The 288,358-nt window shown below is 31.4% G+C and overlaps 10 protein-coding genes and 1 long non-coding RNA gene across 17 annotated transcripts in view; 3 read left to right on the top strand and 8 right to left on the bottom strand.

Annotated features, from left to right (window-relative positions):
- Window positions 1–121, bottom strand: part of LOC131849264 (ATP-binding cassette sub-family F member 2) — a 17,550-nt gene extending 17,429 nt beyond the window's left edge. Inside the window, exon 1 of the mRNA XM_059199297.1 lies at window positions 31–121. The gene's annotated coding sequence lies outside the window, so the exon portion shown is untranslated. The remainder of the gene's footprint in view (window positions 1–30) is intronic.
- A 6,342-nt stretch (window positions 122–6,463) lies between these two features.
- LOC131849265 (calcium-binding mitochondrial carrier protein SCaMC-2) lies at window positions 6,464–78,685 on the bottom strand. Of its 3 annotated transcripts, XM_059199298.1 has the most exons (7): window positions 78,272–78,685; window positions 70,284–70,410; window positions 69,562–69,649; window positions 66,187–66,298; window positions 8,554–8,712; window positions 7,517–8,093; window positions 6,465–7,045 (listed from the first exon to the last, which is right to left on the bottom strand). In XM_059199298.1, exons 1-7 carry the CDS (start codon window positions 78,443–78,445, stop codon window positions 6,861–6,863), a joined length of 1,422 nt encoding a protein of 473 aa, XP_059055281.1. In that variant the 5' UTR covers window positions 78,446–78,685; the 3' UTR covers window positions 6,465–6,860. The 3 variants fall into 3 exon arrangements, with proteins under 3 accessions (XP_059055282.1, XP_059055281.1, XP_059055283.1); XM_059199299.1 differs by lacking the exons at window positions 66,187–66,298; window positions 69,562–69,649; window positions 70,284–70,410; window positions 78,272–78,685 and adding exons at window positions 9,328–9,429; window positions 10,293–10,606 and having other exon boundaries at window positions 6,464–7,045; XM_059199300.1 differs by lacking the exons at window positions 66,187–66,298; window positions 69,562–69,649; window positions 70,284–70,410; window positions 78,272–78,685 and adding an exon at window positions 21,847–22,140.
- Window positions 52,251–72,952, top strand: LOC131849269 (uncharacterized). Its single transcript, XR_009357786.1, has 5 exons — window positions 52,251–52,385; window positions 66,693–66,854; window positions 67,213–67,255; window positions 72,259–72,344; window positions 72,839–72,952. It is a non-coding gene; the product is annotated as an uncharacterized LOC131849269 (long non-coding RNA).
- A 6,166-nt stretch (window positions 78,686–84,851) lies between the features above and the next one.
- Window positions 84,852–86,759, bottom strand: LOC131849268 (nuclear receptor subfamily 2 group E member 1; the record flags this gene model as incomplete). Its single annotated transcript, XM_059199302.1, has 3 exons — window positions 84,852–85,171; window positions 85,465–86,183; window positions 86,510–86,759. Coding segments are annotated over 3 exons (1,152 nt in total), but the record flags the coding sequence as incomplete, so codon positions are not given.
- Window positions 86,760–99,355: 12,596 nt separating this feature from the next.
- On the bottom strand, window positions 99,356–114,755 carry LOC131849249 (ras-related and estrogen-regulated growth inhibitor). The gene is made up of 5 exons (XM_059199281.1): window positions 114,608–114,755; window positions 103,227–103,283; window positions 102,682–102,755; window positions 101,348–101,524; window positions 99,356–101,049 (listed from the first exon to the last, which is right to left on the bottom strand). The coding sequence occupies exons 1-5, from the start codon at window positions 114,693–114,695 to the stop codon at window positions 100,816–100,818; spliced, it is 630 nt and encodes a 209-aa protein (XP_059055264.1). The 5' UTR covers window positions 114,696–114,755; the 3' UTR covers window positions 99,356–100,815.
- Window positions 114,756–124,008: 9,253 nt separating this feature from the next.
- On the bottom strand, window positions 124,009–138,392 carry LOC131849183 (protein GPR107). The gene is made up of 12 exons (XM_059199185.1): window positions 138,187–138,392; window positions 132,851–132,961; window positions 131,679–131,833; window positions 130,996–131,126; window positions 130,433–130,527; window positions 129,699–129,797; window positions 128,522–128,808; window positions 127,885–128,002; window positions 126,317–126,447; window positions 125,912–126,053; window positions 125,573–125,724; window positions 124,009–125,264 (listed from the first exon to the last, which is right to left on the bottom strand). The coding sequence occupies exons 1-12, from the start codon at window positions 138,271–138,273 to the stop codon at window positions 125,153–125,155; spliced, it is 1,620 nt and encodes a 539-aa protein (XP_059055168.1). The 5' UTR covers window positions 138,274–138,392; the 3' UTR covers window positions 124,009–125,152.
- Window positions 138,393–138,584: 192 nt separating this feature from the next.
- Window positions 138,585–147,139, top strand: LOC131849160 (phosphatidylserine lipase ABHD16A). 2 transcript variants are annotated; one of them, XM_059199157.1, is made up of 10 exons: window positions 138,585–138,776; window positions 139,000–139,199; window positions 139,704–139,757; window positions 140,310–140,620; window positions 141,094–141,254; window positions 141,613–141,866; window positions 142,564–142,725; window positions 142,973–143,157; window positions 144,161–144,356; window positions 145,700–147,138. In XM_059199157.1, the coding sequence occupies exons 2-10, from the start codon at window positions 139,131–139,133 to the stop codon at window positions 145,811–145,813; spliced, it is 1,506 nt and encodes a 501-aa protein (XP_059055140.1). In that variant the 5' UTR covers window positions 138,585–138,776; window positions 139,000–139,130; the 3' UTR covers window positions 145,814–147,138. The 2 variants fall into 2 exon arrangements, with proteins under 2 accessions (XP_059055140.1, XP_059055142.1); XM_059199159.1 differs by lacking the exon at window positions 138,585–138,776 and having other exon boundaries at window positions 139,125–139,199; window positions 145,700–147,139.
- Window positions 147,140–147,831: 692 nt separating this feature from the next.
- Window positions 147,832–155,962, top strand: LOC131849195 (atypical kinase COQ8B, mitochondrial). Of its 2 annotated transcripts, none has more exons than XM_059199204.1 (9): window positions 147,832–147,962; window positions 149,635–149,933; window positions 150,526–150,742; window positions 151,197–151,406; window positions 151,493–151,608; window positions 151,776–151,938; window positions 152,288–152,490; window positions 152,625–152,777; window positions 154,805–155,962. In XM_059199204.1, exons 2-9 carry the CDS (start codon window positions 149,649–149,651, stop codon window positions 155,090–155,092), a joined length of 1,635 nt encoding a protein of 544 aa, XP_059055187.1. In that variant the 5' UTR covers window positions 147,832–147,962; window positions 149,635–149,648; the 3' UTR covers window positions 155,093–155,962. The 2 variants fall into 2 exon arrangements, with proteins under 2 accessions (XP_059055187.1, XP_059055185.1); XM_059199202.1 differs by having other exon boundaries at window positions 149,364–149,933.
- Window positions 155,963–161,349: 5,387 nt separating this feature from the next.
- Window positions 161,350–231,002, bottom strand: LOC131849102 (protein nervous wreck). 3 transcript variants are annotated; one of them, XM_059199092.1, is made up of 18 exons: window positions 230,915–231,002; window positions 214,948–215,091; window positions 205,779–205,864; window positions 190,545–190,689; window positions 187,246–187,382; window positions 179,247–179,400; window positions 177,415–177,642; window positions 176,688–176,873; window positions 173,308–173,544; window positions 172,902–173,049; window positions 171,940–172,103; window positions 171,073–171,231; window positions 170,143–170,409; window positions 169,444–169,557; window positions 168,140–168,248; window positions 165,456–165,659; window positions 164,761–164,795; window positions 161,350–164,102 (listed from the first exon to the last, which is right to left on the bottom strand). In XM_059199092.1, exons 1-18 carry the CDS (start codon window positions 230,945–230,947, stop codon window positions 163,632–163,634), a joined length of 3,021 nt encoding a protein of 1,006 aa, XP_059055075.1. In that variant the 5' UTR covers window positions 230,948–231,002; the 3' UTR covers window positions 161,350–163,631. The 3 variants fall into 3 exon arrangements, with proteins under 3 accessions (XP_059055075.1, XP_059055076.1, XP_059055077.1); XM_059199093.1 differs by having other exon boundaries at window positions 171,082–171,231; XM_059199094.1 differs by lacking the exon at window positions 230,915–231,002 and adding an exon at window positions 228,032–228,087.
- A 9,355-nt stretch (window positions 231,003–240,357) lies between these two features.
- LOC131849171 (PHD finger protein rhinoceros) lies at window positions 240,358–263,110 on the bottom strand. The gene is made up of 6 exons (XM_059199177.1): window positions 263,024–263,110; window positions 262,124–262,434; window positions 259,942–260,136; window positions 259,222–259,438; window positions 253,860–254,049; window positions 240,358–253,770 (listed from the first exon to the last, which is right to left on the bottom strand). Exons 2-6 carry the CDS (start codon window positions 262,291–262,293, stop codon window positions 246,524–246,526), a joined length of 8,019 nt encoding a protein of 2,672 aa, XP_059055160.1. The 5' UTR covers window positions 262,294–262,434; window positions 263,024–263,110; the 3' UTR covers window positions 240,358–246,523.
- Window positions 263,111–269,558: 6,448 nt separating this feature from the next.
- Window positions 269,559–285,327, bottom strand: LOC131849251 (rho GTPase-activating protein 1-like). The gene is made up of 10 exons (XM_059199284.1): window positions 285,243–285,327; window positions 284,885–284,992; window positions 284,684–284,800; window positions 282,259–282,380; window positions 280,210–280,367; window positions 276,212–276,529; window positions 274,414–274,667; window positions 273,500–273,700; window positions 271,269–271,375; window positions 269,559–270,677 (listed from the first exon to the last, which is right to left on the bottom strand). The coding sequence occupies exons 2-10, from the start codon at window positions 284,931–284,933 to the stop codon at window positions 270,507–270,509; spliced, it is 1,497 nt and encodes a 498-aa protein (XP_059055267.1). The 5' UTR covers window positions 284,934–284,992; window positions 285,243–285,327; the 3' UTR covers window positions 269,559–270,506.
- Between the last annotated feature and the right edge of the window lie 3,031 nt (window positions 285,328–288,358).

Genomic DNA, 288,358 nt, shown 5'->3' with positions numbered 1-288,358 from the left:
TTATGTATTAGTTACTATGAATAGTTTTACCTAATATTCTAAAATAAATGATAGGCTAATAGTCAGCGTCTACACGTGCTGCTTTGAAAAGAAAGACAATCCATGAATTATTTCCATCCGTTTCCATCACACATCAAGTCGTTAACGAAAGAGATAGAAAATGTTCAAAGACAATCAGTTTCTATAATCTATGATTTTTCGTACCGAAACTAAGTAAAATTGCCATAAGGGTAAGGATAGCAATTAGAATTAAAATGAAATTAACTATAGTGAAAGTATAATAGGGCTGTTGTTTTATTTACCATAATATTTTTTTTATTGTTACTATTAAAAATTAAAAACTCATGAGATTTTATTTCTCTATCTCTAAGATTACAGAGATAGAGAAATAAAATCAGTCTCAACCTGCTTATAAACGAGATGACAGTGAAACTTTGTTGTTTTGTATCTCTTTCTATCTGAAACGTTTAACCCTTCATTTGGTTATTCATTATTATTAAGAGACTAATTAAGTGTAGTTACGTAAAAATTACGTGATGTAAAAATTCATATTCACCAATTATACAATTATTGCTTAACTATGAGTCTATATCAGTTAAGCAATAATTGATAATAAATTATAATACACATCATGTATCTCAGACGTCGATATGAAATTCATTACCTTACCTTTTCTTGGATTTTTAAACAATTCTTTATTTTATATAGACAGAGAAAAATATTGCCATATCTCCATTACTAATTGCTATAGTCTGTATTTTAATCCCGGAAACAAAATTGACAGGTGTCATTCCTTATATGAAAATATATAGTGATTACTTGCTTAACGCGAAGAGCGGGAAGTTTTGAATCGTAGAACGCTGAACGATATTTAATAATCGTATCTCTATTTTTTTTCTAAACTATATTTACCACAAAATATGTTGAAGCAATTATATGTGATAAAATAATAACAAATATGTCACCCCTCTTCTATTTTCACCATCAAGTACGTGCTAATTACAGTGTAATTTCTTTAAATTAACAGATTAAGTAACAATTGTTGTAATATGACGACATCTTCCTTCTAAACCTATATCGATATCTTTCGACTCTGCAACCGACTTTACAATTTATACGGATCCTTATTTTAAAATTCTATTAAATTTTATATGTGAATAGGGTCAATTCGGCTCCCTTCCATTAGTTTACATCTCCACATAACATAGATTTAAGTTCAGTGTAAATCGCGTTAACAATGTCATGCAGTACACTATCATATAGTTACTAATGTAGTCCAGTTATTTCATCTCTGAAAAGTGAATATCCACTCACACTTGTACAGGAAACAAATAATTTAAGTAGCGACACCTTAACACATTATATTAACACTGCAGTTGTGAGGTAATAACCATAGCAAGAAAAGAAAAATACTGTTATGTTGATCATCAAATACCAAACTTGTCTCGCTTATTCTTTGCTCAGAAAGCACAATTCTTTGACGCGAGAGTTCTTAATCCTGCGTAATTTTTGAATGGATCATAATGGAATGGTGTTAGCGCCAGCGGGATACACTGTTATCGCTGCCAGCTGGGGCATCAGTGGAAGATATCACCCCCCTTATCCGTGATTTTTGTGTAATTCTCCTTGTTAATACAATTTTTTCCAGGAAATTTTGTATTAATTAAATAAAAAACATATAAATGGAATAACTTTTATTTAAATACCAACAGACAATATTAATTGCGTTATAATAATAAGTACTTATACAATAGTTAAATAAAATAAATATCTTTATTAGCATGACTTACAATTGTCCATTATATCTATTTAAATTATGTTTACAAGTGCAGTAGTTGTAACATGACAAAAGCAGCCTAAGTTATATATATGTCAAATCCTCAAATTTTAACATAAAATACCTACTTTTTTGTAAAAAAGTAGATACCATCATTAAATCTACAACACATATGGAGCAAAATATCAATTAACCAATATTAAAACATTTCACTTAACAATTTTTAATAATTAAAAGAACTAGATCTTTTAAAAATATATAAAGCATTAACAACAAAATTGTGTTATGAACGATACAATACAAATAAAGTAGCACATATTCTCAATGCAATGCATTGTAGATTACAATTCTACATACATTAAATGAAACATTGTGTGTTGAATGTTATACATAGAAAGATTTTGTTGGTAATATCTTGTAATAAAATAAAATTGTTCTATATACTTTATTTGCACGTTTCAATGTGTCGTAGATATAATTGAAATGATTTTAAAAGCGAAAGTCCTTAATTCTTATTCAGTTTCTATAACTTAGCTTGCTTCTTTAAGCTAACGTAGCTTCATAAGTGCCACACAAATCAATTTGCAACAATGGACTAAAAAATGTTCTAGAAAAATATAATTAACATATCTATATATTACAACTATTAACAGCAGGTTCTACGGAAAACTTTATATCTCTTTGGCTTTTATATTTATTGCTTTAAAGTAATCACCGTCCGCGTTGTACAATTTGTTACCGATTCGTTTCCATTCCATAATAAAATGCTATCTCTTATTATCAGGTACCAATTACTATCAATATGAATATCTCTATATACATATATATGATTACTTTTTCTGAATAAATGACATATCAAAACAGTCAAATTACATCGGGGATAGAACCTTGGAATACTGAACGTAGGTTCTTTTTACTATGATGGCATCCATTAAAGAGAGGATTGCCTGAAAATTATTGCACATGGAATCGAGAGAATGGGTTCTCGTGCGAAGTCGCAGTAAACAGTATGTAATATATAATAAACTTGTAAACTATATTAGCGACTTTAACATTAAGGCGCTATGGTGTAAAAACGAAATAGTCGAAAAATTAACTATTGAGGTAATTATTACATTTTTATCTATTTATTAGAAATACAATCCAGATGAGATATTTATTATGAAGCGTGCCAGCGACCTCATGAAACTTTAGTAGGTAAATAATATAGCTAACCTAAGTAATAATGAAAATATTCATTAACAATAATCACACTAATAATTTATCACTGTTTAAGTCTACTTCAAAAAGCCTAGAATTAAAGATAACACAGAAATACTAGCATATCTATATAATAGCAACAACACACAGGAATTCGTTAAATGTCTACCTATATAATTAAATTAGTTATAATTAATGCGAAATTAATACATCCAAAGTCAATAATATACAAATACATGTCTACCAAATGTTTGATGATAAGAACACTTTTACCAAATTATCTAATCACAGCGATGTAGAGAAACTGGCAGTGAGTACGAAACTCAATGTGAGTTACACGTTACAATGATTCTCAGTTAAACGGCCTACCAACGCAATGGTTGAAACCAGTGGCAATTATAGGTAAGAGAGATTATTCTAAAGGTTGCCAGCCGCAGCCGGCCTTGCAGCTATGCTGATCAATGTGGGGACGAGTCAGAAGGCACTCCAAACTGGCGGAAGGACTTATGGAGTGGTCCTGGCTGACGGATACTTTAGTCTAAAGGCATCGCTGGACATTTTAAACTTGACTATCGGAGAAAACTACATCGCCGCACGTATAAATGTACAAATTTCTCATAGTATTCCCGCCGTGCCGATTTTAGCCCCACCACACCTGCTCCCATATTGCGCCCGATTTTAATGTTCTGTGTGTATCGTCTTACCCGGAAATCCTTCTCGAGTAATGAATCCGCTCATAAGATCAGGTAAAACGTTACATACCTTTAGAATTCTATCGCTTCTATTTTCGAATCAGTGGAGGTAATATACTGCCTACAATAAATATATTAAAATGTAATAATCTAAAAATATAAAACGACCAATTGTTCTATATACATAAATTTTATATACAAAATCTCGTAAACGCCTCTAACAATTTGAATCAAAATTTGTACTTTGATAACGTTGTTTATTGTAATTTCATCTATATAGGTACGTATTTGCACTGAAATAGTTTTTATAATAAAAATAAAATACCGAGCTAGCTCGGTGATACCACGATACATATTAAATAATAAAATGTTTGACCTGCGACTCATGCACATTAAAAGAGCTACGGATAGATAGAACACTGAATAGTTTTAATCAGACAGTTATAATGTCAATTAGCTTTAAAACAATTTAAGAGATTTTGTTGTGGAAAGTTTAGTAACCGTGACTAGAGATGTGCAAATAAAAATATACTCAAAATGTAATTATTGTAACGTATTACAGTTATAGTGAAATCTATACTTTAGTAGAGAGACAGAGAAATCTAATGCAATATCATTAAAACTTTCTAGAACGGCTTTTATTTATCATGTATTCGCCTAACTATTTGTTATATATTGATTAATTTTAAAATATTAAACGATCTCAAGTTGAGGAGAGAAAAATTTGAAGTCTACCTAATTTTCTAATTGTACTACTTAAATATTTAGAGGGAAAACGTTCATAAAGGCAAGAGTAATTGTTAAGCCTACCTACTTATATTTTAATATTATAATATCTACTGTTTATAGTAATAATTTATTGTAGTATTATGGAGAAGTTTTCATTAATCAAAATACGTGGTAATTGTAATGTAAATATGATGAATGCTTTGCATAAGATTTAACCAATTAGTAACCATAGAAATGAATTGTAAAGTTATTGTAGTAATTAACTTACAAGAAACAAAAAATATCTGCCGTTTTGTATAGAACTATGTATATAAGTGTATAATTTTATTGTTATTGTATATATTATTGCATATTAACGTAACAGGCAAGTTATAAATAGGTAGGTAGTTCAATAGTTTAACAGCTTTATATTTTCATTATTTAACGTTACATTCATTTAGTAATCAGAATTAACATTTTTATATTTGCATTTATTAACAATATTGAACTTTAAAGGTTGTATATGGTATTGTCTATTTTTATACTATGATAAACGCACATTTTCTATGATGAAGTCCCTAATGTGAAGGGTGCCATGAGTGTCACAGTGTATTGTGTGAAGTCCATTTGTTTATATGGATAAGCAAAACCGGATATTACATGTCTTAAGAAGGAGATTATGTTTTTGCCATCGAGAAGTCAATTTTAACATTACTGCTATTATAAAAAACAAAATTTTGCCTCCATAATGTAACATAATTAGAATGATCTTATTTTATGGAGCTGCAACGGTTTTTTTTAAATGTTAGATAACTTTATATGGTAGGTCAAATCAGGTTTTTGGTACACTAATAAAAAGTACTTGACTCGTTTAAAATAAAAAATATATTGAACTATATGTAATAAATAGGCCGCTCTTTCGAATTTATTTAAACTAATTGTAAATAAATAACAAACATTTGGGTTGACATGTAAAAATTTTTAACGCGAAAGACTTCGTAATACGTATTTTATAAATTATCCATAAAAGAAATCGGAAGTTTAGCTAACGGAACGTCAGAAATCTAGATTACTGACCTATTATATCGCACGAGTTTCAAAACAATATTTTGTCTTAATTGTACACAAACTGACCTCGCAATTGAAGGAACAGTAATAAACCTCACCTAATATATAAAAGTGTCGGTGGGTTCATGGCACCCTCCCTGAGGAATGAGGTAGTCATTTTACTGCTGTATATAAATTATTCTAGTGTTTAAACTTAAACATGAACACAAACCTAGTTCTTTACACCTTAGTGATAAGGCAAGGAAAACATTGCATATTCAGGATATTTGATTTGTCTGTTAGAATACTATACTGCAGTACTCTTAATACATATATATTGTAAAAATAAATAAATCTATTATCTGCTTAAAATAGTTATGTATGTAAAAAGACAATTAAAAATAAATCTTTTTGTATAATGTTGAGTGTATGGAAAATTACGGTTCCTTATACACATAAACATTCATGCCGTTAGAATATTGTCTACAAATATAAACATCTTTAATATATACTCATAGCAGCAGTTAATAAAAATTATATCGCTTCAATCCTATCACAGCTCGTCTGTTAGTTACCATTTGGTTTTGGTTTATCCATTTCTATTTCGAGTTACAACTTTGAGCCATCAACAAGACATGAGATCAATAAATATGCGCGATGGTGCGCATACACGAGCAATTTCTAACTAATTATTACGCAGCAACAGTAGTCAGTCGGTGGTTATATTATTTTGTTACTTCATATCGCACCATAATGATATTTCTCTAGAAACAGTTAACATCGTGCCACAGTAAATTACTTGATATTGTTGTGACACAATTAGTAAATATTGACTAAGATTGCGCAATTAAATTGCCCGTGTATGGGCAAGTCAGTTTATAAATTATATAAACTGGCAGAAATAGTAACATATACGGTAAAACATTATTCTAAAAACCAAAAACACACAAGGAAAATAAAAATAACAGAAAATTAAAAAAAAAATACATAATTTATTGTAATCACAGACATTTTAAATTGTAATGTAAAATTAAAGTGTATTGTAATATATAACTATTCAGCGCTAGACTGATCAACACTATACAATTCAATTATAATATCTGTTCAGAAATATTAACAAATGCAAATAACTAGCATTCAAATTAAATAAATAGCTTAAAATTAATCTGTCAATAATTGATTTCGTCAAAACGTAAAATTATTTAAAATGGAATAAAATTCACTAATAATAATACAATCGAATTCCACAAGAGCTAATAACAATCAAATGCATAATTCGCTAATATACATAAACTGAATGTGGTGTGAGTTTGAGCTCGGGCGTTATCGGCTACGGTCGCGATCCGGTCGCGGTCCGGTCGCGGTCCGGCCGCGATCCGGTCGCGAGACGACCACAGCCGTACGCGGACGTCAGCAACCGCGTGACGAAGGCCCGATCACGTCATGTTCACGCCGAGCGACCGGCTCGCATACTCGTACACGACGTACGATATCGACACCGCCGGAATCACCTTGATGAAGTTGGGCGTGATGCCGCGGTAAAGGCCTCGGATGCCCTCTTGTTGCACTATATCCCTGAACACACCCCGCATAGTACCCTCTGCGCCCCTAGCAGCTTTCTCTGTAATCAAAATTAACAAATTAACTACACATGTATCACACAAATATTACAAAAATTATATATCCATCGTTAACTGTATACCAGCAGCCTAAAGGCAAAAACTATTTCCCTTATATGTCCGTATCGAAGAAAAGCATGTATTAATAAATAAGAATTTATGAATACATGCTTTTTACTATTTCATCTATAACTAAATAAAATAAATATGCTATACCATACATCTGCCATTTAGTACGCTATATCGAATGCTACACAACAGTAAGTGTACAATAATTATTATTTAATAATCACAGATTATCAAAAATATTATTATATATGCAAATTATAGATACCTATATTAAACGTCACAGTGTATAACATGCATAGTCTATCCACGTAATTGTCCACGGTTCATGGTCAACAATCACACTTTCCATTTAGGAAGACTGTATATTTTTATTAAGAATGTACAAAAAAATGGTGGCTGCTCACCTTGGGCCTGCAATCTTGTTCGGACAAGTGCGAGCGGGTACGAACACACCTGTCCCAGGGTACAGGAGGCACTGCCACACGCGAGCAGCAACAGCATTCCTGGCTGCCCGTTGTGAGCTTGGTATTTGCTAATATACTTCTTCTTTAAAGTTTCGTATACAGCCAGATCGATGCCTGCATACGGAACAATGCCCAGGATATTTGGAATGTAACCTTTGTAGAAACACTTCAATCCTTCTCTAGCATAAATTTTTTTGGCCGCATCAACAATACCTTTGTATTGGCCAGTTTTTCTTAAAGCTAATCTTGTCTTTAGCACCTCTAGTGGGTAGATCACAGTTTGACTAACAGCTCCAGCTGTTGCGCCGGCTACGAATCTCTCATGAATTTCCAGAGGTTGATTCTTACGCTCCCCTTTTATTAACCGCTTTACTTGTTCGTATGCGGCGAATTTTATTGCTGATTCGGGGGCGATTTTAATTACATTAATGCCATTCCCTCGCCAAAGTCCGCCTATGCCACCTTCACTTATCATTTTTGCTAAACACTTGCTCATATTTTCTCTGGTAGGATTGACCTGAAGAATAGAATAAATTAAATGTAAGCGAATGTATACCATATCTTGTCGTTATTTAAAAATGTTTACAGAAATATGTGTTATATCACAAGAGATATTAGAATTACGTATTTCATTTGAAGTATTTTAATAAGCAATATAACTATAGTAATTATTCTGAGAGAAACAAATAGTACAGGTAGATTTGATGCAAAGTTGCAGCGTCACGCATTTAACAGTCACAAAGCAATATCTTGTATTATTTTACTCAAAGGCACAATTCCTTAATCCTGAATGGTTCTAGGAGCGTCACGTAATGATACGTCCGTAGCGCTCTTTATGTATATATATAGGCGACGTCTGTTATAAGTCCAGAACATATACAAAACTGACAAATTACGACGAACACTTTTGCAGAGTCTTAGTGGTCATCTTAGGTTTTCATATATCTATGGACAATAATAAATTTCTAATCCCTTACCTGCAGAAATACCTTCAACCGATCGAGCGGTGCTGTGCAGGTCCGGCTGACGGCACCGGCGATGCCACCCGCGAGCAGATGACGCCACCACTTCCCAGATTGTAACTCGCTTTGGGTGAAGTCATCGGGCACGTTCATATCCTCCCCGATATCGAGGTACTGGAAATAAACAAACACTTATCAATACGCAATCAGATAAGAATTAAAAACTTGCCCTTTGTTTTGTTTCGAATAGATTATTACACTTAATAGTACCTTGACCTGATCAACAATAATAAGTAGTAGGTATAGTATTAAATATATATTCGTATCTAGATAGATAGATAGATAGTATATATATTTACGTAATATACGTACGTAATAGGTATATTTACCTTTACAAAAAGACTAGTAAAGTATAAATTGAATGGAAAAAAGACAACTTCCGATATAACTGAAATATTAATGTAAATACAGAACACATAAAACTACGATGTGTGGACACGGATAATCCTTCTCATGCAATACATATAATATATTCGATTATTAACGAATGTTACAGTACAATCTACATCATGTATATTTTAGAGTACACTAATTATAAATATATTTTGCCTTATGTTACTAGTTTAAATTGGTATTATGTCTAAATTTGTAGATATACAAGTCACTAGTAAAGAAAAATTAAGTATTAATTGTAGTTAAGGAGTAATTTAATATATAAAAGTTAAGAGACATATTAGAACTATACGTGCTAAGTTTATTGTATTATTCATATCAGTGACGATATTACACTTTTCCACATAAGGCATCTTCGTCTTCGGTGCAGCTAGTAACTTTCTTTCTTTTTGCTATTTTTGAGCTCCATATTTTACTCTTATATCTTAAGTGTTCAGTCTGTAGAACGTAGAGATCGTATCAAATATTATATATTAACAGTGATTGACATAGTACTTGTATTTTTTCCCTATAAATGTAGACATTTCATTATCATTTATAAACGTAACAATCACGAGATAATGAATTGTAAGTATTTAGTGTCTGCATAATAATAATTTACTTATAAGAAAATGTAATATTTTTTTATTCAAATGGATATAATATAACAAATATTTTTTCTTTAAAGAAATTTGTGTTAAGCTAGAACGAGTGAGTAGTCATTAAACTTGAAAGTTTAAGTTGCGTGTTCTAAAACTAAAATACTGAATTATTGAAAACCAGTGTACAAAAGATGTACATCTTTGGATTCCTTTAGATCAGTGCAGTCTTTTATAATAATACCTTATGATTCTATGTTATTGTTGTCGAAGTCTACGATTATTCAATAGTAGTGAAGGATATCTTTTGTAGTCGAATAAAAATTATAGCCGTCAAAATGCAATGAATCAAGCATTTTGTTACTTTATTGCATCGGCTTATAACAGACGATACCGTGTAACCAGGATATCTAAATTCAATATTATTTTTGGAAACATTTAAAGTAAAAAACGTTGATTGCAATATTTACCAACTTAGCTACTTTACATTATTGTGATATGTAAAGTAGTAAAAACTTATATATTACAATAACTTTACAGTATATCTTATGATTTTATGCACAAGACGGTGTTTAATATCAATGGTTATACAAGAGTCCTAGCTCCACTGAAATACTGGTATTATTCAGTTTCAGCATTACGAAAATTGCTGCCTACACAAGGCAGCAATTTCTTTATTCATATCCAGAAACAAACTTTAATCAGTATAAACAAATAAATTACCGTGGTATCTGTGAAGTGGCACAAAATATTGTCGGGCCAATCCAAACTCAATGTTATGAAGGTGACATACATTTTCCAATGCATTGTGAATTTTTTGAAGAAGCCTGTGTAAACGAGAATTTTTAACATGAACTGTGCCACTCTGTACATTATAAAGATACCAATTAAATTGTAGTTCAGATATCCTTCATTCCAAATTATTGTTAGCCAAGTGACAGCTTATCTATTTTGACGCAAACGGTTATTACGTGTTTATAATTTTAGTCACTATTAAGGTTTCATTCAAATTTTTTTAGTTATCTATTACCGGTGACATTTCATTTGCATGATACATTTATGTACCTATATATATTAATATGTGATAAAATGTTGTTCAATACAAATACTACGTATAGTAAAATTATGACGATTTTTAAAACGTTTGTAATATTTTACTGTGCGTCTCTTATTTGAATTCAGATAATGAGCGTCCCGTCTGTGTATCTACGTTATAATCTATCTATATAGTGTATCAAAACTGAGGCAAATTCATTCATCTTTCTAAGCAGAATTAAGTATCAAATATAAACTTAAAAATGTATATAATTTTAGTACGATTCATAAATATTAACTGACCTGCCCAACTGCGCCTGCATCACACGTATCATTATAATTAGCATAATTTACATAATATATATTTAAATTACAGTCTATGTTATACTAACGTATTAGCTATACTATATTACTGTGGTTTCATCAAAATCCGTTCAATAGTTTTTGCGTGAAACATTAACAAAACCATCAATCCATCCATTCTCACAAACTTTCATGTTAATAATTTTCTCGACGAACATTTCAACTGTTTTCAAGACATTCTTTGTTTCCTGCCTGATTTGGCGAGGCGTGGGTGGACGTAAATAAAAACAGTACAACCCCACTATTAGCATCCGGCTATAATGACTAGTAGAAACCAGTATGTGCCGACATTTTGGAAAGTTGCCTACGAGTTGCGAATTATCTCGCTAACGTGATGATATCTCTACAACCAACTGATTATTAGAAAGCAATAAAGCAAGCCGTCAACATCGGTTCAATTTATAAAAGAAACATTAGAAATAGGTAAAAGGCTTTCCTACAATCGTCTCAAATTTATCACCTTAATTGAATTAAGACAATTTGTCCCATGTTAAAAAATACTGTTATGTAGTAACTGTCATAATTTTAAGACTTATATATTTTTGTCTTGCCTATTACGATTTTAAATTTTCTGTTTATTTAATGATAACCAACAGCATTTATTCATAAAGGTCATTTTTATGCAGGTCCATTTTGTATCAATGTTTGGGCTACTGTGCAATTTAGCTAAATTAGCTATTTGAGTTGAGAACTGTCACAAAATTTAAATTCAAAAGCAACATAAAACATCAGCAGTAGTGTAGTTTATTTAATTTTTGGACGTATTCGGTTCGGTTTTTGCTGTTTAACACATCGCTTTAATTGCAATAGTCGCGGTTACGATTCCTCACACGATACACACATTTCTATGATGAGTATAGTTGTTTGTAATATTCAGTGTGTTTTGTATATCAATATTATGTAGGTCTTAACAAAAATAATGTACCTTAGTATTTCTATTAGTTGGCTAGTAAAGCTTCTATAACACAAGCTCTGCTTTATTTCGAATTAGATGACGCTGTGCGTACAGAATTTTTATTATTATTATTATTTGTTACAAATATAGTGACAGTAAAAATTGACAACCGAAAGATATATACTTTAAGCCTGTTTCCTATAAGATTCATCAAATAAATCAATTTACTCGTTAGAGATGACAGAATACGTGTCGAGTGGGGCCATTTTGGTGTCAAGGGCAGTACAGAACAGCTGGTTCGGTGAGAATTGCTTAATAGTGTTCTAAGCAAGGTTAGTTCTCGACCTTTGCCAATTTTGTAGTTTCCGATATCCATTCTCCGGATATAACTGTACAATGAAATAAAATTGGAACATATGATAGTTTATTAAAGTAATCGTGTCTCAAATACTTTCACTAATATATTTACGTCCGTTTTCTTATATATCAAAATAGTATTAAGTAAACGCTTAAACGCTTCTAAAAGAGAACAAATTAAAGACATTTTTGTGTAATCATGTATGTATTTATAGAGTTAAAAAAAGAGAACATCTGACTATATTAATATAATTTACTAAAGTATGTTAACATACTATGCGTTGTACGAGTATACCCTAAACTGTATATAATGTTACAACTAAAAACAACTCCGTCTAGGCAAGTATTTAGTCTAAATGTTCATATGATCATAGCATAGGAAATTCTTAAATAGGTCTCGGATAAACAAATAAATTGACTACTTAGAAAGTGGTAGCCAGGACATTACGATGTGCATCACAGAATAAAAATAATACAATAGTACTGTAATTTAAATATATTATTCATTGTAATATTTAACTTATTTACCAAAGATAGACTAATCACGCACTCGTCATGACTTCCTGTCGTCCCCTTGGTCATTAAATTGTCAGTTGTGTAATAAACCTAATTTCTGTATTGAAATAAATATAAAATTGTTGTTCTATTTTTTCGAGCCATATTCTAAATTTGTATGTGACAAAACATTCAAATAGTTACGAGTAAATTGGGTTTGAGGAGCTTTTAGTTTTATTAATAAAGTAATGATTAAAATCACGCTTCATGATACACCCTATTTATGTTATTTGGCGACATATACTCCTGCAAAGTATGTACTTAAAAATATGACCTATAAAAATAATACTCACAGTAATGAAATGATGTGGGTGGGGATTGTTTAATAGATTTGATTTTTTATTGACCTTCCGTTGAGGCGAGCCAGGCATTCGTGAAGCACGGCCAATGACGACTTACATTCTAGACCCGTACCATTGTTAGTTCAAATTACATATATCCAGACATAACATCACTTTGGCACGTAACAATTTATTGTATTAATATTATATCATGATCAAATGGTAGTAGTATTCCTTATTTCATTCCATAATTTCTGGACGACATGTATATTGCATTATTTCGAAAAGTCATTTGACTACAAATCATTAAATGGTTTGTATGTAGTTTATGTCAACGGAAGGCCGAAAAAGAGATGGATGGACTGTGTGAAAGATGATATGGTAAGAAAGGAAGTAAATAACGCGACGACTGCGAACAGGGATGAATGGAAGAGAAAAACATATTACGCCGACCACAAATAAATGGGATAAGGAAGAAGCAGATGATGATGATGTAGTTTATGTCTATTACTAGTATATAAAATGCGATGCAAAAAAACAGCACATGGCGAAAAGCGAATTGAAAGGCCAAGAACATATCATGTTAACTTTAGTCAGGGGACGACCGAATTGGATAGGGGTAATCCCCAATCGGATCAATATCCAAGTTTTACAATATTTATAGCTAAAACAAATAATATCTATTTCCTGTTACAGTTATCATAAAATATGAGTCACACTTATCTTTTTATACATAAATGCATTAATAAGTATATAATACTTATTTACTACTATGCAAATATCTACTTAGTAAATATATTATAACTGCTAAGAATAATGTTTGTTTTTAAGAAATTATTCAAAGAATATAAATTATTTATTAATAATAGTAATGGCAGAAAATTACAAATCAAATAGGACTACTTTATATTATAATTTATAGTTGAATTTCAAGATTACTACAAAAATTACAATTTCTTCAACTTTTTTAGCCAATTGGATTTGCTTCACTACATCGAAAATATCTGTACATAAATGCACTGTAAATTCCACAAAGAAATCAATGTATTATCCGTACAGTAATTACGTATCTATAATTCTGTGTAATGTATGATAATTTTATCACAAATTGATTCATTCGCATGTACGGATGATTAAAATTACATTGTGCTACAATAACCCTTATCAATTGTCGTGACTGTTTGAAATTAGGTTTTGCAACCGAAACCAGTATAAATTTCAGTTAAAGCCAAACCGATCATTTATGAAGTTCTCTTATAAAATTTGTTAATATTGCATTATTGTACACGTATGATTATTTTATTTTATTGTTGGATATTTAATTCCTAAAACTGTAATAATCAATTTATTTTGGTGTTTTACTAATCTATCGATGTATGATTATTACGCATAAAATAGCTACTTTGACTAATCACTATTTCAGATGCCAGCAGCTGATGAATTGGTTATATTACGTTAAATTGTTTATATTACGCTCTCGACGCGGTTAGCATTTTGAACAGTATATTCCATAAAGTATTTCAGTTAATTTTTAGACGTTTAATATTGTAAGTATGTTATCGTATCCTATAAACATACTATGCGTAGTTTACATAAATTGGGAATTGTCCAGTATACTGTATGCATATATTTGTATTGTAGTATGTTGTACTATCTATTTTTTTTTACTGTTTTAACTTAGGTATTTTAGATAAAAGGAGACGTCCACTAATACTGACTGAAGGAATGCATGTAGGGGCCCTTACAATCTTTAAAGATAAGATAAAGGTATTGTTTTTGAATGAATAATTTATAAATATAATCAACTAAATGATTACAAGTTTTAGTGACGGCGCAATATCTTATCTGCTTTTCTCATGGGTATTAAAAATCCTTAAAAGTAGCTATCAATTAGGAATGGTTTTGCATAAGCTGCAACACCCTATTCGAGCCGTAAATATATAAAATTTCCTCGACTTTTAATGTCTTCTGTGGAGAATGACGCACCACTTGTGCTGGCGTCATCGATTCGTACTTTGGACTATAAATATACCATATACAACAAATTAAATTACAACATATTAAAAGTATAGATGTGTGTGGAACTAATTATCAATACAGTCACGGAATAAATTACTGTACATACTATTAGATTCTTTAATCTCAAAGTGAGAGATTAATCAGTTATTTAGTGTTAGAACCTGCAGCAAATAAACTATATCTACTTACACGACAAAACAAATAAACTATTACCGTGTTTGCAAAATTTATTGCCCTAATAAAAAAAGATAATGTCTATCTCGATATTAAAGTGTGTTTTATTTAAGACATAAGTGATAATTAAATATGCAGTGTTTACTATCACAGTAATAATGACTATATTTTGTCTGAATGTAGTGATTATTAACTTTAGTGTTGCATTCGTCAGCAACAAAGTATGTCAGATAAAATCATCACATTATTATGTAATGAAGTATACATGATTTATTGTATGTTTTTCTTTGCATTATAATTTAATGTTGGATTTAGAACTTACCAAACAACAGTAACGGCTTAATAAATGACACCAGACGGTATACGGTATTAAGATTAGCAAGCATAAAGTTACAAGTAATGGACCGTTCAAAAGTATATAGCGCATAGACGTTTAAGAACACAAAGTCGTGATTTAATACGATTAATAAAACTTTAGAGAAAGTGAGAATAAGAGTTGGATCATAATGATCATATAGATTTAAATAATACTGTCACAATATAATCTGTTCATGTCACAAATTTTATTCATGAGTTGTTGCTATTGAAAATATTAAAAGTGAATGGTATACATTGCCTACATTAATTTATTAAAAAATTAAGTGCTGTAGAATTTTAACTGTCTTTCAGTAGAAGCCAAATGCCAACAGCCATCTTATTTTTTTATGTTTTACAGTCATTATTTATAAAGGTCAGTGGAAAGATCGATTTACTTATTATTCATCTTAACATTTACAATATACGGAAACTGGAAATCCCAGGACATACATTGAAATAGTTTTTTTCATAACAAGACTGGTATAGCAATAAAGCTGTCAGTCGACATGATGGAAAGGGGTGAATTTGGACACTAATTAATTACTTTAATGGATTTTATAAATACAAGTTTTAAAGTATCACAAATAATGGATCGTACTACATTATTTTATTAATATAAGTAGGTTTTCGCTTGTTCTTACCTCAAGATGTTGGAAAAGAAGGCAAGACCTAGGATGTAGCGCGCTTATCCAGAAGAAATCTATCCACCATTTACCAGTATATAGCTTATGGCATATAGGTATATAGATACATATAGGTATTTATATACACTACATAGGTAGTGTATATAAACGGTAACTTTCTCAATAGAGCAAAAACCATACTGTAAAATAGAAAACATAAAAAAGGAACTGAATGTTGGCTTTGTTCCCAACAACTGACTATGCTCACTTCCGTTTACAGAAACTAGTTTCTGATAACAAACTCCCTCTAACACGACTATAGAACTTTGTTGTAAATAAACAGTTTCTATAAAGGGAAGTTAGGTTATCTACATTGTTAGTACGTATATTTAACCCTATAACAGTTGTTTTATAAATGCTCTGTGTTGTTAAGTGACATTTAATTTTTTTTTAATAGACTAAAATCGAAATTTTATCACGGGTTACTTTTGCTAAAAGACCTAATATACAAACAAATATTGTCGCAATTATGACATCTTCGACTATCGGTATATGTAATAAAATAACATAGTATAGTAAAGTTATATAGTACTTTATTTGTACAATATTATGCTAGTTTAAATAATGACGAGGAGTCATCACAACCAGTAAATATTTAAATTAATACCTATTATATCACTAATTTATATCTGAGACAGATATGACACATATGTTCCAAAAACATGATAGTTATTATGAACTGTCTTTGATCTTTTCTTTCTAAATAATGCCTATTAAACATACAAAACAGAGATAAATCTCTGCTCCAATAAAATTTTAAGGATATAATTTCGTTCCGTTTGCATGATATACCTTTGTATATATAATAATTATTATGGATTAATCTGTATAAGACATAGATCATTCGAAATGTAACAAAGTATAATAAATATTCTTGAATAATTATAATTCTAGACAATTCATACAGCGCCATCCCAAGTTTAGCAGAGCTTGCGTTATATCGAAATAGAAAATTAATGCCCAGAAAAGAAGATCCATTCGTTGGAGTCATTTAACTAACACTAACATTAACATTTAACTAACTTTGAGACTCCGGCAAAGACGCTCAGCGAGGACACAGTGTGGCTTTCAATGGGTAAGAATGGCACATGCTCCCGGCGGAGCGACGTTCTTTTCTAGATATTTGCACATAATAAAAAAGAGATATCAGTAATTTGAGAGGCACAGCGTAAGTGAAACACTTCAACCGACACTGAATTCAAGTGAAAATGTAAGATTTCCGGAGAAATGGTATCTGGGAATAGATACATATTCAAATTGATTATATTTGTCTAATACAAGAAATTCATTATAGTCTTGCTTGACTGCTTCAGACTGAACAACGTTGATTTGCAATATTACTATTAAAATATTCGTTATAATAAAGAATATATTGTGTAATAAATCGTGTTTATACTAGCATAAATTAGCATAATTATATTTAGGAAAAGTGATATCGTGCTGTGCCCTTTAGCATATTTCGCAGACGTCATCAATTTTAAACTTTTAAGATGGTACTTATGTACAACTACTAAGTTAGTTAAATAAGTTAAGTACGAACAAACTTAATTTTACATTCTACTGTCAAAATAGGCTCGAACACTATAACGACATGTTGTAATCAGTGTCAAAAATACTTTACCCTGATGTCATAGTACTGTTCCTAGTAGTAAAATAAAGGGCTTGTATATTATAATAATAATTATGTACATAAAATTTATATTTCTAAATAATATAAATATTCTATGAATATTATTATTAAGTGTATGTCACGGAAATTGTATTTTATTGATTTGACACTAGCGTTTGAACTATACACTAATTAAGAACTAAGCAAGTCATAATTAAAACGATAATAAAACAATAAATATCCTAATGACAGTAATTGCTAAGATAGGCGGTGAAATATTAGTTTAATTTATTTACCTATTTTCCTGCAAATGTGCATCTCCATAATGTATGCAGTAAACAAACATTCTACACACTTTCTCGAAGCTTCATTTTTAAGAAATCTCTTACTGTACACTTAATTACTGTGTGTATAACTGATACACATTTATACTAATTAATTGCAGGTATTCCTTCTGTTAAAGCTAACCTCTTTTTTGTTCATTTAAAAGAGATAATAACTGTTTATTCGGGGTCTTTGTTTTGTCAAGACAATGGTATTAGATGGTGTAAATATTATATACCAAGAGAACTACAATGAACAAAAGAAGTATTATGCAGAAATTCTGACAATCTTTAACAATATATTGGGTGGTTATAAAAAGGTATTCAGGTGTAATGTAAAACTACTAGCAAAACGAAAAGATTTTATAGGATGCGAATTAGGATGTGTCACCATTTTTTATATACTGTATTTCGTTAAACAATCATCGGTTGTCTCAATCTATAGATTACATTATAATATAACGCGTGTATATGAAGGCGAAATGAAATTGCATGAGCATGACTTTTATGCAAACGTATACGTCAATGCAAATTAATATGTTAAACGTCGTATGCGTGTACACTCAGTATCTCGTATCCATCAGGCACGATTAGGTCTTTAGCTACTCTGTAAGTCTTTCCGTGGGTTTGCAGTGGCATCTGCACTCGCCCTCTATCAATTTATGAAGCTGTATTGACCAGCTGCCGTCAACAGAATTAGAATAGTTTGAAAAAAACTTCTGTCTGTCTCTCTTATTTCAGACGCCAATAAGAGTTTATTCAAATTACAGCATATATGGAGCATAACTTCTTAATTCTCAGGAATGCCAACACATGAATGTTATCGTGATAACGTAATGACCGTAGTGCTTGTTAGTAGTAGGCGACAGTTATCACTTACACAATTTTATTTACCATTTCAGTTACATTTCTATATATATTATATAAGTATATATACTATAATATGTATATAAGACATGTACTCTGAAGTAAAGTAATGTTTTTGCCATGCGGGATTTCCATGAGCAATACGAATTCCGTCATAATGTGTACATTGAATTACCTAAGAATTTATTTAAGGCACAATAAGACTTCAGAGCAGAATGACGACAAATCTGATTATCCTTGTATACAAAAAATATAAATAATGAATTACACCCAAGACAAGCCAAACCAAAAAAAAATATGTGAAGAAATAAAATATTGTTTACAAAAAAAATTGTGACATGACATCACAATTTTCTTTTGCTCGCACCCTTCATCGTTGAATTACCAGTACATATTGGAACTGGTAATTCAACACAGCAAAATGAGGGCTTGTCAAGACTTACGTTCATTTGAGTTGAACGAAGTTAACAATACCTCCGACAACCCGGACCTACCCCATCTGGGATAACAGCTAAAAGCATTGGGCACTGATTAATAAATATATAGCATTGTGTTGTTAGACAATAGAGCCTATTGTTGAATGATTGTCAAGAACAAATATAACCAAAAAAATATGTCAGTGAATGAAAAGGCCGACGATCGGCACTGTTAGTAAGGTAGTAATGACAATCATCGATTATGAACATGAACATATAATGTAAATATTATCAAGAACAAAGTTTTTATGCCTTTGATTGTAGTCACTTTCCTATCAATCATAAATTGAATAAAAAAACAAATAACATTTGTCGCTATTTTTTATAAGTGTTTTCTATTACACATTATAAAAAATAGCGACAAATGTTATTTGGTTTTTTTATTCAATTTATGATTGATACATTACATTTGTTAAGTTTTATTTAAATAAGATAGGGGTTTTAAAGTTGGAAAATAATAAATATTTAGTGCAAACAGTTTCTAAATAGAACAATTATTAAAAAAACGCAAATAAAAATACCATGAAAGTTGTTTCTATCAATAATAATATACATCTTTTCAAATATTTTCAGACTTTTTACGTTTTTGTTACTATATAGATAACTTTATCGATATGTTTATTTTAACCTTTAGAGATATATTATAACGCGATGTCACGTGATATTTTATATAATAACACTTTGATTGGCATTATACATCAAAGGTGAAAGTCAGCGACGATAATAAAAAAGGAAAGTTCATTAATTTCGCCAATTCGCGTTGCATTTTGATTGTTTAATTGTAACGGATTTAGCACAGCATAACTACTAATATATAAGTTTTAATATTTAAAATACAGTTACAAAAAACAAATGAGGATTGGCAACGTTGGTATCACAAAATACCTAATGAATTTTATGTATTGCTTATTGATAAAAAAGAAATTCGGAATAAACTATCGATACACTAATAATGAATATTTAAAGGAGAATTTTAAAAATATTTCAATAGTTTATTCTGAATTAATATGTTATAAATTTTGTAAAATGGCAATTAGTGCTAACGTTTCCTAGCGCCTTTTAATTCGAGTTTAATTTTTAGGACCGCAGTTATGAAGTAAGAATAGGTATATGCATACTACAATGTTCGTTTTCGCGATATTTTGTCTCAAAAGACGACTGAAAGAACGAAGAACATCACACTTATAGAAGATGGTGATGTCCTTCATGTTAATTGGCGTCTGCACCTACATATTTTACCATTACCTGCATAACTATTAGATCAGGTTTCAGAACTTGTTCGCGAATAATTTATTCATTAAAAAGAATAAAATAAAATAAAAATCCATTAATGTGCATTTATTAATTAGGTTTAGAATCAATCTGTGATTATTATTATGAATATGATAACCTCTGTCTAAAATTTTATTGATATTGAAGTAAATTACACAAGTACAAGGAACACATCTAAATTATAAAAAAATAATTTGTCAATTAAATATCGATCAATAGTTTTTGTGTTTAGCCTTGGAGTTTATAGGAGAGCCGTTGAAATTTTAATGAATACTTCCTATTGCTTCATTTTGTACGGCAATATCGATTTGGTTACACTTTCTAGGTACATTGTAAGAATTAATAAAAATTATAAATGAATATTTTATGACACATTAATTGAATATAATAATATAAATAATTAAAAGGAAACAAATGAAATATAAATAATTGAACATAATTGCATGTATATTATAAATTGCAGTCACAAAGAATTTACGCCATGCCAAATTCTAGAATACAATCATTCAATGACGCTTTACCAATCGAATTCACGCATCTTTCACTGTAGTTACATGAGTCACATAGCAACAGCGATGTGACCACGTGGATTGCCCCTACCAGAAGATTCCTTTCATACCAAAATTAGAGAGCGAAAGTGATAGTTGTTATCCTTCGCATTCTTACTCTTTGTAAAATGGTCTAAACCTCAAGTGTGCAAATTGTTTGTAGGCCACAGGTCTGTTATATTTTAACTGTAGATAAGCAACTAGTTTGATAATGATAACATATGCCAATAGTTATTTTTCTGATAGAATAATAATATGAAGTGACAATAATTAATTCCAGGTTCCAAATGTTATAAAAATTAATATTTAATGAAGAGAAACATATGCGAGTAGAGCTTTGAAGTAATATGCATCAACGTACATTTACCCCAATAGAGCAGAGTCCGTCTCAGCTGCAGTATATGTAACATCTGCCACAGTTGGCCAGCCAGCTTTGCGTAACCCAAATTTAGAATTCATTTACCTTTGCCAAGCATCGCCGAAACACTATCAGGAAGTCTTCGAAGACGTCGCCGGTCGTCCCTGTTACTTCTTCCAATTCCAGAGACATTTTGTCTAATTTACTTTTAAACGTAAATCAGACAAAAACTACTAATATAATAAATAAATCACAGATCAATTACTTCTTTGGAACTATTAATAATTCGGATAATACTTTTAACTAATTCGAGTGTGCGTGTGGATCGGCCGCGACAACCGATAAACGTACGTTCGCGTCCAATATCATCCTCACACTGTCTCAATGACTTGCTGCGAGTAGCACTTGACTGCGTACTGTTTGCTTGGCTTGAGCGAGCCACATTTCGTCATTGTGGCGGGGCGGCAAACCGCGCAGTGCCGGTTCTATGTAGTAACGATAGCAGCCGCCTTCTACCATAACACACTTCGTTGTAACGATAAACGACTGGTGTCACTTGATCGTTCATAGATTGTACACCGTTATACGAATACATTGGTAGAAGTCAAATAGCAGCTGATAATCAAGGTACTTTCAGGTCGAAGTACAAGTTCAGCGGGGGCTCGCCACATACGTCGTATTCGGTGATAGCACGCAAGGCGTTAACCTAACAACTGGACACGTGAACTGCAGCAGTAATCTGGCAATGTTAAAGAAGGTGACACCAACTTGATATGTATGTAAATTCTTAATTGATAATACTTTCATTAAATTTTACTACATTAAAAATGCAATATTAGAAAAATATATAGCGATTTTACAATACAGTAGTAAATACACTTAATTACAATGAGTATTCGATGAAATATTGTAAAAGCCTAGATATTTGGTAATGTACGACAGTAGATGTTATCTACGATGAGATGACGAGACGATGACGTGAAGTCAGGTAAACTACATTTACTGTTTATTTGAGTTTACATTTAACAATTATACTGTTAACTTTATTGTCACATTGAGAAACGCATCAGAATGAAATCATCATAAATTTCAAAGAAGTCTTTATGAACTTACTTAACTAGATTAGTTAATCGTTTATTAAAAGACTATAATTAAACAGATACAACTACTTTGTTACTTGGAAGGAATGAACTGGAGTAAAATAAGTGAAGGGCCCTTATTTTACTCCAGTTCGTTAGATTTTGTATTGTTATGACTGATACATTACACAAAAATGGGTCGACAAAAAATGCTGTTTAACGTTTATTTTATTAAGCTTAAGGTGCATGTAATATTATTGACATAATAGGTATTAGGAGATAGTAGAGTAATTTACTGCAAGGACATAGACATAAAAACAACAACACAACTAACCCCAGATGACTACATATACACCTGCAGAGTGTAAAGTTTTATCAAACAAAATAAGAACAACAATTAACACCTTAATGACTTAAACAGTGTTATCAATAGTATTATTCATAGGACTTCCCAGGCTGAGCACATGGTGTAAGACCTTCACTCTGCATTATATAAACCATTTTTAATTATTTCTTAAGTAATTTGAATGGCAAACAATCTGACAGTTATCAGTACATCACCCGTAATACTACTCATGCGTTGTCAGATTCCACATTCAAGACGACTATCCTGTTATTTCACTGTCTAATCTGACAACCAAAACACAGCTTACACCAACCAAATAAGCTAGGCTAGCTTGACGTCCGAAACAGGTATGACTGAGGTACCAATGCTTTTTAATTTTTTTATAGTCTACATCTGTTGTAACACTGGTATGAATCCTATACTATTCGAATTCATTCAATGCAACATTTTTAAATCTTTAATATTATTATACTGCCACAGGAATCAAAAGTTTATAATCTTCAAATATTTTTTTTCGGATTTCCTAGTAATAACATAGAATAAGAAATTAAAACTTTTGGACGTTATTTTTCTTCAAGATCCTCTAGTACTTCTTTCTATTAGTCCTTAAAAGCCTTTTTATACTATCATTACGTTTTTTTTTTGTTATGTATTTTTACTATTTTATCGCGATTTATTATTGGTAAGGCATGGAGTTCACTACTTTATTTATGTTCTATTAGGATAGGAACGAAAAAGGTGACGACTCACAACTGCAAAAGTGGTAACTAGCTCCTAAACAGGATATGGTATACACAAAGGCCTCATATTTCGTCTAATCGCAGTAGCGATCAGTTAGTTCTATGTTCGTTTGCTCTCTGCCCTCAAGATATGTTATATAGATTATGTTATCTTACAACTCGATATATATTGCTCTACGCAGGGAGGTGCAGTATGAGCCGGAAAACTGAAATACATTGGCAATAATACAAAAAGACCGGTAACCAAGGTTACACGTGCCAACTCATTAGTTAATATAGTATTTATTAAATTACATAACATTACGCTGTGAATTGTTTTGAAAACCTAAGTAATACCCGATACACTATATAATAAACAAGCATTTTATAACACTGATTAGCAAACAAATTGACAGCCTTATAACACACACACAAACACCTCGAACATCCTGTAATCATGTAACTCCGGTATCCACTTCATGCATTGCCAAAGGACTAATGTAATATGGCTTCCACAACGCTTACACAGACAGATGTTTGACGGTAGGAATAGGGGACCAGCAGTGTGTGAAGTCCACCTAGCTAAATAAATATTACTTGAATTCAGGTTGTATTTGAAAACCAATAAGATATCAAATGCATTAATTCAGAAAAGCTGATTCTCCCATTCAGTTTTGTTACTAATAAAAATCATAAAACAATAGAGCTTTGATACAATGGTCCGATAATATATTTTTTAAAAGGAATTAATATTAGCAACAATATAGTAATCACACGATACGTGCGTTTGTTAAGATTCTATAGAAGTTCTATAGTAATTAAGTAATTACCCTTGACTTTGTTGTAAAGAATATTTAATAAAGAGTTTCTATTTTTAACGTTCTAACAGTAAGGAATAGGCATATACATATACCTAATATACGTAATGATTTTAAGTAATTGTAAACCCGAATTCAGATTGTGTATTTACATACATAGTCTAAATGGTTCTCATTAATTATAATAGCATTCATTACTGTATTCTCATTTAATATATATAAAAATAAGTGTGTCTAATCGACGATCTGTTTGTTACTTTTTCACAGTCGAAACATTTAATGAAATTTAAAGTTATAGATAGATTGTGTGCTGCTGAACTTATTTGATAAATGGTAACTTTTATCACAAAAACAAGAGACAAATTCGCGGACAATGCCTAGTGCATAACATTACAATAAATAAACGAATGACTATTCTAATATCCGAAAACATTGATTAAGCGATATTTTAGGACAATGTGCATATTTTAGTTGTCCATTATAACACTTGAATAATTTACATCAGCTAGCTATTCGAAAATAGACCTAATAAATCATTCACATCGTCTGTCACTTATTACTTTGAATAAACTATTAAATCTGTTTATTCCATTATAATGTAAGGTAGGTAGTAGGAATACACCAAATAGTAGTAAACAGATATTTCCTTTAGATTTACAAATAGTATTTTATTATGTATTAAAAATATCTACCAAGCTTACGGTTACCTAATGGTAAGAGGTATTGAATACGTCGCCTATTTACGGTACATGAACAGAAAAAGAATATGAACGTGGATGGATATAAAGAGAGAGGAAGACCGAAAAAAGATAGATGATCTGTGTGCACATATATATAATAGGAGAGAGAGAGCGTTTAGTGAAAGATGACGTATTACTTCGATAGTAAATAAATATAACTTAATAATGTTGATTACCATATGTGTAACAGTAATAAATCTATATGCCCATAGATTTATTTAATTCAGTTTTAAATTATAATTACAGTTATAAATTTGTTGTTTATTACTTATTCAAATCTTTCAAATATTTACTTTCGTTGAATCAATTTCATTTTTACATTTCATTCTACATAGTGGAGATGGCAGTATGTGTAAAGTAAGTATATATAATTAGGTAATTAAAAATGTCATTCTTATAGTTTTTTTGTCAATGAGATTATTACGTCTTACCTTAGACCTTATATAAAATATTGTCTCAGTATAAAAAAAATACATTATGTTATAATAATAAGAAGTTTGTTGTAGTTATTCGTGTTATAGTTACACGAATAGCATCAATGTTTCTTTTGAACTGAGTGTTTACAAATTCTAAAGAAATGTTAGTAAACTGTTGCTATCGTATAATAAGTGGGCGTGACGATATATAAATAGTTACTCAAAATAATTATACGTACCACCAAGTCGATATTCTCCTCGTGCAGAAACCCTACTGAAACGTTCAGTCCGCGATCCTAGAATCGCCAATTACAACATAGTTAGGAACGACCGCACCGCCTGTAGAGGTGGCGCGGCGGTACGCTCATATACTATAAACGGTCCCTACTTTGTATACCGCTACAAACACCGCCTCTCACTCATATGGAGGCCTCCGTCTGTCTTCTCGGCATGACCGGCCACCGACCGCTCGCCGTGGCATCCGTCTATCAGCCTCCCGGCAAACTACTGCTGGAAAGTGACCTACGCGCCCTCCTAGATATCAACAGCGCCACCATTCTGGCTGGCGATCTGAATTGTAAACACCCGCTGAAACTGCCACAGTCTGCTAGACAGACTAGCCGACTCTCTCAAATTCGAGATAATCGCCCCGCTCCGCCCTACTCATTATCCCCATAACGTCAACCACCGACCCGACATACTGGACATGGCACTGCTGAGGAACGTAACCCTACGGGTGAGCTCCCCAGAAGTCCATGCCGAGCTTAACTCGGACCATCGACCGGTAACCCTCCTTTTGGGCCCTCCGCCCGACACGCCACTACCAACCAAAACAATAACAGACTGGCAATGGCATCGACCGACACACCGATACTCAACCGTATTCCCGACGTCATAGAGTCCACCGAGGACACTATCATTGCGATCGACTAGCTTACTAACCACCTGCAGTCGGGAGTCAAGGACTGCTCTAGGGAGGTACCGGCGACGGACCCGACGGAGCCTGAGCCGAGGTTCGAACCCCTTGTGATGTCCTTAGACTAATGTCGTATCCGTCAGGCAGGAGTTGGCCTTCAGCCGCTCCATAAGTCCTTCCGCGGGAGTGCCATCTGCACTTGCCCCCTAACGTCCGGTGAAGCTGTAAAGGCCAGCTGCGGCCAACAGCATTAGAGTAGTCCGAAAAAAAAATGATTATACATTTGAAGATAAGCTTTTTAATAGAGTTCTCTTCTTTTGAAATACAATCTTGTTTCTTCTACCTATGACAAAGTTTAGGAAATTTCTGTTCACCAATATTTTCTTTTCTTATTACCTAAGTAAATATTTCAATACAATCAAAATACACCTTAATACTGTAGGTATAATTCGTAAAAAATATGAAGCCATTACCTACCTTAATTAAATTTAATATAACTTCTTCAATAATACCCCTAATACTGCAAATATGAGATATCAAAGAAGTAAAGGAATGAGATAAAGAGGACGTTAATAAAAAGGACGCTAAAAATACAGTGGAATTGACAAACTATTAGATCAAATAATTAGTTATTATCTACATAATTCCCAATAATTCGATTAAGAGTCATAGGCAATTCCGTCGTATTCTTGTGAGCAGAGCATGACAGATATAGCGTAGGCTGTAGTCGGTGGGTGAGCGCTATTTTAGATGCGCTAAAAACTTATTTCTATTTAAAGTAGAACAAATAGAAAAAAATAGTATAAAAGTCTATTATAATTAGGCTAAGTAACACGGCTAGTAAGTTTTAAGATAAGCAGAGTTGCTAGTAAAATCTATATAATACTTAAATACATGTGTATTTATAAATCTATATTTAATATTATAAAGCTGAAGAATTTGTTTGTTTAAACGCACAAATCTCAGAAACTACTGTTTCTATAAATTCTTTATGTGTTGGATAGTCCATTTGTCGGGGAAGGTTTTTTTTCTTTAAGCTATAACATTACGCTGACCAATAGAAGCAAAGCATCAGTGAAAAATGCTTCAAAAATGGGGTAACCACGCGAAAGAAATCGGTCATTTCATACAAGTCACAAATTTCAAGAGCAGGCTATCCTTTAAAACTAATTTACAAGATATCATTTTCCACGACTAAACATTATTAATAATTCTTTATTTGAATAAAATTAAAGTAAAGACAGATTTATTGTTTATCTAAATCAAAGCAAATGAAGTTTGCACACTACGTGTAGCCAAATCTCGAACTTTGGCCAATCTGGGCAGATTGCAGTTACTGTTTAGTGGCCTTGCTCAATATTATTCTGAATGTGCCCTTTTGTTTATAATTAACTCAGTATATACATATGAAAATACGTCCGTATGCAACTGCTGTATTTGAATTTTCAGATGTGTTATTTATAAAGAAAATTTGACAAGCGACGAATCCCGGGTAAAATGTATGACAAGGTTATAGACGTCTTACTCACTTTGTGCTAATATTGTAATGGCAATGAGAAAGTTTATAAAATTATATATATAGTAATTATTTACAAGAATTTACTTGATCACATATGATGGAGACTGCATAAGGCGCTAACTATAGGGATAATACATTTATTTTTGAATAAAGTATTAGTATAACTAATAATTTCATAAAAGTATAGTTAACGGAGTGTATACTAAATGGAAAAATAATTCTGCGTTCATTTTTATCAGAATACTGGACACATTTGCTTGACAGATGGGGCACATCTTAGATTAAATGTTATATTTTCAAAATATAACATTTAAAGTCTTAAGTTTTTATTCCCAATAATGTATATTAAATATGCTATTAACTAAGCAATATTATTATATACTATAACGGTTATTACACCTCACTTGAGTACATGTAATGGTATTTCGTTAACGTCATTCTAAATGTCGTTAGGTGGTAAATGTTTAGTTAACACCTCATGTTATATGTAGTTCACCTACACATATGTTATAACTATAATTTATTGCTGATCGCCACAGCAAAGTTCGTGACAATGGTCCTTCAGTGTCGCGAACATGTTGCAATTTGCTTCGGTACCAGAATCTACCGGAAATAGACCTAATTAAAATATTTGTTGTAATTTTTTTAATTAAAAGTATTTTAGTTTAATCGGTTTTGTTTTTTTTATCCTCCGTCTGCCGGTCACGTCATTCGTACGTCATTTATGTTTGTGTACATAATAGTACATTAACTTTATAGTTACTGTGTTACAGCTTCGTCTGCGTCACTTTCTAAGGCATTCTGGATAAAGATACTAAGAATAAAGTCTTAATAAATTCGGATACATCTATAACTTTTGTAGTATTGAGACTCAATAATTTTATCTTAATGGATGTCTAAAGCTTTCAATAAAAGAAAAATACGAAAATACAAATTTCTATTTATTTCTATTATTAATACATATACCAGTTTAGCGTGTCTTTATTATAGAAAATCTGATCAAGTTCATTTTACATAAATGTAAGTACGAAACTGATACAAAAATAACTAAAGTCAGATAACGAAAACTATGTATGTAGTTCAAATGTTACTTGCGAAATTTAACCCAAACATTCCAGCACACACAGTACGTAAGGTTAATAAACTGAAAAATATGTAGACAACATTTTTCAAGAACTATCAACGGACGTATATAACAACCCATGGATGAAAAGCAAGGTAAGACTGTTTTATGTATTATATAGTGAACAGATATAAAAACTTAATAAATGAAGCACTAAAATATACCAATATATCTACTTACGCATAAGTAATAATATAAAGTTAAAACTATTAAACCACTTTTAATTTTAGTAGGGCAAGTCAGAGTTTTCGGCTGCTAAAAGTATTTATATTTACATATATGATTCTAGAATTTGGAGAAAACGTCTCTTCATTTGTGGTCAGTGCATAAATTGACCGACTGTCATATAACCCGGATAAGTCGCTAGTTTTGTTTAATTAGCACGCAGCGTTGAATAAATTTGTCTCTTTTACGTCACAAGGCAGTCCGCCAACTAGTGTGAAACTAGATAAAACCGGTTACACGGTTTACATACTCTATGTGAATTGATGAGTAACCGGCTGGCACGTGTTCTTTTTTTCGCGAACGGATTGCGGCCAAGTGGGAGCTGTTTGCTATATGAGTGCAACATATAGTGGAGTAACATTGTCAAATATGTATACTTTTTTATGACCTTGAGGAGTGAAGACGCTCTAAATTGGACACTTCTACAGAGTAATTATTTTGGTATAATATTATGGCTATTAATATTATGGTATAAACCATAATGGTATCATTCGGCCATCTGAGTTTCTGAGCCTATATCAGTTTGCGATCGCGTTCGATATTGTCACAGGTTTATGTAACGAGAAGTCGTAGTATAATGGCAACAGTTATTGCCAATGCAATTCTATTAGGAGTACTTTATATAAGACGTCCATTACATTATTAATATAAAATATTTAAGGATTTGTAATGGACATTTCGATTCTATGTGTGCAAAATCTAGTAGTTACTATGCCAAAGTTAGTGCCACAATTCTATATTTATATCAGTTGCCAAAAGTTGCCAAATCGACAAAATGTACCACATTACAGTATTTACAAGAAAACAAATCATTCATACTAATATTAAAAAAGCATAAACATCTTAATAGATCTTAATAAAATTTGACATAAAGATCGATTGTATTACGAGAACGGTCATATACTATATTTTATTAAAAAAATATCCTAAATAAAAATTAACACCTACAGTCTTATTTATAAATAAATACATACCATACTTCATTTATTGCTGTCATTATTCCCAGTAGGTGGGAATTTACAAATATCATACGCATACAAAGTCATGTCAGTCATGGGCAGTAAAGAATACAACTAGATTTAAGAAAATGTATTTTACCAGTACTAGATTTAAGCAATGACTTTGAACATACAACGCAAAGTATTGATTAACCAGGACAAAAATGATTTCCCAAATTACTACGCATACAGAACAATTCTTAACGATTGGTTATATCAATAACAACAAGCACATTAAACTCACACAGAATAGAACGACGGTTTCAACTCATGTTCCTTAACTTAGGTAGCGGTTTCGATTCTCGCAAATACTAACTTTCGTATTAATGTTTGTATATATATTCGTTATCTATTATCCTTAATACAAGTTCCGCTTATTCTAGGAATTACTTAGAATGAAATATAGATTTATTTAAAAATGCATATCATAATAAATGAAACGCACTACAATTGAAAAGTCATTTTCACTATTATTTAATCAACTCCAAGATAGCTAAAACCATTACAGAAGAATAGAAGGCCATCTTCTGTGTCCAGCCAATAGTGCCTATCAAATAAAACTGGATCACATCCTAATCGCATTGACTCATGTGAGTGAAAATTTCCGTTGTAAACAATCGCTGTTGGTGTCCCCCCCCGTTATCATTACGGCTTAATGGTTAATATTGCGTCTATTGTGGACACGTTCGCTAAAACACCACAAAGGTTAATTGGTATATTTGTTGATTGTTTTCACCATTTACCGAGGCAGACTTAGAAACAAATAATTTGCTTAAGTACCTCAGAGTCACCTATATATTTGCTTTGATTAGTAAGTGTTTCGTTTAAGTATAAAATGAGGCAGTGAAATTGCAGGTGGCAATGGAATGGCAATTCATGAGCAATATCACGAGCGTCACATTGTAGTGCTTTTCATGTTTATAGACGATGGTTACCACTAACCGTCATTACATTACAAAAATATTTTTAGTGATCTATAGTATGACAATTCGGGGTAGGCGACCGTAACAGATGATCGCGACTATAAGATAATAGTTTGGTGTGATATGTTTGTTACTTATTATTTAACTAATTATATGGATGACTTAGCACTATTTAATCATTTGTATTGTAAAATATTATAAAGTTTGTTCTAATTGAATTATAAAATTACTGTTTTAAAAATAAAAATATTTGAATTAACCTATATGTTCATCAACATTATTCCATTCTATTCCCATTCCAGATATTCTAAAGAATATCTCGCACCGCTGTCGCCTGTTTTACGTCGCTGATCACGCTTGTGGTCGTCAAATTACACTTAAATATGTTCTTATATATTGACATATTTATTGTCACTTAATACATATTAAATACTTTCACGTATTCATTCTTACAAAATCGTTTACACATCAATATAATATGGAAAGACGAGTATTTTATCACATTATTTTCTTTTTGTAAATTCCACATATATACTATTATATAATATATTGGTAGTGTGAAAAGGCACAAAAATCAGTAAATATATTTAGATTTCTGTTGACAATCAAAGTGGTATCATGCATTGCCATTTCAGAGGATTCAGATTTTTCGCCTCTACCCAAACTTCAGTGTTGAACTCTTCAAACGAGACACTGCTTAGAAATCAAGTGTCTAGGCGATTAAAATAGGAGAGTCAATAAAAGATCAAAAGACGGCAGACAATCAACCTTGGTCAAGACAGCGAAATGGTACTTACCGACAGAAAAATTACTCCATTAATTCAAAATAGATTCCGTTAACCAGTTATATTTGACAATGATCTAAACCTTTACTGAAACAGATGTGACCCCTAGTATAGTAGTCAATTCTGATATCGTGATAAAATTGTTTTTGTTATATAATTATGTAATGATAATATATCAATAAAATATATATTTATGATAAATAGTACCAACCTACAGTTAAAATGAACATGGACTTTGTGTGATGAAAAATAACCAAACATAAGATATCTTGGCACATTTTCACGGAGACGCTGAATGATCAATTAACTAATGTTTTTGTTTATTGTTTTTAATATTTGTATAGATAAAGTGGACATGACAAGGGCAAAGAACTCGAATATTACCTATTAGTAAATACTATTAAATAACTAGAGACTAAAAAACCTACTTTCTTATTAGTAATAATATATTACACTAAGTATAGTCTTCTGAACTATGGTTTTACTGCTTATTCCCTATATTTGTTAATAAATGTCATCACATTCTAGATACACCGTTGTTAATATTAATTATTTAAATTATATTGTCGCTAGTTTTTCTTTTATCACTTATAAAAAAATACCTTATATTTACTTAGAACCGTACCAAACCGTAAAAGAAGTTATAAATAAATGAACATATAGATATCATAAAAAATTAATTTTGTTTTCTATACTACTATAAAGATATGATTTAAACCAAAACAGTAATAAAGTTGGGTATTTTATTTTTCTAATCAAATTAATTCTATAGTAAATAGAATTGCAAGAATAGATCGTAATGGTCAACAATATTCAGAACATATATCTAACTAAATATGTTCGCGAATTTAATGTTACTGACGAGAATTCCTTAGTTATAAAGGTATAACAAAAAGTATATACCCCTTAGCATATGCTACCAAGTTATTAGCCTAGAATTATTTCTGCTTTAATGGTGTTTAAAAGAAATAAAAAAACCTTACTCAATAAGTCTATGTAAATTTCTGTTCCCGAATTTACATCTTTAATTGAAGCTCTTTGGGGTCGTTGGTCTTATATCTTTGGGACTATATGTTATTTAAACATATTATTTTAGAATTGCTATAAACCAACACTACAGACATTTCGGTTTTGAATGACTATAGTTATTAAATTCATGATCTTGTTTTTAGCACTTACTATGTGAATATTACGTATATTTACAAAATTACGTATCTCGTAACTAAATATTTACATAAAACGTGTATGTAGCATGTCTTTACGCCATTTTCTCTTCCAGGGAATAACTAGTAAAACCATAGTTCAGAACATTATACTTATTGTAATATATTCTTACTACTTATTGTAATATAACCTACTTTATTATTGAAAGTAGGTTATTTAGGCTCTAGTTATTTAATAGTATTTACTAATAGGTAATATTCGAGTTCTTTGCGCTTGCCATGTCTACTCTATCTATACAAATATTAAATTATTTTTCTCAAATAAAATCACAAAGTAGAAACCGCGCTCAAATCTTAGACTATAGAGGATACTAAATAATTGAAATCGACATCCATATAATCGTGCTCAATAAATTAGGTAAACAAATGTATCATTTATTATTCAGTTGTAAAAGGTCCATTTTTAATGAAAATGTTATTACTTGTCTCCCTGTAGACATAAAGATAACTCTTAATTTATTATTTGATCATTTATTTCAATAGTGGCAAACTGCCATTTATGACTGTCACGTGTAATGCGTAAAATCCAAAAAAAATCTTTCTAATAAACTGAACTGAACTTTCTTCGACTTTATTGTTTTAAACCAATACTGCTCTAAACTTTTTGTTTTAAATTAAGCAAATACTAAAATAACTTTAATTTTCAAAAGATTTATTCGTTTTAGCGAGCAATTGATGTTTATACATGTATAGAAATTACTATAGTATTTAGGAATACAACAGTATTCGAAAATGCACTATACAGTTACGTCAGGATGACGATAGAAGATTTATTAAACATATGACAAATGTGTTTGCTTGTTCTAGCTTAAATTCTAATGTGCTATAGATACAATCACTTGGTATCCAGTGAAAGTTACTTCGAAAACAATGTAATTATTATATACTAGTATATTATGGCCTCTGTGGTCTAACCGTTTAACACACCACCTCACTTCCGATGGTCGCGTGTTTGATTCTTCTCACGGTACAAACATTTATGTATATTATGTATGTATTTAAAAAAAAAGTATCTGTATATTAATATAAATTGTCTAATATCCATAACATTAGCTCTGCTTAGTTTAAGGCTAGATGACGCGCTGTGAAATGTCCTGAGATAAAAAGTATGATTAGTGCAATTATATAACTACTATACACTAACTCACACGTCACATCTATTACACGGACTCACTAGTCAATTTATCACAAACAAGCGATTTCCGTCGGCTTTGCCCACGCAGATATCCTGTCTACATACGAAGTGGGAATTCCAAAAAATCTCTTCATCGTGCTTGCTCAATATTTGTTTCTAATTTGTTAAAGCTTTCAATAAACTGTGTCTGAACTATTCATAAGAAATTTTCATGTCTTGCAGTAATCTTTTAAGTGGGCAGAACAATGACATTGCTCCTTCTACGAGTAATAACAAAGAAAAAAAAATCGTGTTCAAGTATTCTTTGAGTAGATTTTGTAACAAGTCGTACAAAGTCATCTGTATAAAAAGTGGATGAAAAAGGTAATATAGGTCTCAAACATTTAAGCGGCAATGTTTATTTTCTAGGCTTCGATTGGGCGAGAGAGTTAAATTACAAGATACGGTGCCATAAAACATGATATGAATATGGCCGAAGGTGGATATCTACCACCACGTAGATCGTCAACTTATCTATTACTAGTATATACTAAGTCTATTATAAATTGTAAAGAATAAGACAAGAAAAAATCCGTAACAAGCAATAAACTGACCTTAAAGTAGAATATGATTAAATTATATAAAAAATACTTCTATTCTATTTAATCATGATCAATGTTACATAGATAATAAGCAGCCAAGATCGAAGATTTGCCTCAAAGGTTAGTTTTTATATCTTCGGTACTGAACCGCAACATCAGCATGGTATCAGATACGCATGATTAATTTTGTAATACACTTCGCCGTCATTTGAAAATCTTATAGAAATTGAACAAGCATTTGACACCTGAATGATAAATTGATATGTAGAAAGTATTAGCTGATATATCACGCTATTTCGGAGCGCACAGCTAGTCGGTAGTTAGAACAAGGGGCGAAAATAGGCATAGCTGTGAGTGTGAAATAAAATAATGTAGTATATAGTGAGACCGAGTTGTATAGAAAATGTTGTGATACAAAATGAAATTATTTGATTTAGTAAATACATAAGACATAGGAGATTTCATATTAAAACACGACTATGGCCGCGTAAAGCAACTTGTAAAAATAAAATAATATTATAAAAAAAAATGTAGATGGCCCCTGGCAAATGTGAGTGATTATTACTAACAACTCTAAAAGACAACTTTTCAAAGCTTGGCTATGGCAATAATAAATACATACGAATTTATATTTGTTATTACACCTATGCAACTTGAAAGATTCGTTTTAAATTCTTACTATCTTTGGAATGACGGCTTGTTAATATCAATGTATAATTATTTAAATATTAATGTATTGAAAGCATACAGGTTTGAATAATTTATCAGTATGCATATTAATATGTACGACGCGGCGGGTTAAAATTAATCGAATAGAAGGAGCACGTCATATAACATTTTCATATAAACACGTGTCGGGATCGACATATTGAATAATAATTCCGTTTTACAAAGTAGGTCGACCGGCAGCAAATAGATAGAAGAGAGTTAATAAGTAGAACGCTGTTATGTCCAATAAAAAAAGATACAGAAGCAAAAACCGATCACTGGACATAGGATAATCATTATCCTATGTCCAGTGATCGGTTTTTGTGTTCTCAAGAAATAGAATTTCAGTGCAAAATCATACTTATCAAGCATATACCATTGACCATGGATGTAACAGCATCTGCCGACCTCAATATTATTGACAAATAAGCTGACTCACTACGTAATGGTGAGCAGTAACCATCGCCAATATACATGAACAGTACTATGGATTTACGTTATTATGTGACACCCGCGATACCACTCATAACATGCCAGATTAGACGGATGACAACCCAGAGTGACTAGATGTCATCCCTCATATCTTGTAATTTCTCGTATTCATTTATATGTGAGACTGAGGTACCTATGCAAACTTTTTGAAAGTAACTCCAATTTATAACACTTCTTATCCAAATAAATTCTATGGATGTTATTCTATTCAGGTAAAGAAATTTCGAGTACACTGTTGAATCGATTTCGTGACGTAAAAGACTCGTAATTATTTGATTAGAATATATTTATAATGTTCGATAGAACCTCAAAAATAGATTTGGTTTATTTTCAATAAGTATAATTATTTCCACGGAACGACAGTATCATTTAAATTTCCTTTTTATTAATTGATAGAATATTAACGTAGAATAGAAAAAATATTAATAATGAGTCTATTATTATCGAATATTTTGTTTGGTTGCGAGTATGGATAATTAAGTACATAATCTTAAACGTTATTGTATATTTTTTTATTACCATATTACTCTAACTAACATGTTTTGGAATTCACCATCACCACCGATAGTTTCTAAGAAAAACTAATAGGACATATCTTAACCAGAGACACTTGAATGCAATTGGGTACATTGAAACGGATTATATGTATGCCTGTCTATGTACTACTGTGTCTAGGCGTTTCGGTTTTATTATCGCATCAGTTCTATGTATGTTGATGTAGAGTAACCGAAATTACATAATGATCCATATAATCTCGGTTATAATTTAAAATTTCAGCTAAATTGAATGACAGCGAGTTCGAATAACAGATTATTAATTTTGAACAGGAAAAAAAGAAATTAAATGAAAGGAGGTATAACGGGTTTGTATCGGGGGATATTTGTTTAGTATATACACCTAAGTAGGAAATATTCTACACCTGAAAATATAAAATTGTACAAACATACGTATGTACAATGTTGACACAATCATGCACAAACCACGCCACCAGTCGCGCCCGCCAACTTGATGGATTGTCCAATTATCGTGTTATACTACCCGTTGAGTACAGGGCTGACGCGTTCAGGATATTGTGCTATCTTTTATAATAGCCCCTTTCAAATTTTATATTAAATTTGGACGACTTATACTACAGGTACACTAATGTAATTCTGAAAATATATTATCAAAAATCAAAGCGTGAAGAAATTAAAGAAAACTATAGACATAACGAAACCATTCAATATTACTTTTATTTTAGAACTACTATATTGTATCATACAAAAAATAATTTTACAAAATTTTGGCACGATTACAGCCAAGCAAAATAATTTCAATTAACAAAAGAACCATTAAATCATAATAATAATGTTCAGTGATTAAAGAAAGATTAAAAATACATTTTATTTTTATATTATTTAGAAGTTATCATACAAGATTTTTTTGTAGGTTGAGACCACATGGTGGAACACTGCCAGCAATGAGACCAATTGTCCCTATCACTAAACCCTATCCTTCAGATAAGTGCCCAGTAGCTGGGTCAGATCAACAAACCAGTCTAAGTCATACAATAATAGAATATACAGTTACAAATTAAGTAGAGTTTAGTAGAGTATTTTAAAAAAAATATTTTCTGTATTTCTAATTGTCTAGTACGACAATTAGAAATACAGAAAATACATTTTTTATTGTAAATACCTACATATATAGAGATCCCCCAGATCAGTACAAACTATCAATATGAATATAAATACAAATATTTGTATTTTGATAGGAATCGAACCCGCAAGCATCAGAAGTTAGGAGATATATTAAACCGCTGAACCACCGAAACCGTCAAATGTATGTCTATAGGTAAGTAATTCTATGCACATTTTATTGAGTAATGCGTTACAACGACGTCACCGGCCAGCCCTCATTCAGAGATCGCTTTCTAATGACAGTTCCATTAAAACATAGTTAGTGAACCACACTTGATAATCGCTGTGCGAATTACCATACACTATGTATTGTCTTATTGAAATATTAATACCGCTTGACGTCAGACTTGGGTAAGCAATGGCGAAACCATCTGTCCCTATATGCACTGTGTCAATGGCAGAGCTATTTTATATTCCGCTTCCTGGTAAGCAAGTGCTATTGATCTGAAGTTATTAAACTTTCCTTTAAATTAAAATAAACATAAATATATTTTCCAGAAATGTGTACTCGATCGCACTAAATTTTCTGAAAAGATATTCTATACAGAGTTGCTACTATAACATCAATATCTCGCACAAAGTACCGTTTGTTAAGGGAAATATACGAAGAGATACTTAAAATTCAACTTGTCAAGAACCATTGTATGAGTATGTGTAGAAAGTTTTACTTTTGAATCGCGTGGATGCAAAATGAAACTAATCGCGAATACACTGCTTCCAAAACTCGACTGCTAACTCTTGGATGACTACGGATGATATTTGTTAGAGATCATTTGAATTAGATGATATTCCTTATCTCTGCTATCGTAGGATATTGGATCAATTATTATATCTTGTAACCACACAGTATACTAAATCATTAGCGATTGAAATGAAATTAATTCTGAGCTACAATATCCAAAATAAAAAAATTGTAAAATCTAAAGTTTTATTTTTATACCTCCTTATAGTATACAGCATCAGAACTTTTCTAAGAATTAATTGAAAACAGAATTTAAGAGTAGAATTCTGTTAGCTTTAAAAAGTGTTTTTATGAGAGAAATATATATGTATATACCTATCAAAATCTTGGCTCTGCTAGCAACAATACTTTTCACCAGTAGATTTACATTACCATAGATTTACATGACCTGTCAACCAAAATATCCTGTACATTCCGTGTTAAAATTAAGCATTTTAGGGATATATGCATAAATCATAGAAAAGATATCCCCAATAAAATAATGTGAGGCGAAAATGTACTGATTGGGAAATAAATTACAATTTGGATAATCCCTAACACCGAAATATCTATTTCTATAAATAATAGAAAATAATGCAATGCCTTGTGTTAACCCTATATACACAGTAGAACAAATGTCTACATATTGTCACAAAAGTATGATGTCCTTAGTAACCACTAGGCGAACGCATGGTAAAGAAAATGTTTACTTTGGAAACACGTCATATTTATGAGAATAAATCTCATAAATATGACGTATGTTTCGAAAGTAAACATTTTGACCAGTTGATTGTAATAAAGTTAATAATAAAGTAACGCTCCATATTGTCCCGAATGTTATTATAGAAAATAAAAATATTTTTAATGGTACCATCATTCATAATCGTTGCATTTGTGTTTCATTTTATGTAATTAGGATAGCATATAACTGATTATATGCTATAGATGAAGCGCATTATAGAATCGATGAACTATGATTTTTAAACAAAGTTAACCCGGCGTACGTACTTATGGTAACTTATGGTAGTATCTGATAGTGAATAAGTACATAATTAACGTAGTACTTGGAATCATTGCATTTGTGTTTTGTTTTATGTAATTAGGATAGCGGATTATAGAATCAGTGAACTATGAAATTTAGAGAGGGTTAACCTTACGTACGTATTATAGTATCTGACAGTGAATAAGTATATAATTAATGTAGTAGGTACTTGGAATGTCAAATTCGTCATTTTTTATGTAATAGGAACAGCAAACAAATCAATGCACATTAACACATCACGTTATACTCATAGTACAATAGTACTCATACTAAAGTGGCATGCCTTCGTACAGTGTTATTTCACTGTCTTACCTAAACCGAAACAATATATATAGCAATTTTCATCAACGGATTTAATTTACAGTAATATTAGAAAGCTGAAGAGTTTGTTTGTTTGAACGCGCTAATCTCTTGAACTACTGATCGAATTGTTAAATTATTTTTTTATTAGATAGTCCATATGTCGAGGAAGGCTTTAAGCTATATAACATTACACTATGAACAGTAGAAGCGTAGCATCAGTGAAAAATGTTGCAAAAACGGGGAAAATTATTCATATTTGAGGGCTTACATTGCGTGCACTGTGTAAACGTTTCAAGCTACCCAAAAGATACGTATGAAGTGATTTTGATAATCACCCAAAAAACGGGCACAGCTTGTTTTTTATATTACTCTTGCAGCCTTATATAAAACAAATGCATAGACCATTATTCTGATTGTCCAATAAACAACAGGGTACTGTTATGACGCCGTGACACTAGAGTTATACACCATATTTCCGGCAATTTTTAGTCGATCAATCTATGACTACAGTATGACGAAAATAACCGTTAAATAATAACGCGTAGTGCTGTGACAAGATACGTCAAGTTATATATTTATTTATTCCTTTATTAGATCATCAACATCATATATTAACAACTACATTTAATAGACTTTGTTCATTACATCTAGTCCTTATTCATAGATATGACAATTATAGATGTACCCGTGGTAATAAACATATGAACTACATTGTTACAATTATTATTTACTAGCTGTGCCCGCGACTTTGTTCGCGTGAAATAGCGCCTTTGACCAAACAAAGAAAAAATATTTAAATTAAAAAAATAAATAAAAAAGACAAAGAAAAAGTTTCATCGTTTTTGCTTTAAATACAACAAATTACCATAATAACTTTCATGCCTCTTATTTTATTTTACGCCCTTAAGGGTAAAATTTTTAAAACTTTGAATGTTATATTTATATATATTTATTCTACAACCTAAAATAAGTTTCAAGCCTTACCTTTAAAAATATCGATACTTTCATACAAATCGCATCATAAAGTAGGCTGTCCTTTCTTGGTGTCTATCTGTGTACCAAATTTTATTTAAATCGATTCAGTTGTTTTTGCGTGAAAGCGAGAGACAGACAGAGTTACTTTTGCATTTCTAATCTTACTAAGGAGGTAAGAAATTAAATTATTAATTATTTAAAATAATAGACTTGCATAAATAAAGTGCTAAAAGTTGTTAGTTATAAATTAGAGTATATATTTGTCTCAATGGAAGTACAGAGTTCAAAGCAAGTGCAAAAGTGACTCAGATCTGATCGTTCTGGGTTATACTAATTGGTGTTTTGTCTGCTTCAAGTATTTATCTACGCCAATATATTATAGGTTATCCTAATTTTGCGACCAGGCAATTGGTCTAGTTGTCTGATATATTTATGATTATATGAAGTATCAGACTGAATTATTCTTGCAAGTTATCAATTATTTAGGTATCTAATTAAATTACACTGTCTTAATAATTTATTAACAATTACTATTATTACAATTGAGTAATCAGAATTTTTTATATTAATTATAATTAACAGGAGGGCTAATTATAATTAATAACTTTGGACAGTTCACAATTTTAGAGGCGCTCTCTTGTTTGTAGGTATCTTACCATAGATTCAGATTTTAAGTCAATATTTTTAAATCTAGACACGTCACAACCCCAATAATTATTTTGATTAATGAGAAATCTTAAATTATTATGACGGAAATGTACTTGTTAATTTATTTTCCGAATTGTGTTAAATAATTGGAGGAACAAATAATGAACATTTACACAGTTTGGCCATAAATAAAATTCTTTCAGAACCCAGAAAGAAGAAAAATAATATTTATATAGATAGTGTATACATAGTATTCTTATATATTCTAGCTATATTATATTCAATATATAATTATAATTTAAATTTTGACAATAACGCCAATAAATTTATATTTGCATTTGATGCAAGAAGCTAAATTTCGATTTATAATCGTTGTTAATAGCGTATTTTTTAAGAAACTCCAAAAGGAGGTCCATTACTCTATTTCTTTTTATTTTGACGGGCCATAATTTGAAAGAAAGTGAGAAAATACTGTGACAGGTTTTTTTTTATAAAATATTAACAATTCTCTTATATATCCCATCTGATATTATATCTGTGAACATGTTCATTTATATAAAAAGTTTGTAATAGGAGTGTGGTTATAGAAACGAGTGATTCTGTATTCGTCTCACTCAACCCGGATTTATACCATCCAAAACGATAAAGCAATGATGACATCTGACTCTTCATTACATGATACAATCGGTCAAGAAATAATCTCTTTTCTTATCATTTGGTATAAAAAAGATGAGACAAAACTGATCAAAAGTCGTGCATATTCAGTATCACTGCAAATAAAATAAAATAATAATAATAAATTTAGTCTTGACATTCTTTCCTATGTATTCCACTGTTTTCTAATTTTAATATTAAACAATGAAAAACCAATTAATTATTTGTTTACGAATTACTTAATTAATTACGAGTTTTGAATTTAAATATATTATTTTACAGTGCAATAAAACTGTACACTGTAATGCAGAAGCTATGTAGACACTGTTATCGAAATCTCCGTTATGCCAGTCGTAAAACTATCATTTATGTCCAATGTGATGGAAAATACACCATGACGATATAAATCAACTACAATGCATCTAATTGTGTAAGTAATTACTACGTTAAAATGCATGCTTTATTACATACCAAACGTACAGAGTGCTTTCAGTACCTTGAAATGCCATTATTGAATTGTATTTGAGAGTTGCCAAAATAAATAAATGCATATGCGTTGCACATAATCACCAATTTTAATTATTAGGCAAAAGACAAAACTATTTTCAGGAATATTATTTAAACAAAATGTTAGCGTGTTTTTTTAGTTTCGATAAGTGGACACACTGATCAATCAAATCAAATAAAAAAAAATATGGTAAGAAATACTCCAAATTATAGATAGGTACTAGACTTAATATTATTACAATGTAATACAATTGTAAATACGCAGTAATTATTCAACATAAACATAGTGATACATGCATAAACACGTGCCTCATTCTCCAATATAATCAATAAACACTTAGTAATTAATGATTAAATATTAGAAATTATAATGCTCATTAAATTAATTGAGTTGTCTACATAACTTAAAATTTAGTACCCAGTGACCTCATTTCAATGACCTAGATAAATCTTGTCGCCGTAGTTTCTCTAATACGAATAGTTAGTTATGTATGAAACTTAAAATTAATAATATAATTGTAGAAATTTTGAAAAGATGTAATCTTATAATAATTATAAAGTGACCCGTCGCTGCTCTCTGTAACTCTGTACGTAGGAGATAATTTAAAATATATATATATAAATATCCCCTTGGGCACTTTGTGGCTCAGACGTGCCGTATAGGTAGTTTTTTGTTGATCCTTTTTCACTTGTTGATCCGGAGGCCTTTTGTTGATCTAATGCCAGCTGACGATATATAAATGTTGATCCTTTTTGAGCCACAACTGTCACGACGAGTAATAATAATAATTAAGCGATTTATACACGATTTTATACAAATCCACCTTTTTGGCATTCGACCACTTCTTGATCCAATTCAAACGGGCCAATCAGGGTGCAGCATTTGCCAAGGGCTTCCTCATTGGCACGTTTGGACTACTACATTATGGCTACAGTAACTTAATAATGTCTAGCTAGTATTTCAAGAATAATAGTCTATCTAATCTAAATATTTATAGAAATCAGTCTAGAGGAACGTGACTCCAGATCAAACCTCAATACTTGTTATTTTTTGGACGGGAATTTTTCCTTTAGTAACAACGTTACTGAGCGAATGAAGAGAAGACGTAACGGCGGATCCAGGGGGAGCGTCATGGAGGTCTTGGGAGTCATGGGGGCGTCATGACTCTCCCCCCTTACCCCAGGACTTAGGTAGGCCACTAATTGAACTAAAAAATAATGAAACAGCAAATTTTTTTGCACGATCGGAGTGTTGGTGCAGTAGTATTAATTATAATTAAACATTGTTACTTAAAATATAACAGTTAAAGTACTATAACACTAAAAGCAAAATAGGTATTTTCAAAATACTTTTTCAAAATAAATTACCCTTTGAGTTTTTGTCCAAACCTCAGATATTTTATTTATTTTAGGTATATCAATCATTACATAGTATAGTATAGTATAAAACAAAGTCGCTGTCGCATCTAACAAGTACATAAATAAAGAAAGAAGACTTTTTGGCTCTGAATATATTTCAAAAATCAATTACTTGTGTTAATCAATTTATATACTCTTTCTTATTTCATAGTACTTGTTTTGATCCGAGTATATACAGATACCGTAACGGTCTATTAATTATGAATTTATTATACCTAACCTAGATATTCTATTTTGACGAAACTCCGTGTAGTAGTAGTATCCGATAAGGGTATGCGAACCCTAAGTATTATTTCAAAATGACCAGTAACTTTGAATTTTGAATTTTGATTTTAATAAGCCTTTGAATCAACTTACCAAACGGACGCTCAAGGTTCGATTCCCGCCACCGATTTTTTTTTGTTATTTTTTTTTTGTCTTTATTCTAATTTTAAATTAACTATTTTAATAATTAAATGAATTTAATCGAACAAAACGTTGTTAAGTATTCAATTAATTTTAATTTACATTACCTATTGTACTTTCTAAATTGTAAAGCAGCTAACAATTATAGTAAGATCTTATAAATAACTAACACAACAAGTAAAATATTTTAAATGTATTTTCTTTATTATTACAAATATTTTTTATGCATAATATAATAGTTAATATCACTTACAATTAATTTAATACTTAACAACGATTTTATCGATTAAATTCATTTAAATATAACCCATAAATGTATAAATATTATATATAAATAAATACATAATGATCTGATAATCAAATTATAAGTACAGTCTCAAATTGAAAGTAAGAAAAACAGAAAATATAGAGAGAACTATAGGGATATAACAGAAAGATGTGAAAAATGGAGAAGGACAGTAAAAAAGTTACAAATTTAAATAATGTTGCCGCAATTTCTGTTTAAATGAATTTATTACATTATTATATATATTAGGCATACGACTAGCCTTATGACTGTTACTTTTTTTTTTAATCTATACATCTATACATGTAAATAAAATTGGAGTGTCTGTTTGCAATATTGAAATAACCGTTTTTACTACTTGCATATGAATATAAATACGGTACATACACCAAAATAACATATTTTACAAGTTTTGTCTGTCTGTCTGTCTGTTTGTTCCGGCTAATCTCTGAAATAGCTGGACCGATTTTGACGGGACTTTTTTTGGCAAGTAGCTGATGTAATAAGGATTAACTTACGCTACTGTTATTTTAGAAAAATAAAATAAAATTTCACGCGGACGAAGTCGCTGGGGCCAGCTAGTCTATAGATATACCGAGATTTAATATTTAAGTTGCTATTATGTTGTTGACAAAATTTTACTGTAATGTTACTATTACGTTATCCTACACAATTTGTATTATTTTGGATGAAAAAATAAATAAATAAATAATAATCTATACATATAAATAAAATTGGAGTGTCTGTTTGTAATATTGAAATAACCGTTTTTTACTACATGCATATGAATATATATAAGGTACATATACCAAAATAACAATTTTTATAATTTTTGTCTGTCTGTCTGTCGGTCTGTTTGTTCCGGCTAATCTCTGAAATGGCTGGACCGATTTTGACGGTACTTTTTTTTGGCAGGTAGCTGATTTATAAGGAGTAACTTAGGTTACTTTTATTTTAGAAAAATAAAGTTTAATTCCACGCGGACGAAGTCGCGGGAACAGCTTGTTTTTAATAAAAACGGTTTATTTCATAGAAAAAACATCTTTTTTGTGGTACTTGAGAATGTTGAAGCCTGTTGTTTGTATTATTGAAATAACCGTTTTTTACTACTTGCATATGAATATAAATACGGTACATACACCAAAATAACATATTTTACAATTTTTGTCCGTCTGTCTGTTTGTTCCAGCTAATCTCTGAAATGGCTGGACCGATTTTGACGGGACTTTTTTTGGCAGGTAGCCGATGTAATAAGGAGTAACTTAGGCTACTTTTATTTTAGAAAAATAAAGTTAAAAACCACGTGGACGAAGTCGCGGGAACAGCTACTGTATAATATATTAGAGATACCAACGTGTTTTTTTATTGATGACTAGCTGTACACGGGATTTCGTCCGTGTGGAATTTCGCTTTATTTTTATAAAATATAAGAAGTTAAATTCCACGCGGACGAAGTCGCATGTACAGCTAGTTGTCGGTAGTCTAGCGATTTAGCTAGCACACCGCTTTGATTCCTGCTTGGTGGTCGAGGGTTCGATTCCTCGCACGCTGCAAACATTTGTATTCATGAGTATGATTGTTTGTAACGGTCTGGGTGTTTTCTATGTATAGATAATATATATGTATTTACGACAAAAAATCTTTGTATTTATATCAGTTGTCTAGTACCCATAACATAATCTTCAGCTAGCTTAACTTGGGTCTAGACGAAGCTGTGTGAATTGTCTTGAGATTACTATTATTACTATAATAAATCTTTTCAAATCAGCCGATGTTTATTTTTGCCATAATACGTGCTGTTACCATGTGATAATATTACGTACTTACTGTTTGAAAATGTGATAATATTACGTACTTATTACTGTTTTAAATGTGATGCGTTCATTATTTGTATTTCCTTTGAATTAAAGACAAATGTATATATATATATATATACATTTATATAAACTTGCACACTTAGTTGATCCAGCCACGATCCGTAGATATTGCTGATTCCACTGTCTCTCTCTTTCTACCACTATAACGGTAGCGTGGCGGAACGGCAACATGTTGCCGTTCCGCGTTCTACCACTATCTTTGTATTCTAGTATGCGATGTTGCCGTTCCGGCCGAGACCATGCGTTGTTGCCAAATGTATTCGTCGATAGTAGTAGATACTCGATATATATTTTTTCAACAATTTCTTGCAATAGTGAATCCGTATCGGCAAAATTTTTTAAATGCACAAAGATTTTTTGGCTCTGAATATATTTAAAAATCATTTACTTGTGTGTTGATGAATTTATATACTAGTAAATGAAGTACCTAATACTTGTTTTGATTTGAATAGGTAGCGATATTATGAATTTATTATACGTAATCTAAAGATTTTGACGAAATAAAAGTAATTAGTTATCTGTTAACCTTGACTTCATGCTGGCACCAGTATTATCAGATGATGAACATACTCTTCGAAAACTTACAGCAGAAATATCGTGTTTGGACTCATTAGATAGGTCTCGATGAATAGAGTTTAAAAAACTTAAAATAAATGGTAAATTAGAAATAATGTATAAATACCACTTACGTAAAATTCAACCACTTTAAACTTAATAATAATAATAATTAGGAAAAGAGAAAAGCTATACATGCACTGAAAGTAATTGATGCCTTCCACACAATATTTTCAGTATTAAACAACTCTGTTTGTTCAGTAAAAGTGTAAATACACTGGTAACCTTTAATCATATTTTATATGCAAACATTACATATACAAACCCTAAAGTTTTATTTCAGAATAGCCAGCAGTTTTCAAGAAATAAGTCTTTGAAATTGTACGTGTAACTTATATATATACTAGTTTTTTCACCATAACAAACAACACCAATATGGCCTAGTTAGTAGTTTACCTGTGTACCAATTAATAATAATAGTAATCTCAGGACAATTCACACAGCTTCATCTAGACCCAAGTTAAGCTAGCTGAAGATTATGTTATGGGTACCAGACAACTGATATAAATACAAAGATTTTTTTCGTAAATACATATATATTATCTATACATAGAAAACACCCAGACCGTTACAAACAATCCTACTCATGAATACAAATGTTTGCAGCGTGCGAGGAATCGAACCCTCGACCACCAAGCAGGAATCAAAGCAGTGTGCTAAATCGCTAGACTACCGACAACTAGCTGTACACGCGACTTCGTCCGCGTGGAATTTAACTTCTTATATTTTAGAAAAATAAAGTGAAATTCCACACGGACGAAATCCCGTGTACAGCTAGTCATCAATAAAAAAACACGTTGGTATCTCTAATATATTATACAGTAGCTGTTCCCGCGACTTAGTCCACGTGGTTTTTAACTTTATTTTTCTAAAATAAAAGTAGCCTAAGTTACTCCTTATTACATCAGCTACCTGCCAAAAAAAGTCCCGTCAAAATCGGTCCAGCCATTACAGAGATTAGCTGGAACAAACAGACAGACGGACAAAAATTGTAAAATATGTTATTTTGGTGTATGTACCGTATTTATATTCATATGCAAGTAGTAAAAAACGGTTATTTCAATATTACAAACAACAGGCTTCAACATTCTCAAGTACCACAAAAAAGATGTTTTTTCTATCAAATAAACCGTTTTTATTAAAAACAAGCTGTTCCCGCGACTTCGTCCGCGTGGAATTTAACTTTATTTTTCTAAAATAAAAGTAACCTAAGTTACTCCTTATAAATCAGCTACCTGCCAAAAAAAGTACCGTCAAAATCGGTCCAGCCATTTCAGAGATTAGCCGGAACAAACAGACCGACAGACAGACAGACAAAAATTATAAAAATTGTTATTTTGGTATATGTACCTTATATATATTCATATGCATGTAGTAAAAAACGGTTATTTCAGTATTACAAACAGACACTCCAATTTTATTTATATGTATAGATGTATAGATTATTATTTATTTATTTATTTATTCATCCAAAATAATACAAATTGTGTAGGATAACGTAATAGTAACATTACAGTAAAATTTTGTCAACAACATAATAGCAACTTAAATATTAAATCTCGGTATATCTATAGACTAGCTGGCCCCAGCGACTTCGTCCGCGTGAAATTTTATTTTATTTTTCTAAAATAACAGTAGCGTAAGTTACTCCTTATTACATCAGCTACTTGCCAAAAAAGTCCCGTCAAAATCGGTCCAGCTATTTCAGAGATTAGCCGGAACAAACAGACGGACAGACAAAACTTGTAAAATATGTTATTTTGGTGTATGTACCGTATTTATATTCATATGCAGGTAGTAAAAAACGGTTATTTCAATATTACAAACAGACACTCCAATTTTATTTACATGTATAGATGTATAGATTAAAAAAAAAGTAACAGCATAAGGCTAGTCGTATGCCTAATATATATAATAATGTAATAAATTCATTTAAACAGAAATTGCGGGAACATTATTTAAATTTGTAACTTTTTTACTGTCCTCCTTTTTTCACATCTTTCTGTTATATCCCTCTCTATATTTTCTGTTTTTCTTACTTTCAATTTGAGACTGTACTTATAATTTGATTATCGGATCATTATGTATTTATTTATACATTTATGGGTTATATATTTATGTATGTATATTGTTATTTTTTTATAGAAATGTATATTTTGCTTATCTTTATTATCTTTATAAATCTTTTTTTGACATTTCTTATTTATATTAGTGCACCGCCAATAATCTTTCGCTGCACCACTCATGGTTGCCTGGTAAATAACGCGGCAAGATATTAAGTCCGCCACATGTACAATTTTTTTTGTGCATTAAAGTTAAATAAATAAAAAAAATACAATACTGTTTAATGAAAATGCGTATTGTCTAGTGCTTTGAGATGTATCAAAATAAGGTCAACAAAAAAGTCCGTGATGGTATATGTCTATCTCTCAAGGATAACCAACAATAACCATTTTTTATCTTTTACATTTTACGGGAATTTTTTTTATCGTATGTTTCCCTTAAAATCATGTAAACTATGCTATTATGTCATAATCTAAAGAAATAATAATATTTTATAGTGAAATATCCACTATAAAATACCAAAAAGTAGCAATGTAATTCGTTACGCGCGAATCAGGTGTTATAAGGTCAAAGGTCGGTGCACCCCGCGTATTTGATAAATCTAAAGCTTCTCTGGATGTCTTTAAGAGAAAATGGCAGTATGTACGTGCATATGTCACACAAGTCCTTAAGTGATAAGTTTTTCAAATGTACAATATAGAATAAATATTTTTAAGTACAGTACTTACGTACATTAATATAATACCTACTTTTTACTTGTATCTATTGTTATCAAAATTAAATTATAAATTCTTAACTTGACCACGACTATGTGACCCTCTCTTGGCGCCAAAACGAGTGAAAAAATGAACAGCATACGACGACGACGCAGTACCTATAGAGTGGAGCAACTGCTTATTCAGTTTTATTCAACTATTTAGTCCCTCCACCGTTACAATGAATGGAGGCGGATATTACAATGTACGTAGCATTGCGAATATAAAATATCTAGATTAGGTATAATAAATTCATAATTCATAGGCCGTTACGGTATCAGAGCCAAAAAGTCTTCTTTCTTTGTTTATGTACTGTTAGATGCGACAGCGACTTTGTTTTTATATTACTATGTAATGATTGATATACCTAAAATAAATAAAATATCTGAGGTTTGGACAAAAATTCAAAAGGTACTTTATTTTGAAAAAGTATTTTGAAAATACCTATTTTGCATTTAGTATTTGAAATACAAAAACAAAACTATTATTGTTTTTAGAGTGACATTTCTATGAATTCACTGTCGATAGCGAGCGGTGGGATGGAAAAAGATAACCGTTTATAAATATATAATAAATAGCCCTGGACAATTAACACAGACTGATACTGAACTGATATAGATATTTTTATTTTGTAAATACATATGTAATATACATATAAAACACCCAGACCGATGAAAACAATCGATGACCGATGAGTACAATTGTATGCACCGTGCGAGAAATCGAACCCGCGACCATCGGATGTAAAGCGGTGTGACCACCGAGGCAGTCGAAATATATAAATAATCTTATGAATTTAATTTATTCTAATTTGTTTGTGTGCGCGGGGTGCGGTGTACGGTGCTCCCCCTTGCCTCCACCGTTGCTGGAGCTTGCATGTATGGAGCATTGCGAATATAAAATATCTAGATTAGTAAATTCATAATTGATAGACCGTTACGGTATCTATATATATTCGGATTAAAATAAGTATCGCAGTAAGGACCAGTATATAAAGTGATCAACATAATTAATTGATTTTTGAAATATATATACAGAGCCAAAAAGTCTTTGTGTATTCAAAAAATATCTAATTTGTTTGTGTGCGCGGGGTGCGGTGTACGGTGCAGGGGGGACCCTGCCTCCACCGTTGCTGGAGCTTGCATGTATGGAGCATTGCGAATATAAAATATCTACATTAGTAAATTAATAAATTCATAATTGATAGACCGTTACGGTATCTATATATATTCGGATGTAAATAAGTATCGCAGTAAGGACGAGTATATAAAGTGATCAACATAATTAATTGATTTTTGGAATATATGCAGAGCCAAAAAGTCTTTGTGTATACCAAAAATTTAGCCGTTCGGAGCCATTCAGTCACGAATTATTAGTAAAAAAAGTGTCGAGTATATCGTACTATCGACGAATATATATGGCCACATCGCAAAATAGAATGCGACGTTGCCATACCGCCTGAGATATACGCGATAGAGGTCAAGTTATTCAGTGCAAAAGGTGGAATCGGCAAGTGTTTAGGTTGTGGCGTGATCAACAAAGTGCCCAAAGAGGTGTTTATATATATATATATGTACTTTTTGTATTTTTTATCCAACAACAGTGAGTAATGCGGAAGGTTTAAGTGTATAATTTCTGAAGGCCTAGTGTTCCCTATTCCAAATACTTTCTTAGTATAAGCAGATTGTGTCATCGGCTTGCTTACTAGAGCAAAGGGCGCTTGATAATACTGGCCACCAATAAAAACATATGGCCATTAAATTTTAAATTTAGAAGAAAAAGCCATTCAAAATAAAAACTGGAAGATAAAGGACGCTCCGTAATTTTAACTTTTCAAAACAAGAAAAGTATTAATTTAATGAATATAATATAATTATTTTTATTAAAATATATGCACTCTACAGTGAGTGTCCACTAAACTGTACTACACATTGGTACCTGAGCAAAGGTGAGTAAGTTTGGTCTTACATTTCTTTGGAGAGTTCGGAGTGAGATGGACGTTATTTCAGGGTGAAATCGTATTTCTCCTTCCTATTCTAATAATTATTTTCTTTTGAAAAAATACAGTCCACTCTCTATTTTTATTAATTCTTTATCCAACACCTAGTGTAGAATAATTGACATACTCGTCCGAAGCCGGCTCGGATCGTTTGCTTGCTCTAGTAAGATGCATGCATTTCATGCCAGTTTATTATTTCTTGCAAGTATGTTTTGTATGCACACTTTACGTAAATGCAGTAAGATTTTTGGTTGGGATTGCTCTAGAACTATTGTCCATCTGTGCATTATTCACCACACATTGACAAAATCTTTATCTAAGAAAAAATCTGATGTCATATATATATATATATATATATATATATATAAACACCTCTTTGGGCACTTTGTTGATCACGCCACAACCTAAACACTTGCCGATTCCACCTTTTGCACTGAATAACTTGACCTCTATCGCGTATATCTCAGGCGGTATGGCAACGTCGCATTCTATTTTGCGATGTGGCCATATATATTCGTCGATAGTACGATATACTCGACACTTTTTTTACTAATAATTCGTGACTGAATGGCTCCGAACGGCTAAATTTTTGGTATACACAAAGACTTTTTGGCTCTGAATATATTCCAAAAATCAATTAATTATGTTGATCACTTTATATACTCGTCCTTACTGCGATACTTATTTACATCCGAATATATATAGATACCGTAACGGTCTATCAATTATGAATTTATTAATTTACTAATGTAGATATTTTATATTCGCAATGCTCCATACATGCAAGCTCCAGCAACGGTGGAGGCAGGGTCCCCCTGCACCGTACACCGCACCCCGCGCACACAAACAAATTAGATATTTTTTGAATACACAAAGACTTTTTGGCTCTGTATATATATTTCAAAAATCAATTAATTATGTTGATCACTTTATATACTGGTCCTTACTGCGATACTTATTTTAATCCGAATATATATAGATACCGTAACGGTCTATCAATTATGAATTTACTAATCTAGATATTTTATATTCGCAATGCTCCATACATGCAAGCTCCAGCAACGTTGGAGGCAGGGGGGAGCACCGTACACCGCACCCCGCGCACACAAACAAATTAGAATAAATTAAATTCATAAGATTATTTATATATTTCGACTGCCTCGGTGGTCACACCGCTTTACATCCGATGGTCGCGGGTTCGATTTCTCGCACGGTGCAAACAATTGTACTCATCGGTCATCGATTGTTTTCATCGGTCTGGGTGTTTTATATGTATATTATATATGTATTTACAAAATAAAAATATCTATATCAGTTCAGTATCAGTCTGTGTTAATTGTCCAGGGCTATTTATTATATATTTATAAACGGTTATCTTTTTCCATCCCACCGCTCGCTATCGACAGTGAATTCATAGAAATGTCACTCTAAAAACAATAATAGTTTTGTTTTTGTATTTCAAATACTAAATGCAAAATAGGTATTTTCAAAATACTTTTTCAAAATAAAGTACCTTTTGAATTTTTGTCCAAACCTCAGATATTTTATTTATTTTAGGTATATCAATCATTACATAGTAATATAAAAACAAAGTCGCTGTCGCATCTAACAGTACATAAACAAAGAAAGAAGACTTTTTGGCTCTGATACCGTAACGGCCTATGAATTATGAATTTATTATACCTAATCTAGATATTTTATATTCGCAATGCTACGTACATTGTAATATCCGCCTCCATTCATTGTAACGGTGGAGGGACTAAATAGTTGAATAAAACTGAATAAGCAGTTGCTCCACTCTATAGGTACTGCGTCGTCGTCGTATGCTGTTCATTTTTTCACTCGTTTTGGCGCCAAGAGAGGGTCACATAGTCGTGGTCAAGTTAAGAACTTATAATTTAATTTTGATAACAATAGATACAAGTAAAAAGTAGGTATTATATTAATGTACGTAAGTACTGTACTTAAAAATATTTATTCTATATTGTACATTTGAAAAACTTATCACTTAAGGACTTGTGTGACATATACACGTACATACTGCCATTTTCTCTTAAAGACATCCAGAGAAGCTTTAGATTTATCAAATACGCGGGGTGCACCGACCTTTGACCTTATAACACCTGATTCGCGCGTAACGAATTACATTGCTACTTTTTGGTATTTTATAGTGGATATTTCACTATAAAATATTATTATTTCTTTAGATTATGACATAATAGCATAGTTTACATGATTTTAAGGGAAACATACGATAAAAAAAATTCCCGTAAAATGTAAAAGATAAAAAATGGTTATTGTTGGTTATCCTTGAGAGATAGACATATACCATCACGGACTTTTTTGTTGACCTTATTTTGATACATCTCAAAGCACTAGACAATACGCATTTTCATTAAACAGTATTGTATTTTTTTTATTTATTTAACTTTAATGCACAAAAAAAATTGTATACGTGGCGGACTTAATATCTTGCCGCGTTATTTACCAGGCAACCATGAGTGGTGCAGCGAAAGATTATTGGCGGTGCACTAATATAAATAAGAAATGTCAAAAAAGATTTATAAAGATAATAAAGATAAGCAAAATATACATTTCTATAAAAAAATAACAATATACATACATAAATATATAACCCATAAATGTATAAATAAATACATAATGATCCGATAATCAAATTATAAGTACAGTCTCAAATTGAAAGTAAGAAAAACAGAAAATATAGAGAGAACTATAGGGATATAACAGAAAGATGTGAAAAAAGGAGGACAGTAAAAAAGTTACAAATTTAAATAATGTTCCCGCAATTTCTGTTTAAATGAATTTATTACATTACTAGCTGTACCCGCGACTTCGTCCGCGTAAATAATGAAAAAATATTTAACTCAATTAACACAATATAAGTCAAATAAATAAGTTTCATCATTTTAGCTTAAAAAATGATAAAAAATAAAAATAAATATTTAATCAATAGACTAAAAAATAAATTTCAAGCTTCTAGCTTTAAACATGACGATATATCTATATGACCTTGGATCTACCCTTTCAATCCTCTTGCAACCCTTTTTCACATTAAAAAGTAACCTATTACCTTTCTCAGGATCTAGTCTATCTATGTCTGTTTCAAATTTCAATTTAAATCGGTTCAATATTTTTGGCGTGTAAGCGAGACAAACAGACAGACAAAGTTACTTTCACATGTATAATATCAGTAGGGTATTTAATAAACTAACTCTAAAAAGACAAAGAAAAAAGTTTAATCGTTCTAGCTTCCACAACCACACAAACAGCAAATTTCCACAATAACTTTCATTCCCTATTTTATTTTACTACCCCCCCGCCCCCGAAGAGTAAAAATTTTACAAACATTGAATGTCTAAAAATGAGTTTCAAACTTCTAGTTTTAAAATATGACGATTCTTCCATACAGCGTACCATTGCAACCCCCTTACAATCCTTTTTTCACATTCAAAAGTACCCTATATTCTTTGTCCGGGTGTAAACTAACTGTGTTTAAATTTTTTAAATTTCATTTAAATTTTTGTTTTGTTTTGGAGCGTAAGACTGACAGAAAGACAAACAGACTTACTTTCACAGTTATAACATTAGTGGGGTATTTAAAAATCTACCCCAAAAGTACCAATGAAAATAGTTTCATCGTTCTAGTTTCAAAAATTACGAATTTACATAATAACTATCATCCCCTATTTTATTTTGCCCCCTTAAGGGTAATTTTTTTACAAACAATGAATGTCATATTTATTTATATTTAATCAACAGCCTCAAAAATAAGTTTCAAGCCTCTAGCTTCAAAAATGACGATTTTACATAAAAATTTGCATCCCCTATTTTATTTTACCCCCTTAAGGGTAATTTTTTACAAACATTGAATGTCATTTTTATTTATATTTAATCAACAGTCTCAACAATCAGTTTCAAGCTTCTAGCTTCAAAAATGACGTGTTTACATAAAAACTTGCATCCCCTATTTTATTTTACCCCCTTAAGGGTATTTTTTACAAACAATGAATGTCATATGTATTTATATTTAATCAACAGTCTCAACAATAAGTTTCAAGCTTCTAGCTTCAAAAATGTCGAATTTACATAAAAATTTGCATCCCCTATTTTATTTTACCCCCTTAAGAGTATTTTTTTACAAACATTGAATGTCATTTTTATTTATATTTAATCAACAGCCTCAAAAATAAGTTTCAAGCTTCTAGCTTCAAAAATGACGATTCTTCCATACAATCTTTCATCCCCCTTTTAACCCCTTACAACCCTTTTTTCGCATTAAAAAGTAGCCTATGTCCGTTCTCAGGGTCTAGACTAACTGTATACCAAATTTCATTCAAATCGGTTCAGTAGTTTTGGCGTGAAAGCGAGACAGACAGACAGAATTACTTTCGCATTTATAATATTAGTTTTTGTCGCAGCACAAAAATATATTTTTATCGTTTCCGTACAAATAGTAATTTTACAGTATTAATCTACAAACCAACATTTTGTTTCTTACAATCAGCTAAATAATTTAAATAGTTTCATAATATATGACACAATGAAAGGGTCATTTATTTTATAAAAAAGACAGTTAGTTTTTATTTTAGTGAAAAATAAGAAAATTCTACTTTGATACAACAACCATATATTTATTAATACCTATACTTTATTAACTTTGTGTTAATGCTTTTTAAATAAATACCCACACATTATTTCTGTATAACCTACAAAAATGGGTAAATAATTTAATTTCGTATAGTGCCACACCACAACATTCTTTAAAAAATGTAAATAATAGAATGTGAAGAAATTGTGATTGTTATTAAGTTTTTTTTAAATAAGTTCGTCAGAACAGAGAAACAACATTTGACATTTATTATTATTTGACATTTGACATTGACTTTAATTTTTGTAATTTATATTGTAAAACTTTAAGTTGGGCTAAACAGGACTTGTATCCAGAGCCGTAAAACAAATTAATAAAAAAAATGGCCAAATTTGTCTCGCAATCGGCCAATTTCAAGTTTAAAGAAAAAACACATACACACGATATACGATTTTATCATAAAAAAGTGTCAAAAACAATATTTTCGCTAAACGTCAACGTCATGTTTCCGGCAAGATCTTTCGTTTTACATTATGTTATCTGTGGTTTTGTTCTCTGTGATGGATACCTTATTGGCGCATACGCACGCGATGTTTTGATTGGTTGTTAGCTAGTGAAATGAAAAGATGGCGAATGGCGCAAAACCACGCGAAGTGTTGATTGGTTGTTAGATAGTGAAATGAAAAGATGACGAATAAGTATTCAACCGCATAAAGATAACCTTGTATTTCCATTTTGAACCCCTTACAACCCTTTTTACGCATTAAAAAGTAGCCTATGTCCTTCCTCTGCGTCTAGACTATCTGCGTACTAAATTCCATTTAAATCGGTTCAATAGTTTTGGCGTGAAAGCGAGACAGACAGACAGACAGACAGACAGACAGACAGAGTTACTTTCGCATTTATAATATTAGTAAGGAAGTAAGGATATTTAATCAACAGTCTCAACAATAAGATTCAAGCTTTTAGCTTCAAAAATGACGTGTTTACATAAAAACTTGCATCCCCTATTTTATTTTACCCCCTTAAGGGTAATTTTTTTACAAACAGTGAATGTCATATGTATTTATATTTAATCAACAGTCTCAACAATAAGTTTAAGCTTCTAGCTTCAAAAATGACGTGTTTACATAAAAACTTGCATCCCCTATTTTATTTTACCCCTTAAGGGTAACTTTTTACAAACATTGAATGCGATTTTTATTTATATTTAATCAACAGTCTCAAAAATAAGTTTCAAGCTTCTAGCTTCAAAAATGACGATTCTTCCATACAATCTTTCATCCCCCTTTTAACCCCTTACAACCCTTTTTTCGCATTAAAAAGTAGCCTATGTCCGTTCTCAGGGTCTAGACTATCTGTATACCAAATTTCATTCAAATCGGTTCAGTAGTTTTGGCGTGAAAGCGAGATAGACAGACAGAGTTACTTTCACATTTATAATATTAGTTTTTGTCGCAGCACAAAAATATATTTTTATCGTTTCCGTACAAATAATAATTTTACAGTATTAATCTACAAACCAACATTTTGTTTCTTACAATCAGTTAAATAATTTAAATAGTTCCATAATATAAAGGTCATTTATTTTATAAAAAAGACAGTTAGTTTTTATTTTAGTGAAAAATAAGAAAATTCTATTTTGATACAACAACCATATATTTATTAATACCTATACTTTATTAATTTTGTGTTAATGCTTTTTAAATAAACACCCACACATTATTTCTGTATAACCTACAAAAATGGGTAAATAATTTAATTTCGGATAGTGCCACACCACAACATTCTTTAAAAAATATAAATAATAAAATTTGAAGAAATTGTGATTGTTATTAAGTTTTTTTTTTAAGTTGTTCAGAACAGGGAAACAACGTTTGACATTTATTATTATTTAACATTGGACATTGACTTTAATTTTTGTAATTTATATTGTAAAACTTTAAGTTGGGCTAAACTGGGCTTGTATCCAGAGCCGTAAAACAAATTAATAAAAAAAATCGCCAAATTTGTCTCGCAATCGGCCAATTTCAGGTTTAAAGAAAAAACACATACACACGATATACGATTTTATCATAAAAAAGTGTCAAAAAACAATATTTTCACTAAACGTCAACGTCATGTTTCCGGCAAGATCTTTCGTTTTACATTATGTTATCTGTGGTTTTGTTCTCTGTGATGGATACCTTATTGGCGCAAACGCACGCGATGAGTTGATTGGTTGTTAGCTAGTGAAATGAAAAGATGGCGAATGGCGCAAACGCACGCGATGTGTTGATTGGTTGTTAGCTAGTGAAATGAAAAGATGACGAATAAGGATTCAACCGCATAAAGATAACCTTGTATTTCCATTTTGAACCCCTTACAACCCTTTTTACGCATTAAAAAGTAGCCTATGTCCTTCCTCTGCGTCTAGACTATCTGCGTACCAAATTTCATTTAAATCGGTTCAGTAGTTTTGGCGTGAAAGCGAGACAGACAGACAGACAGACAGACAGACAGACAGAGTTACTTTCGCATTTATAATATTAGTAAGGATTATATATATTAGGCATACGACTAGCCTTATGCTGTTACTTTTTTTTTAATCTATACATCTATACATGTAAATAAAATTGGAGTGTCTGTTTGTAATATTGAAATAACCGTTTTTTACTACCTGCATATGAATATAAATACGGTACATACACCAAAATAACATATTTTACAAGTTTTGTCTGTCTGTCTGTCTGTTTGTTCCGGCTAATCTCTGAAATAGCTGGACCGATTTTGACGGGACTTTTTTTGGCAAGTAGCTGATGTAATAAGGAGTAACTTACGCTACTGTTATTTTAGAAAAATAAAATAAAATTTCACGCGGACGAAGTCGCTGGGGCCAGCTAGTCTATAGATATACCGAGATTTAATATTTAAGTTGCTATTATGTTGTTGACAAAATTTTACTGTAATGTTACTATTACGTTATCCTACACAATTTGTATTATTTTGGATGAATAAATAAATAAATAAATAATAATCTATACATCTATACATATAAATAAAATTGGAGTGTCTGTTTGTAATACTGAAATAACCGTTTTTTACTACATGCATATGAATATATATAAGGTACATATACCAAAATAACAATTTTTATAATTTTTGTCTGTCTGTCTGTCGGTCTGTTTGTTCCGGCTAATCTCTGAAATGGCTGGACCGATTTTGACGGTACTTTTTTTGGCAGGTAGCTGATTTATAAGGAGTAACTTAGGTTACTTTTATTTTAGAAAAATAAAGTTAAATTCCACGCGGACGAAGTCGCGGGAACAGCTTGTTTTTAATAAAAACGGTTTATTTGATAGAAAAAACATCTTTTTTGTGGTACTTGAGAATGTTGAAGCCTGTTGTTTGTATTATTGAAATAACCGTTTTTTACTACTTGCATATGAATATAAATACGGTACATACACCAAAATAACATATTTTACAATTTTTGTCCGTCTGTCTGTTTGTTCCAGCTAATCTCTGTAATGGCTGGACCGATTTTGACGGGACTTTTTTTGGCAGGTAGCTGATGTAATAAGGAGTAACTTAGGCTACTTTTATTTTAGAAAAATAAAGTTAAAAACCACGTGGACGAAGTCGCGGGAACAGCTACTGTATAATATATTAGAGATACCAACGTGTTTTTTTATTGATGACTAGCTGTACACGGGATTTCGTCTGTGTGGAATTTCACTTTATTTTTCTAAAATATAAGAAGTTAAATTCCACGCGGACGAAGTCGCGTGTACAGCTAGTTGTCGGTAGTCTAGCGATTTAGCACACTGCTTTGATTCCTGCTTGGTGGTCGAGGGTTCGATTCCTCGCACGCTGCAAACATTTGTATTCATGAGTAGGATTGTTTGTAACGGTCTGGGTGTTTTCTATGTATAGATAATATATATGTATTTACGAAAAAAATCTTTGTATTTATATCAGTTGTCTGGTACCCATAACATAATCTTCAGCTAGCTTAACTTGGGTCTAGATGAAGCTGTGTGAATTGTCCTGAGATTACTATTATTATTAATTGGTACACAGGTAAACTACTAACTAGGCCATATTGGTGTTGGTTGTTATGGTGAAAAAACTAGTATATATATAAGTTACACGTACAATTTCAAAGACTTATTTCTTGAAAACTGCTGGCTATTCTGAAATAAAACTTTAGGGTTTGTATATGTAATGTTTGCATATAAAATATGATTAAAGGTTACCAGTGTATTTACACTTTTACTGAACAAACAGAGTTGTTTAATACTGAAAATATTGTGTGGAAGGCATCAATTACTTTCAGTGCATGTATAGCTTTTCTCTTTTCCTAATTATTATTATTATTAAGTTTAAAGTGGTTGAATTTTACGTAAGTGGTATTTATACATTATTTCTAATTTACCATTTATTTTAAGTTTTTTAAACTCTATTCATCGAGACCTATCTAATGAGTCCAAACACGATATTTCTGCTGTAAGTTTTCGAAGAGTATGTTCATCATCTGATAATACTGGTGCCAGCATGAAGTCAAGGTTAACAGATAACTAATTACTTTTATTTCGTCAAAATCTTTAGATTACGTATAATAAATTCATAATATCGCTACCTATTCAAATCAAAACAAGTATTAGGTACTTCATTTACTAGTATATAAATTCATCAACACACAAGTAAATGATTTTTAAATATATTCAGAGCCAAAAAATCTTTGTGCATTTAAAAAATTTTGCCGATACGGATTCACTATTGCAGGAAATTGTTGAAAAAATATATATCGAGTATCTACTACTATCGACGAATACATTTGGCAACAACGCATGGTCTCGGCCGGAACGGCAACATCGCATACTAGAATACAAAGATAGTGGTAGAACGCGGAACGGCAACATGTTGCCGTTCCGCCACGCTACCGTTATAGTGGTAGAAAGAGAGAGACAGTGGAATCAGCAATATCTACGGATCGTGGCTGGATCAACTAAGTGTGCAAGTTTATATAAATGTATATATATATATATATACATTTGTCTTTAATTCAAAGGAAATACAAATAATGAACGCATCACATTTAAAACAGTAATAAGTACGTAATATTATCACATGGTAACAGCACGTATTATGGCAAAAATAAACATCGGCTGATTTGAAAAGATTTATTATAGTAATAATAGTAATCTCAAGACAATTCACACAGCTTCGTCTAGACCCAAGTTAAGCTAGCTGAAGATTATGTTATGGGTACTAGACAACTGATATAAATACAAAGATTTTTTGTCGTAAATACATATATATTATCTATACATAGAAAACACCCAGACCGTTACAAACAATCATACTCATGAATACAAATGTTTGCAGCGTGCGAGGAATCGAACCCTCGACCACCAAGCAGGAATCAAAGCGGTGTGCTAGCTAAATCGCTAGACTACCGACAACTAGCTGTACACGCGACTTCGTCCGCGTGGAATTTAACTTCTTATATTTTATAAAAATAAAGTGAAATTCCACACGGACGAAATCCCGTGTACAGCTAGTCATCAATAAAAAAACACGTTGGTATCTCTAACATATTATACAGTAGCTGTTCCCGCGACTTCGTCCACGTGGTTTTTAACTTTATTTTTCTAAAATAAAAGTAGCCTAAGTTACTCCTTATTACATCGGCTATCTGCCAAAAAAAGTCCCGTCAAAATCGGTCCAGCCATTTCAGAGATTAGCTGGAACAAACAGACAGACGGACAAAAATTGTAAAATATGTTATTTTGGTGTATGTACCGTATTTATATTCATATGCAAGTAGTAAAAAACGGTTATTTCAATAATACAAACAACAGGCTTCAACATTCTCAAGTACCACAAAAAAGATGTTTTTTCTATGAAATAAACCGTTTTTATTAAAAACAAGCTGTTCCCGCGACTTCGTCCGCGTGGAATTAAACTTTATTTTTCTAAAATAAAAGTAACCTAAGTTACTCCTTATAAATCAGCTACCTGCCAAAAAAAAGTACCGTCAAAATCGGTCCAGCCATTTCAGAGATTAGCCGGAACAAACAGACCGACAGACAGACAGACAAAAATTATAAAAATTGTTATTTTTGTATATGTACCTTATATATATTCATATGCATGTAGTAAAAAACGGTTATTTCAATATTACAAACAGACACTCCAATTTTATTTATATGTATAGATTATTATTTATTTATTTATTTTTTCATCCAAAATAATACAAATTGTGTAGGATAACGTAATAGTAACATTACAGTAAAATTTTGTCAACAACATAATAGCAACTTAAATATTAAATCTCGGTATATCTATAGACTAGCTGGCCCCAGCGACTTCGTCCGCGTGAAATTTTATTTTATTTTTCTAAAATAACAGTAGCGTAAGTTAATCCTTATTACATCAGCTACTTGCCAAAAAAAGTCCCGTCAAAATCGGTCCAGCTATTTCAGAGATTAGCCGGAACAAACAGACAGACAGACAGACAAAACTTGTAAAATATGTTATTTTGGTGTATGTACCGTATTTATATTCATATGCAAGTAGTAAAAACGGTTATTTCAATATTGCAAACAGACACTCCAATTTTATTTACATGTATAGATGTATAGATTAAAAAAAAAGTAACAGTCATAAGGCTAGTCGTATGCCTAATATATATAATAATGTAATAAATTCATTTAAACAGAAATTGCGGCAACATTATTTAAATTTGTAACTTTTTTACTGTCCTTCTCCATTTTTCACATCTTTCTGTTATATCCCTATAGTTCTCTCTATATTTTCTGTTTTTCTTACTTTCAATTTGAGACTGTACTTATAATTTGATTATCAGATCATTATGTATTTATTTATATATAATATTTATACATTTATGGGTTATATTTAAATGAATTTAATCGATAAAATCGTTGTTAAGTATTAAATTAATTGTAAGTGATATTAACTATTATATTATGCATAAAAAATATTTGTAATAATAAAGAAAATACATTTAAAATATTTTACTTGTTGTGTTAGTTATTTATAAGATCTTACTATAATTGTTAGCTGCTTTACAATTTAGAAAGTACAATAGGTAATGTAAATTAAAATTAATTGAATACTTAACAACGTTTTGTTCGATTAAATTCATTTAATTATTAAAATAGTTAATTTAAAATTAGAATAAAGACAAAAAAAAAATAACAAAAAAAGTCGGTGGCGGGAATCGAACCTTGAGCGTCCGTTTGGTAAGTTGATTCAAAGGCTTATTAAAATCAAAATTCAAAATTCAAAGTTACTGGTCATTTTGAAATAATACTTAGGGTTCGCATACCCTTATCGGATACTACTACTACACGGAGTTTCGTCAAAATAGAATATCTAGGTTAGGTATAATAAATTCATAATTAATAGACCGTTACGGTATCTGTATATACTCGGATCAAAACAAGTACTATGAAATAAGAAAGAGTATATAAATTGATTAACACAAGTAATTGATTTTTGAAATATATTCAGAGCCAAAAAGTCTTCTTTCTTTATTTATGTACTTGTTAGATGCGACAGCGACTTTGTTTTATACTATACTATACTATGTAATGATTGATATACCTAAAATAAATAAAATATCTGAGGTTTGGACAAAAACTCAAAGGGTAATTTATTTTGAAAAAGTATTTTGAAAATACCTATTTTGCTTTTAGTGTTATAGTACTTTAACTGTTATATTTTAAGTAACAATGTTTAATTATAATTAATACTACTGCACCAACACTCCGATCGTGCAAAAAAAATTTGCTGTTTCATTATTTTTTAGTTCAATTAGTGGTCTACCTAAGTCCTGGGGTAAGGGGGAGAGTCATGACGCCCCCATGACTCCCAAGACCTCCATGACGCTCCCCCCTGGATCCGCCGTTACGTCTTCTCTTCATTCGCTCAGTAACGTTGTTACTAAAGGGAAAATTCCCGTCCAAAAAATAACAAGTATTGAGGTTTGATCTGGAGTCACGTTCCTCTAGACTGATTTCTATAAATATTTAGATTAGATAGACTATTATTCTTGAAATACTAGCTAGACATTATTAAGTTACTGTAGCCATAATGTAGTAGTCCAAACGTGCCAATGAGGAAGCCCTTGGCAAATGCTGCACCCTGATTGGCCCGTTTGAATTGGATCAAGAAGTGGTCGAATGCCAAAAAGGTGGATTTGTATAAAATCGTGTATAAATCGCTTAATTATTATTATTACTCGTCGTGACAGTTGTGGCTCAAAAAGGATCAACATTTATATATCGTCAGCTGGCATTAGATCAACAAAAGGCCTCCGGATCAACAAGTGAAAAAGGATCAACAAAAAACTACCTATACGGCACGTCTGAGCCACAAAGTGCCCAAGGGGATATTTATATATATATATATATATATATATATATATATCAAAGTCATTTTAATTGAAGTACAATTTGTACCACGTCGTCAGTGTAGCTACCTTTATCTCACTTATTTCTCTATCAAACCGCTTGTTTTATGAACTACAATATTCTGGTTGGAAGGGGGTATCATGGCAGTAAAATTACAGCGTATAGTGTACTTAGGTGTCAGTCCTCAGGAATTGCAATGCAAGGTCCACAGGAGTCACAAAACTACATTATGTCCATGGTGCTTTTAACTGTTTTAACATTAACTGTTAGTCATAGCTGATCTTTGGCGTGAATGTAGAAGTCATTTCAAACCTCTAGAAGTAGTATGCAGCGGCTGAATGGGCCATTCCTGCCCATGGGCCTGAATGAATGGGCCATTCGGATATAACTTTAGACTGAGGGCACTGTTAGGAGTGTGTTTAAACCTCGTTTCAAACAGTCGTAAATTCAATTAGCCGTTTTAAATATGACAGTGAATCAATCGAAGCGGAAGTCAATCGTGCTCATTGTATATATGCGGTGTTGTTTTCTATCATAAGAGCAGAATGCTTATTTCCTATTCCAATTGCTAAAAAAATCTATCTAACAATACTTTTCTTCTAGAAACAATGTGGATAGACTTAATTCTGCATATTCTATGCAGTTGCACGCAACATTTCGCGCTTCAATAAACTGAACGCATACGTCCATTCTAGCGTGCAAAAGTAAATGTACTCACCGTAGAGTGTCTCCAGAAATGTATGAGCGCGTGAATATCGGTGGCTGGCGCCAACAGAAGATAGTCCCGCCATTCGTCGTAGCTTATATTTAGACTACCGTCCTGGTCCATCCTGGGAACAAACTCATAAATGTAAACGAGATAGAAGAACGCAATATAAATAAATGGATACATGGAGCACATGTAATTAAATGTAAAATGTTATTCTTTTCATTTGTCATATTTGCGTATGACAAATGAAATAATACTACTACTTTCGCCCATGATTCGTTGTACATAGCTACGGAATACGAAAGCAATGATCGTTTGTGGTGAAATACTTTATACATGGTGTTCTGATGGGCCATACATACGCATGTCAGTTATATCAAAGCGGCATAGACAAGACCACAGATATTGTGACATGTATATGAAGGTTTGTTGGTTAATGATGTACAAATTAGAAGCTACAAGTGGTGACAACACATTTCTTTTGTTAGATCGATACAATGAAAACATGTTTGCAGACGATCATCGCTCCACATTGCTACGTACAAAGTTTAGCGCATGTTTTAGCGTCGAAGCCAGCTACTACGTGATATGTTGTTACAGCCGACTTCTCTCGACTTACCACCAGAATTTTGGCCAAACTGCTTTTCTGAAACATTGCAGTGGTGCTACTTAAAATGGTATATTATCAGTAAGGCCGCGTGCAGTTTATTTATATTATAAAATAAAATATTGTTCTATAATCGTTTATTAGTTCTTTGTCTTGCAATAAAACTACACAATAACGAGACTCAAAGTGACACTGTTTCATATTTTTATAGGCGATAGGAGGCGTGAACAGGAAACTGAACTGTGGCCACTGATGGTCCACAAATAAATTCATCAAAAGCGTATACGACAAATCAATCTGTTGACATCGATCTTTGACTCCTACACACATACAATTTTTTTTAAATGTGTACCAAACCACATAGAACTTAAGTTTGACATATAAATACTACGCGCCTAGCCCAACTAATTCAACTTGTATAATTGTAGGGATACGACAGGGCGCACAACTGATCGGGAGACAGATCGAGATGTACGTAGACACTTTTATAAAAGTATAAAACCCAGGTCGAATAGGAACTTCGATTTAAGATATTACGTATTATCGAGTCTTTACCTATGAAATTGCCTATTTAATACAATTTTTTTTTCAAATACAGATATGTATATACGTTTATTTAGTGAATGTTAATAAACTGTTAATAATAAGGATTCTAAGAATACTGATGTCTTTACAGGGGAAAAATATAGCAACTTGAAATAATATAAACAATATAATATATGCGTACATATAAGATATATTTAATAATTATGATATTATAACTATATAGTAATTTGTTCCTCAGTAGCGCACAGCAGAGAGAATTCGCCAAATATAATGTTATATAACTAGACTATCCTTTATTTTATAAATATAAGATTAATATTAAAACAGATATAGAACACTGCTGTTCAGACAATAGATGCAGACTCTAAAGACTTAACATGGGTATTGACTCTTACGCTGTTACCTACAGATATTGACTCTATGTAAATACACATAGAGTCAATGTTTGTAAGTATCACAATAGCACTCAATATCATATAGTTATATTAATTTGGGGCGAGCTATTCAACTGTTTTTTTTCTTGTTCACATTAGATTTTGGACACGAATAAAATGCAGTTGAATAACTCAAACAATCGCAAGCTATGAGAATGAGGGCGTTCTCAGGATAATTATAGCCAATCGTCTTAAATCGTCTTGATTTGGGAAAACGATGAGACTTCAATTTAATCGACGGTATTTAACGTGTTTTTTGAGTCGCCAAACTTATTAGCCCTAGATTTATGATATGAAACTGGCATTAATATGTTATCTATTAGTGAGATCATATATACATAGTACCTGTGATAGTTACTTTGTAAAATATTAGGTTAAATTTGTCATGTAAGATATACATTTTGGAATTAATTTGAATTTATTTTCTTTTATCCTTCTATAAAACCGGCAATTTCTTAGATAAAAAGTAGAATATTCATAAACGCTAAATAAGTTTACGGTCGCTAATTAATGTTAAAACTTCACAAAAATTTGTTCAGAAATTAAATAAAAAGATATAATTATTAACTATTTATTAATTACTATTCCATTCATTCATAGCAACATATGTTGCTGCACAGTACTTTACATTATAATGAGAAGACATCAGCCTATGCACGCAAGCCCTTTATATTGCACTTTATTCTCTTACTCGAATCCTATGCCATGAGAAACTTAAAAGAACTGGCGACATGTACAAAGTATTCTTCTTACTCTGTCATTATTGAGTATGTTGTGTCCTCCACTGTACCTTAGACCATATACCTGTCAAGATCTTTTAAGATAAAATTTCGTGGCACAAAATTGGATTAACACTGTACAATAGAGTTTTCGTAGAATTATGACGTATTAGATAACGATTTTCCAACGATAAGAATGTCTCAGTATTAACAATAATATAATATTATAGTGTTCATATAATATAATATTTATTTTAAATGAACGTTTTCCGCAATGGTTTATATTTAATTTCATATAAATATTACATACTGATGACTATATTACCCATCAGTACATTTCCATTAGGAAAATCCATTTTTAGGGAAAATAATCAAATGTAATACAGAGTATGATGACTTATTAACTTGTAATATATTATATTTAAATCTAAATTAATATATACTCATTATTTAATGTACATCATTAACTTAAATAAATCGTTATCAACAAAAACAAACTATATATTATATATCTATTAGTTAGACTATTTATGGGTAAAAACCTCTCTGTATTTCTGTAATACAATTACACATATACTATAGTACTATAATGGTAACAATACACATCCATACTAATATTATACATATTAAATGTATCTGTCCGTTTACCTTTTCAGTTTACATACTAAGTACCTAATTAAAAAGTATTAGCGACCACAGATGTTTTAGCGTTTATAATTGCAGAGAGAATATATTAATAATAATACAATATCAGTAAGTAATATTGGCAATAAAATTCGCCCAACAACAAAGCTAAAATAAAAGGGAAGATTAATATACCGATTAGATATTGAAACGTCTGCAAATAAGCATAGTAAAATTCCCTTTATCGTTGTGCGATAAATAAATAAAAGACAAGAGTATAGATGTACAGATCCACGCATGATTGATTACCGACTTATCGATTGAATAATTTAGAATATACAAATGACAAAAATAAAAGAAAACAAAATAAATTCGCGTTTAAAGGTTTGCTTTGTTGTCAATTTGTACGTCGCATTAACATAAGTATATAATATATAATCACTGGCAATCTAACCTTTTTAATAAATTTGTTGCTTCATTCCTTCCAACGGCGATGCCCATATCGGCAAAAGCCGATATGAGTTCTTCCAGATCAACTTTTCCTGTAACAGAGATTTTACGGTATAATTAAATTAAAATAAATATTCATTCACTAAAAATTAACTACTTTAGTTATATCAATTTTATTCATGAAGTAATGAAAATTTAAGTCCCTCTTGGGAGATCTTTCTTCGCTTGTCTTTTTCATATTAATCTTAAATAATCTTATAATATCGTCTTTATGGCATGTTTGTGTAAATGTTAACCCCTGACGTATCTTTAATGAGCGTCATGTATGAAGAATAAATAATTTCAAACAAGGGTTAGTTTTTTAGAAGTAAATATTTAATTATTAAATTACATGTCAGTCTAAATGTTCAATTAATTGACTGAGCTAGGGGACTATTGTCCAGATTCAGACTAATTTCACTATAAATTTTAACACAACAATACATAAATTGTTCTTTTAAAACTTAATTAAGACCAAATTGATAACATTTTCATTAACAGTTAGTTTTTTCACTGAGCATCAAATATTTAACTAGTACGTTGTTAGTGTGTATTTATATAATTCTGGCGCTGTGTGAATTGTCCTATTTTATTATATAATTATTAAAACTATAGTAATATTATATTACTCTACTGTATAAGGAATTAGAATACTATTTAAGAAGATAAAATATGAATTCAACTTACCATCTTGGTTCTTGTCCAAATGCGAAAACTGCAGTTTGAGATTCTTCTCGTGTTCCCGCACGTAGTGTATAAATTCCGACAGAGTGATGTCACCAGCATCTTTACCCCCGGATTTAGCCAAAAATTTCTGAAATACACCAACAAGATACTTAATACCTCAAGTTACTTAATCAAAACTCGTCTGCTTGAGTATGGGCTATGGCTATGGGCAGTATCTATGTATCTATGGATAGTCTCACTTATTTCAGCTGCCAAGCAGCTGTTTTGTACGTTGTGTTTCAATTGTAGGCTGTGGATTAACGTGAAATTACAGAATATGAGGCACGATCGTAGGTGGCACATGATGACAATATCTATAGTGCTGTTCTGTTATATATATATATATGTGTATAATTTCTATAACTTTTCATTTTCTTTTGTTAGGCTAGGTATAGATATACTGCTGTCCCAAATGTCAAATCGCTAACAGCAGTTAGCAAGCTGTATATGATGAGGAACTGTCAGTCTGTGTCATCTTTACATTTTTGACTAAAACCCAATTACTAATATTATTAATCATACAAAAAAAATTTTATACAACATAAAAACATTATAGCTCCGTATTACAACTTCAACAACCCTAATAAATAAAAAATATGCATATTAAATTTACTAAAAAATATTAATGACAATATTATGACTTCATAATGGCGAAAAATATTGTTATAGAACTTAAGAAGCTACCATTTTCTTAAGTTCTATTTTTGTAAGTTTCATAAGACGTGGGCCGGTCATAGCCGTCTATGGCCTTGAGGTTTAAGAAACCTTGGGCCTCGAAAATTTAAGCTATTAAAAGTTCTGAACGCGAGTGAAAAAAGTTTACTCTTTATGAAACAACGAATATATTCATAAACGAAATTTGTTTTTATTTAGTCTTGCAAAAATATTTAATGAATTACTACGATACAGATAAGTCTAATAGCTTTGGCAGTTTTATCTTGATGATATAGGATGTAAATATTTACGTCAAAAATTAAGAAAGTCACGGGATCTTAATACGATTTATGATACATTTAGTACCAACCACTACGATTTTCAGCAAGTTTAAACATAGTCTCAGTTTATTTCTTTCGTGAGTCTGTACATGTAGAAATGATAGGTCGTACCATACCTATAATTTCTACATAGCTACATTTTCTACGAATAAGCTAAACAGTTACAGTGTTAATGTTACTATTATACGGTTATGATTTGCATTTTAAGAATAAAACTTTAGGTTTCAGTTGTTTCTGTTTAAGAAATACACAAACTTTATGTATTGCGCTACTACTAGTTAGGGGACATGTAAATTGCCTTCACATCGTGGCCGTGACTGTAACAGTTGTCACCTCGGCCGTAACCGCGCAATGGAAGCTAATAGAAGCCTTACCTTTGTTATTATCTGATATACGTGGTTTAAAAATAAACTCAAGTGCAACAGTGCCTACTAGTATTTCATGCCAATGTGTTTATTTATTACCGTTATATTATATCGGTAAACATGTACTAGTATACACTAGTTAAGTCTAGGAAGAATACAGAAAGGATCTCATGGTTAAAAGCGCGTTGTCAATTTTGATTTCGCGCAAAGTTTTGTGCTTTCTATCATTGTACCGAAAAAATAGTATTGGAAAGTGTTCATGATAAATTTATTAGAAAGAAAATAATTGCATTTTATGAAACACATTTTATCATTCAGCATACTAATAAATATTATTTAGAAGTGAAATTGAAAAGGATGTAACATATGGTAAATTGGAGCTAGGTTTAAAATTATAACGCATAACAACTTACAAAACTGTTTATACAGGAATGAAAGATGGCTCTTGGAATACTCGTAAATGCCTCTTACATGTTTACACTAAACAAAACTTTAAGAAATATATCAATATATACTTTTTTTCTTCTTCATCGCTGTAAAAATTGATGAATCATAACATAGCGTAATTTGTTTTAGGAAGCGAAAATCCACGCATCTGAAGCATTGAGGACAAGAGACACCTAGTTAAAAAAATTTGGAAAATTTTATATATTCCAAGACATGTAAGCTCGCAAATTTATATACATATATATTAGCGTGGTAGTAGTGCATACCAATATTGATTTCACCAGATTATTAAACTTATTCAGTGAAATAAACTCAGATAATTTATGATAGGGCTGGTTTACCGAAATACTTTAAAATATATTTAGTTATGATCTTACATTGTTGATAGTGTAATAAGACAACTGAAGTAAATTATTAATGAAGTTACCCCAGTGTTCAGTTCGCCTTGTGTTTTAAAATTAGTTGTACTTTAATGTCCGTGCCACCGCCCAGTTGGCTGGCAGCTGTCTATTATAGTTCAACGAATGACTAAAAATGTCTCGATACTCTCAAACAAGTATATGTTAATATGTAAAAACAAAAAGACAACAATGCGCTGACAGACAGACATAGACTGTCTCTTTATAGATGTCTATTACATCGCATTGAATAGATTATAATGTATTACAGTATCTACATAATTATATATTATTATTACAATTGTCTATAGAGCAACCAGTCTAATCATGAACACTTCGTTATCAACACAACAAAAATTGTCTGATTATCCTAAATGCAATTGCCAAAATCTATCTGTTACTACTACTACTACATCTATTATAAAAAAAATAATCTTAGAATAAAATTTAATATTTGAAATACAATAAAAATCCTACAACCATATTGAAGAAAAATTTTTTGTGTTCGAAGCTAATAGAATTCATAAGTAATTATAAAATATTAACATATTTCATATAATTGCGCAATATCAACCTAATATCCAACTATAAATGAACACAGCTGATGCGACGAATTCTATAATATGTATATTATGTGCTACTAGTACAAAGTGGAGGCCGTGTGGAGTCAAGTTTCAAGGCCTTCTATATACGCGATGATGTTACATGCTTCACTGAATACCAGCACATAATAATACGCGTGCGATCAAGGTGGTATCTAAGAACCAATAAGACAATAAATTATCATAGAAACAATAATAAAAATAAACAAACTGGAGTTTAATATGGATAGATACATTTTATATTACTATATTCCGTTTCGAGTCGTCCAGATAAATAATGAGCTTATAAAAACAATTTATTGTTTGCAAAGCAATTAATAAAAACTGGGACATTTCTTGGTCAGCGCATTAGATTGGCAATATCCAAGAAACACTGCTAATTTCTTTAATGTCTTTTACTTTGAATATGGTAAATGCAAATTGTTTGTTAATAATACCGCTCAATAATAAATTCAAACTTGCATATGCATGTACTAAAAGACATGAATGGAAATTAAATATGATCTTAGTTTGTTCTGAAACTATATGTAGATATAAATTATTACAAAACTTTAACATCTCAACAAAGTGTCATCATTTGCTTTATAATTCGATCTAGACGTTATCCTAAATATCCTGCATGCTGTAATATATCCTATATATAGTTAACAATCCCAACCTTTTAATGTAAGGCATACAGAATTAAATTAGTCATCGTAACGTACACCAAATATGAGTTCATAGAAAAAATAAAAGCAAAGTAATCGAGAAGCATTGGCATGTACATCACGTTACGAGTTCTTAACAGGCGAAACCACTTGCGAAATCTAGTCACATAGAACTACACGGTAGATACCTAACTGTTAACCATTTCCAGTAAGCGAATTCATTGGTGCAGGAAATATTAATTGTGCATCTCACACACTGTAATGTAACAGACTGTGCTAATGGAAACAAGCGAATTGTTCTATGCATAATTATAATACCCCAACTACACACTTTGTACGTGTAGATCTGGCTATCTTCACGCGAAGTATCACACGAGATCAATAGACTGGGCCCAGTGCCAACAGCTTCAATTAATTAAAACTCTTAATTCAATTGTATTAATATGCAGGGGGCAGAATTAAAAATAATAAAATATATCTTTACGCCTTTAATAACAGATGCGACAGTCAGACATTAACAACTATATTTAACGTGGCAGAGGATAAAACTACCACCGTCTCAAAATAATTTGGTCTGATATGTGTATTTCCGTCACCTGAGAGTATTTTTAGTGTCGGCTAGATCAAAATTCACGATCTATGCGGTCATTAGGTCAGGGTAGCAAATCTCTGGGTCACGACGCTTTTAGAGAAGTCAATATGAGCTTTACAATTCAGCAATTTTGGTAAGGTAACTGTTTTAGTCATAACCTTCAAGTTTTAATACTGAGAGTACTCATACGAGACAGAGAATAAGGAGGTGAGATAGCTGCTGTAAAAAAGTATAATGTCATATTTACGATAAAGAACAAAAATAGATAATAATGTTCGGAAAATTATGCATAATAGAACTCCCTACTATGATATTTATGTAAAAAGAGTATCTATAAGTTATATATAAGTTATCAACAAGATTTCGTTGATGTCAATAAGATGAATGAGTACTCAAGTCATACAAGCAGATATACAAAATACCTCATTTGTCAGATAAATTAGTATGAATGACTGAAAGTTTGAAACTGCGTGACGTTTCTATTATATATATATATATTTATACACAATAAGTACATATTTGGAGTGTACAGGAAATGCCTTGAATAAGTAATGCAATTATTGATATGAAAATATTAAAAGATTTCGTTTATTAAAAAGAAAATTTAAACGAAAAAACAAGTATTGTTACAATACGGGATGAAACTAATTTCATAGGTAATATTGGCAAAAACCATTCGGAATTGCGAAAATAATAATATACCTTCCGGACTATTAACCCAGATGGAGTAGTCAGAAGCACTGTCAATTGTCGACAAAGACAAATGAAACTTTAAACATGCCTGCATTTCATTGGGTATACTTATATTTTAATTCAACTTGGCAGCCGGCTTTTGGAATATTTTTGGTTTATCGGTTTTTCCATCTCTGGCGTCAGTCAGAAGTATAAATAGACACACAAAGATTTTTTTACAATCGACCAGATTCTATCTCTCGACATTAAGGTTCATGTCGTAGTGCCCCACTAAGCCAGTATGCTCTTTGAAAAATATGACAGTTGAACAAATAACCTTATTTTTTTTATGTATCATTTGGCCACTGAATGCTTTTATTTCTGTTTTAAAATTACACGTCACTAAATACCAATTTTTCACAAAAGAAAAGGATCTCTATTTAGCTTATTTGTACGTATATACATTTTACACGTTCAAGATATTGGAATAACTTTTCAAATTAAAGAAAAAATACCTATACATTTATTCTAACACTAGATAGACTAAGCCGAGTAGAGTGGAACGTAAATATTTACTGCAAAATTATGATTGTATTACCATCGCTCTTGGGTGAGGGGACACGCAAGGTCCCTGAATACAGATAGAACGAATACTGAAGAATACCTACGCTGAAGTTTTATAGCGTGGACAGACTTTTCTTAAATCTACATATATTCCAAAACGGTAAAACGTTGATGTTGTTTTCATGTTTTGACATAAATATTATTATTGACAATAAGAACCAAAAATGAAAGATATTTTGAACCAAATCTATTTCAAGTCTAATAATAATAGTATGTAGTATACTAATATTCTAAAAGTAATAATTATTGTTCTAACCCAGATTCTAAAAATATAATTAAAAGAAAGTCGTTTCGGAATCGCTCAATGTACGATACACAGTCTAAATGCCTAATTAATTCAATGTGCTGTCGTCAACTCGAGATAAAAGAGAATTTGCGCGCGTAACTACATATATCTGGAAGCGCAGTCCTGGTATATTCTCCCGTAGTTTCTATATTTAGGTTTATTAGATTCGTAGTAAATTTGCTAAAAAAGAATATAGACAAAAATTCATCATACACTAATTTAAATATAATAATAGATATAACATAAATATTTTGTCTATATTGAAGACCAATTTAAATTGTGACATTTGCATATCAATTTACTTATTTATTACAGATTCAGTTCCATTGTTAGAATATAAGCCACAATAATATATATTATACATTTAATATATATTTAACATATTTGATTTTTTATATAATTATTACCAACTTGAAATTGGTTCTTTTTAGTTTTTTATTGGTTTTTTATTTACTTAAAACGCTATTTCCTCTTATTGTGATAATTTGTATTGATTGTAATTAGCATTATTTAAAATTGAGATTATTCACAAATGGGTTTTATATTAAGTTTATCAAAGTAAAAATTGATTTATTAGGAATAAAATGAATATTATGAACATAACCTACACATGAAATAGTATAAGAGTACTTACAATTTTAAAAATTATCTCTACATCCAATTCTAAATTTAAATTTCTGAATATGTATCAATGAAAAACTAATTTGTCTAAACTATAATAGAATAAATTTATAACTGAACTAACATGGGTCATATTATATATACAACTAAACTATTAGAATTATGGTTTCATAGTTAGAATTAGGGCTTGTTTAGTTTAGCTTAGTGAGGTAAGCGGAGTCACATTGAAATGTCCAATATAGCATATGTAAGTATATAATTTACAAGTTTGGTATAATAAATTATAACTTACATTTTCCTTGTGTATTAGAATATTGTCATATATAAATATAAACACTTTCTACATAAATAAGTACTATAAATATATTTGGTATCTAAAGTTTTAGTAATACTTCCATTATATTAAGCAATACTTTCAACTCAAATTTTAAATAAATACATCTAATAATTATTATTATCTATGGATATTTTTATATTGGTGGGATGACTAATAAACCAATAGCCCATGCTGCTGATGCTGCTGATGGAATACAGCAACAATGAATTATAAAAGTAATGACTATCATATAGATCAGTAAATATGTTAGTAGGTCTGTAGTGGCTCTAAGAATATTGCCTCAAGGAACAAAGATGATTTTCCATATTCTATAATATGACACTTCATATAACATACACACTGAACTAAGTAAATCAGCCCGATTCATAGTCACATATACAAGTCCATACAAACTCTCACTAATACTTCAATATTAGTTATCGGTCAACTTTAAGACACTGTAGACTCTATATATTTGTATATAATTAATGAATAAGATGTAGTACACTGCCTGTCTGTACACCCATACATGATAATTTAAAGAAAATTAAGTCAGGTCATTTTGTCAATCAAGGCAAATTCACTAAGAACTATGGTTTCTATTTATGGCCACTAATTGCCAGCAAAATACTAGACCCAAGAACTGTGGTACATCTATGTTGGTATATTATTTTGACTATGCTTGACATGATACCTACCAGTACATTAGACATACCATCTCACATGATGCCAATTATTTTAGTTCTTACTTAATATTAATTTAATTAGTCCGTTCTTTTACAAAATTATATAAAAAAATTAAAATCCTATCCTATAAATTCTATGAAAATTTTTTATGTAACGCCACTTGAGAAACTTCATTTTAAGAGCTCATGATGGAATAAGAGATTTTAAATCTCTTTCAATGTTTACCCCAACGGTAAATTCTTTACATAGAGCTGTAATTTATTTATACAGTTATATGCCTGGTCTCTAGCAATGGTATTTTATAATTAACAAATAGATAGCAAAAATTCCTTCATGCAATACTGATTTTAAAATAATAGAACTATTCAATATTTTTAAAATTGCATTTAACATTTGCTGGATATGGTAAACTTTAAATTAGAAATTAAAAAATACAATCAACAATTAACCAAATTTAAAGTATATTTTTAATTAATTTAAAAAATTGAAAATAGAACATAATTTTACTCTATTATTTAGTAGTAATTTACTGTTTTGATTATACAGAATTTAAATTTCCTGGGTACGGTTTTGCCTAACTATCTGTTCCAAATTTGATTTTCTTTAAATTACCAATTATGACAATAGCACGTGCTGACGCTGCAAATATTAGGTAAAACTACCGTTAGATTTGGGTAATTACGAAAGGAATTCTAACCTCTGCATAGCTTCGATTAATATGAGGAGCCAGCTCCTTGAGTGCGACGGACAGGTCGTGGATGTCAATCTTGCCATTTCCATCGTTGTCTAATTTAGAAAACAGTTTTTCTAATCTTTCTTCGTCTTCTTTTGGCAATTCCTCTAATTCCAACGGCGGATGACACTGCATCATGGTGTCTATTGTATACGTAAGTACTTCTTGTTATACAACAAGATAATATATCTTCATACGATTTCGTATGGGCATACATAACTCTAGCCTAACAAATTAATTTCTCGATAACATTTTCTGGAAATTCGCACTCGGTTTCCAACCATTCAAATGGTTTTTGACAGCTACTTTGCGGGTTGCGCACTACGCACACATACGTAATACGTCTGGGTCACACATTCTCAAAAAGTTAAATAAACACGTGCGTCTCTACCATAAACGAAGTCTCTACACTCCACTTTCCCAATGCGCTTATATTTTCTAGGCCATTACTACCTAACGCCATCTATTTTGCCAATGGCGAATTATTAAGAATGCACGTACTATTGATTTTACAAAAGGAATGCTAGACCCGCAGTAGTATCACAGTTATATAATTTTTATTACATTTAAAAAGTTATGGTTGTTATATTCATATAATTGATTGTACACATCTTACATCTTTACTACAATAATAACGTAATCGGTCTTTAAAAATACTTCTTAAAATTCCTTTACCTCAAAAGGCATTCTTATATAATATACTAAAAAGTATCATAATAGGTATACAGATTAAACTATTGTCAAAGTACTATGCCAAAAAGACCACCATACCATCACACTGCAAAACAGTCGTGATAAATTCCTATTGGATGGGCGAACTGAGCTGCAGTATGGCCTGCCAGTGTAAACCTATCGGCACACCTACCAGCACAGTTACACAATTCCATTATCATTTTATAATCTATCAATAAATTATATGGGTGTGTAAAATGACCTTCAATATAGTTGTAGAAAAAATCATCAAAAAGTTTATACTGATTAAATTGTTTCTAGAAAAAGTAAACCGTATTTTACAAAATGGTAATTCAAAACTACAAAACGACAATTATTATAAACTATTATGTAGGTATACATTATATTTGAACATCATCATATATAATTTAAACATCCGAAATAATATTTAAGGCAGTTTTTATATTTTTCTATAACCCATAAGGAAATTATGGTTATTAAAATCTCCGTTGTGCTTATTGGAGTTGTTATTTAACTATTTTGTTACTTAAAAAATTCCTAGATGACGCTACTGTATTCTTTCATCACATCATATTGTCAAGTGTACCTAGAGGGCGCTGCGTGCCTTGACCTGATTTTTTTAACTAATAAATATGGATTCGTATATCCACATCCACCTAACGTTATTTGCTGTTGGGGTGGTGGGGCATCAATGGTGGATGTTAGCAAGATCTTGAAATCAGGACATCGAGCCCATCTTGACGAATTCACTAGGAGTTAAATACAATTGTTTCGAGAGAGGACCGCTGCCTGACATAGTATATTGCTGATAGAGACATCACACCTTATTATTAATTATTCTCTCTCCCCTTCTTTTATCGTCCTTTTGAATAGATAATTTTTGTAAACCATAGTTTAATGATTATTATACCTTTGCTGTGTCATGATAATTTAATAAGAAACGTAGTGATTGTTTACTCACTCATGAGCATCAGTGCCAACTGAAAAAAGACTTTCAGCACATCATGGCGAATACGTTAAGAGTTTTGTGTAAAAAAATAGATTTCCGCATACACTGAGGCGAAAGCTTTTATACGAATGATAATGGTTTGGTGCACCTGCCTGTGCTATATGCTTTTTTTTCTGTTCTTTGTATATATATAATTATCAATTAGTAATTGTACTATAATGGGATTGGTTGGTAAATTACTTTGTAAGTCTACAGTCCAGTGAGTGCACGACTTTTTATTTAATAGATTCCTCCGGCGCTTTGATTAGATTTCAAGACCCGGAGTACACTTTGTCCAACTCCAGTATATGTTTCCTTTTCAGACGTTTTGGGGGGTTGTTAATGAGTAACCTCTGGGCTAGCTCATTAGGGTGGACACTCAGCCGAGCCTTGTATTTTAAGCTTGTGCTAGCAACCTCCTCTCGTACTGTAGGTAAATTCGAGAAATTATGGATCTCCGAGTTGGTTATAAACCATGGCTTAAGAATGGTCTTCAAGATAACGTTCTGGGACCGTTGGAGAATTTCAATGTTGGAGCTACTAGCACTTCCCCACAGTTGTATGCCATAGGTCCAAATTGGTTTGATGGCTACCTTATAGACAAGTAATTTATTCTCTACTGAGAGGTTAGTTTTCTACCCAAGAGCCAATACAAATTCCTGAATCTGATGTTGGTTTCATCTGATGTTGGGTTCTCCAGGTGAGCCTCCGATCCAAATGAAGATACAAGTATCTGACAGAATCAACATGATGCAAAGTTTGATTAGCTAAGGCAACTGGTGGACAATTACCCTTTCGGAGAGTGAAGGTGATTTGAAAGGATTTAGTGGAGCCAGCCTTAATTCTCCATTTCTTTAGCCATTCGTCTATTTTGTCCAGTTGGGTTTGCAATATCGCAGTAGCTATCTCGGGCTTAGGGTGGCTTGCTAGAATAGCTGTATCATCAGCGTATGTAGCTGTTATGACATTGTCAGTCATCGGCAGATCAGCTGTGAATAATATGTATAGGTATGGTCCCAGCACAGATCCCTGAGACACACCAGCTATTATTTCATAGAGCTCCGAGCAAGCACCTTCCTCTTTTACCTGGAAGATCCTATCCTGTGCTATATGCTAGCGGGCCATCAGTGGAGGTTTATAATATGAGCTAAAAGTTCAGGTCAGCCACGATGGTTTCCTTGGAACTACAGGGAGGTCAACCGGAAGGCGCATGCTAGTCGTAGGTATATTGCTGACCTCCTCGTTGATTCCCCTGGAAACCATTGTGGTAAATTGCTGTTTGCCAAGATAAGCTAACAGACTTAACTTCATGTTCATTTTATCATCCTCCACTGGTGCCCCGCCAACGCAACCGTTGCAGATTGCAGACGTGTGTACCAATTGAAGGGGAAGATGAAAGGTTGTATGGCAATATCGAAGCTTGAAACTTATGTTTTAAACTGTTGATTAAATATAAATAAATATCACATTCATATTTTTTAAAAATATAATATATGAATACCGTTAAATGAGTAAAATAAAAAAGAGCAAGAAAGTTTGTATGGAAATAAGTCATTCGTCGTCTATTCCACGCGGACGAATTCGTAGGCCTACCTAGTCTATAAATTTTATATTTAAGCAATAATAATCACAAATATTTTTTGTGAGCTCTTACAGAAACTGTCAAGTTATTTACAGGCGCATCATCCCGTTACAATAAGTCACATTCAGTAATGCAATCACGTAGCCGGGTCCCGCGACATGACACTATTATAATGGACCTACCCTATTATACATCATTAAATTCACTCAATAATCGAGCAATATTTCGCTAAGTAGACCTTTCTACAAATATAATTCCCTTTGCCATCTCTCTCCCACTGAAGCGATAACGCACGTGTTCGAGAGGAACCCGAATATCTATCATAAATACGTAGTAACTGTCATCGGGTTTCAACCAATAAACCCGTGGGGATGGCATGGCTATTATATGAAAATGACAATACACAAATTGACGCGGCCGAAAGACTATAAACTCTAGAAGTTAATACGCTCTGCCGCAGCGCTGCACTGCAGCATTTTAAATTCAATTCTATTATTATTCCTTTAAGGGTAAAAATAGTCGAATATATCTAATTTGTTTTAGCAACGAAATGTGGACCTTGACTACAAGCACAAAAAGTGCAATATTAAATGGATTCAATGGTGACATTGTTAAAATATCAGACCGAGGCAAAAAATATCTTAAAAGGGAGTGAACAAAAGCTCATAAAAGTTGGAGATTAATCGGGGATTTAGACACAATATAGACGTAGAGCACACATGTCGGGCCAAACTTAGTGACGTCCGCACTTGGTTTGTTTGTCAATGACGTAGTGACACGAGGGTACCATCCCTAATAATTACAACGCGAATTGTGTGCATTACAATTGGGTTATGATCTGCGTGCAGCTTTTCGTGTCAAATGAGAGCGATTTAATTTATAAATACATGTTTTTTATTATTAGTTATTCATGTCTGAGTAATAAAAAGCGGTTGGAGTTCTATAAGTAGGTATAAGTATATACAATAATTTAGACACTATATATATAGTATATTAAAAATATAATTGCTCAGAATGCCGTGTCGTTTACACAGCCATTTATCTGTGCCAAGCTAAGCAGAGCTGGATGGATACATATAGATATCTAATGGATACTAAACTACAGATATGAATAGGTACCTACATAAATTTATTTTTTATGTATACTTTCATAGAAAACAGCCAGGTCAATACAAATAGTCATATTTTTGATAACAAATATTTGTTCGCGCGAGAATTCCCACCTCTTCATAACCGAGAGCTGAATATACTCCTAGGTTATGTACGTATCCTGACACTCATACTCAAGTATGCACCTACTCACCTGCAAGAACCCTGGAGTGACGGGTACTCATGGGGAGTCGTAATTACTTATCATCCATAATTCTTAAAAGTCGTGTAATATATTTACTATAGTGTACTAATTATTTTTATGTAATTGGAATGGCATACAAACTAACGGCTCACCCAATGTAGTAATAAGCGACTATTGCCTATACACATGAACAGTTCTACGGATATGACATGAAGTCTTAAAGTGACGCGCGCGGTACCCTTCTTGCTTCAACATTTCGGAGTACTAAAGATATAATACCTCCATATTCTGTGATTTCTAATTGACTCTAACTCTTACTGACTGTTACAGTGTGTACTTGTGCGTAAGCGTTTTTATTGTCAATACAGTTATTTAAATAAAATAATTTCATACGTGATACAGAATATCAGCACAGGATCGGCAGAGGCGATAGCTTCTTATATAGGGATGAGCGAGTAAATATATATAATAAATGTATATCTTTAATAATTCGATCTCTTATTTAACGATCGTATATCTATAAATCCTGGGGTGCTTTTTACTTTTATTACAATCCTAAGGTAATAGGTAATAGACCTGTTTTCAACATAATTGAGGCGCTATTATTATTAAACGTAACGAATGTCTGAAATAGAGAACTAAATAAATAAAAAGAAATTAAAAATAGATTTTGAACTTGAACGTAGATTAGGCGCTATTACCGCAGTGGATCTGATTAAGTAGACCTATGTGAACAAGGACTATTAAATGAAGATATTAAATGTTTACTCATACCTGGGCCATTTTCTTCTTATCTATTTTATATATGATACTAGCTGATCCCGCGATTTAGTCCGCGTGAAATTTAACTTTATTTTTCTAAAATAAAAGTAGCCTAAGTTATTCCTTATTACATCTCCTACCTGCCAAAAATAGTTCCGTCAAAATCGGTCCAGCCATTTCAGAGATTAGCCGGAACAAACAAACTGATAGACAGACAGATGTAAGTTGTAAAAAATGATATTTTGGTGTATGTACCATATTTATTCAATATTACAAACAGACATTTCAATTTTATTTATATGTAGGTATAGTTTACGTAAATTGCTCGCCTGAACAGGCCCTGAAAGGATGATTGAATTCGAATTCTTCTAGAAGAATTGTCCATTTTGGTTAATATAGATAATTATACAATAATCGAAATACAATTAATTGTTGATTAGTCATTTATTAATAAATTATTTGAAAACCCTACTCGAACAAAAACTTTTAAATAAAACTTTTTAGTATTAAATAATATTGCTTTATTTACAGAATATCACCTCTCAGTACGTATAATTATTATTTATATACAATTTATTTTCTATAGTACTTACATTGTCGTATTTTCATGTAACTTTAATAGTTTCGTAATGATAAATATAAACTAGAGTATTTTTTCATGACTGGTATTTAAAAAAATATGGCGTAAGTACATATGTATTTTCCGCCGCAAATGCATGAGTGAACTTAAGATAGGAATATATAGTTAATTGTAAAACACTATTTTTTATAAACCAAGCTAGATATGTACCTATGCATTTAAAATGTTTAGTTATTTTAGCTCTTACCTATATGTCGGATGACTTCCTTGCCGTAATTAGAAAATTAGGGAATCTGTGCAATATAAAGTGAAAGTCATATAGTCAGGATAAAATTATTCTTGACTAGATTATTCATCATAAAAATAGGCCTAAACTTATAAACTTTTTATACAAAAATCTGTTAATTAATATAACAGATAAATACAATGTAATTAAGGAGGTATTATAATATACTTCGGAAGTAAATACTCAAGATTGTATAAAAAATTATAAATATATATTTTTTTAAGACAATAATTTTACATACTGTTTATCAATCAAAAGATTCGAACCGTAACTTTTCTAGACGTACCTCTTGTAGAACACTTCCGTAGGCCTATTTTCAGTTGACCATAAAAACGTAACATATTTTTCTTCTACTTTCAATCTAAAGGTTTGCTATATTATTTCCAATTATTCACTACTATTATAAATGTAAATAAGTAATATAAAAATATATTGATTATATCACTGTTAAAAAATACTGGAAAGATATTTACGATATAAAACTAAAATTGCAACTTTAAGCGGTATCTTTCCCAGTTCTGTACATATCCCCGATGATCCTCTCAATTGGAATTTCGCCTATCGTGGCACGGAAGAACAACTCGACGATTGTGGTGCTTGATACTCTTCTGATGATGGGTTGAAGTTGGAGCAGCAGACTTAGACGAGTCACTTCCATTGGGTAAGATCTTAAGATATACTGTAAAAAAACATTTTTTTTTATTTTGTTATGAAGGTCAGAAAGTGTATAAAAAATATTTTTGTAGTTCTAATTGTAGACCAAATGTGTAAATGCACGACTAAGTACATATCATAGATCAACTATTATCTATATTATGATTATTCCATGTACAAACAAGACCAATGCAGAATTAACGATGGTATTTCGAGAAATATACTATACATGTACATATATATTTACATGAATTACCTAGTTATATCAGTACCACTATAACATTGTAAACTATATAGATACTTTGATAAAACTCTTACCTCGCTGAGAACGCTTTGCGAATGATCCTGTAAAGATGCAACAGCAGGAAGATCTTGTAATCTCTTATAATCTGAACTAGTTTGAGACGGACTGCCACCCTCATTTTTTTCATTAAAACTTGTTTTGAACAATACTATTGCTCTGAGACACGCAAATTCATTGCTATCAGGACGTAGTTTTGCTATTTCTCCAAGAGCTCTCTCAAAGTTTTCTATATCTCTGGCCTCTATTCTAGAACTCTTAGAATTTAGTAGTATGTTCAAATTCATTGGATATAAGAATTGAGCTGATCCAATCACAAAGAGATCTCTCCAAGACTCTTCCAGAAGAAGTAGTCTGTCAGATAATGATAAAGATGAAAAAGCCGGTACGTTTTTGGCCCATTTTACATTCATGAATAGAAGCCTCGCGGCTGCTTCACACATTGCTTCAGGGTCCGCTGGAGTCAAAAACGACGTTACAACAGGCGGTGGTGATGGAATCTTTACTGGGCCTGGTATTGATGAAGGAATGGGCAGACTGATTCTGTTATAGGCGTACGGATTATGAAATAAGGACATCGAGGGTGGAGGTAATAAGTTATGTTTTGGAATAGCGAGATCCAGAGCCGATGGTACAGGTAACCCTATATCTGAGGACGGTATAGATGGATCTTTAAGAAATAATGCCATTTGGCGTCTAATGGTCGAGTTCCGGGGCCCTCTTTCATGTTGCACGGCTGTAACAAAGGAATAAAAAGCACTTTATTATGCTTATCCTACTATTGCATCAACACGCCATATAAACTATTTCTGATAGAAATAGGTAATTTCTAATAGTTTTTTTTTCTGTAGTAAACATAATCATCCATGAGGTCAATGATGTCTTAAAAACTTAATTTTATTGATCCAATTATCTTTAGTCATGTCAATCGTTAAACTTAAGTTGAATTTAGCTATTTCTACAACATCACCGTGCACAATGATGGAGAAAAGACATAAAACAAAAAGCAAGTGTTATATATATAATTGAATAAAGAGTATTTATTATCGACATAATGCTTACCGTCCTTATTCATACCAGCGTCAATACATTTAGTTAATCGACACGCACGACATTGGTTTCTATGTGCTTTATCCACCAGGCAGGCACCGGGATTCCTAGCTTTACAGGCGTATCTTCTGTCTCTTCTCACAGACCGCTTGAAGAATCCTGCGCAACCATCACACGCGAACACCCCATAGTGTTTTCCTGATGAATGATCTCGGCAGACTGCGCAAGGAACGTCGTACAGGATGCGACCTTTTAGTAAATTACAATATTTAATTTAAAGTTAGTTATGTGATTACAAATATAAGTACTGTTTGGTTTAGATCTGGTGAATTAGTATCATAATATCATACGAATTGTATTATTTTTGTCCTTGACAACAACTCAATTTTGAGGCTGCTCCTCATTTCTGTGACGTCATATAGTTACAATTTAACAACATTGAGCCGAGTGTAAACTAGTCATCAAAACAATTGAAATATATTAACTGTTAACAAAACTTTCTATGTAGTACTATAGAGTACACACAGTTCAAATTTAGTGTTTTAATAGGTATTTGGATTAAATCACGAAATTTTGTATACCTCCCACCCTTGACAAACAATGTCGTTGTCGAGCCCCTCCAACCCTTCAAGCTGTGTCTTAAACTTAAAAAAAAACAGGCTATGCCTACCTACTATACAGATACGTATTCTAGCAGGTTTCTACTGGTTGTCTTTGGTACTTACCATGGAATTAATAATTCTAGAAATCCAAATATAAGATTGTTTTTATTTTAATTAGGGGTCTCAGTGTAGTTTTTATTTTGTGGTAATTATTGAAATAAATGCAATTTAAATGGTACTATATGTACTTACTAATGGTAATATTAACATTTATAGTACATACATTATGTACTTATATACAAGTTACACTTGTTAAAAGTAATAACATTAAAATATTTTTTTAAACATGGAAGTGTTAATATTTATTTTATTTTTTGTATAACAATATGTGATATGACAGATATTAGAAATGTTTATATAATGAGGAACTGTCTGAAAAATACGTAGGCACAGTAAACATTTTTTGCGGCGCCCTTGTGATATAAAGGCGTCAACCGTCATAAATCAATGCTACAAAATGTCATTAAGTTACCTCAGTATTATATTGTGGACTATAAATACTTAGGGGCAGGGTATGATTGGCTCCACCCCTGAGGGAGCCAAGTAGGTACCCCGCTAGCTTATTGTCTAATGATTGCACTGCTAAAAGAACAACCTAGAGGACCATGGATTTTTGTTTGATGATTGACTATTGTTAGGGTAGGATGCAATTTATTAAATTAAGAACTCTATTATTGTTCTTTTATGGATATGTTTATGACTTTGTTTTCCGAAGTTTATATATATTTTTATATATTGATGTAGCTACCGATTTCATTGTAGTGTATACGCTTATTGTTCAAAACAAATTAGGCATAAAAATATATTTATTTAGCAATAAAGCATTATAATATACATACCAAGTAAGTATCTAAAAGTTACATACTACATATTTTACTAAATTAATTATCAAAATATAACGTATTATAGAATTCAGTTAAATATGTTTTAATAATGTCTGTAAGGTACTTATGAGAAATATGAATCCATCTTTAGCATTCCAACTCTAAGTACACTACAAAAAATATCAATGCAATTTTTTTGTATCATCAACTTCGTACTCGCATTGCTAAACGATCCCACGACGACCGTTTATCGCGGCTTACAAGATAATACACCTTTATTAATATGCCTCCAAACATCAGTCGAAAAGGCACAAAGGCACATCCATTCAATGAGACATCCCATTTCAAATAAACCATGCACGTGAATACACTTGCAGGGCAGGAAACGCGGTGTCGAATATAGAACGAGAAAAAAATATTCACAAAACTGCTCGCAATAGACAAAGCCGAATAAAAGATAAGAAGTGGGGTTTCGGAATAATGTTTCGTACTTAAAATAAAACGGTCATAGATAATGACAGGTTTGAAATATAAACGTTATGATGACTTTGCTGGCGTATAAAATATAACCTTACCTATACACTAGTGGAGTACCTATTTATTTTGCGTGTGAGTATATTTCTGATGACCCTGGCCAAGACAGCAGCTGCTACATTGTAACAATGATCACAATGTCAACATATTCCGCCCATTTCACATCAATTTATTGCAGAGCATTCTATAGTTACTGTTGTGTATTTAGTATATTATTATGTGCCAAATGTTTTATTTTGTTAATAGTTATAATATTATGCTTTAGCTAAATTTATCATCGAGTTAAAAGTCATTATATAATATGTACATTGTACATATTGCTTACTATGTTAGACAGACAGAGCATTTAATGTGTTAATAGAAACTACGATTTAGCACCCCGCTTTACTTTTGATGGTCGAGAGATCGATACCTCACAAGGTGCAATAATTTCTATTCATGAGTATGTATCGTTCTGGATGTTTTTTATACAGATTACGTATGTAATTACAAAAAAAAATATCTAAGTATTTATATCAGTCGTCTAATACCTATAACACAAGCTCTGCGTATATACCGTGAGACTAAATGGCATGTTTTGATGTCCAGGGTTATTTATAAAAAAAACTAAATCGTCATCATCATTTGATTGAGTATCTTACATTTATATATTTTTGCATATGGTCAGATTGTTTGATATACTGATTGCGAGAAATTAGCACTATGATTTATACCGACCGTTGGTACCAACCTTTTACGAATTGAGCCAAAATTGAATATATGTAACAATTAAATTCAAAAATCGTACTGAACAATAAACTTATTAACTTTGTTGATGATACTGTATTTCTTGGTATCACATTAGACTCCAAACTGCAATGGGGTGCTCATATTTCTAAATTGGCGAATAGACTTAGTTTTAACAGACTACTGATAGTTAATTAACAGACGTGGCAAAGGCTAAACTCGTTTATTTTAGTTATCTTCATAGCATTATCTCATACGGTATTTTATTATGGGGCAAAGCAGCTGATATAAATACAGTATTTATTTTGCAAAAGAGGGCCATCCGCTCCATTTACAGTATGGGTTCCAGGGAGTCTTTGCGTGAATGTTTTAAAGAGTCAAATATCGTCACCGTTGCTTCTCAATACATCTACGAAAATATAATGTATGCCAGGAAAAACATTAACAGTTTTAAAAAAGCAGGTGATTACACTAATAAAAGCTTACGTAATGTCCACAAACTAAGTGAAGTGAAGACTACCAGAGTCTGTAGTCAATTTGCCAGAAAAAAATCAAATCTGTCATAAAATATTTTCTTTGTAAAAAAGCCTATTAGAAAATTGAAGAATTTATAAATGATAATAATGTTTTTGTAGAAAATGTCTACCTTAAAATTCATAGCGCTGACAATGTTATCTGATTGAACAGAGATTAAGTGAGTAGCGGTTTCTATATTGATTGTCGCATGCCTAATCCTTGTTTTTAATTAAATATAAGTAAATCAATATTTATTTAAAAGAGCAACACACAAGTTTCTTGCTTATTCTTCTTGCGATGAATCTGCATTCCGAATAAGCGGTAGAATAAAAAAACTTGACTATTCAAAAGTGCTTATATTAAGTTTATTTGAATAAAGATTATTTCTATTTCTCTATTTCTATTAAACAACTAACAGTTTCACACAACCAATGTCTTGTTGTAAGTCGGATATGTATATTTGTATAAAATTATATTATAAATAACTTGCAAAATATGTTTTGACGGAAGTTTGATTTCAACAAACTAGTTTTTATACAAATTATACAGTTTTATAACTGCTACAGATTACTGTAGCAGTTATAAAACCAACTAAGTAGACTAAAAGGTTTCACCGATCCCCGTCTGGTCACTTAACTATAGGGTATTGACAAAACGACAAAATAATTGAAGATCCTATTATGCTCTAAACGGCTACAGCGCAGTCCATTGTACAATTTCACATACATCCAAAAACCATACCAGATGTAGACAAATTGCGAGAAGAGATCGCTAAGGAGGACAACGAAAAGATATCATCATAAAAGCCACGCCCCCTCTGTCAAGTGTACGACTATAGAAAATTATACAAAACATTGTTCATTAAAAAATATGAAAAAAATTGCTATTGTCTAATACAAATACACAAAATGTAGATAAACAAAGTTCCAAATAAAACATGAACAGTATGTTTCTTATGTAGTACGAGAATGAACAAAATCTTCAAAGTTAAATCAATATTAAATTACTTACAAGAAACCACTTCATATTTTGTTTGTAGTTCATAGTTACTGTATAATAGTTACAGATTTGTTTCAATTATCGCGAGCCTGGATTGCAGATTATAAAGCAAAAAATTAAAAAATATATATTTTAAAATAGGTAATAAATTACTGATCATTATAAATGGCAGTAAGGGCGCTATCGCTTCACATCGTCCATAAGCACGATGTTTATCATTTAACCGTGCGACTAACCACCTGTATCAGAGTGACCCGCTCATCGCTCGCGTGACACCTACGTAACGTACGAGCATATTAATCGTCGAGGGCGATAGGGCGCATGGGATGCTCTTTAAACTGTCATTTATTTGACCCTGTAAATGATATAGAATTTCCCACATCAATTTTCTAATGGAATAATGGGATTATTGTTAATTTGTCTTTTTTAAATTGGCATACAGACGTGCTGAAATTCGATTTGACAGCCTGCTGTTATTGGGACTGCATTGTCCAATATCAGAAGGGTTCGGAGTTTTAATTACTTTTGGGCATGGTATCCTCTTAATCATGTAACCAAAATTATTCGTTGGAAATTGGCTTAGATAGCAAAGATGGAATGTTTGTTACAGGCATTTTTTTATTTGTTAATAGACACATGTTTTGAAGAAATGATATAGTAATCATTCAGATTTATAATTAAATTAATTGTATACACTATGATTTATAAAAATATTATTTTAATACAAACTATTATATTCACTATTTTATTATACTATTTTCAATACTCATTTTATTCATTTTCAAACGTACAAATATTACAAAATTGATTATACATTGGACCCCGCACGGTATCGCGGGAGTCCACAAAAGAATTGCCAAATAATTATTAACTATTACAGATCAGTGAGTTTGACATATCAGACTAATTATGATTTTTTAGTATGATTTCATAAAAACACAATTACTGACTACATAAAAATTAAATAAAATAAACAGAGAAAACAAATGATAATACGAAATGAGAAATGAGATATATAGAATGTGGATAAGTTTTATGATCGCGTGCCAGTGCCAGTATTAACTTCTAGTTTTGGAATTGTTAGAAAACGTTCTAACGTTATTGTTGATATTTCAGAAAATATCATCTTGGGCTCTATTTTAACCTGAACTAAAAAAACTCAAAATTGTATAATTAGCAGATTGGCAAAATTTTGTTCAAATCTAAATTTAACGGACTAAAATATAACTGTCTGCAATTCGTTTAGAATAGAACTGATATAATAAAATAAAATAATATCGATATGCATTTAGTTTAATTTTCAATCAAAATCAACATTTCAATGTTGGTAATTAAAAAGTGATAATAATAATAAATAGAGGAATAATATTGAGCTTATTCGCGGGGTGGTACAATGAAATGGGGGTGAGAGCGGAGGCAGATGCGCGGGCGTACTCGTGGGAATACACTGATGCCAAATTAGCCGGACACGTCATCTCGTGCACCTCTCACTAATTAGTCATTGACAATACTAATGTGAACTCTATTTTGGTAGGTTTCTAGCATACAATATACATACATTGGGATTCGCTATAATAAGGTAATTCAACAACAACGTTTACATATAATAAAGTCGACCACCTCGTATTCACCAAATTCTAACGTCTGTTACCTAGTACTACTGAGAATACAGTCATCACCTGCTTCTTCCTTATCTCCATTTTCAATACAGTATTATTAGTACGATTATTTTTTCAAAGAGAAAGCCTGCCGGTTTTTTTACTATTCCAGTAACATAAAAAAGAAACAAGTATTGTCTAATTCTCTGTTCTGTGGTCTAATTTACTACTTCAACTTACTTGAGGAAGTAGGCAGTGCTTGCATATCCATAGTGATTTATTGAACAATTTAATTCTTCATTATTCCTGAAACAAAAATATAAGTAGGTATAGTTATGTAGAAATAGGTAGGTATATAACTTAAACACAGTAAGTTTCCCACAACTTATAACATTCAGACATGTCGTGTGAATATTTAAAAAAGAACGGTGGCGCTCGCGGTTTATAAGTGCACTCAAAAATCAAACACTGATAGAAAAGAAAAGAATCAACGAATAAATGTAACAAACGTAAGAAAATAAAACGGCATTGTTCCAGTTTGCCGCTGCTGACATCTTTTTAGTAACAAAAGTAAGTGCTACTCGTGTTTTGTTCATTATTCATATTGTTCCATTACTCACTTGTTAAATTAAACGGCCACCGGCTCGAGTATTGTTAAGTGGTTAAAACTTAGTTCGTTTAAAATACTTTATATTCCCCAGCAAACTTCAAGCGAGCGAAATAAAAAAAAGTTGCAAAGTACAATACATTGGTGAGAAAATCAATTTGGTGAAAGATTTTTATTGTCATATTTTACTATTTCATAAAATATATTGACAATAAATATTGCTAGATAATTATTATATACTAAAAAATGTTGAAGAAGACAATTTGCTTTGGTTTATTGCCGTTGCCTAAAGAGACTAAATTCATTTGGACCTAACAGAGATAACATATTAGTGTATCTTTTAATGTTAATAATTTTATTGGTACTCTCATTATTTCATGTAGTTTATGTTATTTAATCCAGTACCATCAAAAGTTTTAATGAAATCTAACTAATTAATGTCTGATTAATTGATCATTTAATCTCAATTACATACAATAAACAAGCTTAACATATTGATTATTCTGCAGACATATGAAAACAGGTATAATTCTAGGAAACATAATGAAAGAATAAATACATAGATACAACATTGTTTGCGTCAACAACGACTTCAAATACAACAATTACAATAAAGTAGCAGACTTCTCACTCCTTTGTTTGTTTGGCGGTCACTTTTGAATGTAGGAATTGCATATTTTTTTCGATAATTACAGTTTCGCAAAACAGGTAATTAAGGATGGATAATCCGGGTAAGTACGGCGATGGGACAAAAGCGCGGATGATCGGTATTGGTACGAATGGGCCCGGTGCGCTCGGAGGGTTAACAACAAAAAAGATTTCAATAATAAAATCGGAAAGTCGGTAGCTTCTTGCTGTCTGAATTGAGTTGCCACAAAAAATATTGAAAGTATTTTTTTTTATTTGTTTGAGCTTTTAGCAAATTGTGCTTTATGCGGTACGTTGTATTAATACGTTAACTACGAGAGCAGCTGTGATTATTAAATATATAGTCATAATAGACAGTAAGTTTAATATAGTAAATATCAAACGACGTATTGACTGACTGATCTATCAAAACATAATCAAAATCGTGATGGCCATTTTGATTATGTTTTGATCAGTAGGATTTAGTAAGGATTTAAAATGTTGAATATATTTTATTTCCTCAGACCTATCCTACTGTACATAAAAACTATGTTCAAAATACTTACTAATTAGATCATTAGTATATATAAAATAGTAAATCTTCTAGAGGTAGACTATTAAAAGTCATCAACTTACTTTATTTCGGTTGTAGGGTACAGATTAGGTAATGAAATGACAGGATAGGAGACAGGACATCTTAATCCTCAGGAATGGCAACGCATGAGTGGTATCACAGGTGTCACGCGATAGCGACATGTCCGTCTGTCATGTATATGTATGTATTAGTCTGTCCATGTATGTATATAGGCATCAATTACTGCTTACCATCAAGTAGACCGTCAGTTTCTTTGACATTACAATTACATAAAAAAGGTAACTACTTCATAAAATGGGAGACTTTTTAGGATTAAGTTATATATCCAAAATGGGATGATAGACATAGTGTATTTGTTGTTCTGAGGAAACATACTCGTAGTTAATAATATACATATATGGTATAAATATTACACTTCACGATACGATACGACAAAATGCTTAATTAGTGTCAATAAAGTCACTATAGTGACATTACTGTTTTTGGCCCCGATTAATTTATATTAATGCTACTAGTATATTGCGATTTATTTGTCATTAAGTACCGGCTTGTTCTGAATAATTTCATACTAAAAAATACGTATATTTATATAATAATTTCAGTTGGAATAATGTGTTAGTGATATAGTTATTTACTACTACCTATATTAAAAATATCAGGATTATATTATAACACTTTCAGTTCCGGAGATTATACTCCACGAACACACAAACTAGCATTCTTTTTTTAAAGTAAGTATAGCAGGTGAACATAAATTTATTTTTAATGTAATGTACTTACTTCTTAAATTCTTCACTTTCGACGTCAACCGATAACAGAATAAGTAAAAATACAAAATTAACTTCCAACAAGCGTGACACAAAACACTAATAATAAAAATGTTTACGAGTTGACAAGTAAGCGAAAATTACTTTACGAATATTAACGAGTTGGTTATCAATACATTATTAATTTAACGCAATCTATCATTCTATAATTTTTAATTGATTTAATCAATGAGTATTTATTAAATCAATTAAAAATTATAGAATGGAGATAGAATTATAGGATGGAGATTTATAGAGGTTACGGAAACGCTTGAAAATTATCTAGTACTTTGCCTTTTTTATACAAAGAAAATCTCAAAGGATAATACTATAAACTACTTTGAGTAAAAGAAGTCAACGTCGATTTCAACTACAGCTCTATTTCAATTTTGTTACAAATGAATAACTTTTTACATTGAAACATGTTAAATATAGCTAAAATAAAATTAAAACGAGGTAGTACTTGTTTATTAGTGAAGAGAACATTGTTTTATTGTCACACTATACCCCTCTTGACGCGATACCCGCATCTCAAACAAGTGAGATCACCAAAGAATCAAACTAGACCCACCACAGCCTCAATGAGGAGGTCCTAAGGAAAATAGTAAATTTATGTGCTTAATTAGAATAGACGAAGTGCAAATATGATGAACATTTTTCCGAAATGACAACGCTGATGTTATAAATAAGAATAGCAGGGAAGAGATATTTATAAAATTAACCACTGTTTGTAGACAATATCATTTATTTTATAATCTATAGGTCTATCACTATTATTATAAGGAAAAAATTTTTTATGGATAAACACAAAAACTACTTCATGATTTTTTAAATTCCTTAACCTTTACCTCGATCATGAACGTTAGCCGTAGCGCTCAGGATCTATCTAGCCCTATGTATTAAAAAATATTCCCTACAAAAGAGCTATTAACTTTCCAAGCGAAATCACATTTTTTTTAACGTAATGATCAAAGTATATATAATTTATCTATAAAGAAATACGCTGAAGAATCTACGGATCATACATAAAATAATGTCATAACTATTTATGGATAGGTACTGATCATTACCCACAAAAATGTCAGTGAGGATTAGTCTATTACAAGTGTAAACGTTTGTTGTTCAAATCAATCAATAAAATACGGTTAGAATAAAGAATAAAAATAAATAAACAACAAACCATAAATGACTAAATAATAATAAGGTTGATAATGTATTTTCACAGAAAGACGCAAAAGTAATGCGGTAATGTATATACGAACTGAACCAGGTCTAGAAAAAAAATACAAACAATGTAAAGTCATTCGCATTTTCGTTCGCATATATACATGCATAAATCATTAGTAGTATATATATATTTACAAATATTAACTCAGAAAAAGGGAAAACTTATAAATCAGATGTCACTGATTTCGTTTTATTCTGTTAATACTGATGATTGTTTGTAATAAGATATACACATAATTATTGGTTAAGTAATGGTTTCAATATAAATCATAATAAACAGCAGACGTTGCAGCATAGATAATATTTTATTAATTAGCATAAATATTTATTAATAGCTGTTACCCGCGATTTCGTCTGCTTTTTTCATATAAACGATATAAGCCTACATCTGTCCGTGTGATATATCGTTTGTACTATTTTATTAATATACGTTCAGCTGTTTAAAAGATGAAGAAGACAGACATATACCTTCCATGTTAGTAGGGATTACTATCCTAATCCACTATTATTATAATTATTAATGAATTAATAACAACTAATACAAAATCAATATTGGAACAGTAAAATAGGCCATATTTTTAATTCGCAAGAAGAACGAAATATTAATATAGTGTAAAATTAGTCTATAAATCGCTTTGCATTTACTAGATTTTATAAAATAAAAAATATTTATAAAATCTATTATCTGCTTTTATAATTGGGCAAATAAATCATTTTTTACTTACATAAAAAGTAACGTAAATTAAAAAGATTAATATAAACTAAACAGGTTTATATTTCACTTTCACTCACTTTTTCACAAATATGAGGAATACGAAATTTAAATTTGTAAACTATTAATATAGAGTTGTTTACGTCAGAGGTGGTTGATGACAGAGTGACGCACGCGCAGCTCCCGTGCAGGGGTTGAATGAGAGGCGGGGGGTGTGCAATACATCCCGCCCCATGTATCGGGGCTCCAGATTGATAAACCCATTGAATTCGTAATACATTAAAAGAAGAGATGACTGATGGCCGATTTAATTAACATGTCGTTACCTCGTAACCTTAATTTTTTTAAGTAGGTACTATATTAAAATTTGTTAGTCCGTGGGATATATGACGTTTTTAAAACGTTTTAAAACATGACTATAACAATAATATACACATATATTATTTATAGAATATATGTTATCAATATATTGTAAAAAATAATATATCAGTGACTAATATCTTTTAGACAACTATTGCTTAATTACACTATCAAACGGACCAATCAACATACAAGAAAATTATTGTAGCCAAAACAATAATATATTAAAAAAGAGCGTGGACTATGACGCCGCGCCGGAATGATTTATATAAAAATTGAATAGTTATTATTCCCTACAACAGCACAAAATGTGCTATATTTAACATTGTTAACACTTTTGACAAACATTTTTTGTAATTGGGGAAATTAATATTTGGCTTTGTTAAAGTACTTATTTACAATGTCTCAGTCCAGATTTATTACTACTTATATATTATAATATACCTATATAATAAAATAAATATAATATTTTTTTTCTCCTGTTCTATAACGGGCTCCGTTATACAACCAATATACATACATAGTGTATGTGACGGAGATCACATAATTACTGTATATGTTTTCGTGTATAGGATTATCACGTCTCGTTCGCGCCGATATACTATATGTATGTATCATCATAGTCCTACATATTTTAAAAATATTCAAAATTGTTGTGGTAACTATAACAAACTCGAGGTTATAAACTGACTAAGACAGCGTCATGGTTTTTACTATTTTATATATTCTATGTATATATAAAATCACTATTAAATTTATCGCTTATACAGTACAAGCTAATGTCGTAGTCGTAGGATCATCATTAATTATAAAAAAAATATTGTTATGTTCTATGTTACGCAAAACTACTCGTTCTATACGTGTTACAAATAGTAGTAAAATCCAGTGTCATTTATGGGTGCCATCTTTAAATCTATGTCAGTGACACAAACTCGACGACGTCATTGGTCAACGAGACGCACCCCTGCAGCGAGGGTTGGCACTATTATTTTCAATTTAGACCTACTTTTGAACAGATTACCCTTTGTATTCCTGACTCTGGGGTTGATTTTCTGACGGCTGTAGTCATTTTTAATCGCAGCTCATTATGTTTTTGTTTGGTTTTTGAATACACTGATAACGATATAGCTAGATTATAGGTACATGCTGTTAAAAGTTTATGTTTTAAAATATAAATTTTAATATTTTAAAGCTTATATGTAATGACTATTGAAAATTAGTATAGTATATTATTTACACATACATATTCGCCACTGTTATGTCCTATAGGGGTAGGATTAAATATTAATTTTTGAAAAACTATTTACGGTAAGTAACTAATTAGCTTCGGTCACTTCGCTTTCTCTTTACACTTCATCTTACCGGGTCTGAGTTTTAGAAAGTAGGTAGAGAGAGTTCAAATAATGAAATAAATGACTTTAAACTAAAAAATGATTTTTTAATAAATTACGTAAACCAGGTATCTACATATTTCAAAACGTAAGCATTTATAGTTTATTGTTATATAATTATATTATTATACTTTTTTCAACAGCATGTATATATTAGATTTCACTATAATGAAGAGAGACTATTTATTGAGATGCCCATTTTGTGATCTAGCAAATTAATATATTTTTAATTGAACTTACGTTATTATATCTAACATATGTCTTAAGAGATCGTTAATATCGAAATGTCTCTAATTGGATATGTATTTTTCTATAATATATAAAAAATATTAAAATAACGATTATTTTGAATATTATTTATTATATATATTCATTTGACTTATAAGAATACATCGTTCACTCATGAAAATGCACAAGAAATGTTAGAAACTTCACATAAATAGTTCAATAACAAATTAATCTCTTAACAATATTAAGCATACAAAGAATGAATATACAAACGGAACGAAGACAACAACTTATAGTATAAATTAAACAAATAATATAACAAAACAGATATTTATAGAAGTTTAGAAAACAATGTTAAAAAAGTTTTAGAATATATGATACATCAATATATCAGTTAAATGTAATGTGTCAATATAAAATTAAATTTATTATAATAATTATATGGATATAAATATTTTATACTTTTTTATATAGTAACTTAATAAATAATTCACATATTAGTGGTACCGAAATTAAAAAAATAAGTTAATGGACTACCGTAAATAACGCCTAATTTGATAAAATATAAAAAATAATTAATTGTATTTGAAATCTGATGCATATACTAATTAATACACTCAGATGTAAGTACATATACTAAGATCAATGGTCTGTTTGGCCATGACGCTGGAGGATATATTTATAATATAGATAGACTTGATAATAAAAAGAGTTGATTAAATTACTTCAAAATTATTTAATCTAACCATTCAATTTTCTGATTTCTATTATATCGTTACACACGTTAACATATTCTCATACGATAAGTATAAGACAATAAATATTATAGCAATATGAATTCTGACTTTCGTATATTACCATATTTATTTTCTGTATACGTAGAAAACTTTATTAAAACCTATGTCTAATGATAGTAATTACTTTTGCTACCATAGGTCACAAAAAAATTTATGCTACCTTATTTACAAATTCATAAATGTTTGTATAAATTAATTTACATATAAATATATTTTATGAAATAGATATATGTTCTCATTTGTATTTATTCCTACATTTAAATCCACAATTATAATATATCAAACAATACTATGCCTATAATTTATAGATTGTATACGCTGTGTAAATTACCTAATTTTCAGATGTTTATTTTAAGGTTTATTCATACTACTTACTACCTGGCTTCCATTATGTGTGGGAGTTGCAGAAAATAGGGATTATAAAAAGTATATATTATGTCTATAATAATCCAGGACAATTCACACAGCGCCATATATTAGCAAATTAAGCAGAGCTTGTGCTATGGGTGCTTGTACTAAATAACTAATATAAATATTTATATACATTTTTGTATAGACAATAACAAAATTAATACAATCAATTTGATAAGTAAAGCAGTGTACTAAACCGTTAGACCACCGGGGCCTCAGGAAAACAAGAATCCAGGCATGCGTATACTTAACCTAATATTATGAGCATCAAATTGCTATGTATTTTCGACTTATTTCTTTTGAAATACATTTATCAATATTTCATCTAACGAAAGAATTCTTCTTTGGTATGAATATTTTGGTTTCGTGGTACATCTCAATATCTGTACAATAATAAAAATAAATATGTATGCTATCAAGACTATTAACCCAGATGGGGTAGTCAGAAGCATTGACGCACATAATGTAACTTACTGCCTTACTGTCGTCACTCAGTTTAGTTTAGTCGTTTGTTGTCAGTGTTTCCATCACAGGAGAGTCAGTCAGAAATATAAGTTGAGACACTGAGATTTTAGGTGTCAATTAGTTTCGAACTCACGACGTATTTCTATGTCGGAATAGCAGCCACAGAGCTTCGTAGCTCTGTGGCTTTCAATCTATCCAAAAGTTTCTAAATTATAAACTAAATGCATTATATTCTAATCTTTTGGCAAAGCGCTGTCACTCTTCCCCCTGGAGTACACTCTGTAGGCAGTTTTGGAGCCAAGCATTCTGTCGAGGAGACTGTGCTTGGCCCTCCGTCTGAGCGCCAGAACTTCGCGGCACAAGTCATGAAACACGTCGCCTACTTGATTTACTTGTTCTGCCGCCGCCACTTCTGCAAAACTGCACTCGAAGTCTTTGGCCAGTATCTCGCCTTCCTCTGGACTCACCTATAAAATGAAGTAATAGTAAAAATATTACCTAATTATTAATAATAGTATAAAATAGTACCTAGTAATATATCAACATAATTTAAAACTTTTTTATTTAGGAATTTTTTATTTACTTTTATGTAAATATGAAACCAATACTGTTATTTAAAGTTTCATATATTATATTACATTTATGAAATATAATATATATGAAATATATATTATATTATATATATTACCTTTGTGTGCGTTACTATTATAACGCACACAAAGGAAATAATTTGCTTGACTCTCGCCCTTATCGTTAATATTATACCTGCCGCAGATGCACCATATCAGCCTTGTTTCCGACTAGAGTGAGAGGAATATCTGGCTGTAGGCTCTGCTTAGCTCGGCGAACATAGTTGAATGACTCTCTGTCTGTTATGGAGTATACCAAGAATAATCCGTCAGCCCATTGCGCTACCTCGTTCCCGGGAAGCTCGTCTATACTCTGAAAGAATCCATAAAAAAATATTTTCCTAAATGATATCCTACATAACGTATAAAATTATCAGATTCAGATTTATTAAGATTATCAGATCATCATCATCATCATCATCTGCTTCTTCCTTATCCCATCCATTTTTTCCCATTTTTTGGTTGGCGTAATATGTTTTTTCCCATACAAGATCATATTGTAATAAAATAAAGAAATCTATTTTAAAGTTATTGTGTAATATTTGTAATGCATTTTAATTAATTTACTAGTAACGTTATAAAGAGGATACATTTTATTTTTAATGTGTATGTTAACTTTGTTAATTTGTAAAGTCTGTTAAGTTTAGTACACTTATTTTTATTCTCCTTATACTATGCAAATAAAATAGTGATAATTTTCCAATAATTATAAACTATATTGTGTTTATAAGATGTTAATAACAATAATCCAGGACAATTCACACAATGTCATCTAGTCCCAAGCTAAGTAGAGCCTGTACTATGGGCACTAAAACACTGATATATGTATGTAATTGTTTTTGTAAATATGTAGGTACATATTATACATACATATTTATAGATAACACCAACAAACAATAAAAAAATGTCGTGTTAACCGCTAGACCACCGTAGTCGTTCAACCGTGTTTTATGGTACAACAACGTAGTCAGCGTTTTATAGGTTTAATGTGAAATTAATAATGTTCCAATTTAAAGTGTCCAACTACGATATTGACATTGTGACATTGCGCCCTCGTTCTTTGGCACGTGTAAGTTCAGCTCTTCAGCACTTTTCTATAGGGCTGTGCACTGCATATGAACGGAAGAAACCGGATTTGTCGTAACTTGAGTAACCCAACTTTACACCAGAACTAAAAACTATTTCAAAATTCCTAATTCATATATCGATCGAGATAGAAAGTTGAAAAAATTTGATTGGTAAATAAATATCTACCAAATTTAAACAAATTTTTGAGTTAGATATTTAGGGAATAAAAATATTTTTGTAAAGTTGGGGTTTTTAAGTTACGAATATTTGGTATTCTTTCGTCTAGATAATAACGTGATGTCAAAGTACTATTCATGGGCGACTCTACACGATTCTATATTGGGTCAGCAAAAATTAATGATTTTACAATTAATAAACTTTTCTTAATTTGTTATTCCGTACCTTAGGACATGTATCTAATATTTCGAATAATATAGGCTCGCCGTCGAGGAGTGCTTCATGTTTGTACTTGCTGTCTGTAAAATAAACAAGATGACTTCAATAATATTGTAAATTTTGACATTTTCTAGAATTTCTCCAGTTTTTATTATTGAATTAATTTACAAGTTTATTTAATGATCTTGTCTAGATCATACATTTTGCAAACGTATTTATATTAAGAATCTTATGAGATAAATCCTAGTTCTACTGATTCGTAGTTAATTTCGAAATAGCTGGGATTCCAATCAATTGACAATGACGATTGGCAATCCAGCAAATCTGAATTTGCTGCATCCTTGCCTTTGCATCAGTAATTATTATCATATTGATATAAAGTAAACAAATTTATTATCAAATATATAATTGTTTATTGTAATATATATTGTTTATTTTAGTATTTAATCGATTCTAGTATATATAGTTTCAGTAGATATATATCTACCTATTTATTAAAAAAAGATCCCATATCTGAGAATTTAGTAACTACATGAACTGGGCATACCAACCTTGCTGATGATCATATTCACCAATGTACCGTTTAGTAAGGAACCGCACTGTCAACGCTGAAATATAAAGAAAAAGCCAATTGAACATTTACTATAATTGCTCGACTTTTGACTATGCTAAAAATATATCTATAAATTTAAATTTTAAAAGTATTATTATATGCAAAATGTTCTGGCATAAAATATAATATAATAACCTAAAGTATAAAACATCGTCGAAACAAAAATAATATTCTGAATAGGAAGGTATTGTAATGACATTTTTTAAAGTCTGTTTAATTTAATACATTTTCTTATGAATTATTGTAGATATACATCCGTCCGTAGATATACATGAATTATATATCTACGGACAGTTTAGATCAATATAAGTCCATACAAATTATGTCTTACTTTATGTGAATATTTGGGTATGTAATGTAGTCTCATTAATAAATGTTGTTTTAATGAAATAGTTGACGACTTTACTACTATTCCTTTTTCTTTATATTCCATACAATATCTACATATATACATAATTGTATAATACTACTACATAAGTAAAATCTTTAAAATATTACTGTGAATCCAACATTTTGTTTGACTTTATGAATATAAATAAAAAAGAGGTAGAATAATACTATCAGATAAATTAGTCTGTTTGAAATCTAGACGACTTATCGAACACACGTTCATTTTATATTTTACGCTTACAACGAATTACGGCTATATTTTTACGACGATGCCTTGCTATGCTCAATAAAAGCCGATTTGTTTATTTTTGTATGGCTGAAGAGATAAAAATCTAACGACTCGGCTAGTTTAGTAGTTCGAGTGGGCGTTTAATTCAGGGTAGGAATACATTTGTTCACCACCAATACAGGTTTATTCATGACGAATAGAAACTGTTACTACATATATTCTTTATTGGCAAACAAACGGACAGCCCACTTGTATGTATGTGAATACCGCTCGAACATAGACATGAACAGCATCACAGATATTACTGCGCACAGGCAGAAATAAGACAAAACAATAGATTCTGAGAAAATCAGTTATTTATAAATGATTATTCGATGAATCAATTTGCCTAAAACCACAATCAATAGGTACGGTAGTTTATCTACCAAGAATGCTGAAATCAGGAATGCCAACCGTACGAGGGTCATCGTACAAATATGAGATTTTTAACCTTCGGTACGAGAATATTTTAACATCGTACAAGTTTGTACAAGATTTTGACCTACGGAAATCAGTCAAAATAAGAATTCGTACGATGTAGAAGAACCAAATTAAAATAGTATGAGACATTTTATCACATTTTAATATATTTATATGAAGCTGAATATTTTAATTTTTTTTACGTATGGAAAATTCCACATTTAGATCCTCAGGGGTTGGACGGACGGGTACTGTAAGACTTCTACTCACTAAAACTACCACGGATATCCTTCTCACCTCTAGAAACCGATCACAATCCCGGCGGCAGTTGCCAGTGTCAATAGTATGTATATTATAAGAGAATAATAAGTATACAATGAAGCTAATTTGTTTAAGAGTATGTAAATTGTAAACTACAATAGCCAGCCGTATTCTAAATTAGACCGTATGAGCACTGCCAAAATAAAAACAAAGAACAGAGCTAGACAGTTATATTGTATACATCTAGAATATAGGATATATACTACGCATATACTCTAAGGATAAGAAACCTAAAAATGAGAATCAGTTCCCAAAAGTGTAAATTGTAAAAACCTATTTGCACTTCGGATTTTTTCACAACTAAGGAAATGTTTACATAGATCTATAAATACGTTTACTGAAAAAAATAACAGCTGTGGAAAATACGAACGATAATATTAAACTCACCTCAATGCATATTATTACTGCTTCTAAGGCAAGGGTATTAGGCAATGCACAGTTTTATTTATTTCATTCGACCGATATATACTTACTGAATACAATATACTTGCTAACTACAACTGACATGTGACAAATAACGTGTAATAGTGCGCGAAATAAAAATAACACGTTCCGAATGTGTGGGATGGTACTCATATCACAGTTATGAGTAGAACGCAATATACAACGTCTTTGACGTATAGAAGCGCCATTTGTCACTGCAACTCGGCCTTATCTTGTTTACATAATTTGTATTTCGTAACAACACATAAAATATAATTTCTATATATATTTTATGTAATTTGAATGGCAAACAACCCGATGGTTCATTTGACGGTAAGGAGAACATCGCCTGTATACAACACTGCGAATAACACCTTAACATGTGACAGCCTTGATATTACTTGTCTTGCCATTTCAAACGACTAAGATGTCTTATCCTGTAATCTTACAGTACAATAGTACAATCTACCTCCAATCCATAAATAATATACAATCATTATATCCCTGTACAATTCACCCGATGTCATCTGGTCATGCTAAGCAAAGCTTATGTTGTATAGCTTATATATATAGCCGAGGCAACTGATACATATATATATTTGTTTTGTAAATAAATACTTAGAATACACCCAGAACGATACAAACAATCATACTCATAAATACAAATGTCTGTACCGTGCGAGGAATCGAACCGGCGACCATTGGAATTAAATCGGTGCACTAAACCGCTAGACCACCGTGGCTGTCATAAATATTTGTTTAATAATATTTTGTCTGTGGTAATAATTGAGTAACTTTCATATTTTATACTCGTTATTTCTGATCCTGATAGTAAATATATAAAAATAATATCAGTTGGGCCGTATGCTTGTTTGCCACTATAGTAGTATAAAAAAAGTTAAAATACTCCTCAATTCTACTGAAATCAAACTTACTGAAAACAAACACTAAAACGAGTCGCCTGGCACCTGTGTTTTGTAAAACATATATTGTAATAATATAAATATAAAAAATCTTTAAGTAAACTTTTACAAAAATTGTACGGTAATGCAATAAATTTACATCAAAACCAAATCTCTCATTTCAGAACTGATATTTGCATGTTTGTCACATCACAAAATCCTTATTTGATTTACTATTGAAAAAACTATTATATAATTGAGAGAGACTACGACTATGCATTGACTTGTCCATGGTGTAAGTTCCGGACTAATTGGACCCCAAATAAATGGGATAAGGAAGAAGCAGATGATGACGAATAAGCAACTAGAAAGAATTTATAGAATATTCTCATGAATGAAAGAATCAAACTTAATCTGTATGAACAAAAGCAAAATGAAAACTCGTATTAACAACGTTAATCGGATTGACGTCTAATTTGTATAAGAATTTCATTTTTATTTGAACTAAGACCAAAAATATAATAATATCCTCTCATTTGTACTAGTAAAGTTGATTTATTTTAAGCATTGTTAATGTTTATTTACTCTGATCAATATTTGACATGTTAAATTAATAAAATGTGTGTATTGAATGTGGTTGATTAATAAAGATACGCGTAAGCAGCGCTAGTATGAAACGCAACGATTTCTTATTTTCTTTACTAGCTCATCAGCGCAATTTGAGCTGCGTTCATCATTGACGTTCCGCTCCTCTTAGTCATAGCGTGATGTTATAGACTATAGCACTCATCGTTAAATAAGCCATCCAATACCAAAACAACTACGCGCTAACTATTTACTATTGTTTCGTATAGACATACTATCCGAACTTGTTGTTCTAATGGTTAACGCGTTCAATCAAACAAACAAACTCTCACATATTAGGTTAGATTAAATTGTACTAGTCATGTAGTCCAACAAGAGCGACAGCGTGATCAATAAACACTTTCGACTAAAACTAAATAATGAAACTTCGCGACCGGTACTAAAACATATAATATACTCTGAATTTTTTAATCCTTTTTAATTAAAAATCAATAGTGTCAATGTCAAAAATGAATAACAAATATTTTGCCAATATTTTAAATATCTATCTGAGAACAATAGATGTCTTTCTTTAAGTTTGTTAATGTATTGTATAAATAAAATTAATGTCTTTATAATAGTTGAACACGTTAGAATGTATGGTCAGTTACATCTGTGCCAAATGTTAATCACTTTAAGTATTAGTTCCGGAATCTTAAATAACATTTCAACTATTTCACAGTTTGAGACAGCGATCACATCTATTTTATCTATACTAATATCCGAGTCTTTTCAGATGTATATATTAGGAGGGATTGGATCATTGAATGAATAACAAAAGTGCATTAAAATGTACATTTATATTTTGTTTCCGAAAAATAGGATCTGACAATAAATATCAATTAGAATAATATTTCATTGAATTTAATTACCCAAGTTATATAATATGCATTACAGACTAAAAGCTCTAAAATTAAATTCGATATTGAAACTGTTCACAGTTTCAATATCGAGTTAAATACTAATAATACCTTGGCAATTCAATTTATTTCATAAATTTCAAAGGGCACGGTTATCGAGAGCGCACATTCTCAATATTGTAGGACCGTTTTGTAAACATCCATGCAGAATACTCCGGCAATTCTAAATTGAGACCAGTTTAATCAGAAAATGCCATTATGGGCTTCATTAATATACCCAAAGCATTGCCCTCAAGTGTGAATAAATCCGTCTAATCGATTTCTTGGCTTCCACGAATCAGTATTGTTTTGTAAATACACGTAGGTTGTTAATTTTGATATCGCATTTCGAGACAGGTTTACGTCCGTAGAAATTGTATAGGTTGATGACATAGGATTGTTTATACGTGAAAGTTCTATGTTGAACTACGTGACACTGATCATAAATATTTTTGACATTCTAACTTAAATGTCTCGTACATACAGATACATAGTTTTTCACGTCTAAGAATCCATCGTGCGATGCTTTCAAATTTAATGTGATACGGTGATACGTAGGCTGTTCCACACTGATATACTTTTAACAAGGAATTTGTGTCAGACAAATAAACAGAGCTCGATATTATTGATACAAACGTATCTTTAGTTTGACGAGGTCGTGCTACGTAATCGAACCATTCACACTGGCAAATATCCATTCATAACCTTCTACAAATATATTTATTATCATTCTATTGTTTGTATGTTAATACCTGGATTAATCAAGGAATATATGAATAATATATTTAAGAATAATTTAAGGGATTATTTAAAATGTTTTTTATCTAATAAAAGATCATTGTCCGATAAGTTATAATAATTTAAATTTTGTTTTTAAAGTGAGAATGATTTTACGGCATTGACAGTCAGTAACATTATTGTCATATAATTCTAAAATGAATAATAATAATAATATTAAAACTCTTTATTGTGCATAAAAGAAACAAATCATTACAAAAATGAAATAAAAAAAGAGGGATATGCAAACAAAAGGCGGCCTTATCGCTTAAAGCAATCTCTACAGACAACTTAACTCTAAAATTATAATATTATCACTTTAATATGTAGAGAAATTAATAAAATGTATTACGTTGTGGTATATGGGTACTTTTGCGAGTATGATATTATTCCTGTGGGAAGTATAACGAAATATATATATACGAATATATATATATCTTCAAATTTTTTTATATGTAATAAAATACATTTTTTTTAAATAATAAGAATATAATAGGAAAAACGAAAATTGAGTAAAGAATTACGCATTTGGGTCTATTTTATTAATTGTGTCAAATAAGAAATATATTTTTTATGTTTTCATATAAAGCATGATCAATATTATTCTACTAACTTCTTGGTATAAACTTTTCTTTTATATTTAACATTCTTGTTTTTCGCTTACTTCTACCCGTCATGACTAACCCTGTATTAAAGTAATAACTAATACTTACTCAATCCGCTTTAAATTATTAGTTAGGTATGTGGATAAAAGCTATTCTTGATATTAATGAATTCACATCATGTTGTCAGTCAGGGCAGATATTTATTGTTTTAAGAAGGTACATGTGAATCAAATATACATATATTAGTCAGAGTTTATTGTATTTATTTTTATTTTAACAACCTCAGTGATTTTTTGATAGTAAGACGATGCGGGTATAATTCTAGACGATAGAAATATTTATGTAGGAATGATTATTTGTATTAGTTATGGTGTCTTCTATATACTGTTACAAAAATTCTAATTAAATTTTCAATCAGTACTTTAATACATAGTACAAGCTTTGCATAGTTTGGGACTAGATGGCGATATAGTTAGTTATTTATTTATTACCTACTACTGCACTACTACGAAGTATACATATATTGCGGTTTCGTCATACTTTCATCCAACATTCACTCCGCTCGGCCGAATGAATTAACTATAAATACAACGTAATAATGATTATATTTTATTATTCCAGAGTTTCGTATCTGACGGGACTCATTGTTTTGGCAAAGTTGTCCGTCAGTCAGAAAATGTGGATCTTCTAAACAAAATGAGACGCCGTCAAGAAATTTACAATTTTATTACTGTGGAGACCAAAAATAATTATAGAAAAAAACTTTATTCTTTTTGAAAGGGGCACATGGTACAGCTATTTGTGTTAAATAGTTGCAAAGCAGTGAAGACAAAGGGAGAGATCTGTGAAGCTCTATCACAAAGACGAATTTACGCGTGAATATAAAAATTATATGCTTATTGTTACTTGTGATCCTGTATTTAACAATAAACACTGAAAATAGTTTATTAGACAACAGAAAAAATATGAATACCAAGCTGGTTTTTATAGAACAAGAAAAACATTGGATATTGTATTTTAAATTAAAAGCAATGTATTTGACGGATATTATACAGCTCGTTGAATCAAAAATAACGTCTAGTATTATATACACTGACATAAATTACAAAATAACAATATATTTATATATATTTGAACCTTTAACAAAGCGCCATCTAATGTCAAAATAGACATAGCTTTTATATAAGCCACTATAATTATTATAGACAACTGTAAGACATTTTTTTATTTATTTATTTATCACAATTTTAAATCTAAAGTAAATGGATGTACTCGTTATATATAAGTACGTATTGATACCCCTATGGGTGCCCATACAGGAAATACAATGAAAATAATAGTAATATTTATTTTAAATTACAATCCTGCTAGTGAATTCTCATCTTAAGCCCAGAACACATGTCGCTTAATGTCTTCATGTATTCATACATCACACAGGTCATAAAGCATAATTTGTAGGTCTAGACGGGAAGTGGTGTTGGCAGCCAGCCAAAAATACAATGCAGCGTTTCACGGGACGTTTTATAATCGATAATTGTTAATGAACAGTAACATATTGTTATACTCGCTGTAGCCACAACTTTGCACGTGTCTTTTCTAGAATAACACGTCTTATTTCCAATAACCGAACATTTTTTTGTTGCTCGAAGAATTACTAAATCTTCTCTTAACAGAGAATATTGCTGTAATAGGCGAGAAATCCAATCCTAACAAATAGCACATCAATACTTCGTCTCTTTGATTACCTTTAATTAATAACTACATGTAGTTTATCACATTACACACAAGTAAGTGGGTACCTTATTATTAGATATTAAGACACTACAAATATTTGTGTTATCTCATTATATACAAAATACAATTTAACATGAAGTAATTGTGTTGATATCATTCTGAAGAAATCGCACGCACAGCAGCAGTATCTAGTACCTAAAGCAGAATATTCGCGTCGCAACTGCTACCATTTTCCAAAGAACAGATACAGCTGATATTATATCACTTAAAATTTGATATTTCTGACGCTAAGCAACCGAAATAATTAGTAAATAAACTATCATTATTGTATATATACCTACTCATTGCGTTTGTATGTCTCATTACTCCGCCCTGCCCTGTACAACCTTGAATAATTCACATCCTCGTATATATTTTTACCAATTACTAATATTTATATTTTTGTAACAATTACTAATAATAGCAATTATTATTTTGAATTTTCTAGCCTAAGTAAGATAAGAAAAATCATCATTTATCAAATCTGTAGGTGTACAAAGACGTGTTAAAAATGTAATCTGTAAAATGGTAATTGTTATAAGTAATAGTATTATTAGTATTTTTTAATATTAATAAGTTTTATTCTATTAGATATTCCTCTGTAGATACGTACAAACCTACTACCCTTGAGTGTTTTACTAAATATATTACTCACTTAACTATTTGCGAGCATCGCTCCCGTTGTTTTGTGACAAGGTGATGAAAACGGTGGTATGTACCTATCGCAGATACAGAATTCCTAGCTGTCATTAGTAAATGTGCCTACAAGTTATTTTCGTTATAAGTAGTTTTCTTCCCTTTCTGATGTTACTATGGAAATTGGTAACTATTTAACAGGCTTTATAATTTGTTTAATATCTTTAAAAGACAATGATTACTCCAAAAAAATTTAAATAGATCAAATGTAATACCAATTTTGTCTGTAGTTTAATAAGCTACAAGTAAAGTTGTTCAACAATACTTATATAAGCTGCCGAAATTATTCCGAAATGGCAAACAAGCCCATCTGATAGTAAGTTAACCTTCGCCTATCTATATAAACAGCACCAAGAACTTCACGTCATCTTGTGACGCCCGTGATAATCCTTCTGCGTGGCCATTCCGTAGGACTACTGTCTTCTTACTGTCGAATCTCACTCTATAACAGAAACCTTTTGTAGAGCTAGCTGCTTGGCAATTGAAATGCAGTTTGGGATAGTTGCAGTTGTTTATGCAGAAGATTTTTTATAATGTCCACCTTGGTAGAAATTTGACAGTTTCCATAATAACAGACTGCTCATGGGCTAAGACTATTATTTCTGTCTTATTTGGAAGTAACGTACCTTAGATTTGACACTATAAATATACACAATAAACATATTAATTTGAAACACAATAAGACATCTTATACTAAGATCATTATTTATACAATATATAGGCATTCCAACGCGTTATTCTACGTCTTTGCCACACTATGCAAGTATAAACTGAACGACTAATAAATAAACAAACAGGTATTGTTAACTTGGTATTTTGCCTTCAATATATATATATATATATATATATATATATATATATATATATATATATAGATATACCTAAAATCTATATTGAAAATTAGATATTTTAATTATTTATACATTATTCAAATTTCTTTAATCTTTATTAGAATACCTACAGGATCTACAAAACTAGTATAGCTCAAAATTTACAAAACCAAAGAGTTATTGTTGTTACTCTTATTTTTCAATTTGTCATAAGCTGGCAAAGGATTTTATATGTTATGTAGATGTTCACAGCATATATATTTAAAACAAAACAATGTAGGCAATGACTATAAGGTCGAATATCTAAAAACAGGTTCAGCAACCTAATTCTCCTTGTACATTAAAGCTCTATTGTCTATAGGTATTCTTGCAAATACATTGTATTTTTATAACTAAAATATTGTACTGAATTTAGATTAATGTGTCAGAGGTCGTTCGAAACACAAGGTTGAGTGTAAGGTAATTTAACGTCTCGTTACTGAACAATACTTATTATACTTTAATGGTTCTCGGTTTCCTTGCATCGTTTATATTGAAAAAGATATATTTAAAATTAAAGTGTTTTTTCAAAATTTTCAATTTACATCATACGCCCTGAGAGCGCATGATAGATACACATGAGAGGTCGAAAGGTCCAACAGTAATAAAATAGTTTTAGATTTGATTTATGAAACCAGAAAACCATCAAAAACGTTGCAATCACATATTGCACATTTGTATGTTTATTTTTTATAAACTATACTGTTCAACTGTCCGTATTACATATATACCTACCTACCTACTATGTCAAGTTTTATCTGTCCACTTTTTAGGGGATATAATTAAATCCTATATGTTAAAAAGGAAATCTGAATTTGATTCGATGGAATAAGATTAAAATTTTCGCAGGATTCACTTGAAAATAAAACTTTTTATTTTATTTTAATAATCCTATATTCTGTTTGAAAAATGAGTAAGTGCGTTAGGAATCAATAATGAGCTTGATAGTAACTGTTTATCGTATGTACTAGGGGAGTTGAGGGGATTTTTAGTAATGTCTATATTACATTAGTCTATTTACATTGTCAACAATGTACATTGTCAACTCAAAAAACCATACTGGTTAATTTGTAACTAATTTGCTACGATGAAATAATTGACAAGACCACATCCTCATTGTATCTTCCGTATGTGTTCCATTAGTATTTTCCGTTATCTCTACTGGAAACCATCACAATAAATTTGTCATGATTGGCTAACAGACCTGACCTTAGCTCATGTTACCATCCTCTACTATTACCCGCTAGAGTAAACCTTTAGCTCAGGCGTGTGCATGATGCCATTAGAAACACATTAGAAAAAAAACGAAGTAGAAACCCGTTAATATTACAAAATCTACTATAATAAGAACTACAGATAGATAAAAATATAAAGGAATAGATACATAATGCGAACCAACTCTTTAGCAATAACACAGACTCATTTCAAATTTTATTACGAACATCTACACGCGTTGCTTTAGATTTTAATGTGTAAACATTGATATACAAAAGTTGCTATTCCTTTACCGAATATTTTGATTTATTGCATGTTAAAATAAGATGCCAAAAGAGCAAAGTAAAACGCAAGTTTTACGGGACATGCGCTCGTAAGTAACCACTTGCGTGGTGTAAAAAGAGTTTAATATAATATCGGTAAACCACATTTTTTTCTAAAAACCATACACGGAGCTGTCGTACCTACATGAAAATAAATAATTGTATTACATTCTTACTACTTACTTCTGTAAGTGAATGTGTTCTCAAATAGTGTTAGCTCAAATATAACTATAGTGTCTAAATACAAGCACAGCTAAATACAGCACCCTAAAATCTAATCAAGCAAGAATTCTGTAATTTACTTTACTACATTTTGTTGTTTGCAACTTCCCGTGTCCAATCAAAAATAAAACAGACAAAAAAACAGATAGCGGGATCCAGAAAACAAACATTTTTTTTTATGATATTAGGTAGGTATATTTTTATTGCTTTTTGTAATGTTTTTTTTTACTTTAGAAATATATAATATTACGAGTTATATCCGACAATTATGTATTCTTGTAAATTTATGAATAATTAAATTCAAGGATTGTAATCAACACAATAATAGCTTATTTAAAAACATATATTAATGTAGGTTAAATGTTTAACATTATTATATTTTGTATTCAATGGAATTTGTAAATTGTATTTCTTCAATTGGTCTCTAACAAACATGATAATTTTAGTTAGCTATAGGTGCTGGACAAATTAAAAAATAGGTATAGTAAAGTGCTAAAAATAAAAAAAATAACATTTAAATCACATAAGTGAATTAATAAAATAAAATATTTATTGCTGAACTTTTTTCTTTTGCATAATATAATGGACGTACCGCTTTTCCCGACAGAGGGCGCGCCCACCACTGCCACTTTCACTTCAGAAAGCGACGACTTCTTTCTTCTGATGCCTCGAGTTGTCATTGTCGCTCGATCATCGTAACACCGCAATATGCGGTCTTCGAGCGGCGTGTGCGCACAGAAGCTGCGTACACTAAACTCACCAAAGTCGAAACAAAACCGGTCGCCCGCCCATGGTCTAAAAATACACGAAGCGACATCTGTAGCCATGTTAATAGGTCAAGATCTGGCCAAGATCAGATCCGTGCGAATAGGCATGTTTACGTCGCATCTTCCTGGCCACACGTCCATGGCGGCAGGCCAACGCCACCCGAGGCTCTTGATCTTGTTCCATCGAGGATTAATTTGTCTCGAATATTACACTCGCTTAACCGTCGATCAGCTGACAGTGTTTTGATAGTTGAGAAATGAACGAGTCAAATGAACGGATATATTTGCTAAGGTCATGATCGAGGAGAGAAAATAATTAATTTTACGTTCAAGTAATATTTACACTAACAAAACATCATTATTAGTCGTATGCTGCCTGTAGTTATATACAGTAAATGTGTTAATGTGAATGATGATAGGCGAGGTAAACACGTTAGGTACTACCTACATCATAATTTCTACTATGTCATTCATTATTCGTAGATACTTATTGCTGAAATTCTTACGTCATACTTATTCAAACTTTACACGTACCTGTATATTTATTTAAGTAGGTAATTGAAATGTCCAAAGAAGCTGACGGCCCACTAGAGGGTAGGTGGTAACCATAACCCATACAACAGACATGAACGGCAGCATAGCTATCAAGATATGTAACGCTCGTACCACCATATCCAGTGATTTCACTGCCTGCCATTCAACAGAAACATGTCATACAAAGCAAGTTGCTTGATGGCTGAATTAGAGTGATTTACCACTCACGTAGACTTCGAAGGTATACTGCAAATGGCATCATGGAAAGCAGAAAGCCGATCGCCCTCTATGCCTTTTAAGAATGCACCCGAATTGATATGCTCGAGATACCCCTAAAACAGTCACATGCTCATCGGCGGATCCCAAAACTCTTGACTCCTTTCTAATGAACCGTACCTACAAGTTTTGTGTAAAGGGGCTGATATAACGAAGGCAGTAGCAGACAGCCTCTTTTTTGTTTATTAAAATTATGTATTCCATTTTCAATGAATACATCATGAAAGTAACTTTGCAAGCACAAGTTTTATCGTCCTAATACAAACACCATAACAACTAATAGTACTTACAGAGGAAATATTACATCACTCGCAAATTGTTTTGAAATAATAAGGAAACAATCGAGTAAAGCTGTGAGTACATACACTCAGTGACGTGTTTATGAATTGGCGTTATTTCCTCTCAATTTGACATTAAATCATGTTTCACCACTTGCAAGGTTGATGATTATACAAGTGGTGATATACATATAATTTCAGCAGTACAAACATCTGCACCTATGTAGTATGTAATTTTATATTTGAGTTCGAGTTGAATACAATGAGGGTTGGTTTATACTTCGTACTGGAGGTTGTTGACTAGTTGTTTGTGGGAACTGGTCTTGTTAATTCAGTGGCTTTTACTGGTGATCACTCCATCCCCCAAAATTCTCATGAATCTATATTTTTGTAAACAAGTACCTGATATAAACACATTTAATAATAATAACCAATGCAATAAGAATTCACACAGCGCCATCTAGTCTTAAGTTAGCAGAGTTTGTCATTGGTACCAGACAACTTATATATATTTTCTTGTAAATACATACATAAAACACATAGAAAACACCCAGATCAGTACACACAATCATAGTTATGAATACAAAATGTTTGTACTCCGTGAGGATTCGAAGCCGCGGTCCTCAGAAGAGCGATGTGCTGAACCGCTAGACCACCAAAGCCGTAAAATATTTTAAAAGAATAAGCTTATTTCTATGTCCTCTCGGATTAAAAGTACATTTCTTATCATATTATAGTAATAGACGTACACGAAAAAAGATATTTTAATCTAATTTCTGAACATACCTATATCTTTTCTTGTATACATAACTCTCATCCATGGGTCGGATGGAACATATGCGTAAGGTATTACATACGTAATATACCTACACATACATAAGGTATGTACATCACTAGACTCACCATCATCACATTACTCACGGTCAAATGTCATGAGTCAGTCATGCTCACTTAAAATTTCTGACAGGCGGTGGCGTGGCGGGACGAATCTTCGGGCTCCCCAGAATATTGTTGAGCGCAGCACCGGCTGTCTCACTCGTCTTACTCGTGAACTGGTGCTACTCGTAGGAACTGGTCTGATCTGATAACTATGACTGATTTATTTTGTTACTCAAGTAAATATTAATTAATGTATGTAAACTTTACTAAACGACATTATGTATTTACACAAAATACATTCTGAACAAAATTTATTTAAACCAGCACTCAAGTCTTGCTCTTTCTTATTGAGATAAGTCTGTGTAACGAAAGAGTGGTAGTTTAAAAAATATGACTAGTTCAAAACTGTTTATATTAAGTTCATTTGAATAAAGATTTCTATTTCAATCGAATACCGAATTAACAACAACACTTGAGGTCCTTTATTGGTTTCGGCGCGAAGTATTTATTCTTGTCCATGAGTAGGTATTAATTTTAGTGGTCTATTATTGGATATGTTACGTATCAACACTATAAAGTCAGCGCAGCGTAGGATCCCCGCTGGCCTGGATAACAAGCAATTCTCACAGAAACACGCTCCATGCTGCCCGAGGAATGCCTGGCTAACTGCCAGCACTTATCTCCTTCAGGTACCAACCGCCAATTAAAAGCATCACAAACATTATCGGTTTTGTGTTCCCCGCTTCTCACTTACTGCGGTTTTCAGATGCTGTTGTTTTGAGATGCTTATATTCTCATGTTTTCAGTCGTAGAACATTTTGAATTTAATTTAATTTAATCGTAAGGAAATCGAAAAGTATGGAAAATATCAGCTCTTAAAGCATTGTTTATTACGAAATATTAAATAATAAAATCCAGTTTCTTTTTATACAACAAATGTGGCAAACAAACCTATGTGATGGTAAACAGTTACCGTAGCCTATGCTTGAAACACAAGAGGTGTCCATTCTCGAAAAACGCCATGATGTAGTCTATAAGGAAAACCTCGGCAGGTGGTTCATTCTTACAATATATACAAAGTCACATGCGTAGTAAAATGTGACAAGGATAATAAATCTAGTAAACATTTTACTATTAAATACATATATAACATACATATACCTATATATTACATTATGAGAATGCACGAATGTAAGAGAAGACTTTGTAAAACGTCTAAAATAAAAATGGCATTATAAATAAAACGTCTAAAATTAGTAGTCACTGCTTGCAGTTGCATTGAGAATGTTTCTGTAGAAGTAGAATTAAACAGCCAGAGAGGTTGTTGTATGTTTAAATTTATACAAACAAAATATATTTATATTACTCATATTATTTACCCCACAATGACGTAAATTAATACAGAATACTATATTTAGGTACATAAGCAAGGAGTAGTTGCGAGACATATGGTAAATGGATAATCAGAGTTACTATATTTACCATATTTTCATTCATTCATAATTTAATAGTTCTTGTAGGTGGAGCTCTCGTCACCTTCCACGACCTTCTCTATCAGACTTTTTAGTTGTTAATATGACACAACTCCAAATCTTTCCTTCACTTGCATGATATAGCTGTGTCTATATTTACTTAAGCAAGGAATATTTGCGACATATACATAGCTACGTTAAATAGATTATCACAGATGTGATAATAGGCAGCTAATGGTAATAAACACATCACTTTATTTATCAATTACAATTTATTTGTACATTTTATACAACGTTAATTTGGTAAACAAAACTTATTTTTACTTTATAATCACCAATATTATTTGCTGATACATTATTGCCATTAAATCTAGTGCTGAATTGGATAACGCGGTTGCAATAATTTACGTGTTCATATCTAAATAGTAGTAAAGCAGTCGGTGCCGGATTTATAAGTATGTTTATCAACTTATTTCTTCCAAACCACATAGCGGACTGAGACGATATTCACTGTCTTTTACATATGTTTCATCATTTACACATAATATTTTTATTTTATATCATATCTATTTTCAAGTCGGAACGGATCGATCTATTTGAAATATACCTACTGAAATTGAAGAGCTGCGATTATGCATTAACTATTTCACAATTGTAGACACAAATTGACATAAAGCCCTCAAATGAAACTAGTGATCTTTATACATAATCGCAATACTTTCGATTTCAATCTGTCTAAAATACGACACAATTGCAACACACGTTACATAACTGAGCCACTGGTTTTACACGAATATTTTATTGAAAACTCACCATGGCACTTCGCCGTAGTAACGAATGTTTCTAAATTTTCTGCGTCGCTATCACTTCCACGCACTATGATTATAAGATACTTCTAACAATAAAGTTACGTTTTGAACTGTACGTTGTATAACAATTATATAAAGTATGCCTCTGAGTTTAAGATACACTAACTTCAATAAAAAATATTACGTCGATCACGCCAACATAACTTTTTTTTTATTCTAATTAACCCTGAGTGTATCTCAGTGTTTACAGCCAAATTTCTGAAACCTATTGAAGTTTACCTCAAAATCTGGTGTCCGAGGTAACCAAAATAGTAATTGAACACTACTTATATTGAATTGTACCTCAAATCGTTGCAAGGAGGCAATCATGTTGCGTTTAAAGACTAGTAAGAATATAAAATCTACAAAAAGCTTAAATAAACAATATCAATGACTTGGTTCACATTATTCTTCAGATACATACCTGTTAAATGCTAATATTCACTCAATGTCAAATAAAAACAAATCAAATATCTTTAGTGTGGATCACAACGAAACTTAATAAGAATACCTTTTATTAAACCGCTCATTTTTGAACTAAGTCATTAATATGTTCTCTTAGGCTAGAAACTTAGACATTACCCATGTTACAAAGTTGCGAGCACAAATGACAGTAAACGTGAAACATTTTCTACAATAAACGAATGTTCTTAATTATAACACCAAAAAAGATTTAAAATTTATTTACACTACAAAATTATTAAAGGCTAATAATTTCTAGTGATATGAATTAGTCAAAGAAATTAGATTTAGAAAGTAACCTCCATGGTTGAAACATTTATCCTAACTACATAAGAGACCCTCCCTGCTAAAAATCACACAAAATAAACTAATGTAATATACTTTTACGTAATGGTTAGTTCAGACCTAGTATTTTATAATTAGTAAACCATTGATTGTTATAAAGAAAATAGAAAAAAAAATAAAGAATAAAGAAAATAAAAACAAAATCAAAACTGAAAAGAAAGAACTTTATTCAAATAGATTTATGTAGTTAAAGTAAGAATATTTCCGCATATAACAGCTAACGATAATAAAACAAACAAGTATTTGGTAAATTTCTAGTAATTCTTAGCGAGGACAGGCTCACAATATCATTATACTCTATACTTACATATATCAAATAAGGCTACTCGGTCATTAATTAAAGTGTAGTCTAGTCTTTTTGTGTGGATATCACATTTATTCATCGATTACATATTTATATTTATATTGTGATTATATTATATGCGACATAAAGGCAAACTTGCATGTTGATCAACTCACATTTATAAATAGCGTTGCGCATAAATATATATTCATGATTTACTCTTCTCTAATATTATAAGAATACTCAACTTTATGTTATTATTAACTCTTTATTAATGGTGTTATGAAACGTTTACCACAATGAAAACAATATAATAATATAGCAGTCTTCAGTACGTTTATGGATAGCCGTTGCCTATGATCGTCTTGCCGTTTTAGAATTAAAAGAACTTTCTAGAATGTGTCAGATAGGCAAACATGTAAGACTTCCGTTTATACCTTTGAGGTTCGGAAACCAAAAAAATATATTCTCCTATAAAGTATATGGGAGTAATTTTTTTTTATATAATAAATACTATTCACTTATAATCTATAAACACTATAGCATTCTTTTATTCATTGTTATACATATATTTCTTAGTAATTAGACATATTTAGAAATTATTAAACTATTATATTTATGTTAGAATATCTAACTATATCTTAACAACAGTCCAGAGCGAGCAAATGAACACAAACAAAATATATCAAACACCTCAATTCTTATCCGCTTTGTTTATATTGCTTTTGTTTGAAATATTACAAGTAATTAATAATAAGCAAAAAGTGATAGTTACACCTATGTCTGGACTGGCAACACTTGTTTAAATTTATTTATTCATTACAACAATTATAAATTTATCACAATATAAAAATATCAGACTAATATATACTATTATTAATGTATTACGTTTCTTTTTTTTCGATCTAACTTCTCAATATGAATGTGACAAAATACTGTAAATGTTAAAACAAATGATTTCTTAGAGATTTTATATTACCGCCTTATATTTACAACACAATGAATGTACCATTTATATTTACTTTATTAAATCACGCAATGCGTGAGAATTCAATCGATTTAAGATAGATGAATACTAGTCGATCGATTATAAAATCTAGTTACATCTAGTACATTGATACAAATTCAATTTGGCGGTTTTGCTTGTCTAATTGAGCAATATATTTAGGTGTGTCTGGTCTATGCAGTTCCAGGTTATCTGAAACTTACAAAATGGAAACAGAAAACAGGCCTGACTCTAACCCGATCGAAGGGAGGTCAAAGGCATTTAAAAATATGATACTTATTATTAACAATTCTCTATATATAACTATTTATATTATATTTACATTCTTTTGGATACAATATTAAAATGGCGGCAAATAACTTCAGCTAACAATTTACCATAACGCAAACTTGTTCGAATTTTTCTTTACGTTTGTTGCCGTGAACTTAAAAGTACCGTAAAAAAAGGAATAGGTGGAAATAATTTTTTTTTCTAGTTTTTATTCACTGTATATAAATGGAAATCCAGTAATTGCGTTAAATATTAGTAGAATGTATGAGGCAAAAGGTAGACACTTTGGGCGGGGCACAGGGGGTTTAAATATGTTATATACAAAGGTAAATAATACGACATATAGCTCTCTGCCCGAGGGTAAGCAGTCACTGAAGACCACGACATCTTGCGACACCAAGGCATTTTATAGGAATTGAAAATTACAACAATTTGTATTATTATAGCCAGAAAACACCCTTGGAATTGGGGAACATTACGCAAACACAGAAATAAGTGATAAAGATGCAGGCAAATTTATACAGCATCCGTTAAACTGTCATTTGTAAATAAAAATATTAAAGAATGCAAAGTACCTTAATACATTGGAATTTGGTAACGAAGAAAAGATACCAAGGTGTCACAAGATGACGTATTAATTGTCCTGTTTATATAATGTAGGCGATGATTACCAGTTACCATCAGGTGGGCCGTATGCTTATATGCCATTAACTTACTTTAAAAATACACTAATATATTACAATAATAATTCCCGACTACTCAAAAGTATCATTGCAATAAGTACTTTTAACAGGTTTAGTTGTTTCGTATATATAAACCAGGAGTAAACTGGTTACAATATTGGTAAACTCAATAAATGACGTAAACATGTAACTAATAAGTAATGTAACTTAGAACTTGGACTAAATTTATGAGAACATAAATATATGCAGAGCATTCTGTGTCGATCAAAAAGAACTGATTAAATAAGACTCAATCATTCAAAATAGGAATAGATTCCTATCAAAGGTCACCGAAATTCAATTAAATATATATTTAACTAGTGAAATATTTACTATGACATCTATATTTTAATGTTTACTTATTGGCTTATAAGAAATGCATTGTTTTGGTAAACGATTAAATACAGTAATACATTTGCGGGCAAGTGATATAATTTCTTTTTACTACTCACAGTCCATATCAAATTGGTCCAATACTACACCCGACTGTTTTAATGAATAATTTTTCTATGCACGTAATAAGTAACTACATCCTTTTATATTAAATCTAATATATATAAGGCTTTTAGGCTAACTATTTATATACATGTTATTCGACTGCTATCTTAGTTCTATAATACAATACAAATATATAGATCATGGATTTTATTATAACTGTAAAAACCATGCAATTACTACGCTCGAATATGTAGAATGACACTTATGCGATATCACTATTTAAACTTAATACACTTAGAAAAGATATATCAGTAATGGGTGCCGTATGACCCTTTGTAAGTAATGTACCCTGTCAGGTATATATTAATTGAAGAATGATTTTCAAAAATTTCAAAATTACAACATTCAGTGATCATAAATTTTAATTTATACGTAAATTGAGGTATTATTTACTAACGTAGCAGAAAACGTTCGCTGTTATAATGATAATTTATATTATAGGTAAAAATACGATACATACCTACAATATTGTGATGTAATAGTATAAATACTATACAGTTACAGTCAACCCTCCTATAACGCGGTACTCTCAGAACGCGGTTTCCATATAACGCGGAGCTGAAATTGCGACAGCCCTCCTATAACGCGGTACTCTTACAGCGCGGTTTCCGTTCAACAACGTCCCATCAGTTCTTTCCGTGCACCCAATGAATGGTTTTAACTGGATATGTTTATATCAGCGTGGTTCACGGGTGGGTGGTTCTCCTCATGCGCTATCTTCCACTTCTATTAACTAAATAGTTTCGCATCGACAGCGTGCCATGCTTGTGTGTGTCTAACGAAACTGTAACATGAAAGATATATATGTGATCTTTTGACTACATTGTCGCGTGACCTATAGAAAAACTACGTTCTGCTTATGTCTTAGCCGCTTAAAACCAATGTGAAGATCAACCAAGTGAGGAAGATATTTTGCCCATTAAAAGAAGGCGAGTTAGGCGACTCATATCTGACAGTGAGGATGAGTGTTGAAAGATTACATCATTTTACAAAAGTCTTTCTTTTGTTTTTGTTGGAAAACAGTTTTTTAGTTTAGTTTTTGTTTCATTTTTTTCATCATTTCCTTATTTTTATTGAATTGAAGAGTTCATACTCTTCAATTCAATAAAAATAATTTATAATTTATCTTGTCTTTTGTATTTATTGGTCTCCATATAACGCGGTACGAATGATGTGATTTGTACTTATTCCGAGTCTCTTATAGCGCGGTTTCCATACAACGCGGTAGACGGTTTCCATAGAACGCGCTACGAATTAGCCTGGTTTGTATGGTTAAATCCGAGTTTCTTATAGCGCGGTTTCCATACAACGCGGTACGCACTCACCGCGTTATAGGAGGGTTGACTGTATAACAATTGAAGGAAGTAAAATCTAAGGTACTTTTTTATATAAGACACAAGGTATGTATGGATAGAAGCATTGTTTTCTCTGACGTGTTAGTATATAATATATCAATGCTATAACAATATATTATAGATTATTATATAACTATATTGCTTATAAGTGGCCCTTCACAATACCTTGGCATGCGTCGAAAGTATGCGCCGCTATAAATACATATATTGTTAAACTTAATGTTCTATAATTTTTATAGTAAAAGTTAATTTGCTAATCACCTTAACAATTAATCACAAATTCAATGTGGTCAACAGAATAAACTACTTATGTATACAAGGTTCGTATTGTTTGCCTTTAAATACACCGATTAACGGCCGAGAGAAGTTCCAAAAATTGCCGCTAATGAATATTCAGTTAATTATCATTAAATCCGTTAATAAGACATTCCTTCCGGAGTTTGCAATTTAATCATTCAACAGCAACAGTCAGCATATGATTCATGCTATAGACAGCAATTCGATATAGTAAGTAGTATAAATTATTCGAAAACACCATAAGAATTTTAAGTTTCATTTTTCCGAAAATTACATAATTATTAGGAAAAATATTAAAATAGATAATTTGTTAGTTTTCAGTCAAAAAAATAAGTAAAATAGTTCAACATCTTTCCAAATATGGTCACTTCTATACTCTTTATTACATAAGGAGCAAGTTTCAAGTATTTTAAGAATACTTCTGCTATTAATTTCCTATTGGTCTATTGTTCATTACTAGGAAGTGTGCACTCCAATGTATTGTACATTATTAAAATAACAATGTAGTAGATAGATAATTTTAAGTCAGCGCATTTCACACCATAAATCGCTAAAATCATTGGTTACACCGGCGCCATTCTAAAGGTATTTGTAACTCGTTTTCAGCTTACAGCTGGAGACTTTTTCTATTTTTTCACATATTTTTGTACAGTTCTTCATAACATTCAATACTTATTATGCTCAGTAAATAAAAATTATAATTATCATTGTTTTCATTAGCTGGCGTAACAGCAATAAGAACCTTGCACTTCACTATACTTAAATCTAAAGTATTGCTATACTGGATTCGAACACTAATGTTAGTATTTAAAAAAAACCTAGATAATAATTTCCTAAAATATTAACTAGTCTGAAATATAGTTAGTCTCTTGCATCAGTGGTTGCATGTCTTCGCGTTTCTTCTCACTTCTGTTGGATATCCTTGTGACGCCTTCCAATACTGCGATATCCGTTAATCTGTAGGAGACATAGATTCTTTTCAATATGTAACAAAAGACAGTATTCCTAAAAATTCTATTTATAATGATAATTATAACCCTAGAACCCTGTAAATTACACAGCGTCATGTGGTACCAAACTAAGCAGAGATTGTGTTACGGATACTAGATCATTGACAGACATACTTAAATACATACATAATATACATTAAAATCAACCAGAGCAGTATCAACCATCATACTCATGAATATAAACGTCGGTTCGGAGAGTAATCAAACCTAGAACCATTTTGTACATAAACTAAGAATATTTAAACGGATACTAACACTTGTGGCTCCACCTCGTCGATGTTGTTTGGTGTGAAGTATGGATTGGCAGCAGCAGGCCTGAACTTGTAGCCAGTCATAGCGAAGAAAAGGAAGGTCGCCATCTCGCGGAACATCTCGTCAATCCACGAATATTGGAATGGAACTGTCGTCTGTAAACAACACCATAATAATATTAACAAACATAATATTGCTTTGCTGTATATAAAAGAGCTACCTACGTGTTATGGTAGCTAGTTACTAGTACTTCAAACCTACTGAAAGACTTTAGATTGACATTGAGCAGCTAAAGGCCAACTCCTGCTAATTGTAACAACATAGTGAGTATAGTAAACCAACCTTTAACAAATAAACAATTATCCTGGTGAAGTATATATAACACAAGACCATTATGTAAAAATGTCTGAAAAGTTTCAATTTGCGTAAATTGATGGCCGCCTTGCCGTCAGTGCTTGATGCGTCTTGTAGATGACGTATGGACCTGCATTTAAAATATTATTAACGTTATTGGAAATAAGCATGAATAACTTTTGTTTCAGAAAAGTTAAGAAACTAAGGTGTAACAAACTAACATGTATAAAAAGAAGCTCAATTCCTTATACATCACATTTAGTTACACTTAGTTGTCTCTATCTACCCCATAAGGCTTGAAGATAGACATACTTATTGTAAGAATGGTTACATAAAATTTTAACACTATTATAAGAATCTTAAGGCTTTGGAAATAAAGTATAATACACTAACCAGACAACTGGGAACATAATGGCACCGCAACAGAGTAGATCGACTAATATGAATATATCGCGCCATGCGTTGTGCTCCAATGCGCCCTCTTCACTCTCCGCTATTATTATCTCGGCAACATTTGCAACCACCTACAAAACATAAAGTTACAAATATTAAAATCAACCAAGTCAAATCAAACCAATAATCATTTATTCATATAGGACATTGTAGCCGCTTATGAAGTTCTTTGTATTAATATTTCTTTCTGTAGCTTCCAGTTCAGTACACAAATCCAATTCAAAACTGATTACAAACTCAGCTGAATTCCTTTTTTTAAAAAGCCAGTTTATTCAATTGTATACTTATATAGGTGTCTAAGTCAATAGGAGGCAGAAATAATCATCTTTGAAAAAATAAATATCATAGATATTAAAATGAATCACATCACTAAATTGAAATTGATTCATAAATGTAATAATTCTAATGCCTGATTCCAAAACCCCTTCTTTTCTTCTTTCTTTCAAATGTAAACAATGAAGACAAATTTTACTTGAACCAATAGTCAATACAATATAATAAATAAATAATGATATTGTGGAGCAAAAATTGCGGATCAACGAGATGTAGCCTTCAAAGATAATTGATTGTACGATTATACAGTCTGCTACATTTTGTTGCCACGACTATGACCTCGGCTGAAACGGATAAAAATATTTATGTATTATTTATGAAACATTATCATACACATTTTTAATATGGAGACAAAACTTTGTGGTTGTATTAGTGCTATGGAAAAATTTTGCACTCAGAATCTCTATGTATCTCTATTTCTTAATAATAATGACCCTGAACAATTTACACAGCGCCATCTGGTCCCAAGCTATGCAAAGCTTGCGTTATGGGTACTAGACAACTGATATAAACTGATAATACTGAGGTATATTTATGTTGTAAATAAATACATAGTAAATTAATAATTAAAGAAAGACCCAGACCTATACAAACAATAATACTCATGAATACAAATGTTTATACAGTGCGAGGAATCGAACCCCCAACCATAGGAAGTAAAGCGGTATTCTAAACTGCTAGACCTCCGATTTTATAGCGGCGGAGGCAATTTTTATGTATTTAATTTCACATTTTTAAATAGTATCGAACCTCTAGAATGCAAAAAATACATATTGTATATGTCTTCCAATGGGAAGAAATATAGATTATATTGTTTGTTTAGAAAATAAAGCAAAACCTTATTTTCATATTACCATCTCTTCATAATTATCGATTATACAATTAGAATATAAAAAATATTAGTTTGTTTTCAAACAGTAAAAAATAGTCTGACTGCCTAATAATCCATCGTTCACGAAAAGGACAATGCGGTACCAGATGAGTTTCAGTCCAAACTCAGATTGAGGAATTCTAAAGTTTATTTAGAAAATAAAGCATGGGGTGTCTCAAGAAGGATGTAATAAGTCCCTCAAGAGAAGCTAGCATTTGCTGATGATGGTCCTTATGCTTAATTAACCACTGTGGTATAAAAAAGTACATGACAGTTGAAAGGACTTCTGTATTAACAATGTTACCTGTAATGGTATGACAATCATAAAAAGCTTCTTGTCTCTATCTGCGAGAATATGTTTTATGAAGTTCCACCCGGTGCCGACAAGGACAATCGTGACAAATAGTACTGCTCCTTTCAGCCTAAAATTAATTTAAGAAATGTTATAATTAATAAGTTTTTATACAATAACTATTAATTACAAGTACGTTTGTTTTTAGTTTGAGATAAAATATGTCATACGGGTACTATGATTAACGTAATGATAGACAATCTACCTTTACGTTAAATTTCATCAGAATCCATTGAGCGGTTTAGCCGAAAAAGTTATCTATTTGTAATGTTTATACAAAAAAATTTAAATTTTATAAATAACCACATTTATGACTCTAAAAGTTACATTAATAAAATTATTTATTTTATTTTATTTTCAACATATTACGAACATGGTATACATTACAGATAGTTATAAAAAATAAATAAATAATAGATAGTTGCAAAAACATTCGTGACAAAGTTAAAAGGAATATATAAATTTAAAGTCTCCGTCAATGTTTATTTCATACGCCATTATACAGTCCAAACATGCTCCAGTAAAAATTCGAACCTACATATATGAATAAATAAAATTGAATTTTCAATACCATTAACATTGAACTTACAAATGCGTGATGTAATAGAGTATGGCCCAAGCCGTCACATGTTCTCCTCTAGTTTGTATAAAATGATAGTTTATCCCGTGGAACGCCAGCGATAAAGCTTTCAAGTACACAAGCACACACATGATAATATGTATTCTGTACACAGAGTGGCGACTGGTCTTCAATAGGTACGTCCAAAAGATAGCGCTTAGGAAGAATATCATTGACATCACACTGTACAGAGTAGGCAGTGGCATCTCACCGGCTGATAGATAATTGTCTCTGTAATTGCTCTCGTAAATTTCTATCTGAAATATTATTACACTTTATTGTACAGACTGTTTTTTTTTTGTAACTAAAATGGCGAACATACTGTATATACATGAACGGCATCACAAACGCGTGAGGTACCCATGAGCTGCCATTATTATTGAATAAGATATCATGTCCCAATACTTTGTTTTAATTTTACTATCATATCTCAAGTTTTGACAGCTAACAAAGCAAGTTATTGCATTTTTTTGTGTAACTGAAATGGGAAACGTGCTGTATATACACGGCATCACAAACGTATGTAGTATTCCTGCGCTACCACTCTTTATTGGATAATTTTACTACCATCCAAAGGTGAGACCTTTTAACAGCTAACAAAGCAAGTTTTTGCACATTTTTTTTTGTGTAATTGGAATACAAAACATGCTGTATTTACATAACTAGCTATATACATGAACGACGAACGAACGAATATATATCTCAGTACTTTGTAATTTTACTACCTTGTCTCACTTTCCAAGTAAAACAAAACTAACAAAGCAAACTGCTTTATTTATTTACGTCTTTTGTTTAGCACTACCTACAAGCTACTTACCATATTTTATATTTTTTTCGAATAAAAATCATCATCCACCTGTTGGAAAATGCCAACTGTTGTAAACACTGCTAAGAATAATATTCCTTCCACATATCTTACTTTGTCATTTCTATGTACTATGGTGTCTGCTATTGTAACTTTACTGCATGGATTTTATAAAATACTTTCGTTTGCCTAATTTCCTGTAATTTTTAGTCGGTAGGAACGAAACAGGCGTACTGTGATCTTAAATAATATGAGAATAGACATAGAAAATATCATTTCAATACAACACAAATGGTGTTGAAGTATTTCTAAGTGTTTATAGTGAGTACCGTGATCACTTACCATCATATTCATAAGCGGTGGATTAACATAGCGAGGACAGTTGTGGAAATAAAGGTTGTATAATCCTTCCTCCTTGTTCGAAGCCACATACATCGCGAACTGTGCATGCGGCAATGTATAAATTTTACGTTAATAAAGGAATTTCATGTCTTTGTAGCACTAAAATATAAAAACTAAACCAAAAAACTGTTTAATGCATCTAAATATGTTTTTATTAAGGTACTGCGATAGTCCATTCATCATTTATAACTAACAGAGCAAACTGTGACTGTAACAGCAACAGCGGTTCTATAGATCAATTGTCACAAAACCAAATTTTTGTATATAATGAACTTACACTACACATTGACAGTATAAAATTCCAAAAAATAATAAGTAGATGAAAATCACTATCATAATGTGTATGTACTTTTAATTTAATGTAGAAATTAATATAAATTTAGTAAAAGCATATATGTATATAAGACACTAAGGAAAACAAAATGATAGGTAGGTACGGTAGATATACATTATATATTTTATAGCTAATTGACAAGTAGATGGCAGTATATACATGTTACGTGATAGCAGTCTATTTCCAGCAATATACTAAAGTACTTGACCACTTAACTCCAACATTACAATGTCAACCATTCAAATGGAAACGTAACAAAATAAACTATGTAAATAAATATAAATATAGGTACTTCCGCATCATAATAATTTCTGCATTAAATATAATATTTCATACTTACACTTGTATTGTAATAATCAAATCCACCCCGACTTTCTTTGGTAATAGGCAGCAGCGTATGTGAACACTGGGTTCCGAACATTTCATTACTATCATCTGAAAAATGGCATAAAAAGCTATCATCAATGAGCATACATAATACAGTACATAATACAGTCTGTCTGTATATAAGTAGCGAAGGAATTAATTACAAGAAATTATGCTTCATGCATAATTTCTTGTAATTAATTAGAGACCGAGACATCGCATATGCTATCTCGTTCTATTCCATCCGTGCAATTAATTTGTTGATAATAAATACATCATTATGGAAAATTTACAATCCATAAATTAATTTACACTAAATCTTACGAATATTATAAACGCGTAAGTTTGTGAGTTTTAAAGGATAGACGTATAGATATTTGCTACTCGTTCACGTTCACTACTGAATTGATGGGAATGAAACTTTACAATAATATAGCTTAATCATCAGAATAACACTTAGGCTATAAATTTTTCTTTGCTGACACTGAAAATGCAGAATAGTTATTACAGAGTTCCGATCACAGAAAATTATCTCACCTTCTACTTGTCTCTTTTTCCTATTTACGAACATAAACTGCGACTGCCTCTTTGTTCTGTCTGTTGGTATCATTGACCTATTTTGATATAGGTTTAGGGCTTTCACCTCGCCTTTACAAGTAATATTTAATCTAAAAGAAAGAGCTCAAATTAATATTATTACAAATACTCATTCATATGTACGACCCAGACATTAGCGATAATTGGGACGACCTCTACTCGAGATGCTCCTGTAATGTCGAAGATTCTTTGAATTCTGTTTAGTTGGTAATTATTATACATACATAATACTTATAGACTATAGTCTAGTATAATAGTGTCTAAAAGTTACTAGTTTAAGAAAAAATCTATTTAAGCGATTCAGTATTCTGAATCTGTATCACTAAATATATTATTAACTTTTTAAGTTATTTAAAGTTAGTTCCGTGTCTGTTAAGAATCTATAGAAGTTTAGTATGTAAGCATTATATCTATTGATCTTACTGATTAGACCTCTAAAAACTTGATAATGATTACAGACTAAACCCGTCAACAGACACTTGAAGTTACAGCTTAACAAAAAATCTATTTGGTGATTCAGTGAAACTGTTTGTAAACTTTATATAATTTCTTGTACAATTTATAATTTCTAACAAACATTGACCATTTACTTATTTCTTAAAATGTTTAAAATAATGATATACCTTAAATTATTGAAATCCATTTTCAATAAGACAATAGCAGGATGCTGTGGCGAGACACCGGTCTTTTCGATCTCCTTCAGAAAACATGTGTCTAGATGTGGATCCATATATGGACTTATAGCATCATTCAGTGTGCGATCCAGTGTAAATCCATACTGTAATAAAATTGTAAATGAGACAGTTGAATAAAAAAAAAATCAGATTATTGTATTATGTATATGTATGTTATATGTATTATGTAGCACCTTGAGAAGCTGCTCACTGCTACTAGTCTGTTTAAATATTTTTTTAAAGGTTTTGCACATTATGCTAAAATTCATACAAAATTACTATATAAATAAATCCGTTATTTATATAGAAAATACTAATACAATTATTAAGTAAACTAAAATGTACATAATTTTTCAACTTATTATAATTTGTTTAATAAACGAGATACGAGACGATATTACCAATTCGACTTAACGACAAAACGGAACAAGCAAGAACACCGCCGGCAGGGGATTTACAAGTCGACAGAGTGTATACTCTGTGTCGAGCTGGAGAAAATATTTCGAAACAAATTAAAAAAGTAAAATATAATTAGCTATCAATACTATCAACCTGGCGACCCCGTAGTTTTATCAGACGAGTCAGAATACCGCAGTAATTGAACAGGCGAGTTCAGTGGCGTATACACTCCAATGAACTCGCTTGTTAAACTGCCGAAATGTTTGTGTTGCACGGTAGTTTTACCTCGAGTTATAAAAAAATGGTTGAATCAATATTCATACTGCACTACATGTTCATTCGTAATGCACACTTAATGACATTAAATAAGGGTCAATATAACTTGTTATCATGAATAAATAACGATACCATAGAAACGACGATAACAACTATGTAACAAGAATATTTAATTTCTTGTTACATAGTTGCAATCTTAGGCATAATTTATATATATCATTCTTTACTTTCTTCAGTGTATGATATTGTAATGGTGCCTGCACTAAGGGTATCGAGACACCAATGAAATATGATTAGATAAGGATAAGGCCAGGCCAGGTAACATATCATGACGATTTCACGGGGAATTTATAACTATGGTTTCCAAAGAGAACCGCGTGTAGGTCCTGACAAGGTTTACCGATTAGCCAATAATATCAATTAATAACAAGAAAATAAACAATTACCTCGCTAGTTACAGGGCCGGAGGGTAGCTTAAAGTTGATCATCCGCACATCCAGAATCCCTCCGCTGAAGAAACCGAATGTAGTGAGATCCACATAATGTCGTTCATCATCCTGTAAACACAATTACATTTAGTAGGTGATACGTTATTGTGGCAATGGACAGAGTTCAGCCTGATGGTGAGTGAACACCGTAGTCTATAAATGTTTCTATACCAAAGGAATTATTATTTAGTAATCAATCCCTTACGAATCCTTGTTTATAAGATCTTTTTTATTAATGTGAATGGAATGTGCACGCTTTCTTTCTGGCAGGATACCAGTTCAGGAAGATAAAGTCAGACCAGTTATCTTATTGTATTATATGAATTAACCACGATAGTATTTTATAATTGTTTCTATACCAAAGGAATTATAATTTAGTAAGTAATCCATTACAAATTCTTGTTATAAGATCTTTTTCATGGATGTGAATGGAATGAGCACCCTTTCTTTTTAGCAGGATACCAGTGTAATGTGGCCAGTTCACCAGAAATTAACCACGATAGTGTTCAGATGGCCCCACGTCAAGGTCGACATTAAGTGTTACGTAAATTACATTACTTGAATGCCCCATTGTAAGTAATATATTCAATTACTAACACCCCATCGCCTCAAACTCACACATTTTAAAATTGTAAATGAGTTGTAATGATATTAGTAGATTAATGTTTACATTGTATTAAAATGCTGAGGCCTAAAAAAATACGAGATAAGCCGGAGAGGTCTACACTGTCATATTATTTATCTAGTGATTTGACGGCCGGTGTGTTTGTATCGGTCTGAATATGTATGTATTTACAAAAAAAAGGTATCAATGTATATATACATATCAGTAGTCTAGGACCCATAACATAAGCTCTGCTTAACTCGGGACTAGATGGCGCTGTGTAAATTGTCCTAGAATATTATTATTTTTATTATAATGATGTGGTAGTAAAATTATTTTTTCTATATATCCTCATTGCAAATTTCATTTCATCATCTTTTAATTCTCATTTAAAATACATGTATCAACTCCTGGACGTGGTAAGAGACGACTAGAACTAGAACAATTCAAACCACATCGATATAAAAGCATAATACTAGTAGGCTAACATCCCCCTCTTATGGGAAGAGTCCCACGTCCTGTGGAAAATTAATAGGTTATTATATGACGTGGAAGTAGCAATTTATGCTTGTTGGTGCAGTGTGTATAGTATAATAGGCAGTGCCATGCAACAAGGTCAATATCAATGCAATCCTAACGAGCGGAAGCACATAAGGAGTGCCAATTACCAATGAACGGGAGCGTATAATTTGTAATGACAATGTTGATGCATACAAGGGTATGTTACTACTTTCCGCGTATGCCTACCGGAGAATAGTACAAACAGCGTGAACTCTAAACTATAGATAGGTCTTACACCATCTAGTATTATATCAAGAGTTTCAAATACTCGACTTTGGGGGGAAGGGGATTGTTAGTAATGGAGACTAGTGTGCCCATTGCTAGCAATTTAATTCCTGGTTATTTAATCACGATGGGCAAACTGACCTGATCTCATGCTTATTTTATCATCCTACACTTGAGCTCCGCCAGCGTAAACCGTTAGCGCAGGCAGATTAGTCTACTTTGCATTAAGTTTGAAACATTAACAATTTAAACACTTTAAGAATTCATTACTTATTTAAATTATATATATATGTATATACATGGTAAGTAACGGTAAATGCTAAAAGCCAGTTATACTGTCACTGGCTTTTTAGCCTTTATCGCTCCTACTTCGTGAAACTGAATAAATTTCCGAAATAAGTGAAGCGGAATATTGAAAATAATATTGTTTTCTAATATTATGTACATACTATACTGTATCATAACATTTCTTTAACATTCACTGTAGTTTTAGTTTCCGTACAATATAGTTATACAAAAAGACTAAATATGGTCGTTACATTACCTTATATACTGTCCTTATTGATGACATTCAATCAACAACAATAAATAAGACATCTATACAACGCCATCTATTATTGTATTATTAAATTAATTCATACAATACTAGAGTAACTATAGTATATGGCGTACTATATTAATAGTTTAAGCCCGTATGTATCAACCGATTACGACCAATTGAACTCCTATATATAAATACATTTACTTCTTTTGCAGTTTCAAATCGCGGCCGAAGTATAAAGCTCTATGAATATACCTAGTTAAACGATGAGCAATTACACATAATAGAAGAGAAACATAAAAAGGAAAAAATTATAAGTTCGGATGGTCGTGATAATATTCGTCCGATTTTGTAAAATTCTTTATCTGAATTACTTTTTTTGGGAAGGATATAGGATATATAACAGCACGCAAGCAACAATATATACATATAATGGAGGAAATGTAACGCAAGCGAAGTTGCGCTCAGCTAGTTACTTTTAAAATATTAATTTATTTTAAATTCAAAGAATTCTTTTTAATAAATTCTTAATAATTCTTAATGATACAACCTTTGCATTTAATATGTACCACTAGTACATATAAAATTAATGATAAATGAATGGGAACAAAACTACATTCAAAATATATAATGCACAAGAAAATTACCTAGACAATCTGGATTGCTGACATCCAGATTTGCGTGATTCACATAAATTATTATAAGATTTAAATAATAAGGTGTTCGCAAGCAGTATATTGTAATATTTTATATTTTTAAGCATAAACAATTTAAAAAAATATGTCTTTATTGAAACAATGAATTATATTTATTTCAGTATGAGGTATTAGGTACATTTTTTTTGTTCTCTGTATATCCACAATCAGTATGTTGACAAAAATGGATTGATTGGTAGATGACAATGAGAGTCTGCAGTTCATTGAGTGTATGACTTCTTATTTAATGAGGCCTTAAAAGAAATAAGAACTGGAGTGTTATTTATCCAACTCCAGTATTACATTCTTTGCATCTGTACAAATACATAAAATAATTACAAAACTCTTCTATTATTTACCTGTTCCATACAGGAAATGCAAAGAATCAAATTAATTGTTTTAGATTTAAATGCACGAGAACCCATTTGTAGCATCAATTTACTATGATGAAGACATTAATCAACATTCATAAATATGTCTGTCCTTGTTTAGTATGTATCTGACCTGGTCAATTAATGTAAATAGGCATCATGGAGTTAATATATACAATAGACAATATTAGTAAATAGTTATATCACTTTTTTGCAATTAAGTTGTTGTTGCCTCTATGATAGAATTAATATTGCTTATATGACAATTGTTATGACAGTCAAGAAGATCAAATGGCAATTTACAGGAATATAACCAATAAGAGATAGATTCCAATATATTTTATTATTTTGAAATAATAAGATATTCTATTATTTATTTTAGAATTGCCTATCTCATGTGACAACAGCTTTGATATTGTGGACATCCAAAATGTCCAAAAACAAAAGTGACATATGTTGAGAAAGTAAGAGAAAAGAAGATGGTCAATTCCTTAGGTATAAAGGTATGCTTAAAAGCATGTGGTATATTGTAACATTGATTCCCCAAACTAGGAGAGATTGAGTTGATTGCAGTTAATCAGACTGATTGGCTGATTTGAGAGCTCTAGTTAAAACTAGAGTACAAAATTATTGGTCTCCTCATTGTCATCAGCTAGATACGAGATGGGATGTAATAAAGGTCCCTCCACCTGGGGTCTTAAATTATGTTTATAAAAATAATATAACATGGCCAAAATGTGCAGTAACTTTTTTTTATAAATTAGCTAGGATATGCACATAAGGGGCAAATGAAAGGCGAAATGCCTAGGACATTACATTGGAATATGAATATTATTACATAGAGAAGATTTCACCTATCATTATTTAAGATGCCTTCTCTATCAATACAACATTATCATTACAATCATAACAGTCCCCACCAGACAGTATTAATGGGACACCATTAAAACTGTCTGGTGGGAACCATTATGATTGGTCGGCAGACCATCCATCATTCATCTGCATAATAAAGAGCACATTGTTATGAAGTCAGATTAAAGCTTTACAATGTTCCAGAGAATGAACCCATTTTTATATACTAGTCTTAGCATTTAATAAATTATTGCTAAGTATATAGTAAACACTTCAACAATTCAAAATAAATGAAATAAAATGAAATTTGATAACACTAAAATGAAATTATTATTCAAATAAATTAAAGTATTTGCTACACAGAATTATATGGAACAGAGGCATCTCAGTTCTCCTGAAAGACAATGAATAATAGGAATTAAATGGGGATGTGACACCATTACTGTTTATGTGTATAGGCAAGTTACCATTTACCATTAGGAAGGCTGTCAGCTTGTTTGCCAATTCTATCACATAAAGGAAACTAAAATAATGAAACATAAATAGCAACAGTGAGTAAAAAAATATAATAGATCATAATATGGTATATATGGAATAAAATAAATTACTGATTTAGGCTGATTGCTGAAAATGAAGTCTAACTTACTTAGTAATAAATGAATTGAAATAATGCTCATAAATATTTTATGAAAGTCTTAACATACGCTATACATTGAATTTACAAGAGAAAACATACCACTGTCAGGTCTGGCTAACTCTATTTTTACATGAAATAAGCCAAGAGTGTATAAAAATTGAAGTATACAGTTATATCTAAAACTAAAGCATAAGATATGATCAGTAACATCATAGACTGTGTCTGCTGCGGACCTACCAGATCTGAAACTGTACTGTCCAATTGATAAGACTTTCTACTATTCAAGGAAGTCTATCAGCCAACTTCCCAAAGATCTTAGATAGGGCTGGTAAAATTGCAATTGGTTGAACATTACCAGGTTGGTAATTAGCCACTCTCCAGCCTTGTAGATAGGGTGAATGATAGCTCTCTTAAACATTGAGGGATATATACCACTGTACATACTTACAGTGTAATTGAAAAATATATATCAAAGGTAAAAAAACATACTAAAGAATATATTTTAATTGCATCTTTTTCAGTGACTCAAATTGAAATGTTGAGGAAATTAATTAAATTCATTCATTTCATTAATTACGGTATTTATAACTAAATGATATAATACTTTCAGAGAAGCCTGTAGTATAATATAAAATGCATTAAAATTAACAATATGTTAGCACTAAGTAATATAGAATATGATTGAAATTAGTGCAGTACCAAAAAATTATATATAAAACATTAAACAAAGTATGTTTAAGTGAATAGCACAATAAAAAGACAAACTTATTATTTATTAACAATTAAGCAGTAGAACGCAATTTCTTACCGTAAGCGGCAGTTTGTGAATTCTGCATGATACTGTTGCAATCGTCAATAGAATGACTAATGTAGCTTTTTTCACTATATAAATCATATTTCATGACTATAATTATGAAAAAAATATAATATTTCAGTGTAGTGTGCAAGTTGTAATTACAAAAGAATAATGCAACTGCAGGCAATTGTGCACTAAAGAATAATGAAGATATCACACCACAGACTATTTAGAAGAAAACTACGGATAGCGCACTTGATACGTCACAGGAAAACAGCACATTAAACTATAGATCTGAAAATACAGAGATTAGGTAGATACTGTCAAACAACTGTATGTTGGTCTGTCAATCTGTCAAAATCCGGAAACAGTGATACCTAATCTGAAAAATTCCTTCTAAATGCAATAATGGGCCAAAAAACAACAAATATATTAAGGCGACATTTAGACGCTAATAAATTAAGTAATATAATGTTGGATAGTAGCTACTGTTGAACGTTATGCTAATAATCCTAATATTAGCTATTCTACTCGATGGGTATTTTTCGTTGAAACCGAATTTTTGGTAGATTTTAGCAATATTAAAAGGAAAAGCGAAACTGGTAGGAAATGTAATGATTCTGTCTACGACCATAATAATATTACATTTCTATAGATATTGTCAAGGAAGTCACAGAGTGTTAAAGTTTCTGAAAATCTGACAGTAAACAAATTGCATCACGAGAAGTTTCTGCGCTCTCTATATTGTTTCTTCAGACTCTACTTCATTACCTATTTTTTTTAATGAATTTTGAATAATCTTTTGTCTTATGGTTATTATTTCAGTAATTGGGACCATTACAATCAAAACCAGAACAGACATATACAGACAATAACAGAAAACCGTAACCGATCACGACGATCAGTATTAATACAATATCAAATTAATCAGTGTCCCTGTTCTAACATTAAATAGAATGAAGTTGTTCTTCCAATGCCTTTTTTCTCCACGGCTATACAAAATTTATAGGGATGGATCACCTGATGTAAGTTTTAAATTTTATTATACGCTAGATAAATATATTACGAATATCATAGTAATTACTATGATGTGATTGACGGCCATTTAACTCACTAAAATGTATATTTATGAACTTTATAGAAACTTAGTACGTTATGAAAAATACTATTATCGACAAATATATTTCTTATGGTATTATTACTAAATATGTTTCTTATGGTAGAGAAATATTATTACGGTAGGGATAGTGAAAAAAATAATTGACATGCACTTAGTAGAATCCTGTAGGGAAAACTATTTTAGCTATGTCTTCTATGAAATTGAAACAATTTTTTATTTAAATAAATGTAATTTGAGCACTATAATATAGAATTATACTCATTATATATTGGTATAATAATAGGTTCTTATGTAGATTTCATTTTGATTGATTAAAATACGAATAATTTTATGAAATACGAATATATTTATAAATTAATATGTAATAGTTACATTTCCTGTGATATCTGTAGCTTTTTTTTTTTCTTAGAATATGTACCAGCCTCTACGACTGGAAAAATTGGCTGACAGAGTTATTACTTCGGTAAGAATTCACTCAATTGAAACTTAACAGAAATTACTTAAGTTAAACTCCATATTAGGTTGTTCCCTGTATTTTTAGTAAAACCTTTGTTATCCCTGAAACCTTTGTTAAATATAATAAGCATATTTATACATGTATATACACTTCATTCTCTTTTTAAACAATAAAGTAATTGTGGTTGGTGATTAGTCAGGCCTTTAAAGTAACTGAGCAGAACATATAAATATGTATACAAAAGCATCAATGGGAAGGACATATGACCACACCTTCATATGTTGCATTTTGAAATAGATTGGATATGTAGTTTCATATACCAATATATGTAATAGACATTTAATTATGTTAAGTTTTTATTAAAAAGGGAAATTAGAATCTGGCATGATATTCTGTAAAAAGAATCCTATTAGTTATGATACATAATTAAAGTGTCTCATTTAATAGAATAATATTTGTTCTTTTCATACCTAAAGTGAATAAACATTCTGTATCTAATTCAAGTCATGGTAATTCTTGGAATTAATATTATTTTTTATCATATAATTAATTTTTCAGGCACATACAATAGTGAACATTGCAATATATACATCACCATTTATTTGTATGTATATTTACAAAAGAGGATTTTCTGTAATAGATGAGAATAAAATAGCTTTGGTCCGTTTCTTCGGTGGCATTGGATGTCTTCTTGCATTGTTCTATGTGATTAGGGGTATGGGCAGAGTTTATAACCAAAAATATGTTGACTTTGTGAAAGCATTAAATAATCCAACCGGTGATAAGGAGTCCTATTTAGAGGGGATTAGGAAGTTTGATTTCGAATTTTATGCTTGGCCATCTACATACAACATACCTGCAAAACCGAGGTATGTGTTCCTGTTTAAATATGTATATATTATTACTATGACTATGCATTAAATTAGCTTTTAGAATACCTTTAGTATTTACTGTCAACTTTTAGGAGTTTTTACTTTGTTGCACTTTATTGATTTTACTACATATTTATGATTCAAAGTCAGGTATGCTACTGAATAAACTTAATTAACTTAGACAGAGTTATACTATAAAATAGCAGAACAAATGCAATGAGCTGAAGATTATATTAAATTTAACAAAAATAGTCAGTCCGGTAAACCCTCAATTCCCTGTCCTATTCAAACGGGTTTCTAAATGTTGACTACCTAAGCCAAGTTTTGTACCCCTAATACTAAATTCATGTCCATCAGCGTTGGTAATCAGTACATTTGTAAACCTATCCAAGTCGAAAAGTCACTGGTTATCCCACATAAAGTAAATTTTCGTGACAGAAGGTGTTAAATAGTATTAAATGTCGTTTTAGTCCATCCTGGTTGCAGAAACATCCGTTCTTGACTTCCGCAAATAATGATCTCCCTCTGTATCAACGGGTACCTATACAGTTGTTGGCGTTCATTGCTACACATGCGTTCGGATTACGCCTTGTGTATCCAGGTTCACTTGGATTAATATCCAATTTATTTTGTAAGTATTATTATTTATATTGATAATTTTCTATGTTTAAATAAAAATTATTTGTATGAATTAAGAAAATAAAATACATTTGAGTATGTTTGTAAGGTTTATAATATATACATCACTATTTATATTTTATTACTCTCAAATGTGGTCTGAAGGATAAAACTGTTTACTGGCACTTTGTTGTTATTCTTCTCTTATAAGTATCATAAAAAAATATTGTTGGCGAGGAGAAGCAGCAAGGAATTGTTATTGTGACTCATCTGAAATAAATCTAATAGCTAAAAATATTAGAATACTGGAATATGTCACTGCTTTGTACATGGTAGGAACTTCATTAATATTGTTTAATTTTATGTCACAGGGACCCCACTATTTCAAGGCAGAACTCAATTAGTTGAAGAGTTTAATGGGCAGCGCACAAAACTGACGACAGCAGATGGCAATAACATTGATACAATGTTTGTTGACCATCGTAAACTATCGGTAAAGGGCAAGTACCTGGTCATTTGCTGTGAAGGGAATTCTGGTTTCTATGAGATTGGTATCATGGCTACGCCAATTAAAGCTGGTTATTCAGCAATGGGTTGGAATCATCCAGGCTTCGCTGGAAGTACAGTAAGTTGTATCCTCATTTATAGAAAATAATTATTTGTAAAATATAATAGCTGTTTTCTGTACATATTTACAAAACATATATTTATTCCTTTTATATCAGTTGCCTAGTACCTATTACACAAGATCTTCTTGACTTCGGACTACATGCTATTAGATGCTGTTATATAAATAGTCCTGGGTTATTATAGTTATTTTGATCTTCATGTCAACCTGTATGACAATTTATATTTTATATACTAAGAAAAGCATTACCGTATCTACTATGAAGTATATATGTAGTGTTAACATTTAAAATTACGTAATTGCAAGTATTTCATATACTATAAATATTCATAGTGCCATCATGCCGGCATAGACTTTGAACAATGTCGTCAACGTCACCTTGTGTCTCACCTATTTCTGCCGCAAAGCAGCTTCCTTTGTATACTCTGTGTTGATTTATAGTTGGTATGGAGGCAGCATCCTAGTCTTCTGGAATGGCAATGCAAGTGGGCATTCTAATGTTGCTGCTCATATATGTAGGCTACAGTTAACGCATACCATATGCTAAGCTGACATCTTGTTTGATTTGTTTTGTATTACAAAATAAAATACAGTAGTAAAAATCAAATTAATATACAGAGATACTATTAAGTATTCAAGTATTCCTTTACATATTCACTTCAAATTAAATTGATAATATTATTGCTATGTACAGGGTCTTCCATATCCCTCTCAAGAGCAGAATGCAATTGATGCAGTATTGCAATATGCCATTAACGAACTGAAGTTCCAACCTGAGAATGTGGTCATGTTCGGCTGGAGTATTGGAGGATACTCTGCCACATGGGCTGCTATCAACTATCCAGTAAGAGGATTGGTAAGTAATTATTTCTGACAGTTCTGTTTTTTTTGTGATATTTATGCAAAAAAAGATGAAAATTGTCCATTACTTTAGTATGCTAAATATATTAAGAAATATTTTTAACACATGCTTTTTGGACGTCATTCTAACAATTTACTTCAATTTCAACTATAGGCTTTCATGGAAAACTATATTATATAACCTGATACAGATTAAAAATAACGGGATATTCTAATTTTAAACAAAAAATGTATTCTTCCAGATACTAGACGCAATATTCGACGACCTTTTACCTCTAGCCCAGAACGTAATGCCCTCGTCGTGGTCGCTGTTAGTTAAGGAAGTCATACGCTCATATGTAAACCTCAATATAGCAGAAATGTTGAAAAAGTACAATGGCTCAGTGCAGCTGGTCAGACGGACTGAAGATGAAGTCATCTGTCTTAGGTATGTGTTTTAGCTATTATTAACGAGTGTTTTATGTGTACCCGTTATTGCATTTCTTCGTAACTTAAAATACTTGAATATATTTTTGATGGATCGATAAAGTCTAGCGATCTACGGTTGAGTGAAACCATTTGGTATCACCCAAATTCCTTCACATTCACGATTAAGCAAGTTCATAATCTAATTATATATTTTACTATACATTGAACATCGAAAGCTTACATGTACAGACATTTAGATGGCTTATGAAGCGTCTAAATACAGTATTGAAATAAAGTTATTGAAATGGGTTTCCTATCTTTTTAGAAACCCTTCACTTCGGAAAACCTGCAAAGCATTTTCCGCATTAGCCAGAAACTTTCTTTCATATATTTTTTGCATTCGATAGAAGATATTGATTTGAATTTATATCAAATTAAACCGTTGAAACGCAGTAACTAACAAGTATAAAAATAATAATTATAAAATAGTTTTAGTTTCATATATCTCAGTTAATATTGGCGAGATACCAATGGCAGATGATAGCATTATTGGATAATAATATTATAAGACAAATAACAAGAATCGGTAGACATTAGTCAAAGTGTAATTCAGTAAATACAGTGACGATTGACGTCATAATATTAAAAACCTAACATTGACGTTACAAGTTCCAACACGAGGGGCTTTAAGCAGAATGGTAAAATTCAAGCCCTAATCGTGACACATCTACTTAATGTATATACAAAAACAACTAATATTTTCATTAGTTCCATTACACATTAAAACTCTAAGACGACTAGAAATAATGATGGATTCCAGGGTGGACTGAGAGGACCTCAACCTGAGATGACATTGCTAGCATTGGCATCACTAATTCTATTACTAGCACTCGCCTCCGTTACCTCGAAAACAATAATATTTAAAATAATGTGAGGAAGGTTGTGCTTGTCTCTTACTAACAATTAGCGGGTACTGAAATAAAATATAGTTACAATGTATTTTTAATTTTTTTTATGAAAAGACCTGGCATAGCATCGACTAATCGGGGCAACGAGTTGGTGATGAGTCTTATCGAACATCGGCATCCCATCAATGACGACATAAAGCCAGAAGCCTGGAAGAAAGCACTCCTGAAGCATGTTCAATGTTTAGAAGAGAAACGCCCAACTGTTGACTCTAGTGAGCTTTCTGAATACGACAGGAGGGCGTTGATGTTGGTAAGTGTCATGCCACCATCACCAAAAATACTATTTGCTATACTGTATACTATTTAGATATTATTTAGTACTAATAGATAATAACCGCGACTTCGTTTGCATTCTTATAAATAAAGATAAGCCTATGGCCGTATTGGACAAAAGATTGATATTCGTTCAGTCGTGAAAAGGTACCAAACAGACAGAGATGTGCATCTCTCATCATCTGTATTTATAATATAAATATATGGATTCGACGATCTGAATTACAAAACAGATTTGTTTCAGCTGCAATGCATATTACTAAAACTGTCAATTTCAATTTGTTCCAAAGGAGAATAATGGCCAATTACACGACATACAGGCGGAAGTATTGTGTAATCTAAAGTATTATGCAATGTCGTGAACGTACATTCAAATTATTTGTCTCTAAAAAGACTTCTATACGGGTACCGTAGTCTCATCTATTTTACTGTCCGATTGCTTTATATACTTCGGATATAAAGAGCTATTAGGCAGTGAAATTACAGAATAAAAGACATGACATCTTAGTCTTCATGTTGGAGTCACGTGATAATGTAATGATGCTCGTAATGTAAGTGTAATTTTCGAAGGAACAATTCGTTTTGTAAATCCTATATTGGAGATAGACCGTAATTGTTTTTATAGATTAATAATGCTATATAGTAAATGTACCTACGTACTTAGACTTTTTTGTGAAGACATGCATACGACACTGCGATTCTTTTATATTATCCAAATTTGACCCTGACGCTGTTTATGGACCATGTAGATTAGTTGGTACTAAAACCCTGATACATAAAGTATACAATGCCTGAGCTAGGTTTTGTTTTTCCGAACTATTCCGGCCACATGGTACACCATTATAAATCAAGTGAATTGATTAAAATTTGAGAAACAGTGCAAAATATGCAAAAAAAATAATTAAATATAAACTTATTTTCCAGTCGTAACGAAAGTCAGTCTTGTTTCTGTTTGTTATATGCCCTTCTCCGACCTTGAATTCAGTGCAGTTGGTTCTTCCTAATTCACCTTCTTAAAAAACAGAAATCACTGTAGGTGGCAACTCAATATAAAATAAAGAGCATGTATTTATACAGTAATTGTCGTATCTATTTATAAAATGGTTTAATTATGATGTTTCTATTTTCTCTAGCTATCGGTTCGTACATTGTGTATGTTTGGTAGATACATTGAAAATCAGCGGTATAACATGGTTGGTTATGCTACAGTATAAATGCTGTGTGGGAGTCACTTACATCATAATAGTTTTAACTTTGAAAATAAATATAGTATAAACTTTACTGATGCTGATATAATACAGTAAAATTTCTCGTTGACAGATTTCAAAGTACACACGAGACTTTTGTTCCACTCACTGCATTCCTTTATCGGTGGAACACTTCGAAGACATCATGAACACTATAAATAGAGCTAGTATAAGGTCTAATTTGTAGATTGGCTGTGTTATCAGCCTCGTGTTCGAGCTTTGTAATTGATTGCACCAAATTTTTAGTGACATAAAAAGTGTTAATCCTTGGCTTACATTATTGAGCGTTTATTTATTGCATGTGCTTTCGGTGATTTTGATCTACTGGGCTCGACTGGACGGCAGAGTGTGAATTTTTTACTTTTTAAGTCAATATTACATATCACTCTGGAATAGAGCAATAAAATCAGCGATTGTAATTTCTAAGTCAATGTTAGCGATATTTACATATAAAAAAGTACGTGTATAAAAAAATATAAAATACTGCCTTCTATATTTTTTATACACAAACTTGGAGTTTTTACTATCAATTTTCAATTGAAAATATTATTATTATTTTAATTAGGTGTGCCAACAAAATCTATTAAATAAATCTGTGTGTATGTCTATTTGAAACATAAATCATTGATTGTTTACATTTATAATAATGTAATGTTTATTAGTAATTCTTAATTTGAAAAGAACTACATAAAGTGTAGTTTTATGCTCATTATGTCTTTATTACTATTATGCATTTACTTAATTACATGTTATTTGCATTTACATTTTTAAACCATATTCCTTATTTTATTTATTTTGCTCTGTGCATACCTTTTAAGATAGCTATATTATTGTATTCTTTATTGGTCTCCAATATTATATACAATTGGAAAACTTTACGGTTAGTGTATTTTTAATTTGGTAGTTATTGGGTAAGAATAAAAAACGGGTGAATGGATAATGTATATGACAACTTTTTTAAATTATGATATTTGTCACTGATGTCGGATATATATTCAACAAACTGAGAATATTGGCTGGATTGCCTAAAAATGTCATCTAGAAATTTATTTAATAAATGTACTCTTGCTTCCTTATTTAATACATGTCATAATACTATACTTTTATTATAATAAATAATTATAAACTTTACTCTGCATGAAATTTTATGATACACATAGAAATATTAATTAATCCTCAATTATACAATTTTCTGAAACTTATAATGCTTACATTTTAAATGAACCTTGTTTTTTAAGAGTGTTTTAACTGGACATATTAATTTTAAGTAATATTGGTTATAGTTTTGTTACTTCTAGAAATAATTACTTCTTAACTATTTAAATTATGTTTTTGAACTTCAAACAGATCATACCTCTCTAAAGTAATCTTTTTTAACACAAAGTTAATTTATGATTGTATCTATACATTAAAATGTTCTTATAAAATTCTTATTATGTGTAAATTTTTGTTTTTACTTTTTATATTAGATGTGTCAACATATACTTTTACTAAATTTTTGTGTATTTATTACAAAAAATATGTTCTAAAAATTGTTAATTTATTTATTATAGAAATAATGAATTCATTTATTCCTGCATGTGTAGACCTAAGTTACATTATATGTTCCGGAAATGATAGTCATAATATATTTGTGATTGGCACATTTCCATGTTTTGGTGTCATTGGGTATAAGCAATTTTATGTGTATGTCTAAATCCAGTATATTTTATGAAATATAATATAGCATTTAACTTATTTTGGCTATGGATTTTTAATTATTCAAATGTTTAGTGTTAAGAATATAAACATGAATAAATATTTCATCACAGAACTATAGAAATCGTTTTATTATTAATATCGTGTGCTAATAGTTTAGTAATAAAAATGACTATAATTTTATAACAAATGTGTTTTTAAAATAGTTTTAATATTTTACAACAGTAGCATTAATTGGTAGTACAAGTATCAATCGTATTGTTATTTTTATAAGACTGTTCCAGTAGAGATGTTATCTGTATACTGTAGGTTATACAATATCTAGAGGTTATTCTCTTGATAATTACAATCGATTAAATAATGCATGCGCTTCGTGCACTTCTCAAAATGTTCAAATTCAAATTTGGATTGAGACCTTAGTGACATAGTATTGATATCATAATGACAGACTGAAAATGGATTGACATTTAAAATGACATATAAGAGTCCATTTGATCTGTGCTTATGTCAGAGAAGTCGAAACTAAATTTTACAATTTTTATTATAAAAGGTATAAATTTATTATAATCCTTCCGTAATAAATAAATATATAATTTTATAAAATAAAGCAAATATTTCTTTACTAAACATATTCACTAGTAAGTAATTTTATATTTTTAGCTTTCTAAATAAATCGTAACACATGTTTTTATAAAGTTGTTTTTCTTATACTCTTATCTATTAATTCTAATAGTTATTAACATATAATAAATATAATGCATATAGAGTTTAATATAGTAATTACTTATTATAACTAGCGTTTGTTATTAATTTTAATCTATAAAGCAGTAGTTCCGTTATGTTATGCAATAACTCTACAAAATAACCTTGTACACTCACCAGACAGACTTACCTGCGCTTATTGAGTCATAGAATAACTTAATAATTTGTAAATAGAATGCTAGAAGAGGTGTTCCTCATATATCACATATTACTACAAAAATAATATATGCATAATATAAACAACCAATAATAATATTATTATACATTTACATGATCATCAAAAAAAAAGAAAAACCATAGGGCAAAGGTATAGTTAAGAATATTTTATTGATGTGAATAGGTTTCGGATATAAGAATGATTGTTATACTGGATATGAATACATATATGAAATTATTTCTGATCATCCGTTAGTTTCGGATAATTTTGGTTATGGTTATTAATTTTTTAATATAAAATACAAATGGACAATAATATATTTTTCATTGGTAAGAATTACAATCTGTCTCAATTTGCTCCGTCCCTTTCCGATATTATCTGAAACTTTTATTTAGGATTAGGTTGAGGTGCCAAATATTTTTTTATATTGGATATCCGATTGTTTTGGTTATGGAACTCCCTAAAATCCCTGGTATATTTGAATATGGCAGTTTGAGTTTAGTAGTGTAATAGATGCATTTGTAATAAAATTATCTACATACATTTTATTTTAGACCAATAATATTTGTTTTGGTTCCAAATTTAAAATTGGTCATCCCAAGCAAATTCATAGCAAATTGACCAAAATGCTTTCTACAGAACTTGTACTATTCTGTACAAGTAGAGAGTAGAGAGTGTCTCTAACTATCCTCTGCTTTAGTAAATGTGATGAAGTAAATTCTAAATGAATAAATTAGCACTTGTGTATATTGGATAAAGTCGGTCAATATTAATGATCAACAGAGAACCTTGCCTATACTTATTGATAAATCTGCATCTGAAAAGTGCTTATATTATAGTGAATTTATTAGAATATAAACTATTCTATACTGTACTAAATAACATGTATGTGATCAGGTGTCACCATAAACTGTAAACACTATAATCTCACCATAAACCATATTCTGTAGCTTTGACAATGATTAAAATTATTAATTACTTTACTGTAATCAATAAATAAGGGCTTGCCGTAATATGGATTTTGTATTATTGGAAACATATGCCAACAAATTAATTTAATTATTGTATTTTTATTACTATAACTATATAATATGTAAATAACCACACTAATATATTGCAGGGTATGTCACACATTAATGACTTGATAGGTGTATGGAGAGGTCTGCGGCTTGTGGTGGAGGCAGGCCTTAAGGTCCAGCAAGAGAATTCTAAATTAATCTGGAATAACTCTACCCTAAAAACTCTCATACAAACATGCCCAACTAACACACTCACAGCTTACAAACCAACTCCTGACACTCTAAAAGAATATTTGGAACGTGCTTTGGTTGTTGCACATGGCTTTAGGCAGTATGCCACTATGCATGTGCCTAATGTTGAGTCTGATTTAGAAAAGAGAGCTGATATGGATGCCCAATTGAGAGACGAGATTGAAGAGCTAAATAGAGAGTTTAATAAAACATTTGAGACCTTAAATAAAGTTGAAGATATCAAAATGAATTCTACCGCAGCTGATCAACAGATTATAAGTCCACTTGAAAAAGTCAAATTAAGGACAGAAAGGGACATTTTAGAATCACAACCTCATGCACCATCAATATCAAACATAGCGGCTACAAGTACTTCTGGAGCAGCTATATCTACATCAGCAGTTCCTAAGCCAATAGCTAAAAAGAAAATAAGAGTTTCTGTAAGTACCTACTTATTAATATTCACTAGTTTACTCACAAACTGTTTTTTTAGCTGATGGTTACGTCTCCTTCTATTCATTTAATAAATCAATTTGGTAGTTGCCTTTATAATAATTTATACATATAGATATAGTGTATGTCTACCTGTGCGCTCAAATGTTAGAAAAGCTTTGCTGCTGTTTTGATGATTTCACGTAGGCTGCGACAAATTCGCAAAGAATTTATCACAATGGTTTGCAGGGGTACTGCATGAAGGTATACTTGACAATGTACCATTGCTAGCAATAAGATTATCAGTCTACATTACTAACAATCCCGCTTTTCCCCCCTCCGTTTTCACTATTGTATTGTAATAATCTTAACATAAGTTGGGTTTCTGGCTTGTTCTTCTTAAGTAAAGTAGCTAGCTGAATTAGATTATAGGGATAAACATAAAAAAATGTGATGTGCATAAGAAGCCAACAGATTCCATCTGAATAAATTATTTAAATTTAAAAATTTGGTGTTTTTTACTCCAATTGACTTAGAAACAAAACAGTTAGAATGAAATCACAGAAAGGTAGTTTATGTATGATGTTGAATTGATTACAGTTGAGTGAGAACTCGAAAGCCCGTGTTGTGCCATCTTCACGTATTGGTCGCATGATATCATTTGGTTCTCTGGCTGCTGGACTTGGAGTGGGCACAGTAGCACAGTATGCGAGAAACACTTTTCAGTCAGTTACCGGACGGGTGGAGGATTCCGCTAACGCTTTCTTGTCACCTGCTAATGCTGAACGGATTGTTGATACTCTGTGCAAAGTTAGAGGTTTGTTTATATTTTATTGACTAACTTTTTAAACCGAATATTTAAAATGAGGATAAATAGCCAATATACTAATGGCGTACCTGATGGCAATTAGCAGGAGTCATCTACATATGTGAACTGTACCATGGAGATCATATTCTCTCTAAGATGTGCCTCTGAACTCTGCATTTGTTACCATATCTCACTCTCCAACTGAAACACAATTTGCAGTTTATAGCAAGCTGCTTTCCATGTGAAATAGGCGAGGCAGGATTTAGGACTTGCAGTACTCCAGAGGATTTACTCCAAGTATAAAAAAATAACTTAGGGATCTAGGAACTCCATTTCAATTAGACTATTGATTTTGGCATTGTTTTTTACCATTCTATTGCATCACTACATATCCATTCGCCCACCGATATGACACGTCCATACTCCGCGCCGGTGTGACTGACTGTACTATATTTTGCTTCAGGTGCTGCATTAAAGTTAGGGCAACTCCTCAGTATCCAAGATGACACAATGATGTCCCCAGAGCTACAGCGTATATTTGAGCGGGTTCGTCAATCTGCAGACTTCATGCCGTCATGGCAGGTAGAAAAAGTCATGGCTTCACAATTAGGAAGTGACTGGAGGAGCAAGGTCATGCATTTTGAGGACAAACCCTTTGCTGCTGCCAGTATAGGTATTTATTTATATATTTTTCTGTAAATTTGTCCAAATATATGCTGTAAGACATTGAAATCTTTATTTACTTGTGTGTGTAACCAGGTCAAGTGCATCTAGCTGTATTACATAATGGGCAAGAAGTGGCTATAAAAGTACAGTATCCAGGTGTAGCGATGGGAATCAACAGTGACATTGACAATCTAGTTGGAGTCATGAAGGTAAGCGACATGAGATGTGTTTATTGTAAAAAAAATTATATATTATTAGTAATTTTGCGATCATATTGCATGCTTTCTCTATTTGGCTTATATTTATGTAGTAGTTTAATATTGTGAAATCTTATAAGAAACTCATGTCAAACAACTCTATTATTGTTATTTTTTAGGTATGGAATATATTTCCTAAAGGCATGTTCATTGATAACATAGTAGAGGTTGCAAAGAAAGAATTAGCATGGGAGGTGGACTACATTCGCGAAGCTGAATGCACGAGGAAGTTCAAACGGCTTTTAGCACCATACCCTGAATACTTTGTTCCGGATGTCATTGGTAACTTTTTAATGGATTTTACTTTCATTAAATATTTATATAGAATTGCCATAAAGAGCCTTTAACCATGAAACTTATTCTGTTATTGTAATTATAACAACATCAAATTCAGGTTTCGCTGAGCTAAAATACTATGTAATGTTATTAAAAAATAAAAATAAAGAATAAAGAGTGAAGTACGTTTATTTCTATATATATATAAGTTTACATACATCGTTAGTTGTCTTACTATTACATGATGAAATAGATTTTAGCAAAAAGGCAGCTTCTGTGTAAAACAATTTTACATTAATAAATTAATCATACATTTACAATGCGCAATAATTCATTTTTGTTACGTTATTTATAGACAACCTCTGCGCTGCTGAAGTGATCACAACGGAACTGATTGACGGTATGCCACTGGACAAGTTGTTCGATGCGCCAATGGAGACTCGAGTGGACATTTCTTCCAAAATTATGAAACTTTGCCTTCGAGAGATGTTTGTGCTGCGGTGCATGCAGACTGATCCTAACTGGGCGAATTTCTTTTATAATACTAATAGCAAACAGGTAAGGCGAACCTATTTAAAACAAGTTTGAGGTAATCTTCACCGATGAGCTGAAGGTTATCTCAAATATGTTTAAACAAACGCATATTTTTTTATTGGGAGTTATACAAAGATTTAGTATAAATTTAAATTTAGGTAATCCTTCTTGATTTTGGCGCCACACGAGAATATTCAAAAGAGTTCATGGATCAATACATTGAGATCATCAAAGCAGCATCTGACGGCGATCGTGACGCCATCTTGCGGAAATCACGTGAAATGAAGTTCCTTACTGGTTATGAGTCAAAGGTATGTAACTTATTATATTATTCTATGTAAAAATATATTTCTTATAAGGACATGAAATACGAAAATGAAAAGTACATAATATATAAAATTTTAGTTATTTGAATTTCGGTTACGCAAAATTTATGCCAACAATGATTATAAACCCCAAAAGTAAGTTTACTTTTAACAATTGTTAGGCTTTCATGGTTTAACTTATAATTATCATTTCTTCTAGTATTATAAATAGTAAAACCTAGTTTTTATAAGAAGAAAGAAAACTTTTTTAATAAATAAAATTGAGAAGTCTTTCATAATTGCAATTACAAAAGCAGTAGGATGAAGCAGGGGCGACTTCATTATTACAAATGCTACGTATTACTTGGTACATAAGTAGTTTTCGGAATGGAGAAGGACATAGGCCCATAATTCTCCGTTAGTAAATAATGTTATTATGGATGTTTGATTTTGTGTCAAACAAAAAACAAAAGTCACATACTTGTATTATACTCGTATGTTAGTTCAGGTTTTTTTCAATTTTAACCAATTGACCTGTAATATTGCCTAAAAAATTAGACGACACCTTACATACAATTAAAACGATTAAATACAATTATTTTCTTATTTATGTATATTTATATTGAGTTTGTAACATAATTTCGTTCGGTTTTATTTATTATTTTTATTTACAACGATTTGTACAAATTCATATAAAGTGTATATATTCACTTAATACAGTTCTGTTTGCTCTATAAAACTGTGTTTTTAGTTTTTTTTTGATAATATAATTTTTTATTATTTTTATGTCTCCGAAATGAACTATCCAAAAATCAGCATTTTCGACACCGGCTTTTTATCACTTATAATCGCGGTTAAAAAGTATCTGAAATCGCTCGGGACATATCAACGTGTATAGAGAAGGTATCATAGCTGAACGCGTAGCACAAGCATGGTTTGCAAAGTTTAAAAAGAGCTACCATGAGCTCGAGAACACGCTTCGCAACGGGGGAACTGCAGAATTCGAAAAAGAACATCTGAAGGCACTTTGGATGGAACACGGTCACCAAACATCGCGATAATTGACTAACAATAGACACCAGTGCTTTGACACCTTCCGCAACCTTCAATCAATAGGCTTTATCTAAAAGCTTGAGTCCGTCACGATCTTAACGAATTCATTCGAAAATTGCTGCTCAACATCTAGCCCGCCATCGTGCAACACGCGGTTATGAACAGTGTTTTTTGTACCAAATCGTCACGGCAAAATGGTGCCTCAATGGTACGTCAATATGAAGCAAAGAAAAGAGTGGGTGGCTTCAGAAGATCCGCGGAATCCGAGAGTCAAGCAGAAACTGCACCCAAAAAAGAACATAATCTGCGTTTACTGGGACCGGGTATGCATGGTGCACTGGGAATTGTCTGAAAGAATTCCATCGGCAACAGGAAGCTCTATATTGCTCAATTACACCGCGTGAAATGAGGCTATTCGTCCAAAAAGACCCAATCGACAAGGCCAAATCATCCTGCTCCACGACAACGCTAAGTCCCATGTTGAGCAAGTCGTCAAAGCAGCCATCCAAGACCTCGAATGGGAGGTTCTTCGGATCCCGCCGTACTCCCGAACATGCATGCATGAAGAACACCTCAAAAATTGGCTCAACCACTTTTTGACAAACGGGATCAACAAATTTGTTGAGAGGTGGAATGAAGTTGAAATAGTAACAGGAAAACATAATTGATTAACCTATTGTTTTTTTTTAATAAACCACTTGGAAAATACCGAACGAACTTATGTTACAACCCAATATTATAAATGCAAAAGTGTTTCTTTCCTATTACCTTTTTACAACTAAAGATCTGATGGATTTCAATTTAATTAGACATCTCTAGTTTAAATTATGTCACAACAGATGGACACAAATATACCTTATATAAAAAAGCAGATAAGTTGCAGGTTATTATTTTTAATGTATTGTTAATATTTTCATTAATTATAAAAAGTTTATTTCCTTATCGGTTTTTTATTAATAAAGCATCATGTTTAATTCCAGATCATGGAGGAGACCCATATAGATACCGTCATGATAATGGGTGAAGTATTCACTAGTGAAGGTACAGGAGAATTCGACTTTGGCACACAAAGAACAACGAGACGGATACAAGCTTTGGTACCTACCATATTGACGCATCGCCTCTGTCCACCCCCAGAAGAGATATACTCCTTGCATAGGAAATTATCGGGAGTATTCTTACTGTGTTCTAAGATGAAAGTTAAATTGAATTGTAGAGATATGTTTAATGAGATTTATCAACAATACAAAAGTAATATTGTAAGATAAAGTACATTATCAAAATCTGTAATATTTAATATGCCGTACTATTTAATAAAATATTAATTAATCTCATAACACAAGTCACAAATGACAAAGCACTATCTTTATTATAACAAACGAAAAATAAGGACATTCGTAGAAGCTTCATAAATAAATAGTTATTAGTCAAAGTGAATAATACCACTGTTTTAACCAGTTCTGACGCTCAGCAGCTAGATTTATATGCTGTGGTGAACCGTCAGTTCTATCGTCATTCCAGTTACATTTTTTTAAATTCATTATAATAATATATTTTTTTAATACAATAGTACAAGCTGAAAATAAAAATCAGGTTACCTGTAAAAATTTCTTATACAATAACACCTCTTTTTGTAATTTAATTTCGTATATACTGTGTTTTATTTTGTACCTGAGCGCACTGTGACACTACTACTTCTAAAAACAAAACTAAACCGAATAAATAGATTATTATTAAAATATTTTTTGTTATGTCGAACCTACATGTATACAATATATGGATATCATATCTATTAAATAAAAAAACGTAGTTTCTGTATTCTATTTATATCTGTATGTTATACATATACATTTATTATGTTATATCATGGTGTAATAGGCTCCTAATACAAATGTTCACTGTTAACGAATTGAATGTATAATGTTTAAGTAATAAGTGTTGAGTAAGCCTGTGTATTATTAATTCGTATACTTTATTGTTGTGGATGGATTATGTATTCGTATTTATTGTCATATATGTGATAACATGTCATAATATCTACTGACGTCTACGAATTTATGTATATATAACTATTACTAGTATTTGCATCAAGATGCATTTAGTAACTTAATATGATGTAATTATATTATTATAAATATTACAATTATGTTGTAACATTATTAATTTAGATTAATAAACTAATTGATATAAGCTATATGTTTTTTTAATTCATGTTAATTTTGCGCCTGGTCTGAACGCATATTTTCATGTAAAATATTCACTATATTTCAAACACGTCTGTCAGGCTCTTCTCTCTCATAGGAGTCTCATTTGACTAAAGACGCTACAAAAATATATCTAAAACGCTCAACCTGAACTATACTCAAATTATATGATCTAACATTATAACACTTTAGTTTTATATTTATTTATTATTAAGGAACTATTAAAACTATTATTATTAATTGATGATAATTGTGGCCGCAGGCATCAGTGGGGAATAATAAGATGAACACGAGGTCAGGTCAGTTAGCACATCGTAACTAATTCACCAGTATTAGATTCCCTCCGGTTTCCAGAGGGAACCGAATGGACAACCTTACATGATACATTGCTAGCAATGGGTTTAATACATGTCGTTCACATTACTAACAATTCCATTCCCCCCGAAGAGTGACCATTTTTTTTATATATGATAATGAAATGGTGCACACGCCGGCGCTAACGGTTTACGCTGGCGGGGCACCAGTGGAAGATGATAAGATGAGAATGAGATTAGGTCAGTTAGCCTATCATGATAAATTCATCTGGATCATTTAAAACGATGGTTTCCAGGAGGAAACGCGTGGAGGTCAACCTGACTTGGTACATTGCTAGCAATGGGGCCATGAGTCCACATTACTAACAGTCCCTTTCCCCCCAAGAGTGATCATTATCACTTACCATCAGGCGGGCCACCAGCTTATTTGCCATTCAGTTATATAAAAATAAATAGCAAATTTTTAATAAATTCGGCATAACATATTACTATAATTTTTGGCATAACTAATTTATAATCTTAATTTTTGTCTCTAAGCTACCCTTAGATATTAAGTTTATTTAAACTATCCTTATAGTCCGAAGGGTTAGGTACGTATAATTTATTTTATACTACAAGGTAAGAGATTATACGGCTCACTTAATAGTCACTTACTAGCGCCATATGATTTATGTCCAGGAGCAATAAAAATTTATAACGTGTGGAAAATCTTCAAAAATCTGTAACCCCGCCGGAGGGATGGCGGGGTGGTTTGTGAGATTTTTACTCACTAAAAAACTTTGCCGGAGCTGGGAGTTTCGCATATACCTTCCGGGCTTGAAGGTATATGCGAAATGGCTCCGACGGCGACACGAGCAATATATAACCTATTGCAGTTCCTAGAATGGCAATCAACAATATGCCTGAGAGTAACACTACCCTAGATCACCATTATATAGTCTGCAATAAATAGTGTAGTAAATCTAACCTGAATCTGCATACAAATAAAAGGGAGAAAACAGTAAAAATACAGTTTCTATTTTAGAAATTTTATTGCAGGTCGAAAAGGCATTGGGGAACATTAAAGCAACCATACATCGAACCTGTGACCATTACGGTCATTGCGCATACGAATACTAAGTCTTAATTTCATAGCAACGGTTCCGTATACACGTACATCAGTTACATAATTAGGCAATAATTTCGTACTTTTAATATCAACTTATAAGACTGCTACAAATATTTTTGAATAATTTTACTATAGCAATGTAAGTGTAATTCTATCGAACATATAATATGTTTTTGTTAGTATTCCTTTTATGTATGTAATTAGAAAATCAAACTTACTGGCGCCGGCCTAATGGTAAATGGTAACCGTCGCCTATATACATGAATAGGACTATGGCCGGCATTCATGTACCATTTATACATTACCATTCCAGAGGACGAAGATTTTCATCCTTATAATTTTACTATCTAATCGCAACCTACAACTGAAATACAGCCAAAAGCTGCTTGGCGCCTAAAAAAGTTGAGACTAAGGTGTTCACAAAAACGACTTTATATCATTCACATCTTGTAGATATAATCATAACTCCCAAAATAGGGATTACCTATCTCTTTCGCGAGTTTATTATCGTAGTAATTAAAGTGTTTATAAATAATTGAGTGTCCTTCGAGAATTTTCACAAGTAAGGATTAAATATTAATATATAAATTAATATATGCATTTCTCATAATATTTTATTATTGAATTGACTTAAACAGACAGTCATACTGCCTTGAGTTTAGTGTATCTAGTTTAAACTTTGTGGCGAGCCCTAAAATTAAATCCGTCTCTATAACCTTGTATGCGAAACCGTCGTTAGTTATCTTCATTCTTTAATTCATAGTATCTCTTATGTGTTTATACATCAGAATATCAATTACCTATAACTCTAAATAGATCACCATTGTGCTGAGATTATGCCATCATATTACAATGATTGTCCCCCATATTCACACAAACTTCAAGTGTAATAAATCTATTTCAGCTATGGAAGTGTTTTGTCCTTTTTTCTCAGCTATATTCTTAACTTGAGAGAAAGTGGCAAAACACTATGAATAGTTAAAATGCGTTAGTAGGCGGTTTTAGTTTTTATAAATAAGGGGGATGTTTTTCAAATATATTTTATCGAGTAACAATGAAAAGATTAGAAAATAATTATAACATATTCCACTCAATGGTCTAGAATTCTGTGACTAGAACAATTAGCCTCACAGACGTGAAATAAAGACGAGCACTATAAAATTTACCGCTTGACTTAACGCTTGATAGAAACAAGTATAACATGTCATATGTCTACTTCAACAATGTAGGCATGTAGTAATAGTTAACAAGGGTATAATTTTCACAAAGTCGTTTTGAAATAAAACAGTACTAATGTGTGTTTAAGTATATTATTGAATACATCTAGCTAAATCCCAGCAGACAGGCTAAAGGCTAACTTTCAATTTCATTTTCTAGTAAAAGCAACACTTAGGTACATTTATACCATTACAGATTAAAATTAATATACGTTTTTGAGTTGTCACAAACAATGATAGTTTGTATATATATATATATATAGTAACAGTCAACTTACCTGTGCAAATTTTGTTACAGTGATAATTATTTATACTATAGAGTGCTACAAACCTCTTCAACACATGATCTATGATAACAATGATATTAGATATAACAATAATGCCGCGTTTATTAAAAAGTCAATTGTTTGGAAGTTTAACAATTTTGAATCATGACATGTCATCTATAGGCACTGATAAGGGTAATTAATATTATAAGAAATTTTATTGAAGTTGTGTTTTCTATTAGTTTATTTAATTGTTTATTATGGATGAGTATAGTTGCGTATAATAACTGAAGGACTGAGGATAGTATACAGTATAGTTCCCTGAAGAGGTCTATGTCCAGCAGTACCCAATTGTGGGATGATGAAAAATAATGTTTGAAACTTGAGTACCTCCACGTAGTGAAAAAATAGGAATACATTAGGAACATCATAATCATAATTCACAAGACGTTGTAGAAGTCGACGGGAAATCGTACCAAAAAAAGAAAATTTAAAAATCCATTCAAAGAGTGACTTCTAGTGAGAGATGTATCCATAACATTATTTTTTGTTTCAACAATAAGTTGTTTTCACATTTATTTCGAATAGATAGAAATCTGACAAATATAAGAGTCCATAAGTACACTGGGCATATTAAGTTCGGATGCAGTTGTACTACATCCGACTACTACTTGAATCTAATTATCATAACTTCTTACTTCTATTTTGATTGGGCCTTTATTTTACACCTTTCAGTGACGATAAACAACATTAATATCAATATATTCTATATGCAATATATAACATACATTCCATATTATTCGGATCATGCACCTCAATTGTTATTGTACAATTTCATTAAGCTGTCAAAAATTGCAAAGGGCAAGGACTGTTCGATTAATCTATAGTATATATTGAATACATTAGTAACAATAAAATCGATAACGTGATAAATATGCAACAAACTGCACTATAGTGGTACAAGATACTAATTTGTATAGTCCTGTCTACTTATGTGTGATTAGATACGTATAAATAACAGCTAACAGTCACTACATAAACATGACAAATACATTCTGTAAAATACATTAGGTAATGTGGTCAAGTGCGTACACGCATTGCGCACGGTTATTGAGTTGTGAGGAACTGTGATAAGAAGAAATTAGGTACTAGTGTTATTTAGTATTCGGTTAACCCATATCGTAATATCGCATTTCTACAAAAAATACATGTCACAGAACAGGTTGTGTTTATGACATATGTTTTGATGGAAACTGACATTTTCACACACATGTTTTGTACATGTTCCACCATGTTCAGAACTCCGTATGAACACTTTGTTTTTACACACGCATAATATAAAACATTGTTGGTGGACACGCCGTTAGAATACCAAGACTAAAGTGCAAAATAGATAAGAAATAAGTTTCAAAATAGTTAAATGACTTTTCTCTGATGTTGAAATGAGAAGGGAGTAACACCCTGTAACTTTTCTTAAACATACGCTCGCTCATTGAATATTATCTCATTTTTTCTTATATTAATGTTAATGTTTTTGCAATAGTAAAATTCAATGGCTTGATACCATATTGCGTATTTTCGATTACACGCATTCCCTAGAGTGAAAATAAATAAGAAAATTGATAATTTAGAGAACATTTAGATAAATTTTGTATCAAGTAGCATAAATTATATTTAATTGAGTATTGAGTAATGATATATTTTAGTTATGTTGTGTTTTCAAATTGCCAAATATGTATAAAATTACTCAGGGTTTAATATAAAGCATTTGTTACTTGTATTAACACACAACTCCTTCAATATCAACCCATGGCTCATGTGTTGGTAACCTGTTGTACTCAACGTATCATGCTATTTATATAGCACTTTACACATTTCTATATGAATCTCACCTAAACTGATAAATTACAACTCACATTCAACAATAATGTTTGTTAGTAATCTTCTACAATTGATTTTCAATAAAGCACGGTAAACAGATTTTTCGTATTGTCATCTTGTTACATGAAGTGTAAACTATTAATACTGGCAACGTCTGTATTTAATAATAGAAAAAATCGTACACAAAATATTTCTAACAACCATTACATACATGTAATTGATAATTTACAACTGAACTGATGTTAATGTGGTATTGGGATAGTAGAAAGAAGTATTATTGAGAAATATTGAAAATGTACATACATTTTATTTTGAATATAATGCTGTTACATAATAATGCAGATGTTGCCAGTTTAAACATGTACGGTATAATTAACTATTACGTTGCCGCGACCAGAGTAGAGGTCATGTACGGATGGCGGGCTTCATCGTAGTTATATTCGTATGTGGTGTCATAAATAAGGCTATCATATGGTTTGATACGTTTGGAAAGCAGCCTTTGTAAACAATTATTTATTAAAATCTTTTTTTATTAAAAAAAAAAATCCATTAATCAATTTGAACAAGCATTTCGATTAAATGAGTTTCCAATACAATTGGTTAATCATGAAATTTAATATTATACTAAAATAACTAATATAATAATTTAAAAAATATTGCTTGTACCGACTAGAATATATAATTGTTCCATATGGTAACCCTAGTCATGCATAATACTTAAGCCAGAAGAACATGTCGCAAATCGCCTATCGTACGTCTCATCATACCTTCTAGTCCACAGATCGTGCTTCAATAAATCTAATAATAAATATTAACTAGGTATATACACAATACATCTACATATAGTTATGACCGTTTCTCGCTGCGCCATATACAATAAATTGGTTGATCAAGTGAGTTAGAGCCACCTACTTGGAAAATGATTTTAGGTACATAAATAAAACGTTCTATCCTTTCGCTTAAAGTAGACCTATGTTACCGGCAGTTGGTTTGATTAGGCAGTATTTGGGGCATTACTACACCCTAGTTGCTACATACACATATAATAATATTAATATTCGCAGAACAATACTCTCCTTTACTTGCAAGTAAAGTTAAAATACTAAGTGAGGTAAAGTATACGTATCGTTATAATATTCTTTGTTTAATCATAACTAATTTACTTGATTATTTCTGAGATGTTCACCTCTCTAACTCAGGTCAGCAAATTAAAGTCGTTTCTGGTTTACTCTACCTTGAAGCGACTGCCACATACCATATCCCATGCCGCCACTGTCATCACAGGTGCCACTTGCGTGGCTCACTCGCACGGTTATAACTATTGGTTCGATAAAAACCACAACACAATTCAACATTAATAAAACTCTATAGAATTCTCTAAGTATATATGTGAACAATGATAATATCACTTCGCATAAGAATGTATGTTTTCAGGTACAAAGCTTACATGTAGAAAGTTGATTTCGATGCATTATTTAGTTTGTTCGCAACATAAAAACTATTTTAATAAAGAATTAGTAGAATATCGAGATATTTTCTAATTTATTAGTGAACTAATCCTAAAAAAATAATATCGCACAGAATCTACTGAGAACTTTTATAATTTATTTGTAAGGCGACTAATTTGACTAACTTAAAAACGTTAATTTTTTCTATAACTAAATAAAACAATTGATCGACACTGAATCAAATAGGCAATACATATATCTATAGCAGGAACCACACTGTAAACTACTTAGGCACCTACATTTCATATCGTTTTATAGGCGTAAATAGAGATATAATGTATTTCTATTGTAACAAAGTATTAAATGTTATAACAATATTATTCTAACATCAATATTTTCTAACAAAACTTTTGCTGTAACTATATATATTATTGTACAATCGAAACGGTGATAAAATTCGATTGAAAGCTAAATAGTAAAACTTAATTTATACCTAATAAACTATCTAAATTAGGTACATATTCTGGTAACTTTTAGAAATTAATTTGTTTACACGCACTGTTGGTAATCTCGTGAAACTATAAACTTGGCCATCAAAATTTATTATTTGACTACATGGAACAATATCGCGTTGCTATATAAGTATATATACTATGTGAAATTAAAAGTTGTATGGCAGAGAAACGGTCATAATTGATCAACCAATATGTGCCAAAGTTCGTAGTGTAAGGAGATTATAGGCAGGGTTACATACTAGGGGTATCTGTTGGCCACATACTAATTGATCATAGTAGCGCCAGCTCAAGTCCAGTCGCGAATTGTCAAACATTTTCTAATAGAAAAATTCCGCCGCTCGACTGACGTTTCATACCAAATCCCGTGGACTGCCCTATTCTCTCATCCAGTTCAAACTGAATTCACGTGAGCGTCAGAATTTGTCTAATTTAATTTTTTTCACAATACGCGGTTGGTCTTAATCTCGAAAGTGACGATGCATCCAAACGGATGAGCTAGATGCTCTCGCACTACTTTTTACAGAGTAGTTATTTATTTCTGAAATTATTTAATACCAATTGAAATAATAATGAAAACTAAGAGACAATAGTTCATTGTCAAACAGATTTTGTTAAAATTTTCCAATTTGGAGGATACCTTAGGGTATGCTTGTTCTACTTTACATAGAAGTGACTTCAAGGTAATATAGCTTGGAAATATAAATTTATACTTTATTAATAACTTTCTACTAAATGTACTTTAAAGTGCAGTCTCTGTGTAAAAAGTTATGCGTGGATATTTAAACTAATACTTATGAAATCCGTTTACATACATCGTCAGTACCGGGCTTAACGGTAGGCGGGTCGCTTTAGGCTTAAGCATTCGACTCTTTCAAGTCTGTGAGCCTTGCTAGTTGTGCCGGTTCTAACTCGTCAGGAATAGAGGCTCGGCCTGCACGTGGAGCCGCCGGGGGCGACTGTGGGGCAGTTGGCGGACCGGACGCTACTGAAGCCCCCGTCGACTCACCTTCCGAAGCTGTAGAACTGGACGCTGGGTGGGGTGCCGAATCCGCCGGCCCATCATCAGAATCTCGAAGGCAGACGGCCGTTTGCTCCGAAAGAGAAGAATCATCTTCGTTGTCTTCGTTGCGCTCGGGTTCTTCGTGATGATCGGGCTCCGGCTCCGGCTCAGGTGGTGGGAACGGTTGTTCAGGCTCTTCGATCATCGGCGTGGCGGCTGTGATCACGATTTGTGCCACGCCAAGCCCGCAGTCGTCTGGCAGTTCAACTTTTGGCGGCACAGGCTTGATCGGCTGGGGCGGCGGAGGTGGCTGCTCGTCCTCCTCCTAAATAAACAGAGTCCGTTAGGTTTCTGTCGGCAGATAGTCGTCAAAGGGTCAATGCGGGTTAGAAAAGATCAGTGCTTCGTTCAATTTTAAAGTGGATTTGCTTTCGTAGACATTGAAAGGTAAATAGTTTTAGATAACCAAACTACGAGTACTACAAGGTACGAGTAATCTAACATGCAATTAATAAGCAACATGCTGTGGTGATATGAACTATTCTAAATAATTGATCATTAAAATTATAAGCAGGAGGTATCATATCACTTGAGGGATAAGTGTTAGCATCAAATTACCTACGATACAAAGCTTTAATTGTAGTGTTCACATTTTCCTCTATCACCTTAAAAGAAAAATTAAATTATGTCCGTGTATTGTATGGTACAGTCGACCACAAATGTTTTGTATACCATCTATAACATTATCTACCATTGATTGCTGACTAGAACTGATTGCGCTTGGGAGATGATATCGCTCACTATGTGGCGGGCTGTACATAGTATATCCTGCAATACAAAAGCTTTAGTAAGCGCAGTAAAACAAATAATAGCAACAAGCCTTATTACTTAATAATATTCTATGTACAAAGAGGCGACAACAAAGCACACCTACATTACATATAACGACATTAAAATGAAGTATTTTGTAATAAAAATCAAACCTCGTCCTCAAAATTGTCACCCAGAACCTCATCGACTGAAGCATGGAAAAGAATTCATACAGAATTAGCACTGGCCATATGTAATATTTACACAAACAATTTAAAAGACACCTGTAAAATGGCATATGTGCACCATAATCAATATGGAGGTGTAAACTTTTCAAAATTAATTATGTAGCCGTGTGTAGGCTTTGACAATTTAAAATTCTTCATGCAAATAAATTCGTTACAATAATATTCAACAGCATTAACTTATTTTTTAATTATTTAAAAAGCTGTAGGTTACGTTCCTTTTGTATAGGAAATCAGAAAATACTATAAGCTGATTATATAGCAGGCATTTACGTCCAAGTTTTTTATTTAATGCGTGGACACAGATTTAGACAAAGCAAGAGAGTCCTCTTTCATACCTCCCCATTTTATTACTATAATGTAATAAGAAATAACATTTCTTAATTACTCCACTGCATTGGAGACCATTTTTGGATATTGTGCCAATATTGTTTTGAATCGACTATTTTCTGGATTAAGATTGCTATGAAACAATTACTTTTGCAGCTTTGTTGTAATTATCAAATATTTTCCAAAATTTATCACTGTTCATAAGTTATCTACCTTTATCAGCTCTTGTTCTGTTCTTTAAAATCTATAGGCTTTTCTATATGCACCGGCAGTTGTCTCCGAATGTAACTTACCAACTATGGTGACAGTAGCAGGTCCGACAATGTCCGGAGCCGAGAACTGCGTACCGTACTGTTCATGCTGGTTCCTTGTGAGTTCTAGGTTAAAACTGAAGTCCGGCTGGCTATCCATTGAGTCGCCGAGGTCTGCCGGCGGCGGCGGTGGCGGATCCGCCGGTGGCGCCGCGCTTTTTGTATTGTTGTTTTCATTCACGATCACTAGCAGCGTCCAAGGACAAATACAGTTCAGCCGAAACCAGGGGCGGTCCTACCAGTAGATGTAGAGTAGGCATCGAGCTAACGACGATGTCGAGGCTAGGACCGCCTCTGTCTACATTGGGTATACGCGATTCAGTTGACTGTTTTTTAAGGTTTCTCTGATTTCAAACACGAAAAAACTGATGAAAGTTTTTGCATTGCCAGTTGATTTTAAGTTGTCTATTCCTATATTGAACACTCGCACTCATGTACACGTTAATATTAGTTATCTATATCGTAAATAAATAATATATATAGTACATATGTGTATGTATAATTAATACTCTTAAATTATTTATATTAGAACAATTAAATATTATAAAATAAACTAGACTTTCTATCCATATGTTTACATGATATACATATATCTGTTCAATAAATGTGATTGACATAAAGCTATTGTTAGTAAGTCAACTGAATGGCGCGTAAGGATTTAGGCATTTTATATTTCAATAAAACGTCTATAAAAGTTTGAATGGCCCAATTTTATGCATAGAAATCGAATTTAGATTGACAATATAAAGCCATATAGTATTAATTAGATTACAACAGACAACAAGACATTACCAGTCAGAAGATAAACACACAGTAGGTACATTGAGAAATAAATTTGCAGTAGTGTAGGCGAAGTAAAGAAGGCGTGTCATATAGAATTCATATGAAAAACAAATCCATATCACAGACAATTACAAAATTAACAAAGCTTAGAATTTTTTTGAAGAACGTAATAATGATACTGTGCATAACAGAATTAATTCCTCAGACGTAAATCCAATATCGCGTAAAATTGAGACGAACAGTCGACGCAGAGTTTCCTTTGGAATCACTTAATTTACAAACCAGGCTGGTCAGTTTATCTATTAAGTAATCGTGCAAAACATCATGCATTAACGACAATGTGGGATGGGCCTATGATTCCTAGCTGTTTTACCAAACTATAGCGGTTGAAGTCGTGCCATTCACTGAAACTGCAAATACCATGCCAATTGGGAATAAAATCCACAACTATTTACCCAATCAGCCAAAAAGCTATCTATGTTGCGTGAACAACCGCACAATTTATTGCCACTATGTGTACATTACAATACAAAAGGTACGTATATACGGAGATGAAACACATTTAGGTATACGTATAGATTGGCTTCAGAACAAGGACACCTTTGGTTTTACTTCATACTGTATGCACAATGTTTTTCAAAACTCAGACATACGTACAGTACAGTATACGATTATGTATAGAAAATTGATTAGTGCTTATAGTAACGTAAAAAAAAACAATGACACGGTTACCTACATAATGATTACAACAAACTGTTCAAATCTTTTTTTATAATATCACCTAACATTACTCGCTTAGACATATGATCACACAAGTTCAACAAGCAAGCAAGTTGCGTATAATGAAGTAAGAAAATTTATCAATAGAGTTATGCTGCTTAAGTATTGTACTGCCTATTTTTACGATATGGTATAAGACGCGAAATCTATTTCTGAGTAGTCTGATCTACTCGCGTATAAGCGTATGCTAGTAAAGATACTAGTTCTTGTGATATAGTAGCGAAAAGCAGAAAACTTTTTAAATCTAATCTTATAACATTACTTACGATGTGTTCATTCTACATAGGTACTGCTAAAATATGCTTGAGTTCAGACTAAATAATTTTTTAGCCAATATCAAAATACGTATAATTTTTGTGGATAAGCAGTAGTTGTTAACAATCGATAGTAGTTTATAATTTGTTATCATTTTGTTAATGTCCGTCGCTAGAGTGTCTAGCACAGAATTTGATTAATCATTGATAACGATTATCAAAAAATTATGGGTGGCCTACCTATATGTTTATCCATTACTAAAATAATCGTACGACACTATTTGTTTCATGAACTTGATTGTTATCTATATTCCCAACATTTTTGTTAATTGATAATGTCATTATATTTTATAAATCACTTGTTGTTTTTTGAGTACCTGATACTCAAATGTTATATATTATACATATTGTATATATGTATATTATTATTTGGTTCATTTGATGATTCTATATTGTATTTGTACAACTGGCAGAAAATTTTATTCTCTAGTTCCATTTAATTTTCTTGGAAACTGAAACGGCCAAAAATTTGACTATTTAAGTTGACTGATATTATATGACAATAAGTTCTGTACGTTACTTAACTTATTGTCATATAATATCAGTCAACTTAAATAGTCGAATTTCTAGCCGGTTCAGTTTCTAAGTAAATTCTGTATTGGTATATATTTCTTTCAAAATATTTAACCTTTAAAAATGACATTTAATACATGTTGAATAATAAATTTCTATACCCAATACGTTCACTTAACTTTTTTAATGTATGAATTGAAGTGTAGAAACAAAGATGTCCAAGTTCGTTTAGCCTGTGCGCAGAGAACAGAAGAGCAGAGAAGAAATGGGGCTTACGTTCGTCCTCGCAGCCGGTGCCGGGCGGGGAGCCGGGCGGCGACGCGAACACGGGTGGTGCAGAACCTGGTGGTGTCCAGTCTTCGCCACCACTCAGTGGCTCCCCATTCTGATAACAAGGAACAATTCGTAGTTTGACTTAGTGGCTCCATATTCTCATAACAAGAAAGAATTTGTAGTTTGGGTTAGTGGTTCTCATTCTGATTACATGGAAGAATTTGTAGTTCGTTTGACCTAGTCGTCTACAGCCCCAAACACCAAAGATCATAATTACGAATCTCGGCGACACTAAAAATATTGTCCAGTAATAAAAATGCTACTAACAAACCAACAGTTAAATCTATATATGCCTCGCTACTTTCTAGTTGCATTATTTTCCTCATTGTATATGTAGAATAAATGCAAATACAATGAACAAGTACAATTGTCCAAATTTCAGTTTTGCTTTGCTTGTCTACATTATACAAACTTCTATTCATTTTGAAAGCGAAAGGAATCCTATTATGGTAATATTTTAACAATCTGGTTAAATGGTTAACAGTAGATTCTTCTTCTTCAAGAGATTAAGGATAATATTTGAAGTCATGTTAATCAAGTTGTTTTATGCAACTCGAACGGCCTGTCTAAAAGTGGCAACCCTCGCCTATATGAAATGAACATTACTGATATCACGTCGTCACTTGACGCTCATGGTAAACCTGATACGTTATCATTGTACGCATTATGCTGATTATTATCATTTATTCTGTATTATTGTATATATTAAAATCAAAGGCTATTATTGTCTAATATTCAAGAATATATTTCAACTGTTTTAAAAATTCTCTCGATTTTTCAAGTCTCCCGAGAACTGTAATAATACCATTGTATATTTTACTCATGAACTGAAAACAATCTGTAATAGTTCAGTCAGAGTACCCACGCAAATGACATCGTACAGAATCTCGATAAAAAATAAACGATCACTGTGAAGAATCTATTAAGTTGATATTACTTTAGTTTGTACCAATTTTCAATCTTTTTAAATAACGTTTATATAATTGTGTTAATGTTGGAAATAAATAGATATTTTTATTTTGTTTATTAGAAAACCAACGGCATATAATACAGTACATTAAATCAACAGTACATTTCTAGAGAACGCAACAGGTTTTCAGAGATTTAGCAAATGATAAAAACAAAATGTGTGGCAAAGAGGTTTTAAGAAGTAAAAACTTATTATTATTATTTACAGTTGTTATTAAATTTCCAAGGTAATTTCTTCAAGACCATAAATTTTCGGTCAGTATAAAGCGATGCCTTACCTCATCACATTCCTCGATGATGAGAGACGGGAAGTTGCCAACAATACCGTTGGCCTCACCACGCCACCAGCCGTCATCGACGCCGTGAGCATCGCGCGATACGATGCGAATTATCTAAACATTGCAATTACATTTAAATATTTACGTATCTAGAGATATATTTGTTAGTAAACTATCTGTCCCGCACCACATCTGCGTCACTTCTTCCCGTTTTTGCACCATATTTCAATGCAGATCGACTTTTATTTGTTGTAGCGTGATATAGCGTGCATATATCATATAGTCTTTCTCGATAAATGGGCTATCCAACTCTGAAAGAATTTCGATTCGAACCGTTTACCATCCAGATGGGCTGTACGCTAGTTTGCCATCTACGTGGTATAAAAAAATAATTTGAAATTGGGTAGTAGTTCTAGAGATAGCTTCCCTTACTATTATACCGTGTATGTTAATAATATTATTATATGGGAAGTACCAACTTTCATTCAATAAAAAAAGTAATCATCGAACCGGTTCACGTATAATAAATTTTGTGTGTTACTTCACACAAAAATAGGATTGAACTGAGAACACCGTTGTTTTAAGTCGACTGAAAGTTTTACAAATAAATTCAGAATTATCATAGACACAGTCGAGTTAAAACGAGTTAAACGCTTTTATTTCCAGCTCAATTAACGATGAACATGAATCTTCACTCACCTGCCCCTCTTCCAGATTTAGCTCATCATTAGCGTCTGCATCGTAATCATACAATGCAAAGCAGTAGCCCAAAGTTGGGAGCTGTTCCACCTTCGATACTTCTGGTTTCTGGGCCTCCACCTTTGTTGGTTCGTCAGGCTTCGCGACTGGCGCCGATATCACGGATATTTGATCCGGGGATTGTACTACGTCGGCGTCCTCTCCCTCTACCGTGTAGTCCACTGAAGAGAACGATATCTGGGTGACCAGGCCGGGAGCACTTGATGTCTGTAACAATATCAATGTTTGTACACATATTTAAAATCAACATAGAAAGAATATTTTAGCGTAGCATAAATTATACTATTTTTTATTTGGTGAACAGTGTGTATAATGCTTAATTATTAATATCATATTGTATCACCAACAACTTTTACTTATTTGTATTATTTTATATTACCTTTTTTTTTTATGTAATTGGAATAATCAACAAGTCCACCTGATGGTAAGTGGTAACCGTCCCCAATATACCGTACTATAATAGCACTACGGTCATCACGTTATCAGATGACATACTATACCTTTACTTCATATAGAAAAGTTATTTCACAAGGTTATTCCAAAATCAACTTACAAGTCTTATTATATATATAGTATTATAAAGACAACTGCTAGTCGAAATTCGTTTTGTCGTTATGCTATATAAATGCAATTAATAATAACGCTTGTTTTATATAGCATAAAGGACTTTTAGACAAAACCACCCAGACTTAGGACTTCAAAAAGTTGTCTTCGATTTTCCGTCATTGTCCATTCCTAGAGCAAGTTTATAGCAAAAAGCATGCATCTTATTGTAAGAAAAAAGTTAAGTCATCGTAAGAGTCGGGTGAAGCTATGAAGAGAAATTAGAAGTTAATAGTTAAAAGCAAGAAGAAAGGTGGATATCAGTACCGTTGTTACCTGTTCGCTGTCAATATCCAGGTAGTTGTGTGGTACGTAGCCCTCCTCGCCGCGGTAGTTCCTGGCTCGGAGCCACCCATCACCGTCACCCTCGCCAACCACTTCCAGTTGTTCGTTTTCTATTATAGACAACTCGTCTGGATTTTGAGCCTATTTATAAAATAACCAAAATATTTTTTTATAAAAATTAATACAGTATAATACATGTAAATTTTGTATAAAGATCGTAATAATAAAATGGTAATACGTATCAAAGACGGTAATAATTTGTATTGAGATATTAATAAATCGACAATAATTAAAAATATATATAAATTATTAAAGTATTAGTATTAATCACTCGGTAAATAAGTGCAATATATTAGCATAAATTTATATTCTTACTTTGATTTATGTTAAATATATTTTAAAGTAGCATAAAAAGAAAATACAGTTGAATTGAACCTCCTCCTCAAGTCGTCTTGAATCCGTTTAAAAAAGTCTTAAATATTTATAATAATACATATATATGGAACATTCAAATGACTAATCCCAATCAGTTGACGGAATATAAATAACTTACTATTACTTAATTGATATTCTGAAATCAGGCATAATATATATACGACAACGGAAGGAAAAGATAAAGTTTTACTATAAATATTTTCTATAATTTCAAATGACTAAATACAATCAGTTGAAAGACTAATTAAATAACTTACTAGAAATGTATATTCCGAAATCAATCATAATTTATGTACGAGAACAGTAAGATATTGATGAGGTAAGGAAAAATAAACGTTTAGAATTTTTTTTACAATATGTTTTCTCTGTTTACAAAGTTTATAACAGTCGAGGTATAAAGATATGGATAGTTACCGTATAAGAGTACAATGCTGTGCATTTGTACAATGGTGCCGCTGGCGGTTCCCTGGTCTCCGGCGCCGCGGTATCGGATTCCGGTTCGCCCCAGTTCACTTGGGTGGGATCGTCCCAACCCACTGTTAGTTGTTCTATCCGCATCCGCTCTTCTTCCAGAACAGCTGTAATATAATTGTTTGTGAGTTCACATTTCATTGCTAATATTTATCATTGCTCCAATGCAGAAAGTATTATACGTTTATCTTTAATATACATGCGAAAGTTTGTAAGTAAGGATGTTTCTTACTCTTTCAAGCAATAATTACTGAACGGATTTTAATGACACTTTACAATAATATAGCTTATGCATATATTCTTATGCATAAGCTATAATACGCCATAATTTTATTGAAGTTCAGCGCGGATGAAGCCGCGGGCATAGCTAGTATTATATAAGTTTTCCTCTCTATCAATTTAATAAAGAAATAAAATTAACTACTTTTTTAATTACAGAGTAGAATTCGGTTATACATTCTCGTGTATTGAAACCATAATCATGTATCTCGGTAAAATAGTTGAGTATAAAATGGAATGAAAGTTTGTTGGACCATATTATTTTTAATCGTTACAAATGAAAACGTATTTACACTGGTCGTAACCGTATTTATGTTATCAGTGGTAATGAAAGTTTAGTTACACTAAAATTACACTTTCGGCTAGCATTTTAGTAGTATTTCTGTCTCACTTGTCTGATTCTGCGTTTGTGATAACATTATCTCAACAATGCAATGGAAAGGCACGAGTACGCTATTTTTATTCATATTTTATTTCTTTGATATTACAGTGTTTTCTGTGACATCCAGGTGTCTGTCCATGTGTCATATAGGCGAAACCACAATTTTCCACCATCGTGGTATAAAAAAATAGGCGATTGATACCAGTACCTAGATATGGGAGTTATCTTATTTTGGATCATATACCATCAACATCTTCGTCGTGTTCGTCTTCATGCTGCGAGTCCGAGGTGGTCCGCTGGTGACCACCGGACGCGGCGGTAACTCCTCCCGATGTACCGGCTTCCCCTTCAGTATTGTCGCTGTCGTAGAATGAATCGGAACTGGGTTGATCCTATGCAAGAGGAAAGAATGCACTTCATTGATTCAATTAATTTTTAACTTCTATGCAAGCTTTTCCATTTATTTATTTTCCAGTGGCAGAGTTTATTTAACGAGATTTGTATGGATTTTTATCTATTAATTTTATCACTAAACCACATTCCATTTTTGGAGTAAAAATCTTAGTGAACAAATTAAATACAGCAATTTAATGCGTATCAAGTAAATAACAACGAATACATGACTATATATAACTGAATGAGATACTTACAGCCGCACCAGATGCATCCGTCCGCACACTTAGCAGGCTACTACTGCGAGGCAGTGTATCCTGCACAGCAAGGAGATCAACCTCCTTCAACCACTCATCGACAGGAGCGCCACCGGTCCTCAAGCACTCTAGTCTGGCCTCGTACTTAGCTTTGGAGGTCTCAGAACGACGTATGTTAGCTCGCAGTTCATCCATTCTAACCTCGAGTTCTGGTCCGTTTGGGTCGTTAGGATCCACCTACATTAAACAAAAAGTCTCAATATTTATGCCAATTTTAGAGTGTAGATGGCAAATAGGGAAATTTTAGATACGAGATATATTATTACATTATATAGAGTTTCCGTTTTATGAAGAGAAGTAAAAAAATAAAACTTTTTCCGCGTGACACAAAGACTTTGGTAAGTTCATTATGTACGTAATACGATACGGCAATGGCGATGAAAAGGCAATCAACTTTTATAAATTTCCGAAACTTCAAGTTGAATCTCAGATCTTATGATGACGATTGCCTAAATGTTCATAATTTCTAACGTTTTAGAAAACGAGTTAAAAAGAGTTTATGTATTAAACACTTTTATATAACTACCTATTCGTTGCATGAGTACGTTTTTTCTACATGTAACATTTATGTCGATGGGTCTATAAATGATGAATAAGATATGCGACGCTAACACTAAAGGGACGAAGGCAAGGGGATACGTTTTCATTTTTAGTTCTCTATCTCTAAGGACTATTATTTTTATTTATATATTACATATTTTGGAAAACTCTTCATATATTTCTCTTTTTGTACTATATTAATGTTGTTAATATTTAAGATATTTAAATCCAAATTTTTACACGTATTGTCGTATGAAATTTCACTGGTATTTTACTTTATTTTTACACCATCATCAGATTACCTTGAAAAAAATAAAATTGAAAGATATAAATAATGAATTATCTGATGGCGCGAGTTCAAACTCGTACAAAAATTCACACAATTATTATTATGAATTCGGTAATGTTGTGCTTTAATGTATTATTCACATATCTCCCATAAATAAAAAAGCGATAGGACGTAAAACTACAATCTAATTTAAATTGCAAACTTCTATGTAGTATTATATTATCTGTGGCTATACAGAAGGGTATGTAGATATTATCTAAAACTATAACTGAGCGTTGGGTCTAAATCTGCAAGCTAAATAATGACATTATGTTGAAAAGTTTTGTGCACTGCATTAAGTTATAGAACTGCACTAGTTCACCGATATTTGTTCGCGCGCTTTATTAAACATATGTATAATCATATGAACTAATATGTTAAAAGTTTAACGCTAACGCAGTTAAAGGGCTTTCTATTGAAATGGTGATAATCCTATTGAATAAGTTGTTTTCAATAGGTTTGTAGTAATTATAGTCTTTAACAATAATCTTTAATAACAAATACCTTACGTGGGATAACGGCACGTTTTCTTGGGCGAGGTAGTCAGAGGCACGGTCAATTGTCGACGTAACAGTGAACACATTTTATAGTCACATTTCGATCTGGGTATTTTTCTCTGTCTCTCGTATTAACTTTTTAATATGATATAGATTTTGGGTCTTTCCTTCACCCAGAAATAAGTCAGAAATATCAATTGACATACAAAGTTTATTTACTATCACAACATTGTAAGCCTAATTTGGGGTGGTAAACTCTACGCGACGACAATCTCAATTGAAGTAATAATTTATTGTATACTAATAGCTTGTACATAGTTAATAAAGTTACCATAACTATAATTTTACGACCCCTTTCTACAATTCACTGTGAAAACCAATAAATATTTACAACCAATTTAATGGAATTTTAGTATGCCTATTAACAGATTATCTGACAAAGTCCCTGATAACCTGAATGTAGTTATTTTTATTTTAAAAAATATACGACCATTACTGATTTGATAAACTATCAGTTAATGGATCTGCACGTTAATTTATCACGTCATATATACACCAGATGTGTTTGATAACTTTTTAATGGGATCAGAATAATTAATAACAACGTAACTGGTAACATTATTTAACGTATAAAGAATACAAAAATTTACTAATGAACATCTCTATTTAGTTTGGGTTTGTTACTAAACGACCAATCGCAAATGTTACTGTCGAAAGTTCAGAAGTTTTATATAAACTTCATTAGATTCTGTTGGTATAAATGTTGTCTATTCCAGACTTTTAATTCGGTTAACTGATCTATTTTTTACGATTAGCTACTGAATTCGCGACCCATTTTTAAGTTGAAAGATTCTAGCGATGCTCTAATATCCTAGATTAACACTACAACTAAGGTAGTGTTTTCAAAAACGTAGTTATTATCTTTATGTTTTCAAATAATTTTAGTTTGACAATACACTACGAACTGTTCGTAAATAGGTCGGGAATCGGAACCGAACATTCCAAGATTTCTCTACAAATGACAACTATTGGAAATTGAAATCACAAAATTCCGTTCTGACAACTAATGAAATTTTTTCAATTAAATTTACAACTATTATATTATGGAATTATAAGGATAGGTATAGGGACTTTCGAATAAATATAAGCGTGTCCAAATATATATATATATATATGGATAAATTAAAGAAATCTTTAGAAGGAAGAATTGACTATTGAGCCTTGTATGATGAATTCATGAACTTTTAGATAATAAAATATTTTTTATAAAAGATATTATATTGATACATACTACAAAATAAATCAACTTAATGCGTTGTATCTCTTATTAGATATAATTGAGATGAATGAATAAAATTATTCAAAATCGTAATTATATTTGAAACGTTATTTGTTATACTGAAAAAGATTAAGTCGGACTGGAATTTAATTATAGGCAGCAGTGAATAGGTAGAAGCGGCATATTCTTTTGTAATAATTTGCTTATTTTACATTTGTTATAATACTCTTATCCTAATTAAACGAGGAAAGCGCGGAACACAAAGTTTAAACTCTCTTACTGAGAAATGCGAGAATTAAGTTTGAGAGTTAGTAGTTGAAGTACTATTACTCTGAAACATGACAACTTAGCACTCGACGATGACGTAGAAATATGTAAGTGGCGATTTATCATTTCATATACCTGTTTAAATTTTTTTATATAAATTTATAATAAACAATATAAATCACAAATTAAGCAATACAATTTTAGGTAAATTAATTTTACAACAGACAGTTATAATATAAATAAATTATATTTAAACTTACAAGTTATTCCTTGTGATAGTCTTGAGTCGGAATTAGATAGAAACCTGTACTACAGATCTCCAGGCTCCCTCCGAAATCTGACTGTACTTTATTCATTACATATACGTAATATATTTTTGGTAATAAAGAAAAAATAGAGAGAAAATTACCTTTTGGCCGGCATCCCTCATAGCTTGGTACAGATGCAGTTTACGGGTGGCGTCCCTCACCAGCGCTGTCTCTCGGACCACTCGTGTGGCCCACCTGCGTGCCTCCTGGCCCAGTGTCAGTGCCACAGAGTCATGCTCTATGGTCACTGTGTCTATGGGGTCGTTGTCACATGGCTCGAACTCGTACTGTATAGTAACTTTTATTTAATAATATTCGTAAAATCAAGAAACGTCTTATAAATTAATTGATGTAAAGTTTAAAATATGTTGTTTTTCTGCACATTGTTCTGTTTAGTGACAAAACAAATAAATGGGTGACAGTATATTTATAATACAATATTTTAGGTACTGTTTAGATTTTATTAAGACACAAAAAACGAGAGTTGGATTCAGATTCAGTTGGTTGGATGTCATAAAAATCTTTGTCACTGACAAATGGTGCGATAAAAAACAAAATTTTAACAAATATAATTTATTTGGGCGGAAGCGGTAAAATATTTTAACTTATACTGCATTTCTCAATTTTTAAAACTATTTTAAGCTAATATCGTTTTATAATTATTGATATTATTCTTATTCTTCCCAGTATGCTAAGAACAAACCAATCTAACTTACTTATTTTTTTTTTTATTACATAAATCACCTTTGAAAATTCGAAATTCAAATACATTGATACAAATAAGACCTCTTTTTTAAACCATAAAGTTATCAATGTACTATTACTGACCTGAATGTGTTGTTTCAACACGGGATAGTATAAGTACACGCATTGTAAATTGTATTCTCTGGTGAGCTGCTGAGCTTGGTCCCTGATTTTTCCAAACGAGTGCTGAGTGGCTGAGCAGGTGAGGAGTTCAGTGCGGCCCATCAGAGTTAGGAACTCTGATACTTTCTCATACACGGCCGATTCCATGTTTTGCATGCAGGATTGCAGTTCCACCAAAAAATAACGGTTCTGTGAAAAGTTTTCATTTGAATCTTGGAAACTTATTTTGACCGGTAAAATAGATTACACTGTCACTGCCACTGATATCCTCACAACAAATCAATCAACAGATCGACTAACGGATTGGGGGATTAAAATTATAACGATTTGTGAAAATCATCTCGTTACTATTCATTTTAATAACAATTGAAAGGGATAATCCTACATGCAGCATGATAAATGAGCATAAAATGTGATGAATGCATTTCAATAAATGTATCTTTTTCATAATTGGATATTGTTAATAAATCCAATTAAAATATGAATACTACTAATAATGATATTAGTAGTACTATAAAATTTATTGCAGCAAAAAATTTATTTAAAAAAACAGTATTCTTAATGTTTACCTAAAACAAACGCTAATAAGCAATTGTCTAAGTCAAATTACTAAAAATGTTTTATTTTATTTGTATTTAGGTACGTCACAAATTGGCAAAATGTAGTAAGTTTTATTTAAGTAACAAACTAATTTGTTAGTAGGAACAACTAATATTCAATACTCGAGGATCACTATAAATTAAATATACCTTTAAAGAAGATCTATACATCTATTATTATAACGTAGTAACTTCATTTTTATTTCGTTATATTGCAATAATTTTCATTATATAGGTATTGTGTATATGTAACATATGAAAATGTTCATCATCATCTGCTTCTTCCTTATCCCATTTATTTGGGGTCGGCGTAATATGTTTTTCTCTTCCATTCATCTCTGTTCGCAGTGATTCCGTTATTTACTCCCTTTCTCACCATATCATCTTTCACACAGTCCATCCATCTCTTTTTCGGTCTTCCTCTACCCTTATAACCATCCACATTCATATGTAACACCGTCCTTAGGATATGATCTTCATTCCTACGCATTACATGCCCATACCACGATAGACGATTACTCTTTAACTTCTCTGACATCGGTGCCACTTTCATACTTCCTCTGATGTATTCATTCTTTATCTTGTCTATCCTCGTCACACCACACATCCATCTCAACATTCGCATTTCAGTTGCATGCAGTCGTCTCTCATCCGTCGCCTTTATGGGCCAGCACTCTGATCCATACAAAATGGCAGGCCGGATCATGGTCTTGTAAACGCACGTCGTCGCCGTAACCTGCCGCCACTTCATCCAACCTGAGTTAATCCTGTGCTTTATGGTTCGGTCTAATTCGCCATTGCTTTGGAGGAGTGAACCTAAATACCGGAAATCGGAGCAGATCGGTAATGGAACTCCATTTAGTGATATGGCTGCAGAGCCAGAAAGACCGCCAAAGTCGCAAAACATGTATTCCGTTTTGGAATTACTTATCTTTAAGCCACCACTTTCCAGCTTTTGCTGCCATATCGCCAATCTACTCTGTATCTCAGCTCCCTCCTCACCAACGAGCACAATGTCATCTGCAAATAGCATGCACCAGGGTGCCTCTTCTTGTATCTCCGACGTCAAGGCATCCATTATCAACAAAAAGAGGTACGGGCTTAAAGCCGAAAGCATATGAAAATGTTCATTATGTAAAAATTCATGTTAATAAGGCTCTATGTAAAAAAAACAACACATTACGGATGATTCACCTGATGGGCATTTGCAGCAGAGATGCTGAGTAAGTAGTCATTTCTGGCTCCTGTGGACTTTTCCTCTAATTGGTCTCTGCGGGACGAGACCTTAGCACTGTTCTTCTGCAGTGAAGTGATCGATTGGAAGAAGGAACCCTTCTTCTTCTTTAACCTGCGAATTTGTTTTAAGAAGTTATATATGAAGAATCATAAGAGGAATAAAATAGAAACAAATACGCATCTGTTAAACTTATACTTTAAGGGTATTTTATCTTAGTCAAGTACTTTTAACATTATTTGCCCAGAATAATATTCAAATATACTAAGTCTAAAATGCTTTAGAAAATATATTGAAAGGATTACTACACGACGTGTACTTTAATTTATTTATGATTCTATAGCCGTATTGCGAAAATACATTCAACCGGAAAAATAGGGCAAACAATTTTGTTGTTATATTTTCAAACATTGTATTTCTTATTACGGTAATTAAATGGTATGGTTAATCCATTGAACAATTTTAAGATACTTTGAAAGAAACCATTACAAAGTAATTTCCTGCAGGAATAATTATTTATTTATTTTTTATCATAATTAATTTTACAATCACTCTTCAAACTATTACTGTTATGATATTAGTTAGAAAAGTTATATATACTAAAAGTAATAGGTTTCAATACTACGGACACATACGGGTAAGGCGTTTGTTACTAACGTACAGAACAGGAAACTCCAAGTCGAGATCCATACTGTTCCTACCTTGAAACTAACGCGACTACATAGATTCTTTCTCAATTGTTCTAATTGAGATAGATAATGTTTCATTAAAGGCCATAGATGAAATTTCTAGTCTAGAATGACAAATAATAAGTTGTATTACGGTTTTTTACATTATATCATGATGCACTTACCATCAGGCGAGACGTTAGCTTATTTGTCATTAAAATTACAAACACGCTAGCTGATCACTGATGGAAGATTATTATTTTACAAAATTTTCAAGTAATAACCTTCCCTCTTTGCCTCGCTAGCGCATATTGTTCCGCAGTTGGGCAAACAAATTCATACATCAATCCACATTTGCGGAAGTCTCAGGTTTGTTAAAAGCTTGTTTACATATCGAACGCATTGAAACTACATATTTACAATGTAGCCGATATTTAAATACATATGAATAGGTATGACCTACAAATAAATGTAGTTTAAAATAAAGATGGAGTACGGTGGCGTAAATAAAAGTTTTCCAGAGACGACGTATCTAAATATTCGCACGACTTAATCCCAATGGGGTCGACTGCGAGAGAGCGTATCGCTGAGGGTCTGACTCGTTTATATGTTACAAAGTTATTTCTTGGTCAAAACTACTTAGAAGTGACGTCAATTCTCAGTTAAAACTATATATAGCATTTATTGCCGGATACTTTAATTCAAACATGAAACTGATTAAGAAGAAGAAACTTTGGATTAAGTTTGTATAAAGTAGTGTCACCCTTCGCTTGGACTTTGCAGTTTGCTAAGAAACTGTTTCATCTTTCGAGATGAATAATACACCCATTATAGTTCGCCGCGGAACTTCAACGTAGAATCTCAACCGAAGCAGTATCGAATAACTAAGTGCAACATGATAGTAGGTATATAAATATTAAACAGTTTAGGATGAGCTACTACTGTAACACATTTATTTGAGAGTCCTCCCATTATACAAATAGTGGAAATTCTATTATAGAAAAGCATAAAAAGTGGCAGGTTAGGAAACACCCATACGTATTTTCATTAAACGCCGACAGTCATTTTTACTACAAAGTAACTGTCTTGAAAAACTTTGAAAGTGCAAACATATTATCCTACAATTTATATTGAATAATCGAACAAAGTGCCCTCTTTGTCCATTATTACAATAAGTGGGTTATCGTATAAAGTTCACATTGAAAATTGCCACAGTTATTTAAATTTCTCTCTTGAAAACTTTTGTAAGCCTGTTATCATGAGTTAAGTAATGACAGACTGAATTAATACAACCTATCAACAAAAGACATTCTGTAAATTCTGCATAGTTACAACGATTTTATTTGCTTTGATTTCCTTTGATGCACAAAGCGAGGTATAATTATTGGAATAGGTAATTGAGTTCGTAGGGGAATATTGACAGGCTTTGCTAATACAGTCATGTACTTATGCCATATTTCTTCCTGCACAATTTTATGTAATTACAATGACAAACAAGCTGTCGGATTTCTTTTAGAAAGGGGTAACCCATGTCTTTATGTATATGTATACAGAACAGTTCCATGATTTTCCAAAAATCATTAGATGTGGTTGGGAATTCTGATATATTGCTATTTCTGAAGTATATGTTGTTATCTTCAGTATGTTAAATTCACTTCCATACAATTTTTAATTAGGTGAAATCCACGCAAAATTCTGACCAAATTGTGTCTCCCCAAAATAGTGATAAATTATTTAAGTAGGTACTATATAGTATATAAATCAGCGTACTTTAATACGCTTAAGATTACTTCATCGATATTAGGAGTCGGTTTGCTAAATATACGAGTATCTCCCAACTTCAATAGAGGTAACCAGAGTAATTAGTAGTTTTTAAATTCTACTTCATACTTTTTGTCTTATTTTATACATTTTAGACCTGCTATTCCTCATTTCATTTAATAAGCGATATGTAGATTAGGTTTCAAGCTTGAGCTAAGTAATTATAACTTTATAGAAGATCTATATAAAGTTTCCAACTTCGTTGATTGCTGTTTGATCTGAGGCGAATATAAATAGTCCACATGGAAGACTGTAATATGTTTCATGTAATTGTTGACTATGATATTCTATTCATTGTAATTAATAGCATGTAGTATAGAAATTCCGACCATCTTAAGTTAATCAAGTGGTTCATGTAACGTAATTTGTAAGTAAGTATAATTTTATAATATTGCTTTGATATCAGATAAATTAATAGGCGATATTATAGAGTAGGTCAGCTAGTAAAGCAGCAGTTACTATTCTCATGGAAATAATAATAACCATGTACTTAGATATTTCCTTCTTCCTAGTAAGGAATAGATGATAATGTAAAGTAGGTTTCAACTAACTGTAACTTTACAAAGCAACGTCATGCAATTATTGGATTGCTGTATGGTGTATGTAGGAACGTGATTATTATTAAGTGCTGTACTTAATAAAGGATGCTAATATGCGCCGGAATGATGCATTTTTAATAGATATAAGCTTCAAGTAGAGCAAGTAGTTTTTAACTGATTATAACTTTGAACAATGGCCATTTTACATTATTAATATCCAATTGTAGTTATGGAAATAGGCTTATAATCGGTGTATTGATTATTCTATTCATCTTTTACTTTAAAAATCTTTAGGTAGTTCTTAATCGTTTAATCAATTATTATAAGTAATAACTTCAATAACTTATATAAAAAATGAACATTAATGAAATTTAATATTAAGAAAATTGATATTATAAAATAGCTAATCTTAAACAAAATTTAGAAGCAGATGAAATAAGGGATTAAAGTGTATATATAGGTAGATTAAACGTTTATAACATTGTTAATGACTATATAAATCTTTTATAAATAAAAACAGCTTTACATAATTCGACATAATTATAACATGAGACAAATTTGATTCATTAAGTACGAATTGCAACAATATTAAATACTTCGAAGTTCTGGACATTGTTCAAATAAAAGACCGATTTTCAGCTGCAACCTAGTTCTATATATATCCATATACACGTGTGCAGGCATGTGCACAACAAGTTGCTAAAGTGAAAGTTATTGCTCGGGATGCCCTAGGGCGCCGCATAATTTCACGTTACGTAGGTAAGTTGATCTAGTAGAATATTTTATCACCTAAGCATTTCTCAACTACTCAAGGAATAACATGTGACAAGAAATAAATTCCTATATTTTGCTTGCTGCATATATTCTTTCTCGATTTACTTATTTAAACATTTAAAGATAAAAGACTATTTGTACTAGTCGGCAGTGTAATCGTGTTTTTTTTAAAGCTGGCCTCCATTTCGTATACGTGGTATTTTGATTTTGTGAACAGATTGGAATCAATCAAATATAACGTAATAACAAACTTCATACAATTCGTTGAACTACTATTTATAAATAAATGCATAGACAAAGAAACAAAAGTTCTAAAATATGTTTTGTATTCTTTGTAACACAAGTGTCTAAAATAATGTGTATGTACTAGACATACTAATCGTTTATACCCTAATATTTTACTTACACACGCGGTTCATTTACGATTATAATTGATCGTTATTTTATTTTGATATCTGTCGCCATCGTATTAACTAACTTATTTATACTTAATCTTAAAAAACTAATTCTTAATCTTAAAAACGAATGAACATTTTCCTTATGTAAAATTTGTTATGAATAGTTAATGTACTTATTCTTACATCCTGTAAGTTTCTTCTATAGTTCTGTGTATTCTTATGTATCATAAATTATAATTGATATTACTTAATAATACTGATCCGTAATATTTATGTATTTCATTTTTATTCCTATCTCTCTGATTTTGTTGAAATACTCTCATTCATCAAGCCACAAACATTCTTACATTAAATTCATTAACTTTAGATACCCTTCTTTTATTGACACCTACTTTATAGTAGTAACAATAATTTAACACTTTATTGCGCGCTAAAAAAGTACAACGAACAGAAAGCTTTGTAACAATGTACACAAAATAACACTACTTTATTGCTAGAAGCAATTTCTTACAGACAACCTGGTCACTAATACTTTTACTGCCATTCTTCGCAGCTAGTGCTATTGCCAATTAACAATAAAGTGTACGTATATTACGGTTTAAAAATAGAATAGAATAGAATAGAATAGAAAATCATTTATTCAAATAAACTTAATTTAAGCACTTTTGAATAGTCATAACAATTTGTTTTTTATCTACCACTCGTTCGGAAAGCTGTCTCATCACAAGAAGAACGAGCAAGAAACTTGTGTGTTGCTCTTTTAAATAATCCTTGTAAGTTTACATTTACAAGTCGAAACGTGTGAATACAAACTACCAACAAGCACTAATTTTTGGGTCAAATATAAATATGCAATAAGATTAAATCAGTCGTAGTGATAAGAGCAGACCAGTCCCTACAAGCAGCACTCGTTCACGAGTATGACGGATGAGCCAGCCATCACTGCGCTCGACCATATTTTAGGGAGCCCATTGACCCGGCCCACCACGCCGCCACATGTCTGGACATTTTAGTGAGCATGACTACTCATTCCACACGACCACGTCACAGCTATAAAAATTACTATATGGTAGTTACAGTATTCGCACTTTACATAAGGATGCATGCGGCAATCAATACAAAAGCCGCTACGCTATCATATATCAAGAAAGCAGTATGAAAATTAAAATTATAACGTTGTCCGCAAATAAACTTATTCTTGCTATATATTGCTATCATCTATAAATTCATCTATCTTATAATAGGCTTTTTTACATAACATTTGTTTAATATAAGATTTGAATTGCCTCTCTGTAAGATTTAGCGTAGACTCTGGCAGTTTATTATAGAATCTTACGCAATTACCATAAAATGAATTACTAACTTTGTGTAGACGGCATTTAGGTAAAATTAGCTTATTTTTATTGCGTAAGTTTCTACTTGTACAGTCTTTAAGTTTCTTGAAACTATCTAAGTTTTTCCTTGTATACATAATATTTTCATAAATGTACTGTGAGGCAACGGTGAGGATATTTGATTGTTTAAAGCATTGACGTAATGACTCTCTAGAACCCATACCATAAATAGAACGTATGGCTCTCTTTTGTAAAATAAATATAGTATTTATATCGGCAGCTTTACCCCATAGCAGTATGCCATATGACATAATGCTATGGAAATAACTAAAATATACAAGTTTTGCCGTCGCCACGTCTGTTAATTGCCTTATCCTTCTAATTGCATAAGCAGCAGAACTAAGTCTACTGGCTAATTTTGAAATATGGGGCCCCCATTGTAACTTCGAGTCCACTGTTATTCCTAAAAAAACTGTATCATTAACAAAATTTACTATTTCATCATTAAGCAATAGCTGCGTATTTACTTGTTTTACATTAGGCAGCGTGAATTTAATGCACTTAGTTTTGTTGGAGTTCAATAATAGATTATTACATGTGAACCAATTTAGTATAGCAGAGATAGCATAATTTACATCGTCTAATTGATTACATTGGCGACCAATTTTAAACACTAACGAAGTATCATCCGCAAATAACACTATATCTGCAACTTTCTCTACCATGTAGGGAAGGTCATTTATATAAATTAAAAAGAGAAACGGGCCTAATATTGAACCTTGAGGAACGCCCATTTTTATATTAGTTCCCTTAGACTTTACACCATCAATATCTACAGTTTGCACCCTATCCTCTAGATAAGTTTTCATTAGACTTAGGTCATTATCTCTAATACCATAATGTTTGAGCTTGTACAAAAGTGTTTCATGATCTACGCAATCAAACGCCTTCGACAAGTCACAAAAAACGCCGAGAGCATCCTGTGAGTTTTCCCATGATTCGAATATATGTGTAATAAGCGCTACGCCTGCATCAGTAGTAGACTTGCCGGCAGTGAAACCATATTGCTGACTGTGAAGCAGTCCGTTATCCCTGAAGTATTTTAACATTTGGTTAAACATAATCTTTTCAAATACTTTACTTAGAACTGGCAAAATAGAAATTGGTCTATAGTTGCCTAGCTCAAATCTATCTCCAGATTTAAAGAGTGGAATTAATTTGCTAAATTTCATTAATTGAGGAAACACGCCATTATCAACACATTTATTGAAAATAGTAGCTAGATAAGGAGCAACAATATCTATGAATGTACTAACTACTTTAACTGACATGTCCCAGAGATCTTCCGTATTTTTTAAATTTAACTGTTTGAATATTTTTATGACATGAAAAGGGCTGACATGTGAAAATTTAAATGTTAAAGAGCAAGGGCTGACATTAGCCTCCAGTAATGTTTTTGCTCGAATTGGAGATGAGTCTAGAGAAGATGTAATATCAATCGGAATATTAGCAAAAAAATCTTGAAAAATATGAACTATATCTTTTGTTGCTGTTATTAACTTATTGTCATAATTTAATGAGAATTGATTGCAGGCTTTTTCAGACCGTCCAGTTTCTTTGTTTATAATTCCCCAGATGGTCTTAATTTTGTCAGAGGACTGATTAATTTGTTTATTTATAAAATTAGATTTAGCTGCAATACAAACTTGTTTGAAAATTTTAGAGTAATTTCTCACATAAGTTGTAAATTTGTCATCAAATCTATATTTTTTTTTGATCATATAAATCAAATAAAATGTTTCTACTTTTAAGTATTCCTACTGTTGCCCATTCTGTAAATTTAGATTTAACACAATATTCTCTTTTCTTGAAAATATTCTGGTATTCTTTTGACAAAAGACTAATTAACTTGGTGTAAAGAATATCAGGATTATTAAGACTGACAGATTGTAACTCTAAGTCTAATTTATATTTAACCGTGCTTTTGTATTTATTAATATTGTAAGCATTTATTTGTCTTTTTGATCTTTTATTATTGGTATTTTTTTTAGTCTGATTACTAAACTTAACAACTTGACCACAGTGATCCGAAGGAAGTTTATTTATTATTAATTTTTCAATATACTCACAGTTACAAAAAACATTGTCAAGACAAGTAGCAGTCGTAGCGAAATATATTTACTATTTCACAATGGACATAAATTGAAGATCGTGGGTTTGAATCTAATAGATATTAAAAACTAAAGAGTTTTAATATAAATTCATGTCCTTTTCTCTAATAGAAATTATGTACTACCAAGAAACGTAATCTTTCTGACATAATGTATCCAAAAATTGCTGTGGAAATGTGGGCATGTCACATCACCAGTTATAGTATACTGACTATCCCATTCGTTATAACAGCCTTAAACATATATTTACTTACTTTTCCTCGATATCCTTAGCTTTATCCCTGACATCGTGGGCAGTGTGTTCTTCATCAAAGTACAACTTCTTGGTCTTGTCTATGTCGACCACACTTAATTGTAGTTCTTTATGAGCCTGCGCGAGTGAATCTGTGCACTGCAACAATGGGAAAACCAATGTATTATTTATAACTTGTTCGCTTACAAACTACGTAAACTTGAAAACAAATTAGGATTACACTTAAACTTTTAACGTTAATGTCTAACTTGCAAAAAATTAATGTAAGATTTTATAGATATCAACAATATTTCAAAGTTATTGTACTGCCGAACATAGAGTATACATAGATATATTTTTTAATCTCCATAGCTTTTCTACAAAGTGATCTTCGTGAAAATTTGGTATAGTTTATGTTTACTCGTAGAGGATGACATACGAGTACACTTTGGTCGCTTCGATTGTCTATGCAATGGACTGAAGTTATAGACCACTGTGTAATTCATTTTCGTAATTAAGACTATTTTTCTCTTTGTAATCACTTTGTAATTATTGTATATGTAAAAGGGGCACTACGCCTGACATATTTTTAAAATTAAGACTATTTAACATTTTATGTAATGTTAACAATATTGAATAACATTCAGTAAGTGATGAGTTCGGCTCGTCACGGCAAAATTATCTTGAACTCATACGTCCACTGTAATTATACCGTTATTGTAAAAAAAATTACAAGTTTGAATCTCGTAATTCGCGCATCTCAACCCATCAAACCATCTCTAAAATTAGTATTTTAATAGACTATATTTTTTGTATGCATCTCACACTATTAAATAATAATTATTGTAAGTTAATTTAATCGAACTGCTCTCATATTAATACCGTGCATTTCATAATATTGCCGTCATCAGTAATTGGACAAAATTGTTTACATCAACACCGTGAATGCATATTTCTCTGAAATCGTTACAGATAATTAATCCTTTTATAATTTAATGTACTCAAATTGATATCGAATTCCATGTAGTAGGTCCATACCAGCATGTAATTAATTTTCATTAAACCGAAATTAATTGAAAATATACGATATAATTCCGTAGAATATGAATGATATTATTCAATTCAAATACTATCATATTCCATGAAAATTGCATCGTACGTTTTCAATGATTATTAATTTCATAGAGTGATATATTTGCTTACTTAATTTACTTAGACGTGCTTATTCCAATATTAATTCATTTATTTCATGCTAGCTAAGGCCGCGACTTCGTTATTTCGACTTTTTGTTAGTTAACCGATTGGACAAAATAAAGAGTATATTTTAAATGAAGTTTACAACATCTTTATTCTAAACCACGCTTAAAAACGCACAGAAAATCATAGAAACATTCTAACAATCGCTATTTCTGGTTATTTTTAAGACATTAATAAAGAATAAAATAGATAATAATTTATTATTATTATATATTTTGATAATAAAATTACATTGGAGCACTTTTTAACAGTCATCACTTTATTTTTAGTCTAACGCTCATTCGGAAAGCATCACAAGAGGAATGAGCAAGAAACTTGCATGTTAAGTATCTTAATAATAGTTTTTTAATCATATATCTTCCATGTATAGACAACGATCAGTGTTGGAGCTTCAGCAGCTCCAATAATACAAATGTTGATGTGATAAATAGTTTAATTTCTGATTCTTTACAAGATTATAAAATAAGGTGTAACTTTGCCGCCGTACTATGCACAAGTGGCGGTCGGCTCCGTTCGGGTATTGTCGGTGTCCTCCGGACGGACCCCGCTGGTCGCGCCGCTGGTTAATCAGAGTGCCGTGTAATGAACAATCAGTTTCTTTTGAATTATATGTATACCTATACCATTTTAGGTCCTTCTATAAAGTAATTAATTTTGAATTAATATAATTGCATCAGCTTATTTAGAGTTAGTTAGTTACATAGTTACAATAATTACACTACATTTTATAATGACCAAAATTGTTACATATAACTCTACTACGCTGCGTGTGATATGGTATTATCCTTTATTAAAGCTGATATTGTTCAATCTGATTACAAATTCATACGTCAATAATAACACAATACAGATTACTGTATTCAGATGCATTCTCATAATAAAATAAAAAGAAATGGTTCTAGTTTAATAAGCATGACGTGATTGGTGAACTAGTTCTGACGCACGTAGTCATTCTACTTTTCTTCTTAAATCACTTTCTTAAGGCCGCGGGTTGGTTCCCGTTCAATATAAAAAATACGAGTACATTAATGAATTAAATTGGTCATGTAAATGACCGTAATAAATAATAACATTGGAGAATTACCATAGCGCCGTCTAGTCCTTAAGCTAAGCAGAGCTTGTGTTATGGGTACTAAGAGACTGTTAGTAATAATAATTGTATTACTTTTTTTTTGCAAATACAATACAAATTATATATCTATCGGAAACACCCAGCCTAATACTATAATCAATTAAGAGTGCAATATAAATGTTTGTAGCATCCGACAAATCGTACCCACGAAAATTGGACGTAAGGCTGTGCTAAACTACTAGTTCATGGAGCTGGCACTAGATAACACTATGTTGTTATTTATTTATTGCCCCTGGTTTAAGAAACCCTATTAGGAATATATACCTACATCTGTTATTCGGCAATAACAAATTTATAGGTTAGACAATACGTAGATTTATAAATCACTAGCTATGTGTTATTCTGATATACATACAAGCTATATCATACACTACTATAGCTTCAATACCAGTTTTATTAAAGTTTTTTTAAAATCTGTTCAGTATTATTTCCGGGAAAAAGAGTACCAAGATACATTCATCAATATATGCACACTTCCGAGTTTATAGTGTTAGTACGATACTGTAGTTGTGAGGCCACAAGCTGAGTCCATCGTTTGAAATTATCTCCTTCTCCTACCACCTGTTAGATGCCACTGTTTACTAACAGGTGTCAAAACCTGTAACTCGATTTGAAACTACTTTCGTCCAACACTACGTTAAAATTTTGAATATGTATGTAAATTGTAATGTACCTAATCTAAGATGTTTCTCAGATAATTATTCAATAATATAATTTAACGCTAATTAACACATCTATTTTCTTGTTAAACATTCACAATACAGAAATAATTCTTGTAATTAAAAATTCGATGACAATTCTCAAATAGAAATAAACATATTACCATTGGTGATTTATATCGTTAGCGTTTCAGCATTCATTACGAATTTACGTATGTTACTAAAAAAAGGACTTCTTCCGTATTTAGGTAGACTAAAATAAAATTTGCTCACCTTTTTGGCGACATTAAGTTTGTGCTGTCTTAGGAACTTGGCTTCATCCGCAATCTGTTGCTGAAACACTTCGACGGCAGCCAATCGGGCACGCGCCAACTTCTCATTCTCCTCAAGGACGGTGCGCCATACATTCCACATGTTCCTAAACAATACAATAGTAAATTATAATTAAAAAAATATTTATTCATGTAGGACATTTTAGCTAATGAACGTAAAATTTTTAATATTATAATTTTTTACCGTCCAGTTCAGTATATAGATCCAATTGTGAAGAAATGGCAAGTAATAAAGAAAATATAATAGAATAGAGAAGCAGAAAAAATAAAACCACTATTTTTATCTTTATTCTTAATCACTAAGACTTTCGGTAAGATAGAATACCATTATTTGTTTGTTGTAACTAAACTTTTAAGGCGGAACCGTGCAAGAGGCTAAGGCTAAAGTCGTAATAGTGTTCAAAAAACCATGTTAGTTATTTAAAAGATTCTAGTAATTCCCTGTAACGTCTCTTCGAACAAAAATGTAACTTTTGTAGGTTTTCTTTCCTTTTTATAGGATAAAGATAATCAATTACCGGCCCAGTGATACAATCTATCCTTAAGTAGAAATTTCATGAAGATCCATGGACAGGTAACAATCAGACTAATATTATTTTACTTTACAATATTAGGTGCAGACGTATGGATTTAAAAATTGTTTATGTACAAAAATAAACTTAATATAAAAATGACTTCGCAATACTGGAAAATAAGACATAAATAAAGAAAAAGATATAATTTCCATGTAAAAATTTGCCGCGTTAATGCCTAACACCTTTCCGCCCGCTCTAGCAGCCTAGCCTCCGCTCCAGCCTTGTGAGTGGGCGCGTTGTAGCAGTAAAAATAAATTTCTTGAAATAGAAATAAATGAATATAACTATTTCTTTGTGAGATTTGTAGATATGACTTAAATATATACTAATATTAAATTCATTGCCGTTTATCCTTTAGTTACATTAGATATTCGTAACAAAGCAGCAGCAAAGCAGTAAAAGAAATAAAGATAGAAATACAGAAATAAACAATCAAGGAAGATGATAGTCTTAAGATTGAAGTAGCGAGTTCAAAGTATCCAAATCCTGTTTCACTAGGATCTACCAACATTTCTTGATCAATAAGACATAGATTTTCATGCAGTCGAATGGCAGACGATTGTACTAAGACTCTCTGGCGATAGGGATTAATGTATTTAGGTATATTGGCTCTTGTGATGTCTAGTACACTTTAGCGAAGTTACAATTCGATAAGATTAAGGGCCATATAGGGCATACGTACGGTATGGAGTATATGAGCATGAGAGCAGCTCTTGTGTATCTTGTTTAGACAATATAGGAATGGTATTATTATGTAGTCGAATGGATTAATGACTATCAGGCTTCTAGCAACGACATGATTGATAATTCCATGTAAATATCTGAGCTAATCAAATAATGAAACTCAAACAAATATGTTTATATGTTGATACACGGTACAACATAACATTTACGAAGATGATATACCTATGTTAATATATGTATTGAAATACTATAAATAGTTACACATTTTCATATTGCAATAAAGCAAGTCAAAAATAGTATTAATATTTAAAAGAAACATATTATATAAGACAATAAAAGATCTACATGTCATATTTATTTACACTGTTTTATATATTTCCATTGTATAAAATTATAATGCCCAGTATTGAATTACTTCAGTACTTCTCTGCTTCACTTGTTAACAATTAGAAACATTTAAAAAACGACATAAATTTGTGTGCAATTGTGACAAGTTGAACATTACAGTTTTGAAGACTGTAATCCGGGACTAGGTAGTCAATGGCATTGTCAACTCGACGTTGTGGTGAACGGAGCACTTGACACTGCAAATATTTGAATTCAACGCGACTGGGCGCGAATCTACCGCTATCCTCGGGTTTATTTAGTTTGCATCTGAGTTTTCTATTAGTCAGTAATTTAAATTGATACACAAAGTTTTTGGTGTCGGCTCGAATGGATTTTGCGACCGAAAATTTCATCTCTCTACGATCTTAGACGCAAATTTAATTTTAAATGAATAACACGATAAATTATTTCAAGAAGTTCCATTTCACAACTCAATTATTAATTCTAATGACAACTCTTAAGCGTAATTCTCACTTTAAATCGTAATTGGTATGCACTTATCGATCCATAAATAGTTGCGAACAGCAACATTTGTTAGCTATATAATTAGTTAAAGGATTACTTAGTTTTAGAGTACCTGTACGTACTTTATTACAATCTTTTTAGTTAATTTCCAATTTCTATTCATAGAGTATATAAAACTTTAAAATATGCAACACCTTCATACATAATTAACTTTATAGTTCCGTAGTTAGTTTCGATGAAAGTTATTACAAAGCGGCGTTGTCAGACATCCTCATTTTAACGGGACGTTCCAATTTTCTAAGCTAATTTGGAATATTCCTGCATTTTGGAATCTTGCAACCCTAATGCCCTTTTATAGGCTAACTTCTACAGTCCTTCTTTTTATAGGTACTCTATCAGAGTACTTGCAGAGCCTTTGATTCTTTATTCCGTTATCACCAGCTTTAAACAAAAGAATTCACACATGTTACATTGCGGAAATGTACCCATATATTCCGATGTATAATATTTCTACAGCTATTATATTACTAAATAGAACTTTAGTAGATTTTATTATAATTATAACCTAAATTTTTGTGTCATTAAGTTGTTAGAGACAGCGAGATTGGGTCTCATAACTAGAACGAATAAATAAATATAAATGAGGACATTAAAAAATAACATAATAAAAGACCTCAAGATGTTCTGTTTCCCAGTATTAATGCCAATTAGATTCTAGGTGTAATTCGCACTTTGAATCGTAAGTGGCATGCTTTTACCTATCGTTTATAATAATTGCTTTTCGCCAAGTCCGTTAGGTATGTAATTTGATTGAAAATTAGATGATTAACGTACCTACGACAATTCATTATATAATATTTATAATATGTAACAGTAAAACTCCATAAAATTTTATTTTAGTAAAATAGATGAATACCTATATATATTCTCAATGTTCTTCCGAATGTTATATTAGTTACATTGTATCTAATATTTATGTGATTATGTAATTACATACGGTTACAATTACGTACAGTGTGGGTAAATTATATTCAATCATTCAACTGAAATATAAATTTTATGACCGAATGCACTCTCCATATTGAAGGCCGATTATTATGTTCTTTGACCCGTTACCTATACATAACATATCATTGTATTTTTATTCACTAATTCCAATACTGCAGATAGTTGTAATGTAATCATAATTAATAATGCAAACTCAAACGAATGGTCAAATAAGACAAGATTTATTTATAACGAAACAAATTTTTTTATCGAAATTACGAGTATAGGAAAGACACTACTTTTATTTATAGCTGAGTTTATAGTCCCTGAAAATATTCGATGAATTTAGCACAAAGTTTGACTTTGTGCTAAATTCATAGCGCAAAATATTCTAAAGTGTAAATTTGTGTTACATCAGTGATATAATGTCCCACAATTATTTCAGTATGTAATTACATACAGTTAGGTATATACAGTGGGTTATAATTATACTACACTAAAATATCCATAGAGAATATGTCATTACATTTTATATTCAATAACTCCAACAATGCAGATTACAAAGGAATCATAATTAATAATGCAAATTCTAATAAGACAGTAATATATTATATGGCGACTTATGGTTTAATTAAGAAATTAAAAATTCGTAATTATGTGTAACATTTTAAAGTATACTTGATAATAAAGTTCGGCTAAATTTTCGATGAAAGTTAGCACAAAGCAAAAGTAGATCATAATATTCTAAAGAGTAATATTGCTTCAGATAAATCACTTACATTGTACCTGATATTTATTTCACTGAGTAATTACATAGTTATGGACAGAGTGTTATATAATTATATATCTTCGTAAAACGAAAATAGTACCTAATTTTAAAACCTAATGCACTCTCCATATTGAAGGCTTCATATTATTTTCCTTGATCTATTCATAATATATTATTATATTTTTATATACTCACTACAACTCTGCAAGTAACTATATTGTAATCAAAATTAATAATGCAAATTGAAACGAACAGTCAATATACATTATACCTATATAAATTTAGTTAAAAAAAATTAAGTAATGACTATCTTAAATAAACAATTTTCTTTTCTATTCTAAAATAATAATGTTTGGCATAACTAATTTTATTCTACCAAACATCTACCAAACATATTACAGCTAACTCAAAGCATGTCCCTAAAGGTTTGAAGCCAAAATAACTACTATAAAATGAAATACGTATTCTAAAAATATCTCGTATCAAATATTGCCTCGGATCCTACCCAGAGAGAGCTCCGTTAATCTTAGATTATATTCACGATTCAGTAAGTAATATAACGTCTCTACTACGGAATCCCTATATTATTAGAGAGGCAACGTGAATAAATCGCTCAGTGCTTGAGTGCACCAAGTTTTAGAATATTTTATAAGAAGAATTTTCATCCATATTAGTCAATTAAGGAGATGCCAGTCCTCCGCGTGACGTAGCCCGTATGGTACGCAAGATATTATACTTTTAAAATACTAAACCGTAAAAACATTATATAATTAAAAACTCCGTTTAAAAGCCGTGTTTTTGTACATTAAATACTTTTATCAAATAATAAATTTGTATTTATAATTCTTGTCTATTTGTTTGTGGGTATGTGCATGCTAGTGTCAGAAGAAGTGTCTTAACTGCTTTTAATGAGATTCTCTAATGATGTATTTCAGCAAACTGTCTATTATAACACTTAGTTCTAAAACACATACAATTATACTCGGTGTACAAACAAAGTTATAAACAACTGCATACTACGCGTACAAAGTTACGAGCTCCGCTAGTGACTAATTAAAAGACTATTCATCGCATTGACATGAGCATCAGATACGTTTTCAATTACGAAATAAGATGTTCATGTAATTATGACATTATTTTTAAAACCTGCTTTATGTGTACATTTTCATGTACAATTCAATTAATTTTTCAGATTAATGGAAATTAAATTATTTGCATTAAATTATGTATGTATGTATGTGAATGATCAGTTATTTTTCGCGGCTGTGCTAGTTTTTGTTAATGAAAATAATTTAATACCACTCAACAAGAATAACAAGATAGCCAATAGACAGAATAAAAACTTTCCATACATAAATTACCTATTAGGTAACCACACTTCCTAAAAGTCTTTTGTAAAAAAAGTAGCCCATACTTGTCTATAGAGTCCTTATTACTAGGTATACCAATATTATTATATTCGATTCAGCGGTTAAGGTATAAAAAACAAAACAAGCAACTCACTTTGGCATTTATAATATTAGTCAGGTTTATTTAAAAAGTGCTCTGGCAAAGTGGCGCATGGCGTACTCATAAGTTATAAATTATGCAGTGACATTCTCTTTAAACTGTTACGGAAAAAATGGATTTTGTTCGATGCTAAAAAATATTTGTAAAGTTTAAAAGCAAAATATAAAATCGACGTAAATTTTTTATTGGTTGCTTAATGGAATAAATTGAACGTGTTTTATTGTTAACGTGTAACAAAAGCACAGTTTAATCCTTCGGAAAAATATGAATGTTCTTTTTAATTGAATATTGAACAGTTGACGCGAATGTTTCGAGACGTCACTATGAACGTTTTATTACAATATGAACGCTTTATTGTCTAAATATAGATGGTGTTTCCCAGTGTTGTACAACTTTGAACAAAATATTTTTTATATGAAATTGTAATACCGTTTTCCTAGCACGGCATACTCTTATTTACAAGCAATTGTTTGCATAGATTCATTTTAAAAGTTTCGTCGCCGCCACACTTAAAAGAATACAATTTTTTTGTTAAAGCGTCCAAGTTCTTTTTAAAACTGAAATTCTTTCGTATATTCAGTATTGGTTCAACTCACAAGACTGGCGGTAGCTACTCACTTAAATCGTAGCGTTGCTTACTTGTTAATTAGTTGTCGTGTTTTTTTTTCCTTGATACGCTTTTACACTTTATGTATTTTTAACTTTTTATTCTCGTAAATATACCAGGTTGTAAAGTAAACAACGGGAAAAATTTGTATGAAATAATTGGGTACAATGTCTGGGTCTATTTCTTTACTAATTAACTGTTTACATCGGAATTTGATGAGTTTCATGAATTATAATACTGGACGTCGGAAACACCTTGAACTATTTGTAAAGCGTAATTATGATAGTAGTATATATAGATATATTAAAACATTTCTTGGAACTTATTTTACACTTAATACCTAGGCTGGATAATTATTAAATCATTAGTCATATTTTTTGGAATCCAATTCTATATATAAACGTACTATTATTATTTTCCTATACTATATTACGTATAATATTATATGTTTTGTTCGGATTTTATTTTATTTTTTAAATAATTATGCTCCTTGAGTGATTCTCCACACTGAGCTAGGAGTCATTTTGAATTGAATTGCAGGTTTACCGCATGTGTGTGCTACGTATTGTATTGCATTGGTTTAAATAATCTGTAAATTGTGTACTTTTTGTAATAAATATAGCCTATATCTGTGTACTAAGATACAAATAACAATTATTATCTAACTATCTACCTGTCTTAAATGTTTGTTACTTTATACGAATAATACTATGAAGTTCAATTACGAAACTTCATTTAATAACATAATAACTAGTTACTTTCATTACTGGGAGCGACTAAAGAAATATCTTACCTAGACAATAGATATCAACATTAAAGACAATGTAATCCGGTGCTCTTTGTCTGCGGTATAATATCTGTCTATAACATCACACTAAATCCCGCTATTGAAGTTCGCTACAAACTAGTGAAAATAATTATTAACAAGTTGAATATCGTGCACTATGAGTACACAAAGTGAACGTTTCCGACAGATAACTTTGCTATATCCGAAGGATGTAAGCTTTGCCGGGTTTAATAGAATTATAACAACCTGGTATCAAAGTACTTTTACAGTGTTAGTAAAACACCGTTACCTGTGTGTATATGCTTTTAATCTGTAGTTTAGAAACACGTTTCCAACTTTATAGATAAAATAAACACGAATACATGTATAATCCCTGTCTGATGCTGTGCAACCCTAAGAACAGTTTGCATTTAATCATATTACGTTCACATTCTATTTCCTTTTTCAGAAATGCAATGGAATGCATTTTATCCAGTATTTTCCTCGATATAACAGTGCATAAACTGAACAGAATAAACTGGTTGGAACGAAAAGATTTTCATGTGATTTGATTAGATATTCTTGTTTATTGCATTTGATAAAAAGATATACCAATATTTTTCAATAAAGGTGCTTGTAACAGACATATGATGCATATTTCAATTCAGCTGCAACGGTAACAAATAACAGTAGAAAATGAACATTTGTAATGGAATAAATTTTTATTCTATTTTTATGTCTATATTTGACTTGTGGAGTGATAGAATGAAGAATAACTTGAAGTTTATAAAATATGTATAATTTTTTCAGAAACGATATCGGTAGTTAGCACACCCTTTTCTGAAGGTTGCGGGTTGTTACAAGCAGTACAAGCTGTGCTAAGTTTAGAAATAGATGAGAGTGTGTGAAGTCCTTACTTATTATTAATATTTATATCTCACTGCAACAGTGATGCATCAGACATAAACACGTAAGCAGCAAAGGCAACTTATTTATTCATATGAAATTTCACGAATGGTAAATGTTTGTATATTCGCTCTAAAACCCTCCGTCCTCTCCTAGCGAATTTTGAATGCTACTATTGCTTTTGAGTACATTTTATATTATATACGAACAGTGTTAACATTACATAGAAATATAAATAATCTTTATTCAAATATACTTAATGAAAGCACATTAAAGTAGTCATATTTTTTTAATGTACTACTCATTCGAAACGCCACCTTGTCATAAGAAGAAAGAGAATGACATCTGCGTGTTGTTCTTTTAAATAAATGTTGTTCAGAATTATAATTGTTAAGAATTTCTGTTAATCAAACTATTAAATTATTCTATTACTAGTCGTTTCCTCAACTACCTATATACTTGTGGTAGGTAATTTATCTTTAAGGATATTTCATGGTTCAGAATGGTACAGAAATTTTATCTATTTGTCTATGAATTTGTACGCGTTTATCTCAATACCGATTTCAATTTAATTTTAACTATGTACTGTATTGTATTTGGTTTATTCAATACGACTTATTAATCTACCTGCCCTAAATTGGGGAGAGTAAGTTTAACTTATATTTAATATTTTATTTACACTTAATATATTTTGCATTTATAAAGTTATTATTAGCAATAAGCTATTTTAAAACATAAACGAGAGCACTATTTGTTTTTAATATCTCCGATAATACGAGTCCGCGAATGAAAGTCGTTAATAATGAATCGAAAGCGGATTTAATGAAAATAAATTCATCTGAAACCTAATTACTCTGTGCTCTAGATTTTTATGTGTGTTTAAATTGAGTGTTAAAAAGGCACTGATTAATCTAATATACCTGTAGGTATAAGTAAACTCTATACAATTAAATTAAACTGAAGTATCTCTTTGTAATGAATATTAGGCATTTTTTATACGGTACTCATATAAAAAAAATATATGTTATTGGCTTTCTTTCAAGTTTTCTGTTCGTTCTTGCTACAACAGCAATACAATTTTGACGGCAGGCTCATTCGCAGATAGCTAATGCCAAAAGGATTAACTTAGGTTACTTTTGTTTTAGAAATTGTACTTATTACCTATATATAATACTTAAATTTATTAATCAGACATGCCCGCGACTTTGACCGCGTGGTATTCTGAATAACGAATTATTTTATTTATGAATCGATTAGATTAATGTCAATACTAATTGTTATGAGAATTTTGGTGTAACAAGCTCCTCATAATACCACTGAAAGGCGGTATTACAGGAACCGTTACATCTGTTAAATATTTAAACGCACAGACAATAATTGTGAAAAAATTTTTTTACATCGCTAAAATACACACGTGTAGAAAATATTAGATTAAAAAAATTAATTGTATATAAATTACTTTAAAGGTTTTATTATACATATTTATGCAATGATACGCAAATGTAACAGTCGCGTGGTAGCTCGGTGCAAAATAACTAATTACAGTAGTATATTGTCGAAATATCAGAATGTTAAACTATATTTAAAAATATATAAAAAAAGACACTATTTATATCTTAAAATAATATTTGCTGCATTGTGCTACTAAAGATATTAACAAACGTTGGGCTAGTCCTAACTTTCCATGTAAATTCTAAAGAGACCGAAAAACATGCAATACTTTCCTATATGAACGCTTCCTAAAGAACTTAAATAACTTGCAAAACTTTTTCATTCAAATGCGTTCTAGAGAGATTGCATAAAAGCAGAACTTTTCCATATGAACCCTTTTGAGATCATAAATGCATAAAATAACGTATCATTACTTATTTTAGGATTTTACACTAGAAAATCTACAACGCCGACAGCTCTAATTTTTTAATTTGATTATAGGTGACAAGAGAAAACTTTCACAGCAATGAGGTAGTGACAAAGCTTTTACGAAATTCAAGCGCTAAATTCTCTTAAATTGTTATAAAAATGAACTTTGCTCTATTTAAATGCTATATAATATTGCAAAAGCGCATACATTTTTAGTAAACGATGATGGAAGTGTGTTAACGGCCATTACTGAGATAGGAATAGGACGTTCATTTTAAAAAACTATTAATAGATATATTAATATACTTAATATACGTATTCGGAATGTAGACTTAACAAAAAATAACGAGCAAGAAATATGCCCGTTGCTCTCAAAGAAATTAAAAAAAATAACCGTATTGCGTTACATTTTTAAGGTTTTGTGTCAATACAAACTACCAAATAGCATTAATTCACAGAAGTAAAATGTAAAATACATATATAGCTACTTCAATAAATCTATCACAGTTACCAAAACACCAGTCCCCACAAACATCACCCGTTCACAAGTATAACTGACAGTCATGAATATGATTAGATTAGGATGAAGGCAGGTCAACTAGCCTAGAATTAACTACGTTGACAGTTATGGGATCGTATGGATGAAGCAGTTGACAGGTATATTATTAGCAATGGCGTCAATAGTCTCGATAACTATCAATTGCGGTCGGTAAAAATGTATTGAAATGCAATAATGCGAATAAATTAGTCAAACATATTTAAAAAGAATATAATATTCAGAGCTCTATGAAACGGTAATTTCATTGATAGCGCGTATTATAGCTACCCGGAATCCAGTGACAGCGTCTATTCATAAAGTCGAGGAACTTTCCACGAGAAACGAAGTTAGAATATGAAAATTCATTTTGAAGATTTCTGTCGTTCAAAGGTTTAAAATTATTATATATTTCTATGCAAAGACGGTAGTAGTGATTTAACTTATGATCCGTATAATATTATAATGTAACCGTTGTTTATACACTATATGTAAAACCATGGAGATCTCATATCAGTTACGGACTTAATATTAAAAAAAACATTAGTAAAACGTGGAAGAGGATCCTTATGAGAAAAATGTAGTAATATAATATCAGTCCTTTTCAGCCCTATGATATCGAAGAAGCTGATTACGGAAAATAAAGCATATCGCACTTGTGTAAAAGTTAACACAACATGGTAACAACTGGGTAATGTGATCCTTTTATGAGGACAAAGTCGTACCATACAGTGCGCCTTTAATGGGTTGTAGCCCACGGACGCCTTAGATACCCTTTTTAATTCCTAGCTGTTTACTTTAGAGAAAAACTCGGCACATAGCACATCGCTGGAGGAAATTTCTCTTAAAACCGTACTGTACGTGATCATTTACATACCAGGTATCAGAAGGAATTCCCTGTCGATGGATAGAAGGCGACTAAGTCATATAATTCCATAAAACATAATCCGTTAGTTTTTAGACAGACAATTTATGCATGCACCTCCGAACATAGTGACTTTAATATTAAACAAAACTGAAGTCATTGATATTACAAATATTTCAACTACATACCCTTGTATTTTTTGTTTGTAATCTAATAGATAAAAAGCAAACACTATTTTTTAAGTGTTGCTTTTATAATACATTAGGGAAACTGCACCCAAATTGTTTAAATTGTGTCTGAGACTCGCGCGTTTTATAAAGTTTATACAAAGACCAATGAAGAAAGATTCAACAACTATTGTTTTTCGTTCTTTTTTGTTGACATCTTACGTTTCTGAACTGATGGTATTTTTAGTCAAATACTTTCATGTAGGTATAGGTAGTAATTTTATTCTATGATTCTAAAAATATGAATGCAGGATAAATTTGAAATATATATTTTTCTACCACTCTATTAAACAGGATGTGCGATACTGTAACTGGCCGTACGAGTACTTATCTAAAGTGATCAGTTAGTTGCAGTACGTATAGGAAATTCAGACCTGGAGTCCAGTGTAATAACGTGTTTCTAACTCAAACTGTATTTTCAATATCCGGGCCGTTTATTGAGTTAGCGTACCACTACATGGGGGTATCCTGCTGTCCAACTCAAACAACTATGTGAACTCACACGTGAGCTACGGATTGACGCTAAACCGATCATATTCGCTTTGAAGCCTCGCCAAACTAATAATTAAATAAGTTAGAGCCATCAAATCTATCATAGGAAAATACAGAATATTTGCAATTGTAATTAGTAACTATACTACATGACAGAAAATTAATGACTGTCAGAGATTTTAGAAAGACAACGCATAGCCTTTGTCTACTTAGTAGATTATAATTATAAGTTCTACAGAGAACAACCTGACTATATGACAATGTTTCAGTTCTGACAATCTAGTCAGTTGGAAAATTGATACGTGCAGAAATATCTTTTATACATAATCTAATTTTTCCCTCTATATATAATATTTACACACGACACTTATACAGCAGTAGAGAATAGATTTTAATTAGAATTACGAATATAATATAATATTTTTCTATTTTACATATCGTGAATTTCTGTTAGAGCATGTCATAACCGAATAAGTTTTGCAGCTAGTATTTTGATAGAAATAGTTATTTTAAGATTTTATTCCACAAAAATACAAGTTCATTCATAATTCATGATTTCCAAAGGACCACTTAATTTGAAATTAATAACATTTTGACAGAGTTATCGAGTGTCAATTAATTCTCTTTATAGTCACCAAATGAATATATTTAGATTTAAATCGAGAAATTGGCAACTTTTACGTTTTTTTATGTACCTATCATAATTGGCAGGTGAAAGTTGAACAATCAAATGTCATAATAATCTTCATTCTATACATATTTTGAATCGGCAATGGCATAATATTCTTCTGTTTACATAAAGCTTCATTTCAGAGAAATGTAGTAAAAATGATTACAATCCTTGCCGTCCAATTACAACTACAAATCCAGATACAATCGATCTATTGTCGTATCTCAACAAATCATCCTTCTGATAGTCGAGTACAGCATTCCTGGTATTTCTCAAATTAAAAACATAGGTAACTACCTATTTTGCTATAAAACTACGTCACTTTAATAGAAAAAAATTGTTCCCTATGGAATTATATATTTTATATTGTTTTAAAAATGGTCGCAATACATACAAACAAACTTATACAAGTGTCACGGGCCCGCAGCCACTTATTAATTCATTTGTAAACTCACGGACAGTTACCGCATGGCCATTCACCTTCAATCCCTTTGCGCCACGTAGTCAAATTTTGGCCAGCTATTATTCATTTTCAAATTGTTCGTTTAATACAAAAGAAATTGAAAGTCAAGAATTTATGAATAATAATGTGATGTTTAAATATAAGTAATATAATCTATGTATGTAAATTATATATATTATTATACTGTTTATAAATCCAAGTAAATAACAAACGTAAACAAGTAAGTGATAAACAATCAAGAATTAATAACTTCTAATTACTGCAGACATAAAAATAAAAAAAATTAAATAGTAGGAATAATAAATAATATCAGTTCCCATTTTCACGCCAGAATGAAACCTTTTTGTGCCTGTAAATAAATATTAAGAGAGAAAACATTTTATATTCTCACCGTTTCATAAAATAGCCCGGATAATAATAGCAGAATTTCGCGCGATTTTAAATTCCGACGCAGTCCGTCAACTACTTGTTATGAAATAAAATCTTTTTACTGTCATAATATCAAATATGGTTGAAGTGTAAATATTTAATAACCCTCTATGAATATACTGCTGTATTGAAACGAAACTATTGAATATTCATCGAGTGGCTCTACGAGTATTATTTATGTAACTCATCCCCGAAACCCGATAGACAGAGTAGATACAATGCAGGTTACATTTCAGTTCTATTTATAGATATGTTAACCAGACTACACAATATTAGTATTAAATGTAGATAAAATATATAATACGTATTAGGTACATAGTATAAAACAAAGTCGTTGTCGCTGACTGTCCGTCCCTAAAATTACGCAACGGATTTTGAAGTGTTTTTTTAATAGATAGAGTGATTCAATAGTAAGATTTATACGTATAATGCATGTACACCCGAGCGAAGTCGAGGTGGTAACTATTATATATAAAACAGTTGTGTAATTTTTTTTCATACATTCGTACAATAAAATTATAAAATAGATTATATAATAATATTATTTATACATATAAAATAATACATTAGTGATAACTACAAAATGAAATAAATTTAATGTTTTATAAAATCAAGTAAATAATCTGGTTGGAGATGTCGTTACATTATCTATACATCGGAATCTCAAAATATGTTAGGTATAGATTCTTCATATTAGCAGTAACCCGTAAAGTACCAGTATACTAAAATTGAAATATATACAAACAAACATGTAATTTTTATAAGTTTGGGATTATGCAAAATATATAGTTTCTGCTAACATACTGTATTAATAGGCTTGGGTAATCTTCATATATATAAATGAAATACTGTTCGTTAGTCTCGCTAAAACTCGAGAACGGTTGAAACGATTTGGCTAATTTTAGTCTTGAAATATTAGTGGTAGTCCAGGGAAGTTTTAAACACTTATAGAATAAGAAGAAATTGCATGTAAAATAGTAAAAACAACACTTATATTATACTGCTGATACCTGTCAAACAGGGTGCGTTCAGAAATTTATGCGTAACTAAACTTAAAAAACCTTGGACATATTTAATTTTTAGCCAGAACGGAGTCAGCAAGTATCGTTTAATATATAATATTAGTAATAATCGTTTAATATATATGGAACCATATCAATGTATTGGTGTCATAGTTGTAGATATCGTAGCCTGTGTATTAATATCTAGGTATTGACATTATCGCAATCTAGGACATGCTTACGAGCCGATATCATGCGGTATCTAAACCGTGCACCCTATATGCCACCCCAGTTGACAGCGCAGCTAATAACTGTCTACATAGTTTGCGTACCGCTCTCTGTCTAGATATCTGGTGAGAATACGAAACACAGATATTGTATATAGCAATCGTATTGAGCATGATTAATGGCTAAGCTCATACGTCGAGGAATGCTTGAACTTTGACATGACCAAATGAGTAGATCTGTCGCTTAGAGTTCGAGAGAGAGAGCAAATAATTCGTAATTAATTACTGAATTTCTTTAATAGCAGCTACTTGAAATCTTTAGTGTCTTCATCTACTTTTTCTTTACATATAATAAAATCGTCTGTAAATGAATTACTGGAGGAATTACGATGAAATTTTCACAGAATATTTTGGTAAAAATGGGTCAACAAACAGGCTAACGAGAAATTAATATTAATTAATTAATATCATATAAAATTTTAATATGCTACCTACAATTTTATCAATGAATCAAACCTTAGATGAGGTCGTATAGATGTTTTATTAATTGTTGTCATTTTATCACAATCAGTAGATGGCGAACTACAAATGTAGACGCATACAAACTCGCGGGCATTACTAATTTGACATATTGAATCGGCAAACAAGTAGAGCATAAATTACATACAACAAATTATATTATTTATTAGCAACTAAAGGTCGCATTGCGCGCATACTGTTCGTTGAATCATACTGCTATAAGAATACGCACCATTTCTCTTCGGCGCCGTCCACCTTTATGTCGGGTATATTTGGTATTTTCTTGTTGAGGTACGCCGAGGAGATCTTGAGTAGCGCCTGCGAACAAACAGGTGTTACACTAAATAGGATCACGACAGCACGCCCTGCGCAGTAATAGTGGGAATAAAATAATTACTTCGTTAGATTTCAACCGATTACAAAAAGGTTTGTTTATACGTTATATATGTCATACTACTATATGTTTGTGTACATTTATTTATACACTACATTGGTGGAAATAAAGCTTACATCTGATGGTCAACGGTTATCGTAGCCTATGGGTGACTGAAACATCAGGGTTGACAAGTGCGCATTGTCGACGTATAAGATTTTATATGATATTTTCGCTAATATTTGTATAACTATGTACCTATATAGATGATTTTAATGAACTTACTATGCTTTCATATTTTAAGACAATTGTTTGCATTTGTGTGTTCTGCCAGTATACCGCCAGTATCCAACTGGCGGTATACTGGCAGAATACTTTGTAACGTAGGTATGCGTTGCACTTATGCTGACTATCTATACTGAATACTTTATATTATATTATTTATAATATTCACTAAAAGACTTTCAGACGAAGTTGAAACAGTTGTCGCCAAAAAAAAAACATAGTTAATTTCCATACATAATTACAAACATATAGATACAAAAATAAACGTTATTTTTGTAAATAGTATATTTTGACCAATTAAAAATTTACTTTGATTGTCGCCATTAGGCCAATATAAATAGGAATGTTCTTGTTCATTATTATTTAAAATTAATTCTATATGGTAATTGAAAGTAACTCACAGGTAAATTAAAAGAGGTGAAATATCTAAATTTGTCGCTGTAGGTACCCATGTAGGCTCTATATACTTAGGTGGTTATGTATATGAAATCCAAAGACTATTTAAAATAAATAGAATTTGAAATTAAATTATTTATTTTATAATTACTCGAAACTCTGTATTAATAATATGTTTGTTCGTTTGTTTAATGAGCGTTTCGTTATACATCCAACGTTCTTTCATTGGTTGGCTATTCATTACACACCATTATTCACGAAGCCACAAAACAACGTGACATTATTTCATCGCAGTCATAAAATAGCTGGTATACGCTGAGGCAATGATACTACAGAAGTAATGTGAAACAGCAAATGCGCCTGTTTTGACGTCTCTCATTACACTTGAAAGCAGCCTTTAGGTACGAGGCATTTGTTCCTATTTGTAAAAAAAATATCATTTGTAGCCGTACTTTCCACTTCAAGCATAAGCATTTAACGTCTGCTTTTCCTTGTAGTTGAATAATGTCGCTTACAATCTTTTCAGGTTTAGTGAAAATGATATTCTAGAAAAGATTATTATCATTCTACCAATGGCAAGATTTGCCGACAAAATTTTGCGTGCGTTATGTAAAAAATATATTTATAATTGTACAAATTTTGTCACGTTTCAAAGGACGTAAAGGACAAAACAGTTCAATAGCGAAAATAGGATTATTACATAATCAACGTTATTTATACATACTAATATACACACAAAAGTTCTGGATTTTTATTTATAATGGATAAATTTAAAGAAATACGTTTTTATACTACTAATTTATGCGATGCAGTTTATTTAAAAAAAAATAGATAATGTCGTGACACCCCTTCGTAGCTTATGTTATGACATATGCTAGAATCCTTAGAAATCCTTATCCCCGCTACAGTACATACGGATATTACCATATCCACAAAATATTGACGGAGAGTGTTGTACCTATAATAAATATTAATTTCAATATTTTACCTAGAGTTTCTTCTTGAATGGTGTAACTAATTAGAAATTCATTCAAAATGAATAGCGAAGAGTAGTCGAGAATACTTTTGAATGGTAACTTTTATCAATCAAACCTTTGACTTGATTTATTGAATTAAAATATTTCAAGAACAGCTTAAATAGATATTGGAAAAACCAATTTATATAGAATTTATGTAATCGCAATATAGTATGTATGTACCTATGTATAACATATTATGAAACATACATGACAATGTTACTCGTTGTTTACGATTTTATTATCGTCGTATATATATTGTGTAGTTTATCTAAAAATATTTATAATGTTAAGTATTTTGGAATTCTTTTCTATAAAATTAATATATAATAATAAAGAATGCTACATAAGATACACCTATGATACTCCAGTGGCATTTAATTATTTCTAGGTAACAACAATATTTATTAAGTTTACCATCTAAACACGCGCAAGGGATTTGGAATGATTATAGGAATAAATAGATAAACGTACTTCATGTAAACGGAAAAGCCTGTAGTAATTCTTATTTCATTTGATAAAAGTGTGTAACATGTTGGTACACAAATACTAATACCAGCCTTCCTATCTCTATTTATGTTATACCAGTACAAACCAAATCCCATTAAAATTGGCGCTTAATTTGAGCAGGTAAATATTGGCTACTCAAATTGCTACCAACTTTATAATCGGGAGGAACATTTAAAAGTTGGACCTATTAAAATTGGCTAAATATTGTATATATAATAACACATAAATATAAATACTTAACGCAGACGAGGAGGTATCTTGCTTTCAGTCTATAAGACTTAGCGCAAAGCTAAGAATTTTATGCAATTAAATGTTTACATATAGCAAACAACATATTGTTTTAGTAAAATTGATATTTCTTATACATCCAAATAAGAAAAAAATGAGGAAAATGAAATTTCCAATGATTAGAGGTATTACAGTGGTAATAAGATACCTTATAACTTAACGTTGTCTAAATAATTTCTGGTATTTGTATATAACCTTTGTAAGAAAATAGAAAAACATACAATTATATTTTCTAAATCCATTGTAAATTCGAATTCTATTATGTTGATAAATTGATGAAATTGACTGGTAACCCGTGATACAGGTTTACAAGTTCTCCACAAATTCGTACTTTAGCATTAAATTTACAATTTAGCTTAATTTTCCCAAATAGGTCTGTTACGTCAATGTTTTGAGTAAAAATAAATACTATTTTTATTTATGTAAAATTTTTGACATCAATGCATAACACATTTTGGATAAACTATTAACAATTTGAAACATTTGTCAGTTTAAAGGTATTGTTCCAATTAATACGAATACAGGACGTTTAGCCGAACATTATTAATTATACTACTATATATTTGATATAAATTTCAATACTACATTATATATTATAATTTACTGAGGTTATCTATGTTGTATAATCTAACATTCACGTTAATGATGATGTTGTAAAGTGTATTAATTTAATAGATGGTTAATAAAGCAGTATTATAATATGTACAAGTGAAACATGTAGAGAATGTATTATTACGTACAAGGATAATAGTTACAATTTTGTAGTGATGAAAGTAGACATAATAAATATCTATGAAATTTGCCACCCCGATAAGTTATGCAAGGTGCTCCTATGTATTGGATGCCTGAATAATATTTAGGTCTAAATATTTTCCAAGTCTCGGATAACTTTCGTACTATGTAGCACATAACTGCTAGTTGCTAACAACAATTTTATAACAGACTAGTTGTTACCCGTAACGTAGATTGTTATATTATGTCAGTTCATTTTGTAAAATTCAAAATGGAGACAATACCTATCTATGAAATTTACCACTCTGAAAAGTTGTGTAAAGTTCTAGTAGCCATTGGATGCTTAGACAATATTTAGGTCTAAATATTAACCAAATAACGAATAACTTATTTACTACGCGCTAAATTGATAACAACTACATATTATATAGAAGACTTTCTGTTACCCGCGACTTAGACTACTTTTTTTGATAAAAAATAGACTCTGTGGATGAAAGGTTCTTTCAGGTATAGTTTGGCAGTAGTAAAGTCAAAATAAATATCTCGATACAGAGTGGGATATATAATTTAACACTAAATACGTATACTAAAAGCGTATAAATAAAACTCAATATTAAAGAAAGTAGAATCTATTGCGAACTAATAAAACGCGTCAAAAGTTTAATAAAAGGGAAAGCAACAAAGTTTACACTGGAGCTCGTTCTCGACCGATTTAAATGTTCCGTTGCACATTTTGCTTGCAAATATTTTTCTGTATAGATTAGTTCAGTCTTTTAGAAATATCGGAATCGTATTCTATCAATTTAATTGGTTAGTAGAATTTACACTACACAAAGTACAAAGTACTATCTTTACGTTTGCTTTCTTTGTTAGTTAAATATACACGTTTTTGTGATATACATTTACACGTCTCGTTACGGCATTTAACAAAACTGTTAAAGGGTAACAAACATACAGTTAGACGGACAAATGTCTGTACACAAACGACAAATTATTTGTATTTATAATATTAATGAAATAATATTAGTAATGACCAGATAGTTTCTGCATATTCAATGTTCATATTCAGAATATAAATCGCTTTGATAGCAGGTAGGATCATTAAATAGTAATTATATACTAAATGATACCGTTTCCAGCGTAATATCTTCGCCCTTATAAATGCTGTGCGCATTTAGTATGTCAATTTTAATAATAATTAGAAATATATAATGAATGAGTTCAATCTATTTAAAAAACTAGAACAAAATAGTCACATTTTATATTACGAACTCATGAATATATTTTTTATTTATTTCTTAAATTATTTATTAAAATACTTTTATATGTAATTAAATATAAATAATAGAAAAAAAGTTGTTTTATACAATTGGATATTGCCACACAAAAATTCTAAACTTATGTGAACATTCATAGTAAGAGGAAGTGTTTTTTTCGTTCTATTCTAATGCTTACCACAGCTAGCCTTAACAGCTTCGGACTATAGGCGGCGAGTAGATAGCACTCCAAACCAGCAGAAGAACTTATGGAGCGGCTGAAGACTAACACCCATCTTTGCGAAACAGTGACTGTTCTGTATGTTTGTTACCTTTCTTGACTAAGCGGCTTAACGAATATCTTAATCAGAATCTCATCTTAAACTGAACTGAGTTTAAGATGAGATTCTCAAAACAGCACTTTTTATACGTAGAAATTCATTTATTAATTGAAAGACAAATAATTCTAAATTTTATGAGTTCGCTGTAAAGTTTTAATAACGACTTCCATCTAATCTGGTCAAATTAGATTGAAATCAATATTAAAGTTAAACTCCAATGTAGAGATATTGTGCTTTTTCAATTATAGACTTGAGTAAAAATGTCCTCAAAGTGATTATCGTGAAATTCAACATAAAGTCGTGCCTTACAACAAGCGTCCCACTTTTCCCGTCGTAAAGTGTTCACTTGTGGAAACCTGAGAAAGATTTATTTCTCTTAATCTCACTTTAAACGTATCCGTTGAATTCTTTGTGTGTTATTCTGTTAAGAATTTCGAATAAGGGTAGCCATACAAACTGGTTGAGATTAAAAAGCAACAGCTAAATATTGTTAACCCTCGACGTAAAAGCAAGAGTTTTATAAGTTTGACGCGTTATTTTATTTCATAATCTTAGTAGTATTGAGCAGATTTTTGTGTTTATAAGTAGAATAAATCCGGATTTATTTTAGCTGTGATTAACCGTTACTTTTTCTTGTTTCCGCCAATTTATAATTATCGGTGTTATTTTAATAAATCAAATACATTATATTTGATTTATTAAGCAGTAATATTTTATTATATTGGAAAATAAAAGCTTTACTCTCTATTTATTTATTATATTTGATGTTCACCTACAGTTTACGGTTTTATCTTTATCTTTTCTAGTACTTTAACTTATTATAACGTTAGAATACCTTAGAGATACTAGAAAATAAACTTCTCGAAATATCAAAAGCAAAGCCGGACTTCATTTATGTTGCGCACATTTAATATACTTGGGAAAGGGATGTATACCCTGAGGAAATTATGAAAGGTCACATATTGCATGTTGCAACTTGCAATGTAGTCACAATCTATAAATAATACATATGAGTGACCACGTCAGTCAAGATTACCATCAAATATTCCGCTATGATATCAGTCGAATTAAAAGTGCATCCAATAAACCTTGAAAAGTCTGGCCTGAACTGTAAATAATAAATACCGGTCTATAACGAGTTAGATTCGCGTAATGAAGGGTCTGAACAAATAAGCAAGTTCTGAACAACTAGGTAATGCTATACTTTTGATGCACTCTACGTATACAGCCACAATGTAGTTTATTTTTTTTTTAAATCGAATAAAATTTGAGTACATTTAAAAAAAACATTTACTGATGACAACTTTGTAAAAACCATTACCACCAGTAACCATTGTACCTAAGGCTCACCTATTACAAGCCAAGCAGGTCGCTTTGTTTTGGTTGAATAAGAACATAAACATAAGAAACATAAGCAGTGAAGTTACAATATAAGACGTATCTTAGTCCTCTGAATGCCTGCTGATCATGTATGTACACAGGCAACGGTTAGCACTTATCATTCGGTCGAGGGTCACCATGTTTGTCACTCCAATTGCATAAAAAATCGTTTAATCTTTTAGTTTTGGTACATATTCAAGGAACTAAAAGACAAACACGGGTCAGACACTATCATTATGGAGGTAATTTGGCCCAGAAATATTGATTTGCTCACAAATTGTTCCTTTATAGTTTGCGGTTGCGACCACAAGCCACAACTCGACTATAGCAGTCCTTCTCAAAGTGGCGACAACGCCCCGTTGAGGATGCTTCGAGCTTTTAAAGTAGCAATAGAAGGCTAATAAAAAATTAAGGGGCGTTTTAGCATTCCAGCTACAAAAGAAAACATAGATGGATTTAAAAATAAGGAAAAACTGTACGTTATTACATAAAATTTTATACTATCCGAATTTGATAACAGATTTTATTATTATTCTTCGGAATACGGCAAAACAAATCACAATTTGCTTAGTTATTTAGTACTGTATAACCTCAAAAACTCCAGCTGTCTTGCTATATTTTTTGTACCTTAAATACTCTCGTAGGCGTTGGTATTAATAGTTTAACGACCATGATCTAGGTATTGGAAGATGTAATTACACAAGTTAGGGAATTACTGTACAGAGCCGTGTAAGTTCTACACACACCTGCGGAATAGACTATTACTAAATAATCAAGTGAGACTGACTCCCACAGGTGCGATGTGTTTCAGGCAACCTTCTATGGTCACGAATAATTACATGTAAACAGTAATACTTAGGACAAAGAAAAACATATTGGACTACTTCAAATATTTTTATAAATTATAAATATATATAACAGCCTCGTTGATCTAATTATTTGGGGGGATTGTTAGTAATGTGCACTAATAATCCCATTGCTAGCAATGTACCCTGTCAGGTTGACTTCCACTGGTGCTCGGCCAGCGTAAATCGTTATCGCAGGCGGGTGCACCATTCCATTATCATCCAGAAGATCTAGCTGTTTACTACACCGCTTTACTCCCGATGATAGAGTGTTCGATTCTTAGCACGGTGTAATATCTATATTAATGAGAGATTATTTGTGTTGACTGGTTTAGGTATGAGTATATATAAAATAATATTTATTTCTATTAGTTGTCAAGTACTCATAATACAAGTTCTGCTTAGCTTGAAAGCTCTGCTTAGTTGGCTCTGTGGAGACGAGTTATTATCGTCCTGAGTTATTATTTTATTATGTATAATTTCACCAAATACAATATTTTTATGTCCTACTCTAAACAAAAAAAATCTTGTAGTAGATACCTTAAGCAGAACAGGAAGTTTTCCATTCTAGTTGTACGAAGTCTAAGAATCTTCACAAAGAACTCTGTGCAGATTCTTTTAAAATGGACAACGAAAAATACGGTTGACGTCTAGAAGAAAGGATGTTACTGCTGCTAACTTTATACTGCGTCTAAACATTGTTGAAATTCGTATTTACGAGTACATTCATTCTGCATGGATTATATAATACTAGCTATGCGGTTTCGTCCTAATGAAATTTGTACTCTATGTGTTATTCTCGAGTATAAGCTGTATTATTATAAAGTGACATTAAAATTGAGTTACGTTGCGTTATGTAAAAGAGTAATAAACATCCATCCATCCATTTATCCATCTGCACTCACAAACTTCCAGGTTTATAATATGAGTATGATATTACTGGTCCAATATAAAATCTTACTTAATTCTTTGAAATAAGATTGGAATCTATTTTATAGAAAAATTGTTATAATTTTATCAAAGATGTTTACTTAAATAATACTGTAGCAAGTAATTAAATTGTGAAGACGTGCTAATAGTATTATAAGAATTAACGATCTATCTCTATGGTGATTTGGAAACAACTCACAGATCGTAAATTTTAGATTATATTTTATCGTAGTGACGTCAATTTATTAATAAATCTATTTTAATAAGTTAAATTAATATTTATTCGATATTAATTGGGAATTTGTATTTCAAATAACATTTCCATTTTATAACATTATGCACATTTCAAATACCATGTACCTATATTGATTAAATTCAATAATTATGTCAATTGGTTTTGCTTGGCATTTTCAGTTGGCGTTATTGAACTGAGCTATTACTGTAATTGAAGTTTTAAATTGTTTCTGTGTGCATTTACTGCGGAAAAAGTCCAATTACAGATACCAATTTGCTACATTATACATAGAGGTACATCGTAAGTCAAAGGCGTATACACCTACTTACAATTTTAATTTATTTTCTATATATTCCGGTCGAAAATCAGCAACTATTAGAATTAACTGTTTTGAGGAAATAAAGTGCATATTTATTCGACATAGTTAGTCGTATGGGTTTACATGCTTTACATATAAAACATTGTAGATTTCCAAATGTGTGAATATTACAACACGAAAGTTGTATACATTCCATATTCCATAATTTGACGAGTAAATCTTGCATTACATATTAGTTATTATATGTATATTCAGACAAGCAATCTAACCCTGTTTTCAGTACTAACCACAACATAGAGCCCTTGATATTATTACTATTATTATTTAAATAATATTTTAAAGTTGAGGCAATTATTATGAAACCAACTTGGGAGTGAAAAATATCAAATACGAAAGTATAGCGACTGTCTTCTATTTCAAATCGGCTGAAATAGTATTATAACTGGACCACTACCGACTGATAAGGGTACCTATATACGACATTTTTGTACTTACCTCCGAGTACGACTTCTCTATAGCGGACCGCTTGATGGTATATGTGCGAAGGTCTTCCAACAGATCGCACTCATGCTGATTTTTAGCGTGAAGCTTTGCGATCTGCTCCGTATGCAGATTCTTCAGAAACTTCGTATAGTTACTCTGAAACAATAACAGAGATTAGGTACCTTTCCACTATACACATTTTAAAAACTTAAAACAAAAAATACATTGTGGCAATTGACTGAAACATATGATGGTTGATTTTTCAACAAGGCTCATTGCATTGAGCCTTGTTGAAAAATCAACCATCATATTGAATATCTACTTATTAAAAATATTTATTTTTCTCCATAAACTTTCTTTCCAACTCAATTCAGTCGCGCAAGGTTTACTTGCTACTTCTATTGCATTTCTTTATATACTAATTACCTATCAAATGCTACATAAATACAAATGAAATTATTACCAGCGACGTCGTCTACTTTTTTAAGATAAAAATTGAACGTATATCCCACTTTGTAGTACAAATCAATCCTCTCGTCAAATTTCAATAAAATCCGTTCAGCTGTTTAATAGACCAAGGTAACAAAGAGACCGATAGATAAAGTTACCTAATTTATAATACTAGCTGTAACTACTCGTCTTTATCTGTACAAATTTTTCTTCATATTTCACTCCCTTCTTGATTAATTATTTATTTAGAAAAGATATATAACGGATGTCATGAGTCTGTCGATCTTGACGTCCAATTTCATAAAGATTTTTGCTTAGTTGTTCATTCGTGAAAATATAAAAAAGACAAAGCCAAAAATATATACTTTCGCATTTACAATATTAGTATGAATTTCACTAATAATATCGTAAGAAAGAAATAAACACAGCAATTCCCGTTACAATTTGCCGTATAAATTTTACACGATAGTAAATTGCATAACCTTCGTAACGTACTGACGTTTGCCTTATAAATTTGCAGCAATTTATTGTGTTCGATCTGAAGGGCCTATAGTACATTAACTGTATAGATTGGCGCTACAATGCAATTGTGTTGCTATGGCTACATCGACGTCGGTATCACAATTGTTTAGAACAGATAGGGATCCACTGCACATACTCGTATTTAGTTAACATGTCCCGACAGCGTCTGGCAAGCCGGTTGCCAGTAGCTGTATTTACCTCCACCCTTTGACAGTCTGGTATCAACCGAACACTACATAGCTAATACAGTAAATAGGAGATATAATTACGTCACTACAAATCCAATCTACGTGGAATACTTAATGCTTTAACTCTTCTATATTTAAATTTGCAGCAAATTCTTGTTGCAATGTAAGAGATAAAATAACGAACTAAATTATTATATCTTTACTTACAATGATTGAATATTAATTCTGTTATTGCTTTTTGTATACTTCATTAATAATTAATTAAAATATAGTTTCAGGTGAAAATAATATTTTTATTGAATAAATGACAGCTTACATCCGATTTATCGTATCTATTATAATTTCTGTATGAAAATTAATTTTTCGTATGAAATATTCAAATTGGTTCTTTAGTTATTTGCAATCCATATTCTTAGATGTAAGATGGCGGCAGAAAATGGAGCATAGAGTAAATCATTTCAGATTTATACGTAGGTACGTGACGCGCATTTTGCTGTAGCAACCTTTGTAAACTGGCGTCAATCATTTTGGTCTTATAGCGAGATTATTAAATAAGGTGTAGGTAACTAGAGAACTAATACATATATTAGTATGAAAATAATTTTAATTTTATTACTATGCAGATGGTTAATGTATCTGATACTACATAATAATGTGAAAGTATGTCTGAACAGATGTTAATGAATTTGACACGCATGTTTTATCTCAACCGCTAATCTATAAGGGGCTATAGTAGTGAAAATCTATATAGAGGCGAATTCCCTGATAATAAATAATTTACCATAAATTTAAGCATTAATCTCTATCATCTATCGTATACCTCTGGTATATAACATCTTCTACAATTACGAAATTTATTTACTTATCTCTGGTATGTACCTAAATAAATCTTGATATAGAAAACAAATGGTTAATTAATATTGCCAATGTATATTGAAATATATACAATAATAAACTACGTATTTTTATACGCCCGTGATTAAGTTTCATCGTTCACATGGAATAAATCGAAAACATATTTGAACACTTTGTTATGTAAGTAATGAAATCGACAAGGATCCGTCTCTGTGTAAGAAATAATTACTAAAACCAACTGATACACGTTACGTTATACATATTTAATTTTAACGGATTTATAAATTGTTTCATAATTTCGGCTTCTTAATTTTTGTGCGCATATCCAGAAATATATTAACTGAGTTGATTTTTACAAATGTATTGTAACAATCTTGTTGCATTTAGTAGCTGCTTTATCGCAATCATTTAATAAGTAGAATATATGAATTACAATAATTCTGAATACCAACTGTACTATTTAAGCTTATTGTTAATATATTATTGTTCATCGAGGCATACCACGAATAATTTCATGGCAAATAGGCACAGTGTACACCTCAGGGCTGCCCAATTAATATTTGTACAATTTCCAGTGCTAATTATGTCTGTAAATACACAATTGGCTGAAACAGATAATTAATTTATTGATGAACATTCACGGAAGCGGATAAATCAGATTGTTGTTGAATTGACATGCCAATGATTGTCATTCAATTTAATTTTACAAATATTCATGTAGGTATATAATATATTATCTCTGAGATGATACGTTACATTGTAATTTACTTATAATGGAACTTGCGACTACACGCTCATTTGTAAGCGTTATTTAATAATTTTAGTTTGTGGTTATGGACTATAAATACTAAATATATTAAGGCAAAAACAAAATTACTAAAATACATAGTGAAAGACTAACCAAAGTGAAATAATAAAATAAATAACATAAATATTAATTTAAGATATTTAAGGAAAATAAATTTAAAGCAACAACTATTTATTCTACACAATATGACAATATGAACACGACATGGTATCATATCGCAATTGTAAGAGCCTAAGTCCTATATTTGGAGAGCTTAGCTATAAAGCATTTAATATATTTTCAATAAAAGAATGTTACGTAGTTTTTATTGCTTATTTTTATACCTTTCATAAATAATGATTAATATTCTATCATTATATTATTTCTGTATCTAACGGATATCTTCCCACTCGCCGCCAAAGGTTAAGATGTGCGCTTTGGCCGAACTTCCTTTAGGTACACTAGGTACATATACGTATACCAACGTTAGATAAACAAACGTTTTGATGTAACAAACCCACACAAACAATATAATATATACTTCACACATTAGATTAGATTAGATTAGGTAGATTTAATTTTTAGATAATATATTTGTATTTTTTTAATTCAACGCAGTTAGTTACTTTCGAGATATTGTGACAAATTAATAAATAAAAAAAAGACATATATAGTACTGTATATAGACAAAAAAGACATATGTAACTATATATAGTATGCTGTTATTTCTACATGACACTAACTAAACAATCCTCGGTACATCCAACAATCCGAACATTTATATTAATAATAGTATAATAAACAGAAAAATAAATTAAGAACAATTAGTTGAGTCTACCTGTCTGTTAGAGCTTTAATTACACTAATCTAAACTCGATAAACCATGTTTATTTTTAACTACTGCCTACATTTGTTGTCTCTACAATTGTATAAAAAACAGCAATAGCTTGAAACTTTCGAATGTAATGGAAATGTTTTACACCCAATATGTCAATTTAAAATTTCACAGACAATGTGAGGATAAACTCTCGACATACGATGTAAGTGAGCAGAATTAAGCTGCAGCTCGCATGCAGTTCGAAATTATTTCGAATTGAAATACGAACTACAAAATAGACATCGGAAAGTGCTACGTATTCGTAGTTAAATGGTAAAAAGTAAAACTCAGTCCACGGCGCTATCAAACTATTTTAACTGAACTGCATGAATAGAGAGCTGCATCACTGTATGCATTGCTTAATAGCAAACTTTAATTAAAGTTGAATAAGTATCATGCTAACTAACAAAGTTTTTATTTAAACTCGCAAACCAGCGCAAGTAATCAGAGATATTCCCACTCTCCCAATGGTTGCCTGGTACAGAGTACTAATGGCATTAAACTGTATAGCACATGTAATTTTTTTATAATATAATCCTATATACAAATTTGGTTGACCTCGCTAATGTCAGAAATTACTAGATCGATTTGATAAATTCCTTTAGTGTAGGATAAGCCTAATTGTCGAGAATCGAGGCTATATAGGTAACATTAACTAAACAGCATCGAAATATATTGCGCAAAAAAGGAGAAAATATGACGCGGACGAAGTTTAGCAGGTATGCTAGTATAGCAAGAGGACATAATTATGTACATAATTAAAACTTTTAAATAATCTCTGAATAAAAAATAACCTCTAATAAGTCATAGCTAATTGGCAAAAAAATCGCACCAAATCGGTCCTTTCGTTTAGGTAATTTCGGTCGTTTCGTTAGGTAGCTACGATGTCTCTAATGAACACACAGACCCTCCATAGATCTATAAAACTTATAATACCTCCCTTTTTACATCCACGGTGTGACTTAAGAGTGGTTTTAAATTATCCTTCTCTAAATAATAATATAAATAGATTGTAGTGCTATTTACCAACATTATTTATCTGAAGAAGGAAAGACATATATATATGCAGTGCTCTTATTACAATATATTCCTAATGGGCAAATATGTCAAACTACCTCCTTTAGCTGATTTTCAAAGTAACCTTTATGACGTTTTTCCGGTCTAGTGAACGCATTCTCAGATCACTTTAGACAGGTGACTGGTACTCAGAACTCTGTTTACAATATTATATATATAAGTTCTTTAAACATATCATAACAATGTTAAAAAATATGTAAAACCAAAATGGAGTACGGAAATAATAATACTAATATTGAAATAATATTCACAGACTGGAATGTTAACAACTACTCTTCATTATTAAAATACTTTACTTATCTTTGTGCAGTCTATTTAATTAATTAAAGTAGATTTAATGTTAGCGGAGAAATGCAGATTGCAGAAAAGACTTCTTTTTCATGATTCAGAAGCTTCACAATGTAGATACGATAAGTACTCAAAGCAAAGTTGCGCAAACAGGTAGTCGTTTGCAAAAACAAGCTTTCTACGGTTTCTTAATAAAAAAGTAAAACTAATGCCTTTCAACATTGTTTGTTCTGACTGCAAGTTGTATGTCTCATAATTGAAGTCATAGTATCATTCGTTTCATGTGGTACCGTGGCAAAATGTTTAATACCATTACAGACCGATAGATAAGTGAGTTCAAGTCTAGTCAACATCAATGATTTGTCATTATATTGCTGGCTGGTGATGGAAAAATATGTAATAAACTAAATAAATTGATTTAGACATTCTCAAAAAAGTATGGACATTTAATAGATTTGTACACAGTTTAGTACAACGGCTTCAGTTAACAATATCTCTAATTACCCTATCTATCTATATATCTATAATAGACGTGACAATATAATATTATTTATTATCGTTTGTGATTGGAATGACGAACATGCAAACAATCTGCAATTGGTAACAGACGCATATCGAAATGACCATGACGTATTGTGAAGCTGACCCGGCGCACTTCGTACGACCTCAAACATTCATCGCATTCAATCAATTTGATCTTGAGATGTCATCCAACCGTTCTATAAATATATATATGAGAAAATAAATTTTCTTCATCATTTTCCGATCTAATACTAACTACTAGACAAATATAAAAAAATCAACTGTTTTTAGATTATATATAGTGTAACATTCACATTCATGTAAAGATATATAATTGTACTTTCTAAAAATTTTGCTCGATACTTATATATTCGTATTATCTATTATCGCCCGTCGCCGCGTCGTGAAGCTAATGATCAAAATAAAAAACATTTTTATGACATAACGATATAAGGTCACATTAAATAATGTAACAATTAAGTAATTCAATAAAAATAATTCATAAGTAATATATATCGTCAATATGGAAATATTTTACCGAAAGAGTTTACATACAAATTTTATATCAATTTCTCGATAAATACAAAAACGGACAGTTGTTTTTGTTTGACCATTGTTTTGGAAGTGACGCATTTATGTATTAACGTTCGTACCTATTTTTTATCTATATAAATAATACATTGCAATATTTAAAGTACAAAAATTTATTTAAATTACTTATTGTATTGAGTAGGTAATGTATGTCTCCATTAAAAGCTGCTCTTACATATAGAAGTAGCAATCGGTAACATTATCCGCTTGAAATCTCCGTAAAAGTGTACAAAATCACCTGAATTTCAGTGGAACATTTGGTGTGACATAAATCCTACATAATGACTACTGTACATAAGTCCTAAAAGGAAAAAACTATTTGCTATATAAGATAAATAACGAAATACTTATGGTATTGTAATTCTTTTATTTTATCTAAAAATCGTATTCCTCCAATGTTTGTTCAGGATAATCTCCAAATCTACTTGAGCAATCTATTAAATTTGGATCATTGTGCTTTCGTCCATATTAAATGTTGTTTTATCCCTATAATTGACCCTTATATATTATTTATTTTAAATAATTGTATAGGGCAGAACAAAGTTTCTCATGTCAATTAGTGTAACGATAAAATTCTTTTATTTGTCCCAATCTTCGTATAAGGTATCTAATGAGATAGTTACAGAAACTTCATCGTCTTTAGTTTCACTTACTTTCGTAATTGCACCTACCTACTCATATTAATGTCCATTTATATTTGCTAAAGTACAACGTTTTTGCAACGTTTTCATCTGTCAATTGTCAAAATCTATTAATAATTATATTTTTCAGAACTCTGCTTCCATAAAGCCCTAATGCAAATACATTTTTTATAAAATTATCTAAACTTTTTAGCTTCCTATACAACAAGGCAAAGCCGTCATAGGATCAATACCAAACCGTCCGTTATGTTTTAAGTCTTTTCTAAGTTTAATTCATTTATAAAGAATTAGTCGTAATTTAACGAGATCATTTCAATAAAACGAATAATTCATTTCATAATACAATGTATAAACAATCATAAATACTTACAATGACGGCCGTAAAGTAATTCTAATTTTTTTTAATAATGTTAACTTAATTTAAAATTCTATAAAAAATTACATCATTATTTGTACTATAATATACAAGTACAGTAAATAAAACACTTTAATAATGCAAGTTCATAGCAAACAAACTTCAAATGCACAGAAATTTCTCATGGCACACGAGTATCCAATAAGGGGTTTATATAAATTCCCACGAGAATGTAAGTAAACGGGTTCCGCGTTGTCAAAGCCGCGTAGTTAGCTTTGTATACAGTATTTCATGGATATCACCGACAAAGAGAAGATATTTTATTTTATGTTGTAAAAGTGCAAAATGTACTTGACCGATTTTAAAAATTCATTCACTTTTTAAAGGTTATCCGGGTATAACTTTCCTTATACTTTTCATCTAGGAAGAGCTTGCGGTATACGAGTATTGGTAGTCTCTTATAAAATATCTATAAATGTAAATAAATAAATGTACAAATAATTTTACATAATTAAATTACACTATAATATATAGTCTGTGTAAGAGTCAAAGAAGTCGCCTTTTTAGTGTGTCTGTTTTTCTGCTTACTTTTACAAAACCGCACAATGGAATGTCATTTAGAGCGTATATTCCGAAGGTATATATGTATATATAAGTTCGTTGACATACCAATCTACAAATTGTATAAATGACAAGATTTTAATGATTGCAATTCCAAATATGTATGTCATATTAAACTCCAAAATTTCAAAGATTTCACAGTTAACGGTGTAATAAAAACTCAATTGTTTTGAAACAAAATCCCTAAATATTAAAAAACCATACGTAAAAGATATACACAGAACAACGAATTATTTTATTAACTACAATCGTATATACCGAGTAACCGTCGGCGTAATTTATGATACGCGGAACCGAACGTAATGGCAGAGTAATAAAACAATAACGATTTAAAAGGGCATTCGAAAAGGTAGGTTTAAGCTAGAATTTAAACTGTTATGTTAATCAGTTCTTCTTTAAGCTATCTACTAACTGTAGATTTGACTTATAACAAATATTTATATATCTATATGAATAAATTAATTATAATCTATATTGATATTATTTCTACCTTATCTACACGAAGATTGTCAGAGAATAGGCAGAGTAACTCTCCTTTATTTTTTGGTTTTTGCAACTTGTCTTATATAGAACACGCAATAGCTAGAGATTCCGGAACTCCTCCTTCGGTTTAAAGCTATGAATATGAATCAATTGAATAACATATAAACATATATGAATATTTTTATTCGGTTATCCAGATGTTAAAGTTGCCATTTAGTAATATTATAAAACATATACATATATCCTTTATAAAAATAAAAAGTGAGTAAACTACGTTCACATTTCAGCGAATACATCACGTAACCACAAATAAAATGAAGCATTTATTTGTATTCGTAAAAACGTGGGTAGGTTGATATAAAGTATAAAGTAAATAAATGTCATGATATATATATATTAGTTGTTGAAAATAGATCGCCATGTTTTCCGATACTGAGCGCACAAATATTATCATTAACTAGCTGTACTCGCTACAAGGGGTCGTATGTACTTATTTCTCACTTATTTTTTGTTTTTGTTTCGATTAAAAACAAATGCTTTATATGACGACACAGTCTCTGTCTACAATAATTCAGTTATAATGGCATTCAGAATTTTTTGAGATAAACGTCTACAACAACAATTAAGCAGAAAAAAATATTTAAAAGGAATTTCGTTGACAATAGTACATTTTTTAAATATTTATTTTTTCGATAATTACAGTACATGTACATTTTTTAATAGTTAAATACAGGCACTAAAGTAGGTATATGTGATTCCACAGAACTCATAACAAGCATTCAACTGAATATATGTACAGCCGAATAAAGTTACTGAATACATTTTGAAAGTTATTAATATGAAAGAAGCTGACAATTTCATGATTAATATTATTTATTTCGAAATAATCTTCTATGCCCAATTATAATAGAAATGAAAAGTTTGCCATAATATTTTTATATTCCTTATAAAAGTGTCCGAAGTTAACGCTCGTAGTGTAAGTAAAGGTATCAGTTTGTACATTTGAAACTAATCGCATTAACGTCTGGCGTCCAGGTATCGAGGAAGGTGAGGTAATAGGGGGCTTTTCATAAATAAAATACATAATTTTTAATTGCGAAGTAAGAACATCGTTCCTACGTTCCAACTTAGTAGTTAAAAATAACCAGTCTTTCTTCTTTTAAATTTTATTAATATGGTAAAATGGTTTTCGTTATAACACAAAGTTTATTAGTATGTTATCTTGAAATAAATAAAACAGGTTCTTTAGTTTATATGACTATGAAGCAATACTATTGTTATTATGGTATTATTTTGGCCGCCGGGATAAACCATCAATACTTCTACTCCTACGCAGACACAATTCACAACGTGAGGTTATTTCGAAGCTTTTCAAAATATTAAATAAACCTCATAATATTTAAATTAGAAACGTAGGAACTTATGAAAAAAATCACCAATCTTTCTTCTTTTAATTTTTATTAATATCATAGCAAAAAATTATCTTGTAGTAATATTAACTTGAAATAAATAATACAGGCTCTTCATTTTGACTATGAAACAAGTTAGTTATTATTACTAATATTATGTTGTCTTCGTAGACCGGATAAATCATCAATTTCTCGTACTCCTACGCAGGCACAATTCACACACTTACAGCAATTGATTCAACCTTTAGTGGACTCCAATTACAAATCCTTGAGGTACTTATGGTCATTCTATATCTTCGCCTATCAGCTCTATCTGCTCTCATATCAGCTATACAGCTATATTTCTTTGTCTTTTAAAACAAATAAAATACATTTAGTTTCCTTATACATTTTTTCTTATTAGTTACATTTATTTACGATATCTTACACTCTAGTTTCTCCTGATTCTTGTACATAAGAAGACAGTGCTCTGTATCCATTAATAGGTACCTCGTCTTTTCTAACTGAATCCCAACACATTTCGAAGTAAAAATGGTTTAATACTGCAAGGATATATTGTTGAGTTTATATTTAAGCACTTTAAACAACTATTATTAAAATCATTAAATCACAGCATCAGGTTTCTTTTCTCTTTATCTTGAGAATGCCACATAGAATTGGAGAATTTTGACATCGCAATAATGCTTTTATAATGGTTTCCACATTCATCCTCGTTTTCTCATACCTTCCACGACAGAATGAAGCATGTGAATCTTTAATTGCGAATAATAAATATATACAATATATATTTTTTTTTTAATTTAAATTCGTCTCGTCTAACGTACTGTCGATTTATTATGTTTAAACACCATTAAATACTGGAGAGAAAATTATATGTAAGCAGTTGAATCCTGTTAAGAATCACGCCACATTAGGCAAAGCCTTTATATTAAAGGTTACTCGTAGAAGAGATGTATAACCTAACACAATGATATTTTGCACTATTCAGTTTATATCAGCCGTGTTGGTCGAGTCATATTTCTGAATAAATTCCTTCAGCTATGTCGATAATTGATCCTATAAAGTTATTATCATGATAGTCTCGTATCACAGAATATGCAATATTACATTCAACTATCAGCGTAAGTAGGGGGGTAAAGTGCGGAGGATGCGGCGCATTAACAGGTGGCGATAGGGAAACTCTGCTTGCATTTCGCAACTGTGAAATGCATGACATTTTAAGTCTTATTTTCCTCTTTATGCTTTAGTCGGCGAGTTCGTAACTTCAATATTTATTTATTGCTGGTATATTTCTTCAAAGGTAATATAGGTAAGGTTAATATGAGAACTTGTTATGCATTTTATCTAAATGCTTTTTATTCATTTTAACATGAATTATTAACCATTAACCTTTTGTATTGAAATTGGCCATATTGTCTGATATCTTATATATTATCTGATATAATCATTTCTCTCAAGCATTAAGTGAAAGACAAATTAACGTTTTGTGTTAATATCTAATTTCTTATTTATGGTTTTAGTTAATACTGAAACTAAATTAAGTACTTTTTAATAAATAATTTCAAAAATAGCGTACTTCATGTTGATTGAACATGTACATTTTCTGTGTACATGTACATAGACAACCAATCATATTTGACATTAACGAAAATTATGTTTGTAGTGATGGTGGCAATTTACAAGACTGTCTTATTTTCTTTGTAGAAGAGTAAAACGGAATAGAACGGAGAAGAAGGGAGAGAAACTAAGAAGAAGAAGAAGACCATCGGTCTGAAGAATTGGAAGAAATTGTTTGAAACGTCGCAAAACAAGGTAGAGCAAGGCAGAATGCGGTGGGTAGAACTTAAATTTACAAATTTAAGAGTAAATAACCGCGTAGTCTATGATTTTCCCGTTATAAAGTGTTTACAAATATAATTATGTCACCGAAGCCAACCAAATTAAAATAAATTATATCGCAGGTGATTGGGAAATTTATCGGATTATTCTATAATTTTCTGAAATTATAAATTACGTATAATACATTTAAAATTAAATTAACTTGTATATTTGCTTTATATAATTTAAAATTAAAGAGTGAAAGAAAGAAACACAATGTGTACGAGTTTAATATACCGTTTAAGAAACGGAAAATCCTTTAGTCTATTTTTGTAGAGGCCTTTTACAGCTCGATTTTTTCTAGTTTCATAATTTTTGGTCTATGATAATCATTTAATTATTTTAAACAAATAAAGGACATCTTGTCTTTAATATTTTAGTAGTTTATTGTGTATGATTTAAGTTTATATCATAGAATGACTTTATGAGTATTATACACAGGTAATATTTATAATGTTAATAATTTGAACATTACATGAATTATGTATGTAACAACTTTTGATCTAAAAGTTTTTACTGACGTGTAATTACGTCAATAAATTATTTTTAGTTGGACAATTACATTAATTTACGTAATATGAATATAGGAACTATTTACATATATCGTATGTATAGGTACGTATAAAATCCGTGTAAATAAAACCAACATCAAACATAACAATAATAATAAACTTTATTTACAAATACATGTACAATGTTATACATTTAGCCCTAGCTTTCGAAATAGGTAAAGCTGTGCCATGAAATTGTTGTTTATTATTTATAACCATTAAATTACAGAATATTATTGCTGTTGCTATTTTTATTAGAAAATTGCTCTCTATTCAGTCATGTTCCATCCCATTTAATCAACGCAATATCAGTGCTTTGGAGCCGACTCAACTAGAAATAACTCAAGTTCCTGAAGTTTCATAGAATGTGTTTATAGTGCTACGTCAAGATATTGGACGTAAAAATTATAGGTATCGTGAATTGTCAACATTCCATAACCGCTTTAATATAATAAATTCTTCTTTCATAATAAAATTTAAGATACGTGTATATAAATACACAATTGACTTTGGGTACATAAAAATATACCCGTTTGTTTGTTACATAGTAACGCAACATCACGCATTGGTCCATACAATATTAATAATCATGATTAGTAAGTTCTAATCAATTAATGATTTATCTACGCCAAAATTTCAGTAAAAATAAGACAATTTTTTTTTGCCCCAAAAACAAAAATTGGGGCACGCATCGCTCCTACTCAGCTGAATATAAGTAGGTAATAATCAATTAACTCAATCTTAACGCTCAGCATTTCGTAAGTAGTATTGCGGTGGTGTATTTTGACACAGAATATTTAAGTTACATAATTTAATGGCGTGAGGGTACGCGACTCTGTAAAGTAAAAAACATAGTGATTCCCGCATCGGAATCTCATTCACTATCTAACACGTTTTACACGTTCAATGTCACAAAGTTGATGTTTGGAATGGTAAATGCGGTTGTCAAGTTTTGAGAGAGTTAACTCGTAGCCGTGAACCTGGGGTGTTGGTGCACTCACCTTTCTAGGTGGGGGTTGCATGGTGAGGGTCGGTGGTCGACGCAGCGTCGGCGACCGACTGCTTGATGTAGCGGTAGCGTGGGCCGCGCGCTGGATCAATGGTGCCTCACGCAAGCGTCTGCCGCGTTCTGTGATCAGTTGTCGCACGCCCAAACTTAACTTGCAACTCGCGCATGCGACCCACATCCACCCCTCTATACCATAGAGTAATATAGCACCCTATTTAATTTTATATCAGGGTTCTTATCTAGAAATGCCAAGGCTGCGAACCAATTTCATCAAATTATTTTGTTAATAATTGCCGATGCATTACGGAAATTATACCTTGCATAATTGCAACTACTTATATTTTATTCAGTTAACCCTTAGGCAAACTATACACAGTTTTAAAGTCCGTAACGAAGCTACACAAAACTTTTAAATTAAGTTACAACTCACTTATTTAACAAAATATAAATTCGAAATTTGAATAAGAGCCATGATTTGCTGTATACTGATTTATTTAGTATAGTATAATATATATTATATATATAAATAAATATATATGGTATATATATATATATATATATATATAGTATTTAATACATATAGAATTATTTCAAAATTATTATTGTGTAAATACTAATTTTTAAAAATTACTTAAATGTTCATTTTTAATGTTTGCGAATGATATATCCGTTCGATTTGTATGTTTATTTATAATAATTATATTGTGTATGCATAAATGTATTTTAAAAAAAACTATATCTGTTGTCAAATACTCCGAGTAGGAGCTATGTTTATTCTAGGACTACTTAATGCAGCTTAGTTCAACTAGAAGTTAGACGGCGTGTGATCGTATCCATCGTCGCATTAATAATAATTGAATAATACTTTCTGAGATGCTTTAATGATGTCAGAGAAACAGGTGAGTGAATTTATAATTCTTTCTTATTTAATTTAGTAGTAATATTTGTGAAAATACATAGTATTTGTTATCATTTTTAGCAGTTATTATAACTTATTTTCAACAAGTGTTTTGCGGACTGTGGTATTAAGATTTTCTCTTTGTTAAAGAAAACTAAACTAAATAAAATTGATAGAAGATTATGATAAAAATCTAGGTGTTAATATGCTCTATAATATGTACATAATAAGTTTTGGAAAATATAATATTAGCAATATTAATTATATAATGGGGTGCGTCGCTCAAATTTAAATAAATATTTTGATAGTTACTTATTTGAACACATTTATTAAAACCACTAATTACAATTATACAGTGTTTTTATATGACTTTAAAAATGTGGAGTTCTAAAATTTGCTTCTATTTTGTGTTTTTAAGTATATTATCATAAAATTCTAAATAAACTGATAAATTGATTTCGTTTTATTTTTACGTAAAATTATATTATTGACGCTATAAAAATGTTATCTAATGTATTCAGTTTTGAAATTAAATTACTGGAAAAAACATATCGTTAAGTGATGAATGAGGATATTAAAATTCTAATTAGCTGTTTTATTTTCGGTTTCATCTTCAGATGATAAATGATGATTATGAAACATTTAAGGTAGGCACCGTAATATAATAGTAATGCCTTTCTGTCAAAAACAAAAAGAGCTGGAATTTTTTAATTATTTTAAATATTATATATATCTTGGTGAAATATATATTACGTTAATATATAAAATAATCCTGTAATAAAGACAGCTTCTAGTCAATTACGTAATTATTGTATAGTTTAATAATAAAAATAATTATAATTACTTAGTATTTGATAAATAATAATATTTTAAAATTCACAGTAATTTCCTTGGTATTCGGGGATAGATAATGTCGTAAAAATAGGTAGATAATTATTTTCTTGCGTATACAAGATGCCAAAGAAGCAACTGGTGGATTAAATTCAGAATAATGTCGTCTTTGCCTCTAACACTGTTTCAGAGAAGGACATTCATGTGTAAATTCAGTTTCAAATTTCAATCGAAAATTATATTCAATTCAATTTATTGAAACATAAATGTATAAAGTTATACGTAGTTCTAACTAGTTTGAAACTAGCTTGAACTATATGTGAGCTGCCGGTACTTTGCCGAGTATCGGAATGCAAATTAATCATAGTTTCTAATAAAAGAGAAAGAAATTACATTCCGTAAGCTGTTATAATAATTTAGTAATTTGTTCTCATTAATCAAAATTCATTTAAGCTAGGTTAAGATCCGCGTGAACATATTATATTTTACACCCTTAAAAAGGAGTACGTAAGTCTTTTTTGTATAATAATACAAATAACCCCGAAAAATTTATACATCGTCATTGAGTCTCTAAACTAAGCAAAGGTTATAGGTATTAGGTTTACCTCTGATTGAAAAGTTTCAATATATTTATCTATATACGACTACATAAAAATCAAAAACCATTCTCATAAATAGAAATGTTTGTATTATGCGACAACCGAACCCGTACCATCGGGTATATTTCAATCGTCAACGTACCGAAGGACCTACCACAGTCTCTCAAATTAATTTAGGATTGTTTTCAATTTTTTTATTACTAGAGAGTTTTAAATATAAATTAGCATAAAGTTTTTTGTGTCGGTCAGTTAGAACTTTCAGTACGACAAAACAAGTACTCAGACCATGACGCTTTCAAAAGTATGTAGCTACCTCTGCTTCTTTAATATGAAAACTCTAATACTAATCGCAAACTTGTATCCTCCGCTTATGGTGAGAAAGCTGTGGCCTGCAGTGACTGTAGCGTTAATGGTTCATTATAGTAAATAAATTAGAACACTATGGCGGTACTGTGTAATTATTACGTTCAATAATTATAGTCCGTATATAGATAAACTGCAATCTGAAATATAATGATGCATTCATTGTTTATATATAAATACTTACAGTTACAGCGCGATACTTTTTCGGGAACACCATACCTCCATTCAATAAATCGAGCACCAGTTTCCATTACAACATATTTATATAGTTTATTAATCTAGTCTATCAACACAAACATGCCACAGTATCAATGATTTATCAAATACTAAATTCATATTATTATTACGTACTTAACAATATCTATTGTCGTGTGGATTACTGACATTTTATATGTTATCTTTGTTAATACCGAGCGTTTATGATTTACTTAGTATTATTATTATATAGATATGTATTGATTGCAAACACCTTAGATATATTTTGAGACGTAAGTGGGCGCGTTAGACTTTATGGCTGTCATTTCTATTTTTACCGTCGTCATGTAGCTTACAATATCCCAATTAGAAGCAATTTAACACTTCATTCATTAGAAATTAGTACCCGCGACTTCGTCTGCATTTTTATACCTCGCGTTTGTCTATCTTCATTTCAAATTTCATTAAGATCCGGTCAGCCGTTTATTCGTGAAACGGTAACCAATAGTCAGACAGACAGATAAACTCATTTCCACATGTATATTATTATGGATTAGACTACACCTATTAACGGGATCAGGGTCAAGTTATTTAATACACCGTCTTACATCCAATGGTCGAGAATTCGATTCTCGCATAACACGAAGTATTTGTATTTATTAGTTTGTTTATGGATCGTGCTGTACTGTATGTAGAGAATATAATAATATGCACGAGTAAATCACCTACTCAGACTTTCAGACGGTTTCAATAAACATTATTGACGTTCAGTTTGTTATTTTGCTCCCATACACACACGCTCCCTCACACTTTTGAATAACTACATTAAGCAATAACATTAATATTCATAAACCTCATCATACTATTTTTATATGCAAACTGACGGCCACCTGATGGTAAGTGGTAACGGTCTCCTAAATCTAACAGTCTATATATACTAGTGTATACTTACAGTATACACTAGTACTGTTGTTGTCTGTCACAATCTTTATTCGACACTAAAATGTTCTACATAGAAAAATATATAATAAAATTCTGTAGAAAATACATATATGAACTAAAAAAGGATTTGGCAAGTACGTCAGCAACAACTATATTATATACGCCGGTGATACTCATGCGTTGTCCTTCCAGAAATCATGTCCTGTAATCATAGTCTATTCTCACACTCCCACAGAAACAATATACAAAAAAAGCCTATTGACTGAAATATGAGACCTCAGTGGTTACCCCAATACCCACGCAGACAACTTTTTAAAAACACTATCTCGGTCAAATTAATTGTAAAATGAACTATAAAGTTACATAGAAACATCTATCTATGACGTGTTTATGAACGCAAATACTCTCTTAAACATACCGACCGAAATCTAACCTTCACAACAACGCTATGCACAATTACGCCACGAGCTTTCCCACGTCAAAATTTGTTAATATGATGCTAACAAATTTTTAGCATTATTCGGTTAAATCGAGTGTAGATTGGGAAGAGATGCTCCGCCCGGCGTATAAAAAGAATTGTTAGTGACAAGTTGAGATAGTTTATTTTTATGGGCGATAATGCAGTGATCAGATAGTCTATTATAGCGAATTCATCGGGATGCTTTTTAGTGGTGTTGGGTTGATATCCACAGGGTCGACCTGTCTGAGTACATTGTTAGTAATGGCGCCATTAGTTCCCATTAATCACAATCCCCTCTAATTCGGGGAACTTCACATAGTTAGATATGGTATAGTTAAACATCATGCCCATTTCTTGAAAACTGTGGTGGTTTAATTCATGGTGAATTTGCCATTAGTGGCCAACTTACTTAATTTCATCCTTCACTGATATTACGCAAATGCAGGAAGTTGTTTTACTTATTTCTCGGAGAAGATATGACAATATGTCAATAATTAGGACCATAAATAGCTCTCTTTATTAATACAAGTAACCTTCTCTCAGATATATTTGTCAGGAGCAGACAGATTGACCTTACTTATCGGGAGATTTCATACCGACCAATCCGATAGCAGAGATTTTGCACTAATATAAACTACCGATTCTAAATTGAGCTCCTGTATTGATTACCTTTCACTTTCGCTTCTGTATAATTTCATATGTCTGGATTCTGAACAAGTGTCGGTTGTTACTATTTAATTAAGCAAGGTTAAGGTCTACGTACTACGTAACTTTATACAACAAATGCTACGTACATCTACGCCTTCTACGAGGTATGTAGCTACAATATCAGCTGCAACTGTGAAGCGAGAGTTACTAGTTTTTTATTTTTTGTTTGATCTTTATGTTAAAAGTTTAACCGTTATAAATTAGATGTATATCAGATCCAGTCGGATATAAAAGCAAATCATAAGCAAAAGCTCTTTAATTTAATATTAAAGTATTGCTGGTAGACTTTTTACTATTTTCTGAGTATCAATTTTGTTTTATCCCCAGAAATGAAAAAAAGTAAAATATACTGAAATATATGGAGAATGATACTGGATGTCTGATTTAAAGAAAATGTTCAACAGGTAGCTAAGTTTTAAACGGACATTATTCATAATTTAAGATCCGGATCGACGGTGGAGCTCTTGCCGTTTGCCACGATTTTCCATCAATGTTTATAAAGGTAGATACGACACGACTCCAAATGTTTCCTTAATTTGCATAATACTGTATTTACCGGGCCAAATTTATTTCTTTTTAATTGACTTCTCCAATTATTACATATACTTACAGAGATAATGTATAATAATCAGATGCTATTAAATTCTATTGATCTCTAATTCCATTACGTACTCATTTTTATTCTTATCATTTTCCACAGCAATGTATACGTACAACCGTTTATATTGCTATTATAATTTATTGCCCGATAATAGCTGATACCTCGTTACGTCTCAAATACTATTCAAAGTCTATATAGGTATTTATATGAACAATAACGTCATCTTCACCGAACGTCAAGTCATCGTAGGATGGACGCGGTTTAGTCATGCCTTACCATTCCGTAAAGAACTAAGATGTCATCCCTAAAAAGAATATACATAGTATAATGGATAAAATGATGCAACCCCCTAAGCTAACGGGATACGTTTCGCGGCACCAATAGAATATAATAGAAAATAATTTATTCAAATAAACTTACATTGAAGCACTTTTGAATAGTCATCACTTAATTTTATCTACCATGATCCAGCCATCACTGCGATTGACCATATTTTAGGGAGCCTTATGACCCTGCCCATCATGCTGCCATATGTCTGGACATTTTAGTGAGAATGACAACTAAGACACTCGGCCACGTCGATGGTACATGAAATTACCATATGATAGTTATAGTATTCACATTTTACCCCTGGTGCTCACGATCGCCTCGATCGCTCGATTCAAATGGGGATCATAATTACGACGGCCTGAGCCGAGGCACCTCTAGTGGTGCCCTCAGACTAAAGTCGTATATGTAAGGCAGGAATTGACCTTCAGCTTCTTCATAAGTCCTTCCGCGGGTATTGGAGTGCCATCTGCACTCGCCCCTTAAAAACCACTTTAGGTACTTATAAATGCATGCGACAATCAATACAAAAACCGCGTTAATGAGTAACGCTTTCATATTACTCAATTAATTAAATCAAGAAAGTCATGACATTGTATTTAAATTAACTTATTTTTTACTAGATATATTGTTGTCATCTATGAATTCGTCTACTACGAGTAGACATGTAAAATGAGCATAAAGTCAAATCAGTTAGTACATAGGAATGCTAGCAATAGGTTCACTAATTGCCATTACTATCAGTCTTCTCACCCCGAGGACATAGAGAGGATTTGTGAGAGGGCATAGAGAGAGGATTTGTGTAATTCCGTTCAGCCGTCAGCCGTAAGCGCTTTGTAAGCTACAAAGCGAACTACTGCCGTCAAAATACTCAAAAGCGAAACGCGAAAATTGCCCAGATATTTTATAATACCCGAATTTGTTTATTTTACGTGGTATTAAATATAATATCTCAATAAATATAATGAACTGTATTTTAAACATTATCGACAAACAATCTGTTATCTAATAATTCGTCATCTGCAGCCGAAGATCGATAAAAACGATTAGATATAACAATACATAAAATATTATAAAGACCTTAAACACCATGTAATCAGATAATTTTTATTGAGACGTAAGTATGTATGTTCTTTATATGATTATAACTATTTTTACTAAGTTCCTGTTTATGACTAGTAAGATAAATAACGATCTATACATTATAAAGAGGAAAGATTTGATTTGATTTATTTGCATTGTATAAGATTTTTTCTCATTAATGTATATAAACAAAAATTAAATATATTATGTAGCGTATACTACGTGAATTATAGACAATAGACTAGAGTGATGTACCTACTAGTTTTTTAGAATATATCAATATCGAAAAGTAATTTTTATTAAATACCCATGCGAAGCGCGACGTGTAGTAGTAGGTATATAGAACTGAAAATGCCCGTTACAAAAAATAAAATTACTTTGAAACACCTACAGATATCATATAGTCAAACTAGCGATGACTCGCAACTTCGTCTATTGAGATGGAATGGATATTGTTGATACGATATTGTAGACAGGGAAATACAATTATGTCTAGTGATTTTGCCTAAAGTAGACTAAATTAATACCAAATATACTCACTTTGCTTTAGAATGAGCCAAAGTGGAGTTTATAATTTATTGGTCACGTAGGTACCATATAGACAGTAATAATAACAATTACATTAATTAAATATGCTTAATGTATAAAATAATTTATTTAGAGCGTCCTTATCGTCATAATTCTTGTTTTAAGTTTAAATCTTTTATTAATTTATGTGGCCATCCGTTTATCTCGGTGGGCAGATTTTTTCTCTAATGAGCCGGTGTAAAAACCGCTTAGGTATAGGAAAAAAAAGTTCGAAATACGGAACAGATCACGGGTACAAAACTTATGGCCGTCCTATTGATAGAGCAATATATATGTAAATATAAAATATTATTAAGACTCCATAATTATGAAACGATTTTACCACAAACTATATAGAGATATTATACTATGGATGATAATAAGAATTATCATTTGAAATTAATTAAACTCAATAGTTTTGCAGTTATATTTATACTCGTAGGTTCAGACCATTTTACAGGTCCAATTGCAAATCGTACAAATTAGCGCGCATCTACAAGTCTCAAATGGTTTATAATAACATATTCATAGCTAGCGGTTCGACTTAAGTTAAATTAAGGCCTATTTGTTAATCTGATGTATAAGCTATTGTAAAGTTTAGCAGTTTTTGCGGGAAATGTTAACAAATATCCATCCATCCATCCCCACTCACAAACTTCCACGTTGTAATAGATATTAGTAGGATATACATACTGACAATACAAAACCGCATATTACTTAACAAATAATTATAATTTGTTAAAATTGTATTTCCATTGTGATAACAACATTGACAATCAAAACAAAAAGAAAGAAAATATATCCATGAATTTAAAAACGACAAGACTACGAAACTTTTTACACATTCAAATTTCTCTGTTTCTATAAATTCATCGCTAAACCATGCATTGTACAATTCATTACAATTCAGAATTGTTAATGACATCGTCCTATAATTAAGGTCCCGTTCTGACGTTTATTCGTGAAAAAATAAGAAACAAACAGACAGACTGTTGGGAAAAATGGAAATGAAAATTAATATTTGTAATTCTATAGAAATATTTTAAATTCGAGTAAATACCTAATTATTTTTTTGTTGAAAATAATATTGTTTTCTGTCTAGACAATGGCTTAATCCAGGGGTGAGCAACCTTTTTCCTCAACGAGTCAATTTAGATTTTCTAATTTTTTGGAGAGCCGCACATAGACCAATACCTACTTATTAATCATTTACAAAACTTTATTTACAACGAACATTAGAATATAAAATATAATATAAAAAAATTACTAAAGCACACAAATTTTAACTTAATAAACGGCGCGATCCTATTGTACTTGTGAACAAGTCGCCGACAAGTGAGTAACTCGTCAGAAAAAATGTTTCGGTTTTGTTTGTTTATTTTATTATAATTAATTTTATAATATATTGATGAGAGAAAGTTATAAAATATGTTCAATTTTAGAATTGCTTAGCGGGCCGCATAGACAAGTTCAAACAGCCGCGCCGCAAACGGCACGCGGGCCGCGTGGTGCTCACCTCTGGCTAAGTCAATACTTAACCTAATTACTGAATAAGTATTCCATTTCCAATAATATTACATACTCGTAATTCATTGATTTTAAAATATCGGCATTGATACTTTTTCTCATTTCTATTCTTGACTTTATTTAAGAGATTCATATTTTGCCCTCTGTTTTTTTAACTGACTGGATTGACAGACAGGTCAAGATGATAATAAGTGGTAAACATTGCCAAAATATGTATATATACATGAATATCATCATTTGACAGCCGTGGATAGATATGTGAAACCCATGTGATAACCTCGCATATGTTACCATTTCTACCTACTAGATAACCACATACAGTGGCGTCCGTGTCCTGTAATTATACTGTCATATTCCCCTCCATACTGAAAGAAAACTTAAAACCAGCTTTGTAGTGAAATATATGAGATAGAGATACCCAGCCAACTTTATAAAAAGACTACCTTGGACTTGAATTAAGGATAGTATTGTTAATAAAAGAGACACTAGATCCTATTTAGTGATCTCAATGATTCAGCTAATAATCTCAGTGTGCTTGCAATTAACCCTGTATTGGTTGGCCCTCCACGCGATCATCCTGGAATCCATCGAGGTAAACTCGTGGAGAATTGGGAAAACTGACCTGAAGTCATGTCAGATGTTAATTCTACACTTTTTCTCCGCTATGGTATACCATTACCACTATTCTATATTCTCCATTAAAAATGTAGGTAGGTATATCTACGTAGGTATATACAATTCTTTCTTTAAAAAGACCTGAACTTTACTACCGATTCCAAAGTTATTTGGTTCAGCAAATTTATTTAGAATATAATAGAACAGTATATGTAGAATTTTATTTATTCTTCGACATAACAATACTGACATAAAAATACAAACGTGTTTCAAAACAGAGTCAATATGGATCACAACTCAGTACCTATAATGCAGGAAACATAGTTTACAGCGCTTATTTCAGTTATCTTATTAATTAAGCTAATTCATTTTATTATGATTAATTGCTTTTGAAAGTACAAAATTAAAATTCCTTTTGAATGGTAGTGGATTAGTAATATCAAACTAAACTACTTGGATAAACTTGTCAAATTAAATTCAACAACGAACAGAATTAAATTGAATCGAAAATATTGTTACATGCTTTGCTGAAATGTTTCCTAAACCCTTACCATCCCAATTTAATTACAGCGACGGTGTTAATATGGACTTAAAAAATAGAGTCTCCCAATCAAGTGATCTATCGATCCCCTACACTTTATGATCTTGTTTGTTTATGTAAATTATATTAATTTTAAAGTCATTTGGATTGAATGAACTTGGCCATGTTTGTACATGGGTAGAGAATCACCGTCGCTATCAGAGGCAACTTCAATGGTTGGAGCTTATATTTGAAGACCTGTTGCCACCCACATGTTGGCGCAAACGGCGCCAGACAAACCTTGCAGATAGGTGCGCTCACGAGACTTAGTAGAAGTCGTAACTCACTTCTACCGAGTTTCGTGAATACACATATATCTGCTATATAGATGTGATAAATATTAAACCAATTAGGCAGTGGGGTGCAGGGTATAATAAATTGTAACGCAACAGGCAATTTAAAACAGTTGTTAGATTGTTTATTTATAACCGCTTGTATTTTATATATCAATCCATATAAAGTAATAATTCTTAAAAATAGTGCTGCACACATAACCTGCCTACACGACATCTCTTCTCGTTTCTAGGTTTCAGATCCACTCATCAAAACGTACCACAGTACATTTAACGTTAGAGCTACATAATATGTAATTTTCTGATATGACTAGACCGACTATCAGACACACATTAGGTTTGTGTAGTTCATGAACATATTAATTTAAAGGAGCGCTCCTAAAGACAAACCACACGAACAGTTCCTAATTCTTTCTTTATTTAGTTCCTTTGAGAAATCGCAAAAGTACAGTTCTAGACTTAGACGTGGCTACTGCCTGTCTCCAAGTCAAATCGGGAGATAGTTACCCAGAAAGCTGTGAACTAAATTCATTCAATTTAGTTGGCAGCGCTGTAAATATATGTATATAGAGTTTGGTTGTACGCCCTAACTTAAGGACCAACTGATTCTAATTAAAAGATTCGTTGTGACCTTAATGTATCAAGGGTTATATGCTACATAACATCAAGCGACGACTAACAGGAGCGGAGCATCATAAAAATGTTGCAATAACAAGTTATTCACTGCTTTTTCGAGCAGACAAATGTTTATTATACCTTGGTATGTTGTATAACTTGATATAATAGGTTAGTAGCAACCTGAGCCATATTTTCACCTCCACGCGTCGTCCAATTACCTAGAATAAAGTACATGTTTTTCTAATTTATAAGACCAGACATACCATCAGTCCTTTCATGCTGGTGATCTTAACAGAAAGTAAACTAAGTAGGATGATTGACATTTTTCTTATTAACAGGTTTATCTGATAAGCCCCAGAGGTCTTGACTGTACCCAAATAATTTAAACATAAGGGTATTTTTTTTGTGCCGCCTATAGCAAGTGGTAACAATCTTCTTTATACATGAACAGCATCAAAGTCATTACGAATAATTAAAGTCTTATAAGTGTACACTGTAAATTCACTACCATTACAAAGTATATACTTTACAAAGAAAACTGCTTGTTGGCTACGATAAGTGGACAAAGGTACATGCAGACCACTTTTCGGTAAATTTACAGATGTAAACTTGTTTCACATTTTCATTCAACTTTAGACTTGTTCAGTAGCCTACTATAATATTTACTATATATCTGCTCACATATCATACATATCCCATTACTTATAAAACTATGGTACACTGAAATCGATGACTAATAATACATGTAAAGTCAATTAAACTTTAATTAGCGATCGAATAAATTTATTTAGTGTCCATTACAAGTACAGGTAACTACTTTATGCAACATATTATTTTAGCAAATTAACGTTTTCCACAATTCTTACAATATAATGTTTGCATCACGGGAATAAACACATTATTAAATCGTAATCTATATCTATTGTAGTGTAAAGAAAATCGATTAATTACGTATAGATTTAATTGACATAATTGTAAATTAGTGACTTCGGCTGATTCATACTGAATAAATAAAAAAACGGGACCAAATGAAGTAGTACAAACAAACAAAATCAAAATATATAAAATAGACAAGTGAACAAAAGAGACAGAGAAATTAAAAGGAAAAGAGTAATTGATCTAAAAAATTTATTAATGAATGAGGCGACTATGTGCACGTTGAAAACACAGTTATAATACAACACCACTTGTACACTATATACATGACCCGCGTTACAACTTCACATCCTTATCCGACCGCCACACAACAACGCCGCACCGACATTTTCCTCTTATATTACAACAATCTGTACATAAGTAGTTTGTACAACTTATAATTTACCAATAATTTCTAACAATCTAGTTTTACACAAATGGAAATAAAGTTTTACTGTAATACTTATACGGGTATTGGTATAAGACGTTAATCTCTTACGTTCTAACTGATTATATCTGACTACAACATAAATAGTAGTGAATTTTAATATTAATAATTCAATAATTATTCCTAAAACTAATGACTGGTACGAGTCGCTCAGCCATGGCTTTATCTAGAACATTTATAACTTTCTGCGACTGTGGCACATAAAGTTAATCTAACGATACCATACAATTATATGAACGATGTACTCATTACGTAATTTTAAATACCACAACCAACAAACACTGAGAATAAACAGAATCATCCATATACGAGCCGGATACTACTATAGCTAGTCGAAAAGTAAATGTCAGACAAGAGAAAAGCACGGTTCAAGTGAGTTCCGTTGCGACATCACGCAGCGGAAGGAATGGGGAGTAGCGCCATTAGCGCCGGCGTCGCGTCCAGCGTCCAGCGTCCGCCGTGCGCACTGGTACAATGGTAGATGGTCAAAGATGGTTGTTATAGATCTACTAGGGTCAGTATCCGTAACCGCCTCACATAAACATATCAACAACACACACACGTACCGCCATCGCGTATAATATACTGTAAAATACAATTCCATACAACATCTTTATAAACACTCAGTAAATTAAAATACACAATAACTCATGCGCTTATAGCACGAAATCTAAATAACATGACTTCATTAGAAAATACAAAAAAACATTACTAATTATTACATACTATGAAAAAATTACATACATCACTTTATAGAAAAATATTTTTAAAACAAATTCATTATGAAATACTATGTACAATTTAAATCATTTTTATTCCCTGCAATCGGAATCTCGCATACAAAATTATTCCTAAGCAATAAACAATAATAATTACATAAATTAAACAAATCACAGTAACAAGGTAATGATGACTGTCCAATTGTGATGTTTAAAAACAAATTGATAAATTGTGCGTTAAAAATTGTAAAATACAAAATTAACATAGCATATTATATTTTCAGAAATTTCAGAACATTGCCAATCAAAAAATATTTTTACAATTTATTATGACCACATTAAATTAATTAGGGAAGACTTGCAGGTGTGATTTCAAAACATTTTTAACATGCAAAGTGCATGTGGACATATATCATAGCTGTGTATACTATAGTTACATCAATACTGGCATAGTGAACGCACTACCAAACATGCTAGTAGGTAGTATCTTTAAGAACATTGCTATTAAATCCAATAAGAAAATTACTTAGCCGGTGGAGTAATACATCGATTGTGTAGATCATGGGTACTTGTCAGCTATTTGAAGCTCTATTTCACTACCATTATTTAACCTAACAATAACCATTAGACATTATTAATATGGATATCTAGAGAGTGCCATATCAATTGATTATACTTATGTATTTACAATTATACGTATTATACCTACATGTAATTCATTTGAATGTAATAGCAATCCTGTTCTAATGTCCTAACACAATTTATTTACATACAACCTTATATAGTAAAAAATAAATTATATATGATATTTATGCTTAACTCTATTCCACTATTTAAATAAATAATTTAAATGAATGTCATCAAGCTGTGAGTAAACATAATTGGTTGTCAATAAAACATTATATAGTAATACATATTAAACATGTATCAATACAAAAGAGAATTACATAATTGTTTATTACTACACTTAAATTTCAACATTAACATTGTCTATGACTAAACACATACACACTACTAAATTTATGTCTTAATATTTTATTATTTGTAAAAAATAGTTTCTTCAAAACATTTTGTGACAATTAAGCTCTAGAATGGGGTTAATTTAGACTATAGCGATAGACAATCAGATGTTGAATCGAATTTCATTATTTATCTTTTTATATACAAAGATTCGATGAAAAATAGTTGAATAATAGCTAATTATCAACGATTCTAGTCTACTCATAGCTTAAAGACATGTCTGTATATTGGTAAAAGATTGGTGTGTGCGAATTAGCCGAGATACAGGGTCAAGTTCAAATTTCTAACGAGACCCGAACCGAATTTTGGTTTCAAATATTTTAATCAATATAAGCTAACATACACATACTTACCCTAATATTTACAAGAACCTAACACAGTCCCTACTAATATTTCTGATTAATACCTTATAAATAAATATTTTATGGTAACGAATGATTTAATTTATTATACATTGTACCGTATGAAGTGGACACGATTAATCCGTCGTCGTCACGGCGTATTATAAAATGTCGGGGCATATGACCGATAATTATAAAGTAATAGTGAATATAATAATGAATATAATAATCAAAATAATAAATCAAAATTATAATTAATCCCATGCAGACCGAAGATATATCATTATCTTTAATTGAATCGTACACGTTATTTAAGTTTTAAATAAATTATCAAATTAAAACTTGGAATAATAAAATAAATAAATTAATGTACATAAAACAAACTAAATAAAATAATAGTCAAGCATTGTTTATCACTTAAAAAGCGAATAAATTACTCATTTACTGGTATGGGCTATTTTGTATATTCGAGTGGTCATTTACTAATTTTATTACTATATATTTTATACTGAGGCTTTAAGACGTGATATGTTATAAAATAAGAACGTGCTATCCTGCGATATTAAACAAATCCGAAGAGAATTCTAAATAATAAATACAAAGATACAATACTTTTTTACTAAATCTAAATATTATTAAAAAAATATAAATTTATTTCATAATAACTAGAAAACTACGTTAAAGACATCGCCGATATCAATCACATGCCATTCGAATGAAGGACGCCTATGTACGTCTAGTTAGATCAAAGGGAATATATAATATTCCTAATGCATAAAACTTCATGCACATTGTTCATTTCTCTAGAGAACAGAAAGCCGTATATCCCATTAAACGTCGACACTAGCGGTATGTTCTTTAATTATCATTGTTATCGTTTGTGATTTTGAAACATGTTTCATAAAACGAACCTTAAAGTAAATATAAACAATATCGTGACCACTCCACTCTCAATATATCAAAGAACAAATACATTAAATGCATTAATATTGTATTTTTCTACTAAATAAAATTATAATTAGAAAAATATAAAAGTATAAAATAACCTAATACCTAATCCAACTAGACGCACGAATTAATTTAGAACAGACGGCTTTCAGTGACAAAATTGCTAGTAAACAGATATTTGTGACCAAAACGAATTGTTTTGTCAGTAGATAAAATCAACTTACAAAATCGTATTCATGTCGTACCAGCGACTAAAGTGGATAGATTTTGAATTGTTTTATTATATTTTTGTCAATTCCTTATGCCCATAAATTGTAATTATCACACAGGCAAATTTTCGGTAGAGTATTATTTGCTGTAACCGTTTTGGGTGATAAAAGCAAGAAAGCTTGTTGCATCATAAATCTTAACATTTTAATAATATCCTACGTATTTTTCATAAATTACCAACCAGTCGTAAATCCAAATAAAGCAATTGATTATTATGTGTTATACGGAATAAATAGCTTAGAGAACATTACAAGAGAACTTAAAACCTAACTCTCCTCCTATAAAGTCATTATGACTATTAATTGAGTATTGCCAAATATTGCACTAAACACATGAACAAAATATTTTTATCCAAAACCATACACAGACGCGAATCAGTCAACAGTTTTTTTATTTTTGCCCAATCATGGTTATACTATTAAATAGGTTAATGAAAAAAACTTTTAGAATTGACATTGATCATGAATTAGCAAGTCGTAATCGTTTACGGAAAAATATTTCCAATCAGCGGAGTTTGTAGACATCCTGAATATGTATTAGTTACAAACAACCCTTGGCGACTTTGTTGGCCTGACAACATTGTGACTCAGTTGTTGTAGAAAGCCGAAGTGAAATGTATAATTCTCTTAAACCCTGCTCTTCTATGTTTATGCCAATACTACACTTGCGTTTCAAATAAAATTATTATATTTAGGTAATTGTAATTTCAACCAAAGACAACATTAGTTCAATGTGTACTTTAGTAAAATAAAACCAATTAGAAATATGAGCGTAAAAAAACAGGAAAGAAAACCTTATGGCAAAATAAATAATATTGATTTTATTTTGTTCAGTGGCCATATCTCTGTAATTTCCAAAACAAAGGCGCATTAGTATCTGTCTCTGTTCCAGATTACTTAGAAACCCGCAATAGATACGATTTCATTGCCATTTAGAGATTTTGTTATGGAGAGTTGATGTTGGTATGTACAATACTTACATTCTAATGTAATATATATGTTAATATTAAGTATATATATATAGATCAACCTTAGCGCGATAGGTAAAGGTTACTAGTTCAATTTACATAAACAAGTACTTATTCAGGATGTACAAAGCTGGTGAAGTTTAGTGTCTTATAATCGTTTCATACTATTTGCATGCACTTACTATCATATATTTAATTAATTTATCCTATTCTGAACTCAGCTTGATTTTTACAGTTTATATGAATATTAAAATATATATAAGATCAATATTCATATCAATATTATAAATGGAAACATACGATCAATATTTAATTACAAATTAATAGTCAATCAGAATTCATTCTAAATATACCTGAAATAATTTATTGGTTATCCGTCTAAAAACGAAAATCAGTACTACAGTCAATAATCTTAGTACGCAAAACTTATTTTTTTATACGTTATAATAGAATGCACAATATGATTTCTGGGGTGCTAACGTGTAAAGCTATAACCTAAGTGAATTTCATTTCGTAATCAAATTTATACATATCATAATTTACATAAATATTTTCATTAGTATTTACAACCGGTGATTTCATCCAGAAAACCATTCTCAAATGGAAATTTTTAAAATAGTATAAAAGTTTATTATGGGTACCAGAAATATTAGGATATGTAATCATTTGCAAAGAACTACATTATAGTGTGGATATTCCATTAACATATCTCTGTTCGACAGTGTTACTAAACCTAAAACACGAATATACATCTATTCCAACTTATGTCACAATTTATCATATAAATATTATAGTTAGTCTCTAAATCTAAATGTTTTCTCTGAAAACATTCTCTATAGATAATAAAAAACATATTTGGAATACGGATTTACGAGATTAGGCCGAACAGACGTTGTGTCACGGCAATTTGTTTTACACTCACTAATGATTGTACTTAAATGATCGTATGTAAATGAAAATATAATAGAATAAAGAATTAAATTATTGATTTATTTTATAATAAATTCGATATAGAAATAAATATGATTTTAGATAAAATGTTAATAGACTATATACACTGCATATATATTTTATAATTTAATCATGTCCTAAGCTGTGACGTCCGACATGAAGATGCGGTGGTCACATTAAATATGACGCCTATCCAAGAGAATAGTCCATTACTACTAGCCAATTATAATATACTAAATAGGGAATAGATCAAAGTAATAGTTCATAAGATTGTCAGTACTGTGTACCGAAGTGTGCTCAATAATCGTGATGTATGTTGTGATATTGAAATTATAAAAGGAAATATATCACCGTATTATCATGACTACATATTTCAAGACAAAATTCATGAGATTCAACTAAGGAAAATTAAAACATTAACATTAACAAAAATTATTCAGAAACAATAAAATTTACTTGTACATTACTGAGTGCACAACACTAACATATTTTATAATATCTTAGCATAACTTTTAAGTTAATCGAATTCTTGAGCTTTCAATTTATACAAATAAATAATACGATTAACTAAACATTACAAAGAAGATAATATTATTTTGAAATATACAGACACTAATTTATATGAACTATAACTATACACGAGATTTTAAGCTTGTTCGTATCTTAGTCTACTTGCCTAGGCTAAAACGTGGTTTATATCACCTCACTTCACAGTGTTTATTCACAGTTAAGGGCAAGGGCGAGGAGACAGGTGGGGGCGCCGTCTCAGACGATGCCGCAGATGTTCCCTCCTCGCCAGCCTCTTTCATGACATATCCGGAACCCTTGGAGCTACGGGCTAGTTTTAACCGGATCGGAGTCACTTTATCAGTCCGAATTTTACGCATGGCAAATGATTCGGAGTAAGAGGGCTGATCGATGGCGAGCGGGTCTTGAGCAGTAGGGTCGTATTCAAAAGGGTCAACGACCGGCTCAGGAGCCACTGCGGAAGCGCTCGCCACTGCAGTCGCCCTAGCGGACACGCTAGCCAAAAGTGGTTCGGCCGGTACGGCTACCGTTGGGACTGCCACTTTTGAAGACTTGCCTTGCGCCTCCTCCTCTTTTTTAAGTTTTATTTTTATCCTCAAACCCTCACTAGTACTCGGGTTTATCACTTGAAGTTTCTCTGCTTTTTTATCCTTCTTTTTCTTACGTTTCTCACTCTTGCTGGGCTTATGTTTTTTAGTTCTTTCATGTTCTTCAAAGTCGGCCATGATCTTCCTTCGGAATTTCATATTTTCTCGACGGACATCCTCCATACTTGTCTTCGGTAAGTTAACCAGACGCTTCTTTGGAGGGCGTAACTGGAATCCTTGTGTATCGTCGTTCACCTGCTGCACGCTATTAGAACTTAATTTTATCTTCAGTTTAGGAGCCACTGGTGCAGGAGCACTCGCAGTGCTTGGCTTTATAGTAACTCGACCTCGTCTCTTATACGACTGGCTCGAATTAGAAGCACTGAAGCTAGACAACTTTGTGTCATCTGATGGATCAGCATCGTTCATGCTTACTTCTAAATGTCTCAGTTCGCGGGATAAACCACTTGTGGTCTTCCGTTTCTTTTTCTCTGCTGCAGTATCACACATTTTATAGTCTTCTCTAGTAGGTATACTGGTCATAGATGCGACAGCTTTTGGTATTGTAATGACAGCTCTAGCCAACGGAGGTGGCGCTGCCGGTGGTTGCGTTGTTCCCATAATAGAAGCGGCAGTAGGATCATCCATATTCATATCCTGTGTCCAATATTGGCGCAACAATTCTTTTTTACGCATTCGTCTTAAGTTAGTAGAGCCAGACATCATGCTTGACGATGCACCACTGGAGACGTTAAAGCTGCTGCTGGCGTCATGTACCGGTGCTGGTGGCTGGGGTACGACCGGCTGAACTGAGCTAGTTGAATAATTAGCATCAAGGAATGGACCTTTTATTTTGACTTTTAATTGATTTCGTGAGTCAGACAATGAGACTTTCGGCACATGTGCAATAAATGTTTCTTTTGGAGAGGGCTCTACTAATTCAGATACTGGAGTTGCAGATGGAGAGCCAGATCTTGGTTTGCTAGCCATAAGCGCACTATGGAGTTGCTTTTCAACTTCTTCATCAATATCAGCTAACTGCTGATCAGCAGTGCCACTGGCAAACTCTAATAAATGGTTGTGATAAACATTACCAGTAGCAGGCACTGGGTTTTCGAAAGCATAGGTGCGCATGTCTACGGGTCCAGGTAACACGGGTGGGACTTGTGAAAATCCAGGCCCGCGATCTGAAGACGTTTTACTAGCATGTGGTGAAGTATTACGCTCTGGAGGCTCGGAAGTAGGTTTAATGTCTTTGGCTTCGATTTGAGGCGGTTTTTTATTTATCTGCTGCGGACTACCGACAGGAGGTGACTGAGAAGCATCTTTATATGAATGCTCGGATTTTCTATCATCTCTTATATCTATAGATTTACGTCTTTCTCTGAGCGCTTTGAGATCAACACCGTCATTAGCAATATCTTCATTGAAATCATAAACTGTACCGACCAGTTTATTTTGAATAGAGTTACCCATATAGTCCACAGGGAAACCATGAATACCTTGTCCTCGGCTCTTAGATCGCCCTCGCCCTCTTTGGGTTCGATTGCTTCTGTTACTCGAGCGTTTGGTGCCTTTGGTAACTTCGCTTTGTTTAGGTGAGATTCCTGGACTTTTACCAGGTGATTTTCCTGGAAATTTAGATGGAGTTTTTGTCAATTTTGGAGGTGATTTCGATTCTTGAGGATGTAAACTAGCAATAGTTTCACAACTATCATTTGACATTTTGGTAGAAGCTCTATTGGTGGGCGTATCATATGAATCGACACTAATGCTTGGACTTGACGCAACATGTATAGAAAACTTATCACTTCCTGTTACATCAATATCATCTCGCGGAGAATCGATTGGTTTAGGTGTTGGCGGTGCTATCATAGCTGTAGTCAACGCAATATTTTGTGATGAAGATGTAAAAGCCGCGCATAATTGTGGGAAAGCTGGTTTCGGTTGCATCAAAGTTGATAATGATGTAGTTGAGAACGGAAGACCGCAAGATGGAGCATAAAGTCCTGGACCTGGAGATGGCAGTGTCAGCTGAGATGACGCACAAACACCAGTTGCAAACAGTGGCAAAGAACTCAAGAACGGTGAGGCATCTGGACCATAAGCACTATATTGATTCAATGGCATTGATGGCTCAACTGGACAGGAATATGCAGGTATTGGTGGATAAGAATCTATATGCACTATATTAGCTTGATGTGAATCACAATGATTCATATGGGATTTTACATCTGTCTTCTGAGAACATAAAGATCCTTCAGAGCTTGTACTTGATGCAGAGGATCTGCGAGTTGCTATCTTACTTTCTCTCCATTTGGCATCTTGACTAATATAAGGTGAAGAGACTGTGGCGCAATCTGAGTGCACTAAAGAATTATTATTATCATAAGTTTGGTTATCTTGTGTGAGCTCATGATCATTGCTGTGAACAGAGTGGTCAACGACAGACAATGACTGGGAATCGTCACTTTGTTTAGATAAGGATATTGTATCTCCGATTTCAGAAACAGATTGTACATCTGACTGAGTTGTGTTTGACTCTTTAATTTCTTCTTGATAAACGTTCATATGGTCATATTTTCGATCATTAGATTGTACACTGTGGGTTTCACTTCGAGACACAGGCAAATCAGACCACTTGTCATTACTTGTCATTGGTATTGGTTGGTTATAGTCTTTACTATCGATTATAGTCTCTCTAGGTAGAATATTTGATGAATAAGATTGTGGAATATGATTAACAGACGTTTGGGTTTCCCTTGGTGAGCTTCTATCATCGTCATGTTTATTTACCGGTGAGTTATCACGATCATGTTCAACTTCTGCTGAATTTGGTATGGTGCTGTTATCTTGATTCCTATTGTCTTTTTCGTCAGTTACTGATTCATCTTGGGCTGTACTTTCTGTTGGCGCCTTCTTAGAACTCAGTTGCAATCTAAGCCTATCGACTAGGTTCAGAGTCTCCTGTACACCTTGATCTTTTGAGTCTTCTTTAAAGATAAATTCTGGATATGATGTAAAAGGTTTCATCACATCATCATGACTGAAACCATCATCAACAGCTAATATGTCGTAATCGAAAAGCTCGTGGTCTTTAGGCTGAGGTGAAAACATAGAGCGATTAGGATATGGATTTGCCGTAGAGGGTATTTTAGCACTTTTTGAGATCTCGACACCCTGCACATGACTGGAATCTTGATTAATAATAAACTTTTTATCCGAATCAATCGTTGATCGTTTTCGTATGTTTCTGGCCATTGGTGTCTCTACATCCATTGATTCTATGGACATTGTTCTAGCATCCATAGGAGTCTTCGGTGATTTAATCATTGTATTTTCGTTTAGATTTGCTTGAATCTTTGCAATCATTTTGACACTATTTTTATCAGCAGAATCAGAATCCATTGATTTATCTTCAGTTATATATTTTTCGGGACCACCTGGCTTCTCTATAGGAGGAAGATTGCCACAAGGACTAGGAGCCGTTAACCAATGTTTGTCGCTAACAGTGAAATCATTCATTGGTATAGGACTTTTTCTATGATCTACAATTTCTGGAGGTTTTTCAACTGGCAGAGACTTTTTAACTGGCGAAATACTACTGTGTTCGGATCCAGAAGCGGTGAGAACCTCGTGTTTAATCTCATGTCTACTTGGCCTTCTCTGTTTAGAAGTGACGGTATCGGTAACTTCAATTGCTGACGCTCCTAATTCCTTCAATCCAGGATCTTTCACACTCATTCTTCGGCTTTTATATTTTAAATCTAGGCTTTTCCTTGGACTAGTTTTGATTGGAGTACTAGCGTCAGTATCTGATTTAATTTTATCTTTTTCTTCCACTGATAAAGTACGATTTTTAGGTTTAGTTGTCTTTGCCTTGACATCATTAATCTGTACTTCTGTAATCGGAGATTTCTTTATTTCTCTTTTTATCTCCTCGTCCTTTTGCCGCTTCGGAGATGAAAATTCACTGGACTGGCCGCTCTCTTTGGAAGTTTTATTTGAGACAGTGGTAGAACAGGAGTCCTCTTTAGATTGTTTTCGCTGTCTGGCATCAGGCTTATTAGGCATATTTCCGCTTGTAGTAGTGCTTCTGGTCCGAGCACGCGTGGAAGCACGCGCATCGCCGGGTCGGCTCGATTCCTCTCCTTCAATAATCGGTGATGATACTCTACGCTCGGACCCCCGTTCGGAAGTTTTAAGCTTCTTGTCTGGGGCCTTGCGTGGAGATGTATCTGTGGAGAGACTCTTTCCTTTTCGTCGTCTACGCGGACGTTTAGGCGAGGGGCTTCCTGAACCAGATCTAGAGTCCTTGGAGCTGTCACAGTCACTTGATGCACTGGTTGAAGACAATGGTCTTGACACCTTGTCGAGAAAGGGCAAGTCCACTGTGGGTCTAGACCCGGGTGGTGAAAACATAGATGGCTGTCTAATTGCTGGTTTAATTTCACGAGCCTTAGCTGTTGGCTTAATTCCAGGTTTTTCTTGCTCTTCCTCTGATGACGACGATGAAGAACTACTACTGCTTGATGACGAAGAGCTCGAACTTTCCTTTGTTGGAGTTTTAGTGCTTTTAACATCTTCTTTCCTGGGTGACACTTTAGAGAATTCTGGCTTTTCATCCTTCTTTTTATCAGTATCAGTTGCTTCAACGGCTAGTGGTTTACTTCCAAGGCCACTCTTAATATGTGCCGCAGCTTTTTTAGCCGCTTGCCTTTGTGGCACATAAGAAATAGGTTCCTTTTCAACTTCTTTAGTAGATTTTTTCTTGCTTGCTTTATTTGGTGAAGTACTGGGGGTAACAGGTTCCTTAACTTCTTTACCTTTCGACTTTATTTTTGGTTTGGATTTAGCATCATCACCACTTACTGGTTTTTCAGTAATTGATTCGTCTTTCTTTACTACTGTCGTAGACCGCATATTTTCCGATGCTTTTTTAGCAGCTTGACGTTGTGGCACAATTAAATCTGTGGGATTGTCTTTCTGCTTTGAAAACTTCAAATTTTCTTTATTCTTTGCCTCATCACCAGACCCGGGTTTAACTGGAACTTTCTTATCTTTATTTGATGGTTTCCTGCCTCTTTTCTTAGGAGCAGGCTTTTCTTCTTCAGTGACAGAACGTTTCTTCTCTGGTTGAGTTGATATAAATTCTTTCATTGCAGCTTTAGTCCGTGGTAATGGTTGTTGGGAATCAGTTCCACCTGGAGATTTTTCAGGTTTTACTTTTTCAGCTTTTGGTTTTTCAGACTTAATTTTTTCTACGGTTTTTGGTTTCTCTGTACTTGTGTCTGCTTTTGTAGGATAGTCTTCACTACTATCCGAATAAATCTGATCTATCGGTAACTTATTGTTTCTTACTGATTTTATTGGCATTAAATCATCACTATCAGTACCAGACTGCCCTAACTTTCCAGCTGTCATTTCTTTTTCCATTTGTGTTAGTGTTTTACTACGAGATCTATCTTTCATCATTTTATCATTGATTGACTCATCATCACTACTACTCTCAATTAATGCTTTAGACTGTGGCACTTTCTTCTTTTTCCTCTCTGACTTTTTGGGTATTTTCTTGCCTTTAGTTTTAGGAGATACCTTTTTCTTTGGTGAACTAGGCTTTTTCGCACCTTCATCAGTGCTAGATCCAATAGCTCTACCGCGATATTTATTAGGCCGACTGATTTCTACAGCACTTTCTTCACTAGAGAGATCACTATACACACTTCCACTTCGACGCGATCCATTCACGTAATGTTTCTTATAGGGATTTGATGACTTAGATCCCTTTACTAGGCCATTACGATCTTTCTTCTTTTCGTCACATGAATCTGGAGGGGCGATTCGTGCCAATAATGCATCAAAATCATTCTGATGGTCCGGTGCGTTATCGTGAGAATATAATCTATCATATATTGATGGTCCATGATTAGCCTCAATAATGGCAGCCAAATCTGATCCCGATATTGTGGGGTCCGCCGATAATACCGCCACTTGTTTATGAAATGTTTGCTCTCGTAATCTAAAGAATGAACGCGAGAGTTTTTCTCTTCTACTCACCATATAGCACAAATTCCTCACTCTTTCCAGGTCTTGTCTAAGCTGAACAAACATTTTCATTTTGTCGAGATCAGCTTGTTCTTGTCTATGAGTCAGAAGTTCACTATCATCTGATTTTGGAAGTAACAAGGGACGATTATGCCCTGCTCGTCTCTTCAGTTTCCAATAATTGTAAATATAGTTAATAGCATCTTGATCAACATCAAGAAGGTGAGTACTGATATCTTTCATGCTAACATGACGGTCAAACTCCGCTTCGATTTCCTGTAACCGAGCAGCCCGAGCTTGAGTCTTCTCTTCCGACGTCATGTCTTTTCGACGCTTTCTCTTCACCTCCTCCTCCTCCGAGCCAGAGCCAGGACACTTTTCCTTTTTGGAATTAACGCTATGTTTTTGACAATACGATCGCAACTTGACCCCGTCATCAGCATTTTCATCTTCTATTATTGCACGCATTTCTAGTCCATGTTTAAATGCACACGTTACATGATAAGCAGTTTTACAAGTTTTTACAGAGCATTGTATGCATGCTCCTTTGCGCTCGCGACACAACACACACACTAATGACCAGCGTGAAGGGGGAATGGAAGATATTTTAGTTATAGGTTCCATTCTTTCAGCACAACCAATTGATACCTCGGGTATCCAAAGCACGCAACTGACGTGGGCCCACTTATGGCCAGATGGTGTACATTTCATTGCACCACCGAGATTTGGACACAAAACGCAGGTAGGTCGTACACCGTCACCACAAGGCCTGCACAGCCACTGTCCTGTAATAAGAAAAAAATATAATTAGTTTATTAAAATATATTTAAATAATAAATGTGAGTGATGGTTAACTCACCATTACCATACGTACCATCTGGAATAACAGTAATGCCATAACATGCTTGGTGCACACAAATGTTACAAGAGTCACAGAAGACCATTTCATTACCGTCCTCGGAGTCAGGAGACCGGCAGACATCGCAAATTACATTCTCATCATATTCGATGCCTAAACCTTCTTCTGACTTCATAATAGCTTGGATCTTGTCCCATGTTCGGACCTATAACAAAAATTGTAAAATTAAAATCATTGACATTATTTTTTTCTAAATGCAGTTCACTTCTTGTTATGTAATTTGCTCACTGTTCACTTCTATTATATTGACACGTTGACGGACACTTGCGTTTAGTCACTATGTGGCATGATGGCAATAACCGTCTACAAAGAAACTGTAGTTTTTGAACACTGCGGCTATAGTGGACAAATGTGCATTTACCGGCGTACAAGTAGAAGCCTAGTGTCATGTTTTGGAAACAATTTTTTATTTTGAATTTTGTCTTCCACCTGTTACACGACGTGCAGCTTCAGCACGCACGTGGTTGCGAAGGGAGAAGTGCGATCGTGTTTTCTCTTGAATTGTGTCAAAATTAAGTTTATTTTAGCAGAAAAAGTGAAACTATACTTCTAATATTCTAAAAATTACAAAAACATATAGCGATAAATTTCGAACTTCACTTGTTCCTGCTGTCTTAATCTGTGTTTTCTATCTATATATTTCAGTATTTCTATCAATTGTTTAGTACCCATACTACAAGCGTATTCAGGGAACTCTATTATACATTGTACATATATTATATCTCCTTACTTGAATAGCACTATAGGGACTATTTATGCGGCAAATGTGTTATAATAAAAAAATATTTGAATGACTACAATACGTGGATTTAATTACAATTTTAACTAACCAACGTTTATCACCAATGCCAATACATTATATATTTTGTTTGACAACAGATGAAAAAGCGTTACGTTTGCCGCGATTAACCTTTCTAGCTACATTTCATATACAAAAATTCAACTTCATGTTTTTAACCACCATATAGTACATATATAAACCAAACCGTACAATAGATAAAAACTGAACTGAATTTCAATTCTGGTATATCGGTGGTTCAATAGTCGTGTAGATTTGACGACTTCGTTATATCCTATTCACTTAGAATATACAAACTTTGTAAAAAAGGGTCTTACCTCAAACTCTAGTATTTAAAAGCAGGACGCTTTGTAAGACATTTCCGTTGAAAGGTGGGGTAAGGCAGAGTGAAACTACAGGATAAGACACGCCATCTTAGTTGTTTAGGAACGGCAACGCATGATTGGTATCGCAGGCATCACATGATAACGATATATTGTTAAATTTAAATTGGAACTGTATTAAAAATATAATAGCACCTGATATTATAACTTTGTACCAAGGTATAATAATTAAAGAATACAAATAAAATAAACAATACTCACAAATAACGTGTTTATGAGTAAAATTTAATTTATTTTTAACATTTTATTTATTTATTTTCACATATTATATTCCACATTTTACTTGGTCGTTAAAGACTTCATTACGTTCTATAAGAAAGGGGCAAAGACACTATTAATATAATCAGGTCAAACATAATACAAAAATATAGCACGCACTTTGCACTACGGAGTTCAGAATTATTATTTAACTGTCAAGGAGTCAACACATTACCTATTGAATATAATTGATAGCTTGTTGGGTCGACTGCACAGCCACTTAATATAGACTCGTATATAAAGTCCACTGACAGACGACACAAAACTGAATTAAAAACAGTTTTATAATTCTAGTCGAATTCTTTGACAAATTAAAGGAGCCCTGTTTTATATTTGGAAAACGTGAAAATCAATCAAAATCAATCAAGATCAAATTTGAACTTGAAAAATTCATACACACAAATTTAGATGAATTTTCTCAAGAATATGTTTTATTCACAAGAGGAATATGTTAAGCATTATCTATACATATAATACAAAAGGTAACTGATCGATTGCTGTACATTACACATTTCAGAAAAAAAGAAGTATTATTGGAAAACTATCAATGGAGAACCCGATACAATGATTTTTAGAATTTCTACCTATTTATGTGTTTGTTAAGCTCTCGAAAACGAGTTGCACAATGGGTTTCACTGTGATAAGCATTGCATTACAAAGTTTGAAGAGGTATATAATATATTTAGGGTTTCATTTATTTAGAACAAATATAGCTATAAAATCTGACCACAAGTACAAGTACATACTTACATACTTTGTTTTTTTTTATCAATGTCATTATATTTTTTATCAAACGTAACAATTTAAATACATATTCATTTAAGAAACTGATACGGAGATAATTATACTTTTTTTTCCTATATAAACGGAATAATCTATTTAAATAATACAAATGGTTTTTAATTCTACGAATTAAGCCCAATGAAAACTAGTTCACCTGTAGCCTTATATTAAATTCAGAGAGTTTATTTAGAACAGTGAAATTCAAAGATTTTATTTAGAACAATGAGGTCAGGAGATAAAAATATTTCATTGATTTTTCTTTAGTTTCCGCTGGCCGAATAGGCGAAAATTATTCTACATTTTTAACGTAGTTATATTTTTACCTTTTTGGTTTGAAACTCTGATTACTAACGTAAAAACCATCTGCATTCGAAATTTGAATACTCATGTTTAACCACGTTGAAAAAAATTTTTATGATGATATATGCTATTTTTTGTTTAGTACAATTTAAAGTATGATTCCTTGATAGTTAATAATCTCGTGTAACTTTATTTCGAGATTTTAAATATAACTTTGTAAATGTTGCATAATTCAAAACTCACATGATTAAAACTTACTGTCACGATTATAATAAAAATAGAAACTTTTATGTGATGTAAATAAGCACTAATTGACAATTTTCTAAAATTGTAGCAAGACAATATTATGTGCTTGCATAGACGAACACAGATATGTAATAGTAAATAATTTTCATATAATGAGTCTTGATACCATACATAACGAGGCGAGAGAGAATAAATCAAAGTACTCACTGCAATAAATGCAACACAATTCCACGACACAAATTGTTCATATACTTAATAACTATAATGAACGTTCATTGAAACAGAAGTACAAAGAATATAAACATATATGTACAAAGTACAAGAACTATGGTTACTACATTAGTGTCACAGTACAGTCCTACTGTCTTGCTGAAGAGCAACTAGGCTCAGTCCTGCAACACAACTAAACATTTCGACCTGGTAGGATGAAGTGGACCCGCCGATGTAAACTCTGACTCAAGGTCGATTTGAGTAATAAAATTTAATAGTCTAATGATGAACTAGAACTAGACCATCGAAGAAACAATAATCAATCACACCTATGACATATATACCACAATTAGTCAATAGTCTGGACTGTAGTAGGTATTGCATTATTGTAAGTTTACGTTTTTCTCTTTAGTAGAGAAATAAACTACAAAATGTTACCGCGACAATTTTTTTTAAAAAGGAGATTATACAGATTAGAATTGTCTTTTGTATCAGTTCAGGATTATTATTTTTTCAAGGGCCAAACAAAATAATTTGTATAATTTACGCGATATCTGCTACCATTTCAAACAATACTGCGATACTGCCTCAAAGTTTACTTCAATGTACATATTATGTTTAATCGATATTATTAATTTTAGAATCGAACACATTGGTAATTTTGAACTGCCTTCACAACTGTCCTAGTTCTATATTGCAACTTTTCATTATTTATGTGGCCTCTAAACTTACTTCGTGTACGTGGTATCATTTAAGCAATCAATACTACATATAGGCAGACATTAAGTTAAATTTAATAAAACAACAAATAAGTAAAATGTCTAGCCTATATTATTTATGAATTATGTTTCTTTTTGTTTCGAATATTGTTATATTAAACTGACTCAAAAATATTAAATCTGGATACGTAGCAAAGGACAGAAAAAATTGTGATTAGGGGATGACATCTACTCTTACTTATTTCTGACACCAAGCAACTACATTGTATATAATATAGAGTATTTTGCTTATAATTATAAGATATAATTAATTGCAGAGTTTGAAAGCCTTAACCTTCGGGGATAGCAATACTTGAGGTCAAAAGTACCATGTCATAGGTACATTAAATCTGATTAGTTGAGTTGATTATAATAAATAATTTAGATAAACTAAAATAGGCAAAATATCTATTGACTGATAAGACTGTGTTCCACTTTACAAATTATCTCCTAAATAGATGCTAAATGTCCGCAATACTCACAATATATAATCCTCGTTTATACATGTAACACTGTTCATCAACATTGTAAGAGATTACAAATTACAAAACATAATTATTGGTACAATCCATAGTTTTCATAATATGGTTCTGACATTAACAAGTTTAAGAAAGTAATTTAACATTTATAATTTGACCTAAGTCATTTATAAATCCGTTTGTGTGAACCAGTATTTTGAAGAACATTCCATCAACTTTCAAAATTACCAGGAAGCTTCTGTGCTTCTAGGCAAGGCTGGCTGGCTGTAAACTATTATTCTGTACACAGTTGCTGGATCCATATTAACGAATCTATTAGGTTGTTCGGAAAGTAATTTAGTTTTTTCCTAAATTAGGGTTTAATTGTATTTTTTGCACTCAACTTCACACTTAAGCTGTATAATTTTTATATGCTTTGAGAGCTCATATAGCAAGGCTTGTGTGTGAAAAATTACAATTAATTCTACGCATTAGTTTTTGATTGGTATCCTTTTAAGTATGGAGAGGAATAAGCAGCATTTTCGACATATCTTACTGTTTTACTACAGAAAGGGCAAAAATGCTGTTCATGCCAGAAAGAAATTGACCGATGTGTTTGGAAAAGTTAGGAAAAAACTAAATTACTTTCCGAACAACCATATGCATATGCAATAAATTTGATAAGCTATGACTTTGTCAGTTGTACCTGTTGTCAGCCAAATGCTGGACCTTAAGTTAAATATCTAGTATAATTGTCTAGCTGACATTAGCACCTAAACACAAGATTGGCATTAAATAATTATGCATAATAATACAATTGTGACGGTATATTTATTTATTTACAAAAATACATAGATCATAAGATTAAAAATACATAAAGTTGATAAAAAATATTCTATAAGTATACTCCTTGCCATCCAAGCTTCACACAGGTAGTAGAACATTATTGTATCGTATTTTTCGACTAAATTTTCATCTGGAATTACTCTGATGATGTAATTTGCATGAAAATCAGTTCAGTAATTTTACATAGACAGACGCAGCTCAGGACTTTCTACGAGTTTGTTTAATTTGTGTCACTTGAAAAACCAATGATATGATTAGTTATAATGTCGCACTTACCTCCAGCTCTTCTAAAACTTTCTCAAGTTGATCTTCTGAGATCGGCATAGCCCCAGCCCTAGCCCGCTCCGCATTGAGCAGTTTCAGCCAAGCTGTGTCCAAGGCATCAAGATCATAGCTGCAAGCGGCTTCAGCGCGAGCAGGCGTAGTGCTCAGCTGGTGTTTATCAGGCTGATAGTGTGCATCACGCATTAAGTGTATATACTTATTGTTGGGCCTGTGAAATTAAAAAACATTGTAGGACAAGATAAGAATAAGATGTTGCTTTCAAATAATAAGAACACTTATAAAAACAACAACCAAATTCTAATTCTATATGCTCAGTGACTTGTTTTGGTAAGGAACATCTCATATAACTTTACATTAATTTTAAACTCTATTTTTGTCAATGTTGTTTCTTTGCTAATTAAAAGCATTAAGCCATGGATGGTCATGTAGACATCCTTTAATTATCATGTGTTATTATATTAAAAGATCTTTTTGACATTTGTAAAAACTATATTCCCTACATTTCTATGCAAAATGTTGTCAAAGGTATGTTACAATAAGTATTATCATTATCTCAGAATCCTAAAAAAATCTAATAGCAAATAAAGGATATTGTTTCATTTTATTAGTCATTGCCAATCATATAAAAATAAAGAACATGATTTTATTTTAGTAAACCTAAGTTTTAGATGCTATTTTATTTACATGTGTCACTCAACAAGTAGTACATACAATTTGAATTCTTGAAAATCTGGTGGCAGTGGATTGTCCGTTATCTTGACTTTGGGTGCAGGCAGTGAGTCAGGGTTCACAGGAACTTGTACTCCTCGCTCCCAATCCTGCTTCCATGTGTCTGTGATGACCCAATAGTGACTTGGCGTGAGAGGCTCCGAATCTGGGAGCTTCATCGCGCTGATGAGATCTTTCCTGGAAGGTTGGGTGGGTAACTTTAAAGACTACATTAAGTTATGTTATTTAACTTTGTATCTCACAATTTTTTTATATAATAAATATATATTTGCATTGAAGAAATATTTACAATTTTTATTACTAAACAATTTCACATACAATTTTCCTGTTTTTTTTTACAGACTGTACAATTCAAACAATTTTGTCTTAATATATCTAATATATGTAAAACAAATACATAGTTTTATGTACTGGCCTGTTAATGTCCTAGATTAAGAATATATTTGCAAAATTTCTGGTATTATTACATGTTTATTTCACCTTACCTTATTGTATAATTTATTATGGAACTTTGAATATCAATAGTGAGGGATCATTTTTTATATACAAGTTTGCAACCAAATAATTGTGTGGCAAATATTTATAGCAGACAGTCCCATTTAATCGAAGAAATGGTCCATTCAATTATTTGTTCATTCATTGATTATGCAAGTTATAATTTTCGCACAAATATCATAAGCAATCTAGGATATAACAATGGTTAGTTTATTAATATGTTTGATTGATAACAAATTTACTTTAGAAATATAAAAGATATTTGATACCTCAGATAATTTTATTAAGTACATTGAAATAGAATTTAGTGAAAAATATTGCTAAAGTAAATTGAAACAACCAGCTGTAAGCTCAAGTGAAATTTACATATAACATTTACTAGAGAGTGATTCGCTAAAGCATACTATCCTAACGCCTGATATTTTGTATACTATCCTATTTATTATACTATCCTAACGCTTGATATTTGTATGTATTGTATGTTTGTTGCAATGAATAAATCCCAATGTTTTAACTAATTATAATAATCCTTCCACCTATAGACAACTGCACTATGACTGAGTAACAAAGACTTTATCCTACGCAAGCAGTACCTTATGATATACAACTAGTAAGACATAAAATTAACCCTCATTGAAAATTGTTTATTCATTAGTAACAAAATTAATATTTTAGTGAATATTGTAAAGTATTTAATAGTCTAGTATTTTCAATGAGGGTATACAATTCAATTCAGTGAGGTTAGTATGTAAATACAATCGCCAGAAATATTCTAGAATTTGCTTATACTTACTTTACATATACATCACATAAAAATGTATAGTCAATGTGGTGAACACTTTTTTAAAGAATTTGAATATTACTAGAATATATCAAAATTTATCACTGAACTAAAACTGACACCTAAAGTTCATCCATTTATTTGATTTATTGATCATACATTTTTTATCTGTGACAATAATTCACAATATGTATGCTGTATTCTATTTAACATGTAACAGAACAATAATGTAATATTTATTACAGTTTATACTTTTTTTACAGTAGTATTTCACCATAATTCTAGTGTAAGTTGAAATTGATTATTATCTTCAAACTGCATCTAAACAATTGTAATTCATGACACTAAATAAAATACTATAAATTTTACAATCAATTATCCAGTCTAACACTGGAATATGATTCTAATACTGAAAACATAGTGTAGTAATCAGAATTTGTTAAAGAAACATATGTAAACAATATTTATTATTATAACTATTTACAGCTAAAGATAGCTGAAGCGAAGCTGCTATGCAGTACCAAAATAATATTAATGTATGATGTTGCATATGCATTGCAAATTCGCTAGCCTGAAATTAATTTTAATGAAACAATGCATTTGTGATTATGTACATATATATTGTGGTACCACAATAACTGTAAGATAATCATACTATGCCTATTTATTTCTTAATATACTCCTATTCGCAAACTACCAATATTTTTACTTAATTAAATGTTTATGTTACAGTTGTAGTTAGTAACTACTTTCGCTTGAGCTTCTTGATTTACTTACCTAATACAAAATTTCTTAGTGTTTAAATTATACCTAAAACTAAAATAACTCTTTCTATCTCTAAGGTTATACCTTATATAAATTCAACAGTATTCACTAAGTTACACAAACCTGAATAGTTCAGCAGGTGCCTCTGAGGCACTCCTGTTGTATATAGATGACATTTTGACATCAGGACGGAGCTGCCAGAGTGCATCCTCGGGCTCCGTCCTGCGGCGCTTTGATGTGCCCGGCTCCTCCCCGCGCACACCAGACGCCCGTTTGGTGCCTCTCAACGACATCTCTCTCAGTTTATACACAACCTACATGTTCACGATCCCACTACTGCTTTACACTTGGACCGTGGCAGTAACATTGTGTAAAATGTCACAGCATCCACTACATGATGGCACTTTAGTTTGACAAAAAGCAAATGGTAGAACCTGAAAGTAACAAAAAGACATGTCTATACTACTATTATACAACAAACATGATGTATGTTCAAAGGAACACACATCACTCACAACAACACATCTAACTGCTTCATACACTACAAGTGGAATATCAGCCATTATTGTCGCGAATTTTAACAGACAAAAAACAAATATCAATCTTTAGTGTACCTCAAAACAACAAATATATAACTAAAATTCCACTTGATGATCAATAATTCAGACTAAAACGCGGTAAATCTGCAAACAAAACGTCTAAAAGTACTATTTGACGTAAGAAAGAAAATTGACATTTTGGAATTCAACAATGATAATTGGACAAGAGATAATTACACGGAATCGAGCCTTTTACCTCTCAATCTTCATTAATACACATAATTACACGCGCAAACAGTATCATTCTCATTTTCAGGCGATATCGAACAGAAAACTGATTTGACGTTTCACTTTATTGTACGAGTAAAATATATGGCGGGCATGAACAGTGCTCTGCCCCGCAAGTAAATAGCCGCTCGTCAATGCATTTATTCTCCGCCTAACATCCGTTGCCAATCATTCTTATAACATAAAATACACTCACACAACACAACTAAAGACCCCAATGACTCCATTTTATAATATTTAACAGTAAATATTTATCTCACAAGCAGTCTCCATTAAAAACTACATAACAAAATTGACAACATAGATAGCAGCACTGTTTTGTTGCCAGATTGACGTGAGTCCTACGCATCTTTTCGTCCTCTTTTTTCCTATACATGTATATATATACATATATCTATATATTAATATGTTCAGGCAATTGTACATCTATTAACAATCATGCATTACTATGAATTATCTTTAATTTTACATACATTTTCTGTTATAGACATTTGGCGCCATTGATCCAAAATCCACTTAGGTCACGTGACTTATGTACGAATCACCAACGCAAGCCAAGTAAAATGGCCAAAACGCACATCGAGTTCATATAATGTCATTGGTTTTGAAAGGAACTTCCCGCATAACATATACATTGAGATAAGATATTTAAGTCATTAAACTCGAGAACAAACCAAACACGAACATATAATTAATAAACGTTAGGTTTGTCAGCAAGTATCACAATTTTCGGAGAATAAATTACAACTTGAACATAGAGCGAAAGATATCAATAACAAGTTTCACAAAATCACCACTAGTTGGCGCTTTAGAAAAAAAATCAATGTTACCATTTCTGAAAAGAGTAAACTGAATTCTTCGCATTGTTATAACTATTCATTAATATAAAAAAATACACAATTATATATTAAAGCAAAAAAAAAATGTTGACAATTTTATATTAAAAGAACTTTAATTTAGAATTTAACAAGACTTCATGAATATCTTTTCCATGCGCATGTTGCCAGACGTATTTAATACGTATATATTTTTTATTAAACTAAATTACTCATCATCACAGTACACTATAATTCGCTATATGACAATATGTATTTACTATAATCAACATAATAAACCTCTTTATAGTAATAATGACAAAATATTCTAATTGTAGTAAAAAAAATCTTAATTAAACTATTCTAAAATATCCAAAATGTAGGTCGAAAAACGCACACGAAGTACCTGTAAGAATGTATGCCTTTCACTTGTGATACCCAGCTATCACACTAATTAGAACTTACGGAATAATTTTCTGTATAACTATATAATATAATTAATTGATCATCAATTAAAAAGTTGACTGAATTGACTATTAAAATATTTGATAAAATAAATAGGTGATTAGAACCTACTTAGTAGGTATATAAATTGATATGTTATTTAATTAAATTTCTGTAGAAAAGTATTTTTTTTTTTGTTTATTTATATTACTTCTGGTCCGTATGTATAAAAATACTTCTACCAATTGCCAATAAATTTATACCTTTTAAGTTTAATGTTATTGTCAAATGGTTGTTTTCCGAACTTTTTAATCCCAAAGGCCTTATCCGGAGCTACGGCCTAATAAGATAAGAAATTCATCTTATATAGAAAGGTTCTCATAATGGACAATTATCAAGATATACAATAATTTCATGCCAAATATTCAAAGGTTATTTCTTTTAATTAGAATCATTACTAGCTGTGGATTATTATACTTATTCAATATGTGCGATATTTATGTTATTAATTAAAATTATATAATATCAATCTGTTGGACAAAGGCCTCCTTGAACAGGGTTCCGTTCCTTCTGCAGCAAGCAAGCATATCATTGTTTAATTTTGGTCTCAATTTGTCAAATTATTCATATAGATATAGTTTTTGTTATATGTAATAAACAGAAAAGTAAATATCCTCTACATCACATGGGTCATGTTTAACATCCAAATCGTTTACTTTAATATGTGTACCTGCAAACGCTTCAGTTTAATTCTCCACTGTTGTCTCAAGGGTGTACACCATTGAGTTTAGATCACATTACCATCAACAACATATTGCAATTATTAATAAAATTGTTATTATTAATTCTAAGCAAAGTCAGTCTTCCTGTACAATGTTGTCATTGAATAAGGTTCTAGCTCCAGAATTTGTAAACACACAAAATTCAATGACCAAATAACTCCAAATTGCTGTAGATGATATGGACAATTAAAACACAATATTTTTTATTAAATTTTATTGACAATTAATACCTGTTAACAGACATTAAAATTTAAAACAACTCATTAAATTTTATTAAAACAATACAAAATTAATGCTAAGGAGAAATATATTTCTTGGTACAGTAAGAAAAACTTAAATGCTTTTATAAAGCCAAGTTACATTCCAAGTACATTTTTATTAATAATTAATCATTACATTTAGAATAAATTTTATAATATACAATACAATCATTCGATATAAACAAAAAATATATGTTCGTTGTCTGTAAATAATTCATAAACATCATAATTTCATTACTCCATATAATAATAACCTGACCCTATTCTTGTCTAATATAAATTATTCTTTTAATGGAATGCTAAAATAAAGGTATTTATCCACACATTACATCTCAGTGTCCGTAGCATACCCAATGGAAGTTTTAGTCATATTAATAATATGGCACCTAGCACATATTTTTAATGATTAAAACTTACATGCATCCAAGAATTTCAGATTATAACCTAAAGCCTAATTTGAACTGAGATATATAATACATACTAGGTATATATTGTACTTACAAACAGAAAACTACAATTACTAGTACATGGATAACCAAAAATATAAAATTTTGCTTTTCACACATTTCCTATTATCATAATCAATTTATGTATTCTATCTCGGGATACTTTAAATTATTTTATGGAATATAAACTCATTTTTAAAATAACTCAAATCTTTCCTAATTTAAAAAAGTTGTGATGGTCTTTGCATTATTCATTCTCAAATAGAAGCATTAGGAATAAAAATATAATAAATCTTTAGTATTACACAGACTAAATAAACATTAAAGACACTACTCTATATACAAGTACATACATCAATATTTCTTACATTCATATTATAGATCTGAATACCAGTATCAGCCAGAATATTATATATTACATTTATGTATTATTGTACAGTAGAATTAGAAGAACATTTCTAACATCATATTAACAGTATAATTCTGAAAATGTAACGTGGTCATAAAAGACCTTAGATTTATTTGTTAAATATTGAAATGAAGAAAATAGAAATAAATATGATTTATAAAACAAATCTAAATTTCTACCTGCGAGACATTGAAAGAGAGAGCGAGCATACTGAGACCAACAAATTAACTTCCTGAATAGTGTGTAAGTTGGGAATATAGAAATTAAGAGTCATTATGAGAAACAGCCAAAATTAACAGTAGTTTTAATGTAGACAAGTACATTATGTTCAACATAACAAAATTTAATATTAACGAACCTGATTGGCTGAAGAAGAATGGAAGACGATACAACTACAAGTTTAATTTCTTTTAATATATATAAAGATTATTTTAAATGTCATACATTTCATAAGATAAAGTACTTAATTAATGGTCCTTAGAAATATTCCGTTGTATAAAAGAATATGTATGACAGTACTACAAGTGCTACTCCTGTTAATTCTAAAAACATAGATACATATAGTTCCAAGTATAGTAATCGACTTCAGTTTACACTGTGAATAAATTGAGGAACACGCAGTGTATTCATTCCATAATTACTGAAACATTAAATACATTCCACTAAATATCAATAAATCTAACATTCTAAACTTTTGCCTTGGCAATGTTAATAATACTATTACAAATATACAACTATTGTTATTTTTGGTATACATGCTTACCATGTCATAGTAAATTACCCCCGCATTACTGCGATTTATACTAAATTAATATATATATATATTAAAATTAAATACTATTTATATAATGATCCATTATCTATACATATATTTAGAACATCATCATTATTAAATTATTCATAATAGGAAGTTCAACTTCACTCCTATGCTTATTACTTACATTCATCTTTGATCTTAATATACAATAATTTCGCAATTCATTTCAAATGGTGTCACAACAGAAAAACCTAATACATCTTCAAGTCCTATACGATTTTATTTAACTAGAAAGGTATATAAACAAAGTACAATGAACTCTGATATTAGAAGTTCAATAAGAATATATACTTTAATAATTTTAACTTGTATATACAATTAGACCGAGGTTAGATATTTATTAATAGCGTATTACCAGTTGAACACTGGACAGAAACATTTTTCCTTTAGTTCAAGCACAATAGCCTTAAAACACTCTAAAAATAGTATATTGGCAACAACATTATAAATTGAGTACTGTTAAATGCTACATATTCATTGGCATATACATTTTTATAATTTATACAAAGACAAAATAATTTATCCAGTATAGGAGAAATTCTGCAACTTATGGACTACAATTTTTTTTATTCATTACAAAGTACCCTACCACCCAGATCGGCTAACTACAGTTGAAAAGAGTCAGAATGAAACTGATCGGGTAATATTCAGTACAATAGATAGCAATATGTTGATTATACGGATATAACCACTTCAACCTATCACAAATGCTTGTGCATATGTTTTATTTATACCTAATTTAATTAAATTGAAAAAATTAGATTTTCCTTTGGATTATTTCTTAAAATATAGTAGATAATTTACAGTTATAGGCCACATTTAGATCTGTAAATAGTTATTTGACACAACAACATAACTGTTTATGGCATATTACAACACATTCAAGGAAAACAGAAGTAGTGCATGTTCTTAGGATAATGATGAAAGATCGACGGTCATATTTATATTTAACCGACTACTAATTTATCGTCAAATTTAAAAAAGTGATCTACACTTTGAATATGTATCGATGTATTTTATGTTTTTACTGTCGTCGTACTCGACTAACGGTTTAATTATTTTTTAACGCTATTTATTATCAAGAAATTCAGTTCGGAAGTTAATTATTACGAAACGCCCTAAAAATTACAGGTATTTCTCATTATTACTTTATACTAATTCCCAAAGTGTACCCTAACTACCAGTTTTAGTTCAATATTCTTCTATGGAATGCGCTTCTAATTTATACGAGAGATGGCAGATCTCTAATGTTATTATAATTTTAAAAAAGTACTCAATACATTACCATGATAATTTTTCTCATTCATTGCATTAAAATAATTGAAAAATATGGCCAATGTTACAGCTCCAATATGATCAAACATTTGTTTAAGATGAACAATAATAATGGGTGTATATCTGATATTAGTATTTTTATACTTCAATTTAATAGCTTTTATCCGAATATAAATATATTATAATCTACGTAAATGTGGTACCACTTTAAATTACAATCCCACTACGTATTCAGAAAAATATTTCAGAAGGTATTGTTTTTTTTTTTTAAATTACATCTATAACAAGAAAATGCCATTATATTTTCATCTGGCATTTTTTCTAATAGATATGTGTTTATTTTAATTCAAATATAATTCCATCATTACGACAAATGCGGAAGCCACGTTGCGTTTCGAAGTATAATCCATTAAAATGAATTAATTTAATAAATATTGTTATACAAATAAGGTTACGTATAATATTAGTTTAAAGAGGGAAGAAACATGTTTGTATAGGAACCGATCGTTTCTCGTATTATATTATCGTAAGAAGCTACGATACGAACGAAATTACACATAGCAGGTAGGAGTTGCAAATAAATAACGGTGACACCGAAAACTGTTTTCTTTTTTGAGAGCTTGAGTGTGCTTTAGACCATTGACCACCATTAAAAAATTAAATAATGTCTACAAAACTCGTCATAAATATATATATGTATATAGGCATTTGAATTATTACTATTAAATTCGGATTACCTTAAACAAAAATAATTATAATTGAAATTAATATCCGCTTGTTTGTTTCTATATCTCTTAAATTATACAATACCCTCAATACATTCAAGACAATATCTTCAATTCAATGCCTTATCCAAATAATATTTATCATGAAAATTAAATTCGGATTTGCTTAAAAGTTGTACACACTGGAAGTCTCAGTCTCTGGACAAGTTTAAAGAAATAGGTGCATTTGGGTTCGGTTTAAATGAAATAGGGTATTACAGTATTTTTTGAAGATCACAGAAATATATAACCGCATCTCAACGAACTGTACCGCAAACATCTAGAAGTTAGTTTAAAGTATTTTAACCAAGTTAAGTATACTAAAGAAAATTCTCCTTAGTGTCTTCTATATTTTTTATAATAACTGTAATATATAATATTTTATGTCCTTTAGTCCGTATCGTAGCCAATTAATGTCGGTGTACTATTGAAATTATTGACACCACTATGCAACAATAGGATGACAGTATCTTAATTAATATAATAAATATAAATATGTGATGTACAGTGGTTTATAAAAGTGTTCGAAGAGTATAAACTATAATCTGGTGGCAATTAAAAAAAATACCATAATAATCATATGTAAATTATTGTGATGCTTACAATTCAGAGTCTGTAGGAAAAAACTAGCATATAGCTCCCCCAAACATTCAAAAATTATGGTCTATCTGTGTGTCAAACGCATGTGTTCTAAGTGTGATGTGACGAGCTAAGTCGACTTTTTTAAAGAAGTATCTTTATTTCTATATCACGATAATAAATTAGATATCACTTTCCAATAAAGATTAATCATCACCACTACTTAGACTAAATATTTACAAACCCATTACAATAACCGAGGGTCAAGTCATGCTTGCTTATAAATTGATTTATATATTCAAGAAGCTTATAATTCACTCCTACTTTAACAACGTAAGGCTTATATTTCTTCCTGCGAAAACAAGCATGTATTGACCTCTTAATGGACGAGAGATACAATTAGTGAAACTTTTATAGTAGGACACTGTTTAAAACTTATAGAGAATTTGATATGATGTATCCTCTTAAGGTACTACTTCTTCATTGTATGGAGTACACATGCATAAACAATAACGCAATAACGCATAAAAATATGTATAGATTATGAACACCATTAAATACAATTTGTATTCAATGTACGTAAACATAGTGAGGTAACAATACTATAAAACACGAAGGACCTGTTGCTTGAAGAATCCGTAGGCCGTTAGGCCGTATCCGAATTATTAGAGAATTTCTTTAATGTGTTTAATTAAATTTATCTTTTTAGATGAAGCGAGGGACCGATCCGGTGAATTTTTCTTGTATCTCAGATCATATAGTTTCATATTACATCACTGCGTAAACGTACATTTCATAACATTAAATAAAAAATATAAATTAATAGTAATATATTATACTGGTTAAATTATTTATTATATGCATTAAATGGCATTCAGCTCATAGTAGTATCACTTTAATAATACTCAAAGCACATCAGGTACAATTAGAAATTCACAACGGAGAGATATTACCTGTATTTATACACAGAAACAGTGGCGAGGTTTTTTCTCTTTATCACCTCTTGTTCCACGACTCGCCCTACTTGTTTGAGGTTGGTCGGGAGAGGGTTTGATTGTTAGAAGACGTGCGTCCGCGGATATTTGCGTTCAAATAATAAAAATGGACTCTTGATTCCTTAGGACGAAATCGGTGAACGCGTTGATAGGAGCGATGGCCTGTAAAGACATCTGTCCATTGGGCGGCCAGGCCAAGTTTGGCCCGAAAACAACAGCGAGATTGCTGCTGGTCATCTTGTTCAAGCAACTTCTGTCTTGCACCTATAATAAAATGAGTTATTTACGTCTGTTTCGCGCGTATGTGTCAGAGAATGTCAATTATTTTAAAGACTAAAAATGTATGAATCATGTCATCAATATTAGTGTGAAATCAGATTTTTTATAATTTGAGGTTATTCAGTATGCGCAGCATATCACTATGGGGTATGCATCAATGTAGTACTTTATCTATATGATATTTGAAATAAACAAATACATCTTGTTTACGTAATTTGAATGGCAAACCAAACAAATAATGCTGCCTGATGGTAAATGGCAAACGTCACCAATATACATGAACAGCCACGACACGAACGAACATGTCGTTATTATGTGACACCTGTGCGTACCACTTGTATTTACATATATGCTATTGTCAGTAAGAGGTCTAAAATGTTATGCCTCTTGTAATTGCACTGCTTAATCTAACCCTACAACCGCAACACAGCTTACAAAAGAAGGTTGCTGGTAGGCGACTGAAACATGTGTTTGGTATAATAGTAACCCTATAGTTTATATATACATAAATGTTATATCTGTCGTAAAATACTATAAATAATAATATATACGATTACAAGTAAATTGTTAGTATACCTTCCACAAGAACTGCATAATGTACTTCAACAGCTTGTAGTTATCTAAGGGCAGCATCTCCAGAATCAAAATTTTCACCCGCCTTGGCTTCTCGCTATTGGACCAGGCTGAAATTATAAAATGTTTAATTGCAAACAGTGCTACGATTAAACAAGAAAACAAATCCATACATACACTATGTTGGTCTAAGTCGCGTCTAAGTTCGCCATATTATAATAATATTCGTATTTTAATACGTACATTGATTGTGATGTCACAAAAGATAAGAACCATCTCCCATGAGTGTGGGGAGTAGGTATTACTACATTTCAGAACTTTATACACGAATTTTACAGCTCCCTCTACCCTTTAACAAGTGACGTAACTTATTGATGACTCTTCATAAGTATGGTTAATAAGGTCTTGAAATGACTAGTTTTAAACAGGGAAAGATTTGTGCTTTAGAAGAGGAGACACTGCAGTGCTCTGACTCTATGACTGTAGTCTTATCCGTCAGGTGTTTACTTTCAACCGCTCCACAAGTGTTAGGAGTGACTTCTACACTTCCATTTTCGTTCAGTGAAGCTGTAAAGACCAGCTTGGCCCAACAGAATTAGAATAGTTCGTAGTTCGAAAACAACAATTGAATAATTTTATGGAAATCGATGAATATTTTATGGAATACCTTATTTGACCTCATTCGACGTTTCGACTAGATTGCACTTTGGAGGGAAGGGGATTGTTAGTAATGTGGACTGATGACCCCATTGTTAGCAATGTACCAGTCAGGTAGACCTCCACGCGGTTCTTCCTGGAAACCATCGTGATAAATACTTGGTGAATTTGTCACGATGGGCTAACTGACCTGACCTCACGCTCCACTGGTGCCCAGTCAGCTTAAATCGTTAGCACAGGCGGGTGCACTATTCCATTATCAACCATTAAAAACTAGGTTGCACTAGCCGTGGTCACGAATTGAAGTGACAGTTAGCGCAGTATTATGATCCGGTTAACTGTATTAATAAAGTATGTATATGTTCATTTTGCACACAATAGTTATATTATACTGCTCTTGTGACTAAAATAATACATAACCAACCGACGAGGAAACCTTACGATTGATATAATAGTAAATCATCCGTTCAGCTTTAACAAATAAATCACGTAATAACATCGTCATCACATCAACCATTCTCATGAGTAGACAACCACTTCCTGGGTAGTAACTCATTGTAAAATTATGAAAATATTTATAATGTGACACAAATTAGTCATATATATTAGCAAACGATACCGTGAAACGATGGCGTTCTTATTAATATATATATTATATTATAATTAAATTTCTTATTAAGTACTTATAATCTTAATTTTTTTTTCTTCAGAAGAGTAAAACGGCGATTAGAATTTCTTCTAAATGTAACCCGTTCATGTATACATATATACAAATATATTTATCATTACTGTGTGAAAAACATGGTTTCAAAGAAAACCTATCATTAAAGCTCCAAGGGCTCCTTTAAAATTATTACTATTGTACATAATGTCTAAGTAAATTTGCTTAATTATGTGTAACATAGCTTCACTAGTGACCATTTATAACGAGTCCTTTTTGTTTATGGTAAAAAACCTATTAAATATTCCAAAGTGTAAATGTTTATTAAGATAGGCATACCAGTAAGGTATGTATACTGAAATAACAATTACTCATATTGTACACTTGTGAACAATAACAAATCTAATGATGCTACAGCTTATTACGCCGTAGATGGCGTAGACTTGTTCAAACAGATTACATACTTTAAATACACGTCATCATCATTGCCTTCATGATTGCATACATAGAGATAAGTGAGAGGTATATAAATTAGTGACTTAAATTATTTATTCTTGAATTATTTTCAACACTTACTGTTATTTTAATACGAAGTAAAAGTGACAAAGACTGTTTAAAAAAATTAAGAATTAAGGAATTTGAATAAGTATTATGAAATGTATAATGCCGATAGGGGGCAGTGCAGATGGCACTCCAAACTAAAGGAAGGATTTATGGAGCTCCCGTCTGACGGATACGACTTTAGTCTGAGGGCAACGTTAGGGTGTCGGGTGTCGAACTTCGGCTTAGGCCGTCGTAATTTCGATCCCTGTTTGAATTGGACGGGGGTTCAATCGGAGGGTATTGTTAGTAAAATTTTTATGTGATGAATTTAATAAAATCCTAACCCTATTACCCTATTACTAAAAATACGCACTCTGGAATTTCAATATCTCGTTGTACAGTTCAAAGGTCATAAGGGGCTCCTCCAAGTCCCTAAAGAACGTCTTCAATAAAACAGCCGCGTTGTGTGGATCGTTCCTGAACGATATCTTCTCGCCTTTATTGCAGGCGCGCTGTAGTTCTTTAATAACCAGTATATTGGCTGAACGACGAAATATTCCCTCAGTTTCCAAACCTGTAACAATGTTGTGTTACTTTAGTATAATTATTAATCGAATTGCCACAAGGAAAATTTATCCATGAGCTTGGGTTCACTACACTTCCTCAATAAGTGGTCAATACTCTAGGTAGCGTTTTGTACTGTGATTTGTCAGTACAGGATTATATATACATACGAAGAGTAATAATATAATTAAACATAAACGGAGTTACTTTAAAATGTACAGACAAGTAGAACAACTGTATACAAAAAAAATACCAAAATTGTTTACAATATCAGATATATGCATATCGTCATGCCCGGCCCGCCAACTTCTGTCAGTGGAGTAGACAAAGGCTGTACAATACTGTACAATCTGTACATAGCCAATGCTGGGACTAACCTTAATTCTTTGCATGGCATTTGTGAATGAATAGTTTTTTTTTTCATGAGAATTCCGCTTAGATTTTGGCTTCCTCGTCTTTACGACTGCCTTAAGTGGACAATGAAGAGATTTATTAGTAATGGGGACTAGTACCCCATTGGTAATAATGTATCTTATAAAATTGACTCCACGCCACTGCTCTTGAATCCATCGTGGTCAAATTCCTGCGAATTCGTCAATAACTCGCTAACTGACTTGACTCATCATATCATCCTCCCCTAATATTCATCATTCCATAGCCATCTATCAAAAAGAAACTATTTACAATCTGCATACTTATAACATTTCTCAAATAGGTTCTCACCATCAGGTTGTGACAAGAACTCGACGCACTGCCTGACCACAGGTGGAATTGAGTCCACCATATCAGCATTGTTCTCCTTGACGAACTGCAGCGAAACGCCGAACTGTTGGGTAGGGGGCGGCGAAAGGCTAGATTTAGGCGCGGACTTCGCGTCACTCCGGTCCGTTGATGTTGGTTTTGGCTCTTTTGGCTGTGATTGAAGTCGTGCAATCTCTGCCGCCTTTGGGTTCTTCGACAGAAGCAATTTGTCATACCTATTAAATGATAACATCGATATAATAATACTAAACACTGTTTTAAACTTTTTTCACAGTTGTATATATTATAATACATCCATCGATACTAACACTATAAATGCGAAAGTGCTGAGTCTACCAGTTTGTTACCATTTCACAACTAAACATCAATAGATCACAAATGAATGAAACGAGAGGGGATGAGTACCTGTTTAAAAAAAACAGTGGATGTCGCGAATCACAGATAATATTGTGTAAACGATCTAAGTCTGTTCTTGGTGTATGAGAATGAAATGAGATAAGCAGCAGAAATTACAGAATAAGATGCCTAACATCTTAGTACTCCGGAATGCAACGCATGTGTTATCACGGGCGTCACATGATATCGTGATGTCGTAGTGCTGTTCATATTATACAGGAGACGATTACAACTTACCATCAGGTAGTCCATTTATATTAGCTTGTTTGCCAATATAAATTCAAATAAACTTGTTATTTACCATAATATCTGTGATCTCCAGATATGTGATATGACGTTTGAAACAGCATCTAAATATCGTGATATAATATTTTCAAGCAAATTGCCATAAATGTGCAATATAATATAGAATGTGTAAAGAACACTCTATAATACATATAATATACATATTATAAATGGAATAAACTGTTATAATTACAAAAGTATATGTACATTTTTTCTGTCCATGTGTATCATATGTCTCACCGTGTAAGGTACTCTATCGTTATAATTAATTTTGTATGTTTAAGTGAATGATTTAGCATTTTCAATAGGACTCAGTAAGTTGTACTTTAATGTAGTCAACTTATATATTGTTATAGAAATAGAATACAATTAAAATATACAATATATATATAATTGTACAACTTCAATAAATAGACGGTTGCCGTATAACATTGTGAGACTTTACATTACATCTTACATAGTTGAGTTGTGTCTGTTCGAGATACGGTTCCGGGGTAAATTATTTCCTATTGATAACAATGCAATAGCATATGCTGATATTCACTAAATTCGCCCTAATTTAACTTATAAATTAATTTGGACTTTTGTAATCACGTATAAGATAATTTTGTTTTCTCCTGGACAATTCACACAACGCCATCTAGTAGCAAAGTAAGCAGAGCTTCTTATGGGTACTAGACAACTTATATAAATACTTAGACATTTTTTATACATAGTATATATATAAAACATCCAGATCGATACAAACAATCATACTCAGGAATACAAATGTTTGTACCGTGCGAGGACTCGAACCCGTGACCTTCAAGAGTAAAGCGGTGTGCTAATACCGCAAGACCACCGGGGCCGTCAATTCAATAGAATAAGAGCTAAGCTGCTTGTCAGTTATAGCGCGAAAGCACTCCGAACTGACGTTAATTTGACTTAACACAAGAGTCTATAATATATCTAGACGTATAAACAACATATTTTGGTTTGATTGATTGAATTAATAATGTTATTGTATTAATGTGAATTCAAAGTAAAATAATTTTTATTAGAGTCAATTGTCAAAATGAAAATAAATTTAAATACTCACTCCAGAACTTGTTCAGGTATGCAAAGTTTGTCCAAATTCAAATATTGTTGTAGTTCATGCAAATAATTGACGTACATCATTTTTCTGCCAAACTTTACGCTTATAGCCGGCCTTAACATTTGCCACACAACTCTTATAAAATTTGTGGGGTGTACTAAATATAACGCTTTCAAATTTTTCTTATATTTTCTGTCGAATGCCTTGTATGCCTTCCAGAGCCAAGACAGGGGTGGTTTACTGCTGCTATTGAGGCCACAATGTAGGTAGACAAGGCTATAATCTTGTTCTACGTATTTATCAAGTGTGAACATTAAGTACCTAGAACAGGCAAATAAAACATGCTACCATTATTTTTATTTATAGAGTCATACATATAATAAAATCGTAAATGATACTAATACATATCATTTACGATTTTATTACGTAATATACCTTCTAAGGTACGAATATGATCCGTACCTTAGATGTTACCAACATGTACAATTTTACGTTACCTACGCAACAAAATAGTTTTTGAATTTTGTTAGTTTGGCACAGCATTACTGTTTATCACTAAGGTGAATGCAGTTTTATTAGTACTGTAGCATGCTTTCCGTTACATTTATTATTGGTTTTATTCTAATACGGACGCAACAAAGTCAAGTTAAATTACATTATCACTAATTCCTAAAACCATGCGTCTGAAATCGCGGGTATAGCTAACTAATAAATAGTGGAACTTTGTCAGTACACGGCGTTATGAACACAATTGCGCAAAACCCCAGATAAATCACCCAAATTATATGGAGAGCTAGGAATTAGAGAGGCAACATTTAGTGTCCGTCAACAAGTGGTTCCGGATTACATATTGTCAGTTGAGTCTTGAAACCGTCTGTATGCTTTGGTTAAACAGTGTTATTGTCACTAGGAATTTGATTTATTAACAAAATAATTTCAAATTTGTGGTATATGACAATAACATAATAAATTAATTTTCTTTAACTTCGTAGCAAGTTTGTCAGGTATAGTGAGAGTTACTTGATAACACCTACTACTAATTACTCAACAATGTAATAAATTTCATATACAAATGTTGAAGGTATAATGCTCTGGCCTTATAATTACTATTAAATATTTTACATTAAATACACACACACACACACGTTTTCCTATTGTAGTTTAAAAATAACAGCCAATTTATATTTTATAGGATTTAATAACGTTTTAAAGCCACAAGTAAAATAATTCAAAATTATACAAGTCATTAATTATTTCATTCCTTGGATGTTGGACACCATACTCAAAATTTAACCCAAATTGGACAATTTGGTTTAATTTTTCAGTATGGTGTTATGCTTCATCTAAAATTTCTTATTAGTTTTTCATTATATTTGCAAAAATAAGGAATGAAGTGGCTAGTTTAGCTTTATTTTAATATCTGTAATAACTAAATAAATTTACATATTTTCTTTAACAAATACTTAGAAATGTTGTACAAATTCTTTCATACTCTTCAATAAGATATTCTAATATTATTTATTTGAATCAATACAACGGCTTGAATACAAAACGTGTAAACTTGTTGTACAATAATATATTAAGCATATCAATATCTAATTAGTTCCGCGAAATATCAAGATTCATGTCCAATGTATCACGATTTTATGTACAGATTGACTGATAATTGCAATGAGTCAAATAGATTGTTAGTCTGGATCAAAAACCCATAGTAGCTACAACTTCGTATACACGCGTAAAAGATTATTATATACGACCTACGCTAAGCTTTAATTAAATTGGAATACGTACATTTTTTTAATAAAAATAATAAGACTGTTGTTCAAAAGTACTAATCAGATAGTTTAGTATACCTACTACATCATGCATATTAGATTAGAACTATAGTTATAAAAAATATAAGCCATTAAAAAAATCTGATTAAATATTATGTATATATCAAATATTTGAAAGTTAGACAATTCTTTTCAGGCAATACTCAAATAGACCTAAAACTAGAGCAATTTTATTATCTTAATAGCACGGAAAGTTTCTATTTTGTTTTAATAGATGATAATAGAATAATCGATCCACCAGCGCTACCGGTTTACGCCGGCGCGGCACTAGTGGGTCAAGATAAGATGAACAGGTCAGGTCAGTTAGCCCGTAGTAACAAATTCACCAAGAATTAACCCGGATGGTTTCCAGGAATAACCACGTGAAGGTCGACCTGACATGTCATTCAGGTGGTAGTTGGGGCCACTAGTCCATCCCCCGATGACATGTTGCGCAAGTTTATTTATGTTGTACGTAAATTTGGTTATACATGTATACATAGTTGGGAAAATAATTTTGATAATTTCATAATTCTATTTGTTCCCATGCATGCACTTTTTATTATTCAATTATAACATTGTTTTATTGATAATACATAGTATAATTACGTTATCCATTAATTGTCTTTATTATAATGTGACGATTAATTACGAAACACGATAAATCTCTTTGTACGCAGTAACAGTTCGAAGTGGAAATATATATATAATATATATAATGTAACTCAAATCATGATATGTTATTAACTGAATGACACACAAAGCCCAAAATAACAAGGCTTATCGATTACATTCCTGTAATATTGAATACACACCAGATGATATACTCGTGAAACATAAATCTACTTCAAAATATATTACAAGTTGAACTGTTATTAAAACATAGGTTACCATTCAACGCTCTGACTGTTTGTTTAAAAGTAAAGAAACACACAAGCGCCATATGGCCCCCATTAATAAATCTAAACGTAAAATCGATGTTGCTGTACATAGTATACTTTTTGACAGATATGGTGATATTTCAATGTCTTTATGATGTAAATTAGTCTAATCAGTTGAGTGAGTCACAAAACCATTGAATGTCGTATAATTAATTGAGTTAGTCACAAAAAAAACACTTACGTTATAAAACAATACGTCACCACATCCTCAATATTTTTTTTAATAGCATAGAGAGCAAATTAATTTTGGTATACCTGACGGTAAGTGATATATGCCCCATAAGCATCAGGTGCACCAAGGTGAATTGCAGGTGAGTTCCGGCCTTTTAAGAACGTATGAGTAGGGTAAGGAATTAGTACAGATATAAGGGACGGGGGGTTCGTCGTCCAGAACTTGACTCACCATGTGAAACGTGATAACACTCAACGCCGGTATTCTGAAAAGGTGTGATATATCCCGGTATACCGGGAGCATTCGTGCTGCATAAACGCGTCATACAGCGTGATAAGCGGTAACCGTCGCCTATATACATGAACAACACTATGGATATGGCATTATTATGTGACACCTGTGATATCACTCATGCGTTGCCAAACTCGAGGACTTAGATGTCAAACGAGTGGGTATGCAAACATCAATTAGCACATTGCGCCATGATACAGATGTGTACTAGCTAGCCTTTACACGACGCATTCTTTCGTGGGAACATGAGCGCGCAGGATTTAGACGCACGAAAACCAGCACGCGCAATCTCGAGGGATTGCATATAATTATTATTTTGGTTCACTCTTTTGCGCCTATTTACGCGTATGATTCATGACAATACACGTCACAATACACACATCTTATAAAATTTTATTTTCAAAAGACACGTTAAAGATTTATAAATTATCAATAACTTTTTTAATTTCACTGTTTTCTTCACTACACAAAATTCACTGTTTAATTATCAATAAATGTTTTTACTCTATAGTCAGATGTATGTATGCCATTTTGTAGTGACAATTAATTATTCAAAAAAAAGGCGCTAAAGCACGTATGATTAAAGAACGCAGCAATAAGCGAGCTTGCTCGAACGCGTCTCTTTGTCTACATTTACATTCACATTATTTCCTGCGTGAGAGGCTGTTCGCGCGTGTAAGAGCATACGTGTAAAGGCAGCTATAGTTATTAAATTAGGTTTACACTTACTACTCCAACTAGAAAAAACTGCTTACGGACTTGTGAATACAATACATTACTGACCTTAACAGTTTGTCTTGGTGTAAGGACTCCCTGGGCGGCAGTCTACAGGCCGATACTACGATAATACGACGTCCAATTTCATCATCACCCACAACTTCCACTAACCCTGAGCTGTTCAATTCGGCGAAGCTGTCGTCATCCAGAGACGAAGACGATATCTGTTTAAGAAAATTATTTAAATAATTGATTTAATTCATTAAAAACCATAGGGTGAAAGGGGAAAGGATACCTAGCAACGTACCATGTCAGATTGACTTACCATGTCCACACAGTAACCCTAGAAACAGTCGTGATAAATTCCTGGTAAATTCGGCTCAATGTGCTAAATCACTTGACTTTATGTTCATCCTATCACCATCCACTGGTACCCCACCAACGTACACCGTTAGCACAAGGGAGAGGGAGGGGGCTATTTCGTTTAATCCATTAAAAAAACCAAAATAATTCAATTCATGATGTAAGTAATCTATGTATGTAAATAGTAATTGTACTATGACCTGGTATACTCTATACCAGGTCATCTGTATAGAGTATACGAGGTCATCAGTCAGGTAAGATAATAAAATCACGGACATGGCTTGTTATCATCGTTATCACTTCACTGTAATTTCTATATATATTTAGTGGATTTAGGTATGACGTTTGACTTCATTAGTGTACATTTAATATTATTGAATTTATGTTTTGTTGTTTTTTATATAGAACGAAATGTCTAGAACCGTTGGAACATATATTTTTTTTAACACATATCACATTTTCTTGGCAAATTGTAATAGTAACACAGTCCTTAAAACTGAGACAATGTATGCAAAAAGTGTGTGTGTGTAGATTGTGCCTTTGTTTAAAACCTTGATAAAATAATAAAATATACTTTTGATTATTTTTAAAACAATATATTCACTATTCAGACAATACATATCCATGTTTACCATCATTGCAGTATAGGATACCTATTGAAGCTACTGCTTCAATTAATCTATATAAATTGCTTCAGACTTTCCTTTTAAAATATCAACTTTGTGGTTTTATTATTTCAGGATATACTGTTACTACTGTTTAATTATACACACATTTAAAATTTCCATAGAACTTACACCTACTATATATTTTACATGTGTAATGGTGGAAGTAGTTGTTAATGATGTATTGAATGTTATATTAATAAAACATAGTTAGTAACCTACAAATATGAATAGTATGGTTCGTGGCCATGGCTTCATGCCGGGCATGGTTTGTATTTAGATGGATATGGATAAAATTCTTTTAAATGACAATACATTATAATTACCATAATCTTAAAAATATAGACATTGCAGAAGAACTGGCCATTACAGCCTCGGTGTAGTGGTGCAGCATACCGCTTTACCATCCAATTGGCGAGGGTTCGATTTCTCGAACGTTACAAACATTTGTATTCATGAATAAGATCGTTTGTATCAGTCTGGGTGTTATCTATGTATAATATGTATTTATTTACAAAAAAAATATCTACGTATTTATCTGAGTTCTCTCAGTTCTCATCCACAACACAAGCTCTACTTTGCTTGGGACTAGATGGCGTTGTGTAAATAATATATTATTAGATAAATCATATGCTATTTGAATAGGAATCGAACACTACCAGGAAAACATCTACTCCTATATACATTAGTTATCTATTATCTGTATTTAATATATTGTTTTAAAGGTAATAGAAAGAAATATGCAAAACTCAGTAAAATAAACCAAAATTGTCTAAAAGGGAATGAATATTAAAGAAAACATAAACATGGTTTAAAGAATTATTGATTTGTTATCTAATTACAAAATTAACAATATCAAAAAGCAAGATGGAGATATGGCTGCCCCATGAGACCTCGCATACTGATAAAACAGACAGTAACATATTTTTATTTGATAAGCACTGAAGCATCCATTGTTCCAATGCATTTTTTTCTGAATTGACTCTGTCATGTCTATTCTTAGTTTAACTTCCATATTTTTTATGATATCATAAATAAAGAACAAGACTACTCTTGATTATTACTACTTATTTTCATATGTACCTACCTCAGCATAGACTTCCAGCCCACTAGCTAGTTCTGCTTCAAAATTTTCCTCTATGGTTCCATCGCTCGCCGAACGTTTTATAATGTCGCCTGTTAAATCTAGCAATTCAGGTGGTAATGGAGCTAAAATATTAAACATTTTCATATAAGGTTTCAGGGAAATAACGAAAGAATGGGTAATTGAATGGTTCTATTATAGGCAAAATTATTTTATAAATAAGTAATCAGCAAATGTCTTTTTATGAGTATTATGATAATACTAATAGTTTGAGTTAGCTACAATCTACTATCAATTAGATATATTACAATTTACAATAATACATTTCCTTTACAATCATTTGAAAGAAGACAGATCATCTTAAATTTAATCTATTACTACAAAATATAGGAGATATTATATTGCAACTTCATATACAATGAAGTATTTTATAGGAAAACTAAACTAACTTTAACAAATATGTATTATACTCCAAAAACCTTTGTTTTTAACAATAAAACATTATAATAACACATATGAAGACAAGCAAGAAGTACCAGTTAACACATTTTTTTATACACTTATACTATAGTTAGATAATATACATATCATATTAAAAACAAAAGAAAATAATCTTTTTTTTTCTCTTAACAAGTTACACTGTGTTACTGTATAAATGTTTGCAACATTTGTTTTCTTTGCATTGTCCTATGTTTATTGTACACTCATCATCTTCTGTCCTGGCACATGGTAGAATCTGTATATTTTAGAAAGCATTAAAAAATGTGATAAGACACATTCAGTAGTCATCACTGAAATAATATTTCATTGTTTTCATTCATTGTTGACATGCATAACCTCTCTTTGTCCTAACAAGTTGATATAATATCTGGCCACATATTCTAAATTACTGATACATATACTAAATACCTGAATTAATTCTTGAAATTTCATCTCTAATAATCATAATATGATAGCTAAGTATTTGATACCATTGCAATGATTGCAATGGTAATTGCAATCATGTAAATATATAATTTCCTTCAATATTCTATCATGATACCCCATTTCCTTCATACATCCCTAATGACTGGTCTGTTCCAGATGGCTATAAAGTGTTTCAAGTCACTAGACTCTTTATAATAGTTCTATATAAAGAAAGTATAGGCTATATACATGAAAAAGATCATGGCATGTTAATTTGGATATGCAGAAAAGATGAATCAGATGAAAAACACATATTAATATGTCTTTCATCATGCAAATGTAGAGAACATGAACAAGGCAGAATGCAAGTACCAGACTGACACATCAAGATGCATCTTAAGATCAGATAGGGAATGTATGAAGTTATTGAGGTATAATCGATATCTGACTGACCATGAGACTTCTTATGAATGTGCATGGAGTTACATAAGGATATAGCCAAGAACCAATGGCATATGGTGTCCTGTAAAAAAGTAGTGTGAAAATATCCTTTTTTTACTGGGAATGGTCACTGCTTTTCAGTTAAAAGTACTTTTAAGCTCCTCTAATTGTAATGAGGCTATCACAGGGCAAGTTACCCTTATTTTAGGCAGTTAATGAATGAATATCATAAGTATGAGTATCATCCTCATGACAAAATACCTACATATGTCAAGGCTTATGGGCCCTTAATGGCTGTATAATATGAAATTGTTACTCCCTTAAAACAATAACTTAAATCCCTTTCTTTATCCAATATCAATAGGTTTTTATGGTATAAAATTCTAAATTACTACTCTCATATACATATCTTCTAGTCATATGCTAATTGGCATCTATGACTTTTCCTAATACATAATAGTTATTACAACCTAAAAATCAATATCAGGATATTTAACTCGTCTTGATATTATATAAAAGATAAAAAATTTTTATATACAAGTGGCCATTGTTCTTGTTATGTATTGATTAGGTTAGTAGAATGACAATTGATAGTTTTATAATCTAAAATTTAAAAATTGTATCTTGAGGGTAAAAGTAAAATAGTTTCTTTTCAATCTCAACATGGTACAGCCATTCTCTTTAATATTAAAATTGGCACCTCAATATTTCTAATAAACTAATCTTTCACATCCTGGGTATAGAAAATGTAAATACACATATATATTTTAGATGATTTTGTAATATTCCATGTACCATACATGGATGAAAAACACAATATGACTACATAAGAACACTTCATTCTTCTTCCTCACTAACAATGATAAACATAAAGTTCGATTAAAAAAATAAGGCATTTATTTATTACTTGACGAATAATTTGTGTTTTGTAGAATTTACATATTATCAACAATGTGATGTATGTAACAATGAATTAAAAAAATTTACACTAATCTGAACTCTTTTTCCATATACCCTCAACCTTAGCTGATACCAAGTCGGAGGTGGACAAGAATGTTTAAGGTAGTTTTCAACAACTCACCAAGATATAGATTTTCTGTGACTTCACGATCATCAAACTCCAACCTGGGCTCGTAGTCGTGGTAGTCCGAGAGGCTTGTGTTTAACTCCTCACCCTCCACACTAGCCCCGTGTAGTACTGCGTACGTGACAATACATCCATTATCAATTTGGTCACCAAGTCATACAATTTGCATATACGTAATTGAATCTAAATATGTACCTTGGAAAGCCCTAATTGGACTGAGCTGCGGTTGACGATCAGATTCCATAGCTCAGATGCACTACTACTCCACAAAACAAACCCAGCACCACTGATATCGCTAAATTTCTGTAAAATATAAATAAACTAATCCAGAATGTAAATGTCACTTCCTTTACAATCTCACAAACAACACTCAATATTGGCTTACAACATACACAAACAAAAGTAGAAAATGGCTAATGGCAACACAAATCGCCAATGCCAGAAGAAAAAAAACATATACAAACAAAGTGTCTTATTTCATTAGTAACTTAAAATATTTAGGTCATTCAACTATTATTCTTTATTCTTTATTAATAATTCACAAAGCAGTTACCTTAAAAACGATATTTAATATATTTCAATTGCAATTCGAACCAGAAAACAATTCTATTATAAAATGCCAAGTGATTGGACCTTCTACTAAAGTTGACAAATAATATCGATATTTGTTTTGTTGATTATCGATACATTTTATGTCGATGAACTGATATGAAAAAAAATATTAAAATTATATACGTTGAGTTTCATCTGATATAGTTAGCTTAATTGAATAGGGGTAATACTAGTATAAAAATTTACGTTTTTATAATTTAACTTGAATTGAATGTAGTGTTGTATTATTAATTAAAACTACATTTACCCATTATTTTAGATACCCACACATTTTAACGTATAAAATGTAACAAAAAACTTTTTCCATTATTGGGTTCAAGATATTCATAATATTGTATCAAATGAGGTGGACGGCGTAGTGGATGGAATGACGTGAAAATATATTTGCTGTTGCTGACGTACCTGCCATATAGGTAGTTTCATACCTCATATTTACGTCGTATTTTAAGGCGTCCATATGCTACGGTAATCATTTACCATATGGGCCGTATCCTTGTTTGCCACCATAGTAGTATAAAAAAGAATTACTCGGTGGTTTCCAAGGTGAACTGAAGGTGAACCTGACATGGTACATTCCTAGCAATGGAGTTATTAATCCACATTACTAACAATCCCCTTTCGCCCTCTTGTCTAGGTTAGCAATCTTATGAATGCTTAAACTAATCATTATTGTTCCAGTTTTGTAGGTGTTTTCTCTTTACGCTACTGATTAAAGTTAACAAAAAACAAAAACAAAACTTTTCGTTGACATTGTTTGTTGGCGGTTATTTGTTCACTTTACGAGCGTTCTGCACTGAATGTCTCATCAGAATATTTTTTTACACTACATTTGTTTCAAAATGGTAGTGTGAGAAAAATGGCCCTGCTGAATTCAGAACGTAACACAGTGGCGCCCCCTATTAACTTTTAACTTTAACAACCAACATTTTATTCCACGAATATAACAATATTTCTAAAACTCATGACAATTCATTATTATAGACCGAAACTGGATGCATATGTGAAAGAATCATCTTTTCTCATCCGTGCAGTACTCCTTACATTTCTTTGTAGGCGCAAATAGATATGTAGCCATAATGGTAAAAATATCGATATTTTAAAGACCAACTCGTAACAAATGCATGATTTATGTAGAAATTAAAGAATTTCTGTACTGCCAAATTTTTATTTAGAAATTAAGTAATAGAATTCCACTACTAGCTATCTAACGTAGGTACAAAAAAAATTCTAGACAATTTAGAAAGCAGTAGAAAAATTATAAATAATACTTATTACTGAATTAAATTGTATTAATTCTTGTTTAATAATTGATTTAGTGATGTAAGATTCTCTGCTATGACATATTATCAATACATCTATACTTTTATTTTAGAAAAATGATTTTATTTCAAAAAATAAAGTTGTAGATAGTCGATGTAGTGGGAACAGCTAGTAGGTACATAATATATATGATAGACAATTACTTTATGTTTAGATTTATAAGACGGCAAACGAATTTCTGAAACCCAAGCTGTTATAAACGAATATATTTCTTCTAGAAATCAGAATTTATGTAAGAATTTTTTATGGGCGGGTCTTTCAGATAGACAGAACAACATCTAGGCTCCATGACAACTTTATTGGATATAAATCTATCTAAAATCGTTCTACATAATTTATGTCAGTACTAAATGTAGGTACCTAATTATATATGTAGGTATACATATTTATATACAAAAAAATAAGTAAATATCTATTACGTTCTATATACTTTGCCAATGGCCTATACGCCTATTATTTAGTAAACAAAAATATTATTTTACTGAGAAGTACATCAATTCATTCTCTTATTACAAAAGTAAAAATATACTGCATAGGTTCGTATAGCTCAACGGAAAATTTGAAGTGACTCTCTGTCTTTCATACAGTAGTGCCCTAATAGTTCATCTCGCTCGGTTTTTCCTTTGTTCCTCTAGATATCTACCTATACCTATTATTGGAACAGTTTAAAATCAATAGATTTGCAGCTGCACTTTGCATAAGCGATTTGAATTACCATTACAATGTTTGCGAAAATAACTATGAAATACTTATGACACGACAGGTATTTTATGGTTGTATTCGCGAACATTATAATGGTAACACAGATTGCATATTCCTCAATTTTACGGACCACTTAATAAAAAAAAATATCAATGGTTTTTTAAATGGAACCGTCAAATGGTTCATATCGTACTAGAGGAGTAGCGACTTCGTTTGCATGCACCTCTGAAAATAGTTATATATATTTATGGATAATGGAAACACAACAATAAATATAGCATCATCATCTATTATATTATTAATAAAATTGTAGGTAGAAAGGTAAGGGAAGAATACTAAATGTGAATATTTTTATTATGCTATAAAAATATTCACATTTAGTATTCTTCCCTTTGGGTATTTAATTTTCCCACCATTTCCATTTTTAGTATTTTTTAACCAATGTGTTTTGTACATGTGTAAAGATAAAAAAAAGATACTAAGGAAATGGAAGATGATCACGTAATCTAAAAGTATAAATCCATATTTACACTATGGGAATTATTTAAAAATGAGCTATTGTTCCATATACACATCTAATGTAGGCAAGAATTAGTTAACGAATTATACAGAATGCATCGCGCATGCAATGCAGTCGCGGATGATACAGATATTATACATGAAACACTAAATTAATGTAACCTTTAATCTTGATGTACTGGTTTTAATGGGATGCCCATGACTTGTAGATATACTGGTTTACTATGCTTACATTACAAATAAGTAATTTTTAATAAAATTTCCTAAACAAAAGTACACTAACTTACTCTAAATTTATTACATTACACAGCAATCTGCGAGTGGGTCCAAAATTAGCCCAGGCGTTTCAGACATTAGGTGAATAAACATAAAAATTTAAAAATATTTTTTGGAAGCAAGTACTAAATGTCATTCATCCATCATATGCTTTAAGTGAAAAGCTGATATTTTAATGTACAAATAGACATTTCAATTTCTATTAATAACTAACTTTTTTTTTATTTTTAATTAAATTAC

The sequence above is a fragment of the Achroia grisella genome, unplaced genomic scaffold (assembly GCF_030625045.1).
Source record: "Achroia grisella isolate CSIRO2021 unplaced genomic scaffold, CSIRO_AGI_Agris_v1 utg640, whole genome shotgun sequence".
NCBI classification, from domain to species: Eukaryota; Metazoa; Arthropoda; class Insecta; order Lepidoptera; family Pyralidae; genus Achroia; species Achroia grisella.
Note: the sequence above shows the minus strand (reverse complement) of the source record. Positions and strands in the feature narration are given on the sequence as shown.

Coding starts and splice junctions, on each gene's coding strand:
- LOC131849171 (XM_059199177.1), bottom strand. CDS start 262,293: ATGTCGTTGAGAGGCACCAAACGGGCGTCTGGTGTGCGCGGGGAGGAG. Junction 259,439..259,941: donor GATTTTCAAGAATTCAAATT/GTATGTACTACT, acceptor TTAATTTCACAG/GCCCAACAATAAGTATATAC. Junction 253,771..253,859: donor CATTACTGTTATTCCAGATG/GTACGTATGGTA, acceptor TTCTTATTACAG/GACAGTGGCTGTGCAGGCCT.
- LOC131849183 (XM_059199185.1), bottom strand. CDS start 138,273: ATGATTTATATAGTGAAAAAAGCTACATTAGTCATTCTATTGACGATT. Junction 132,962..138,186: donor TTCACAAACTGCCGCTTACG/GTAAGAAATTGC, acceptor TTGTGTTTACAG/GATGATGAACGACATTATGT. Junction 125,725..125,911: donor TAATTGTTTATTTGTTAAAG/GTTGGTTTACTA, acceptor TGTTGTTTACAG/ACGACAGTTCCATTCCAATA.
- LOC131849251 (XM_059199284.1), bottom strand. CDS start 284,933: ATGGAATCTGATCGTCAACCGCAGCTCAGTCCAATTAGGGCTTTCCAA. Junction 273,701..274,413: donor GTTCTTGTCACAACCTGATG/GTGAGAACCTAT, acceptor ACATTGTTACAG/GTTTGGAAACTGAGGGAATA. Junction 271,376..273,499: donor CGAGATATTGAAATTCCAGA/GTGCGTATTTTT, acceptor TTATAATTTCAG/CCTGGTCCAATAGCGAGAAG.
- LOC131849195 (XM_059199202.1), top strand. CDS start 149,367: ATGTCACACATTAATGACTTGATAGGTGTATGGAGAGGTCTGCGGCTT. Junction 151,407..151,492: donor CTTTGCTGCTGCCAGTATAG/GTATTTATTTAT, acceptor GTGTGTAACCAG/GTCAAGTGCATCTAGCTGTA. Junction 152,491..152,624: donor ATAATACTAATAGCAAACAG/GTAAGGCGAACC, acceptor ATTTAAATTTAG/GTAATCCTTCTTGATTTTGG.
- LOC131849249 (XM_059199281.1), bottom strand. CDS start 114,695: ATGACAACTCGAGGCATCAGAAGAAAGAAGTCGTCGCTTTCTGAAGTG. Junction 103,284..114,607: donor GCCCTCTGTCGGGAAAAGCG/GTACGTCCATTA, acceptor TTTATATTTCAG/CGTTGACAGTGCGGTTCCTT. Junction 102,756..103,226: donor TGAATATGATCATCAGCAAG/GTTGGTATGCCC, acceptor TTTATTTTACAG/ACAGCAAGTACAAACATGAA.
- LOC131849265 (XM_059199298.1), bottom strand. CDS start 78,445: ATGATGCAGTGTCATCCGCCGTTGGAATTAGAGGAATTGCCAAAAGAA. Junction 66,299..69,561: donor GCAACAAATTTATTAAAAAG/GTTAGATTGCCA, acceptor GTTTGTTCCCAG/GATGGACCAGGACGGTAGTC. Junction 8,094..8,553: donor GGTTGAAGGTATTTCTGCAG/GTAAGGGATTAG, acceptor TCTATTCTTCAG/GTCAATCCTACCAGAGAAAA.
- LOC131849102 (XM_059199092.1), bottom strand. CDS start 230,947: ATGGTGTTCCCGAAAAAGTATCGCGCTGTAACT. Junction 205,865..214,947: donor TAGAGAAGTCGTACTCGGAG/GTAAGTACAAAA, acceptor GTTTGTTCGCAG/GCGCTACTCAAGATCTCCTC. Junction 169,558..170,142: donor TAAATCTGGAAGAGGGGCAG/GTGAGTGAAGAT, acceptor TGCAATGTTTAG/ATAATTCGCATCGTATCGCG.
- LOC131849160 (XM_059199159.1), top strand. CDS start 139,131: ATGAAGTTGTTCTTCCAATGCCTTTTTTCTCCACGGCTATACAAAATT. Junction 142,726..142,972: donor ACTATCCAGTAAGAGGATTG/GTAAGTAATTAT, acceptor GTATTCTTCCAG/ATACTAGACGCAATATTCGA. Junction 144,357..145,699: donor ACAGGAGGGCGTTGATGTTG/GTAAGTGTCATG, acceptor TCTCGTTGACAG/ATTTCAAAGTACACACGAGA.